General features: G+C 29.3%; 6 protein-coding genes and 4 long non-coding RNA genes across 12 annotated transcripts in view; 2 read left to right on the forward strand and 8 right to left on the reverse strand.

Moving 5' to 3' along the window:
* Nucleotides 1-15,613: 15,613 nt before the first annotated feature.
* Atg4a (Autophagy-related 4a) lies at nucleotides 15,614-20,252 on the reverse strand. 2 transcript variants are annotated; one of them, XM_075297401.1, is made up of 5 exons: nucleotides 19,459-20,252; nucleotides 19,313-19,392; nucleotides 18,899-19,248; nucleotides 16,244-16,655; nucleotides 15,614-16,028 (listed from the first exon to the last, which is right to left on the reverse strand). In XM_075297401.1, the coding sequence occupies exons 1-5, from the start codon at nucleotides 19,953-19,955 to the stop codon at nucleotides 15,928-15,930; spliced, it is 1,440 nt and encodes a 479-aa protein (XP_075153516.1). In that variant the 5' UTR covers nucleotides 19,956-20,252; the 3' UTR covers nucleotides 15,614-15,927. The 2 variants fall into 2 exon arrangements, with proteins under 2 accessions (XP_075153516.1, XP_075153515.1); XM_075297400.1 differs by having other exon boundaries at nucleotides 16,523-16,655; nucleotides 19,459-20,099.
* A 1,638-nt stretch (nucleotides 20,253-21,890) lies between these two features.
* On the reverse strand, nucleotides 21,891-22,374 carry LOC142225198 (uncharacterized). The gene is made up of 2 exons (XR_012719213.1): nucleotides 22,142-22,374; nucleotides 21,891-22,084 (listed from the first exon to the last, which is right to left on the reverse strand). It is a non-coding gene; the product is annotated as an uncharacterized LOC142225198 (long non-coding RNA).
* A 5,672-nt stretch (nucleotides 22,375-28,046) lies between these two features.
* Nucleotides 28,047-28,713, reverse strand: LOC142225199 (uncharacterized). The gene is made up of 2 exons (XR_012719214.1): nucleotides 28,313-28,713; nucleotides 28,047-28,256 (listed from the first exon to the last, which is right to left on the reverse strand). It is a non-coding gene; the product is annotated as an uncharacterized LOC142225199 (long non-coding RNA).
* Nucleotides 28,714-33,192: 4,479 nt separating this feature from the next.
* Nucleotides 33,193-35,498, reverse strand: LOC142227075 (protein asteroid-like). Its single transcript, XM_075297402.1, has 3 exons — nucleotides 35,398-35,498; nucleotides 34,996-35,340; nucleotides 33,193-34,934 (listed from the first exon to the last, which is right to left on the reverse strand). Exons 2-3 carry the CDS (start codon nucleotides 35,251-35,253, stop codon nucleotides 33,297-33,299), a joined length of 1,896 nt encoding a protein of 631 aa, XP_075153517.1. The 5' UTR covers nucleotides 35,254-35,340; nucleotides 35,398-35,498; the 3' UTR covers nucleotides 33,193-33,296.
* A 5,799-nt stretch (nucleotides 35,499-41,297) lies between these two features.
* Nucleotides 41,298-41,944, reverse strand: LOC142225200 (uncharacterized). Its single transcript, XR_012719215.1, has 2 exons — nucleotides 41,564-41,944; nucleotides 41,298-41,507 (listed from the first exon to the last, which is right to left on the reverse strand). It is a non-coding gene; the product is annotated as an uncharacterized LOC142225200 (long non-coding RNA).
* Nucleotides 41,945-46,445: 4,501 nt separating this feature from the next.
* Nucleotides 46,446-49,509, reverse strand: LOC142227076 (protein asteroid-like). Its single transcript, XM_075297404.1, has 3 exons — nucleotides 49,313-49,509; nucleotides 48,249-49,248; nucleotides 46,446-48,187 (listed from the first exon to the last, which is right to left on the reverse strand). Exons 2-3 carry the CDS (start codon nucleotides 49,224-49,226, stop codon nucleotides 46,550-46,552), a joined length of 2,616 nt encoding a protein of 871 aa, XP_075153519.1. The 5' UTR covers nucleotides 49,227-49,248; nucleotides 49,313-49,509; the 3' UTR covers nucleotides 46,446-46,549.
* A 2,653-nt stretch (nucleotides 49,510-52,162) lies between these two features.
* On the forward strand, nucleotides 52,163-189,881 carry S (EGF receptor activation regulator Star). Its single transcript, XM_075297406.1, has 6 exons — nucleotides 52,163-53,256; nucleotides 88,627-88,675; nucleotides 129,201-130,571; nucleotides 174,500-175,098; nucleotides 175,188-175,361; nucleotides 180,069-189,881. Exons 3-6 carry the CDS (start codon nucleotides 129,341-129,343, stop codon nucleotides 180,327-180,329), a joined length of 2,265 nt encoding a protein of 754 aa, XP_075153521.1. The 5' UTR covers nucleotides 52,163-53,256; nucleotides 88,627-88,675; nucleotides 129,201-129,340; the 3' UTR covers nucleotides 180,330-189,881.
* A 28,456-nt stretch (nucleotides 189,882-218,337) lies between these two features.
* LOC142225208 (uncharacterized) lies at nucleotides 218,338-218,679 on the reverse strand. Its single transcript, XR_012719216.1, has 3 exons — nucleotides 218,637-218,679; nucleotides 218,454-218,577; nucleotides 218,338-218,390 (listed from the first exon to the last, which is right to left on the reverse strand). It is a non-coding gene; the product is annotated as an uncharacterized LOC142225208 (long non-coding RNA).
* Nucleotides 218,680-224,961: 6,282 nt separating this feature from the next.
* The window catches only part of IA-2 (tyrosine phosphatase IA-2), a 317,964-nt gene continuing 254,567 nt past the window's right edge, over nucleotides 224,962-288,358 (forward strand). The window contains exons 1-2 of one of the 2 annotated variants that reach the window (XM_075297408.1): nucleotides 224,962-225,040; nucleotides 247,071-247,327. The gene's annotated coding sequence lies outside the window, so the exon portion shown is untranslated. Of the gene's footprint in view, nucleotides 225,041-247,070; nucleotides 247,328-281,205; nucleotides 281,343-288,358 lie in introns of those variants that run through there. The other variant, XM_075297407.1, reaches the window with a different exon arrangement.
* LOC142225275 (uncharacterized) lies at nucleotides 261,668-274,377 on the reverse strand. The gene is made up of 5 exons (XM_075295049.1): nucleotides 274,362-274,377; nucleotides 269,051-269,259; nucleotides 268,392-268,521; nucleotides 264,943-267,051; nucleotides 261,668-264,801 (listed from the first exon to the last, which is right to left on the reverse strand). The coding sequence occupies exons 1-5, from the start codon at nucleotides 274,375-274,377 to the stop codon at nucleotides 261,668-261,670; spliced, it is 5,598 nt and encodes a 1,865-aa protein (XP_075151164.1).

Here is a 288,358-nt window from a genome sequence, read left to right on the forward strand (position 1 = left end):
AGCTCGAGTTATTTCATACGTTTAAAGGCGGTTACACATTTTTATACCCTCCACCATAGGATGGGGGGTATATTAACTTTGTCATTCCGTTTGTAACACATCGAAATATTGCTCTAAGACCCCACAAAGTATATATATTCTGGGTCGTGGTGAAATTCTGAGTCGATCTGAGCATGTCCGTCCGTCCGTCTGTTGAAATCACGCTAACTTACGAAAGAAACAAGCTATCGACTTGAAACTTGGCACAAGTAGTTGTTATTGATGTAGGTCGGATGGTATTGCAAATGGGCCATATCGGTCCACTTTTACGTATAGCCCCCATATAAGCCGACCCCCAAATTTGGCTTGCGAGGCCTCTAAGAGAAGCAAATTTCATCCGATCCGGCTGAAATTTGGTACATGGTGTTAGTATATGGTCTCTAACAACCACGCAAAAATTGATCCACATCGGCCCATAATTATATATAGCCCCCATATAAACCGATCCCCCGATTTGGCTTGCGAGGCCTATAAGAGAAGCAAATTTCATCCGATCCGGCTGAAATTTGGTACATGGTGTTAGTATATGGTCTATAACAACCATGGAAAAATTGGTCCACATCGGTTCATAATTATATATAGCCCCCATATAAACCGATCCCCCGATTTGGCTTGCGAGGCCGCTAAGAGAACCAAATTTCATCCGATCCGGCTGAAATTTTGTACATGGTGTTAGTATATGGTCTCTAACAACCATGCAGGAATTTGTCCACATCGGTCCATAATTATATATAGCCCCCATATAAACCGATCACCAGATTTGACCTACGGAGCCTCTTGGAAGACCAAAATTCATTTGATTCAGTTAAAATTTGGTACGTGGTGTTAATATATGGCCTCAAACTCACATGTAAAAATTGGTCGATATCGGCCCATAATTATATATAGGCCCCGTATAAACCGATCCCAGATTTGACCTCCAGAGCCCCTTGGAAGAGCAAAATTCTTCCCATTTGGTTGAAATTTGGTACGTGATGTTAGTATATGGTATCCAACAACCATGCAGGAATTGGTTCAGTCCATAATTATATATAGCTCCCATAGACCTCCGGTGCCTTTTGGAGAAGCAAAATTCATCCGATCTGCTTGAAATTTGGTACGTGGTGGTAGTATATGATATTTAACAACCATGCCAAAAGTGGTCCATATCAGTCCATAATCATACATAGCCCCATATAAACCGATCCCGAGATTTGGTTTTGGAGCCTCTTGGAGGAGCAAATTTCATCCGAGTGAGTTGAAATTTGGTACATTGTGCTAGTATATGGTCGTTAACAACCATGCCTAACTAGGTCCATATCGGTCTACAGCTATATATGGCCCTCAGATAAATTGATCCCCAATCACACAAAAATTGGTCCATATCAAGTTCATAATTGTATATAGCCCCCATTTAAGCGACCCCCATATTTCAATTCTGGCTCTCTACGTACCGTGCAAAAAGTACATATCGATTCGTAATTATTTGTAGACAACTATACATAACTTTTTTGTCTAATATATACCACGTATGGACTAACTCACAATTTAGAAAACTATGTTAAGAAGTTTTAAGATACCACAACCCAAGTAATTCGATTGGGGATGACATTCTTTCGTAGAAGTTTCTACGCAATCCATGGTGGAGGGTACATAAGATTCGGCCTGGCCGAACTTACAGCCTTATATACTTGTCCTTTTTGATTTTTGCTTAGCATAGGAGACCATTTCTCTGATATAAAGTGTTTACTTCACAGAAAAAAAATTCACGAAATTGTTTCCAATTAAAGTCTTAATTGAGTTTTAAAAACTATTCAATTAAAAATTTAACTGATTCAACAAATTGTTAATTGAAACAAAAATCAAACACAAAAAATAATAATATCAATTAATTTTTTAGTTGGATCAATAAATTTTGTAATTGGCTTTCAATCAATTTTTTAATTGATACTATCATTTCTGTGGTTGAATACATTTGAATTAAAAACTTAATTGGATCAATTAATTTCGTGATTGAATCAGAAAAACAACTGTTGTGTGTATTTGTCCAAAAGTCGATAAACTTTTTACTAAAGTAGTTTTATCATTATATTTAAATATTTCGCCTTCAAAATGGATATCTTTGCATGAAAGAAAATTTTGTTGGTCAACTAAGGTCAACCTGCATTTGGAAATTGATGTTGTCGTAAAAACTTTTCTTAATCAGAGTAAACGAGAAAAAAACGAATAGTTATAAAATTTACCCTTAGTATCAAGTATGTATTCAAAACCCAAATTTAAAGAAGATTTGTGTCCTAAATGTATCTTTACTGAAATTCTTGGCTTCTTCGAATCAATAATAAAATCATCATTAGTGTAAAAACAGAATCCCTGAGACTAGGACCCCGTTATAGGCGTGGACATAGATTTTTAGCCCTTCTAATATTCATAGAAATATTTTCATGTAGATTTACAACTAGCGCCTTTCACATTCCCAGCAAAAAAATTTGGAAGTTCTTCCAAAGGCACAACTTTAAAAGCACTTCCAGAAGATGTACTCCAAATGATATGTTTTATTTTAACTACACAAGAAGTTCTTTTAATTCAATTTTTTATAACTTGTTTTTTTTTCATATTTTTTAAGGGTAATGTTAACTTTTTTGTTTCAAATAGGTTAAAAACAGAGTAAGAATTCATAAAATGGTACAAATTATTTAAATTTTCTCGAAAAAAATACTAAATCCAATCTGAAAAAATTGTGCATTTTTGAAAATATTTGAAGTCAAACGTTTCAGACAGGCGTTAGATTACATTAAAAAAAATTATAAAAATTATTTATTTGACAAAATATCATAGAATTTTTTAATTTACATCCAAAACATTGAATTCGGATCACACCTAAAAAAGTGATGCAACTTCAGTGCAACGGCTGTTGAAATGGAGGACTTCCGTCCTATGACAAGCCCCTGTTAAATTCGCTTCTGCGTCAATTTTGCACCACTCTAGGATCCAAAAAGAATATTTTCATTACTTTTTTGGCGACGCTTTTTTTGCTAGGTTTTTATTATTTCAATTCAATGTAATCTATACCATCCAAACCTTAAATGAAGATCAAAATCTTTGAACCCAAATAAGATTTTTTTTCATGTGTACCACGTGAAAAACAATTATCAATAAATTTTAATTAATTTCCATCTAAAACCAACATTTTTCAATTCAATGGATTAATATTTAACACCAATTGTTAATCATATTCTTGTTGTTGTTATCTTAACTCTGGTATCTCCACACACAATCATTACAAACTAATTAATTAGCCTTATTAATAATATTCAACACATACTTAATCGATTTAATAGAATCGAATGATTACATATCTCTTAACATGAGGTTACCATGGGGCATTAGTGCTTGTTCAAACACTCCTTAAATGGAAAATATCACACCTCCCCCATTCACAAAGTTAGAGATAGAGACATGGGCATAATAATAATTAAACTTCATTTTTTTCTCCGTTTTCAATATCATTAATGGCTAAAAGTTAAATCGAACCAAATCTTTGGTAAAAGCCATGCCATTCTATTAAATAAAACGACCACGCCATGTGAATCTAATACTCTTGATCTTGAACTTAGGCGACCACAAACGGCGCCTTCATACAATACATATTTGTAACAGTCAACTCCTATGTAAATTTTAAATTAAAATCTAATCAGCCCAATTGGTTTTACGGAGAATGGTTAATAGATTTTCTTAGAATAATTTATGGTTTATATTCAATGTGAATTTAGCATTATCGTTTCTTTGGGGGTGGTTGTTGCTTTTGTTGTCCTGTTATAAATTCGATTGTGTTTAAAGTAATATACAATCACTTTGAGTTATGCAATATGCAATTGAATTTTTATAATATCATAAATTTCGATTTCTAATGCAAGACATTTTCTATATTGTTCTAAATAAATATGAAAAATTACTCTAGAATTATGAAAGATTACATGGGTATTAGAGTGATCGTACAGGTAATCGATTTACTGCTAAGTTCGGCCGGGACGAATCATAAAAACCCACCACCATGAACCAAATATTAGGGTTTCCTTTGAAATTTCAGGAGGGCTTGAGGACACTTTCCGAAGATAAATTTAAAGATTTCACCTATGAGGACTATATCAGATTCTGGATTTATAAGAACCACTTTTGTTTGAGTTTTAGAGGAATCATTAACATCTCTTGTAAGTGTGCAAGAAAATTATAAAATAACGTCTTGATTTGAAATCTTAAATCTGTAGAAGTAAAATCTGGAAATTTTACATTGAGTTTCAAACAATTTTCATGATTAGTGCGCCTTCTACACCCTCAAGAAGTGAAGTCGGTCTATATGGAGGCATTACCAAATGGACCGATAAAAACTTAATCCGATACACGTTTTTGTGAGCCTAAAATACCAGAATATTTACAATTTCAGGCAAATCAGATAAAAACTACGGTTTCTAGAAACCCAAGGAGTTAAATCGGGAGATTGTTCTCATGGGGGCTATACTAAAATATGGACCGATACTCACCGTTTTCGGCACACCTCTTTATGACCCGAAAATACCTCTAGATTTCCAATTTCAGACAAATTGGATAAAAACTACGGTTTCTATAAGCCCAAGACCCCAAATCGGGAGGTCGTTTTATATGGGGACCATACCAAAACATAGACCCATACTCACAATTTTTGGCACACGTATTTGTGGTCCTACAATACCTCTAGATTTCCCTTTACAGGTAAATTAAATAAAAACTGCGGTTTCTATAAGCCTAAGAAGTAAAATCGGGAGATCGGTCTATATGGGGACCATACCAAAACATGGACCGATACTCAAACTTTTTGGCACACGTATTTGTGGTCCTACAATACCTCTAGATTTCCAATTACAGGTAAATTAAATAAAAACTGCGGTTTCTATAAGCCCAAGAAGTAAAATCGGGAGATCGGTCTATATGGGGGCTATACCAAAATATGGACCGATACTCACAATTTTTGGCACACGTATTTGTGGTCCTACAATACCTCTAGATTTCCAATTTCAGATAAATTGAATAAAAACTGCGGTTTCTATAAGCCCAAGAAGTAAAATCGGGAGGTCGGTTTATATGGGGACTATATCAAAACCTGGACCGATATAGCCCATCTTCGAACCTGACCTGCCTGCAGACAAAAGACGAGTTTGTGCAAAATTTCAGCACGATAGCTTCATTATTGAAGACTGTAGCGTGATTACGACAGACAGACAGACAGACAGACGGACAGACGGACATCGTTATATCGTCTTAGAATTTCTCCCTGATCAAGAATATATATACTTTATATAGTCGGAAATCGATATTTCGATGTGTTACAAACGGAATAACAAACTTATTATACCCCCGTCACCATTTTATGGTGGTGGGTATAAAAAGGTGATTTGTTTATTTATTATTTTGGCAACACGGATTTAAACAGCACTGTTTTTCTATAGAAATACAATTTTGACAGAATTTTCTATATATATGAAATTTTCACAAAATTTTCTATAGGAATAAAATTTCACAAAATTTTCTAAAGAAATAAAATTTTCACAAATTTTCTTTAAAAATAAAATTTTGACAACATTTTCTATAGAAATAAAATGATGAGAAAATTTTCTATAGAAATAAAATTTTGACAAAATTTTCTATAGAAATAATATGTGAAAAAATTTTCTATATACCAAAAAAAATTGACAAAATTTTCTATAGAAATAAAATGTTGACAAAATTTTCTATAGAAATAAAATTTTGACAACAGTCTCTATAAAAATAAAATTTTGACAACATTCTCTACAGAAATGAAATTTTGACAAAGTTTTCTATAGAAATTAAATTTTGACAAAATTTTCTATAGAAATAAAATTTTGACAAAATTTTCTATGGAAATAAAATGTGGAAAAAATTTTCTATAGAAATAAAATGTGGACAAAATTTTCTATAGAAATAAAATGTAAATGATGACAAAATTTTCTATAGAATTAAAATTTTGACAAAATTTTCTATAGAAATAATATGTGAAAAAATTTTCTATATACAAAAAAAATTGACAAAATTTTCTATGGAAATAAAATGTTGACAAAATTTTCTATAGAAATAAAATGTTGACAAAATTTTCTATAAAAATAAAATGTTGACAAAATTTTCTATAGAAATAAAATTTTGACAAAATTTTATATAGAAATAAAATTTTGACAACATTCTCTATAGAAATAAAATTTTGACAACATTCTCTATAGAAATAAAATTTTGACAACATTCTCTACAGAAATAAAATTTTGACAAAGTTTTCTATAGAAATAAAATTTTGACAAAATTTTCTATAGAAATAAAATTTTGACAAAATTTTCTATAGAAATAAAATTTTGACAAAATTTTCTATAGAAATAAAATGTGGACAAAATTTTCTATAGAAATAAAATGTAAAACCTTTTTCGGAAGATTCAAGTGTGGTTCATTGTTGGGTTTAATTAACTGCCTGAATTTATTCTGATAATTGGTTGATAGTTTTGCTGCAAGTAGAGGATGCTGATGAGTAATGTGGTAATTCCGAAACGTGCGTCCATCCAACCATCTTGCAGTCTATAGGGCTTTGCCCAAATAAATTTGACAAACATTATTTTCCTCTGTTGGTTAAGCTACACTTGTAGTTTAGTCAATGCATGGTTTTAAGCTGAAATCAAAAAAACAACAACAATGATTAAAGAACAAAACCGAACGAATGAAATAAAGTTTTGACAAAATTTTCTATAGAAATAAAATTTTGACGAAATTTTCTATAGAAATAAAATTTTGACAAAATTTTGTATGGAAATAAAATTTTGACAAAATTTTCTATAGAAATAAAATTTTGACAAAATTTTCTATAGAAATAAAATTTTAACAAAATTCTCCCTAGAAATAAAATTTTGACAAAATTGTCTATAGAATTAAAATTTTGACAAAATTTTCTATAGAAATAAAATTTTAACAAAACTTTCTATAGAAATAAAATTTTGACAAAATTATCTATAGAAATAAAATTTTGACAAAATTTTAACAAAATTCTCTATATAAATAAAATTTTGACAAAATTTTCTATAGAAATAAAATTTTCTACATAAATAAAATTTTGACAAAGTTTCCTATAGAAAAAATTTTCGATAGAAATAAAATTTTGACACAATTTTCTATAGATATAAAATTTTGACAAAATTTTCTATAGAAATAAAATTTTGCCAGAATTCTCTATAAAAATAAAATTTTGACAAAATTTTCTATAGAAATAAAATATTGACAAAATTTTCTATAGAAATAAAATTTTGATAATAGTTTGCAATAGGCCAACCCTGGATACCGACAGTATTGCATCGCATCCTAAAAATGGACAAAAACAACACCAGAAACGATCCAATTATGATCAAAATCCAATCCACATATAAAACTTGCTCCTGAGATGAAAATATCGGGAGAATGGGTGCAATACGAGAGATGTACAAAAAAGTTGGTTGAAAAAGAGCGAAGTTGCTTCGCTTGCATGAAAGTGGTCAGTTACCGAATTCGCTTTTCTCCGATTAGAAACCATTCCAAATCGAGCAGTTTGTGAACAAAGAAAATGTTCGGGGTTACTTGCCAAAGAGGCCACCTGAAAATGTACACCTTCGATTGGCTAGCAGAGAATTCCAGCGCCGCCTATGGTAATGGTATGTGCTGCCTTAATGGCCAATGGCCGCTGGGGTCAAAATAAATGCCGAATAAGAAAATATCCTTAAGGCAGTATTGAAGCCCTGAGCAGACACATTTTTGGGCCGCAGACCCTGAACATTCCCACAGGACTCAGGACAATCGCACTCATTATGCGTCAATTAAGAATAGAGGTTCACTTCCATTCTTGGTCTATCGCACAATAGACATCTCAATCAATCAAAGTTTGGAGAAAAGTTTACCAAAAAAAAACTCCAAATAAAACAATCTTATTTTGCAAAATTTTATTTCTATAGAAAATTTTGTCAAAATTTTATTTCTATAGAAAATTTTGTCAAAATTTTATTTCTATAGAAAAGTTTGTCAAAATTTTGTTTCTATAGAAAATTTTATAAACATTTTATTTCTATAGGAAATTTTGTCAAAATTTTATTTCTATAGAAAAGTTTGTCAAAATTTTGTTTCTATAGAAAATTTTATCAAAATTTTATTTCTAGAAAAAATTTGGTCAAAATTTTATTTCTAGATTTTTTTTTTAATTTAATTTCTATAGAAAATTTTGTTAAAATTTTATTTCTATAGAAAATTTGGTCAAAATTTTATTTCTAGAAAATTTTTTTTTAAATTTAATTTCTAGAGAAAATTTGGTCAATATTTAATTTCTAGAGAAAATTTTGTTAAAATTTTATTTCTATAGAAACTTTTGTTAAAATTTTATTTCTAGAAAAAATTTTGTTAAAATTTTATTTCTATAGAAAAGTTTGTCAAAATTTTGTTTCTATAGAAAATTTTGTCCAAATTTTATTTCCATAGACAACATTGTCAAAAATTTATTTCTATAGAAAATGTTGTTAAAATTTTATTTCTATAGAAAATTTTGTTAAAATTTTATTTCTATAGAAAATGTTTGTCAAAACTTTATTTCTATACAAATTTTGGTAAAAATTTTATTTCTGTAGGAAATTTTGTCAAAATTTTATTTGCATTAAAATTTTTTGTCAAAACTTTTATTTCTATAAAAATTTCTGACAAAATTTTATTTCTATAGAAAATTTTGTTAAAATTTTATTTCCATAAAAATTTTATTTTAATAGAAAATTTTGTCAAAATTTTATTTTCGTAGAAAATTTTGTCAAGACTGTATTTTTATAGAAAATTTTGTTAAAATTTTATTTCTATAGAAAATGTTTGTCAAAACTTTATTTCTATACAAATTTTGGTAAAAATTTTATTTCTGTAGAAAATGTCAAAATTTTATTTCCATATAAAATGTTGTCAAAATTTTATTTCTATAGAATTTTTTTGTCAAAGCTTTATTTCTATACAGACTTTGGTAAAAAATTTATTTCTGTAGAAAATTTTGTCAAAATTTTATTTCTATAGAAAATTTTGTTTTTTTTTTTATTTCTATAGAAAATTTTGTCAAAATTCTATTTTTATAGGTAATTTTGTAAAATGGTAATGGTATGTGCTGCCTTAATGGCCAATGGCCGCTGGGGTCAAAATAAATGCCGAATAAGAAAATATCCTTAAGGCAGTATTGAAGCCCTGAGCAGACACATTTTTGGGCCGCAGATCCTGAACGTTCCCACAGGACTCAGGACAATCGCACTCATTATGCGTCAATTAAGAATAGAGGTTCACTTCCATTCTTGGTCTATCGCATAATAGCCATCTCAATCAATCAAAGTTTGGAGAAAAGTTTACCAAATAAAACAATCTTATTTTGCAAATTTTATTTCTATAGCAAATTTTGTCAAAATTTTATTTCTATAGAAAATTTTGTCAAATTTTTATTTCTATAGAAAATTTTGTCAAAATTTTATTTCTATAGAAACGTTGTCAAAATTTTATTTCTATAGAAAATTTTGTCAAAATTTTATTTCTATAGAAAAATTTGTAAAAATTTTATTTCTATAGAAAATTTTGTCACAATTTTATTTCTATAGCAAATTTTGTCAAAATTTTATTTCTATAGAAAATTTTGTCAACTTTTTATTTCTATAGAAAATTTTGTCAAAATTTTATTTCTATAGAAACGTTGTCAAAATTTTATTTCTATAGAAAATTTTGTCAAAATTTTATTTCTATAGAAAGTTTTGTCAAAATTTTATTTCTATAGAAAATTTTGTCAAAATATTATTTCTATAGAAAATTTTGTCAAAATTTTATTTCCATAGAAAATTTTGTCAGCAATTTATTCCTATAGACAATTTTGTACAAATTTTATTTCTTTTTTATTGTTGGTTTGTTCTTCAATCATATTTGTTGGTTTGATTTCAGCTTAAAACCATTGCGTTGACTAAACTACAAGAATAGCTTAACCAACAGAGGAAACGAACAGACTGCAAGATGGTTGGATGGACAGCCGTTTCGGAATTACCACATTCCTCATCAGCATCCTCTACTTGCAGCAAAACTATCAACCAATTATCAGAATAAATTCGGGTAGTTCACTAAACCCAATGTAAATTACATTCGAACCTCCCGAAAAACGGGAGGCTTTGTCTAAATAAATTTTGTACAAATATTTCACTTTTTCTTTGCCACTACTTTGTAGAACATACTTTCTTTGAGTGTATAATGCAAGCGATAACTTCCCTCAAATAGGATCTAAATTAAATCGATTTATTAACATATTAATAGGCAACTACCGTTTCAATGAATCAACATTGAAAGCTGAAAGCCAATAACAAAGAGGCTTAATTAGTACATTGAAATGTTGCAGAAAGCCATGAATTTGACCATAACTACTACCCAACCCCATTTGTGGCCATTAAAACCTTGGTGGTGGTGGGCCATATAAAATTTTGTTCTGTCTCAATTATTAATATTAAAAAATAAGCTGTTTCAATAGCAACATTCGGTGGCCAATGGCAAACACAACTGCCACTTGCCTGCATTGTTATTCAATCATAGGCGACAAAATGTAAAAGTATAGTCAGGGTGTCGATTATATTTTAGGTGTGGTCACTTATCAGCCACTAAGTCACTACCAGCCAATGATAGCCATATATAATACCGATAAATATATATATGCGCGCTTGCCAATATGAGGGAGGATGAGGGATATTTACAAAACTGTAATAATATTGAGGGTCACAACTATTACCATTAAAATCTTTGTAATTTAAAAATATGCAAATGAAAGCAAGTTGCCATGTGAAATCTATGACCAATTGTCGCCTTTAGCCATTTCGTAAAAGAAGTTTGAAAACCCGGCAAAATACCAAAGCATGCCACAACTGTTTTTTTTTTTATTATCATATTCAAATGTTCTTGTTTGATCAAACAAAAAAATTATGAACAAATTATAAGAAATTAATATTAATTAGTAGACAACAGGAACAACTCTAAGGTGATCTAAACCGAAGCTCATATACCCTCCAGCAGGGATGTGAAAACGGTTGCCACTCGTACCAAATCTACCAAATTTGAAGAAAATTTTACCAAATTAAAAAAAAAACTTATTTTGAAGAATTATATCAAACTTACAATGGGCTTTGACAAATGGAATGGATAATACGAAAATTTAAATGTTTAAAGATATTGAATATATAGACATTTTTGTAAAAATTTATTTTTATAGAAATCTTTGTAAAAATTTATTTTTATAGAAAATTTTGCCAAAATTTTATTTCTATAGAAAATTTTGACAAAATTTTATTTCTATAGAAGATTTTGTCAAACTTTTATTTCTATAGAAAATTTTGTCAAAATTTTATTTCCATAGAAAATTTTGTCAAAATTTTATTTTTATAGAAAATTTTGTCAAAATTTTATTTCTATAGAAAATTTTGTCAAAATTTTATTTCTATAGAAAATTTTGTCAAAATTTTATTTCTATAGAAAATGTTGACAAAATTTTATTTCTATAGAAAATTTTGCCAACATTTTATTTCTACAGAAAATTTTGCCAAAATTTTATTTCTACAGAAAATTTTGCCAAAATTTTGTTTCTACAGAAAATTTTGTCAAAATTTTATTTCTATAGAAAATGTTGACAAAATTTTATTTCTATAGAAAATTTTGCCAACATTTTATTTCTACAGAAAATTTTGCCAAAATTTTATTTCTACAGAAAATTTTGCCACAGTTTTTTTCTACAGAAAATTTTTCCCAAAATTTTATTTCTATACAAAATTTTGTCAAAATTTTTATTTCTATAAAAAATTTTGTCAAAATTGTATTTCTAAGAAAATTTTGCCAAAATTTTATTTCCATAGAAAATTTTGTGTATTTGTATAGACAATTTTGCCAAAAATTTTATTTCTATAGAAAACTTTGCCAAAAATTTTATTTCAATAAAGAACTTTGTCAAAATTTTACTTCTATAGAAAATTTTGTCAAAATTTTACTTCTATAGAAAAATTTGCCAACATTTTTAGTTTTTTAGAAAATTTTGTCAAAATTTTTCTATAGAAAATTTTGTCAAAAATTTATTTCTATTGAAAATTTTGCCAAAAATTTTATTTCCATAGAAAATTTTGACAAACATTTTTTTTTATAGAAAATTTTGTCAAAATTTTATTTCTATAGAAAATTTTGATCAAATTTTATTTCTATAGAAAATTTTGTCAAAATTTTATTTCTATAGAAAATCTTGTCAAATTTTATTTCTATAGATAATTTTGTCAAAATTTTATTTCTATAGATAATTTTGCCAAAAATTTTATTTCTATAGAAAACTTTGCCAAAAATTTTATTTCTATAGAAAATTTTGTCAAAATTTTATTTCTATAGGAAATGTTGCCAAACATTTTATTTCTATAGAAAATGTTGTCAACATTTTATTTCTATCGAAAATTTTGTCAAAATTTTATTTATATAGAAAATTTTGACAAAATTTTATTTCTATAGACAATTTTGTCAAAATTTTATTTCTATAGACAATTTTGTCAAAATTTTATTTCTATAGAAAACTTTGTCAACATTTTATTTCTTTAGAACATGTTGCCAAAAAATTTATTTCTATAGAAAATTTTGTCAAAATATTATTTCTATAGAAAATTTTGTCATACTTTTATTTCCATAGAAAATTTTGTCAAACTTTTATTTCTACAGAAAATTTTGCCAAAATTTTATTTCTATAGAAAATTTTGCAAAAATTTTATCTCTACAGAAAATTTTGCTAAAATTTTATTTCTATAGAAAACTTTGCCAAAAATTTTATTTCTATAGAAAATTTTGACAAAATTTTATTTCTATAGAAAATGTTGTCAAAATTTTATTTCTATAGGAAATGTTGCCAAACATTTTATTTCTGTAGAAAATGTTGTCAACATTTTATTTCTATGGAAAATTTTGTCAAAATTTTATTTATATAGAAAATTTTGACAAAATTTTATTTCTATAGACAATTTTGTCAAAATTTTATTTCTATAGACAATTTTGTAAAAATTTTATTTCTATAGAAAACTTTGTCAACATTTTATTTCTTTAGAATATGTTGCCAAAAAATTTATTTCTATAGAAAATTTTGCCAAAACAATTTATTTGTACAGAAAATTTTTTCAAAAATTTATTTCTATAGAAAATTTTCTCAAAATTTTATTTCTATAGAAAATTTTCTCAAAATTTTATTTCTATAGAAAGTTTTGTCAAAATTTAATTTCTATAGAAAATTTTGTCAAAATTTTATTTCTATAGAAAATTTTGTCATACTTTTATTTCCATAGAAAATTTTGTCAAACTTTTATTTCTATAGAAAATTTTGCCAAATTTTGTTTCTATAGAAAATTTTGCAAAAATTTTATTTCTACAGAAAATTTTGCCAAAAATTTTACTTCTGTACACAATTTTGTCAAAATTTTATTTCTATAGAAAATTGTTTCAACATTTTATTTCTTTAGAAAATTTTGCAAAAATTTTATTTCTATAGAAAATTTTGCCAAAAATTTTACTTCTATAGACAATTGTGTCAAAATTTTATTTCTTAGAAAATTTTGTCAACACTTTATTCCTTTAGAACATGTTGCCAAAAAATTTATTTCTATAGAAAATTTTGCCAAAACAATTTATTTCTATAGAAAATTTTGCCAAACATTTCATTTCTATAGACAATTTTGCCAAAAATTTTATTTCCATAGAAAACATTGCCAAAAACTTTATTTCTATAGAAAACTTTGTCAAAATTTTATTTCTATAGAAAATTTTGTCAAAATTTTACTTCTATAGAAAATTTTGCCAAAATTTTTATTTTTTTTAGAAAATTTTGTCAAAATTTTATTTCTTTAGAAAATTTTTCAAAATTTTATTTCTATAGAAAATTTTGTCAAAAATTTTTTTCTATAGAAAATTTTGTCAAAGTTTTACTTCTATAGAAAATTTTGCCAAAATTTTATTTCTATAGAAAATTTTGTCAAAGTTTTACTTCTATAGAAAATTTTGCCAAAATTTTTAGTTTTTTAGAAAACTTTGACAAAATTTTTCTATAGAAAATTTTGTCCAAATTTTATTTCTATAGAAAATTTTGTCAAAATTTTATTTCTATAGACAATTTTGTCAAAATTTTATTTCTATAGAAAATTTTGTTAAAATTGTATTTCTATAGAAAATTTTGCCAAAATTTTATTTTTATAGAAAATTTTGTTATTGCTATAGAAAATTTTGTCAAAATTTTAGTTCTATAGGAAATTTTGCCAAACATGTTATTGTTATAGAAAATTTTGTTAAAAATTTATTTCTATAGAAAATTTTGTCAAAATTGTATTTCTATAGAAAATTTTGTCAAAATTGTATTTCTATAGAAAATTTTGTCAAAATCTTATTTATTTATATTTTCCATGTTTTACAAACATTATACCGAACCTAAAATACTTCCCCAATCCTATAATGGATCAAAAGCAATTGAAACCCAGTCCGAGATTTTTTTTCGTTAAGCAAGAAGTGATTGGTGGTTCCATTCATTTCCAGTTTTTGTTTTCCTATCGTGTTGTAATAAAGCAATTTGTATCATAAATAAACGAGTATTTATTGAAAGGTACCGAGAGGGTGTGTTTGCTTGACGATTTAGTGATAATACCCCATAGATGCCTATCGTGTGGCAATGTGGAGCCCATAATTTATATCCATTTAAGGTGAGAAATTCAATAAAAATATTGCACCATTTAAAGATTAGTATCAATTGTAATCTTACTAGATTTGAATACACTCAGAGAGAATTTGTTATTTTTAATATGAAAATAATAATATGTTGGCGCAAAAGTTTTGTTTTGTTGAAATAGTGAGAACGGACTTAATTGCACCCAAAAGAAAAAGTATCGAATAACTGCTAAAAAGTTATTTATTTTAATCATTATGAAACTCCGTTGGTGCAATATTAGCTAACCAAATTTTAAACTGACTAACCCCCATTTTCATGAAGCTCCGTTAGTGCTACGTTAGCTAACGAACTTTTAAACCGTGATATCTACATATCTGTCATCTCGCGTATATATTCCATATGCCAGTTGGAAACTTAACTGCTGAAAATTTTTCAGTTAAAGTTAACCGAAGAAAAGATATTTCCATTTTTCTTTCTGTTAACTGGCAGTTAAAGCCTAACTGAGCTACATGAAAATGGCCGTAACAGTGATTGCTTTCCATTTTGAGAAGTTTTGTTTTATGATTTTTATGTGTCTACTAACAAATTTCATTGACAATTAAGTTTCTTTAAATTGACTAACATTGGAATCAGTTATATTTACATAAATAAATAAAAAAATAAATTCAAAAACCAGATAAAAATACCAAAATGTGTACCAATGGAATCCCTCACTATAAATTAGTAGTATTAGATATAATCGAGTCAACAAAATTCGATTTTAACGACCTTCTTGCAGACCAAGATTTTAAAAACGGTTTTCTCAAATGATACGGGCCCACTTAGTTTGTAGACTAAGCATTAAGTAATAAATTTATTATTTTATTTTATTTTTTTATACAAAAAGAAACGGGAATTGAGACTAAATATACATACATGTAATTTCTTTTCCTTAATCACTCTAGAATTAAAAGCTAAATTTCTAATTAATATACGAAAAAATCAGTTGAGGACATAAATGATGTTAAAAAAAAAATTCAAAGGTCAACCCTGGGAAAGCTCCAGCACTCAATTATTCAATTCAAATCGTTATAAGAAAAATAAAATAAATATACATATTGTGATTGGAGCAATTAAAACTCAATATAAAAGGATAGTGGAGCATGGCTTATGAACTATGTAATAATTTCGAAATCATCATCAGAGCCCCCATCTTCATCACAACAATTACGACGTCTCAAGGGATCCAAAGAAGACTGACTTAGTTTTTCGAAATCTATAAAGAGAAAATGAAATAGAAAAAAGTTTAATATTGTCTTTTCAGATATAATATATGAATTAAATTCTGGTATATCATAAAAAATCTGTTTTGTGTCTACTGTACTCATTTTATGGTTTACCAAAATAAAAAAAACAACCGTCGAGATTTAAAGCCAAATCTTTTCTAAAAGCAAGCAAACAAAAAACAGAAATAATATATGCAACAAAAACCTTCAGTATCGCCACAACTTATAGCACGTTGACGAGAACTAAAACTAGCCAAATCATCTGAGTTGATACCAATTGTTTGAAACGAGGAGGATGTACTCAATTCACTGGAGCCAAGAAATTCTTCAAATGAATTATAACAACTATTGTTGTTGTTATTATTATTTGTATTATTACAATTATTGCTAGTTCTCCCTTGTTGTTGTTCCTCCCAGTTGTTTGTTGTATTTACAGAAGGATAAAAATGATATGTAGTAGTATTGAGAATTGAAGGCATAATACCTGGCATGCTGGGTACCCATTCGGGAGATCTCGTTTTCGTAATTTCAAATATGGGGGTACTAGCTGTGAGAACTTTTGTTTTCAGATCTTCCATCAGAATGTCAAAGGAAATACGAGTTTTACACAGGAAGCACTGAAATGAGAATAAAATTAAAGAAGGCATAGTCAGAAAAAAAAAAATAATTTAAATTATATATTTTTTATTATGGTTAGGTTAGGTTATGTGGCAGCCCGATGTATCAGGCTCACTTAGACTATTCATTCCATTGTGATACCACAGTGGTGAACTTCTCTCTTATGACTGAGTGCTGCCCGATTCCATGTTAAGCTCAATGACAAGGGACCTCCTTTTTATAGCCCAGTCCGAACGGCGTTCCACATTGCAGTGAAACCACTTAGAGAAGCTTTGAAATCCTCAGAAATGTCACCAGCATTACTGAGGTGGGATAATCCACCGCTGAAAAACTTTTTGGTGTTCGGTCGTAGCAGGAATCGAACCCACGACCTTGTGTATGATTTGTAATTATTACATATTAAGTAATTGTAATTATTTGTAATTATTACATATTAAGTAATAAATAAAAGAACATAGTTAATAGGGAGACAAAAGTGAAAAATATGCAAATATTTCTTTAATATAATTTTTTATATATTTATATAGAAAATTTTGTCAACATTTTATTTCTATAGAAAATTTAGTCAACATCTTATTTTAATAGAAAATTTTGTAAAATTTTTATTTCTATAGAAAATTTTGTTAAAATATTGATTTCTACAGAAAATTTTGTCAAATTTTTATTTCTACAGAAAATTTTGTAGAAATTTTATTTCTGTAGAAAATTTTGTCAAAATTTTATTTCTATAGAAAATGTTGTCAAAATTTTATTTCTATAGAAAATTTTGTCAACATTTTATTTCTCTAGAAAATATTGTCAACAATTTATTTCTATAGAAAATTTTGTCAACATTTTATTTTTATAGAAAATTTAGACAAAATTTTATTTCTATAGAAAATGTTGTCAAAATTTTATTTTTATAGAAAATTTTGACAAAATTTTATTTCTATAGAAAATTTTGACAAAATTTTATTTCTATAGAAAATTTTGTCAAAATTTTATTTCTATAGAAAATGTTGTCAAATTTTGTTCTATAGAAAATTTTGACAAAATTTTATTTCTATAGAAAATTTTGTCAAAATTTTATTTCTATAGATAAGTTTGTCAAAATTTTCTTTCTATAGAAAATTTTGTCAAAATTTCATTTCTATAGAAAATTTTGTCGAAATTTTATTTATCTTGAAAATTTTGTCAAAATTTTATTTCTATAGAAAATTTTGTCAAAATTTTATTTGTATAGAAAACTTTTATTTCTATAGAAAATTTTGTCAAAATTTCATTTCTATAGAAAATTTTGTCAAAATTTCATTTCTATAGAAAATGTTGTCAAAATTTTATTTCTCTTGAAAATTTTGTCAAAATTTTATTTCCATAGAAAGTTTTGTCAAAATTTTATTTCTATAGTAAATTATATCAAAATTTTATTTCTCTTGAAAATTTTGTCAAAATTTTATTTCCATAGAAAGTTTTGCCAAAAATTTTATTTCTATAGAAAATTTTGTCAAAATTTCATTTCTATAGGAAATTTTGTCAAAATTTTATTTCTCTTGAAAATTTTGTCAAAATTTTATTTCCATAGAAAGATTTGTCAAAATTTTATTTCTTAAATTATGTCAACATTTTATTTCTCTTGAAAACTTTGTCAAAATTTTATTTCCATAGAAAGTTTTGTCAAAATTTTATTTCTATAGTAAATTATGTCAAATTTTTATTTCTATATAAAATTTTGTAAAATTTTTATTTCTATAGAAAATTTTGTCAAATTTTTATTTCTATAGAAAATTTTGCCAAAAAATTTATTTATATAGAAAATTTTGCCAAAATATTTATTTATATAGAAAATTTTGCCAAAATTTTATTCTATAGATAATTTTGTCAAAATTTTATTTCTGTAGATAATTTTGTCAAAATTTTATTTCTATAGATAATTTTGTCAAAATTTTATTTCTATAGAAAATTTTGTCAACATTTTATTTCTATAGAAAATTCTGTCAAAATTTTATTTCTATAGAAAATTTTGTCAAATTCTTACTTCTACAGAAAATTTTGCCAAAAATTGTATTTCTATAGAAAATTTTGCCAAAAATTTTATTTCTTTAGAAAATTTTGCCAAAATTTTATTTCTATAGACAATTTTGTCAAAATTTTATTTCTATAAAAAGTTTTCGAAATACCTCGTAGTTCGAGAGGAATATTTTGCAAATCGGAACTATTACGTTTAGTGCTGCTAAAAAATAAGAACACTTTTTTTCCAACTTACCACTGCCAATGATGGATCCATCTGTGTAAATTGTATTCGGCCTGCATATCTCTGATGAAATGTTGCATCAAAATCAATTTCATCTTGTGATGTTTTCTGGCCCACTGAACCAGATCGTTGGGTCGTATGGGGATCCAAGAATAAGACATCATCATCCACATAACCCATGAAATATAATGCTTGATTGGGTCGACCACCGATCATGCCACAAAATCCCACCAATTCAAAGCAACTTTTTAAAGCTCCTATATAAATTGGATTAATATCACTTAAACCCAAACGTAAAGGGACAATGAGTAGTAAAGGCTTCCAAGTTTCATCGTTTTGGGGATTTTCAAGGCAAAGATTTACTAGAAGGAAAAAAATTGTATAGAAATTGAAAAATAAAAAATAATAGAAATCGTAATTTCTTACAAATATCATCAGTAACAATAGTACTGTCCATGGCCACATGAATCATTAAACTACACCAGTCATCATAGCGCACCAGTTTCCTGCAAAGAGGATATGTAATTATAGCTTATGATTATGAAGATTCTTAGTATATATTTTAATCTCACTTCAGAACCTGAGCCACTGTATTTGGACCAAACCATTCGCCCACTTTTTTGTCTTCCGAATCTCCCATTAAGGCAATTTGATGTATAGAAAAATAACTTTTCCTTGAGTCTTCAAATCGATTCACTATCTTCAAATAGGTTTGATCTCTTGTCTCTGGTGTCCAGAACCAATCACGTCCTAAATGCAAATCAATCAAAGCCTGAGCCAAGACCATTTGACCGCAACGCAACATACAACCCCATCCCTTATCAGTGGTCAATTGAGGCTCTCCCAATGGAACAAATCCTCGACGATATGTACACCACAGACGACTTTGTACATCGCGACGTATCAATTCCAATTCTTGGATTGCATTGTATCGTTTCCCCAATATCCACACTGTTGTATTTATCTGTGGTATATCATCTGGTTCTCCTGTTGCTCCTGCTACTGCCCCAACCACCGCCCCCGCCAATACTCCATCAGGGCCTAAGTATGATTCAAATACACTATCCATGGCTCGTGACACATTGGTGTACAAGTCAATGAAACGGTCGATTTTTTCGATACACTGTAAACGTAGATAATAAAGTTTAGGACTTTTCCTGTATAATTCGACAGGATGTTCAGCAATCCAAGGTAAGTTAGCCAGAATAAAAAATGACGCAAAGACAGCTAACACCAAATAAATACTCCAGTCCCAGACAGCTGTTAGCCAGCCGTAGCAATAATCAATATTCCCGAGTTGTGCAATTTCGAAAAAGATTCGTTTAGCTATAGCAGATGAAAGGATTTTTACCAAACAGCTGCTATTTCTGTTTAGAAAGTAAACAAAAAAAAATAATTAGTCTTCAATCAACGAAGTACAAATATGTAGGGCAGAATTTGTTTACCACCCATCATTGCATACTAGAGATGTAAAAGTGACCCGAAGTAGATGTTGATGGCAACAAAATTGACATGAATGACTTTTTTACTTTATGTCGGTCGGGCATGTAGGAACTTTCCTAGATGTGTGAGGGCCAAACAAACAATACTTTTAAAAGACAAAACTACACATACATATTCTTTGTTTTGATGTAGGTGTATTAATTTTCAATCACATTCACATCTCTATTTTGGTACTTGATTTAATGCATTCACCTGTTCTCTTTCAAAACAAATAAATGCTTCTGCACTCTCTTACAAATTTCCTTACTCTCTTAAATCGTATTTGACAATGTCATCATCGACGACAAATCAAATCCCCACATAGAAAATATTAAGTTTTCAAGGATAAACTCCCAGATATTCCAAATATTTTTTGATGTTATATGCAGCTAGTTACGTTGGCAGTGTTTTAGCACTTGATTTTTATAGGAATTGTAGCTAATTATTCAATGCGAACACCATAAAAACAAATTTCCGTCGCAGCAAAACAAAAGAACACAACACTTTGTTATTCTCAACCGGAAAACAAAGACGGATTAAAATTGCTGACGCCGTCCAGTTGGAAACAAATTAACGACGACAATTGTTATATTGCCATATCTCGTTAAAAACCCCAAATAAAAATGTGTATAACAAGATGTCGCACTTACATTGCAGGCAAAACGCAAGAGAGGTCGTCGTTGAATATTAGCCCAATTTTTCACTCATTGGAAAAGTTCATTTCTGAACTTGCTCTCAAAATAGAACAGACACATTTTTGGATGATTTTTACCTCACACCTATTTCAAAGGCAATTTTGGTACTCCCTATTACCGCATAATAATAATAAAGTTAAACTATGTCATAGACGCTTTGAGACCACACAAAACCACATTATCGAAAACCATAGACCAAGGAAGGTATAGACAACGAAAGTTAATTCACAGCGCTGTAGTTTGTCTGCACACTGTAGATGGCTCGTTTTCGTCTGCAATTGAGTGATTTTTAAATTTGGCTTTAATTTGGTTTCTTTGTTCTTTTGATGAAACACCAAATATTGGAAAAACATGTAAAATTCTATACATCCACATCTTTTTTGTAATGCAAATTGACTGATTTGTACGGTAATTCTCGTTTTCCAAAAAGAAATTGAGTCACTTGACTGCGCAATTGAGTGGAATGACTGCGCACTGCAAATAAACAACACCATGGTGAATTATCAAGGTATGTCTCTATTTTAATTGGTCTATGCGAAAACAATCAAACATCCCTGCCAACATTTTTTGAATTTGGGGACTCTTTTGAGAATCCCCACTACGTCGAAAACAATCATATACGACATCAAAAACTCGTCGGAAAAGCGCCGTCACTATTGAGAAGTTGTACCACGCCAAGTTACTACAAAAATGTTTCGCATGAGTGCAATTATTAGGTGCCTTTATAGATCAATTTAGAACGACGCCAATAAGGGACCCTCCAAACAATCAGAAAAAGTGCATTTTAAGATAGTTGTAAAAGAATCATTGTGGTCGAGTAAAACACGTTTGTTTAGATATTTATTAATTTGATTAAACATTTACACATTCTTAAAAATATAACATTTATACCACTATCACATTACATTTAACATAATTTTTGGCATTAATGATGATGTTGAGTTACAAGTAGCGAGTTACATGTTGCTGCGTCTATCAACCAGTGTTTTTATTCCATAGAGGCAGCGTGTCTGTAAAATATCTGAAAAACAATCACTTTATTCCATTTGGAAAATCACCAAATTGTTCACCAATATACCTTTCATAATTTTAAGCGTATAATCTATGTTTTCAGAACTTTATTTTCGTTTTTATTTAATTAAAATATAACAAGCTGGTTGCGCTTGGCGTTTCACAAAAAAATGGCTTTTTTAACAGTAGGGATGGCAAATTACTTGCATGTACTTTTTGATGTACCTTTTCATGATGGTTGAAGTGACATTTACGAGTCTGTGGTAACGATGAGGTTGAAATGGAACTTTGAAATGCTGGCAGGGATATTATCAAATTGGTTTCACCGTGCTTCCTGAGCCTTAATAAATAATCTGGTTTAAGTGTACAGCCTGAAAGTAAACTGGAATACTTAATGAAACTATAATTGGATGATCCCACGGCTTAATAATAAACGGAGGATGGGACACCGGTCATTAGTGTGTGAATTTTTACTGAGAAACGGGTCATTAGTGTGTGAATTGTTACAGAGAAATACAATCACTATGCAACTTTAAGATTTTGTAGCATGGGTTCTGGCGCTTATTTTAACTCAATTTGTAATGGAGTGTATCTTCGATATGTGTATTTCTTAAGTGTTGTGTTTGGTTGTGATATTCGATTCAAATGGTCATTTGAAATTTCCTAAAAAGCCATAACTAAGGAATTTTATATTTTTTTTTTAAATTATTTGTCACGTAAGAAGACACCACCAAAATTTAGGCGGCTATGACTGTTCATTTTTAACATATTTGGCGCACAAATTAATTACGGTTTAAAAAATGTGTCTTTCATATTTTGTGCAACATTTCTTCGACTATAGCTTAGAATGCAACTCTAAAACTTCGTTTCACTCAACCATCTCTTCTGGAATAAAATGAACTTCGCATTACAACAAAAAGTGACACGTTCATGGCCAAAATTATCCATACTGGAAAAATGAATTTGAATTCCAATACCCCCTAAGAAAATGGGGCTACCCGTGGGAGTTTTGCGATCTATGCAGTACATGACTAGTTCTAGAAGGACATAACCCAAGACTATTATCTTTCGTATAATATCTCTGATTGTGGGGGGAATTTTCTCCTGACTGCTAGCGCCACATCATCTGCGTATGCCACCACTTTTATCCTTTCTTTTTCTAGGGAAACCAGAAGGTTGTTTATAATAACATTCCAAAGAAGAGGTGATAGAACTCCTCCTTGGGGAGCGCCTCTGTTCACATACCTTTGTATGTTTACTTGTCCTAGTGTGGCTGATATACGTCTCTTTGTTAGAAGTTCGTCTAACAGCCTAAGTATACCTGGATCAACATTCAGAGTTGTCAGTCTATTTAATATCGAGCTCGGATGGATGTTATGGAATGCCCCTTCGATTACTAGAAACGCCACGATTGTGTATTCGTTGACAGATAGTGAGTTTTCAATAAAGCTGACTAGTTCATGTAATGCATGCTGCCGTTTCGAGAGCAAATTTGAATCGACGTCAGTTCTAGAATAAATATCTATCATCCTCTCCAGAGTCTTAAGTAGGAATGAGGATAAGCTGATTGGCCAGAAATCCTTCGCACTCGAGTGAGATGCTTTTCCACTTTAAGGTGAGTATTAAGTTCGAGTTTAGCCGCTAAAATCGCTAAAGTGAAAACTAAATCAGTAAGAAAAAGGCATAAAGTTATACATATTTGTTGCAAATTTTATTATATCTAGATGGGGAATCGCCTAAAGCAAATTTTCACAAAGTTTGTATTTCTTAAAATGGATTATTAAAGAAAAGTAATCGTGAAAAATGACGATTTTAGCGGCTAAAGCTGAGTACTATGTTCAGTTTTCAAGCTGAAAACCAGCTTATTTTCACGGTTATTTTTTTAATCAATTAATTTTGAAATATTAAATGTTTCGCAATCAATACATTGGATCTTTTCCATCCATAATTTGAAGAGACTTGATAAAAATGTTATCGTCTTCATATATATTTTTGCACTTTTAATTTAGTGTTTTGGTGAAAAACACGAACATAGTACTCACCTTAAACTCGAACTTAATACCCACCTTTAGTTGATACATCCTACATATCGCCGACAACCAGGGGATGATTCTGTTAGTCACTACTTGTAACTCCGCCGGAGTAATTCCATTAGGTCCGGGGGATTTGAATGCTATTTAACGCCCATTTTATTCTAGTTTCCGATACAATTTCCTCGACGGGAAACGACCGCTGAGCAACTGTGGCACCGCCAGAACATGGGTAAACCGTATGATTTCCAGGAAAATGTGTGTCCAATAGAACCTCCAGCGTCTCCTCACTGGATGTTGTCCAATTGCCCTCCGATGTTTTAATGAAACCTGGAGCGGAGTTCGTGGATGCTAGTACCTTCCGTAGTCTGGAAGCCTAAGACGTATTCTCAATACTGCTGCAGTAATCATTCCAAGAGTTATGCTGAAACTTTCTCAGTTCTCGCTTGTATCCTCTCAGATTCTTCCTGTAAGCGTCCCAATCTTCAGGAGCTCTGGTGGACTTTGCTTTGTTAAAGAGCTTCCTGCAGGATTTCCTCATATTACTTAACTCCGTAGACCACCATGGTGGTCGATTTTCCCCCTTGGCTTCCCTCTAGGGCATGTAGCTTTCAGTGATATTGAAGGCCTTAGTAATACTCTCCACTGCGTGTTCGATATCTTGCACAGTGCTCATATTTGTCTCTGGTATTTCCGGTATCATCATATTGAAAGATTCCCTATACCTATTCCAATCAGATTTCTAACATTTGGCAGAAATATGGTCTTGGTGGTATGAACATCAAATTTGAAACTGATCTGAGAAGCTATATTCACTTAAACCTGTCAATCAGTCAATCAGATTTCAGATTTCATTCAATTCTTGCGAGGCCAAGGAGACGTCCAAAACCTCTTGCCTGTTGTTAGTTACAAAGGTTGGGGCATCTTCCCTATTGCAAACTACTCAAAATAAACTCTAGGAGTGACTCTCCTCTCGTATTAATGTCACCACTTTCCCATATACTATGATGCGCATTTGCATCACATCCCATAATGAGTTTTGTCTTTGTTTTCAATGACTCCTCAACTAAGGTGTTAACGGCACATGGAGGCATCTCCCTATCATGTCCCATAAGGTGTTAATGGCACATGGAGGCATCTCCCAATCATGTCCCATGTAGACCAAAGATACCCAATATTTGAATTTGGCTATTTCTAAACCTCGTTTCGCATACGGTGTCTATCCATATCTGCATCTTTGGTATCTCCTCGACAAGAGGATCCACTTTTTTCTGGATTCAGACAGAGGATTGTCAATTTCCGAATCGTTTAGCTGGTCGTTTTTATATACCTTCATTTGGATATAATGAAAGCCATAACATACACGGTCCTGGGACTTTGCTAGATGTGGCAAAGACTGAGTGTTCAATATAAACACTGCATGCCGTCTTGGTCCATCACTTCATCCAAACGGCCAACCTTCCAATCAGCTGTTGGGAAGATCTGGATTGCATTGTTTCAGTTAAACAGATTCAGGGCCAGGAGGGTTTGCAGGTATTCACGCATGTGCTCTTGGTCTAGCCGATATGTCTTTCTTCTCGACTAACTCTAGAGCAGCTCCTTCCCAAACTTCACCAATTAGTATCAAAAGCAGCTTTAAAATATTCTATAGACCTATGGTCCTCAAATCGACTAGCTTAAATCGTCCTTGATACCAACCAGCCTCTTGGTGTCGAGGATCTGGACCGGGAAACTTTTCCAGCACCTGTGAGTAAACAGACGCCAGACAAAGCATTCTCAATTTCCCCCAATTTTGCTTTGGAACCATACCGTCCAATGCTCCTTTGTTAATGATAGCCATCACAAGGCTCTCTTTAGCAACTGAGGCAAACGATCTTTGATCCCTTTTGGAGGATTGCAGCTCATCCGGTGATCGTTCCCTTTTTCCAGCTTCAAGAATTCCTTGAGCCCATTTTATGGAATCGCTTTGTTTAGCCGACAACGTGCATGGGTCGACTGATCCTAATTTCTTTAGCATTTCTTCGTTCCTCGTGAGGGATTACCTTCTCTTGATGTCGTTACCGTAGAAAAGGTTCGACCTGTCAAAGTGTCGCCACATGTCGGACAGTCTACAGGTCGACTAATTGGGCCTAACTCTTGGTCATTGCCCAAATTTATAACTCCAGTCGATACCCGTCCACTGGGCCCTGAAGTTAGCAACCCAGTGGATGACTTTGAATTTCGCTGCATGGTGGCTTAATATCCCACCACACTTGAAATTCGTAGTAGGTACTTATTACGACGAGTTAATCCGCTTTAAAAAAAGCACGTCCGTTCCGTTCGACGGTTGATGATGACAAGTAACAGCAAGCACAACGAGGGTCTGGTGAAGAGTTTTCAAATTGCACCCTACATACATAAAACACAATGAAAATCCACGATTCAAGAAGCAACACACAAATACAACAACCACAAATTCCACATACAGGTTTAAGAAAGCATCGTTGTCATCGTATGTGGTGTGAGTTAAAATTTTCATTTTATTTATTTTTCTTTATTAGTATATAATTCTATTTAACACATAAAGCATATTACCTAATTCTAATGTAGACATTGACCCCGGTCTAAGCTTTCTTTTCAAGAAGCAGTCCACCTCGAAATGCCGACTGCAAATTTTGGAGTAGGAGTTGAAGCTTTTAACGTCCAACCTTGCGTTCCAGCACCATTTCTCCAAGCTGCTTTCTGGGATGGAGAACAACCGTATAGCCAAAGAATAACGGCCTGGGCAGTTGCTTATTATACAATCCGTGTTCACTTTTTCACTTCGAACTTTAAACTAAAAATTTGAAAACTTTCGCGCCAAACTTTTTATCTTGCGCCGCAAGTCAAGATTAACGCCTTGACACCTGTGACTTAGATTTTAGAAAAAACTGCACTTTTGTTAAAATGACCTGCGAACATCTATTTAACGCGGAATTTTTCAAGGCATAGGTGAGTATTAAGTTCGAGATTAGCCGCTAAAATCGCTAAAGTGAAAACTAAATCAGTAAGAAAAATGCATGAAATTATACGTATTTGGTGCAAATTTTATTATAACTTGATGGGGAAAAGCCCAAAGCAAATTTTCACAAAGTTTGGATTATTAAAGAAAAGTAGTCGTGAAAAAATGACGTTTTTAGCGGCTAAACTCGAACTTAATACCATCCTTATATCGCGATTTTTAGTACGTTTTGTACCAAATAGGAAAATTTTAATCGGTCATGACAGACCTACTTTTTCCTTGCTTAAGGCTTGAATTTACATCTCATTATCGTGCTATAGTAGTAATTTTTTCACGGCTACTTGTCTTTTTAAAAGCTCATTTTAAAGAAAATAAATAAAATAAAAAAATATTTATAATAAAATACAAAAATTTTATTTTCAATAATTTATTTGCAAAGTTTATTATAGAATATTATGTTTGGTTTCCGAAAACCAATTCATTCTTCATATTACAAGCCAAATATTTTCCCAGTGTGACCATACCTTCATATCTTTCATCTTCCTCAGCATTCACCTGTAAATATAAATAAATACAATGAAATCAAATATTATTAAAAATTATTACAAGTGCTTATATTAAGACTTCAACAAAATAAAGGTTGTTTTTCATTTCGTTTGATTTTTTCGCTCTTTCTTTACTTTATTGTGATTGATTTTTCTTGAAAAATACAAAAGCACTCTCTTCCCTGCCAACATTTGTTGAGAATCCCCACCACATCGAAAACAATCGTATACGACATCAAAAACTCGTCGAAAAAGCGCCGTCGCTATTGAGAAGTTGTACCACGCCAAGTTACTACAAAAAAGTTTCTCACCAGTGCAATTATTAGGTGCCTTTTTAGATCAATTTAGAACGACGCCAATAAGAGCTCCTTCAAACTATTAGAAAAAGTGAACTTTAAGGTAATTGTAAAAGAATCATTATGGTCAAGTAAAACACGATTGTGTAGATGTTTATTAATTTGATTAAACATTTATAGATTCTTATAAATATAACATTTTTCCGTTTATCTCATCACATTAAACATAACTTTTTTCATTAATAAAAGAACGATGTTGATTTACACGAAGGAAATTACATGTTGCCGCGTCTATCAGCAAGTGTGTTAATTCTCTATGGAGGCAGTATGTCTGGAAAAATATCACTTTATTCCATTTGGAAATTCGAAAATTGTTCACCAATATACCTTTCACAATTTTAAGCGTAATAACCATGTTTTCAGCACTTAATTTTCGCTGCATGGTGGCTTAATATCCCACCACACTTGAAATTTGTAGTAGGTACTTATTACGATGAGTTAATCCGCTATTAAAAACACGTCCGTTCCGTTCGACGGTTGATGTTACTCTCGTTGTAGTTGTGTATTGCTACTGGGAGATTTCTGGCAAGGATTTTTAGTCCTTTGATTCGTGCAGGATAATCGAAATTATGACAAGATTCATTAGCGATATGTCTGGTTAAAACTATATGTATGTATATATGGATGGTACTAAATAATTTGTTTAAATAATAAATTTAAATCATGCCTACTGCTGACAGCAAAAAGTTAGCAAACAAAGAACAATGAAAGGTAAACGAAGCCCAACAAAAAAAAAAACAAACCACTACAAGTAACAGCAAGCACAATGACGGTCTGGTGGAGAGTTTTCAAATTGCACCCTACATACATAAAACACAATGAAAGTCCATGATTCAAGAAGCAACACACAAATACAACAACCACAAATTCCACATACAGATTTAAGAAAGCACAACGATAGTGTGAGTTAAAACTTTCATTTTATTTATTTTTCTTTATTAGTATATAATACTATTTAACACATAAAACATATTACTTACCTAATTCTAATGTCGGCATTGACCCCGCTCTAAGCTTTCTTTTCAAGAGGCAGTCCACCTCGAAATGCCGACTGCAACTTTTGGAGAAGGAGTTGACGCTATTAACGTGCAACCTTGCGTTCCAGCACCATTTCTCCAAGCTGCTTTCAGGGATGGAGAACAATCGTATAGCCAAAGAATTACGGCATGGGCAGTTGTTTATTATACAATCCATGTTCACTTTGAACTTTAGACTAAAAATTGGAAAACTTTCGCGCCAAACTTTTTATCTTGCGCCGTAAGTCAAGATTAACGCCTTGACACCTGTGACTTAGATTTCGAAAAGTTCGCGCTTTTTTTAAAAGATCTGCGCACATCTATTTAACGCGGAATTTTCCAACGTATATCGCGCTTTTTAGTACTTTTGTACCAAATTGGAAAATTTTAGTCGCTCATGACAGACATACTTTTTCCTTGCTTAAGGCTTGAATTTACTTCTCATTATCGTGCTATAGTAGTCATTTTTTCACGGCTACTTGTCTTTTTATAGCTCGTTTTAAAGAAAATAATTTTGGATATATAAATATATTACCTTTTTAAAAAATTTTTTCCTTTTTTAAATAAAATAAAAAAAAATATATATATAATAAAATACAAACATTTTATTTTCAACAATTTATTTACAAAGTTTATTATAGAATATTATGTTTGGTTTCCGAAAACCAACTCATTCTTCATGTCACAAGCCAAATATTTTTCCAGTGTGACCATACCTTCACATCTATCGTTTTCCTCAGCATTCACCTGTAATAATGTATAAATAAAAACAATGAAATCAATTACCACTTCAACAAAAATAAGGGTTGTTTTTCATTTTGTTTGTTTTTTTCGCTCTTTCTTTACGTTATTGTGATTGATTTTTTTTTTTTTTTTGAAAAATACAAAAGCACTCTCTTCCCTGCCAACATTTTTTGAGAATCCCCACCACATCGAAAACAATCGTATATCACTATTGAGAAGTTGTACCACGCCAAGTTACTACAAAAAAGTTTATCGTCAGTGCAATTATTAGGTGCCTTTTTAGATCAATTTAGAACGACGCCAATAAGAGCCCCTTCAAACTATCAGAAAAAGTGCACTTTAAGGTAATTGTAAAAGAATCATTATGGTCAAGTAAAACACGATTGTGTAGATGTTTATTAATTTGATTAAAAAATTATAAATTCTTACAATATTTTGTTCTACAAGTTAAAAATACATCACTACCACACAACATCCCTGTCAACACTTTTTTAATTTGACGGCGCATCTGAGAATCCCAACCACTTCGAAAACAATCGTATACGACATCAAAAACTCCTCGCAAAAGCGCCGTCACTATTGAGAAGTTTTACCACGCCAAGTTACTACAAAAAAGTATCGCATGAGTGCAATTATTAGGTGCCTTTTTAGATAAATATAGAACAACGCTAACAAGAGCCCCTTCAAATCATTAGTAAAGTGAATTTTAAGATAGTTGTAAAAGAATCATAGTGGTGAAGTAAAACATGATTGTTTAGATGTTTATTGTTTTGATTAAAAATTTATAAATTCTTATAAATATAACATTTACACGAATATCACTTCATATTTAGCATAATTTTTTGTGTTAATAAAAGAATTATGTTGAGTTACAAGTAGCAAGTTACATGTTGCAGCGTCTATAAGCCAGTTTGGTTATTCTCGACAGAGGCAGCGTGTCTGAAAAAATATCTGAAAAACTATCACTTTATTCCATTTGGAAATTCGAAAATTGTTCACCAATATACGTTTCACAATTTTAAGCGTAATAACTATGTTTTAAGCACTTTATTTTCATTTTTATTTAAATAAATTATAATAAGCTAGTTGCGCTTGGCGTTTCACAAAATATAAAATGGCTTTTGTAACAATAATGAAGACAAAATACTTTAATGTACATTTGGTACATTCTGATACGCTTCCCCCATCACAGTTGGCGATTGTTGTAGTGTCACTTACGAGTCTGTGATAGCGATGAGGATGAAATGGAACTTTTAAATGCTGGCAGGGATGTTGCGGCGACAAATCGGCTAGTATAATGCGGACGACAGTGCTCGTGTCGAACATATCCCATATATCGTGCACATTATAAGTTAAGTCCGAAGGCATAATCGATACTGCTACATGTTTATGGGATCGATAACACATTTACCGATTATTTAGTCATCGCCGACAAGTCGTATCGATCCGACACACTGTAAGATTCTTTACAAACACCGAAATTCCAGGAATAACTGATAGTCTCTAAAGTGCATAAGCATGTTGCACGGACGCGTTGACATAATATCAAACGAACTTTGATTTTTCCATGTGGGACACCCAAATCTGGAGGTATAAGGGGATGTTCGTCCAACATTATCTACATCAATGTAATTTTCAATATAAAAACATACATTTCTGCAAAGGAACTTTTAGAAATACATATATACATCTAAACCAGAATTGTGAAAAAAATTGAGAACTATTTCTTCCACTCGATCGAAATCTAGGCGAGAAGTAATGTATAACTTTGGAAAAAGGTGCTCCAATGAGTATGTTGATCTATCCAGGAACCATTGCTTTGACCATACACGCGGTCATTTCTTTCTTTCTTTTTTTATTAAACAAACAGCTCCAGCAGTACGCTTTTCGCCCGTCTTGTTTGTTTCTTCTTGTTATTATCTATCATGTTATATTTTTGTGTGCAGTGAGGACAAAACTTGAGCCAACACACAACAAACTCGCGAGCATGTCGTAGGTTATCCGATCGTGTAAGGTCCGCTTTATAGAAAACCAAGAATACGACTCTACAATCATCTTTCATTCAAATGTATATATTGGAACGAAATGAACCTAGTTCATCCAATTATGAGCGACATCTATGTGGCCAAAAATATCCCCACTGGAAAAATTAATTTGCCTCATCTTTAAAATGAACATCTTTGACCAACTGCAACTCTAAATTCGGAAAATCGGTTCTCACACACTTAATTTAAAGTTTTGATGGAAAAAACAAACAAACATAAAGTATTGAGTTCAAGTTTAGCTTTTAAAATCGATAATACAATATTTATCGGAAAAGCCTTGTTTTCGAGATATCGACATCTTACAATCGGTATTTAATTTAATTATTTTTTTATTTTATTTTGAAATTTGAAGCCTCAGGTGGCCAATTTAATGTAAATCACAGTAAAACTACAAAAATATTTTATAATATAGATAAAAAGAAAAACTTAGTAACTAGTTATAATATTAATCCGAAAACTGGGCGGTTGAAAACCGTAAGTGTTAATCTAAGGGCGTTTTCGTTTCGCAAAAAATATGTTGCCCTGGTGTTACACTACTTTTTCCCTCATTGTATTTTCGACACTATCAATCCAAAGTTATTGTTAATTCATAATATTATAAATGATACAGGATCCAAAAGCTATGACAGTGTCCTTCACATTTTGCAATCAATTTGGAGAATGTTGCACCTTTTTCCCCAATCGAAATCGCCATAAGAGTTTAATATGTTACACTTTTTAATATATAATTAGTTTTTGTTTTCTTTTTTTTTTTTTGGGTTTTGTTTTACAAATTTTCCTTTATATTTTTGTTAACTATGCGAAAATAAATTACAATTTCTCATAAAATTTCACAAAATTTTGGGTAATTGGTAAAAATAGTATATTTCAAAGAAAAAATATTAAGTAAAAATTTTGTCCTCTTTTGAAAAAATTAGTTAGTTTTCGAGATGTTTTTTTTTTTTTGACTGGCTTTTTTTTACTAAATAAAAAATGGGTATTTTGTATAAATTTTTTAGCAACTATGGCTGCATTTTTATATAAATATAAGAAAATTTTGATGTTGGTGTATAATCGAAAATATCATGAAAATGGGTTAGTTTTGCGAGATAAAATTTAATTATCAATTTTTTTTATGGCGTAATTGCCTATAAGTATGGTATCCAAATAATAGAAAAAGTGTATACTTAGAATTCACATGACATTTTCGTAACCATACACCCGGAGAGGTGACGGATTCTTCAAAATTTTAACCCTTTCAATATGGTACTCATATTAAAGCTAATTTCGACTACATTGCGAATTTGATGAAGAGAGTTTTATATAGAAAGTCATTAAAGAGAAAACACAACTAAGTTATTTTTTTTTTTTTCAAATCATATACCGAATTTCAGCTGCTATTTAAAGCAGATATTATAAAATCTTTTTAGTAAAGTTTATATTATACAAAAACTTTCTCTTTATTTTCCAAACTTTCAACATACAATTATGTTACAACACTGCTTAAAAAAGAGAAATAAATTGTCACTAGCTAACTTTTAAAACTGTACAAAATCTATTGTTTAAATCAATAAAATCATCTTCATCACCATTACTACTACTCAACATATCGGCATATGGATCTTGAACATCACCAGCAGTGGTATCCTTTCCTTGGTTTGCTTTCTTCTCCAACTGTCGTTTCTTTTTTTGAATTTTCTTATTAATTTGATTGGTTTCACATTGACCCTGTTTATGTTTCCATGAAGGTATAAATGGTTCACACCAATGCCACAGATAGGAATAAAAATCTAACATCATTGTAGAGTCTTTGAAGATGAAGTGCTTTATATAATATTCCACATCCAAACGATTGCGCAACAAATCGTACAAATTATATAGAAAGACACCACAATATAGTTGTCCCATTTGTGGAGCTTTATGGGGAAAATCCAATAGGGCATTTAGTGAATGTAACTGGAAGACAACAGATTGAAATTCGGCAAATGCATGGAGAACAGTACTGGAAAATAGATCATATTTCTTTTTGAAAATTTCTTGCATGTGGAAATGTTTCAAGAGTTCATTTTGCACCAGATAGCAATCGGATTTCTGTATAAAATCTATACGTTTGCTAATGGGCAAAGCCCTAAGGTCATCTCTAATAGAACGTTTCACACCTTCAGCTACTTCTTTATCCCTTACTTGTCTCTCTCTCTTAATGATTTTACCAAATCTCTTGGTAAACGCTTTAATATCTCTTTCGGGAGGGATTTTCGAATCAATAGTCCTCATGACCACAAGACATACAATCAGAGCATGTAAATGGATAAGGTCACAATGTTGTGATTTTTGTAACCAATAGACAATGGCCAAAAAATATAGACTCAAATCTTCTGGTATATTTCGGATTTCATTAAACAGTTGGCACACATTCAATTCTGGCATTTTGTTTTCGAATACACAGTGCAAAAGCATAGGATTTGGATTTGAAGGCTCGAATGGATACTTTGGCTTTTCTTTAATTTCAACTGAGATGTATTGGACATTCGTTACACGGGTGGCCCTAGTGAGATATGTGAAAAATAGATGTCTCACACTACCATCATCGTTGATCTTTTCCACAAATTCTTCCCCTTGGACATTGTTCAGTAGAGCGTATGTAAAACTCAATATGGGCAATGCAATTTCATTGCAATCTGGATAGGGAAAATGTTCAATTTGAGGATTATTGATATATTTGCGTAAATGCATAAGATCCACACAAAATCTGGGTAAATTGGCCGGATAGAGTTTCTCCAAAAACCATTGCGGAAATTTAGATATTACATCATTTGTACTGTCTTCGGTATTCTCATTGTTCTCGGAATCACTTTCCGATGTGGCAGATTCTTCCAATTTATTGTTCAATTCCTCTTTATCACTTTGTGAAACCTCCTGCTCTTCGAGAACCTCTAAGTCTTCTTCATCTTCTTCGCATAATTCTTCATATTCTTCTTCATCCGATTCAGTGTTTTCTTCACTACATTCGGAATCATTTTCTTCTTCTGTATCTTCATTATTATGCTCCGAAAAATCTTGAATATCTTTATAGTTACTTTTAAAAAATTCATATGATCTACAAAGTTCATTCGAATAGCCACATGTTGCTGCCTCCACTTGGGCCACTAAGGAATCTCTTTGATTCTGTTGAAAAGAAAATATAATTACTTTTAATGAAAACATATTAATTAACTAAAAATCTTACCTTTTGTAATCTGGATACAATTTTCATCATGGCCGATTCTGCAGTTTCAGTTCTCAGCCATTGTATTACTCCCTTAATTCGGCGTTGTTGAGCATTTGACTTTTTGCTACGACTACGGCCTCCTTTAACCATACCCGAAAGGAAGAAATTGTGAAATGCCGAACGCGATATATAATCATTGCCCAATAGTGCAGCAAACAGAGGTAGTTTTTCCTTACTCAACGACCCACGTGATATCAAATTCTCAATTCTATACATGCAACAATCCAAATACTTGTAGGTACATGTTGCTGCGTCTATCAACCAGTGTTTTTATTCCATAGAGGCAGCGTGTCTGTAAAATATCTGAAAAACAATCACTTTATTCCATTTGGAAAATCACCAAATTGTTCACCAATATACCTTTCATAATTTTAAGCGTATAATCTATGTTTTCAGAACTTTATTTTCGTTTTTATTTAATTAAAATATAACAAGCTGGTTGCGCTTGGCGTTTCACAAAAAAATGGCTTTTTTAACAGTAGGGATGGCAAATTACTTGCATGTACTTTTTGATGTACCTTTTCATGATGGTTGAAGTGACATTTACGAGTCTGTGGTAACGATGAGGTTGAAATGGAACTTTGAAATGCTGGCAGGGATATTATCAAATTGGTTTCACCGTGCTTCCTGAGCCTTAATAAATAATCTGGTTTAAGTGTACAGCCTGAAAGTAAACTGGAATACTTAATGAAACTATAATTGGATGATCCCACGGCTTAATAATAAACGGAGGATGGGACACCGGTCATTAGTGTGTGAATTTTTACTGAGAAACGGGTCATTAGTGTGTGAATTGTTACAGAGAAATACAATCACTATGCAACTTTAAGATTTTGTAGCATGGGTTCTGGCGCTTATTTTAACTCAATTTGTAATGGAGTGTATCTTCGATATGTGTATTTCTTAAGTGTTGTGTTTGGTTGTGATATTCGATTCAAATGGTCATTTGAAATTTCCTAAAAAGCCATAACTAAGGAATTTTATATTTTTTTTTTAAATTATTTGTCACGTAAGAAGACACCACCAAAATTTAGGCGGCTATGACTGTTCATTTTTAACATATTTGGCGCACAAATTAATTACGGTTTAAAAAATGTGTCTTTCATATTTTGTGCAACATTTCTTCGACTATAGCTTAGAATGCAACTCTAAAACTTCGTTTCACTCAACCATCTCTTCTGGAATAAAATGAACTTCGCATTACAACAAAAAGTGACACGTTCATGGCCAAAATTATCCATACTGGAAAAATGAATTTGAATTCCAATACCCCCTAAGAAAATGGGGCTACCCGTGGGAGTTTTGCGATCTATGCAGTACATGACTAGTTCTAGAAGGACATAACCCAAGACTATTATCTTTCGTATAATATCTCTGATTGTGGGGGGAATTTTCTCCTGACTGCTAGCGCCACATCATCTGCGTATGCCACCACTTTTATCCTTTCTTTTTCTAGGGAAACCAGAAGGTTGTTTATAATAACATTCCAAAGAAGAGGTGATAGAACTCCTCCTTGGGGAGCGCCTCTGTTCACATACCTTTGTATGTTTACTTGTCCTAGTGTGGCTGATATACGTCTCTTTGTTAGAAGTTCGTCTAACAGCCTAAGTATACCTGGATCAACATTCAGAGTTGTCAGTCTATTTAATATCGAGCTCGGATGGATGTTATGGAATGCCCCTTCGATTACTAGAAACGCCACGATTGTGTATTCGTTGACAGATAGTGAGTTTTCAATAAAGCTGACTAGTTCATGTAATGCATGCTGCCGTTTCGAGAGCAAATTTGAATCGACGTCAGTTCTAGAATAAATATCTATCATCCTCTCCAGAGTCTTAAGTAGGAATGAGGATAAGCTGATTGGCCAGAAATCCTTCGCACTCGAGTGAGATGCTTTTCCACTTTAAGGTGAGTATTAAGTTCGAGTTTAGCCGCTAAAATCGCTAAAGTGAAAACTAAATCAGTAAGAAAAAGGCATAAAGTTATACATATTTGTTGCAAATTTTATTATATCTAGATGGGGAATCGCCTAAAGCAAATTTTCACAAAGTTTGTATTTCTTAAAATGGATTATTAAAGAAAAGTAATCGTGAAAAATGACGATTTTAGCGGCTAAAGCTGAGTACTATGTTCAGTTTTCAAGCTGAAAACCAGCTTATTTTCACGGTTATTTTTTTAATCAATTAATTTTGAAATATTAAATGTTTCGCAATCAATACATTGGATCTTTTCCATCCATAATTTGAAGAGACTTGATAAAAATGTTATCGTCTTCATATATATTTTTGCACTTTTAATTTAGTGTTTTGGTGAAAAACACGAACATAGTACTCACCTTAAACTCGAACTTAATACCCACCTTTAGTTGATACATCCTACATATCGCCGACAACCAGGGGATGATTCTGTTAGTCACTACTTGTAACTCCGCCGGAGTAATTCCATTAGGTCCGGGGGATTTGAATGCTATTTAACGCCCATTTTATTCTAGTTTCCGATACAATTTCCTCGACGGGAAACGACCGCTGAGCAACTGTGGCACCGCCAGAACATGGGTAAACCGTATGATTTCCAGGAAAATGTGTGTCCAATAGAACCTCCAGCGTCTCCTCACTGGATGTTGTCCAATTGCCCTCCGATGTTTTAATGAAACCTGGAGCGGAGTTCGTGGATGCTAGTACCTTCCGTAGTCTGGAAGCCTAAGACGTATTCTCAATACTGCTGCAGTAATCATTCCAAGAGTTATGCTGAAACTTTCTCAGTTCTCGCTTGTATCCTCTCAGATTCTTCCTGTAAGCGTCCCAATCTTCAGGAGCTCTGGTGGACTTTGCTTTGTTAAAGAGCTTCCTGCAGGATTTCCTCATATTACTTAACTCCGTAGACCACCATGGTGGTCGATTTTCCCCCTTGGCTTCCCTCTAGGGCATGTAGCTTTCAGTGATATTGAAGGCCTTAGTAATACTCTCCACTGCGTGTTCGATATCTTGCACAGTGCTCATATTTGTCTCTGGTATTTCCGGTATCATCATATTGAAAGATTCCCTATACCTATTCCAATCAGATTTCTAACATTTGGCAGAAATATGGTCTTGGTGGTATGAACATCAAATTTGAAACTGATCTGAGAAGCTATATTCACTTAAACCCTGTCAATCAGATTTCAGATTTCATTCAATTCTTGCGAGGCCAAGGAGACGTCCAAAACCTCTTGCCTGTTGTTAGTTACAAAGGTTGGGGCATCTTCCCTATTGCAAACTACTCAAAATAAACTCTAGGAGTGACTCTCCTCTCGTATTAATGTCACCACTTTCCCATATACTATGATGCGCATTTGCATCACATCCCATAATGAGTTTTGTCTTTGTTTTCAATGACTCCTCAACTAAGGTGTTAACGGCACATGGAGGCATCTCCCTATCATGTCCCATAAGGTGTTAATGGCACATGGAGGCATCTCCCAATCATGTCCCATGTAGACCAAAGATACCCAATATTTGAATTTGGCTATTTCTAAACCTCGTTTCGCATACGGTGTCTATCCATATCTGCATCTTTGGTATCTCCCTCGACAAGAGGATCCACTTTTTTCTGATTCAGACAGAGGATTGTCAATTTCCGAATCGTTTAGCTGGTCGTTTTTATATACCTTCATTTGGATATAATGAAAGCCATAACATACACGGTCCTGGGACTTTGCTAGATGTGGCAAAGACTGAGTGTTCAATATAAACACTGCATGCCGTCTTGGTCCATCCACTTCATCCAAACGGCCAACCTTCCAATCAGCTGTTGGAAGATCTGGATTGCATTGTTTCAGTTTAAAACAGATTCAGGGCCAGGAGGGTTTGCAGGTATTCACGCATGTGCTCTTGGTCTAGCCGATATGTCTTTCTTCTCGACTAACTCTAGAGCAGCTCCTTCCCAAACTTCACCAATTAGTATCAAAGCAGCTTTAAAATATTCTATAGACCTATGGTCCTCAAATGCGACTAGCTTAAATCGTCCTTGATACCAACCAGCCTCTTGGTGTCGAGGATCTGGACCGGGAAACTTTTCCAGCACCTGTGAGTAAACAGACGCCAGACAAAGCATTCTCAATTTCCCCCAATTTTGCTTTGGAACCATACCGTCCAATGCTCCTTTGTTAATGATAGCCATCACAAGGCTCTCTTTAGCAACTGAGGCAAACGATCTTTGATCCCTTTTGGAGGATTGCAGCTCATCCGGTGATCGTTCCCTTTTTCCAGCTTCAAGAATTCCTTGAGCCCATTTTATGGAATCGCTTTGTTTAGCCGACAACGTGCATGGGTCGACTGATCCTAATTTCTTTAGCATTTCTTCGTTCCTCGTGAGGGATTACCTTCTCTTGATGTCGTTACCGTAGAAAAGGTTCGACCTGTCAAAGTGTCGCCACATGTCGGACAGTCTACAGGTCGACTAATTGGGCCTAACTCTTGGTCATTGCCCAAATTTATAACTCCAGTCGATACCCGTCCACTGGGCCCTGAAGTTAGCAACCCAGTGGATGACTTTGAATTTCGCTGCATGGTGGCTTAATATCCCACCACACTTGAAATTCGTAGTAGGTACTTATTACGACGAGTTAATCCGCTTTAAAAAAAGCACGTCCGTTCCGTTCGACGGTTGATGATGACAAGTAACAGCAAGCACAACGAGGGTCTGGTGAAGAGTTTTCAAATTGCACCCTACATACATAAAACACAATGAAAATCCACGATTCAAGAAGCAACACACAAATACAACAACCACAAATTCCACATACAGGTTTAAGAAAGCATCGTTGTCATCGTATGTGGTGTGAGTTAAAATTTTCATTTTATTTATTTTTCTTTATTAGTATATAATTCTATTTAACACATAAAGCATATTACCTAATTCTAATGTAGACATTGACCCCGGTCTAAGCTTTCTTTTCAAGAAGCAGTCCACCTCGAAATGCCGACTGCAAATTTTGGAGTAGGAGTTGAAGCTTTTAACGTCCAACCTTGCGTTCCAGCACCATTTCTCCAAGCTGCTTTCTGGGATGGAGAACAACCGTATAGCCAAAGAATAACGGCCTGGGCAGTTGCTTATTATACAATCCGTGTTCACTTTTTCACTTCGAACTTTAAACTAAAAATTTGAAAACTTTCGCGCCAAACTTTTTATCTTGCGCCGCAAGTCAAGATTAACGCCTTGACACCTGTGACTTAGATTTTAGAAAAAACTGCACTTTTGTTAAAATGACCTGCGAACATCTATTTAACGCGGAATTTTTCAAGGCATAGGTGAGTATTAAGTTCGAGATTAGCCGCTAAAATCGCTAAAGTGAAAACTAAATCAGTAAGAAAAATGCATGAAATTATACGTATTTGGTGCAAATTTTATTATAACTTGATGGGGAAAAGCCCAAAGCAAATTTTCACAAAGTTTGGATTATTAAAGAAAAGTAGTCGTGAAAAAATGACGTTTTTAGCGGCTAAACTCGAACTTAATACCATCCTTATATCGCGATTTTTAGTACGTTTTGTACCAAATAGGAAAATTTTAATCGGTCATGACAGACCTACTTTTTCCTTGCTTAAGGCTTGAATTTACATCTCATTATCGTGCTATAGTAGTAATTTTTTCACGGCTACTTGTCTTTTTAAAAGCTCATTTTAAAGAAAATAAATAAAATAAAAAAATATTTATAATAAAATACAAAAATTTTATTTTCAATAATTTATTTGCAAAGTTTATTATAGAATATTATGTTTGGTTTCCGAAAACCAATTCATTCTTCATATTACAAGCCAAATATTTTCCCAGTGTGACCATACCTTCATATCTTTCATCTTCCTCAGCATTCACCTGTAAATATAAATAAATACAATGAAATCAAATATTATTAAAAATTATTACAAGTGCTTATATTAAGACTTCAACAAAATAAAGGTTGTTTTTCATTTCGTTTGATTTTTTCGCTCTTTCTTTACTTTATTGTGATTGATTTTTCTTGAAAAATACAAAAGCACTCTCTTCCCTGCCAACATTTGTTGAGAATCCCCACCACATCGAAAACAATCGTATACGACATCAAAAACTCGTCGAAAAAGCGCCGTCGCTATTGAGAAGTTGTACCACGCCAAGTTACTACAAAAAAGTTTCTCACCAGTGCAATTATTAGGTGCCTTTTTAGATCAATTTAGAACGACGCCAATAAGAGCTCCTTCAAACTATTAGAAAAAGTGAACTTTAAGGTAATTGTAAAAGAATCATTATGGTCAAGTAAAACACGATTGTGTAGATGTTTATTAATTTGATTAAACATTTATAGATTCTTATAAATATAACATTTTTCCGTTTATCTCATCACATTAAACATAACTTTTTTCATTAATAAAAGAACGATGTTGATTTACACGAAGGAAATTACATGTTGCCGCGTCTATCAGCAAGTGTGTTAATTCTCTATGGAGGCAGTATGTCTGGAAAAATATCACTTTATTCCATTTGGAAATTCGAAAATTGTTCACCAATATACCTTTCACAATTTTAAGCGTAATAACCATGTTTTCAGCACTTAATTTTCGCTGCATGGTGGCTTAATATCCCACCACACTTGAAATTTGTAGTAGGTACTTATTACGATGAGTTAATCCGCTATTAAAAACACGTCCGTTCCGTTCGACGGTTGATGTTACTCTCGTTGTAGTTGTGTATTGCTACTGGGAGATTTCTGGCAAGGATTTTTAGTCCTTTGATTCGTGCAGGATAATCGAAATTATGACAAGATTCATTAGCGATATGTCTGGTTAAAACTATATGTATGTATATATGGATGGTACTAAATAATTTGTTTAAATAATAAATTTAAATCATGCCTACTGCTGACAGCAAAAAGTTAGCAAACAAAGAACAATGAAAGGTAAACGAAGCCCAACAAAAAAAAAAAACAAACCACTACAAGTAACAGCAAGCACAATGACGGTCTGGTGGAGAGTTTTCAAATTGCACCCTACATACATAAAACACAATGAAAGTCCATGATTCAAGAAGCAACACACAAATACAACAACCACAAATTCCACATACAGATTTAAGAAAGCACAACGATAGTGTGAGTTAAAACTTTCATTTTATTTATTTTTCTTTATTAGTATATAATACTATTTAACACATAAAACATATTACTTACCTAATTCTAATGTCGGCATTGACCCCGCTCTAAGCTTTCTTTTCAAGAGGCAGTCCACCTCGAAATGCCGACTGCAACTTTTGGAGAAGGAGTTGACGCTATTAACGTGCAACCTTGCGTTCCAGCACCATTTCTCCAAGCTGCTTTCAGGGATGGAGAACAATCGTATAGCCAAAGAATTACGGCATGGGCAGTTGTTTATTATACAATCCATGTTCACTTTGAACTTTAGACTAAAAATTGGAAAACTTTCGCGCCAAACTTTTTATCTTGCGCCGTAAGTCAAGATTAACGCCTTGACACCTGTGACTTAGATTTCGAAAAGTTCGCGCTTTTTTTTAAAGATCTGCGCACATCTATTTAACGCGGAATTTTCCAACGTATATCGCGCTTTTTAGTACTTTTGTACCAAATAGGAAAATTTTAGTCGCTCATGACAGACATACTTTTTCCTTGCTTAAGGCTTGAATTTACTTCTCATTATCGTGCTATAGTAGTCATTTTTTCACGGCTACTTGTCTTTTTATAGCTCGTTTTAAAGAAAATAATTTTGGATATATAAATATATTACCTTTTTAAAAAATTTTTTCCTTTTTTAAATAAAATAAAAAAAAATATATATATATAATAAAATACAAACATTTTATTTTCAACAATTTATTTACAAAGTTTATTATAGAATATTATGTTTGGTTTCCGAAAACCAACTCATTCTTCATGTCACAAGCCAAATATTTTTCCAGTGTGACCATACCTTCACATCTATCGTTTTCCTCAGCATTCACCTGTAATAATGTATAAATAAAAACAATGAAATCAATTACCACTTCAACAAAAATAAGGGTTGTTTTTCATTTTGTTTGTTTTTTTCGCTCTTTCTTTACGTTATTGTGATTGATTTTTTTTTTTTTTTTGAAAAATACAAAAGCACTCTCTTCCCTGCCAACATTTTTTGAGAATCCCCACCACATCGAAAACAATCGTATATCACTATTGAGAAGTTGTACCACGCCAAGTTACTACAAAAAAGTTTATCGTCAGTGCAATTATTATGTGCCTTTTTAGATCAATTTAGAACGACGCCAATAAGAGCCCCTTCAAACTATCAGAAAAAGTGCACTTTAAGGTAATTGTAAAAGAATCATTATGGTCAAGTAAAACACGATTGTGTAGATGTTTATTAATTTGATTAAAAAATTATAAATTCTTACAATATTTTGTTCTACAAGTTAAAAATACATCACTACCACACAACATCCCTGTCAACACTTTTTTAATTTGACGGCGCATCTGAGAATCCCAACCACTTCGAAAACAATCGTATACGACATCAAAAACTCCTCGCAAAAGCGCCGTCACTATTGAGAAGTTTTACCACGCCAAGTTACTACAAAAAAGTATCGCATGAGTGCAATTATTAGGTGCCTTTTTAGATAAATATAGAACAACGCTAACAAGAGCCCCTTCAAATCATTAGTAAAGTGAATTTTAAGATAGTTGTAAAAGAATCATAGTGGTGAAGTAAAACATGATTGTTTAGATGTTTATTGTTTTGATTAAAAATTTATAAATTCTTATAAATATAACATTTACACGAATATCACTTCATATTTAGCATAATTTTTTGTGTTAATAAAAGAATTATGTTGAGTTACAAGTAGCAAGTTACATGTTGCAGCGTCTATAAGCCAGTTTGGTTATTCTCGACAGAGGCAGCGTGTCTGAAAAAATATCTGAAAAACTATCACTTTATTCCATTTGGAAATTCGAAAATTGTTCACCAATATACGTTTCACAATTTTAAGCGTAATAACTATGTTTTAAGCACTTTATTTTCATTTTTATTTAAATAAATTATAATAAGCTAGTTGCGCTTGGCGTTTCACAAAATATAAAATGGCTTTTGTAACAATAATGAAGACAAAATACTTTAATGTACATTTGGTACATTCTGATACGCTTCCCCCATCACAGTTGGCGATTGTTGTAGTGTCACTTACGAGTCTGTGATAGCGATGAGGATGAAATGGAACTTTTAAATGCTGGCAGGGATGTTGCGGCGACAAATCGGCTAGTATAATGCGGACGACAGTGCTCGTGTCGAACATATCCCATATATCGTGCACATTATAAGTTAAGTCCGAAGGCATAATCGATACTGCTACATGTTTATGGGATCGATAACACATTTACCGATTATTTAGTCATCGCCGACAAGTCGTATCGATCCGACACACTGTAAGATTCTTTACAAACACCGAAATTCCAGGAATAACTGATAGTCTCTAAAGTGCATAAGCATGTTGCACGGACGCGTTGACATAATATCAAACGAACTTTGATTTTTCCATGTGGGACACCCAAATCTGGAGGTATAAGGGGATGTTCGTCCAACATTATCTACATCAATGTAATTTTCAATATAAAAACATACATTTCTGCAAAGGAACTTTTAGAAATACATATATACATCTAAACCAGAATTGTGAAAAAAATTGAGAACTATTTCTTCCACTCGATCGAAATCTAGGCGAGAAGTAATGTATAACTTTGGAAAAAGGTGCTCCAATGAGTATGTTGATCTATCCAGGAACCATTGCTTTGACCATACACGCGGTCATTTCTTTCTTTCTTTTTTTATTAAACAAACAGCTCCAGCAGTACGCTTTTCGCCCGTCTTGTTTGTTTCTTCTTGTTATTATCTATCATGTTATATTTTTGTGTGCAGTGAGGACAAAACTTGAGCCAACACACAACAAACTCGCGAGCATGTCGTAGGTTATCCGATCGTGTAAGGTCCGCTTTATAGAAAACCAAGAATACGACTCTACAATCATCTTTCATTCAAATGTATATATTGGAACGAAATGAACCTAGTTCATCCAATTATGAGCGACATCTATGTGGCCAAAAATATCCCCACTGGAAAAATTAATTTGCCTCATCTTTAAAATGAACATCTTTGACCAACTGCAACTCTAAATTCGGAAAATCGGTTCTCACACACTTAATTTAAAGTTTTGATGGAAAAAACAAACAAACATAAAGTATTGAGTTCAAGTTTAGCTTTTAAAATCGATAATACAATATTTATCGGAAAAGCCTTGTTTTCGAGATATCGACATCTTACAATCGGTATTTAATTTAATTATTTTTTTATTTTATTTTGAAATTTGAAGCCTCAGGTGGCCAATTTAATGTAAATCACAGTAAAACTACAAAAATATTTTATAATATAGATAAAAAGAAAAACTTAGTAACTAGTTATAATATTAATCCGAAAACTGGGCGGTTGAAAACCGTAAGTGTTAATCTAAGGGCGTTTTCGTTTCGCAAAAAATATGTTGCCCTGGTGTTACACTACTTTTTCCCTCATTGTATTTTCGACACTATCAATCCAAAGTTATTGTTAATTCATAATATTATAAATGATACAGGATCCAAAAGCTATGACAGTGTCCTTCACATTTTGCAATCAATTTGGAGAATGTTGCACCTTTTTCCCCAATCGAAATCGCCATAAGAGTTTAATATGTTACACTTTTTAATATATAATTAGTTTTTGTTTTCTTTTTTTTTTTTGGGTTTTGTTTTACAAATTTTCCTTTATATTTTTGTTAACTATGCGAAAATAAATTACAATTTCTCATAAAATTTCACAAAATTTTGGGTAATTGGTAAAAATAGTATATTTCAAAGAAAAAATATTAAGTAAAAATTTTGTCCTCTTTTGAAAAAATTAGTTAGTTTTCGAGATGTTTTTTTTTTTTTGACTGGCTTTTTTTTACTAAATAAAAAATGGGTATTTTGTATAAATTTTTTAGCAACTATGGCTGCATTTTTATATAAATATAAGAAAATTTTGATGTTGGTGTATAATCGAAAATATCATGAAAATGGGTTAGTTTTGCGAGATAAAATTTAATTATCAATTTTTTTTATGGCGTAATTGCCTATAAGTATGGTATCCAAATAATAGAAAAAGTGTATACTTAGAATTCACATGACATTTTCGTAACCATACACCCGGAGAGGTGACGGATTCTTCAAAATTTTAACCCTTTCAATATGGTACTCATATTAAAGCTAATTTCGACTACATTGCGAATTTGATGAAGAGAGTTTTATATAGAAAGTCATTAAAGAGAAAACACAACTAAGTTATTTTTTTTTTTTTCAAATCATATACCGAATTTCAGCTGCTATTTAAAGCAGATATTATAAAATCTTTTTAGTAAAGTTTATATTATACAAAAACTTTCTCTTTATTTTCCAAACTTTCAACATACAATTATGTTACAACACTGCTTAAAAAAGAGAAATAAATTGTCACTAGCTAACTTTTAAAACTGTACAAAATCTATTGTTTAAATCAATAAAATCATCTTCATCACCATTACTACTACTCAACATATCGGCATATGGATCTTGAACATCACCAGCAGTGGTATCCTTTCCTTGGTTTGCTTTCTTCTCCAACTGTCGTTTCTTTTTTTGAATTTTCTTATTAATTTGATTGGTTTCACATTGACCCTGTTTATGTTTCCATGAAGGTATAAATGGTTCACACCAATGCCACAGATAGGAATAAAAATCTAACATCATTGTAGAGTCTTTGAAGATGAAGTGCTTTATATAATATTCCACATCCAAACGATTGCGCAACAAATCGTACAAATTATATAGAAAGACACCACAATATAGTTGTCCCATTTGTGGAGCTTTATGGGGAAAATCCAATAGGGCATTTAGTGAATGTAACTGGAAGACAACAGATTGAAATTCGGCAAATGCATGGAGAACAGTACTGGAAAATAGATCATATTTCTTTTTGAAAATTTCTTGCATGTGGAAATGTTTCAAGAGTTCATTTTGCACCAGATAGCAATCGGATTTCTGTATAAAATCTATACGTTTGCTAATGGGCAAAGCCCTAAGGTCATCTCTAATAGAACGTTTCACACCTTCAGCTACTTCTTTATCCCTTACTTGTCTCTCTCTCTTAATGATTTTACCAAATCTCTTGGTAAACGCTTTAATATCTCTTTCGGGAGGGATTTTCGAATCAATAGTCCTCATGACCACAAGACATACAATCAGAGCATGTAAATGGATAAGGTCACAATGTTGTGATTTTTGTAACCAATAGACAATGGCCAAAAAATATAGACTCAAATCTTCTGGTATATTTCGGATTTCATTAAACAGTTGGCACACATTCAATTCTGGCATTTTGTTTTCGAATACACAGTGCAAAAGCATAGGATTTGGATTTGAAGGCTCGAATGGATACTTTGGCTTTTCTTTAATTTCAACTGAGATGTATTGGACATTCGTTACACGGGTGGCCCTAGTGAGATATGTGAAAAATAGATGTCTCACACTACCATCATCGTTGATCTTTTCCACAAATTCTTCCCCTTGGACATTGTTCAGTAGAGCGTATGTAAAACTCAATATGGGCAATGCAATTTCATTGCAATCTGGATAGGGAAAATGTTCAATTTGAGGATTATTGATATATTTGCGTAAATGCATAAGATCCACACAAAATCTGGGTAAATTGGCCGGATAGAGTTTCTCCAAAAACCATTGCGGAAATTTAGATATTACATAATTTGTACTGTCTTCGGTATTCTCATTGTTCTCGGAATCACTTTCCGATGTGGCAGATTCTTCCAATTTATTGTTCAATTCCTCTTTATCACTTTGTGAAACCTCCTGCTCTTCGAGAACCTCTAAGTCTTCTTCATCTTCTTCGCATAATTCTTCATATTCTTCTTCATCCGATTCAGTGTTTTCTTCACTACATTCGGAATCATTTTCTTCTTCTGTATCTTCATTATTATGCTCCGAAAAATCTTGAATATCTTTATAGTTACTTTTAAAAAATTCATATGATCTACAAAGTTCATTCGAATAGCCACATGTTGCTGCCTCCACTTGGGCCACTAAGGAATCTCTTTGATTCTGTTGAAAAGAAAATATAATTACTTTTAATGAAAACATATTAATTAACTAAAAATCTTACCTTTTGTAATCTGGATACAATTTTCATCATGGCCGATTCTGCAGTTTCAGTTCTCAGCCATTGTATTACTCCCTTAATTCGGCGTTGTTGAGCATTTGACTTTTTGCTACGACTACGGCCTCCTTTAACCATACCCGAAAGGAAGAAATTGTGAAATGCCGAACGCGATATATAATCATTGCCCAATAGTGCAGCAAACAGAGGTAGTTTTTCCTTACTCAACGACCCACGTGATATCAAATTCTCAATTCTATACATGCAACAATCCAAATACTTGTAGGTACTTTTTCCTTTATGACTTGACTTCTCCTTATTATCCACCACTATTGATTCCATTATTCGATTTCCACGGGTGCGTTTGTTCACCTTTTTTGCTTCTGCTTTTCGAAGTTTCCTATCGGAATCATCAGCATTACTTTTGCCTTTACAAACCTTTGTATGGGCCTTGACAGTCAGGGTAATCAAGGGAATATAGCGTACGTTGTGTATATAAAAATCGGAATCATAACTCAATACGGGACAATTTAATTTTCGACCCAAACTGGCCAACTCATCGTCAGCTTCGAAAACACAACGCATTATTGGCACCCCACAATCCCTAACAGCATCGACAAATACCTCTTTCATCATCAAAGGGAATACAGTTATGGATGCACAAGGATTGATACGTTTGATCACACATATCTTTCCTCTCATTCGTTTGGCCACTGTACGCAATTTACGTTGTTCATAGCCACCATCCATTAAAACATAAGCTTTAATATTGCACTCTGCAAGAACCACAAAGAAATTGACTACAGCACGATAGAAGTCATCATAGTCACCACCAAATGCTGAATAAGTACCGGTAACATCTTTGTATAGGTTGCACGCCAAATTGTCTCCATCTATTACGAGATTACAATCGTGTAACTCATAAGGCTCAAGATATTGTTCTGCATGCCGTGCAATAAAACCAGTTAGACCACGAACACCCATTGTAATGCCTCTGTTTCAAAACCTGCATAGAAGAAAAAATTTTCTAAAAAAATGGGCCATAAACAATACAAACACGTGCGGCTTACCAATAAAATTACTGCACTCATAGAAATTGCCTTTCATAAAACAATCTCTGCAGAATATAATACCGCGTAATCACCAGTTCTACTTTAAACTATTTGAAAATATCCTTGTATTCATTTATAGTTTAATATTGAATTTAGAAATAATTTTGCTATATGTTTATTTTGTTCAATGTGGGGTTTTATTTGTCAAAACAAATCACCTGTTATATACAGTGCTGCCAGAACGAAAAAAATTTACAACATATGGGCCGTTTAGATAAACAAACATAAAAAATATTGAGCGAATTCTTGGCTCTTATTGGCGTCCTTCTAAATGTATCCAGAAAGGCACCTAATAATTGCACTCATGCAATACTTTTTTGTAGTAACTTGGCGTGGTACAACTTCTCAATAGTGACGACGCTTTTCCGAGAAGTTTTGGATATCGTGTACGACTGTTTTCGACGTAGTGTGGATTCTCAGAAGCGCCCTCAAATTCAAAAAATGTTGGCAGGGATAATGCGCTTTACAGACTATCAGTTATTCTGGACGGAATGTCGGTGTTTGTAAAGAATCTTACAGTGTGTCGGATCGATACGACATGTCGGCGATGACTAAATAGTCGGTAAATGTGTTATCGATCCCATAAACATGCAGCAGTATCGATTATGCCGTCGGACTTAACTTATAATGTGTACAATATATGGGATATGTTCGACAAGAGCACTGTCGTCCGGAATAACTGATAATCTGTAATGCGCTTTACAGATTATCAGTTATTCCGGACGGTATGTCGGTGTTTGTAACGAATCTTACAGTGTGTCGGATCGATACGACGTGTCGGCGATGACTAAATAATCGGCAAATGTGTTATCGATCCCATAAACATGCAGCAGTATCGATTATGCCTTCGGACTTAACTTATAATGTGCAAAATATATGGGATATGTTCGAGACGAGCACTGTCGTCCGGAATAACTGATAGTCTGTAAAGCGCATAACAATGTGGTCAAACGCTAACAATTGAAAAATTTAATTTTCTTTAAAATGAATTATTACAAAAAGTAACCGGAAAATATGGCTGTTTTAGCGCGATAATGCCAATTTAATACCGGCCTTTAAATCGAACTTAAGGGCACCTTGTACGGTCGGATAAATCCTACGACACAACACGTTGCGGCGACAAATCCGCTAGTATAAGACCATGTTTGCGTGTTGCGGGGACGTGTTGGCATAAAGGTAAGTACTATGTTCGCTTTTCGCGTTGAAATTTTCGTGGTTACTTTATTAAAACAGTTCAATATAAAGCAGACAAATCAACACAATTGATGCGTGGTTTCTTGTTCCTCTAGATTTCGGCAAGACTTTACAGGAATAAGTTTGTTTTCATTTATAATTTTGATTATTTAAGGAAAAGTAATCGCGAAAATAAAGTGGTTTTCAACTCGAAAACCGAACATAGTACCTACCTTAAAATCAAAACAACTTTGATTTTTTCCGGTTGGAAGGCACAAATCTTCACGTGTAAGGGGATGTTCGCAAAACATTAGCAAAAACAAATTTATTTTCATAATTAAAACAAGCATTTCTGCAATGAAATTAATGAGGGATCGCTAATTCAGCTTGGATTTTTATTGGTTCTTCCATTTTTCCTCAAGGCATATTAATTAAAGGTAAAGTCACGAGCAAACGTGTGTACACCCCATGATATTTAGAAAGTCAAACTGAAATGACAGGTCACTTAAGTTGACATTTTGTGTATGTGTAGTATTGTTGTATTGTTGAACGTTTGGACTTTGTTGTAAATTTAGATAATTATATTTAACAGTTTTTCAAGAAAGCCCTTTTATTTTTCTCCCCAGTTTCTAACACGTAGGCGAAAAGTTTCATAAAACTAAACCCATACATACACATGTATGGGTTTAGTTTTATGAAACAATGTAAATAAAAGCAATATTTATGTACACAAGGAATGTAAACAAACCTACTAAACGTAAACAAAGACTTTGACAAGATGAATGTCGATATTAGTCACCTGATTGCATGACTTTACCTTTAATTAATATGCCTTGATTTTTCCTAAAAGAATGGCTTTACACCTAATTTTTCCTCCATCTTCATTAGGGCTGTTTTCTTTTTGCACTGGATGCAACATTTGTATGGGCTATCCAGAACATCGTTGCACTGGTGTTCTATCCAGAACATCTCATCAGTGCAAGTCGCGGCGATGTTGCCAGATTGTATTTGGATAAAGTGACGCTTCTTCGATTCACAATAGAAATTTATTGTGACTATTTTATCGAAAAACATGAAATTCAAAGTGATACAGTGTCATAAATAATCGCAGCAGTAAATATTTATTACTAATTGAAGCATTTCATACATTAAAAATGCAAGATTTCACTTCTTTTCTGTGATTGTTTTTAAACAGCTGATGACAGTGTTGCATATTTTTGGAGATGTCCTGGATAAACGAGTACTCTGTTTTATTTTAGTCCTTAACGGCTTAGCATATCCAGTGCTAAAAGAAAACAGCCCTATTGTTTGTGTTTATGATTCTTCTTATTTCTTCATGTTGTTATCATAATTGTTCGTGCAGTGTGAGGGTAAAACTTGAACGAACACACAACAAATAGGCGAACCGTAGTGTCGTAGTGTTTATCCGACCGTCTAAGGTCCGCTTTAGTACCAGCCTTTTATTACAGCACGCAGTGAATTCACCTAATAACTGCATTGAATTCATTTATCGATAACTGGTTGTTGTGAGAGCAATATGGCAATTGTCTATAAAAAATATGGCAACACTAATGTCAAATTTTATTTTTTTTTCTTTGGATTTTAATACATTGGGCATTATTATAGCTGGTCATTTGTCATAGTGAGGTCGGTTCGTTCGCTCGCACGCGAAAATTTGTGAAAGACAGAAAATAACAATACGATTATAAAAGATAATAACTGGATATTATTATTTAAGAAATAATTAGCTGCTATAAACTATTACAATGTGGTAAAAATATAAACAATCTATATTTTTATGAATCAAGTGCCTGTCTGAAAAGAAACGGTAGAAAGAAGATATATAGAAATAAGAATGTGTAGAAATCTACCATAAACGACAAAAAAGAAAAATTACGAAAGAAGAAGAAAAAAATATTGAAAATTAACTATAAGTGCGAACAAAAACAAGTGTTAGTGCGAATATAGAGAATTATAAAAAAGGAGACCATTACCAGATAATCTTCGAAAGTAAAATATGTGTGTTTAATTAAATAGAATGAAAAAAAAATATATAAAAATTGTAAGTTGTTTCTTCTTCGTCGTCTTTATATTTTCCCCTACTCACACACTGAAGTGATTGTTAAATTGTTTTGTTGTATTTGCACACATACTCTTAAATGAAATATTCATGCTCTCGCTTAGCCTATATATATGTGTGTGTGTTTGATATGAGAACAAGTACAACATAAATTTTATGTTTGCTGTATGTATGGTTATTCGTGCTATCAAGTGGTTATCCGGGTACTCTCATTAATAGAATAGAAACATAGAGTAAGAGAGTGGTATGTGAGTGTGTAAACATTTTTACCTGGATATTTAATGTTTTTTTCCAAAAGAATATAATAATAAAATATTGTAAATGGGCAAAAAAATCGAGATTTTATGATCTACAAAATATCTTTGGCCAACTAACAAAGTGAAAACATTAAAACATCACACAAATCTTTTCGAAACAAGTGAAAATTCAACAAAATCAAAAGCCGGTCACATTGTGTTATTGCTGTGGCAGCAGGTGTTCGTTCCAGGGTCCCAGTAACAGAACAATTAAAGAAAAACTTTTTTTGGATTACCACGTCATTTAGTTGCCTGGGCACAACTCAGTATCTTCTTCAATTGGATTAAATTTTTAGGCTGAGTGGGATTACCCAGCAATATACATTGTTGTAGAAAAAAAGACACGCAAAAAGGTAAGTGGTGAATGAACGACGATGATTTAACTTCAAATGCTATTGCACTCGCTTGGACGATTATTCAGTTCAACAAAAATGCAATTGTATATATTTTCCTTCTAAAGAGTTTCGACAATTATATAGATGTTCAGAGTGTAGATTGCTTCGGATGGAACCTTAGAATTTGAGGATATTATGAGGTTATAAAATGACAGTTTATAAACTCTAAAACTATCATGTATTTCGGATGCAGGTCTAATAAGATGCCCATTCCTATAAGTCAAAATATCTAAACAACTGCTAGTGATTAAAACGGATGACCCGATGATCCTATAATATTGGAATCTCTGAGAGTTTGTTTGCAAAATTCTTAAAATGTGGGACCTTTTCAGATGTTAATTATGTGCAAAGAAAACTGTAAGGCAATGAGGGAAAGAAAATGGAGAGCACAGTTGGGTGAATAACATAAAACCTGCCACAAACATCAAAATCTGAAATCTAACGTGTTCCGATTACTATTGCAATAAATAATTTTAGCTAAAGGTGGGTATTAAGTTCGAGTTTAGCCGCTAAAATCGTCATTTTTTCACAATTACATTTCTTTAATAGTCTATTTTAAGGAATACAAACTTTGTGAAAATTTGCTTTGGGTCATTCCCCATCAAGTTATAATAAAATTTGCAACAAATATGTATAATTTTATGCCTTTTTTACTGATTAGTTTTCACTTTAGCGGATAAACTCGAACTTAGTACTCACCTTAATTTGAAGTTAGCCACACTTCTGTTTTTGAAAAATCCGGTTCAACATTTCTGAAAACGGATGCCACAGACGAAAGTCGTATATCAATGGACAGCCAATGGCAGGATAAAGGCTGTGACAGTATGCATTTTAAAATATCTTGTGGGTCAAATCTAGTACCAAATTTTGGGGATGAGAAAACTGTAGTCGCGATTGATGTCGCCTATGTTCACTGAGCAAATGCACCGGCAAACGTGCCCTAAAATGGGGAATACTATGGTGATTAATGGACGCGCGTTCACCTTGATAACACAGCAGCGAATATCGTCCGCTTCGTCAAGTCCAAATTTGGTGAATTGGGCTGGGAACAACAGCTCCATTGAAACAGTAGACTACAACCAGTAAACATGCTCTAAAGAAAGTCAATAATGTCTTGTTGGCTGGTCAGCGTTTTTTGGGCTTTTCAATCTTGTGGGTATATCTAGTATAAAATTTGGCGATCGATGTCGCAAATGCTCTAAAGTAAGTCAAGACTGCCTTATCGGCTGGCCAGCGTCTTCTGGAGTTTCCATGATGTTGCTATTAATGGAGCCGTGATAACACACCGGCAAACACCTTCCGCTTTCCCACGACGAAATACTATTCAATAAGGCTAGAAATTACTTATTTAACTAGTACAACATCGTTGTCAACAAATGTGAAGACTGTCGTATCGACCTGTCAGTAGCTCCTGGGGTTTCCAAGGTGTCACAAAATCGATCACTTGCATCACCATCAAATTCGTCGAATTGGTCTAGGAACTACTATATCAACTAGTAGATAATCGTCGTCACAGAAATGCTCTAAAGAAAATCGAGACAGTCTTATCGGCCAGTCAGCGACTTCTGGGGGTTCTAAGATATGACCATTAATTGAATCGTTCACTGTGATAAGATAACGGCAAACACCAAAGTTGTTGCCATGGATTACATGGATTATTGGACTATTGCTCCATCAACTAATAGATAATCGTCGTCACTGAAAGTCTAGAAACGTATCGACCAGTCAGCGATTTCTGAGGTTTCCTAGGTATCATCAAATCGATCGAGCTATAATTAGGCGATTAATGGACTGGATTTCACCTTGATATTACACCGGCCAATACCTTCCGATTCACCCAATTCCAAGTTGGTGTAATGGGACGGGAACTATTGCTTCATCAAAATAAATAAATAAAATAGTTCATCGTTGTCACGAGGGCCTATTGTACAGGCCCCGAAAAAATATGGATTTCAGACTACCTGGTGTGTGATAAAACTATCGCAGGACATTAGAATTATTGCTTCGTTTCCACGCGGAAATGGGCAAACTGTTCTCTGAGCACACCTCCCGCCTCCACAGATTTTCGTTTCCCCATGCATTGTTTTCGTCATAAATAGTCCCGCATAACGTTGCTTCTAGACGGATTCGATCCTATTTGTATGGATGGTATACTATGAACCCAACTTATGGATCCATATTCAAAATTGTACCATACCAAAGAAGTGTATAGAGTTTTGGTAATTGAATCTTTAATTTTTTTAAACCAATGTTTCGGAACTCCATATTCCAATTCCTTCTTCTCCCTATTATACACAACTTTCATCAAGATGAGACAAAAATTGCGACTAATATTCTATGAGAAATAGGCGTAAAAATAGATTTTGCAAAAAAACTCCATAAAATGTTTTTGTCAAAACTCTATTTTCTAAGAATAAGGTCATGCGAAATGCCCATATTCTAACAAAAGTCTCCTATTACAATTATGGGAAATTTTTGTTGCAAATATCCTATGAGATTTTAAATAATTGGCCTTTTTGTCTAACACCAAAAAAGGAAATCATTGACAACGTAAAAATTCTATGAACTAAGAAATCCTTGGTATCGCCTCACAATTCAAAACAGAGCTCAGTTGAAAAGAATTTTCCAATTTTTCCTCAACTTCCTGTTTCCCACACACTTACAAATTGTAAAATATTTATTCGCAAGCACATCCACCCACACACACACAAAGATATGAACACTATGAGCCAAGAAAAGCCGAAATGTATTTTAAAATGGAAATTTTGGCGCATTTTCCGGTGTTTAGCAAACACTAGCCAAAAATATCCAACGACATCAGCTACACTCTATAAAGGAAAAACAAATTCACACACTTGATGGAAATGACAATAAACAATAACAACAACAACAAAAGTGTAATATTAAGAAACAGGTAAACAGGTAAATTATGGTTGGTTGGGTCTAACACCGTATTTATTTAAAAACAAAACCTGGACTTGACAGGCGGGAGAGATCACTAGACCACCACCACTAGCACCACAGTACAGACAACCATAAAAGGTAACCAAGAAGAACCACTGCTAAGATTTTGCCATATAGATAAACAAGAAAGTGCATTTGGCATTGTACTTCTTTTTTTTTTTCAAAAAAAAAAAAAAAAAAAACAACCAAAATGAGTAGAAACAAAACAACCTGGGCATGTAACGAAAAGAACATTCATTTCAACAACATTTTGTTGTTGTAACCAGGAAAACAGAAATTTTGGTATATAAACAACAAATATTTATGGAACCCTGAAGGAAAACAACAAATGTATAATGTGAACTATAACGAAAAGTTATGAAACTCATGGTCTTGTTTATGGGTGAGGTTGACTGACTGTGTGTATGCCTTTTTGGTTGTTGCTGTTGTTATTGTTATCCAGGGCTTCCTTAATGGGTCGCACGGTAACCATGTGAACTGTCAAACTGTCGAATACACTTATTCGCTCTTTGGCTATCAACGAATGGAAGAACCGAATTTCAACTGAATTTTGGGATTATATAGACCTGTGGTTTTCACAGAACGATTTTTGAAAATTTTAGGAAAATACACTTGATTTTTATTTTATTAAATAAAATAAAATAGTGAAAAAATTACACTTGAGGACAACTTTAGATCCAATGATAAGCTCCCGGTTCTTTAAATATATAAAAAATGGAAACCTTAATGATCCTCTGCTGGATATTGTAAAATGTGAATTCTATGATCTTCTGACAAATTAAACTTGACGACAATTTTCGACTCCATTTGGAGGAAAAAATTCTCTCTAGAATATGCCATGGATGATGGGAATAAATATCTGCAATTTAGCAATTAAGGTTTTCCCCATTGGTATCAATTTTTTCCTCTTAGTTTTCCTGTCTTTCGTTTGAGAAAATTCCTTCATTTTCATGGTGTTTCAAGCCATATTTCAAAAAGGCGACAACCTCTATATAGGCAAAAGAAGCAGGAAACATGAACAACAACAAAAGGAAACCAAAGCTTTGCCAAATTTGCAAACATTTTGGAGCAGTCGTTGTATGCTGGAAGATGAAAATGGTGGTGATGATTGCCATTGTGGAGCCACGAAATTGAGGTTAAAAGTTCAATTTTCCTAGGAAATAGAGTAGTAGCAATACAAGTTGACAATAAAAACCATTGGTGGCCCTATTGGGTGCTATAACACACTTATACACACACAGGTTGTGAGCACTTCAAGGATTTAGATATTTATCATGTTTGAAGTTACCCCAACTTCCAAGTTAATGGCATTGTCATGTAATTACATTTGGTTTTTACTCCATGTTTGTCACCAACTCCGAGTTTTGCTGTGGCTATATCTGCAAATAATTCATAAACCAATGACAAGTTGTGAAGTGACCCTCATAGAATTTCTATTTCCAAATGATTTAGCTTACAACTGGTCGGTTCGTTGGCTATGGCTATGATAATGTATTTAGACCATTGGTCTCCAGCTCTCTTTCGTTTATCCATCCATCCCCTATGGGTTTGTGACGTTTTTATTTTTTTCCAATGTTTTCCTTTCCTCATTTTTTTTTTTTTTTTGATTGGTCACGTAACTTCCCAACTTCATTTGTTTTGTTTTTAGAAGTGTCTACTCCCACAAAAATTGCTGGGGGTGACGCTGCGTGTGATTTTTCCTTTTAACAATTTCCGAATCTCGAAATCTTTGTTTCTCAACATGATTGAGCTGTTTTGTTTTAATGCGGCTCAAACGGTCGTTTTTGCAAGTCATAGTTCAGGGGAGATTTCAAGACAAAACCCCGAAAAACAAAACTAATATATCAAAAAAATTCTAATCATTCTATTGAAATGTTTTCTAGGGATTTACATTATGCCATGACAAGTAGCCCTGTTGACTGACCACCACGGTTTCCTAGGATAATCCACCTTTTGCTTCTGTATTTGTTTTCGTTTCTTTGTTCGATAATATTTTAATTTTAGCTTGAGTTTAGGGTTAGAAATTATAATGATGATGGGTCCCTGGTATTGATTATTTTCTCATAGAGAAGTTTATGGTGAGCAGTTTTTGTACTATACCAAACTAGATCGTATTTGACCCGATATAAGAAAGTCGGTTAGACAAATTTAAAGATTGTCAAAAGTCGATTCCGACATTTTGATTTTTTGATCAAAATTCGAAGAGTCCGTTTTGAGAACTGCACTAGGCTCTCTCTCTATTCGCAATATATCCTAGACTATTTTTTTTTTTGCAAAATTCCATTTCTATAGGAAAGTTTGTAAAAAAGGTCTTTGCTATATAAAATTTTGCCAAAAATTTCTTTGCTATATGAATATTTGTAAAAATTTCTTTGCTATATGAAATTTTGTTAAAATTTCATTTCTATAGGAAATTTTCACAAAATTAAATTTTTATAGAAAATTTTTGCAACATTTCATTTCTATAGGAAATTTTTGTCAAAATTTCATTTCTATAGGAATTTTTTGAAAATTTCATTTGTGTGGATTTTTTTTATAGAAAATTTTGTTAAAATTTCATTTCTAAAAGAATTTTTTTATGTTTATAGGAAATTTTGACAAAATTTCATGACTAGGAAATTATTGAAAAATTTCATGTCTATACTAAATTATTGAAAAATTTAATTTATATAGGAATTTTTCATTTCTATAGAAACATTTTGGCAAAATTCATTTTTACAAGAAAATTTTCCAAAATTTCATTTCTATAGAAAATTTTGAAAAATTTCATTTCTATAAAATATTTTGTCAAAATTTCATTTCTATAAGAAATTTTTGAAAATGTTCATTTGCATAGGAAATTTTTGCAAAATTTCATATCTACAGGAAATTTTTCCAAAATTTCATATCTACAGGAAATTTTTCCAAAATTTCATTTCTATAGGCAACATCTGCAAAATTTCATTTCCATATTTTTGCAAAATTTCTTTTGTTTTGGAAATTTGACAAAATATAATTTTTATAGGAAATTTTGTGAAAATTTTATTTCTCTAGGAAATTTTTGTCAAAATGTCATTTCTATAGAAAATTTTGGCAAAATTTCATTTCTGTAGGAAATTTTGTCAAAATTTCATTTCTATAGAAAATTTTGGCAAAATTTCATTTCTGTAGGAAATTTTGTCTATAATTTCATGCCTATAGGAAATTATTGCAAAATTTCATTTCTATGGGAAATTTTTACAAAATTTATCTGATATACGAAATTTTGTCAAAATTTCATTTCTATAGAAAATTTATATTTTTTTTTTCAAAATTTTATGTTTATAGGAAATTTTATCAAAATTTCATTTCCATAAAAAATTTTTGTCAGAATTTAATTTTTATAGGAAATTTTGTCAGAATTTTATTTCTATAGGAAATTTTTGCAAAATTTAATTTTTACAGGAAATTTTTGCAAAATTTAATTTTTACAGGAAATTTTTCCAAAATTTAATTTTTACAGGAAATTTTTCCAAAATCTAATTTCTATAGGAAATTTTTGCAAAATTTCGTTTCGATAAGAAGTTTAACAAAATCTAATTTCTATAGAAAATTTTTGTCAAAATTTTGTTCTATAGAAAATGTCAAAATTTTATTTCTATAGGAAATTTTTGCAAACCTTCATTTTGATAGGAATTTTTTGCAAAATTTCATGTCTATAGGAAATTTTTGCAAAATTTAATTTCGATAGGAAATTTTGTGCAAAATTCCATTTTATAAGAAATTTTTGCAAAATTTCATTTTATAGGAAATTTTAGCAAAATTTCATTTGTAGAGGAATTTTTTTGCAAAATATTTCATTTCTATAGGAAATTTTGGAAAAAATTCATTTCTATAGGAAGTTTTGGACAAATTTCCTTTCTATAGGAAATCTTGTCAAAATTTCATTCCTATAGGATTTGTTTTTTAAAAATTTTATGTTTATAGGAAATTATTTCAAAATTTAATTTCCATAAAAAGTTTTTGCAAAATTTCATTTCTATAGGAAATTTTGTCAAAATTGCATTTCTAAAGGAAATTTTGTCAAAATTGCATTTCTATAAAAAATTTTGTCAACATTTTCGTTTCTATAGGACATTTTTGTCAAAATTGCATTTCTATAGGAAATTATTGCAAAATTCATTTTTATATAAAATTTTTGTAAAAGTTCTTTGCTATTGGAAATTTTGTCATAATTTCTTTACTATATGAAATTTTTGCAAAATTTTATTTCTATAGGAAATTTTTGTCAAAATTTTATTTCTCTAGGAAATTTTTGTCAAAATGTCATTTTTATAGAAAATTTTTGCAAAATTTCATTTCCATAGGAAATTTTGTAAAAATTTTCTATCTATTGGAAATTTTTGCAAAATTTCTTTTCTATATTGGCATTTTTACAAAATGCCAATATAGTTGTTACTTATTTTATTTATGTTTTTTCCAAAACCAATAGACATTTTGTAAGTGGGTTGTATTGTTGTCTGGGAAATTAGTCATTACTGGTCAATACAAATTTTTATTGCGCCATAGTAATGAAAAATCACTACCGTAATCAGTTTAGCACTTGGTGTGTGTCTTATGTTTTTTTTTTGAAATTTATTAACATATTCGAAATATATTTACCTTCTTAGCCAAAACTGGAATCTGGGCTGTAGTAAGACTGTCGGCGGTAGTTTATTTTTTTGTTGTTTGTTGCTGATACTCATGTCTTTTTCACCGGTATAAATATGACACATTCGAAATTCATAACCGTCGAACACCCTCAATATAATATGACGTCAGTTTCTTTTTAACTTTTTTTTCTTCTTGGTTTTACTTCTCTTGTGGTTTTCTTACTCACATTGCTTTTGTTACAGATGGTGAGGGATGTATGTTGAAAACCGGGAACATTGTTGTGGTTTTGAGAGAAAAAAATGCAAGATTATGAATGACTATATTTTATGGATTTGTAATTTAAACTTGAAATACATTTTGCAAGAGAAAAACAAAACATGCCGACAAACAAAGATGACCAATGCTAATTTTTTGCATTTCTGTGTTCAAGTAATCAAAAAAGACCTCAAAAGGTAATATTGAGTACTTGTAGTAGCTATGTAATGGGGGTACCCATCAAGTTTAGCCAATGTTGGTGTCAAGATCAATTCCAATTCAATTCATTCATAAAAAAATGATTGACTCTATATTGCTTGGTTTTGTGTTATACCTACCTACCCCACCACAAAACTATCAACTATGGTGGCGTATACCCAGTTTCCCGCCTTTTGGTTACGATAACCCAAAGATTTGATTCGCGCTGGCGGCATGTGCTCAATGTGTTTGGGGGTTCCGGTTTCCTCTCGATTTACCATTTTTTTCTTGGTAAGAAAAAAAGTTCGGTTTTGTTTTTTGAATTGTCTCATATGGCTGCTATTTTGCATTCGATGATCTTGGTTGGCTTTATCAATGTGTCAGCGCCAAGCAGAAAAGTGATGAAGGGAAATTTGTTTCCAAATCACTTTATTGTTAATATTTTTTTTTTTTTTTGGTTGCCTCCAAGATTTATTGTTGGTTTTATTTTATTTTTATGATAACATTAAAAAGAAATTCAGTATTAGCACCTATACACCTCATCTCCCTCTCCCTATACTATACCCTTTACCACTTTCTTTCTAGACACCCCAGAATATAAAATAAGAAAAAAGCCATGAACAAAAATCTAATAATTTTCTTAAATAGCTCGACTGTCTGCTCCTCATATACAATGTGTGGCTGTCGGCAAAGACAAAATAGCCCAATGACTAATTATAGCTAACTTGATGGGTGATGGCGGGGGCGGGGATCACAGTGGTCTATCAACCGGTAGAGAGACAAATTGAAACCACCTTCGGGCATAATTTTATGTCAATGTTAAATTGATGGAAATTTGAATGATAGTTCTACTACAGAGGGACATGATTGTGGATGGAACCCAACGAAATAAAAAAAATCAGAAAGGCCGGTATATAACCTGAGGGACGGAATTTTTTTTTTTTTCAAAAGAAAATCTTCAACCATATGCTTTTTTTCCGCTTTTACATTTTCTTTGATTCTTCTATTTAATTTCCAATTTGTTGGCTATATACGTAGCTCGTAGTAGCGTCGTCGTTGTCATGATCATGTTGTATTCCCTCACCACACGAAAATGTATGAATTGTTGTGTTTGGGCTTGTTTTTGTTTATTAATTTACGTGTTGCCGTGGGTAATTTGGGCAAGACGCCTTTTGCATTTTTAAAACAAACGTGATGTTTTAGTTCTTCTCTATTAATGATCAGATAAAATAAAAAAACAAGAAAACAACGACCACCATCGTCCATATGAAAGTCTATTTGAGGAAAAAATTTGCATATATTTTTATTTTACTTTTTTTTGGGAATACCAAAGATAAATTTGAACTTGTAAACAAAACTCAAATATCAGCATATTGAATGGGTATCAATGTTTGTTGCAATTTTCAAATGCACAAATCTAGATCGACATTTCTGGTTATAATGCACTGGGCAGGGATAAGTTTTTTTGTAAAATTAAATTTTATTGGTAAATGAACATAGTGGAACACGAATAATAATGAGGGTCAAAAAGTCAACTATTTTAAAATATGGAAAAAATCGCACTTTGACTTAAGCAAGGAGGCGCTATGAATATGGACCTCATGAACCCCAAATGAATTAGGGCCCCAACAAATTATATAAAAAACAACAACACCATATTTTTATGTTTTTTTTGGGGGGAGTAACTTCATTTTATTTTTGAGACCCTTATGAATTATGAAAATAAACGCCAATATATCAAATGAAAATGGACCCCAATTTCCTTTTTGGGATTGTATTTTGTTTTCCAGTGGGGTCTATTTTCGCTTCCTGGATTTTGGGATTTTCATTTTATTTCCATCAGTTATGGTTCATTTACATATTGTGTTTTTAATCAGTTGTGAAATTGAGCCCTAATTTTATTTTAGCATCGATTTTTATGAATCATTTATATTTCTTTGAGTTTTGGGTCTCATTTTCCCGGAGCCCATTTTCGTACCGCCAATACAGGAGCTTTGATTATGCCCCTTGAAAATAAGGCCCAAAACCTAAATAAAGTAGGATCCTAAAAAATAAAACTGGAATATAACAAACAACCAAATTTTATACGTTTTGGGTAGTAACTTCATTTTACTTTTGGAACGCGTTTTTTTAAATTTTGCCAAAATTTTCTATAGAAATTAAATTTTGACAAAATTTTGACCAAATTTGCGATAGAAAAAAAATGTTGACCAAATTTTCTATAGAAGTAAAATGTTGACAAATTTTTCTATAGAAATAAAATGTTGACGAAATGACGAAACAAACTGACCAAATTTTCTATAGAAATAAAATTTTGATAAAATTTTCTATAGAAATAAAATTTTGATAAAATTTTCTCTAGAAACAAAACTTTGACCAAATTTGCGATAGAAAAAAATTTTTACAAAATTTTCTATAGAAATAAAATTTTGACAAAAATTTCCATAGAAATAAAAAGTTTACAAAATTTTCTATAGAAATTAAATTTTGAAAAAAACTTTTTATAGAAACAAAAATTTTACAAAATTTGCGACAGAAAAAAAAATTTACCAAATTTTCTATAGAAGTAAAATGTTGACAAAATGTTCTATAGAAATAAAATGTTGACCAAATTTTCTATAGAAACAAAACCTTGACCAACTTTGCGATAGAACAATTTTTTTTACAAAATTTTCTATAGAAATAAAATTTTGACAAAATTTTCTATAGAAATAAAATTTTAACAAAATTTTTTATACAAATAAAATTTTAACAAAATTTTTTTGGAAATAGAATTTTGACAAAATTTTCTATAGAAATAAAATTTGGACAAAATTTTCTACAAAAATAAAATCTTGACAAAATTTTCAATAGAAATAAAATGTTGATAAAATATTCTCTAGAAATAAAATTTTTTACAAAATTTTCTATAAAAATAAAATTTTGACAAAATTTTGTATAGAAACACAACTTTGACCAAATTTGCGATAGAAAAAAATTTTTACGAAATTTTCTATAGAAATAAAATTTTAACAAAATTTTCTCTAGAAATAGAATTTTGTCTAAATTTTCTATAGAAATAAAATTTTGACTAAATTTTCTATAGAAATAAAATTTTGACCAAACTTTCTCTAGAAATAAAATTTTGACTAAATTTTCTATAGAAATAAAATTTTAACAAAATTTTCTATAGAAATTAAATTTTAAAAATTTTTTCTAGAAATAAAATTTTGACCAAATTTTCTCTAGAAATAAAGTTTTGACTAAATTTTCTATGGAAATAAAATTTTAACAAAATTTTCTATAGAAATTAAATTAAAAAAAAATTCTCTAGAAATAAAATTTTGACCAAGTTTTCTCTAAAAATAAAATTTTGACTAATTTTTCTATAGGAATAAAATTTTAACAAAATTTTTTCTAGAAATAGAATTTTGTCTAAATTTTCTATAGAAATAAAATTTTGACTAAATTTTCTATAGAACTAAAATTTTGACTAAATTTTCTATAGAAATAAAATTTTGACCAAATTTTCTCTAAAAATAAAATTTTAACAAAATTTTCTATAGAAATACAATTTTGGCAAAATTTTCTAAAGAAAAAAATTTTAACAATATTTTCTTTCTATAAAAATAAGATTTTGGCAAGAAGTCAACAAAATTTAAAATTCGACCTATTGATAATTAGCTAGCTAACATGTTTTGGACCTTAACATAAGTATTTTCTTTTTCAGTGCCCCTCTTTGTGGTGTAATATATATTTATCCTATAATTATTGTTTCATTATAGTTTGTTATTCTTTTATGCTATTTAGTAGTGTATGGTTTGTTGTAGATAATTTGAATAAATAATTAAGTGCATAAATTTTCCATATGGCATAGCACATGTGTGTGCACGGCATTATGCGGCCCAATGGCACAAAACTGTGAATATATGTAGAAATAAATGCGCGAATACAATAACCAAGGAATGACGATGGCCGACAGACATGTGCACACGGACATATAACATTGTGTAAATCGTTTATAAATTGCAATTTCCGTTTTAACCAAACACTAATACAACACACAGCAGAGACATGCCCACATATTTACATGGCCTGAATGCTGCCGCCATCAACCCAAACTTAACTAATACCAAAGTGACCAGAGGCTGGCTACTTAGGACTATAGATGATGATTATTATGATTATAATAATATAGGCGATGACTGTGACATCGCTACTAAGTAGAATTTTTTGCTTTTCCTTTGCTGATTATGGTGATTAGATGGCAAATTATTAAAAAAATCTAAGCTCGCAATAGGAACATTTGCACATTTAATCAAAGACAATTGAATAATTACACCAACCAATTGTCTTCGTTTTTTATGTGGCACGTTATTTTTCATCGTTGGTTCTCTATGGCTTCTATAGAAGTGCTGTAGTAGTAGTATTGCCAATGGAGTGTTTTTTTTAATACGGAAAAAGGATTATTTTTTCCATTCTTGGAAATAAAATTTTTAATAGCCAACTTTATAACTTAGCCGACCCTAATTTAGATTTTTTCCAGTTTGGTAGATTGGTAGAATTCTTGATATATTGGTAGATGTCCTTTCCACCTAAGAGGTACATCATAAATTTTCTGTAGGAATAAAATTTTGACAAAATTTTTCATAAGATAACATTTCGACAACATTTTCTCTAAGAATAAATGTTGATAAAATTTTCTATAGAAATAAAATTTTGGCAAAATTTTCTATAGAAACAAATGTTGACCAAATTTTCTATAGAAATAAAATTGGGACAAAACTTTCTATAGAAATAAAATTTTGACAAAATTGTCTATAGGAATAAAAATTTTGGCAAAATTTTCTATAAGAATAAAAATTTTGGCAAAATTTTCTTTAGAAATAAAATTTTAGCAAAATTTTCTATAGAAATAAAATTTTGACAAAATTTTCTATAGAAATACAATTTTGACAAAATTTTGTATAGAAATAAAATTTTGACAATAACATTTTGTGAAAATTTTCTATAGTAATAATAGTTTGACAAAATTTTCTACAAAAAAATTAAATTTTGACAAAATTTTCTATAGAAATAAAATTTTGATAAAATTTTCTTTAGAAATAACATTTTGACAAAATTTTTTATAGAAATAAAATTTTGAGAAAATTGTCTATATAAATAAAATGTTGAGAAAATTTTCTATATAAATAAAATTTTGAGAAAATTTTCTATAGAAATAATAGTTTGACAAAATTGTCTATAGAAATAAAATTTTGAGAAAATTTTTCTATAGAAATAATAGTTTGACAAAATTTTCTACAAAAAATAAAATTTTCTATAGAAATAAAATTTTGACAAAATTTTCTATAGAAATAAAATTTTGACAAAATTTTCTATAGAAATATTGGGACAACATTTTCTATAGAAATATTTGGACAACATTTTCTATAGAAATAAAATTTATCCGTGAAACGCCGTTAGGACTTGGATATAAAAAATAGTTCCCTTGTTATTTTGACCTAAACATAGAATCAAACAACATTCACCATTAAGAGAGGACTTCACCTAAAATATTGGGCTGCAAGTATTTCTATAGAAGTTCACCACTATATTTGGTATCACCATGGGGTGCTCAGCCTATGGGAGCCAAAGTCAACCTAAATTTTTACTTTTACCTGATCATAGTCTAAAGTCGATTTCCAATATTAAAATAAGATAATATTTGTTGAAAGAACTGCTTCGAAATACGATCGCGGTGCTTCGGTACACGTCTATGACATCGTGACTAGTAATGAGTGTTGGATTTGCGCATATGAGGGGGAAAGTAAACAGCAGTGTTTCAAGATAAACCAAATCCAACAAAAGTTACTCGCGTACGAAGCACTTTCCAGCAAATGATCCCCTGTTTTATGGGAAAAACTGGACATGTCGCAACCGTATTACTAGAACAACGCAGAACAATCTATTGAGCCGGAAAGTAAATAGCGGTCGACTGTATGGGTGTTTCCAGATGAGACATCCATCAAAATTAACTACACTCAGGGAAAATCAGGGAAACCAACGACCACGACTATGTGAGCTCCCCACATAGGCTCAAACAACTGCATTTTGAGCTCTTAAAATATCGACTTGATGGGTCATACGCCGTATAGTCCTAGGTTAGGTTAGGTGGCAGCCCAATGTATTAGGCTCACTTAGACTATTCAGTCCATTGTGATATATAGTCCTAACTTGGAAACGAATGACTTCTTTTTATTCCCGCACGTCAAAAATAAAAGGAGAGAAGAACGTTTTTCAACACCTAAAGAGATAGCTCTACCAGAGTGGCAAAAGTGCTTCGACAATTTGTTCACACGCATTTAAAAGTGTAGAGATCTTAATGAGGAATATATGTATAAAAAAAGAACAATAAAGCTATTTTCGATAATTAATATTTTTATTGTTATTTAATTCCAAAATATAAAAGGCAACCGTCTTTTAGAACCCCATAATTTTGTATTGCATTTATATTGCCTTTACTTTTCCTTAGAGAGTCTAAACTCAAAATTCTCTTTTTATCTCTCTAGGTTTATAGATAATTGGCCTTTTCCAGTAAAAACAAAAAAAAAAATGACAAAGCTGGCAAATTCCACTTTGATTTAAATTGGCATCATTTCTTTTTAATTGTAAATGATGGCATCTCTGGATAAAGTGTATAACTGATTTGAATGTAATTTTCACAGCATCTTTAGATCTAAAGAAAATTTCTATTTGTCTTCGTTACGACTATACAGTAATTGATGTCTAATCACCGCTCCATGAGCAACAATCACATCACATTACTCATGTGCAGATTTGCCATTAGCAAATTTGCCATTGGAATGGCGTCAGACGGCTAAATTTATTATGAATGAAAACCAACTAGAACTTGAATAATCCACTATTTAATTTCCTCTTGGTTGACAATTTCCTTTTTAATCAAACAACTTAGAACAGCAGCAGTAATCATTTAAAATATAATCAAATCGGCATGTTTCTCTCGTTCTCGTCCACACAGCAATATGTTGTGAATTGGTTAGTGTGCGTAATAAGCGAATGGCTACTTAATTGAGACATATGCTAACATAGCTCTGTTGTTGACTCTTCAATGGTCAGGTTTATAAAATACATAAGGAAATGAGGAATATTATTTTTCTCAATGAAAACAAAAAAAAACTCCTTAAGAAAAAGGAAATACGCATTGGTTGATAGGTCACAAAAATAACGCGTGTCCTTTATTTCTGTTTTTTTTTTTGTCAGACTATCAAATAACAAGTGCTGTTCTTCTCTACTACTACTTGCTGTATATCAAGTAGTGTATGCTAGAGGAGAACAAGAAGAATAAGAGAGTCTTTAGCTTGCCATTAAACGAGGCTGACATCTGTCAGCCTCTTCAACCAAAAAACAAAAAAGGCTCATTGAAGTATATCCATATGGCTTGGGAGCAAAAAGGGAGACATGCTATTAGTGGGGTTTTCCGGTTTTCAAAAAATAAAAATTTACGGATCTTGGGTTTTTTATGGCCATACTCATGCATTCACCAATACACTCTCATATATAGGAGACCTCATAACATTACTCGTTGGTATTGTTATATTCTTTCTTCTACTTGAAATCATGTTGTTTTTGTTGTTATTGTTTTTCTTATTTCTTTTCTCAGCAAACTCTTAAGTCTAGCTCACGTTTAATTATTGTTGTTTTGTTGTTGTTGTGTGGCTGTGACTCTATTCACAGATCCCCTCGAAATCAAATTCAGTTGTAATTCTGTTTTTTGTTTTTGTTGGTTTGGTGTTTCACAAAATCTCACAGTATGATGAGAAGTAGGAGGAGAAGGAGTAAGGCGGGTAGTATTTGTTTTTGTTGTTGTTGGTTTCTTTGCTTTTGTTTTGTTTCTAACATTCCTCTATTTTAAAGTAGTTCTTCTTTTATGGAGTTTATTTTTTTTTTTATTTGTTTCCGAATTTCTGAAGAAATTACTTACATACAACACTCTCTTTTGTGTGTTCCAAAGGCATTTCCATTGATGTTTGGAATGGGAATATATGGCCGTTGCAGCAGCTGTCGCTTTTTGTGAGTTTTTAAGGGAACCGCCTTAGAAATTCATAGTTTTGTGTTTGGTTTTGTTCTCTTTTTTGTGTTTTGTTTGTGAAAATCCAATCAGTATAGATTATCAAATTAGTTCCGCATACATAAACTTTATGTTCATCCATACATTCAATCTTCTAATATTTTGAAAAATAAAAGAAACGTTTTTTTTTTGTTTTGATTTTTTAAGAATACCACCATTGACAATCCAATTCCCAAAGAAAAATTTGTTGGGAAAAAACTATTGTGATTACACTTTGTGTGAACTAGAAATTATAAGAGATCGAATCATAGATTCATAAGTTTGTGAACGAGAAAAAAATCCCAAGAAAATTAATATGAAATCAAAATTAGATTTTTATAAAATTTAGATTTTTTATAAAATGTAGATTTTTTATTATACAATTTAGATTTTTTAATACAATTTTAAGTGGCTTTTATTTGAAAGAAATTAAAAAGATCTATAGGTGTAGGCGACAATAGAGATACCGTAGTGAATTACAATCATCTAATATTTAAAAAAATAAACGTTTTTGTTTTGATTTTTACGAATACCACTATTTACAATACAATTCCCAAAAAAAGACTATTGAGATCATACTTTGTGCGAACTAGAAATTATAAGTGATCGAATCATAGATTCATGAGTTTGTGAATGAGAAGAAAACCCAAGGTAAATTAATATGAAATCAAAATTAGATTTTTATAAAATTTTGATTTTTTATAAAATTTAGATTTTTTAATAAAATTTACAATGGATTTTTTTAGAAAACAATTTATTCGAATGAAATTAAAAAGATCCAAAGGTGTAGGCGACGAAAGAGATATTCTAGTGAATTACAATCTTCTAAAATTTTAAAAAATAGAAGAAACGTTTTTTTTTTGTTCTAATTTTTTTAAGAATACCATTATTTGAGTTTAATATATATGAAGTTGACTAAACGCTTTGGACTTTATGACTCATTTTTTTCTAAATCTAAAGCGAATGGTCGAAAAAGTCAATTTTTGTATACGGAAATTAGTGATATTTAATGACTAATATTGAACCACATTGTCAGTTATTATAATTTTGATCAATCTAAAAACAAAAATAATATGTATGAAATAAGAAATCATAAAAAATGAAAGCTAAAACATAAAATACCAAAAAAATTACCACAAATTATAAAGGGCACATCTCGTGCACTCTTTTACACACACACACACACACACATTGAAGAAAAATTCTGCTCCACAATTCACAAAAATTACTGAACCACAAAAAATGTGCCCTCTGAAAAGGCGAAAACAAAAAAAAAAAAAATAACACGAATCTCTGGTTAAACATTTCTTGGTATTAATACACTTGTGTAATCAACAGCAGCAGCAGATGGGGTAATGTTGTTGTTATTTTAATATTATCACCGATGTTGTTGTTGTTTGTTGCAACAAATTATACACACAGGCGGCGGCACACATACTCAGTTAAATTGATGCAACACGGCAACATGCTATATGATGGCTTAATGCCGCCTGGTTAATACGCTGGTTGGCCTAGCAACAATCTTACTTCAATATAGAAAAACCAAATCCATGGACATGAAATTAAGCGGCGAAAGGCCCTTGTCTGTGTTGTGTTTTCTCGTTTTGATAATAAACCAATTTCATTTGTTATTGTTTTTTTTTTGTAGGCTATGTCATTAAAAAATGTGTTGGAATTTATGTGAGTACCAACCATACCTCCGCCACACGTGTATTAATCATCATAATCAAAAAAACCTAAGTTACGTACAATTAAACGGCCCTCTAAACAAAGCATTCTCAATTCATATTCATTGTTGCTCAATGTGTACTCTCCACTCTTTTTTTTACTTCATTCATAATGTACTTCATTCAATATGCGTTTTTCTATGGGCTCTTGAATGAAACGACAAATTACTCTGTTAGTGTATGTGAGTGTGTATGTGTAAATAGACAAGTTTTGTTGATATTTAATGTGAGAAACCAAAGACAATTAAAGAAGAAGACATGAATTGGGCATGCTGTTATTCTTTTTTCTCAAGAACCAGAGATTAGCCCCATACATGTTCGATGAGAAGTTGCAACTTTTTTTCGGTTTCTCTTTTCATTTTGCATTCGTAACAAAACCTAATTCTCTTATTTTAGCAATTTTTTTAACTTTTAAAAGAACGAAAACACTTCATGAAACATTTAATTAATAATTTAGTGCAAACGACACAGAAATTGGCAGGAACTTTTGAGAAAATAGCAAAATAAAAATTGTCTGTATCAAACCAGTAAGTTCGAAGCGCTTTTCCTACAAGTATGGGGCTAATCTCTGGTTCTTAGCACTAACACTATCAAAGCCCAATTCATGTCTTCTTTTTTTCTATGGTCTTTGTGAGAAACACATTACATTGAAGTTGACATATTTAACTCTTCTTTTTTCTCTCGGGGGCTACAATGTTCTCCATACTGTAATGCATTTTGTTTGCGTATATAAGCATTTGTTTGTTTTTTGTTCCATATAAAAATTAAATAAAAAAAAAAAAGTTTACCATTAAAATGAATTTTTTGTTTTTGGCTTTTTACCAAGCTCATCAAATTTTGTATAAGGTGTTCATAATGAGAATACCTTTAATAATTCAAGCAAATACTTTCAAAGCAATGTTGTTGTTATGAGATATGTTGTTAGTTTTTAGGTCTGTGCATACAACAACACCAACAACAGCAATTTTACATCGGCTGAAAGAGGAAAATGTTAACCATTGAGCAAAACATAATACCAACAACAACAATCATGTTTTGTTGTTGGAATACAAGTACACTTTACATCGCCATCATGTTTTAGGGGGCAAATGTTTGTATGTAGGTACCTTTATGTGGTATAAGAAAAAAATGAAAACATAAATAGCAACGAAAAGAAAAAAACAAACGCACAGCTAATATTAATGCCCAAAGAGAATGTATAAACTAACTACTTGCCTGGTATGTAATATGCAACTTTCCACAAAATTAGCACTAACACATGTACATTGTTTCCAGTAGAATCAAAAGACAATCATGGTATTATCAGGTGGCTTTTTATAGAATTTACTCAACTCAAGGTTTTCTACTTACTGATTTTATGATAAAGCCCTATTTGACTCTCTCGAAATGTATGCTAATCTCGATATGCATCACTACAAAGATTTTGTGATATACCGTTATCGACTGTTTACATGTTTATATAGTGTATTAACGGCCGGTATGTTCTTTTACCGCAAATTTCCTTTGTATAACGCTAATACCAATTTGACATGAATTCCTTATTGGAGAAATATTCTCAAGGGCTATATAGAGCTTATCACCAGCACGGTAAGCCTGTATTACCGACATAAAATAATTGCGTACTCTTCCAGTAAAAAATATGTAGTAAAAACTAGCAAGAGAGTAAGAATGTATTTTATTCTCTTTGCTTAAAATTGTTACGGCATTCAGTAACTATTTGCATATTCAAAATTTCAAAAACAAAAAAAGAATCCTGATTTTTTAACTTCCAATTGTAGTTGCGGAACATGTACATGGTACTGGCTCTTTGTTTGTTATCAACAACCAGCTGGCAACATATGCTATGGTTTGCAAGATTTTACTGGGGAAAAAATCTGTAGCAAAAACTTCTCTATCTGATAACTCAAATATGTATAGTCTCTCTCCGCCTCTCTATTGCTGGCTTTTTGGTGTGAACGAACGACTTCCAGTAAAAATTTGTGATAATTATCAAAAATTATCGGATTCTCGAACGCAGCTATTCCCAGAGCGGCCGGTATTCTTCTCCAGCCGAAATTTCCGCTACCCATAAGAAATGCAGTATATATTTGCTAACGATATAATCCGTGAGACCTTATTATCGATTATTTTCATTTTGCTCCATGCACATGCAATGCAAACGAAATTCCGCTAGAGGTGGATACCGGGCTTTAATAGTCTATCTATAGCAATGCACGTGAACACAATTTTTTTTTTTGAGTTTTTATAGATTGTTTACGCAATGCTTGAAATATATAACAAAACTGACTTACCGACATATTTGTAGAAGGGATTTAGCGACAGTTCGGTCAGGACTAGGGTTCATTTACTTTTCAGCAAACATTCAATTTTTTTTCTAGAAGTGCATAGGATTATCTTCCAAACCCCAAGTTACAACTGTCTTATCGGCATGTAAATGCATTATGTAAGGCTTAGAAATTTAAATATTTTCCTCGAAATATGAACATTGTGTGTAGGGGTTTTTGTTACCCTTGTTCTGTTTTTATTTTCATCATCACAAGATTAAACATTTTTATTATCGAAATATATATTCATTCGCGTTATGTTTGCTTGTTATGCCATTAAATTACACGCACAAACTTGTCCCATGTCAGTCAATCACTAGAATTCAAGATAAGATATCTTTCGAGGGATTTTTTTCTGGTTCACTTGTTGGCAGATTTTTATTAATATTGATAGCGAAAAGAAAGCTTAGAAAAAATTATGAATTTATGATGAAATTCGAGAATCATATAATTTTTTGTGTTACCATATTTGACATTTCTGGCAATGGGTTTGATTAGTTGATTAGTCACATAATGTAATGGCAACGTTAGACGACATTATGTGGAAAACACAATCACATCGACTAACAATAGACGAAAGATTTTTTCTGTGGCTACCGATTTCAATAATTTTGTCGATATTCAAAATAGAGCAAAAATTAAAATTTTTTGTATGCTTCCAAGATTTTACCTTAAGGAGTGCAGCATAATGAGTGAGCCGATAAATTTTTTTCTAATCACCCATTTGAATACAATGATTATCAAAACTGTTACATCGGCAACAATTTTAGATTTTATTGGAAAAACTCAATAAATTCTTCTAATGTGAATACAATGTGATATCTCTTTTGGTTAAATGTGTTCCAGCTTCCGTTTCCGTCTTTATGCAACAGAAAAAAATTTGAAAAAAAATAATTTATCATGAATTTCATGATATATCTATTTATATACTCATCACCCCATATTATGCCCATTTCATTTTCACACTGTACGTAGGTACTTTGTTTTATTCATTGGCTGGCCATTCAACTGAATCATTCATCTTGACCATTGTTGGTTAGATGATTGGATAATGAATAAACGTGCTTGGCAAGAAATTGACAAACGATCTGTTTAAATAACAAAAGAGTTTCAATAAATTATAACAAATTATTTGTATATTCTCTTCATTGGTTTAATGTTATCAAGATATTTGAAATCTTCAACGATTGAAAAATTGATGAAAAAACAGTGAAACTGACGTCAATACTTAAAAACTTCTCATAAATTTGTTATTATATTATTTTCCTATTATGAATAATTCTTTTTATTATCAAGATGTGAAAGAAATAGACTTTTACAATAAAAAAAAATATGATTGTAGAAATCGACCTAGAAATATTCAAGAAATCAATTAAGAGTACAATTATTAATCAATCTTAAGAGAAGTAATAAATGCGAGGGTGGAAATTTGACTTAACTTTTTTTTTGTTAGTAATAGTATGATTGCTTTGGTTGTTGTCTTATGAAGAAATAGAAAGAGATACAGTTTACTTTAATACATTTTACTAATAAGTTTAATAAATATAGGTCGGTTTTAGAATTTTGTTCATGGATTTTATATCACAATGATTACTCAGAGATTTTATGTTTTTTTCACAAATGTTATTAGCCGCACTTCTATGGAAATTTCGTGTAATGGTGAATAATTTCTAAAAATCTTGGGACCGGTCTCATGGCAGTCTTCATTTCTAATAATTTCTCCGAAATTTAATGAATTTGTTGACAATTTCAGAAAAATAGTTGAGAACTGCAATAAATCTCATAATGATCAGCTTTCTGATACAGGCTCCCAAAATTTGTAACCCGCTTGGTACGCTCCACCGTTTGACAAGTTTAGACTTAAGCATAAATTGCACCATAATGGATGGGGGTAAAAACAACATGCTACCAACTGATTGTATATGTTACAAGATTGATTTCAGGATTTTTTAAAATTACATTGAAATTAACTTTTCATTATTTAGACTACTCGGCTTGCATGATCTAATACTAAACTAATCGACATGTCGATCAATCGACTTTTAACTTCAGTGCTTCGTTTTTCAAATTATTTTTTTTAAACTAAAACACCATGTACAATAAACTGTATTAGTTTTTCTTAAATTTCACTTTTGTATGGAAAAGTGATTTAAAAACTCGAAACGGCTAGATTTTGAGCATAATTTAAACGTAGTAGTAGGAAAAGTAGACCAAAGCGTTTTCGCTGTGCGATAACTACCGAAATATTCGCGTTTATTAATTCTTTTAGAGCGCCCTCATTTAGGTGAGTCTTTGTACAATATCGTAACCGATTTTGCTTTTGTAATTGGCAACACTGTAATGATTGAAGGAGAATCAACGGTTGTTATTGAACATAAATCACAATCGTTTACTCCATAGACCTTATAATACATAGATGAGCCATGGGTGTCAAACTATGTTTGACAGTTCCGAAGATTAAGAATAAACGAGAAAAATAAGAGCACGCTCACAATCTCTTTCGTTTTCCTTTTTGTAGTTTGCCAATTTTACACAAAATTAGACCGTTTATGATGCACCAGAGGATTTATAAATAAATTAATATATTAAAAGTTCATATTTGAACAAAAAATTGTGACCAAAACCGCGAAAATACGAATTTTAATTTTGAGCAGCATTGCTCTTTACGAACAACACAAAAGCAAATGCACGAAAATTAATGTTTGGGACTGACTCTTTACGAAAAAATCAAAACGAAATGTCAGAAAATTAATTTTTGGAACTGACACATTTTTTTTAAAGAGAATAGTGGATCATCTATGTATTATAAGGTCTTTGGTTTACTCCAAAAACCAGCAAGAGAGAGAGAGACCAAATTTGGTATGTTGAGAAATAGAAAACTTGCAACGGGTGTTAATGAACAGAAATGTTAACTGTAACCGTTATCACAATCGTTTACTCCAAAAACAAGCAAGAGAGACAGAGAGAGACCAAATTTGGCATGTTGAGAAATAGAAAACGTGCTAGCTAAACACTGTAATGATTGAAGGAGAATCAACGGGTGTTATTGAACAGTAATTTTAACTGTAACCGTAACCAAAAACCAGCAAGAGAGACAGAGAGAGAGAGACCAAATTGGGCAAGTGAGAAATTGAAGCTAGCTTTTGCTAGAGTTTTTGTTCTTCCAGTAAACACTGTAACGATTGAAGGAGAATCGACGGGTGTTATTGAACAGAAATGTTAACTGTAACCGTTATCACAATCGTTTACTCCAAAAACCAGCAAGAGAGCCAGATAGAGAGAGATCAAATTTGGCATGTTGAGAAATAGAAAACTTGGTAGCTTTTGCTATAGATTTTGTTCTTGTAAAAAGATGTAAGATATATCACTTAAATACCTGATGTTTTTTAGTCATACGCAAATCATATCTGCAATATATTTCACAATGTCAATTAAATATTTAGTAAAATATATAAATATGTTTATTATTTTAATTAGTTCATGGTACATTTGAACTGGAGGGCGTTCGAGTACATTTCTTCTAGCAAAGAGAGTAAAATCCATTCTTACTCTCTTACGAGTTTTTACTGTTAAAGTACGCAAAGAGGACTACTGCAAGCTAGTGGTACATGCCAAAATAATTGTTTTTGCAAAATCGATTTCACCATACGAGATAAAAGAAGGTCACTAACTTATTTTTTTAAACTTATTAAATAAATTAATATTGTTTTTCGCTCTATCACACAAAAATGTTGTATGCATCGATCTGCTAAAAGATGGAAAATTCATTACAAAAATACCACCATTGAAAAGTTTTCAAAATTAAATAAATATAAAAATTTCGAAGTTGACATAACGTTTACAATTGTTACAAATTTAAATTTTTACATTTTTTTATATAGAAAATGTCGATTTTAAGATGTAACATGTATGAGACAAAAGTTGAGATTTTTTTAAAATAATAAATAAAATTACAAAAAAACGTAGTAAAAAAAAGCTATTCACAGGATAATAAATAAAGAATATTACAAAAAAAAAAAACGATACTTTATTTAATATTAAACAAAAGATTTCATACATACATATTTAGTATTTTCCAAACCCAAAAATTTGTTGCAAGTTTTGTTTTTCTCAACCAATAAAATTTTTCCTAATGTTTACATAATTATTCATTTACATAAAACGATGGAAACGAAGTAGAAAAAAATGGGAACAAGAAGAATTTCTAATTCCAAAAGTTTTTACTCTCCTCTCTGCCAACTCCTCCTTTGGTTTTTGGCTAGCCCAGAATATCAGCCCTATGTTAACATTGGAAATATATATCTAATCCAAATATTATTATTTCCCTTGGCCTCATCTCGTTGCCCGCCTTCCTAATCTATGGTCTTTAATAGAATTCTATGCAAACATATATGAGTTATTTGAACTGGAAATATTTGTAGGTGGTATTCTATTTGTTCGAGGGGGGGAGGGGAGGCTCTATATTCACACACAGCATAAAATGTTCATAGGTTGGTTATGTATGAACTCTTTTTTTTTACTGGTATACAAGTCAATGTGGGTTCTGTCTGTTAGTTCTGATATTTAACCTATAATAACTACCAACTCGTACAAAGAAAATACTTTAACATGTTGCAAATTAACACCTCTTTTTTTTCAAAGGCGTCTCATCATGCTCTACTCCACCGTTGGGATATCTTTCGAGAAAACGTAAAAATCGATGACTTGCTTCTAGTTTCAAAGGAGGGAGTATGAATCGACACGCATATAAGGCGTGAGTATTACATGTGTATCAACATCAGCAAGGCTCTTAAAAGTACTAGTAAGACAGGCAGACGGACGGACTGATATTTAGAGTGACATAGAGTAAGGTAGTCAGTCAGTTACTCAGTCATGTCATATTCAATAGTCATTCGTCAATGGAATGTGGATATTGTCTTTATGACTTGTACAAGGTGGAGCCATCAGTCCGGACATGGGTTTGTTTGGCTATGTGTGTGTTTGTGTGAATCGAGTGCAATCCACATGATAAGATAATGAACGATTTTTTCTCAAGGTACAATTTATTTACAATCGAATACAAAACGCAAGCCCCCACCACCTACTACTCATCGCTATGAGTTATTCAAGTTTCTTGTTAAACCCAATGAAACGGAACATCTATGAAACTTTTTGCTGTACGAGTATATATGGTGAATAAGAAATGAGGAGAAAATTATATTTAAAAGAAATCTTTAGCCACTATATATAATTAAAATATTTATTTTGCAATTATTTTTGTTTTTGAAATTGGTTCAGTGATGCTTTGAAAGAAATTTCTATTCCATGCGGAATTTACGTCCGTCAGGCTTTTCGTTCGTTAAGCATTCATCTTTTAGACTTCCGTTCGTTCCGTCTTTTCTGTCTCCCGTCTGCTCAGGCTTTCCTATGTTCAACCATCCGTCGTCCGTCTTTCCGTCCATCCTGGTGTCTATCGGTCCGCACTTCCGTCTGTTCGTTCTTCCATTTGTCCTTCTGTGCACTTTAAAAGAAGTCCTTATATCCATATATCTTAAACAAAAAAGCTATTAAATTTTGTTTGAGTGTGGTCTATCGATGCTTTGAAAAACGCAAGTAAATGTCCGTGCGGCGATTCCGTCCGTTCAGCATTACATCCCTCCCTGTCAGCATTTCAAAGTTCCATGTCACCACAACCATCGCGAACTGTGATGGGGGAAGCATATCAAAAAGTACAAAATGTACATGAAAGTATTTTGCCATCACTACTGTTAGAAGAGCCATTTTATTTTTTGTGAAACGCCAAGCGCAACCAGCTTGTTATATTTTATTTCAATAAAACGAAATTAAAGTTCTGAAAACATAGATATTACGCTTAAAATTGTGAAAGGTATATGGTGAACAATTTTCGACTTTCCAAATGGAATAAAGTGATCGTTTTTCAAATATTTTTCCAGGCACGCTGCCTCCATCGAAAATAAACAAACTGGCTGATAGACGCTGCAATATGTAACTTGCTACTTGTAACTCAACATTATTCTTTTATTAATGCAAAAAATTATGAGATAACCCGAAAATGTTAATATTTAATAGAAATTATAAATGTTTAATCGAACCAATAAACATCTACACAATCGTGTTTCACTTGACCATAATGATTCTTCTACAATTACCTTAAAATGCACTTTTTCACTCAAAAAAAAGTGAACTCTCTATTTCACTAAAGCCAATTTAACTTTATTTTAGTTCATGGAATTATTATGTTTGGAGAAAGTTTCCTTTATTCTAATACATTTTTGTGTACGTTAGTTAAATTAACTAAAACCGAGGAAAAAAATTTTCTCAAATGAAGCATAAAGATTAACTAAATTCGTGTCTTCCACAAAATAGTTCAGAATTTCTTTAAATTTGTAAATTTTACCAAAAATGCGTCCATCATGAACTTCGTATGTCACTAAAGACATTCTTGCAATTTTTAACTCCAAGTTTTTCCTTCCAACTACAAAATTTTCTTTAACAAGTGAAAAAACTTAGTTATGGCTAATAAATTTTCTTGAATTTGTCGAAAAATATTTACTTATTTTTATGACATCGGCGTGATGCCAACGTTTGTAATACTGTTTAGTTAAAATTTTCTACAAATATTCAAAATTTTCTAAAATTAACCGAAAGTTTTCTTCCTGGTGGGTTCACTGTTTTTTCAGTGTTCTGATAGTTTGCAGGGGCTCTTATTGGCGTCCTTTTAAATTGATCTAAATAGGTACCTAATAATTGCACTCATGAGAAACTTTTTTGTAGTAACTTGGCGTGGTACAACTTCTCAATAGTGACGGCGCTTTTCCGACGAGTTTTTGATGTCGTATATGATTGTTTTCGACGTAGTGGTGATTCTCAGAAGCGCCCCCAAATTCAAATAATTTTGGCAGGGCTTTAGCCTCCCGTCCGTCCGGCCTTCCGTCCGCTCAGGCTTCCCTATGTTCGGCCTCCCGTCCGTCCGTCTTTCCGCCCATCCTTCCGTCTATCGATCCTGTTCGTCCGTTCTCCCTACCGCGCGTCCTCCCATTCGTCCTTCTGTGTACTTTAGCCCATATATATATAAGAAAAAAATAAATTAATTTAAATTTTGTTTTGTTTTAATTTAGTTTATTGATGCTTTGAAAAACGATAGTAAATGTCCGTGCGGCACTTCCGTCCGTCAAGCATTGCATCCCCTTTAGCATGGCGTCCGTTCGGTCTCCCGTCCTCTCAGGCCAAGTCCTTAGCCCATATATATGTAAAAGAAAATTAAATTTTCTTTTAATTTGGATCATTGATGCTTTGTAAAACACTAGCAATTTTCTGTGCGGCATTTCCGTCCGTTCAGCATTCCATCCCTTTAGCCGTCCGTTCGGTCTCCCAACCGCTCAGGCTTCCCTATGTTTGGCCTTCGGTCCGTCCATCTTTTCGTACATCCTTCCGTCTATCGGTCCGCCCTTCCATCTGTTCGTCCGTTAAGCCTTCCGTCCATCCTTACATTAGGTATTTAGCCCGTATATTAATTTTTTTATATTTTGTTTGAATTTGGTTCATTCAAAGACGCTAGCAATTTTCCGTGCAGCACCTTCGTCCGCCCATCTGGATAAATTTTACTTGCCGTCCCTTCGGTCTCCCGTCCGCTCCATCGGTTTATTTTGCCTATCGCTAATCTCACGTTTGTCCATCCATGAGTACGTCCTTCCGTTTTTCTGTTAATTCTTCCATTCGTTTGGTCACTTACTTTTTGATATGATTGTGTGGCGACAAACAATTTAAATGTACAATTCAAAATTAAAATTCATCAAGAATATTTGCTATAAAAATTATGATTTTTTCCAGTCAAATTTTTGTATAGCACTTTCGTCCGTCCATTCGTCCGTCTGTACGTCCATCTTTCCGTTCATCCGTCCTTTCCGTTCATCCTACCATCTTTTCGCTCATCATACCGTCTGTCTGTCCGTCCATCCGTCCGTCTTCCCATCCATCCTACCGTCTGTCTGTCCGTCCATCCTGCCGTCAGTCTGTCCGTTCATCCTATCGTCCGTCCGACCATGCTTCCGTCTATCCGTCCATGCTTCCGTTCGTCTGTTTGTCCTGTACGTCATTCCAATGAAGTGAAATATTTCAAAGTAAAGTAAAATAAAATAAATGCAACAAAAAATGAGATTTCACTAAATTCTACTCTATTTTTACCAAAATCGTTTGTTTTTTTTTTTCAAAACTCTATTTGTGCCAATATTTTTCTTTAAGTGCACTCGATTCTAATATATGATCAATTGAATGGCCTGCAAGGGGCATTGAGCGTAACGTCTAACAATGCATATTTACCTAATAGATAGTATATTGTTTAAGTGTTAAATATTTCCAATTCATTACAATTTTTAAGTGCATTTAACACATATTTCACAAATGTTCTTAATCACCAATGAAATGGTAATGGTGCTTAACAAATTCACCAAAAAAAAAATAAATAAATAAATAACGGTTCCAAAGCAATAGACAATCGCGGCAACAATTCATTCTCCTCCCACATTATAGAATAAAATCGATCGGTTTTGTTGGCAAAGTTTTTGAAAAAATAAAAATAAAATATTTGTTTCGTTTTTGATTTTTTTTTGCTACATGTTTATTAACTTGGCCAAAAAAGCAGTCTATTTGAAAGTAGCCTCTTTATCCAAACAAATACAAATCGACACTCTATTGAAAATGAAAACAAATGTTTAGGCCATTGTTTAGCGATGGGAAAAATTAAGTATATATGTTTATATTGAATATTCTCCATTAACAATAACCATAAATATTGATGGTTTGGAATATGTGACGCATACAAAGAAGGCACCCCATCTACTATCTACTGCAACAAATATAGAAAACCATGGTATTCTGTTGGGGGGGACGGATGATGTGATGGGAAATTGTATTATTTGTTTTTAATGATTGTTCTCATTTTTGTGTTGCAAAGCAAACAATAAATTGATTTCCAAGAAATTCACTAATATTTTTCAAATTAGATCTATATATAGTTCTTCGAATATAGTTACATTAATTGCAATAAACATTATATATATTTTTAAATATATTTAAAATAAAAATTTGCAAGTTCGCTCTAAGCCAAAATTAATAAAAATAAATTTTTCTTCATGAACCCTATTCAAACAAATTAAATTTTGTTTGAATAGGGTTCATTGATGTTGTGGAAGAACGCTGGTAATTTTCCGTACAGCACTTCCGTTCGCTAGGATTTTCGTCCGCTCAGAATTCCATCCGTTTAGCTTGCCGTCTGTTTGGTCTCCCTTCCGTTCAAGCTTCCTTCTGTTCGGCCTAACGTCTGTCCGTCTTTCCGTTCATACTTCCGCATGTCAGTCTTTCCGTTCGTTCGTACATCCGTCCGCCTTTCCATCTATCCTTCCATCCGTCTTTCTGTTTACTTTAAAAAAGTCCTTAGGCCATATATATAAAAAAAGAAAAATTCGCAATTAAATTTTGTTTTAATTTGTTTCATTGATGCTTTGAAAAACACTAGTAATTTTCCGTGCAGCACTTCCGTTCATCCAGCAATTCATGCGAGCTTGCCGTTTGGTCTTCTGTCCATCCGTCCGCTTTTTCTTAGCACGAAAGTCCGCCAGGATTTTCGTCCGTTGAGAATTCCATCCGTTTAGCTTGCCGTCCGATTGGTCTTGAGTCTGTTTGGTCTCCTATCCGTTCAAGCTTTTTCTGTTCGCCCTTCCGTCCGTCCGCTTTTCCATCTATCTTTCCATTCGTCCTTCTGGTTACTTTAAAGAAGTCCTTAGCCCATATATTTTAAAACAAAAAAAATAATCGCAATTAAATTTTGTTTGAATTTGATTCATTGATGCTTTGAGCAACACTTGTAATTTTCCGTGCAACACTTCCGTTCGTCCAGCAATTCATGCGATTAGCCTGCCGTCAGGTCTGCCGTTTGGTCTTTTGTCCATCCGTCCGCTTTTTCGTACAGAAATGACGAGGCTTTAATTCGAAACATCGGCCTTCTTACCACGAAAGTCCGCCAGGATTTTTGTCCGTTCAGCATTCCACCCGTTTGGTCTTGCCGTCCATTTGGACTTGCGTTTGTTTGGTCTCCCTTCCGTTCAAGCTTCTTTTTGTTCGCCCTTCCGTCCGTCTTTCCGGTCATCTTTCCGTTCGTCCTATTTATCCATCCGTCCTTCTGTTTACTTTCAAGAAGCCCCTAGACCATATATATTATAATAGAAAAATTTGTAATAAAATTTTGTTTGAATTTGATTCATTGTTGCTTTGAAAAACGCGAGTAATTTCCCGTGCAGCACTTCCGTTAGTCCAGCAATTCATGCGATAAACCTGCAGTCAGTTTGGCCTTCTGTCCATCTGTTCGACTTTTCATACAGAAATGACGAGGCTTTTATTCAAAACATCGGCCTTAGCATGAAAGTCCGCTAGGATTTAGAGTTGTGTACGTGACACGAAATTGTCGTGACTCACGAAAATTTTCGTGACTCACGCGTGAGTCGTCAACGGCGTGAGTGTACGTGAGCGTGATTAACCAACCAAATGTCGTGCGTGAGTCACGAAAATAATATCTTTGTGAGTGTGCGTGAGTAACGAAATTCGGAAAAACACACTCACGAAATTAATTCCGCGTACGAACATAAAATGCTTACGAGTTGAATTCATTTATAATTTTAGTGACAACCTAGGTGTAAAGAGTTTTATAACGCCCTCGATTTTAATCATACTCATGTTTTCAATCAGGTTCTATAGGTAAATTACTCATAAAATTATTCGTGAGTCACGACATTTTTCGTGAGTCACGACATTTAAAAGATGTTCGTGCGTGAGTACAAATTTTCTTTTCGTGAGCGTGCGTGAGCGTGAGTCCTACCCAAAAATATCGTGCGTGAGTGTGCGTGAATAAGATTTCTCTGTCGTGAGTGTGTGTGAGCGTGAGCAAAATATTACTCACGTGCACACCTCTACTAGGATTGTCATCCGTTCAGCATTCCACCCGTTTGGGCTTGCGTTTGATTGGTCTCCCTTCCATTCAAGCATCTTTCTGTTCGCCCTTCCGTCTGTCCGCTTTTCCATCTATCTTTCCATTCGTCTTTCTGTTTATTTTAAAGAAGTCCAGCATTCCACCCGTTTGGATTTGAGTTTGTTTGGTCTCCCATCCATTCAAGCTTCTTTCTGTTCGCCCTTCCGTCCGTCTTTCCGGGCATCCTTCCGTCCGTCCGCTTTTCCATCAATCTTTCCATTCGTCCTTCTGTTTACTTTAAAGATGTCCTTAGCATATATATATATATATATATATATATATATATATATATATATATATATATATATATATATATATATATATATATATATATATATATATATATATATATATATATATATATATATATATATATATATATATATATATATATATATATATATATATATATATATATATATATATATTGAAAAAAATATTGGCAATTAAATTTTGTTTGGTTAAATTTGATTCATTGATGTTTTGAAAAAACGCGAGTAATTTTCCGTGCAGCACTTCCGTTCGCTAGTTCCGTTCGTCCAGCAATTAATGCGGTTAGCCTACCATCCGTTTGGTCTTCTGGGCTTTTCGTACAGAAATGACTTTTGGTATTCTCCGCCTTTTCGTACAGAAATGACTGAGATTTTGCTGAAAGCGATTTCGATTCTTCCCTAATTATTCTTACTCGCAAATTAAAGTGTTATCCTAGTTCACAATTCTGTCAAGGATCCCAAACTCAAAAGCTACAGCGTAGTTGTTTCTATTTCGAAAAAAATATCGTAAATGTTGCCCATTTCATTACAATCGAAATCGCCATTAGATCAAAATGAAAATATTCACCACTTTTTGGCTTTAACATTTTTTGCAGGGCATTTAAATTATTTTTATTTTATAATTATTGCATTAATTTTGTTTTTCTTTTTAATTTCTCTTCCTAATTTCAGTTACATAAATAAAGTTGTTATGGTAGCTATGTGTTTTCATTTCGAAATAAGTTGGGGGGAAATTCAAAACGAATCCCATCCTAATAGATTTTCCCTTGACTCATTTTGCACCTTTGCAGATTTCATAACTGTCTTATTAACAAATACTAATGGCCATTTGCAAATTTCTGTTTTATTCCATTTGGCCAAGCCGAAAAGACATTTTGCAATTAAAAACTTGTTAGTAGTTATAATGGATATAAATTTGTTTATATTTAGTAAATAAGTAATTAACTTGAGTTTTTATGGAATGGAACATAAACAAAAAAATGTATCACAACATTTCTTTCATTTTGTCGTTGGTTATAGCAATTTGACAGAAAAGTTATGAAACCAATTTTCATTAAGTTTCACATTAGCCCTTCTCTACACTAGCTTCTGTAGTATAATATTGGCGAAAATAAAACAGGCTTTATGCGAAAAGGAAATGATATAAAATAATAGGCATGTTTTATTTTGCCATTTTCTTCCGATGACTAGACATGAAAAAATATTCAGAAATTCGAATTTTTAATGAAAAATTGTATTGTCATTGTAAATGGAGAATTTTTAATTACACTATTGAAAATTAAAATATTAAATAATGAATAGTAATGAAATTAAAATATTAAATATTGAAAATAATTATTGCATAGTTCTAGGCGATATTTAGTAACCTATTTAGAAGCGTTATTACATTAGAAAATATGTCTAGGTAAAAATTTCATTTTCACGATTTTTTTTTAATTTAATTTTTTATTGGAAATTGCTTCAATCACCAAAATGATGGTATCATTACCAGAATTAATTAAAAATAAAAATATACTTGAAAATGAATTGAATTCTACAATCAGCATAAATTAAATATTTTAATTGAATCAATCAAAAAGTTAATTGAAATTTGCTAATGAAATTAATTAATTTTTTAAACAAGTATTTTTTTATATCCAATTAAAATGTTTGATTGATACTATCATTTTCGTGATTGAAGGAAATTTTTTTTTTGTGTACTTGTTTAAAACTAAAGTAAAAATTTAAATGGAAAATTGTTCGTAATATTTTTTCTGTGTACTTTTCCTTTGATTTTCGTCGACCTTTTTTGTTACGATAATAAATTTATTTTTTTTTTTTATTTTTTTATATTTTATATACTTTTCCCAATATTTCGCAATTACCAAATTTAATCGCCGCTTCTTCATAATCAATTTCTATGGCAATATTTAATGAGCTTTTAAAATAAGTTATTACCATAGGTTTTTGGAATCCCCTAAAAGTATGCCTCACTTTTGCACTACATGTTAACCCCTAAAAGTATACCCTTAATTTATTCCAAAACTTTGTGTTTATAGATTCTTGAGAAAACACTCCCAATATATCTTTACAAGCATATGAGAATATATGCAAAAAAGTGTGAGAGCCATAAAGGGGGCAGCTTTTTTAATTAGCTTATGCAAAAAGCAATAAAACATTTCTTTTTTTGTTGCCAAATTTGGCAAAATGTTACGAGTATTCTGGGGATTAGCTGCCAGACGAAAGAATGGATGATCGAATGGGCCAATGGATGGAGACACACGTGGCCATTTGTCTTTGTCCATAAATTGTGGCACTTTGCAATTTTGTTTTAACAATAGTTTTGATGAAAATTAAAGTATATGGGAGGATAATTGTATGACTTCGCTTAGTTTGGAACACACCTTATTTGCAAAAGAAAATAATTATGGGTTATGGTAGTTATTATTAAGGAGCTTAAAGGGGTTAAGTTGACTAAATTTTTCTACATTTAATTACACAAAAAAAAATGATGACAGGTGATAGAGGTGTGTTGTTGAAGATATACAACGATTGTCTGATTGTGGACATAAATATTTATATAAAATAGAAATATTTTTGTACTTTTTGAATTGTTTGAATTTTTTGAAGCTAGGTTTTGAGGCATACACACAAACCATATTTTTTATTTTTAATCAAGAAATTAATTTTTAATTGAATATTAATTTTTAATTGAAATATCTTCAATCACAGAAATGATGAAATCAATCAATTAAAAAATAAAAAAAAAAATAATTAATTCAACAAATTTTTGTGATTGATTTTTGTTTCAATTAAAAAATTTGTTCAATCAATTAAATATTTAATTGAATATTTTTTTCCAACTCAATTAAAATTTTAAGTGGAAACGTTTTCCTGATATTTATATCAGTATATGTCTATTGTCGATGTGAATTTTTTATAATGTATTTACCGATTTTTTTACTTTATTTATTTACATAATATGAATTTTATTTAATTGTCACAAAAGTTCCATTAAAAAAAAAGAGAACTTCACCTTATCGTAAAGTTCTTTATGACTCCATGCAAGAAGAGATTGCTTTTTAGTTTTTTTGTCCGGCTTCTGTACAAACGATTTATAGTGGTTTTTAAAATTTAGTGTCAATTTTATCGTGTGTCACGTACATTTTCATTTACTACATATCAACCCACAATCCTTTTGTATCGTGTGAAACATGAACACGTAACACAGTAACAATATTCCTTTCTTCCCCTCCAAAAAATATGTAATAAAACAGAACTTACTATAAAAATATAAGCAAGTAGCAAAGTTTATCAAAAAAAAAAAAATCCCTTTTTAATCGATTCGTGTTTAAGGACACAAAAACTAGTGACGAATTCTACTAAAACAAAAAAGGTTTAATTTTTTCTTAGCTTTTTCATTGTTTCGGTCCAAGTAAAAAGTGTTTAAATCCTTACAGCTACAAAACACGCTTTCGCAAAATTTATGTGGCTGCAACATTGTGAGGTTGTGCAAAAAAAAAAAAAAATTATAAAACGGATAAAACGGAATTAACTGCTTCGTTTTGTTTGTGGTTCTTTTAGTTTAGCATGATGTCTGTTGAAGATAGAGGTACAAAAAATCCCAGAAAAAAAATTAATGAATGCAATAACATGAAAATATTCTGACAAAAAAAATGTTGGTTATAATTTCTTCCAACCCTCTTAACCCTTGAGACACTGTGGGGCTGGGTCATATAGTTTTTACGCAAAGAAACAATTTTTTTAAAGATGTTATTTATCTTTAATATTTTTAAATAAAATACCAACTAGTTTTATTTATTTTTAAATTCAAGTAAAATTATTATTTCATTATTATAATAAATTGTTTTATTTTTTCACATTTCAGTGCTGTTTGTCATCTGGGCTTTAACACCCATTATTGGTTAAAGTACATGGTAAGTCCATTTTAATCAATATATAGTTATAAAGTTTCGGCCTAAAATTTCGTTTCCCGGAAAAAATACATATACTCACTTCGCAGACTTCTCAAATTTAAACTCAATCAGGGTATTTATGTAGACAAAAAAAAAAGACAAACATTTTCTATAGACATAAAATGCGTGCAAAATTTTCTATAGAAATAAAATTTTTCCAAAATTTTCTATAGAAATAAAATTTTGACACAATTTTCTACAAAAATAAAATTTTGAGAAATTTTTCTATAGAAATTTTGACAAATTTTACAAAATTTTCTATAGAAATAAAATTTTGACAAAATTTTCGATAGAAATAAAATTTTGACACAATTTTCTATAGAAATAATATTTTGACAAAATTTTCTATAGAAATAAAATTTTGACACAATTTTCTACAAAAATAAAATTTGTAGAAAATTTTCTATAAAAATAAAATTTTGACAAAATTTTCTATAAAAATAAAATTTTGAAAAAATTTTCTATAGAAATAAAATTTTGACAAAATTTCCTATAGAAATAACATTTTGAGAAAATTTTCTATAAAAATAAATTTTTTTTTTAGAAAATTTCTATAGAAATAAAATTTTGACTAAATTTTCTATAGAAATAAAATTTTGAGAAAATTTTCTATAAAAATAAAATTTTGAGAAAATTTCTATAGAAATAAAATTTTTATTGTTGTTTTTGATCTCAGCTTAAAGCCATGCATTGACTAAACTACAAGTGTAGCTTAACCAATAGAGGAAATTTTGACAAAATTTTCTATAGAAATAAAATTTTGACAAAATTTTCTATAGAAATAAAATTTTGAGAAAATTCTCTGTAGAAATAAAATTTTGAAAATATTTCCAATAGAAATAAAATTTTGCAAAAATTTTCTATAGAAATAAAATTTTGCAAAAATTTTCTATAGAAATAAAATTTTGACAAAATTTTCTATAGAAATAAAATTTTGACAAAGTTTACAAAATTTTCTATAGAAATAAAATTTTGACAAAATTTTCTATAGAAATAAACTTTTACCAAAATTTTCTATAGAAATAAAATTTTGACACAATTTTCTACAAAAATAAAATTTTGAGAAAATGTTCTATAGAAATAAAATTTTGACAAAATTTTCTATAGAAATAAAATTTTGACAAAATTTTCTATAGAAATAAAATTTTGACAAAATTTTCTATAGAAATAAAATTTTCTATAGAAATAAAATTTTGAGAACATTTTCTACAAAAATAAAATTTTGAGAAAATTTTCTATAGAAATAAAATATTGACAAAAATTTCTATAGAAATAAAATATTGACAAAAATTTCTATAGAACTAAAATTTTGAGAAAATTTTCTATAGAAATAAAATTTTTCCAAACTTTTCTTTAGAAATAAAATTTTGAGAAAATTTTCTATAGAAATAAAATTGACAAAATTTTCTATAGAAATAAAATTTTGACAAAATTTTCTATAGAAATAAAATTTTGAGAAAATTTTCTATAGAAATAACATTTTGAGAAAATTTTCTGTAGAAATAAAATTTTGAAAATATTTCCAATAGAAATAAAATTTTGCAAAAATTTTCTATAGAAATAAAATTTTGACAAAATTTTCCATAGAAATAAACTTTTACCAAAATTTTCTATAGAAATAAAATTTTCTATAGAAATAAAATTTTGAAAATATTTCCAATAGAAATAAAATTTTGCAAAAATTTTCTATAGAAATAAAATTTTGACAAAATTTTCTATAGAAATAAAATTTTGACAAAGTTTACAAAATTTTCTATAGAAATAAAATTTTGACAAAATTTTCTATAGAAATAAACTTTTACCAAAATTTTCTATAGAAATAAAATTTTGACACAATTTTCTACAAAAATAAAATTTTGAGAAAATGTTCTATAGAAATAAAATTTTGACAAAATTTTCTATAGAAATAAAATTTTCTATAGAAATAAAATTTTGAGAACATTTTCTACAGAAATAAAATTTTGAGAAAATTTTCTATAGAAATAAAATATTGACAAAAATTTCTATAGAAATAAAATATTGACAAAAATTTCTATAGAACTAAAATTTTGAGAAAATTTTCTATAGAAATAAAATTTTTCCAAACTTTTCTTTAGAAATAAAATTTTGAGAAAATTTTCTATAGAAATAAAATTGACAAAATTTTCTATAGAAATAAAATTTTGACAAAATTTTCTATAGAAATAAAATTTTGAGAAAATTTTCTATAGAAATAACCTTTTGAGAAAATTTTCTGTAGAAATAAAATTTTGAAAATATTTCCAATAGAAATAAAATTTTGCAAAAATTTTCTATAGAAATAAAATTTTGACAAAATTTTCCAAAATTTTACCAAAATTTTCTATAGAAATAAAATTTTGAAAATATTTCCAATAGAAATAAAACTTTGCAAAAATTTTCTATAGAAAAAAACTTTGACATAATTTTCCATAAATATAAAATGTTGACAAAATTTTCTATAGAAATAAAATTTTGAAAAAATTTTCTTTAGAAACAAAATTTTGAGAAAATTTTCTACAAAAATAAAATTTTGAGAAAATTTTCTATAGAAATAAAATATTGGAAAAAATTCTATAGAATAACAACAATTTTATATAGAAATAAAATGTTGACAAAATTTTTTTATAGAAAATCTTGAGAAAATTTTCTATAGAAATAAAATTTTGAAAATATTTCCAATAGAAATAAAATTTTGCAAAAATTTTCTTTAGAAAAAAAAACTTTGACATAATTTTCCATAAATATAAAATGTTGAAAAAATTTTCTATAGAAATAAAATGTTGACAAAATTTTCTTTAGAAATAAAATTTTGAGAACATTTTCTACAAAAATAAAATTTTGAGAAAATTTTCTATAGAAATAAAATATTGACAAAAATTTCTATAGAAATAAAATTTTGACAAATTTTCTATAGAAATAAAATTTTGACAAAATTCTCTATAGAAAAAAATTTTGACAAAATTTTCCATAGAAATAAAATTTTGAGAAAATTTTCTATAGAAATAAAAGTTTGAGAAAGTTTTCTATACGAATAAAATTTTGAAATAAAAATTTTTCAACTTAAAAAAATATCGGCAAAGTGAAACCCATCTCCTCGTTCAAATACAAAAAAGTACGTTCCTTTTAAGTTTTACAAGAAGTCAGGGAAATTGGTTGTTTCAAATATTCTGAATATTTTTAGCAAATAATCTCCCTCTCTACGTTACCTGTTAATATCAAGTGAATCATTTAATTATAAAATTTGGCAAACTGAGTGAGGACACCGACATTTCCAGTATAAATATAAAAAAAATACTTGTTTCTGATCTTAGGGCCACTGTAAACATCCTTGGAAAATCAAACCATTCGATGGTCTATGTATTTGATTACTGTCTGATTTTTCTTACAATTCATTGCTTTTTACAGGCCCACTGTATCTTATAAATTCATCGAATATGATAAGATTTTTTACTTCCACTGTAGTATAGTGGTGTTTCTTCGATTCGTCGTAAAAACCACCACTTTTGATTGACCCTTTGTAGCTGGAAGGCAGTAATGTCGCTTAAACTTTGGTTTTAATCGTAATTTCTCATATGAACCGAAATGACATTAAGTGACAGCAACTACATTGGGTAGTGTAGTAGCTGACTGAGTTTATCGTGTTCTTCTTCTCCTTTTTGTCCCCATACTGACTCAGGAACTTTTCGATTCTCTATGCAGTATATTAAAGAGCCAAAGGCCAGGGCCAGGGCAGGTGTTGTTTCGTATTCATTTATTTTTTTGGGTTTTAAGTTGTTTGTAATTCCCTTGGGTTTTCGGTATTTTGCGATTTAATTCTTCCCCAAAAAAATACACTCACACACACAGACAGACCACTTCTTTTTTGGTGGGGGGACAACAAGATTTTGTGATTTCATATCCACTTAACCTTTAGCAGCTTTAATTTTAATAAATTTTCTTGTATTTTTGTTGTTGTTTCATAGCAAATATGATATTGAGCGAATGAGAAGGGGTCGTTTTGAATATCTCCCTTGCTATTGTTTGTGTCGGTGCTTACCTTTGCTTTATACAAGTTCTCTAGATTCCCTTTCTCGCGCGCTCTCTCTCTCTCTTGTTTTCACTTGTTTGTGTGTTTCTCACAACGATAGCTCCCCATTTTACACAATTTATGGTGTGCTTTAATATCATTTGACATTTATTGACATCTTGGGTTTTTATTGTTATTTTGGGCCATAAAGTAGTGTAACTAAGCGGCTGTGAAGATTTTGTGTCTCTTTGCCGACGCCATCACATCACATCTCAATTTCAATCGCCATTTTCCCTCCATGTCTGGCCGTGTGGTACATGATGTTTTCATCAGAAAAATCAAACAAAAAAGGTATCTTTGACCTAAAATTGACTTCTGGACTAAATTAAGATGTTTTAAATTTTGTGAGAAATTGTTGAATATTGTATCTCTTCCAAGTAGATGAGAGAGAAGTAGAAAGATTTAAGATTTGATGGAAATTAATTTAAAAGTTAAGAAAAAAACTTAATTAATTGACATTATACTAATAATAAAATAATACCGTTTAATTCAAACAGACAGAAAATTTAAAATATTTTTTTAAAAATTTCGATTGCAAAAAGCCTTAAGATTTTAGATATGATTAGATCCTTAACAAATAATCGAGTTCACGAGTCGAATTGGAGCACTCCATATATTCAACTGTTCCTTGGTCTTCGGAGTTAAATCCTTTACTCCAAAGAGTTCGTCACGAATCGACACCCTCTATTTGTACTTAAATAGTGGCAAAACGGCGCTGGGAGAGTCTCATAGTTGCGCTTCGTGTTTTGAGCGCGGTTGCCGCAGTTGGTAGAATTCTACCAAAAATGGTATATTTTTTACTGTTTGGTAGATTTCTTGATGTTTTGGTAAAATTTTCTATAAAAATAAAATTTTGACAAAATATTCTATAGAAATAAAATTTTGACAAAATTTTCTATAGAAATTTAATTTCCACAAAATTTTCAAAAGAAAAAAATATTGACAAAATTTTCTATAGAAAAAAAAATTTTGACAAAATTTTCTATAGAAATAAAATTTTTCTATAGAAATAAAATTTTGACAAAATTTTCTATAGAAATTAAAAATTTGACAAAATTTTCTATAGAAATAAAATTTTGACAAAATTTTCTATACAAATAAAATTTTGACAAAATTTTCTATAGAAATAAAATGTTGACAACATTTTCTATAGAAATAAAATGTTGACAAAATTTTCTATAAAAATAAAATGTTGACAAAATTTTCTATATAAATTTAATTTTGACAAAATTTTCTATAGAAAAAAATCATTGACAAAATTTTCTATAGAAAAAAATTGTTTGCAGAAATAAAATTTTGAAAAAAATTTTAGAGGATTTAAATGTTAACAATGTTTTTTTTATATTGAGAACATTTTTTATAGAAATAAAATTTTGAGAAAAAAAATTCTATAAAAATACGAGTTTGACAAAATTTTCTATAGAAATAAAATTTTGACAAAATTTTCTATAGAAATAAAATTTTGACAAAATTTTCTATAGAAATAAAATTTAGCAAAATTTTCTATAAAATGTTAACAAAGTTTTCTATAGAAATAAAATTTTGACAAAATTTTCTATAGAAATAAAATATTGATAAAATTTTCTATAGAAATAATTTTTTTCTGCAGAAATAAAATTTTGAAAAAAAAAATTAGAGAAATTAAATGTTAACAATGGTTTTTTTTTATAGAAATTGAGAAAATTTTCTATAGAAATAAAATTTAAAAAAAATCGATAGAAATAAAATTAAAAAAAAAATCTATAGAAATAAAATTTTTGCAAAATTTTCTATAGAAATTTAAATTTTGACAAAATTTTCGTAATTTTTGGATTTTCTATCATTTCTGGAGGGATGGCGGCATTTCTGCACTCTCTTACGATAAAAAAAGACGCATCGAATCGGGCTGAATTTTAGGTAGGTATTAGACAGTAGTTTTATCACAATGGACTGATCCTGAATTTTAATCGGGCTGTCACTTTAACCTAAACTAGACAGTAGAAAATATTGGTCTTTGCAAAAGTCTTGCACCAGATGCTGAGGCTAAATTAACTAAAATAACTCTCTAAAAGATTCCAAAGATGAAAAATCATGAGTTGGTAACACTGTTTCAAACCGAAACAATGCTGACAACTGTTCCGTTAAAATAATGTTGCCTATCTATAGAGGTCAGTGTTGCCAGTATTTTTCGTGCTCTTGTCCCCAAAATAAGACGCTTTTATCCCCAAAAATCCCCAATTTAGTTCAAAATTCCCCCTAAAATTCCCCAATAGAATTTTTGGCAAGTTTTTTGAAAAAAAAGGAAAAGGCTCTGCTGTAAAAAAATCTGTCATAATCTAAAAGTTGTAAAAATATGCAATTTTTGTTACACCAGTTTGCGAGTTACAATAAGATTAAGATTTCAAAATCCCAAAAATGAGACGGGTGCTCAAAATAGTATCTGATACAAACCCTCATCAGAATTATTTATTGGTATAAAGAATCATCGAATTTGTGTCTTATGCAAATTATCTTCTAAATACTCGAGAAATAAAAATAGGAGTTGGGTCAACATGTGTAGTTATGAATCAAAACTTAGTTCTGAATAGCTAAGAAATAAAATTGGGTGATCGATCAAAAGGCGTTGTTGCCCCGATATGAACTCTATTATATATGTTTTATATATATTTTCCAAATCAGTGATGTATGCAGATGAGGGGCCAATACTTCGATCCAAGTCCTTACGAAATAATTTCACAATAGTAAACAATTTCTTAGAAACAAAGCAAATTGTAAAGTAACTCTTGGAATAGATTTTTTTTCATATTTTGAAGATTTTCTGTACTTCTTTAAGCCCTTTTTAAGCATGTAGAAGTAAAGAATTTTATATAAACCATAACTCAAAACCTAATTTGCTATACTGACCAGAGTTCCCATAAAAATCCCCAAATTTGTGGAAATTCCCCACCAAATCCCCAAGTCCCCAACTCAAAAATTTTGTCCCCATCCACGAAAAAATATCCCCGATTTGGGGAAAAATACCCAATACTGACAACACTGACAGAGGTATACAATTTTATGATCATTGATTACATGATAGCGAATTACTCTTGCGGCTAGCAGATAAATACGTATCGAACCACATTCACGTATAGGTGATTTTAATTTTAATAGGAAAAGATAAAAAAATTACCAAAAAATTAAAAAAACATAAGTTGTCAAAACTATTTTATACATAAGCAGTATTGCCAACTATTCAGAAACTATAATCGTAATAGAGACATTGCCATTACAACATTATGGATCATGTCCCGACCTTAAAAAAGGAAAAAATCGCCCAAAAATGTCTCAAAAAAGTTAAAATCCGTCCAAAGCTTGTAACAATGTCTTCAACTGATAAGCCCAGATGATACTACTACTTTTTTAAAATTCAATGATCATTTCATATATTTTTCTTTAATCACCATATGATGAAATTCTTTAGATTTACATTGAATTGCGAAATTGAAATTTATTATCAGAAATTGCTGGATTTTTATATATTTTTCATCGGAAAAGAACTTTAATATCGATGGCCTCATTCCACAGGACGCTAAGTCGACTTAGCATGTTTTGATGGAGTTCGCCGTTTTTTATTCGGATCAATGTGAATTGCATCCTGTCAAAATTTGGAATTTATTGGACCCTTCTATCAAGAGTTATGTTTAATATTGTACTTAGCCTGTGATTAAAGTTTTAAAAAATGTCCAATCCAAAAAGGGCAAAAAGCTTTGTTCGGTCTAAAGTGGTCTAAGTCATTTTTAGCCATGTTCTATTATCACTATTTTAAGTTCATACATGCTAAAAAAAATTATACAAAAATATGATCTTAAGACCGAAAATAAGGGAATTTCTATCTTAAATGGGTTTTGAGAAATTTCAAAAAAAAAAACTTTGAACTTGTTTCCTGTAAAATTCACTTTTTAGACTTAGCGCACTTTGGAATGAAGTCATCGAAATAATAGTTGTTTGCAAAAAAAAAAAAAAAAAATATGGTGGATTACAATTTGACAACTTTTGATTTAGTTTCTAGTCCAAGACAATTCCATATGGCCAATTCGATCATTTCTATTTGTATTGAAATTATAACAGAATGGAATGTGACTTTGTTGTCTTTTGTTTCAAGACACAATATAGAAGAACAATAGCCAGAAACAAGTAATCTGGAGATTAAATAAATATTAATAAAAAATTGATATTAGAATCAACAAAACATACAAAACAGGTATAGAAAGAAGCTGCTGTTACTGATGAAAGTAGCTGAAATTCCAGACACAATAAAACGAGAACAAAAACCAAAAAACAAAAACCTTCGACAATCCATATGGCATTGAATAAGAAGCTTCCACCATATAGTGGTGGTGATGATGAAAATGATGGCCATATTATGCCTTCTATGGTATCTTAAGCATCTTTGTACCAAAAAAAACGAACAGAATGAAAAAAATTCCCATCAGAAATGAAACAAACTCTTGAGAGTGACCATCGGGTAGATAATCACAACCATATAAGTTACCAGTCTCCTCTTCGTAGCCTTCTTTAAAAGATTTTTTTTCTTTTTTGGTTTTCTTTTCGATCGTCTAGAGTTGGAATATTTTCTCTTGTTACAAAAGCCAAGTTTTTTGTGCTTTTGTTATTGTTGTTTTATTGTCTTCTACATCTTCTTTGGAATTGTGGTCAGAATGATGATGAAGAAAATAAGAAAATAAAATCTTAAAGTAGAAGGTAGAAAAACAAAACCATCCACCTAACATTTTATTTCTGAACTTTTTTTTCACTCCTCTGTCTCCTACTTGTTCTTTTATTGTGGTGGTCTAAAGCGTATTGGACTTTGTATGCCTTTTAGGATTTTAAAGCTTGAAAACATGCAACAAATCTACCTCGAGCATAAACCCAACCAATGATTACTGAAAACTCATAGTACTCTACTCTATTGGCCAGATAGCCAGCCCGCCTGCCAGCCAGCCAAGAACTGATGAACTCGCTCTTCTCTAAGACAGCTAGACAACAGTCATCAGTCGGTTTTAAACCATCTTAATAAACAATAATAACTGAAGCGTTTAAATTATAACTATAACAAATACATATTACTTACTGCTTTTGTTTTTTTTTTTGTTGTTGCTGTTGTTTTTAGGAAGATGTAGCTGTAGAAGAATATGTAAAAAATACCCTCCTCCATTGGCTAGGAAGATGGGAAAAAAATTGAAATAAAATTTAAATGATACACTCAAGAAAAAGTTTACTCGATCACAAAAAAAGATTTATTGTCAAAGAGTCATTCGTAATTAAAGGTGGCACATTTGGTATAAAGAGTCGCACATTTGTTATAAAAAGTGGCACATATTTGTGAATTTTGGAGAAAATTGAAATAAAATGAAATGACTCTCTCAGAAAAAAATTTAGAATACCAACATAGTTATATCGGAAAATTATAATTATATTATAAAATATGTTATTTGCCATTAAATGGTGAATAAAAAGTGGCAGATTTTATTGAAGTTTTGTTTATAAGGAAAATGAAATAAAATTCTTGAAAGTTGACACATTTATGCTAACAAAATTGGCATGACACACAGCTACACTCCCGCAGATCGGACACTGCAAAAAGAGGAGTCCGGTATCTTGTTCATTCTAAAGAATAATGCTGGACAATGACACAAGAAGTGATGTGAGTCCTCGTTAACTTTCGGGTTCTGACCACAGTTACCACTCGCGCCATAAACAATCTATCAAAATTTTGAATAAAATTTTATCACAAATCTACCAAATTTTTAAATGTGAAAAACATATATTTTCTCTATTGGTTAAGCTAAGAGTCAACGCATGATTTTCTGATGAAATCGAAAAAGCAATAACAATTTTATTTCTATAGAACATTTTGTCAAAATTTTATTTCTATAGAAAATTTTGTTAATTTTTTTTTTTCTATAGAAAATTTTGTCAAAATTTTATTTCTATTGAAAATTTTGTCAAAATTTTATTTCTATAAAAATTTTGTAAAAATTTTATTTCTATAGAAAATGTTGTCAAAATTTTATTTCTATAGAAATTTTTGTCAAAATTTAATTTCTATAGAAAATTTTGTGAAAAATTTAATTTCTATAGAAAATTTTGTCCAAATTTTATTTCTTTAGAAAATGATGTCAAAATTGTAATTTGAAATTTTGTCAAAATTTTATTTGCATGGAAAATTTTTCCAAAATTTTATTAAAAAAAAATCCAAAATTTTATTTCTATAGAACCCTTTTTCTAAAATTTTATTTCTATAGAAACCTTTTTCTAACATTTTATTTCTCTATAATATTTTATTTCTAAATAAATTTTTTCCAAAAATTTATTTCTATAGAATTTTTTTCCAAAATATTATTTCTATAGAACATTTTTCCAAAATTTTAATTCTATAGAAAATTTTGTCAAAATTTTATTTCTATAGAAAAATGTGTTATTTTTTTTTTCTATAGAAAATTTCATCAACATTTTATTTCTATGGAAAATTTTTTCAAAATTTTATTTCTATACAAATTTTGTAAAAATTTTAGTTCTATAGAAAATTTTGTCAAAATTTTATTTATATAGAAATTTTTGTCAAAATTTTATTTCTATTGAAAATTTTGTCCAAATTTTATTTCTATGGCAAATGATGTCAAAATTGTATTTCTATAGAAAACTTTGTAAAAATTTTATTTTGACTTTATTTCTAAAGTAATTTTGTCAAAATTTTATTTGTATGGAAAAATTTTCCAAAATTTTATTTAAAAAAAATCAAAAATTTTATTTCTATAGAACCCTTTTTCTAAAATTTTATTTCTATAGAATATTTTATTTCTAAAGAAATTTTTTCCAAAATTTTATTTCTATAGAATATTTTATTTCTAAAGAAATTTTTTCCAAAATTTTATTTCTATAAATTTTTTTTCCAGAATTTTATTTCTATAGAACATTTTTCCAAAATTTTAATTCTATAGAAAATTTTGTCAAAATTTTATTTCTATAGACAATGTGGTCAAAATTTTATTTTTATAAAAAATTTTGTAAAAATTTTATTTCTATAGAAAATTTTGTCAAAATTTTATTTTTATAGACAATTTTGTCAAAATTTTATTTCTACAGAACATTTTGTTAAAATTTTATTTCTAAAGAAATTTTGTCAAAACTTTATTTCTAAAGAAATTTTGTCAAAACTTTATTTCTAAAGAAATTTTATCAAAATTTTATTATTATAGGAACATTTTCTAACTTTTATTTTTATAGAAAATATTTCCAAAATTTTATTTCTATAGAAAATATTTCCAAAATTTTATTTCTATAGAGAATTGAAGTAATGTGAAGTAAAATCTACCAAAACATCAATAATTATTGCAGTCTACCAAACAGTAAAAAAATCTACAATTCTACCATTTTATTTCGTTACATTTTATTTCTATTCTGTCAAAAATTTATTTCTATAGACAATTTTGTCAAAATTTTATTTCTAAAGAAAAAAAGTTTTGACAAAATTTTCTTTATATAAAATTTTGTCCAAAATGTTATTTCTGTAGAAAATTTTGTCAAAATTTTATATCTATAGCAAATTTTGTCAAAATTTTATTTCTATAGAAATTTTTGTCCAAAATTTTCTTTCTATAAAAAATTTTGTCCAAAATTTTATTTCTGTAGAACATTTTGTAAAAATTTTATTTCTATAGAAAATTTTGTCAAAATTTAATTTCTATAGAAAATTTTGTCAAAATTTTATTTTTATAGAAATTTTTGTCAAAATTTTATTTCTATAGAAAATGATGTCAAAATTGTGTTTCTATAGAAAATTTTGTCTAAATTTTATTTGTATGGAAAATTTTTCCAAAATTTTATTTAAAAAAAAAAAAAATCCAAAAGTTTATTTCTATAGAACCCTTTTTCTAAAATTTTATTTCTAAAATTGTACTTCTATAGAATATTTTATTTCTAAAGAAATTATTTTCCAAAATTTTATTTCTATAGATTTTTTTTCCAAAATTTTATTTCTATAGAACATTTTTCCAAAATTTTAATTCTATAAAAAATTTTGTAAAAATTTGATTTCTATAGACAATTTTGTCAAAATTTTATTTCTACAGAACATTTTGTTAAAATTTTATTTCTATAGAAAATTTTGTCAAAATTTTATTTCTAAAGAAATTTTGTCAGAACTTTATTTCTAAAGAAGTTTTGTCAAAATTTTATTATTATAGGAAAATTTTCTGAAATTTTATTTTTCTAGAAAATATTTCCAAAATTTTCTTTCTATAGAAACCTTTTTCTATAATTTTATTTCTATAGAATTTTTTCAAAAATTTTATTTCTATAGAACATTTTTCCAAAATTTTAATTCTATAGAAAATTGTGTCAAAATTTTATTTCTATAGGAAATTTTGTCGAAATTTTATTTCTATCGAATATTTTGTCAATATTTTATTTTGTTTCTATAGAAAAGTTTGTCAAAATTTTCTTTCTATAAAAATTTTTTTCCAAAATTTTATTTCGGTAGAAAATTTTGTCAAAATATTATTTCTGTAGAAAATTTTGTCAAAATTTTATTTCTGTAGAAAATTTTGTCAAAATTTTATTTCTATAGAAAATTTTGTCAAAAATTTATTTCTATAGAAAATTTTGTCAAAATTTTATTTCTGTAGAAAATTTTGTCCAAAATTTTATTTCTATAGAAAATTTTGTCAAAATGTAATTTCTATAGAAAAGTTTGTCAACATTTAATTTCTATAGAAAATTTTGTCAAAATTATATTTCTTTAGAAAATTTTGTAAAAAGATTTTTTTCTATAGAAAATTTTGTAAAAATTTTATTTCTGTAGATACCATTTCTTTCCTTTAAAGCATTCTTGATATAGTTTCATTGGCACGTTAGTGGTAAAGTAAAACTGTTTTCTTGCTTTTAAAAGTGTCCATAAAAATATTTGCATACTTTCAGACGGTCTCCGATTGGTCGATATGATAACTATTAAAGACTTTTACAATATTTATATTGGAAAAATTAGATTTTAAGGGATTTAAAAGAAGGTGACATAAATTGGCAAAAAGGTGTCACAAAACAGGAAAATAAAATAAAAATCGAATAATAAATTAATTTTTATTATTCGTAAGTATCGTAAGATACTGTTAGAAGTTCACCAATTTGGTATCACAATGGACTGAATAGTCTAAGTGAGCCAGATACATCGGGCTGCCACCTAACCTAACCTAACCTAAGATACTGTTATCACACAGTACAAATTTTTGTCTTCAATCACGAAATTAATTGATTCAATTAATTTTTAATTGAAATGTCTTCAATAACGAAAATGATAGTATCAATAGCCAAAGCCAATTAAAAATTTAATGGTTCTAATTAAAAAATTAATTGATACAATTAAATATTGATTTCTGTTTTAATTATAAAATTTCTTGAACCGATTAAATTTTTAATTGAATATTTTTTTGAAATCAAATTAAAATTTTAATTGGAAAACTTTTGGTAATACATATTATTTTCTGTGCACAAAGTGGCAAATTTTGTACTACTATGGCCCAAATGTTTTGACCTTCGATTAAAGATTTTGAAGATTGATTTCATGATTTTTAAAATTATTTTATTATGATTTTAAAATTAAAATATCGACTTTGAACTACTACAAAAGCAAAATTTTGGACGTTTTTTAAATTATTTGAAAAATATAATTTTTAAGTTTACTAGAAAATTCGAATTTTTCAATTTACCATAAAAATTTTTATTGAACTTCAACATTTCTTATATTTTCAATTTTTTCCCCCTATCCCTTTCACAAAATTGTTTCACAATGTACATTTATCCGAAACAATCACAACTAAGTACTGCCAAAAAAAATATCTATGGAAATTTTCAAGGTCTAAACATGGCTCATTAAGCTAAGATTAGGCAAAACAGTAACCCCGTTTTTTCTTTTTTTCTTTGTTTTTGATGGTCAAACAAAGACCAAATTTCAAAACAATCCATATTTACAACAATAACACCAGATGTTTTTCTCTATATTTCGATTCAAAATTTATTCCCAACAGAGGATTTTTCAAAACTGATTTATTGACAGGGCTAACAAGTTGGTAATAAAAATATTTTCCAGGTACTAAACTCGTTAGGGAATGAACATTAGTATGGAGTGTACATGGAAATGGAAAATTATACGGGATCAGTTGAAAGTCCTATAACGGCATAGATTGCAACAGCAGACGAGTATGGAGAATAGGAAAGATATATAGGTAGGGAAACAATAACCACCATTAAGGCAAGAAATCAATTTTCACTAAAGATCGACCGACCGACCGATCGCTTCCAATGCAACAGAGAGACGGATGACCATCACAAGGGATCAAATCATTCACTCACTACTATGCGTAAACCCCCATGGAATATAATCGCCGTCTTGTTAAAACCACTAGCAAGAAGTTTCAAAGAAAATGCATTGGAAAAACTAAGAAAACTGAAAGAAGAAAAAATCAAACGATACGAAACAAGTCAAGCGTACTTTTGGATGGATGGAAATACCATGGTGGCGGCGTCGGCGCTGGTGGTGGCCGAGGGTAAAACATCCATTCGCTGTGGCGTGTCAAATGTACAGTGGATTATAAGAAATTCACTTCAATATCAAGACAGATGTTTGAAAAATGTTTTGTGCCACAACAAGTAGTTGCCAGTAAGGAAGTTATAGACTCACTCATGGTGATGGGTGTTAGTGTGTGCGTGGTTTTAGGAAGGAAGAGATCTACCATTAACAGAATGAAAGGCCTACAAATAAAATCGCAGGGGAGGGAAATTGGAGAATGGTTGAATAATTTAAAAGAGAGGCTACGATTTAGCTACCATTTTTTCGAGGAATATTTAATTAAATTTTCTTAAAATTTTATTTCCATACGAAATATTGTCAAAATTTAATTTCTATTGGAAATTTTCTGAAAATTTCATTTTTATAGGAAATTTTGTGAAAATTTCATTTTTATAGGAAATTTTGTGAAAATTTCATTTTTATATCAAATTTTCTGTAAATTTCGTTTCTATAGGTAATTTTCTGAAATTTCATTTCTATAGGAAATTTTCTGAAAATCTAATTTCTATAGGAAGTTTTCTAAAAACTTCACTTCTCGAGGAAATTTTGTCAAAATTTCACTTCTATAGGAAATTTTGTCAAAATTTCACTTCTATAGGAAATTTTGTCAAAATTTCACTTCTATAGGAAATTTTGATAAAATTTCATTTCTATAGGAAATTTTCTGAAAATGTCACTTCTATTGGAAATTTTGCAAAATTTTCACTTCTATAGGAAATTTTGCTAAATTTTCACTTCTATAGGAAATTTTGCCAAAATTTCACTTCTATAGGAAATTTTGATAAAATTTCATTTCTATAGGAAATTTTCTGAAAATTTCATTTCTATAGGAAATTTTCCGAAAATCTAATTTCTATAGGAAATTTTCTAAAAACTTCACTTCTAGAGGAAATTTTGCCAAAATTTCCTATATATAGGAATAGGAATTTTGCCAAAATTTCCTATATATAGGAAATTTTGCCAAAATATCACATCTATAGGAAATTTTGTCAAAATTTCATTTCTATAGGACAATTTCACTTATAGGAAATTTCGACAAAAGTGCATTTCTATAGGAAATTTCAACAAGATTTCATTTCTATAGGAAATTTCGACAAAATGTCACTTCGATAGAGAATTTTGACAAAATTTCATTTCTATAAGAAATTTTGTCAAAATTTCACTTTTATAGGAAATTTGTTGAAAATCTAATTTCTATAGGAAATTTTCTTAAAATCTAAATTCTATAGGGAATTTTCTAAAAACTTCACTTCTATAGGAAATTTTGCAAAAATTTCACTTCTATAGGAAATTTTGTCAAAATTTCACTTCTATAGGAAATTTTGATAAAATTTTATTTATATAGGAAATTTTCTGAAAATTTCATTTCTATAGGAAATTTTCTGAAAATTTAATTTCTATAGGAAATTTTCTGAAAATCTAATTTCTATAGGAAATTTTCTAAAAACTTCACTTTTAGAGGAAATTTTGCCAAAATTTCACTTCTATAGGAAATTTTGCCAAAATTTCACTTCTATAGGAAATTTTGACAAAATTTCACTTCTATAGGAAATTTTGATAAAATTTCATTTCTATAGGAAATTTTCTGAAAATTTCATTTCTATAGGAAATTTTCTGAAAATTTCATTTCTATAGGAAATTTTCTGAAAATCTAATTTCTATAGGAAATTTTCTAAAAACTTCACTTCTAGAGGAAATTTTGCCAAAATTTCACTTCTATAGGAAATTTTGATAAAATTTTATTTATATAGGAAATTTTCTGAAAATTTCATTTCTATAGGAAATTTTCTGAAAATTTCATTTCTATAGGAAATTTTCTGAAAATTTCATTTCTATAGGAAATTTTCTGAAAATTTCATTTCTATAGGAAATTTCAACAAAATTTCATTTCTATAGGAAATTTCGACAAAATGCCACTTCCATAGAGAATTTTGACAAAATTTCATTTCTATAAGAAATTTTATAGCATATATTCTGTAAATTTCTTTTCTAAAGGTAATTTTCTGAAAATTTAATTTCTATAGGAAATTTTCTGAAAATCTAATTTCTATAGGAAATTTTCTAAAAACTTCACTTTTAGAGGAAATTTTGCCAAAATTTCACTTCTATAGGAAATTTTGCCAAAATTTCACTTCTATAGGAAATTTTGACAAAATTTCACTTCTATAGGAAATTTTGATAAAATTTCATTTCTATAGGAAATTTTCTGAAAATTTCATTTCTATAGGAAATTTTCTGAAAATTTCATTTCTATAGGAAATTTTCTGAAAATCTAATTTCTATAGGAAATTTTCTAAAAACTTCACTTCTAGAGGAAATTTTGCCAAAATTTCACTTCTATAGGAAATTTTGATAAAATTTTATTTATATAGGAAATTTTCTGAAAATTTCATTTCTATAGGAAATTTTCTGAAAATTTCATTTCTATAGGAAATTTTCTGAAAATTTCATTTCTATAGGAAATTTTCTGAAAATTTCATTTCTATAGGAAATTTTCTGAAAATTTCATTTCTATAGGAAATTTTCTGAAAATTTCATTTCTATAGGAAATTTTCTAAAAACTTCACAAAATTTCACTTCTATAGGAAATTTTGACAAAATTTCACTTCTATAGGAAATTTTGATAAAATTTCATTTCTATAGGAAATTTTTCTGAAAATTTCATTTCTATAGGAAATTTTCTGAAAATTTCATTTCTATAGGAAATTTCAACAAAATTTCATTTCTATAGGAAATTTCAACAAAATTTCATTTCTATAGGAAATTTCGACAAAATGCCACTTCCATAGAGAATTTTGACAAAATTTCATTTCTATAAGAAATTTTTTGCTATTATATTCTGTAAATTTCTTTTCTAAAGGTAATTTTCTGAAAATTTAATTTCTATAGGAAATTTTCTGAAAATCTAATTTCTATAGGAAATTTTCTAAAAACTTCACTTTTAGAGGAAATTTTGACAAAATTTCACTTCTATAGGAAATTTTGATAAAATTTCATTTCTATAGGAAATTTTCTGAAAATTTCATTTCTATAGGAAGTTTTCTGAAAATTTCATTTCTATAGGCAATTTTCTGAAAATCTAATTTCTATAGGAAATTTTCTTAAAATCTAATTTCTATAGGGAATTTTCTAAAAACTTCACTTCTATAGGAAATTTTGCCAAAATTTCATTTCTATAGGAAATTTTCTGAAAATTTCATTTCTATAGGAAAATTTCTGAACATTTTATTTTTATAGGAAAATTTCTGAAAATTTCACTTATAGGAAATTTCGACAAAATTGCATTTCTATAGGAAATTTCAACAAAATTTCATTTTTATAGGAAATTTCGAAACAATGTCACTTCCATAGGAAATTTTGCCAAAATTTCTCTTCTATAGGAAATTTTGTCAAAATTTCACTTCTATAGGAAATTTTGACAAAATTTCATTTCTATAGGAAATTTTCTGAAAATTTGCCAAAATTTCTCTTCTATAGGAAATTTTGTCAAAATTTCACTTCTACAGGAAATTTTGACAAAATTTCATTTCTATAGGAAATTTTCTGAAAATTTCATTTCTATAAGAAAATTTCTGAAAATTTCATTTTTATAGGAAAATTTCTGAAAATTTCGACAAAATTGCATTTCTATAAGAAATTTCAAAAAAAATTTCATTTTTAAAGGAAATTTCGACAAAATGTCACTTCCATAGAGAATTTTGACAAAATTTCATTTCTATAAGAAATTTTGTCAAAATTTCATTATCATAGGAAATTTAGTTGAAATTCCATTTCTATAGGAAATTTTGTCAAGATTTCAATTTTATAGGAAATTTAGAAAAAATTTTACCTCTACAGGAAATTTCGACAAAATGTCACTTGCATAGAGAATTTTGACAAAATTTCATTTCTATAAGAAATTTTGTCAAAATTTCCTATAAAAGTGAAAAATTTGACTTCTATAAAAAATTTTGTCAAAATTTCATTATTATAGGAAATTTAGTTAAAATTTCATTTCTATAGGAAATTTTGTCAAAATTTAATTTCTATAGGAAACTTTCTGAAAATTTTATTTCTATAGAAATTTTTTTGAAATTCAATTTCTATACGAAATTTTCTGAAAATTTCATTTCTATAGGAAATTTTCTTAACTTTTCATTTCTTTAAGAAATTTTCTTAAATTTTCATTTCTATAGAAAATTTTGTATAAATTTCGTTCCTTTATGAAATATTTACAAAATTTCATTTCTATAGGATATTTTCTCAAAATTTCGTTCCTATATGGAATTTTCTCAAAATTTCATTCCTATATGGAATTTTCTCAAAATTTCATTTCTATTTTATATGAAATTTTCTGAACATTTGATTTCTGTAGGAAATTTTTTCAAAATTTCAATTTTATAGGAAATTTTCCAAAATTTATTTTCTGTAGGAAATTTTGTCAAAATTTTATTTCAAAAGAAATTTTATCAAAATTTCATTTCATTGGAAATTTTGTCAAAATTTCATTTCTCTATGAAATTTTCTGAAAATTTAATTTCTATAGAAAATTTTCTAAAAGTTTTATTTCTATAGCAAATTTTCTCAAAATTTCATTTCTATAGAAAATTTTCTTAAAATTTAATTTCTATAGGAAATTTTCTTAAAATATATGCAATTTTCTGAAAATTTAATTTCTGTAGGAAATTTTGTCAAAATTTCTCAAATTTCATTTCTAAGGGTAATTTTCTGAAAATTTCATTTCTATAGGAAATAATTTCAAAATTTTATTTTTATAGAAATTTTTCTCAAAATGTTACTTCTTTATAAAAATTTTTGCAACATTTCATTTCTATAGGAAATTTTCTAAAAATTTCATTTTTTAGGAACTTTCTATTTTCTGAAAATTTAATTTCTGTGGGAAATTTTCTAAAAATTTCATTTCTATATGAAATTTTCTCAATATTTTATTTTTATATGAAAATTCGATTTCTGTAGGAAGTTTTCTCAAAATTTTACTTCTATAGGTAATTTACTGAAATGTCATTTCTAAGGGAAATTTTCTAAAAATTTCATTTCTAAGAAAATTTTCTCAAAATTTAATTTCTAAGAAATTTTTCTCAAAATTTCATATCTGCAGTAAATTTTCTTTAAATATAATTTCTATAGGCAATTTTCTCAAATTTCATTTCAAAGGGAAATTTTCTGAAAATTTGATTTCTATGGGAAATTTCGTCAAGATTTTATTTCCATCGTTTTTGTCTACTCTCCAATATTTCTCTGGCACCAATGTCTGGCATTATAATTCACTTAATCAGCATTGTCATAAGATAATACGATCCTGCCCATGACATTGCTCTAGGCCAAAACTATAAATCCATAAAATCCCATAGCCAGGGAATTAGTGGCAAATAAGACATAGTCGTCATAGTTGTAGTAGGAGTGGCACTTACACTGTTGATATGATGAAGATTCGTTTGTAAGGGATTACCAAAAAAACAAAACAACAACAAAACGAGTTTGCTTTTGGGCTATTTTTCATTTTTTTCCATTTCATTGGGCTACATTACTTTAAGTTTTCTTACATTTTTGTTTTTGGTGTTTTTGGAGGAGTAGGTACGGTATTTACGGAAATGTTAATTTATTTTCCTACTTCCAAAGCGGAGATAAGTAGCTAAGGTTTGTCGTGTCTATTCATCACCATTATACTCAACACGCAGCCACAATGTTGATGATGATGATGATGTTGGCCTGTTCTTCTATATGTCTCTGTCTAGCCATGGTTCTTTTGTTGACAAACGATCATCATTTATTTTATTTTGAGAAGGAAACAACAAACAAGTTTCTTCTCAGGTGTCATTTGTTAGATGAAGGTGAAAAATAGTAAATTGAGATTAAGTAGACATGGACGGACGGATAGAAAAATCCATAATATGTGGAGGAGGAGGAACTAGAAGAAGATGTTATTGTAATGTAATTTTGTTTTATTTTTAGGGTAGAGGTAATTTTGAAAACTTTTCTATAGAAATTAAATTTTGGTAAAATATTCATATAGAAATAAAATTTTCGGAATATTTCATTGAAATTAAATTTTCACAAAATTTCCTATAGAAATGAAATTTTCAGAAATTTTCCTATAGCAATGAAATTTTGAGAAAATTTTCTATAGACATAAAATTGTCAGAAAATTTCCTATAGAAATAAAACGTTCAGAAAATTTCTTATAGAAATGAAAATTTGAGAACATTTTCTATAGACGTAAAATTTTCAGAAAATTTCCTATAGAAATGAAATTTTCAGAAAATTTTTTTATAGAAATGAACATTTGAGAAAAATTTCTATAGACATAATAAATTTCCTATAGAAACGAAATTTTCAGAAAATTTCCTATAGAAATGAAATTTTGAGAAAACTTTCTATAAAAATTAAATTTTTTAGAAAATTTTTGTACAAAAATGAATTTTTGAGAAAATTTGTTAAAAACATAAAATGTTCCTCTACAAAAGTAATGGTCAGTATCCATGGAGCGAAACACATTCATTAGTCGTGTGTACATCATGATTGAATGACTTACACTTGTGGTTCAGTGAAATTATGAAATATGCTAGCTAGTTGTTAGTAGTTATGGAACAACTTGTTCCATAGAGCACTTGTCCCAAAATAAAAAAAGAGGCCACTCAAAAACAAGTAGTTACAAATTTTTAATACTTCACGCCCCGTTGAATACAAGTAGAAGTAGTAGTAGAAGTAAGAGTAGTGATGATGGCCGCATCCTAAAAAAGGGACTTAAAAAGACACCCCCATTTGACACAACAACCCTGAAAATGCTATTTACATTTGTGTGAGAGCAGTTGTATTTCCAAAAATGCATTGAAATAACTTCAAAATGCAATGGCAAGTGTAAGAGTGAGTAAATTTGTGTATGTTGAAAAGAGAGGGCAAATCAGCAACATCTGTCGTCGTTTTCCAAAATATAACGATTTATTTCCAAAATAATTGTTTTTCTCGAGAAAAATATTTGTAGGAAAATTTCGTTAACTAGATTTATTAGAACAACAGGGGAGAAATGTACACAACTTGTTGTTGGGAGAATGTAAGTGGGTTTTGCATGTATTGGTATGTCCATTAACATCTCCCATGACCTTAAAGGATTTTCAAACAAGTGATCTCTGCATCTCGCTCTCTCTCTCTGTTATTCATTTAGATATCTATGTGAGTAGAGAAATGATATTTACATTGCTCTCTTGATTTCTTTCATTACAGTCTATTGGTTTGTTGTTTATGAATAGTAGTGCCGCAGGTCTTTTGAGTCTGACATGTGTCGGAATTAATTTATCGGATTAGTTTCGATCACGTGTTAATAATTTACAAAAGAAAAATCTCATCTTATTGACAATGTTCAAATGTAATTCGAATATTCGGGAATATTCTGAGAAATTCTTAAGGCAAGAAAAGTAACAAAATCGAAATGGTATGCTAGAGAGGAAATTTTTAAAGAATTCTACTCAAATATTTAAATCGTAACGATAAACTGGTGGATGGAAATATTCAAGATAATACGCGATAAGTGGAAATTCGAATTTTGTATTAGTCTACAATGTGAATTAAAAAATTAAAAATATCTTAAATGTCAAATGATATTTAATTTAAGTGAGAAAAGTGTGAGAGAGAGAGCGAGAATTGAATTTGGCTAATGTTGGGTGTATAATCATCAATAAAATTCCACTAAAAACAAATCTTAACAATAAATTAAAATGGCTTTGAAATTTCGATTTGTGAAAATATTTTGTTTGTGTGCGAATTAAGTTTGAATTAATCTAATTACAACTTTCTCTCCCATTCGTTGAAATGTTACTTCTTGTGAATGATTTAACCCTAGACGAAGGATGACTTCGTCAAAATGACGACCCATAATTTAATTTTCGATATTAAATGCATTTTTAGTAGATTGGGAAATGAATAATTTAAGTTATACCGATTCAACCATTTTATGAATTTTTGTTTTATATTAATTAAAAACAAATTGAATAAGAAAATAAACTCAATTTTAGTTCTCATTTTTGCGCACGATGCAAATTATATCGTCTTCAAAAAAGCCATAGTCAAAATGACGAAGGATGACGTTAGTGTACGAAAAATAAGTATGACTTTCCAGGGTTAAAATTACTTACTTAAAATTACAAATTTCCTTCGCAATTTATGCTGCATACCTTCAGGCGCCGACATTAAAGTATGAAATTTTACAGTGTTCATAATTCTGTTAGTGCAAATAAAAAAATCCATAATCTTAATTGGTGCCGATATAAATGGATTATTAAAAAAATAATCACATGAAAAAAGGAATAATTTAAAAATTGCGCAAACTTAAAAAAACATCACACAACAATATAAAAAGTAAGCCGTAAAAAAATTACAAAAATAAGCGAAAAATGTGAAAAATGGGTCTTTTCCTCCCATAAAGTGAAAATTAGTATATTTTTTTGTATAAAAATATTGTGAAATCAGTTTTTCCAATTAGATCTGAATTTAAATTAGCAAACACACAATATATTAATAAAATAAAATAAAATTAAAATTATATTGTCATTCCTCAACCCCCCATATTGTGCAACATTTTCTGGCATTTCATTTATCACCAACATAAAAAAAAAATTACCAGACCAATTTGCTGCTTTTGGATTGGAGGCAATAAAATTGCTGTGACTTAAACAAACAGACTAAATTCCTAGGGACAATGGAAAAGTGGTTGCACACTGTGTATAAATTACAATTTACAGACAATTTAATAGTTAAGAGGAGACGACAATATAATGGAACAAAAATCACTTGGAGTCCTTATTTGCTAAGGAGACGCAAAAGCACAACAAAAATTTTCCACAATCATAGAAACATTATCAACATGGGAGTGGTTAGTGGTTAGGGGTCCATAGAAAAATTTTCACAAATGTCCTGGAGAGTGTATTTATTTATTTTGTTTGTTGTTGTTATAAGGGACAATATATAGCTGATTACAAAAACAAAAACCTTTAAGATGATGGGGAGAAAAGTGAAAGAGTGAAAGGATGAAGAACAGGATCTCTTGCCATAACTTTGAACATTAAACCCAAACAAATTACCACACAAAACAATGCTCAGAATAAAGAAAATGAGAAAAGTCATGATTTTAATAGCCAACAATATTATTATTTTCCTTTAGTAATAAATCACAGTGGCATTGTAGGGAAACACTTCCACTTCCACTCTACTCTGTGTGTGATTTTACGGATCACAAGTTCGGAAAAAAAAATGTTTTGTAGAGTGGCGGCATATTGTAAGGAATTTTCGTTTTATGGACTAAACCTTCCATTGCCCTTCCATTTTAATGCATTTTCCCCAAAAGGAGAAACTATGGGAGCACGTGTTGATGGTATCCCGTTATGAACTCCAGTCATGCTAATGAATTTTTTTTGGTTTTGTTCTGTGTCACAATCCAAGCGAAAAAGAATTCTAAACGCAATTTCCATATTATGCCAATGAATGAATGGGAAAATTTGCATAACCCAGAGATAAGAAGCTAAAAGTTTCATTTGTTGTGAAAGTAAAAGGGGTGGAGAAACTACTGGTGATTAGCCGATCAGCCGAATATACCAATGAAAGACAATTGAAAAAAACCGAATATTAAAATAGAGCCAACGAAAAAATTTCAAAAATACAAAGAAGTTTTTAAATTACAAAACAAAAAACATATGAGGTTTAGTTTATTTTTATTTTTAATTTAAATGGAAATATATAAGTTTAGTTTTAAATAATTATTTTCTAAGTTTATATAAAAAATTAAATACATATGTTTCAAATAATATAATCAAATTTAAAATTAAAGTAAAATTAATAATAAAATTAAATTTAAATTTATTTGTTTTTTAAATTAAAACTTAAATTTTAAATTTAATTTTAATATTAATTTTACTTTAATTTTAAAATTGAATTTTTTATTTTAAAAAATTCAAATTTAAAGTAAAATTAATATTAATGTTAAATTTCAATTTTTTTTAAATTAAAATTTTAAATTTAATTTTTTTTTAATTAAAATTTCAAATTTAAATTTTTTTAATTAAAATTTTAAATTTAAATTTAATTTTGAATTTAATTTTAATATTAATTTTATTTTAATTTTTATTTTTACTTTTACATTTATTTTAAATTTGATTTTTTATTTTAAATATATTTAATTTTTTATATAAATGTAGAAAATATTTATTTATAAATGAATTTGTATATTTAAGAAGATATGTTTTTCAATTACAAAACAAAAGTAAGAAATAAGTAAATAAATAAAAAGACAAATATTATAATTTAAGGTTAAATTGTAAAAAAAATATTTTAATTTTAATTTTGTTTAGTTTATAAATATTTTATACCTTGTATGAAATGAACTATACTAACTAAAATAAAATATATATTAATTAATAATTTATTTTAATTTTAATTTTGATTTTAATTTTTTTTTAATATTTTATTTTTATATGAAATTAACTAAATATGCAAATATATTTAAAAGATAAAAAAATAGATTAATTTATTTTTTGTTTTAGTATTTTTTTATGTTAAAAATATTTTATATTTTAGTTTATAAATATTTTATACCTTGTATGAAATGAACTATACTAATTAAAATAAAATATATATTAATTAATAATTTATTTTGATTTTAATGTTTGTATTTTAAAAATATTTTATTTTTATATGAAATTAACTAAATATACAAATATATTTAAAATATAAAAAAATAAAAAAACAAAAGTAGATGTTAAATTCGTTTGTCGTAGATTAATTTATTATTTTTTTTTTTTAGTTTTTTTATGTTAAAAATATTTTATATGAAATTTTATTACCAAATAAATAATAAAAAAATTAAAATAAAATAAATAAAATTAAAATAAAAAATAATAAAATTAAAATATTAAAATATTTTTGGTATGTAATTTAATGGAGTGTATTTTTTTAGTGTTGTATGTAATGAAGGAAATTTATTTCTTTTATAAAAAAAATAATCAACTTTAAAATATATACTAATATATTGAAGTTAATCTTTTATATATATTTTTTTATTTTAAAAATCTTTTATAATTACATTTTTTTTATTTTTAAAATTTAATTTTTAATTTGCTTTAATTTATTTCAACAAAAACCGAATACGAATCCCCTCATTATTGTAACCCTAAGTTAAGTAATCTTTGGACCTTTACTACTCCAATAAACCTTTTTCATATGTTTTGCAAAGCTTTCGCAAGGGATGACTTGGCTGTAGTAATTCATTAACTACAATAAAAGTTACGAGCCACACAAATTCCAGGGAAATAAACTGCAATCGTGTTAATTTTCTCAAAAATTAGTTTCTTTGAGTCTTTCTTAATGACATCAGACGTAGTATGGAGTTGGTGATTATGTGAGTTAGTTTGGTTATCTTGTAGCACATGTCTGCCTTAAGGTGCCGCATTTTTTTTTTTTTGTTTTTAGGAAGAAATAATAAATTCATTCCATAGGGAAAAAAATTAAAACGATAAAATTTGGCCACACAGGTGGGAGTTTTGTTGTTCTTACTTTTATTTCTTTTTTTCCCATTCCAAAGGCCATGGGCCATGGCTATATAACATAAAAAAATGCCTTACAGTGTTAAGATCTTCAATGGCCCAGCAGTGTTAAGATCTCACTCACACGGTGCCGTTGTGTTTTCTTTTTTTCGAAGTTCCTTTAGTATGCCGTTGATTGGTTCTACCGGCCAACATATGGATGGTAACAGCCGTCATCACTTTAGGTTTATAACCAGTTTATATCATTAACAAGGACACCACAATATTCCAAATGGACATTTGGAAAGATGAGAGAAAAAAATAAGGCCAAAACACCATCACCTTGTTGTTATTGAATTTTGCGCTCGCCATCTCTCTTAATAAAAATTTGTTTCTTTAAATAAGTGACTAGGGCATAGCATAGCTTAGAAAAAAATATTCAAAATATTTTATGACCATAAGTTGTGGAAATAGTTTATACAACATATCAGCTAAGAAACAATGAACTGTTATTGTTTTTTAACATATAATTCATTTAACATATGGGCACGAGGATATGAAAGGACTTGTTTTGGTATACATTTAAATTGATCCCTATTTTTACTTCCCCATGTTCATAAGTCCATCCTTACGATTAAGGTTATTTTACAGTCTTCCTTCTTCTGTAAAGAAAGAATACCATATTGAGAATTGTATCTTAATTTCTTGCCAGAATGTAATGCTTCAGCATAAAAATTGTGTTCGTTATTTTTTTTTTCAAAGAATAAAAACTAAAAAGTTTTGTTGCCCGTTTTACGAAAACAAAAAAGAAATACTTATAAATATAATGTAATAGGTCAATATAACTTATCATCTTAATTAACTCACTTCTTATTTCAGGTAGACATATATTTTGCACTTGTACATTTATGTTAACAAATTTCTAATGTTAAATTGCATTTACCAGAGATTATTTATGTTAAATATTCCTTAGAATGTTAAATTGTCATTGTGATGCTAGCAAACATTTACAAGAGCAAAAGCATTAACTCTCTTGCTCTTATTAGCATTATGTTGAATCACTTCGCTCGTAAATTGAATTGACTTTGAATTGTATATGATACAAATGATAACTGTTCGTTTCTTGCTCTCAATTTTATTTCTAATATATCTCTCTCAAATACTCATCCTCTCAAAATGTTTAACCAATGACTATGCAAGATGAATTAAATATTCTGGATTCAATTTGAAGGCATTAGAAAGAGATTCCCAAGATGAACGCTAATAATATATAAAATTGAATAAGTATAAATTAAAAACAAAACTTCTAAGGTGAAACCCTCTAACTGGAGGGACATAACAGATATCAGAAATGACAACTGTCATATTTTCCCTATAAAAGCTTCTTTCTTCACCTTTCAATATTGAGTACATCATTCAGTTTATAAGTTTAATTAGATATGAGCAAGTTTTATTTTTTTTTTAGTATACGCTTAAGTCTTTAACTAAGTTATCTTTCTTCATGTTTTTGTTTCTGGGTTTCATTGGCCCTGACTTTGTTTAGTATTCCTATATTGTGTTATATTTAACGCATTCGATCATTAACCGCAAAACATTGCCTAGGAATGTTTTTGGTTTAACATTTTTTATCTCTCCGCGCTCTACGCCCTCCTGCCTAACCGATCTCTGTTACGTTTTGTTTTTCTTCTATATTTCATTCATGGAATTTAGCTCCAGAACTCTTGCTGCATGCGTTTGGATCTTAATGTATTGGAATTGCATTGTAGATTTACAATTCTTTAGCTAGCGGTGTGGCACATTGGGTTAGTGGGGAGTATATTAAAATAATTTTTATTTTATATTATTTATAAATCTACATTTTGTAGAATAGATTTACTTAAGTTTTAAAAATTTTAGGAATATTTTCTATATAATTTCTGATTACAGGTAGATATTTTTGGCGATTTTATTTTTGATCAAATCTTGTCAAAACTTACAGCCTGTTTCTGTACGAGCTCTATCGATCGACTGAAATGCATAGAAACAACTGATTTTTGGTTATAAAGTCAGCTGTTTGTTTCCATTTTAGTCGATCGACAGAACCAGGCTGTTAGATAGAAACATTTTCAGCATTGATTTGATACAATTCCATATTTAAAAGTAATTGATTCAAAAAAAGTAACGTGGGAAAAGTCTGATTTTTAGCTTGAAAACGGAGCTAAGTACTAAGTTCTTAAGACAGAATATCAGCAAACGTCTTCAAAATATAGACCACAATAGCCACCACATCTTCTTATGGCTTTATATTATATTTTTCTTTTCAAGTTTGCCTTCTGAGTTTTTTGTTTTTATTATCATTTATTTGGAAGTAAAGTTATAGGAAAAGTTTACATTGACTTCTAAATGCTAATCTCTGATTTCTTAACATTTATGTAAATGAAATTGCATCAGAAGAGATGCATATGTTACTAAAAATATCAATATCCAAATGCAAACAGTGCTATAATGAGCATAATTGTCATGTTAACCAATAAAATTTCAAAACCACAACGCAATGTTATTCTGGGAGAACATATCATGCACATAAAATAAGATATCTCTCAATGAGACAGGAATAAGAGTGAGATGCATAAAGCTATTAATGTGTTAGGGAGATAACTAATTGAATAACGAGAACAACATTTACTATACTGCATAAACTAACATAAATACATTATAACAGTTAATAGAAGCTTAACATGAATTATAATGCAAATAAATATATAATGTCAATAAAATGAGATATATGTACATTCAATGGGAGAGTAAGAATGAGTTAATAGAAAGCTTAACATGAATTATAATGCAAATAAATATATAATGCCAATAAAATGAGATATATGTACATTCAATGGGAGAGTAAGAATGAGATGCATAAAGCTATCAATGTCTTACGGCCATTTTCATGTAGCTCCGTTAGGCTTTAACTCCCAGTTAACAGGAAGTAAATTGCAAATATATTCTCTCCGGTTAACTTTTACTGAAAATAATTTCAGCGGTTAATGTCCTAACTGTCATATGAAATATATAGGCAAGATGACAGATATGTCGATAGTACGGTTTAAAATTAAACTAACGGAGCTTCATGAAAATGGGGGTTAGAGTGATAACTAATTGAGTATCGAGAACAATGATAGTAACATTTACTATGCTGCTAAAACTAGCATAAATACATTATTTTAAAAAATTAAAAATGTAGCATTAAAACGATTTTAATTTTTAATTTTATTTTAATTGAAAATAATTTTGCTTCAATGCTCAATGCACTGTATTTTACTCGAATCTAGGCTTGTAAAAAGCTTACAAAACCATCATCTCTTCACCACTTCATTTCTTCCCCAGTCGAAGGTAACTAAAAAGTAAAGTCCTATTAAGAATTGGTACTGTTGATGGTGGTTATATACCATGGAATAACAATTGTTGTCGCCGTTGTTAATCGTCATCATTTCATTTTATATCATTGGATTGTTGCACATATTTTTGTTTTGTAATTCTTGGAAAATTTTTCTTGAAAGCAAAAAAACTTGGTTAACTTGGTAAACTTAAAGAATGTGCCATGTGTCTGTGGATGGAAAGAGGTAGGAAAACTAGCGTTGTAAAGCCACTGGTGATGCTACCTATCTTACATTGCTTATTATCCATTCATTCATGCCACAAAGAACTTAGCCAGCCAAGATGTGTGTGGCAGACAAAAATCTCACTAGGAAAAACATCAACTAAACAGCTGTACACAAAAAAATTCTTTACATTACAATTCCATAAAACTTGTCTTTGTTGAACTTTTTTGTTTTGCTACTCGTGCTGCAGAGGTAACTTATTCTAAAAGAGGAATGCTGAACAGTTGCTACATTGGTTAGTTACGTTTGTTTAACCCAATAAACCTATTTGGGAATTGTTTTTCTTTCTGTAGGAAATTTTGTCAAAATTTTCTTCCTATAGGAAATTTTGTCAAAATATTCATTCTATAGGAAATTTTGTCAAAATTTTCATTCTATAGGAAATTTTGTCAAAATTTTCTTTTTATAGGAAATTTTGTCTAAATTTTCTTTCTATAGGAAATTTTGTCCAAATTTTCTTTTTATAGGAAATTTTGTGAAAAATTTCATTCTATAGGAAATTTTGTGAAAAATTTCTTTCTATAGAAAATATTGCAAAAAATTTCTTCCTATAGAAAATTTTGTCAAAATTTTCCTCGTATAGAATATTTTGCAAAAAATTTCTTTCTATAGAAAATTTTACAAAAATTTTCATTCTATAGAAAATTTTACAAAAATTTTCTTTTTATTTAAAATGATTTTCTTTAACGTGTTTTGTTCGCTGGGTTACACATTGAATATAGTTTGAAGCATCTCCATTCCATCATAGCCAGTACCTTACAGCAATAAGAGCATCTACGCTGTTAACAATCACCTTTAGACAAACAATGACGAAAATAAAGTGGGTGCAAATAATCCATCCATTTATAATAGGTATTTTGCCAGTCAGCGTCATTGTTGATTTTTTGGGGCAGCGTGTTAAGACCTCAATAAATTCATTATTAATAGCAAATAATTAACACTTTAAGCAGAGCATAGGCAAATTAGATGCAATGATTATATAAGAACTGTTATGGACAACCTTTGCGCTCAGCAATAATACCCCGTAATCATCTGAATTAACTCTAATGATTGTTATAGGCCTTTATTGGAATGACACTCTGATATCCACTTGAAATACTTATCGCTCATGCTGAGCTGTAACAATAGGAGTTTTGGAATTTGAATACAACAAAATGTGTACGTAATATAAAAATGTGTGCTTCTAAAATATTCTATAGAAATAAAATTTTGATAAACATTTCTATAGAAATAAAATTTTGATAAACTTTTCTATAGAAATAAAATTTTGAAAAAAATTTCTATAGAAATAAAATTTTGAAAAAATTTGGGGAATTTTTTTATAGAAATAAAATTTTGGGAAATTTTTTATAGAAATAAAATATTCACAATATTTTCTATAGAAATAAAATTTAGACAAAATTTTCTATAGAAATAAAATGTTGATAAAATTTTCTATAAAATTAAAATTTTATAAATTTTAAAAAATGTTCACAACATTTTCTATAGAAATAAAATTTTGACAAAATTTTCCATAGAAATAAAATGTTGACAAAATTTTCTATAGAAATAAAATGTTGACAAAATTTTTTATAGAAATAAAATGTTCACAACATTTTCTATAGAAATAAAATTTTGACAAAATTTTCTATAGAAATAAAATTTTAACAAAATTTTCTACAGAAATAAAATTTTGACAACATTTTCTATAGTAATAAATTTTTAATAAAATTTTCTATAGAAATAAAATTTTGACAAATATTTCTATGGAACTAAAATTTGGAAAAAAATTTCTATGGAATTAAATTTTTGATAAAATTTTCTGTAGAAATAAAATTTTTACAAAAATTTTCTTTGGAAATAAAATGTTGACAAAATTTTCTATAGAACTGCCTGAATTTATTCTGATAATTAGTTCATAGCTTTGCTGCAAGTAGAGGATGCTGATGAGGAATGTGGTAATTCCGGAACGTGTGTCCATCCAACCATCTGGCTTTGCCCAAATAAATTTGACAAACATTCTTTTCCTCTGTTGGTTAAGCTACACTTGTAGTTTTGTCAATGCATGGTTTTAAGCTGAAATAAAAAAAAAAAAAAAAAAACAACAACAACAATGATTAAAGAAAAAAACTAACAATAACAAAACAAAACGAAAGAAATAAAATTTTCTATAGAAATAAAATTTCGACAACATTTTCTATAGTAATACCATTTTCACAAAATGTCCTATAGAAATAAAATGTTTAATAAAATTTTCTATAGAAATAAAATGTTGACAAAATTTGCTGTAGAAATAATAATTATACAAAATTTTCAATAGAAATAAAATTTTGACAAAATTATATATTAATTATATAGAAATAAAATTTTGACAACATTTTCTATAGTAATACAATTTTCACAGAATTTTCTATAGAAATAAAATTTTTAATAAAATTTTCTATGGAAATAAAATTTTGACAAAATTTTTATAGAAATAATTTTTTACAAAAATTTTCTTTAGAAATAAAATGTTGACAAAATTTTCTATAGAAATAAAATGTTTAATAAAATTTTCTATAGAAATAAAATGTTGACAAAATTTGCTGTAGAAATAATAATTATCCAAAATTTTCTATAGAAATAAAATTTTTACAAAATTTTCTATAGAAATAATTTTTTTTTTACAAAATTGTCTATAGAAGTAAAATTTTTACAAAATTTTCTATAGAAATATAATTATGACAAAACTATTGAAATAAAATTTGGACAAAATTTTCTATAGAAATAAAATTTTGACAAAATTTGCTGTAGAAATAATTATTATAAAATTTTTCTATAGAAATAAATTTTTTAAAAAATTTTCTATAGAAATATAATTTCGACAAAACTATTGAAATAAAATTTGTACAAAATTTTCTATAGAAATAAAATTTTGACAAAATTTGCTGTAGAAATAATTATTATAAAAATTTTCTATAGAAATAAAATTGTTACAAAATTTTCTATAGAAATATAATTTCGACAAAACTATTGAAATAAAATTTGGACAAAATTTTCTATAGAAATAAAATTTTGACAAAATTTGCTATAGAAATAATAATTATAAAAATTTTCTATAGAAATAAAATTTTTACAAAAATTGTCTTTAGAAATAAAATGTTGAATGTTCTATAGAAATAAAATTTTTACAAAAATTTTCTTTAGAAATAAAATGTTGACAAAATTTACTGTAAAAATAATAATTATACAAAATTTTCTTTAGAAATAAAATTTTTATAAAATTTTCTATAGAAATAAAATGTTGACAAAATTTTCTATGAAAATAAAATTTTTAATAAAATTATAGAATTATAGAAATAAAATGTTTACTAAAATTTTCTTTAGAAATAAAATGTTGACAAAATTTTCTATACAAATAAAATTTGAAAAAATTGTCTGAAGAAATAAATTGTTAAGATTTTTTTTTTATAAAAACAACATTTGGATTTTCATTTTTCCCCTATAAACATCTCACAGGAAATCAGTAAATTATTTTTTCTTATAGTATCTTCGATAATGATAATTTTGCACTCTCTTATAAGTTTTTTCTTTAAAGCTTTTACTATAAATTTCAATAAATGATATGAAATGATTCTCATACCATTTATTAGGCTTAAAAATAATGGCGGCAGTGATTCGTCTTTTTGCCTTCTTTACCATTATCATCATTGGTACCAGCACCTTTTTTCGTTTTTCTGAATTGCTGGTTGCAAGTAAATAATCATGGAAAATCATTACCACCACATACTAGACGGCACAGTCAGCAAAGTAGCAGCACTCTATTTAAGAGTTTCACAATTGACTGTGGGAATATTATTACCCATCAGGGCAATCACGGCATCAGCTAGAGCTTGATGGCGGTGTTGTTCATTCATCCAAAAATAATCAAAAGCATAAAGAATGGAACCGAATCTCATGATCGCATAAAATGCGTAAAACCAAGGTGGAAGTGAAAGAAAAAGTGATGGCACATAAGAAAAACTCTTAAATACAATTCATTGTGAATAAGTTTTATTTAACAAAAGCGTTAATTGCAATTCGAAAGTGTTGAAAATTTTAATATGGTTCCTCTATTCACCTTGTGGCTATTTTGTTTTTGAGATTTGTTTCATTGCAAGTTGTTTTTTTGGGGGGAATTTAATTTTCAGTTACCAAAATATTTAGATCATGAAATTTGTGCTAAATAATATTGAATGAAAAATTATTGCTTTAAATATTATTATTGTGAAAATGCTTTAATTTTATGAAATAAACGTAAATTAAAGATATTATTTCTTCATATTAAATGCATTTAGTATAATTTTTCCAAAAATATCAGAAATTTATATAGAAAAAATCAAATCATAAATCAAACAAAGGTCCTTCGAGCTCATAAACCCTTGGCCACGAAAATTTGTCGATGTTTGTAAATTTGAATTTAAGTTCTGTTGGCATGCTCTTTATAATATCTAATGAAAATATGTAGATTATGTATATTGTGCTTAATAATGTTTTATATGTATATAGAATATCGTACAATAAAGAAAATGGTCCTTCGAGCTCGTTTGCTTGTCAACTCACAGTCATCCCAACTGTCTACATTTAAATTAAATTTTGGTATGCCTTTTATAAAATCTTAATAAATCTGAATATCATGAATATTGTGCTAAAAAAATGTTCTACAGAGAAAAACAGAAAATCGAAAAATGGTCCTTCGAGCTGTTCTTGCTTTTCCTTAACCCATTACCAACCAAAATTTCAAGTATTCAAATGTCAATTAAAGTTAGTTTAAAATGCCCTTTATAACTAATGATGATAAAAATAGATCCTGAAGATTGTGGCTTAATAATCTTATATATAGAAAAATATACAAAAAAAAAAAATTATAAAAAAATTGGTCCTTCGACCTCTCCTTGTTTCTCCTCAAACCATAGTCATTCCAAATTTCCTATGTGTGTAAATTTAAATTAACGATCTCTTGGCAAGTTCTTTATAATCTTCGTTGGGAATTTCAGCAATTATAAGTGAATCTCACAACGTCAACATGCCATAAGAAATAATTGGAATTCTTTGGAAAGGAATGTTCCAACACAAACCATTTCTTGTTTTAGCCATTTAAGGTATTAATTAACAATTCATAAATTGCCAAAACAACAAAATGTAATGAATATCCTTTGCAAAACTATACATTTATGCCTTAGGGCCAAGGGCAATAGGTTTTGGCCAGAAGATAAATATTGGGTATATGCAGAGCTTGCTTTAAACTCCATGCCGCCTTTTTGAAGTTTTGTTGGTCAATCTGGTCGTTCTCTGTGCTATAGAAAAATGCCTTAACTCCTTCAGCTTTGTTTGGCATCGAACAAAACAATTCTCCATAATTCACTAAGCGCATTTCAAAATCATCATTGGAACAAACCCATTTATATGCAGAAAAAGATTTATAAAAATCACATTTGTTTTTTTTTCTGTGTTATGCCGATTATTTTGTCCACACAAAAGTACCTTAGTTTTGAGATATTCGAAATCTTAAAAAAAAAAACAGATATGAAGAAGTAAAATTAAGAACGAAACATCTGCTGCTATTCTTTAAGAAATGTTTTTCGTCTGGATGTGTTACCACTTGCTGCATACAACATTGCCACCAACAACTCCAAACAAAAACTACAGCACAGTGTTTCCATTTCATTACATTTCGATTTTTTTAATACAATTTTATTTTGAAAATGAATTAAATAAAAATTAATTTTTTAAAAATATAAAAAAAAGAAATCAAAAAACTATTTTGGTCCATAATTTCTGTCTATGGGCAAAAAATTTCATTCAAATTAAATAGAAAATTTCGACCAATTTTCTTTCTGCAGAAAATTTTGTCCGAATTTTCTTTATATAGAAAATTTCTTTCGAATTTTCTTCAACTAGCAAATGTAGTCCAAATTTTCTTTATATACAAAAATTAATCAAAATTTTCTTTTTATAGAAAATTTAGTTAAAATTTTCTTTATATAGAAAATTTTAATCCAAATTTTCTTTCTATAGAAAATTTTGTCCAAATTTTTTCTATAGAAAATTTTGTCCAAATTTTCTTTTTATAGATGATTTCGTCCAATTTTACTTTCTATAGAAAATTTCGTGCAAATTTTCTTTCTATAGAAAATTTCGTAAAATTTTTCTTTATATGGAACATTAGTTTTTCATTTTTTTCTTATATAGAAAAATTAGTTCCAATTTTCTTTTTATAGAAAATTTAAACCAAATTTTCTTTATATAGAAAATTTAGACCAAATTTTCTTTATATAGAAAATTTAGTCCAAATTTTCTTTATATAGAAAATTTATTCCAAATTGTCTTTCTATAGAAAATTTCGCCAAATTTTCTTTTATATAGAAAGTTTCTTTGAAAATTTCTTTATATAGAAAATTTAGTCCAAATTTTCTTTATATAGAAAATTGAGTTAAAATTTTCTTTATATAGAAAATTTTAATCCAAATTTTATTTCTATACAAAATTTTCCCCAAATTTTTTTTCTATAGAAAATTTCGTCCAAATTTTCTTTTTATAGATTATTTCGTCCAATTTTACTTTCTATAGAAAATTTCGTGCAAATTTTCTTTCTATAGAAAATTTCGTAAAATTTTTCTTTATATGGAAAATTTCAAATTTTCTTTTTATAGAAAATTTAGTTAAAATTTTCTTTATATAGAGAATTTTAATCCAAATTTTCTTTCTATACAAAATTTTGCCCAAATTTTCTTTTTATAAATTATTTCGTCCAATTTTACTTTCTATAGAAAATTTAGTCCAAATTTTCTTTATATGGAAAATTTCATTCAATTTTTCTTATATAGAAAATTTAGTTCCAATTTTCTTTATAGAGAAAATTTAGACCAAATTTTCTTTATATAGAAAATTTAGTCCAAATTTTCTTTATATAGAAAATGTTGTCCAAATTTTCTTTATATAGAAAATTTAGTCCAAATAGTCTTTCTATAGAAAATTTCGTTCAAATTTTCTTTATATTGAAAATTTCGTCCCAATTTTCTTTATATGGAAAATTTTGCCCAAATTTTCGTCAGGAGAAAATTTCTTTCTATAGAAAATTTCGACCAATTTATTCCAAATAGTCTTTCTGTAGAAAATTTTGTCCGAATTTTCTTTATATAGAAAATTTCTTTCGAATTTTCATCAACTAGAAAATTTAGTCCAAATTTTCTTTATATACAAAATTTAGTCCAAATTTTCTTTTTATAGAAAATTTAGTTCAAATTTTCTTTTTATAGAAAATTTAGTTCAAATTTTCTTTATATAGAAAATTTTATTCCAAATTTTGTTTTTATAGAAAATTTTGTCCAAATTCTTTTTCTATAGAAAATTTAGCTAAATTTTTTTCTAAAGAAAATGTCGTCCAAATTTTCTTTATATAGAAAATCGAGTCCAAATTTTCTTTATATAGAAAGTCGAGTCAAAACTTTCTTTATATAGACAATTTAGTCCAAATTTTCTTTCTATAGAAAATTTCGTCAAAATGTTCTTTTATATAGAAAGTTTCTTTGAAATTAATTTATTTTCTATCTATAGAAAATTTCGAGTCCAAATTTTCTTTATATAGAAAATTTTGTCCAAATTTTTTTTTTATAGAAAATTACGTGCAATTTTTCGTCAGTAGAAAATTTCTTTCTATAGAAAATTTCGACCATTTTTCTTTCTGTAGAAAAATTCTTTCAAATTTTCATCAACTAGAAAATTTAGTCCAAATTTTCTTTATATTCAAAATTTAGTCCAAATTTTCTTTATATAGTCAGTCAATTTAGTCCAAATTTTCTTTGTATAAAAAAATTTCGTCCAAATTTTCTTTTATATAGAAAGTTTATTTGAAATTATTTTATTTTATATCTATAGGAAATTTCGAGTCTAAATTTTCTTTATATAGAAAATTACGTGCAATTTTTCGTCAGTAGAAAATTTCTTTCTATAGAAAATTTTGACCAATTTTCTTTCTGTAGAAAATTTCTTTCGATTTTGCATCAACTAGACAATTTAGTTCAAATTTTCTTTATATACAAAATTTAGTCCAAATTTTCTTTATATAGAAAAACGAGTCCAAAATTTATTTATATAGTCAATTTAGTCCAAATTTTCTTTTATATAGGAAGTTTCTTTGAAGTTATTTTATTTTCTATCTATAGAAAATTTCGAGTCCAAATTTTCTTTATAAAATTACGTGCAATTTTTCATCAGCTCGTCCAATTTTCCATCTATTGGAAAGTTAGTCGAAAATTTCTTTCTATAGAAAATTTAGCCCACTTTTCCTCATATAAAAAATGTCGTCAATTTTTTTCATTCAAATGTTCTCCAAATTTTTTACCTATACAAAGTTTGCTCCAAATTTATTGCCTATAGAAAATTTGCTCCAAATCTTCTGTCTATAGAACATCCATTTCAAAATTTAGTTCAAATTATTTTTATATATATATATATAAAAATCGCCCAATTTTTCTTCTATAGAAAATTTTCTTCAAAATAAAGAAATTTGCTTCAAATTTTCTGTCCATAGAAATTTGTTCCAAATTTTCCGTCTATAGAAAATTTGGTCCAAAGTTTCAGCTTATAAAAAACCTTTGGTTCAAAATTTCTGTTTATAGAAAATTTTGACCAAATTTTGGTCCAATTTTTTCGTCTATAGAAAATTTCGTCCAAATTTTCTTCCTATAGAAAATTTGTTCCAAATTTCTCTTTTGCTCCAAATTTCTCTCTATAAGAAATTTGCTTCAAATTGTCCGTTTATAGAAAATTTGGCTCAAATTTTCCGTTATAAAAAATTTTGCTCAAATTTTCCGCCTATAGAATAAATATTTTGCCAAGAAAGAAAATTTGGATGAAATTTTCCATAGATTTTGAATGAATGAAAATGTTGAAGGTAATGTCTATAGCTTGCAAATTTGGACAAAATTTTCCATTGGACGAAAATTTGGACGAAATTTTCAATAGGAAGAAAATTTGGACCAAATTTTCTATAGACGACAAATTTGGACCAACATTTCTATAGAAAGAAAGTGTAGACCAAATTTTCTATAAGCTGAAAATTTGGTCCAAATTTTCTATAAGCAGAAATTTTTGAACCAACATTTCTATAGGAGAAAATTTGGTCCCTAATTTTCAGCTTATACAAAACTTGGTCTACACTTTCTTCTATAGAAATTTTGATCCAAATTTGGTCCAAATTTTCTTCCTATTGAAAATTTCGTCCAAATTTTCTTCCAATAGAAAATGTTGTCCAAATTTTCAATCTATAGACATTACCTTCAACATTTTCATTCATTCAAAATCTATGGAAATTTTCATCCTAATTTTCTTTCTTGGCAAAATTTTTATTTTTAGACAGTACCTTCAATATTTGAATTCTTTCTAAATCTATACAACGGTTTGTTCATTTTTTTTTTTTTATAGAAAAAGTCCGTACATTTTTTTTCTGTATAAATTCTTAAAAATTTTTCATTCAATCATTTTGTTCAATTTTTTCTATAGAAATTTTCGTAATTTTTGTTATAGAAAATTTCTTAAAAAATTTTTATAGAAAATTTCTGTCTATAGAAAGTTAGGTTCAAATTTTCTGTCTATGGAAATTTTGTCCAATATTCCTCTCTAGACTTTTTTTAATTTACAACATTTTATTAAAATTTTCTGTCTATAGGACATTTTATTAAATAATTTTTCTATTGATTTGTTTATTTCAAAAAAAATTTCATTTTATTCACACTGTGCCGCCCTCCTGCATCCTTGTTGTTTGTGTTTACCATCTATCATATCGTCATTGAAGTTATTTCAATACGTTTCGTATTGAAACTCTGATCTCTGAAATTAGAGTGTGGAGGTTTTTGTGTTATTCATTTGTTTTGAAGCCGTTGAACATAACAAACGTACCTTTTTTTTGTGTGTTGCTGGATGGAGTTTTTGTGTTCATTGTTGTCGAGAGAGCCCATCAACAATTTTATGAGATCAGTATTTTTGTGTTTGTTTTCGGGTTGGCGGCGATGGTGGTGGTATTGCAGTTTAATTTAAAGAAAAACCCAAGTTGTTTTGGTATATGGAGTGTCTACATAGGTCTGTATGTCTGTCCGTCATAGGTATGTCCATTTGTATTTTGTTTTGTTGTTCGTACTTGCCGCATAGTGTTCTTTACATATTCTCTCTCTCCCACTCACTCAGTCGCCTGTGCCTCTTTACTGTTAACCCTCTGTTGATATGCTCTCTTTGCATTGTGATCTCACTCTTCTTGGAGAATTGCCTCTTCTTGTATAGATTTTTGACAGGTGGTGCTTATTCCACACAAGATATGCAGCCAGCCATTCAGACATCCATCTAAGCCTCATCATTATCTTCATGATGGGTTTTTTTTCAAGTGGTTGCATTTCGTTATATCTTTGTCTGGGCATTGTACTTTAGATGAATGATTTTCTGTTTTTTTTTTTTCGGAGATTGTCGTTCCGTTTTAAATGACGGGAGATTTGTTTTCTAACGAATCAAAAAAATAAAACATTTTTTTTTTGGAAGCCAGATGACGTTAAGAGAAATCAAGCAGCAGCATCCTGCATACAAAGTTAATGAACTCTTGGGCCAACATATTGTAAGAAGGGATTTTGGAATATTTCAAAAAATATTTAAATTATTTTATTTAAAAATAAATTAATAAAAAATGTATTTTTTCTTTTATTTTTAGCTTGGCAGAAGACGGTTCCATAATAAACCCCCAGCCATCACAATGTTAATACAACAACGAATTTGTGCAACGACTTGATTAGAACTCCTAACGTGTAGGCGTTTACAAAAACCATAGAGATTGAAGTCAGCAAACGAATTATGTCTAAACTCCATGGATCCTCTGCAATATCGGCAGCGACAAAAGCTTTGGCGCCCGAGCAGCACCATCAACAGTCACAGCATAATTGCCAGCATTTGCAACGTTCCGATAGGGCAGCCAGTGAGAGCCCAAATAGTTCATCCCACACCACCACCACCACCACCCACCCACACAGACGGCATAGCTCTCTTAGTGGGAGAGTTTGTAACAGTAAATCCTTAGCAAAATCTGCTTCCATAACCGATTTAGCAAATAAATTAGAAAAATATGATACAATTACACTGCCCGATAGAGTTACCATGGTTACGACGGAGACGACGGCGGCGGCGACGACGACACCAACCACAACAACAAGAACCTCAACGAATAGTCCATCGACAACGAGTTGTAATCGAGCTGCTGCCTTAACTAGAGATTGTCCCATAGGGGATGAGGTGGATGGTGATGAGACGAGAAGGCGAAGATTACCTGCCACTTTGCGTAATTGCGAATTGAAGGCTGCTACCAAAGATTGTTTAGAATCAGCGCATAATGCTTCAAACGGCCGGCCCTCATTATCATACGATGAGTCCTCCGATCATTTACAGCATCGATTTAGTCGAACATCGGCTGCATTACCAACGAATGGTAATTCCTCATTTCCTCCAACATCACCATCATCATTATTATCAACATCAGCGGTATTAAGTGCGGTGCGGCAAGCGCAAACGCACAATCACAACGTTTCGTCCAGTCTGGATAATGGCTTTAGCGATTTGGGTTGTACAAGTGGGATGAGTAGTGTATTCAGTTCTCCATCTGCCAGTACAGTATCATCACCATTGTCAACGCCAACAAGACTTTCGCCCCAACTTCAGCATAAGCATCAGCAACAGCAATCAGCGTCGTCATGTTGCCAAAAGTCAATAGCATCCAATAAGAATTCCTGCTCCTTCGCCTCTTCCATAAATAATCACCCTTATCTACATGATCATGATCATTACCACCACCAGCATCATCATCAGCACCATCCAACACAGTCTAAGCTACAACAGCAACAGCAGCACAATAAACATCTTCATCATCATATAGCCGCATTATCTTCTAGTTCAGCGAACGGAAATAAAAACCTAAAGAAATTTGATCCGCGTCTGGGACCATCACCTTATCGTCAACTATTGCCAATAGCTTTATGTATTCTATCATTTGCGACAGTCTTCAGCATTTTAATTGTTTACATGGATACGACAGGTGAGTGTTAGATATGGATATTCTTTTTTGTTTTTAATGGAAATTAGATAGGATTTGTTTCAAAAATCCTTATATCCTTTTTTTATATCCTGGTATTGCATCATTTGGTTTTCTATGGTGCTAAAAACATTTGGAGATATTTTCGCCATTTGTTGAATTTTATGGATGCGGAAGTTTGTATAGGATCATTATATTATAGATCAATAGCGAAATTTAAATAAAGCCATAAGGACGATTTTGATATAGGATATAGATCACTCCAAGGATGGTCATGTGTTCTTCCTTATGACCAGGTGCTTTATACTTCTACATTTTATGTTTTAGAGGGAGGGCCAAATTTCAATCAATTTAAATAAAATTATTATAAATTTAAATTAAATTAAATTAGAAATGAAAAATTAATCGTTAAAAATTGAAAATTAAAAAATACAAATTAAAAATTAAAAAATTAAAAGTAACAATTAAAAAATAAAAATTAAAAAATAAAATTTAAAAATTAAAAACATTCAAATTAAAAAGTTTTGGAAAACAAAATTTTGACAACATTTTGTATAGAAATAAAATTTTCAGAAAATTTTCTATAGAAATAAAATTTTCAGATAAATTTCTATAGAAATAAAATTTTCATACAATTTTCTATAGAAATAAAATTTTCAGAAAATTTTCTACAGATATAAAATTTTCAGAAAATTTTCAGAAAAATTTTTATAGAAATAAAATTTTCAGAAAATTTTCTATAAAAACAAAATTTTCAGAAAATTTTCTATAGAAATAAAATTTTCAGAAAATTTTCTATAGAAACAAAATTTTCAGAAAATTTTCTATAGAAATAAAATTTTCACAAAATTTTTTATAGAAATAAAATTTTCAGAAAAATTTCTATAGAAATAAAAATTTCAGAAAAATGTCTATTGAAATAAAATTTTCATACAATTTTCTATAAAAATAAAGTTTTCAGAAAAATTTCTATAGAAATAAAATTTTCAGAAAAATTCTATAGAAATAAAATTTTCAGAAAATTTTCTAAAGAAATAAAATTGTCAGAAAATTTTCTATAGAAATAAAATTTTCAGAAAATTTTCTATAGAAATAAAATTTTCAGAAAATATTCTATAGAAAAAAAATTTTCAGAAAATTTCTATAGAAATAAAATTTTTAGAAAAATTTCTATAGAAATAAAATTATCAGAAAATATTCTATAGAAATAAAATTTTCTATAGAAATAACATTTGCAGAAAATTTTCTAAAAAAAAATAAAATTAAGAATTAAACATTAGAAATTAAAAAGTAAAATTAAATTAAATTAAATTACAATATGCTAACCATTGCATTACGGTGGCTAGGACAATCCTTAGCAAAGGGCCAAATTTCAATCAATTTAAATAAAATTATTATACATTTAAATTAAATTAAATTAGAAATGAAAAATTAATCGTTAAAAATTGAAAATTAAAAAATAGAAATTAAAAATTAAAAAATTAAAAGTAACAAGTAAAAAAATAAAATTTAAAAATTAAAAATTACAATTAAAAATTTTTAGAAAACAAAATTTTGACAACATTTTGTATAGAAATAAAATTTTCTATAGAAATAACATTTTCAGAAAATTTTCTATAGAAATAAAATTTTCAGAAAATTTTCTATAGAAATAAAATTTTCAGAAAATTTTCTACAGAAATAAAATTTTCAGAAAATTTTCTATAGAAATAACATTTTCATAAAATTTTCTATAGAAATAAACGTTTCAGAAAATTTTCTATAGAAACAACATTTTCAGAAAATTTTCTATAGAAATAAAATTTTCGGAAAATTTTCTATAGAAATACAATTTTCAGAAAATTTTCTATAGAAATACAATTTTTAGAAAATTTTCTATAGAAACAAAATTTTCAGAAAATTTTCTATAGAAATAAAATTTTCACAAAATTTTTTATAGAAATAAAATTTTCAGAAAATTTTCTATAGAAATTACATTTTTAGAAAATTTTCTATAGAAATTAAATTTTCAGAAAATTTTCTATACAAATAAAATTTTTTAGAAAATTTTCTATAGAAATAAAATTTTCAGAAAAATGTCTATAGAAATAAAATTTTCAGAAAAATTTCTATAGAATTAAAATTTTCAGAAAATTTTCTATAGAAATAAAATTTTCACAAAATTTTCTATAGAAATAAAATTTTCAGAAAATTGTCTATAGAAATAAAATTTTCAGAAAATTTCCTATAGAAATACAATTTTCAGAAAATTTTCTTTAGAAATACAATTTTCAAAAATTTTCTATAGAAATACAATTTTCAGAAAATTTTCTATAGAAATAAAATTTTCACAAAATTTTCTATAGAAATAAAATTTTCAGAAAATTTTCTATAGAAATAAAATTTTCACAAAATTTTCAGAAAATTTTCTATAGAAATAAAATTTTCAGAAAATTTTCTATAGAAATAAAATTTTCAGAAAATTTTCTATAGAAATAAAATTTTCATACAATTTTCTATAGAAATAAAATTTTCAGAAAATTTTCTATAGAAATAAAATTTTCAGAAAATTTTCTATAGAAATAAAATTTTCAGAAAATTTTCTATAGAAATAAAATTTTTAGAAAATTTTCTATAGAAATAAAATTTTCAGAAAATTTTCTATAGAAATAACATTTGCATGTTTTCTTTAGAAATAAAATGTTCAGAAAATTTTCTATAGAAATAAAATTTTCAGAAAATTTCTATAGAAATAAAATTTTCTATAGAAATAAAATTTTCACACAATTATCTATAGAAACAAAATTTTCTATAGAAATAAAATTTTCAGAAAATTTTCTATAGAAATAAAATTTTCAGAAAAATTTCTATAGAAATAAAATTTTCACAAAATTTTCTATAGAAATAAAATTTTCAGAAAATTTTCTATAGAAATAAAATTTTCAGAAAATTTTCTAGAGAAATAAAATTTTCAGAAAATTTTCTATGGAAATAAAATTTTCACAAAATTTTCTATAAGGATGAAATGAATTCGGCCAAAAATCGGATTTGACCCCCTGCATGCAAGGCGGATATGCTAACCATTGCATTACGGTGGCTAGGAAAAGGAATGAAATGAACCATAACTTACTTTTGCTAAATTAAATTAAAGTGACAGACATTCGTTTTCCTGACCTGCCTTTAAAGTTTCCACTATGTCTTTCAAGATTCGTGGCGTCTGGTTTTTCCATGTAATTCCACTTTTGCTGTTGTCGCCCAGGCCAGAAAGTTTTTAATGTCTGAAAGAATTTAACAATTTTCTTTACTTCGAATGACATTTTCTGTAGATTGTTTTTTTGTTGTTCCAAAAATGTATTGAAACTAAAAGTAAAAATACGTTTCCCTTTAGCTTCTTCCGGCCCCCCTTTGGAAGAGATAGAAAACAGATTTCCGTTGTTGGCAGCAAATGCAGACACAGGCTGCTATTACCAGCAGGCAATGCAATATAAAAAACGCCATAAAACCAGAAAACCACTGCATTGACTAAAGCAAGAGCCAAATCAATGAATGATGGCGCTGGTGAGTCACAACTAAAAACTTGGCTAAATCCAAAAGAACTTTGGAACTTTACCAGAAGCAATTCAAAAGGGCTTCGAGGGAACACCAAAGTAGATTTTTTTTGCCTTTTTTTTGCCTAAAAGCCAATAATGGAAGAAAACCTCAGATTTTGATAAACAAACTTCGGCGACATCAGCAAATCCAAAAGTAGGGAGTGTTTCTGCCCAAGTAATCCTTTTTCGTAGGAAAAAAAACACCAAAAAACTTGAATAATTTTAACCATGCAGCTATAGTGGAGCCCCGATGCACAAGAGTTATTTTGAGAAAATAAAAATGAAACTTCAACAACACCCCCACGAAATTGTTAAATTAACTGTGTCTGTGTTTCAATGATGCATTTCCAAACCCCCTTACTACTATCGTCTTTTCCTTCCGCTTCAGTCTTTTGAAGTTGCCATTTAGTTGTAATATAGTACCACGTGCGGGTGTATTCCTCTATGTTGCCTGTCACTCACTTTTGCGGTTAGTTGGGGCTTAAATGCGGTTGCGGTGACTGTGGCGACGGCGGTGATGTCTTTTTAGCGCCTCTAAGTCGTTAGAAAAAAAAAAATGAAAATCGAACCCCAAGAAACCCCTCCAGAACCTCCAGTGTGACATATTGCCGGTTACATTTGGAAAACAGAGGCAAACTGGGATATACATGACAACAACGCGACAAAAACTCGGATATATTCCAATGACAGCTGTTGAAGTCAGTCAATGTGCAGTTGTGTCCTATGGAATCAATTCACAATTTTGTCATATCTACCAAGTCTAAAATAGAAGCACCATAGATCGCTAGGAACTGGTTTTAAAGGGAAATCCATAAAATTCATTGACTCCTACACGAAAGTAATTTCAAGGTTCCTTCTATTCCGGTGCGAAGTGTAATGTGGATGGCCATTCTTGATGAATGTAATGGCAGAGAATTAAACCATTTGCAATTCAATGAGTTTGTGAATGATATAAATGGTAATCGGACTGATCGGAAGTTTTAATTGATTTTTAGAATTATCAGCTAATCAGGGAAGTCAATTTCGATTTTGGTAAAAACAAAAAATCCAAAAAAAAAAAAGAAATTTTTGGGAAAATTTTTTTTAGAAACGAAATTTTGGGAAAAATCGTTAGAAATAAAATTTTGGGGAGATTTCCTTTAGAAATCAAAAATAAAAAAATAGAAATAAAATTTTCTATAGAAAATTAAATTTAGACAAAATTTTCTATAACAAAAAGACATTGAAAATTTTTTTCTATAAAAAAAATTAGTCAAAATTTTCTATAGAAACAACAAAATGACAAATTTTCTATAGAAAATAAAATTTTGTTACTATTTTCTACACACAAAAAAATTTCACGAAAATTTTTCCAATAAAAATTTTAATTGAGTTTTAAAAAATATTCGATTAAAAATGCAATTGATTCAACAAATTTTTTAATTGAAACAAAAATCAATCACAAAAATAATAGTATCAATTAATTTCTTAATTGGATCAATTAACTTTTTAATTAACCTTCAATTAATTTCGTGATTGAATCAGAAAAAAAAATTTTTGTGCGTATAGAAAAAAAATTTTTTTGACTATATTTTCTATAGGAAAAATAATTTTGACATTTTCTATAGAAAATAAAATTTTGACAAAATTTTCTATTGAAAATAAAATTTTGATAACATTTTCTATAGAAAATAAAATTTTGACAAAATTTTCTTTAGAAAATAAATAAAATTTTCAGAAAATTTTTTATAGAAAATAAATAAATTTATCAGAAAATTTTCTATAGAAATTAAAATTTCAGCAAATTTTTTATAGAAAATAAAATGTTCAGAAAGCTTTTTATAGCAAATAAAATTCTCATACAAATAATATTTTGACAAAATTTTCTATAGAAAATAAAATTTTGACAAAATTTTTTATAGAAAATAAAAATAATATTTTGATAAAATTGCTTATATAGAAAATATTTTGAGAAAAATAAAGTTGACAACATTTCCTAAAATTTTGACAAAAAATCTATAGGATAAAAATGCTTGACAAATTGTCTATAGAAAATAAAATGTTAGTAATGTTTTCTATAGAAAATAAAATTTTAACAAATTTTCTACAGTAGAGTAGATACATTTTTGCCAACATTTTCTATAGAAGATAATATTTTGACAAAATTTGATGTAAAGCAAAATTTTATATATTTTCTTAAGAAATTACATTTTCAAAAATTTTTCTTTAGAATTAAAAAAAAAATCTATAAAAAACTAAAATTTTGACAAAATTTTCTGGTGAAAAAAAAAAATGACGCAATTGTGAAAATTTTCTATAGAAAATAAAATTTTGATAAAATTTTATATAGCAATAAGATTTCCAGGAAATTTCCTGTAGAAACTACATTTTCAGAATATTTTCTATAGATAATACAATTTTCAGAATATTTTCTATATCAAATAACATATTCAGAAAATTTTCCTAGCAAGAAAATTTTCAAAAACAATTTCTATAAAAATACAATTTTGAGAAGCAGTCTTCTATAAAAAAAAGATATTTTGAGAAAATTTTCTTCAAAAACAAAATTTTGGGAAATTTTTGAAATTTTGGAAAATCGTTAGAAATAAACTTTTCACAAAATTTTCTATAAAAAATAAAATTTTGACAAAATTTTCCATAGAAAATAAAAATAATATTTTGATAAAATTACTTCTAGAAAAAAAAGATGTTGATAAAATTTTCTATATAATAAAAATGTTGATGTTTTCTATAGAAAATAAAATTTTGATAAAATTTTCTATATACAATAAAATTTTGATAAAATTTACTATATACAATAAAATTTTGATAAAATTTTCTATAGAAAATAAAATTTTGATAAAACTTTCTATAGAAAATAAAATTTTGATAATTTTTTTTTTGAAAAAATTTTTTATAAAAAAATTGACAAATTTTCTATAGAAAATAAAATATTGACAAAATTTTCTATAAAAAAATTTACAAATATTCTATAGAAAATAAAATTTTGATATAGTTTTCTATAGAAAATAAAATTTCTACAAAATTTTCTACAGAAGATAAAATTTTGACAACATTTGCTTTAGAACACAATTTTGTATATTTTCTTAAGAAATAAAATTTTCACACAATTTTCTTTAGAATTAAACACAAATATCTATAAAATCTAAAATTTTTACCAAGTTTTCTAGGAAAAATAAAAAACTTGACAAAAATAGAAAATAAAATTTTGTGAAAATTTTCTGCAGAAAATAAAATTTTGAAAAAATTTTATATAGAAATAACATTTTCAGAAAGTTTACTATAGAAACTACATTTTCAGAATATTTTCTATAGAAAATAAAATTTTCCAACAAATTTCTATGCAAATAAGTATAACATTTTCAGAAAATTTTCCATAGCAATGAAAGTTTCAGAAACATTTTCTATAGAAATAAAATTTTGAGAAGAAGAAAGAAAGAAATTTTGAGAAATTTTTCCTTAAAACAAAAATTTTGGCAAAATCTTTAGAAATAAAATTTTGGGAAAAATTTCTATAGAATATAAAATTTTGATAAAATATTCTATAGAAAATAAAATTTAGAAAAATAATTTCTATAGATAATAAAATTTAGAAAAATAATTTCTATAGAAAATAAAAATAATACTTTGACAAATTTTCGATAACAAAATTTTGCGGCAATTTTCTTAGAAAAAGAAATCATATAAAATTCTATAAAAAAAAATAAATTTTAAGAAAATTTTCTTTATAAAAGGAATTTTGGAAAATTCGTTAGAAATAAAATTTTGGAAAAAATTCTTATGAAATTAAATTTTGGGTAATGTTCTATAGAAATAAAATTTTTAGAAAATTTTCTATAGCAAATAAAAATTTTAGAAAAATCTTATAGCATATAAACTTTTCAGAAATTTTTCTATAGAAAATACAATTTTCAGAAAATTTTCTATAGAAGAAAAAAATTTCAGAAAATTTTCTATAGAAATACAGTTTTCAGAAAAGTATCCATAGAAAGACAATTTTCTATAGAAATAACATTTTCAGAAAATTGTTTATAGCAAATAAAATTTTCAAAACATTTTCTGTAAATTCTGTAATTTATATTTCGAAAATAAAATTTGTAAAAAATAAAAGTAACAAGATTTTTTGTTTCGGTGTATTTCCTTTATGGATCCATAATGAAATAACTTTCTGCTGTCAATTTTAATATGCATAACAAGTTGTGAAATTTGCTGTTTCTTTTTCGCCGGTTTCCTTATTTCTTCAAAATCATATTTTATTTCTTGGTTGCTGTTGTTGTGGGTATTGTGAGATTTGAGTTTTACTACGATTGTAAGATTGTCGTCATTATTCAGCTAGTTTTCATTCATAAAAATGAGCATTGATGTTTGTGTGGTTAACATTTGATGATGGGTGATGATGATATCCTATTCTTGCTTGACGCCTTCTGCCTGCCTACATTTGCTTCCTTCTCTTCCGGCCCAGAAATTTGTTTCCTTTTTTATGTCAATTGCCGTTTTGTGTTGTGATAGGAATATTGAGGTTGGGTTTTGCTTGCTAGCTTGTCCCATCTTAACATTGACAGTTCATAGAGAATGAACATGCAAATTTCATTCCTTACATTTGCTACGTGACTGATGTATCGGAAGTGTCTGTGTTTTTTGTTGTTTTTTGAACACAATTTCAGCAGAAGTCGTAGTATAAGCAGCTATGGCAGAAGAGTAGCAAATAAAGTTAGTGGTATTCTGGCGGACATTGCAATTATATGGACGCCACCCAGACTAGACGCAAACAAAATGCCGGTTGCTGAGACTCTAAGGAATTTTCTTTGGTTGTTTTTTTTTTGTACTCCCTCCTACTTCTTTAATTTTCGGTGTTGTTGTTTCAACACCTTTCAAGCATTTATTGCTAATGAAATTACTTGACTTGGGCTATATATGTACACAGTCTTACACAAGTTTACATACGGTTTAAGAAATTGTATTTTCTTTAATTATTAAAATATAATAAAATATGCATATATATGCTTTAGATTTTGTAAATTAATTTGAAAAACAAAGTATTTGTCCATTTTCAAGAAGATGTTTTTAGTCTGGATTATAAACAACAACAAGAAACATGTTTAGTTATAAGGTAAAAACCTCAAGGGTATGTAAACTTATGTGAGACTGTGTATGTGGTGGTATTCCTTTGTTAAATGATTATGGCCAGAAAAGTTTTCCATGTTCAAAAGGGTGGTCCAGACATAGTGAAACATGGCAAATAGTCATAGAAAAAATTTAATTGTAATAGAGGGAGACACAGTGGGATTTAATAGGCGAAAATCTTTGATATTTCTCAAACCAAAAAGTTGACTTGTTTAAACTGTTAGGACGGAGCTATATGAAAAATAGTCCTTATCTGTGAACTTATATAGAATTGAGAACACAAAAGAAAAATTTCTATAGAAATAAAACTTTCAATAATAATTTTCTGTTGACGTAAAAGTTTCAGAAAATTTTCTAAAGAAATAAAATTAAAAAAAAAAATCTATAGAAATAAAATTTTGAATAGAAACAAAATCTTCAGAAAACTTTCTATAGAAATATAATTTTCAGAAAATTTTCTTGCAAATAAAATTTCTAGAAAATTTTCTATTGCAAATAAAATTTTCAGAAAATTTTCTATAGAAATAAAATTTTCGGAAAATTTTCTATAGAAATAAAATTTTCGGAAAATTTTCTATAGAAATAAAATTTTCGGAAATTTTTCTATAGAAATAAAATTTCCTAAAGAAATACAATTTTCAGAAAACTTTCTATAGAAACAAAAGTTTCAGAAAATTTTCTATTGCAATAAAGTTTTCAGAAAATTTTCTATAGAAATAAAATTTTCAGAAAATTTTCTATTGAAATAAAATTTTCGGAAGATTTCCTAACGAAATACAATTTTCAGAAAACTTTCTATAGAAATACAATTTTCAGAAAATTTTCTATAGAAATATAATTTTCAGAAAATTTGTCTATAGAAATCAAATTGTGAGAAAACAAAATCTTCAGAAAACTTTCTATAGAAATATAATTTTCAGAAAATTTTCTTGCAAATAAAATTTCTAGAAAATTTTCTATTGCAAATAAAATTTTCAGAAAATTTTCTATAGAAATAAAATTTTCAGAAAATTTTCTATAGAAATAAAAATTTCAGAAAATTTTGTTAGAAATAAAATTTTCAGAAAATTTTCTATAGAAATAAAAGTTTCAGAAAATTTTCTATTGCAAATAAAATTTTCAGAAAAATTTTGTTAGAAATAAAATTTTCGGACAATTTTCTATAGAAATAAAATCTTTCGAAAATTTTCTATAAAAGTAAAATTTTCAGAAAATTTTCTATAGAAATAAAATTTTCAGAAAATTTGCTATAGAAATAAAATTTTCGGAAAATTTTCTATAGAAATAAAATTTCCTAAAGTAATACAATTTTCAGAAAACTTTCTATAGAAATAGAATTTTCTATAGAAATAATATATTCAGAAAATTTTTCTATAGAAATAAAATTTTGAGAAAATTTTTCTATAGAAATAAAATTTTCAGAAAATTTTCTATTGAAATAAAATTTTCAGAAAATTTTCTATAGAAATAAAAATTTCAGAAAATTTTCTATAGAAATAAAATTTTCAGAAAATTTTCTATAGAAATAAAATTTTGAAAAAATTTTCTATAGAAATAAAATTTTCAGAAAACTTTCTATAGAAATAAAATTTTCAGAAAATGTTCTACAGAAATAAAGTTTTCAGAAAATTTTTCTATACAAATAACATTTTGAAAAAATTTTCTATAGAAATAACATTTTCAGAAAATTTTCTATAGAAATAAAATTTTCAAAAAAATTTCTATAGAAATAAAATTTTCTATAGAAACAAAATCTTCAGAAAATTTTTTATAGAAATAAAATTTTCAATAGAAATAAAATTTTCGGAAAATTTTCTATTGCAACTAAAATTTTCAGAAAATTTCTATTGCAAATAAAATTTTCAGAAAATTTTCTATTGAAATAAAATTTTCGAAAATTTTCTGTAGAAATAAAATTTTCAAAAAATTTTCTATTGCAAATAAAATTTTTAAAAAAACTTTCTATTGATATAAAATTTTCGGAAAATTTTCTATAGAAATAAAATTGTCTGAAAATTTTCTATAGAAATTAAATTTTCTAAAGAAATAAAAGTTTCAGAAAATTTTCTATAGAAATAAAATTTTCAATAGAAAAACAAATTTCAGAAAATTTTCTACTGCAAATAAAATTTTTAGAAAATTTTCTATAGAAATAAAAGTTTCAGAAAATTTTCTATTGAAATAAAATTTTCAGAAAATTTTCTATTGAAATAAAATTTTCAGAAAATTTTCTATTGAAATAAAATTTTCAGAAAATTTTCTATAGAAATAAAAATTTCGGAAAATTTTCAATAGAAATAAAAATTTCGGAAAATTTTCTATTGCAAATAAAATTTTCAGAAAATTTTCTATTGAAATAATATTTTCGGAAAATTTTCTATAGAAATAAATTTTTTGGAAAATTTTCTATAGAAATAAAATTTTCTGAAAACTTTCTATAGAAATAAAATTTTCTATAGAAATTACATTTTTAGAAAATTTTCTGTAGAAATTAAATTTTCAGAAAATTTTCTATAGAAATAAAATTTTTTAGAAAATTTTCTATAAAAGAAAAATTTTCAGAAAATTTTCTATAGAAATTAAATTTTTAGAAAATTTTCTATAGAAATAAAATTTTTTAGAAAATTTTCTATAGAAATAAAATTTTCAAAAAAAGTGTTCTATAGAACTAATGTTTTGCGAAAATTGTACATTTAACATTTTCATTGTATTAATGAAAATTTTTTCGTTATATCAATAAATGTTACTGCACATTAGGGTTGGACCACCCTTTTTCCATTTCCCAAACTACATTATAATAGAGTAGAGTAGTTGTTGGTGTTATTTATGATGTTTGAGATGTTGATGATGATTATTACATGGGAAAGCTAAAAAATATTCTCATAACTTTTGAAAAAATGTTTTTAATATTTTTTGAAATGTCACGTCAAGTTAGTTATTTTCTTTTTGTTGTTTTTTGTTTTTGTTGTCACTTATTTGAAATGACAATATTATCATTATTATTTCTTTTTTTGGTGACCATCAAATGAAAGACATCTATCATCCAACTGGTCCCTCACTCTCCCATTCCCTTATTCATGATTCATCATCTTTACCTTCTCCATTGGTTTTCATTTACTCTGCTTGCTATGATGTTATCTTACTTTATTACCATAAACGTTCTATTAATTTTTCTTTGGCTTATTTTCGGCTTTTCAAATAGATTAATTGTTTTCTCTTTTTATTTCCTAAAGCTTATCTTAATACTGCAATCCAACGTTTATACCATGCAGTCACGTTCTAATTCAGTTTCTTTTATTTTTTTTTTTTGTGGGAATAATGTCGTGTCTAAATTGAATCAGAATTAATTTGTCTTCTATTGTGTTCTTGCATTTGATTTTTTCCTTTCTTCAACATTTAAGATGAATTGTCATTGCATGGTCAAGTGATATGAGATGCATTTCAGTGGTACACGTTGGGGAAAACTCAATTAAGGAGATTATTTTAAAATGCTATTTTTCCACAACGGTCCTCAAAGTTTAACAAAGACTACTAGACAGGAAAAAAGCAAATTGGAGAAGACATCTTTATATTTATTGGACAACAATATATTGTAAAATTTTTAATTAAACATTTTTGCAATTTAGTTAATATTTAGAGATGTGAGTTTTTATTTTTTTAGAATATGGCAACCCTGTGCATAGGTTTAACCCATCCCCGCTCACAAAGAAAAAAATCCAAAACTTCATTGACGAGACATCATCATCTTCTAATCTTATTGTTTATAGCTTAGTTTTTTTACAATAGGGCAACCCTGGGTGTAGGTTTAATTCATCCCCATTTCATAAAGAAAAAAAAATAAAGCTTCATTGAATAGGCATCATTATCTTATCATAGTTTTTTTTTCCTTATTGATGTTATCGTGAAGAATAGCCTAGTTTTTTTGCAATATGGCAACCCCGGCTGTGGGTTTAACCCATCCCCTCTCACAAAGAAAAAAACATAAAACTTCATTGACATCATCTCCCCATGGTAATTTCCTTATTTATGTTAACTTAAAGAATAACATAGTTTTTTTACAATATGGCAACCCTAGGTGTAGGTTCAACCCATCTCATCTCAAAAAAAAAAAAAAACAAAACTTCACTGACTAGACATCATCACATTCACATAGTAATTTCCTTATTGATGCTAATTTGAAGAATAGCCTAGTTATTTTACAATATGGCAACCCTGGGTGTAGGCTCAACCCAACTCATCTAAAAAAAAAACTTGACTGAATAGACATCATCATATTCTCATGGTAATTTCCTTGTTGATGTTAATTTGAAGAATAGCCTAGTTTTTTACAATATGGCAACCCTGGCCGTAGTTTAACCCATCCCCTCTCAAAGCGAAAACAACGAAACAAAATTGGCTAGACATCATCATCTCCCCATGGTAATTTCCTTATTAATGTTAACTTGAGGGCCAGCATAGTTTTTTTTACAATATGGCAACCCTGGATAGGACCCCATTCCCTCTCAAAATGAAAACAACATCATTGACTAGACATCATCATCTGCCCGTAGTTATTTCCTTATTGATGTTAACTTGAAGTCATACTCGTATTTAGCTTCATGCCACCACGACCAGCCTAAGGCATAGCTTTGGCGGTAGCTATGATTAAAATTTCAGTTTTAGCTCATTAACATTGGGGTCTAATGCTTTTTGCATCCTCTTTCACCTTGCCCATCACCTTTGTTTACACCACATTTGACTCACATTTTTCAAAAGACGTATGAAAGACTTTGAACGCCACCACTTATTTTTGTTTTAAACCAGATGAATGTCTATGACACACATCACCTTTAGACATTTAGTGCATATGCTTTTGTTGTTGTTGTTGTTGTTTCATACACATAAAACGCGGCCTCTAGTAGGTGCTATTACGGCTACTGGCCTCTTATTATCCACCATAATAGACCAACTATATTGGATGTCGTGTAAATATAGACAATTCACCAAACAACAACCTTCAATTGCATGAGAGTTGTTTGAGTATGAGTGTGTGTGTATTAGTGATTTACTTTACTGCAATTTCTTTTAACAAACAATGTTGCCAACCATCGCCATCACCACCAACTCCTTCTCTTCGTTTATGTTATTGTAGTTGCTAAATAGTGATGGTACAACATATTGGTATTGTTGTTGTTGATGTTGTTTTTGAGCCGATATAGTTTATTACCAAATGCTTTTATATGCCGACTCATATACAATGTCATTAGCCTTAACAAATCGCATTAGCCCAAATCATCATCATGTTACGGGCTGGTGAAATGAGTTACTTTGTATTGTTTTTTTTTCGCATAGTCGTTGTTGTAGCTGTTCCTTCATATTAACTCCATCCTCATTTAAAGCTTAGTTTCGTGCATTTATGTATAGATTTAGTTAATAACGTTTTTTCAGTCCTTGGTACTGGTGGTGATGATTCGCCATTTATTTTTTTTATCATATTTTGGAATTTGTTAATAATTATTTAAAGTTGTTGTTTTATTGCGGATTTGTTAAATTGATTTTCTTCTTGTCATTATGGAATTTTCTCAGACAAGACATCTATTATAGACGCACTTGAAGAATTAATGGTAATTATTTTGTTTATGTCACCCTGTGACAAAAAGTGAAAGAGAGGATATTTTAAGTAAAGAAAAAGAGTAAACATGAGGTCAAGCACAGTTGCCAATTTATATTTATTAGATTCATTCCATATTGTTAATACTGAAATTTAGCTAAATCTGCGTAAAAAAGGTAAAATATTCGTGAAGCACATTCTTTGTAATTGTCATATGTTTATGTTACCCTGCGGAAAGACTAAACTTTAGGGCAAGCAGAGTTGCCAACTTATATTTTGTTGTTGGTAAAGGTGAGTATTAAGTTCGAGTTTAGCCGCTAATTTTCAATAAAGAGAAAACTAAATCAGTAAAAAAACGTCATAAAATTATACATATTTGTTGCAGATTAATTTATAACTTGATGGGGAATAGCCCAGAGCAAATTTTCACAAAGTTTATATTCCTTAAAATGGATTATTAAAGAAAAGTAATCGTGAAAAAAACGACGTTTTTAGCGGCTAAACTCGAACTTAATACCCACCTTAGTACAGAAATTTTCCAAAAATAAGCCTGAAGCTGATTCTTTAAAATTGATAATTTTTAACCCATTTAAAAAAAATTAAAATCCGAAATTTAATGTGACAACGTATATTTCCCACATCAAGAAATAATATCACAGAATAAATTTGCTATTAAAATCTTAATTGACTTTAATAACTTTAACTGGATACTGAAAACTGATTGATTTTATTAATATGTATTTTTAATTAAAATAAAATTTGTTCAGAAAATTTGAAACAATCAATTAAATTTGAAATTGGAATACTTAATTTTTCAATTAGCGTTGGTGATTGACTATAGCTTGTACCCTATATTTTTTATATTTATCATTTATAAAATTTGACATTTGAGAAAGAGAGAAGTTGCAAGTTTTGTTGCTAGAGATTCTATTCGCAGTAAAAATTTGTAAGAATTAGCACAAATCATATGTGCAATATGAATATATTTATTTTTGTATTTGGTTTAAAAAGCTAAGAGAATATAATCCATTTTTATTTTCTCTGGAAAAGTACGCATTTCCGTAACTGAAATAAACCACAATGTCGAAAAATGCCACAATTCCAGTTTGTTTTACCGTTAGAAATTTAGCTTTCCTATCTTTGCTACATATGAAGAAGAGAAAGAGGGAGAGAGAGAGTTTGTTGTTAACAAATTATTGTTTCTTTCATTCAAATTGCTACGGCCAGGGCTGCCAATTTTGCCGATTTATCGGCATTTTGACGATTTTTTACTCACAAAATGGACAATTCCGATTTTTTTTCCGATTTTAACTCCGTTCATTAGACACATAGTTTAGGGAGTTAAAGTTTTTACATTTTGAAGAAATTTTTGAAAATATTAAAATAAATTTGAAAAATTTTGAGAACAATTCCGAAAAAAAACATGGAGCATGGCTTTTCGAGATTTGTCAAAATTCGTACAAATAATCATGATCAACACTCCACAGCAAACGTAGAAATTTTTTATTAATTATGATAAAATTCTAGTACAGTATAAACAAATAACCACATATAGACATATCTATCGGAAACACCAAAAAAATCACCTGTTTTTGAAAACACGGGACTTTTTTTTGAGTTTCAAAATATTTAATTTTTAAATAAAAATGTTACTCAATTAATAACAATATTTTAGAAAAATAGATTTTTTATACAAAAATTACGAAATATTTTTGTTTAACTAGAAAATTATTTTTATGTTAATGTTATTTACACGCTCACAAAAAATCGCTTCTGTAACATATACTCCCAAACATATTTTGCTTCAAGCATATACATTTTTGGGTATTGCCAAACATTTATATGTTTGATCTCTTCCATTATATAATATGTTTGAAAGCATATTGGTCTAAACAATATATGTTTGGGTAGTCTAAGTTCCAAACATTTTGTATTTTTGCATCCAAATTCAATAATGTTGTCTTCCAAAAAAACAATATGTTATTATGTGAACATATAATATGTTTGAAAGCATTTTGCACCCAAAAATATTATATGCTTAAAAAATTCTCCCAAACAATATTGTGCTCAAAATTTTATTTATTTATTTATATATTTACAATCATAATGAATTATGAAAATAAACAGGTAATATAGGTGCTAACAACAGGTTTTCGACCTGAATGCTCAAAATTTTGTTCCTGCCCAATTGTATATTCCCCCACATCTTTCTCACTTCCACGAGATTTTTTAGTTCTTAGCACCTTTTTCTGTAATACAAACATTGTAGAAGAAATTATTCAATTGTATGATTTTTTTATTTTAATTTTACCTTTTGCCGGACGGGGATTCGAACAGCGGACCACACAGTTTGTAAGGATCAAAGAAGTAGCTGATCAATTGCCCAAGGAAAAATAAAATGTTAATTTTGTAATAACAAGCAACAACCACCAACTTAATTCAATATCGCTCCCTGTTAAATAGCGCTCCAGGCTACTAAACACATATATGTTTACAGGCTATTTCTAAATTAATATATGTTTGCATCCAAGCATATTATATTTACAAACATTTTATGTCCCAAACATAATATGTTCTAACATATTAACATATATGTCCCAAACATGTTATGCTAGTTTATGAACATTATATGCTTGCACTCAAAAATATTGTGTTTAAAAATTTGTGTTCCAAACATATAATGTTTATAGCCAAACATATGAAAAACAGTCTTTTTCATCCGTGTACATACAAACCTGATTTCTTTGCATTTTATTTTATTGAAATGCATAGTTGTGTACATTAATTTTGTGTTTTCTATGTCAAATAAATACTTCTGTTTTGTGTTTACCCAAAATATATGTTTAATTTTAATATTATTTATATTGCCGATTTTTTGACGATTTTTAAAATGTAAGTGCCGATTATGACGATTTTTATCGAAAAAGTGACGATTTTTCTTGAAATTTTATTGGCAGCCCTGGATACGGCGTTAAAATCAGTGCTGCCGCTACTACTTCAATCGAAGTATTTTGCTTCATTTTCACAAAATTTACTTCGTCACTCCTTCTTCCAAAAATCTGCTTCATTTTTCGTTCTGTTTCAAATTTTAAAAATTTTCCCCACATTACCTAATTGTTTGTCCTATTCCTTTAATTACGATGAACATAGCGGTTTTAATCATTGAATTATTAACCAATGTGGACCAATTTTTGCATAGTTGTTAGAGACCATATACTTACACCATGTACCGAATTTCAGCCGGATCGGATGAAATTTGGTTCTCTTAGAGGCTCCGCAAGCCAAATCGGGGGATCAGTTTATATGGGGGCTATATATAATTATGGACCGATGTGGACCAATTTTTGCATGGTTTTTAGAAATCATATGCTGAAACCATGTACCAAATTTCAGCTGGATCGGATGAAATTTGCTTCTCTTAGAGTCCTCGCAAGCCAAATTTGGGGGTCCGTTTATATGGGGGCTATACGTAAAAGTGGACCGATATGGCCCATTTGCAATACCATCCGACCTACATCAATAACAAATACTTGTGCCAAGTTTCAAGTCGATAGCTTGTTTCGTTCGGAAGTTAGCGTGATTTCAACAGGCGGACGGACGTGCTCAGATCGACTCAGAATTTCACCACGACCCAGAATATATATACTTTATGGGGTCTTAGAGCAATATTTCGATGTGTTGCAAACGGAATGACAAAGTTAATATACCCCCATCCTATGGTGGAGGGTTTAATAAAATGAATTCTATTGTTTTGTTTTCAAAAATGTATGCTACTTCAATTTTATTCAATCTACTCCACTTTTTTCCAAAATCTACTTCACTCAATTTTTCACTTGCGGCAGCACTGGTTAAAATATGTAGCAAAGAGAAACCGGATTATTCGATAAGAGTTGTAGAGAGAGGAATGTTAACATATTATTTTATGCGCCTCCTTTCATTCAAATTGTTATGTCTGCTAAATATTTTAACAGCATTAAAATATGTAGCAAAGAGAACCCGGATTACTTGATAAGAGTGGGAGAGAGAGAGGATTGCCAACACAATGTTTTGTGAGCATTCTTTCATTCAAATTGCTGTGTCTAATGATCATTACCAGGATTATGTTTCTCACCATCATATTGGTTCTATTTCCATGTATTCACAATAGTAGAAAGTGACCCTTTTCACTTTCCATTCATTCACTATAGTAGAAACATACAGAACATTAGATGATAGTTGTGATCAAGTCCTAAAATAGGACTTGAAAAACTTTTATTGTATATTAAATTATTTTGTAAGACCTTATTTTAGGGAATATTTTTTTTCTTTTCTCTCTGTGTATATTTGATTGACAAATTAATATTCATAAAATATTTGTTTTCCTGCTAGTTTCCTCCTCATGTTCTCTGTCACTCCTCTAACCAATATCTAGGCATGAAGCAAACAAATCTAAAGAAGATTAAAACTAATATTGACAAAACGAATTAAATCTAGACCATAGCTAGCTAACACTCACACATTGGGATTTTGTAGAACTTTTAGCACAATAATATGCTGACTAATGATTTGTGGGAATTAGTAAGCCCTTAATGGTGTAGTGTGGAGTCGGTCGGCCTAACGCCCTCTATTCTATTGAATGAGATTGGTCTCTCTGAGTATTTACGTGTTTTTTTTTTTGCTTGTGTTCTTAATTCTGACCATTTGGCTGGTGATATTTATTTATCCTCCCCCCACCCCCATCTCTTGCTGGCTATGTGACATTAAATAGAATAGCGCCATTAGATGGTGTTTTTCATTTTGTTCTCTGGTTCTTCTTCTACTGTTGTTGTTGCCTGTCATCCATACTAATCACTATAGTGCTTCCTAAGACCGGATGTGATTCATAATTCGGTCTTTATATGAATTTCTTCCTTACGTTTTTTTTGTGATGAAGCAATTTTGCATTTGTCGCAGTGCTTTATGTTTATGATGATGATGATGATGATGATGACTCGGGCTTGACATGCCCTGCCCTACTCCACACGCAGAAATGATTGTTATAAATAATACTTCCAAGATTGGATTGATATACAGGAGGTTAATGTAGAGGCCTTGGTGTGAAACAATGTAAATGTTTCGGAAATTTCGGATAGTGGGGTTTCTGGTTAGAAAGGAAAACATGGGGAAATGAATTCAAAATTTTAAATGATTATGCCAAAATGGTTATGGTTTTTGTGACCATGTAATAATCAATAGTGATCAAGTGTACATGATCATGTAATTGAAACTTTTTTCACACAGTTTGTGGACCTTTTAAAATTTTTATTACATTTATATGTTCGTTTCCCTTAAATTTATTGTGCTAAAATAAAATCTCTGTGATCATGTAATGCTCTTAATAAAAATAAAATTATTGTCGTGAGAATTTTAATAATAGCGAGCTTCCGAATAACTTTTAATATAAGCCACAAGTTTTTCTAAGGCCTTAATTAACTATATCCATAATGGGATATTAGAATCTATTCCCACCACTGGTTGACTTGATTCATTTTGCCATAAAATGTCATTGAGGTTGAGTGCAGCAGTTAGTTACTCAAATCATTATCATCAACCATAGTTGAACTTTTCCGCATGCTGTTTCATCTATCGTTCTCATTGGAGCACAACTGTGGCAATGGCGCTAATAATAATGGGTTAATTTACTTACTTTCATTCCAGTGGTTATAATATGATTTTTGCTTGTTCCTGACTATAGTGGAGAACACTAGATCGTAATCTTCTGCTTGGAATTTCAAGAAAATCTAAAACAAACCTAGTGAACTTTAGCTTCAGAACTAAGCCACACAAATAAAATTGACTCTGGTCAGATAGATATATTGGATGAGTTTATTCCACAAGCTAACTGACTAACTAACTATCACCCCCTAAGTTAATATGGAACTTGTTGGGTCACAAGTATTTGCTTTTATGAGGGCGGTTGGCTTGTGCTTCACAGACGACAATAGTGATTAAAATCTATACCTATTGTGTTGCTTACTTTACTGCTTATTCTCTTTATGTCATTTTATTTATTGAGAATTGAACACAGTGGGGTAGTTGGGAATCTGTGGGGGGATTAATGGAGATGTTCGCTATCCTTTCTTAATAATTTTTTATATGACAATAAAATTTTAATTTTTTTTTTTAATCGTTATTGTTGTTTTTGATCTCAGCTTAAAGCCATGCATTGACTAAACTACAAGTGTAGCTTAACCAACAGAGGAAAAGTATGCTTGTCAAATTTATTTGGGCAAGGCCCTATAGACTGCAAGATGGTTGGATGTACAGCTGTTTCGGAATTACCACATTCCTTATCAGCATCCTCTACTTGCAGCAAAACTATCAACCAATTATCAGAATAAATTCGGGTAATTCACTCAACCCAAAGTGAACTACACTTGAACCTCCCGAAAAAGGGTTTGATAGTCGGCTACTGCCTAAACAAATTTGCCAGCATATCTCTTTTCCTTTGCCAAACTCAAATCATCGATTTGAATGTATTTGGCTGGGTTTGTTTTTGAGCGTGCTTCCTCTATCTTCATTCGTTTTGTTTGTTATTGTTATTTTTTTTTTTAATTTGAATAATTCAAGTACCTACACGAACGAAAAATATTGTTTTCCATATGTTTGGATGTAAAAATTATATGTTTGGAACTCAGAAATATTGGAGCGTAGAACAAAAACGATGGAAATAAAATCTTGACGTAATTTCCCATAGAAATCAAAATTTCAGAAAATTTCCCTTAGAAATGAAATTTGAGAAAATTGACTATAGAAATTATATTTAAAGAAAATTTACTACAGAAATGAAATTTTGATAAAATTTCTTTGGAAATTAAATTTTGAGAAAATTTTCTTAGAAATGAAATTGTTAGAAAATTTCCTTTAGAAATGAAATTTGAGTAAATTACCAATAGAAGTAAAATTTTGAGAAAACTTCCTAGAAAAAAATTAGAAAATTTTCCACAGAAATGAAATTTTCAGAAAATTTCTAATAGAAATTTCCTAAAAAATTAAATTTTTAGAAATTTTCCTATAGAAATGAAATGTTGCAGATGTTTCTAAATGAAATGTTGCAGAAGTTTCTATATAGAAATAAAATTTTGAGAATATTTCCTATAGAATGACATTTTAAGAAAATTTCCCTTACACGGATGACAAAGACTGTTTTTCATATGTTTGGATGTAAAATTTATATGTTTGGAACTCAAATTTTTTAATACAATATTTTTAAGTGCAAGCATACAATGTTCATAAACTAGCATAACATGTTTGGGCCATATTTGTTAATATGTTAGAACATATTATTTTTGGGTCATAAAATTTTTGTAAATATAATATGCTTGGATGCAAACATATACCAATTTAGAAACAGGCTATAGACATATACGTGTTTAGAAAGAGCGACCTAAAAAGTAAGCTGCAAGTAAAATAATGGAAGTAACCAATTGGCGCCTTAAAAATATATCCACACATAGAAAATTTCATTAAAATTTTTTACTACCAGTGTATGCCCTAAGGTGAAACATAATATGTTTGAACAATACAAACAATATTTTGTTTGCACCAATCCTGAAAATATGTATACGTGAAGCAAAATGTGTTTGGGGTATATGTTACAGAAGTGATTTTTTTTTGAGAGTGTATAATATTTTAGATAGACTAAAGTCATCCTTCGTCATTTTGACTACGGCTTATTTCAAGACACTATAATTTGCATCGTGAGCAAAAATGAGAACCAAAAATGAGTTTATTTCCTTATTTCTTTTTAAATAAATTGTATAAGACCAAAAATTCATAAAAATTGGTATAACTTAAATTTATTATATCCCAATCCACCAAAATGGATTTTAAATAGGAAATTAAATTAAGCGTCGTCATTTTGACGAAGGATGACTGTCCAGGGTTAAGTACACGTAACAGTTTACGTAAGACCAATTTTTGTGTATTCATAAGATTTTAAATAAACATAATATTTTACTTAAAAAAATATTTTTGAACATACAGAGGGTTTTTCTTCCAAATCGGAGTTAGCTGAGGCAACGATATCGAGCACAGGCATCGAGACTGTATGACAAGTTCTTTCTACTCATTAATCCTCTCAGCAATCAGTAATAATAAGTTGAAATACTTCAGAGAGTAGCTCTAAGAGAAGAATACAAATAAAGGCTGTAAAACATATATCAGTGTGGGAAATTATGCTCCCCAATACGGTGAGTAGCAATGAGTAATAATAAGATGAATTATTTCAGAGAGTAACCCAAAGAGAAAAATACAAATAAAGATTGTAAAATAGATATCAATGTAGGGAGCTATGCTCTCCATTACGATAAGTAAAGAAAGAGTGAAAGAGTTCTAGTAAAGTGTCATCCAATAAACCCAGTGTTGCCAACTCCCCAAGGCCAAAAAGCACCAAAAATATATTATAAATTCTAACATACCACCTTCCACCACAAAATCGAAAATTAAATGCTCTACTTAAAAAAAAAAAACCTTCCGAAGATGTATTATAGAACTTTTGTGAATTGACTGTTAAAAAGTTAAGGTGGGTATTAAGATCGAGTTTAGCTGCTAAAATATTCATTTTTTCACAATTACGTTTCTTTAATAATTAATTTTAAGGAATACAAACTTTGTGAAAATTTGCTTTTGGTTATAATAAAATTTGCAGCAAGTTATAATAAAATTTGCAGCAAATATGCATAATTTTATGCCTTTTTACTGATATAGTTTTCACCATTATGAACCGCTATTCAAGTATACACTTTGATCAGTTTTAATGCTTTCGTCCAATTCATTTTGATCAGTGATGTTTTTGAACTTTCAAAATATTAATATATGGAAGGTGTCTATTGCTTATTTTAGTTGTGCGTGCTTTTGTGAATTTTATACGAACGTTTTTTAAAAAATTCGACACTCACCGCTCGACTTTCCTACATATATAACAATATTAATTAAAAAATAATCAATACCATCTTCATAACAATCAAATTCTATATTTGGCAATAAATTTGAGTTTCTTCGGCTCTTGAAAGTCTAATCAACATTTTTGTATCAATTAAACTTAATACTGTTCAAAATAAAAAAATCACCAAAAGCACTAAATGAAAATGCCAGAAAGCACCAAGTTGGTGCTTTTTTTGAAAAGGCACCAAAAAGGCAATTTGGTGCTTTTTAGAAATCAAAAAGCACTAAATTTGGTGCTAAAAGCACCAAATTGGCAACACTGAAAAACCTACATTGCTATGTTTGATTTTATGGACAATTCACAATAAGTTTAATTCGATAACTATTCAGCAACGTTACACAATTCACAATGAGGAAAACTTATCAAAATCGAAATACAAAATAAGCAATTTTATATTCAATTCATAAATACGAAGAATGTGGAAATAAATTTAATAAATTAGAAAACAAAAACAAATTAAAACAATTATAAAAATTAAGGACAAATTAAAATATATCCAATATACGTTATATTATTATTTCCAGAAACAAAAAATTGTGAAAACGTAATAAATTTACTGATACAATTAAACATTTAATCAAAGGTGCTTAAAACAATTATTGGTAATTTCATTTTTTTTAAATATTAGGTTAGGTTAGGTTAGGTGGCAGCCCGATGTATCAGGTTCATTTGGACTATTCAGTCCATTGTGATACCACATTGGTGAACTTCTCTCTTTTAAATATTAATTATCCCATTAAATAAACATATTTCCAATATAAATATAATTGAAATTTTGGTTCAGAAAAAATCAGTTTATATACACAAAAAAAATCTTTATCGGAAAATTCATAGGAAAGTATAAACTTTTAAAAAAATAAAAAAAAACACGAAAATTAAAAATAAATAAATATTAATAAAATAAAAATTTGATTGTCTAAATTACAAAAAAAAATATATTGGAACGTAATAAATATTGAAACGTAAAAAATTTACTGATACAATTAAACATTTAATCAATGTTACTTAAGAAATTATTGATTTTTTTAATATTAATTCTCCCATTTACATTTCAATTAAATAAGCATATTTTCAATACAAATATAATTGAAATGTTGGTTCAGAAAAAAATAGTTTATATACAAAAAAATCTTTATCGGGAAATTCATAGGAAAGTATAAAGTTTTAAAAATAAAAAAAAAAACACGAAAATTAAAAATAAATAAATATTAATAAAATAAAAATTTGATTTCTAAATTAAAAAAAAAATATTGAGTTTTTTTTTATCAATTATCAATTTTAATTAATGCTGTGATTGATACTATTATTTTCAATTTAAAAAAAAAATACCACTGTTCCTAGCACAATCAATCAGTAATATTCGCTCCACAAAATAACGTAAATGAAAAACAAAGTGGAGTACATTATACGTAACAAGATATTGGGTTTCATAAGTTCTGGATGATGACGACGACGAAGTATTGGTATATTTCCATTTTCTTACTTTTCAACCCAAAAGGGCTATATTGAAGTATGGCATTGAGCAAACAAACTTTTTCTCCAAACGCCGAACCGGGTGGGCAACGATTTTGTGATTTTTCACTCTAAGACTCAAGTAGGAAATTACAACGTAACCACATTTCTAAGCAGAAGACTGTAGAGCAACCACAACTAACCACCAAGTTTACCACCATTGGATTTGATGAAAGCGAAAAAGGTGGAAGTAAGGAAAATATATGGAATATTGGTTTAGCAAAACAAAACAAAAAAACGAAACTCTATGGAAGAGTTCTATGCACTGAAAAATATGTTCTTAAAAACAAAATCTATGTAATCAAGATTTTATTACAAAAAAATCATTTTTGGAATTTGAAGTTTATATCTCAGTCAATCGTTTTTTTTTAATAAATTCGGTAAATGTGATCTGCATTCAAGTATTGAGTACATAAATCCTAGATTTAAAAACGAATTAAAAAAGATCGAATATATAAAAAGATCTATGGATTTTATCCTATATTCCCAGAAAAACAATTTGTCTGATTAAATAATGAAATTAATTGATTCAATTAAGGTTTGTTATTGAAATGTCTTCAATCATAGGGATGATAGTGTGAATTTAAAAATTGATACAATTAATTTATGTTTTCGATTAAAGTTTTTTTTTTACTTTTTTAAAATCTATTAAAATTTTAATTGGAAAAATATATACACAGAAAAAACCTTTCAATTTCAATCACGAAAGTAATTAATCCAATTAATTTTTAATTAAAATTTTTTCAATCATAGATATGGGTATAAAACCCTAACGACAATTAGACAATTCATTTAAGTGCGGATACACACAAAAAAAAAATATTTTTAGTCTTCAATCACGAAATTAATTGATCCAATTAATTTTTAATTGAAATGTCTTCAATCACAAAAATGATATCAATTAAAAAAATAATTGAAAGTCAATAAAAAAAACTAATTGATATTATTAACTTTTGTGATTGAGATTTGTTGCAATTAAAAAAATTTGTTGAATCAATTAAATTTTTAATTGAACATTTTTTAAAACTCAAGACTTTAATTGGAAAAATTTTCGTGAAATTTTTTTCTGTGTACAGATATCTCGGGACATTTCACTTCATGAATATTTGTTGCTTGAAATTAAAGACAGCTTACCATACTTCCAGGACGCAAGTCCTAAGTTTAATGAAAAATTCTTTTTTTCAAAGAAAAGAAAAAAATAATTATTTTACAGAATTTTCTTTAAAGTTTAGGACACCCGTAAGATAAATTGTCCTTCAAAAAAACCAAATTTAAAGGACTTATACTAAATGTAATGAAAAATTTAATATGAACAAGTAAGGAAAGTCTAAAGTCGGGCGGGGCCGACTATATTATACCCTGCACCACTTTGTAGATCTAAATTTTCGATACCATATCACATCCGTCAAAAGTGTTCGGAGCTATATATAAACGTTTGTCCCAAATACATACATTTAAATATCACTCGATCGGGACAGAATTTGATAGATTTCTACAAAATCTATAGACTCAAAATTTAAGTTGGCTAATGCACTGGGGTGGAACACAATTTTAGTAAAAAATAAAAATATGGGAAACATTTAAATCTGAAGCATTTTAAGGAAACTTCGCAAACGTTTATTTATGATTTATCGCTCGATATATATGTATTAGAAGTTTAGGAAAATTAAAGTCATTTTTACAACTTTTCGACTAAGCAGTGGCGATTTTACATGGAAAATGTCGGTATTTTGACTATTTTTGTCGAAATCAGAAAAACATATATATAGGAGCTATATCTAAATCTGAACCGATTTCAACCAAATTTGGCACGTATAGCTACAATGCTAATTCTACTCCCTGTGCAAAATTTCAACTAAATCGGAGTTAAAAATTGGCCTCTGTGGTCATATGAGTGTAAATCGGGCGAAAGCTATATATGGGAGATATATCTAAATCTGAACCGATTTCAACCAAATTTGGCACGCATAGCTACAATGGTAATTCTACTCCCTGTGCAAAATTTCAACTAAATCGGAGTTAAAAATTGGCCTCTGTGGTCATATGAGTGTAAATCGGGCGAAATCTATATATGGGAGCTATATCTAAATCTGAACCGATTTCAACCAAATTTGGCACGCATAGCTACAATGCTAATTCTACTCCCTGTGCAAAATTTCAACTAAATCGGAGCAAAAAATTGGCCTCTGTGGTCATTTGAGTGTAAATCGGGCGAAAGCTATATATGGGAGCTATATCTAAATCTGAACCGATTTCAACCAAATTTGACACGCATAGCTATAATGCTAATTCTACTCCCTGTGCAAAATTTCAACTAAATCGGAGCAAACAATTGGCCTCTGCGGGAAAATGAGTGTAAATCGGGCGAAAGCTATATATGGGAGCTATATCTAAATCTGAACCGATTTGGCTGATATTGTGCAAGTTTTTTGAGACTCATAAAATATTCGGATGTACGGAATTTGAGGAAGATCGGTTGATATACACGCCAATTATGACCAGATCGGTGAAAAATATATATGGCAGCTATATCTAAATCTGAACCGATTTTTTCCAAAATCAATAGGGATCGTCTTTGAGCCGAAACAGGACCCTATGCCAAATTTTAGGACAATCGGACTAAAACTGCGAGCTGTACTTTGCACACAAAAATACACCAACAGACAGACAGACAGACGGACAGACGGACGGACGGACAGACAGACAGACAGGCAGACAGACAGACGGACATCGCTAAATCGACTCAGAATTTAATTCTAAGACGATCGGTATACTAAACGATGGATCTCAGACTTTTCCTTCTTGGCGTTACATACAAATGCACAAACTTATTATACCCTGTACCACAGTAGTGGTGAGGGGTATAAAAATTATGATAACCGAATTGTTAGAAGATATTTTTTTTTTGATCCAAAAATCTTGACCTTTATTTAAGGATATTCGTAATAATACTGAGCCGAAGAAGAAACTTCATTAAAATGTACATATTCTAAAAAAGCAATCTGACCTTAAATTAAGGTTGAATATATTTAGAAATAGGCTATAGATTTAGGGATATTGACATTAATACCTGGCCCAAAAGCAGAGGCTTCATTGAAATCAAAATCATTGAAATCAAAATTAAGAAAACAACTGACTTTAAATTAATATTGAATATACTTAAAAATAAGATACCACTTTCTTTGTTTATTTAAAGATTATTACTTTAAATCGCGAATATTTTTCTTTACATTAAGGATAATTGGTCTTAGATCGAAGACAAAAGGGCGCAAATTTCTCAGACGTGTATCCTCAATGTAATGAAAAATTTCCTTAAAATAAAGATTATAATTTTTATTTTAATTAAAATATACTCATATCAAAGAATTTCGTTCTTAATATTAATAATATTAAAATCAATTAAAATTTTTTTTATTAAGCCTCTAGTTTTTTTGTCGGTGTCTTTCGGCCTTCCACAAGTAGGTAGATCATTTTAGTTTTTTTTTTTTTTATAGAAACCCAATGTGGTATTGTTCTAGCTTGGATTTTGTTTTCAAGATTTTCATTGCTACGATTCCCTTATCCACTGGGATGTGCGTGTGATGGTTATTGTATTGCATAGAATTTTGTTGCCATTTACTACCTCCACATGGTTGTTTTGTGTTTTCTCTATGGAACCCGCATAAGAGTCTTATCTTTCCGCTATGCAAGGTTTTTCACTCCTTTAGAGGAGTTGCATTGTGTCAGCAAGAAGGGTATGAGCTGGTTCAAAACGGCCACACAGGTATAGATTGGACTTTTCAACAAATGTGTGGCAATGTTTCTTACGGCGGAGTACATTGCATGAGAAACATACTAAATGGCGGCCAAGAACACTGAAATGTACTGAGCTTCTTCACAAGACTGATGAAGATAAATTGCAACCCTTGCTAAAGAAAAATTGAACAATTTTTTTTTACATTTTGAAGGACATTTGTGTATTGTGGTTGTTATCTGCTTCTCTTACCAAGCAAAAGAAAAAGGGTAGAATTGTAGTTTTTTTTTTTTATTTCTTCCAAGGGAAGGTCCTCATTCTCTCACTCCTTGTCACTTGTCTTCTTCATTTTTATTATTTTTTTTTTAGATTTCCATCGTACTATAAAAGAGATTAAGATCTAAAGAATTTTTATTGTTTTGTAACTTGTAAAAATTCCTCAGGCGTAACACGTGACAAAATGAATGAAAAAGGTCTTGATGCGCATGGGCAACCCCTGAGATCTTGGCTCTTAAGAAGTCTGGCCTATGTCTAAGGGGAGATTTCGAAGTTTGATTGGGAATTGGCTCTGACGATATAAAGTAACCGTTCCACATAACCGTTTTTCGTTTTTGGGTCAATTATTACGCGGTGATGCGGTGGTGGACGGACACATATATAACTAAAATTTATGTTTTATGAAGAAGAAGGTATAAAATTTGTAGCCTCCAGGTATTTAAGGTAATTTGTAATTTTTGGTTTTGTTTTCTTCTGTAGTTTTTGTTTGAATGTATATACAAGTGGTTACTATATGTTGCTAGGCCAATTCTTCTTAGAGATGAATGTTTGTCCATATTGTGTTGTAAACATTTTCGAGGACATCATTTATGGTGACTTTTTAATCGTAAGAACCATATGGTCATGGAATTGGAACAAATGGCATCAGATAAAATCATAGACGTTATATTTTATGGAGGTATTTCAGGAGTTTAGTTACTAAAAAAAATGGGAAAAACAATTTTTAGCAATTTTTTTTTTAAATTTTGAGAAAATTTCCTATAGAAAAAAATTTTGAGAAAATTTTCTATAGAAACAAATTTTGCAAAAATTTCCTATAAAAAATAAATTTTTAGAAAATTTCCTATAGAAAAATATTTTGCAAAAATTTCCTATAGAAATGAAATTTGGAGAAAATTTCCTATAGACACAAAATATTGAGAAAATTTCCTATAGAAACAAAATTTTGAGAAAATTTCCTATAGAAATGAAATTAAAAAAAAAAATTCTATAGAAATGAAATTTTCGGAAAAAATCACACAGAAATGAAATTTTCAGAAAAATTCATATAGAAATGAAAATTTGCAGCAAATTTCTATAGAAATGAAATTTTGAGAAAATATCCTATAGAAATAAAATTTTGAGAACATTTCCTATAGAAAAGAAATTAAAAAAAATCCTATAGAAATGAAATTTTGAAAAAAAAAAAAATCCTATAGAAATGAAATTTTGAAAAAAAAAAATCCTATAGAAATGAAATTTAAAAAAAAAATCCTATAGAAATGAACTTTTTAGAAAATTTCCTATAGAAATGGAAAAAAAAATCCGAAGTTAAACTAACGTTAAATTAAATTTATTTTTATTGCAAACACATTATTGGTTTGTAGTTACATTTTATTATTTTTTTGCGAAATTTTCCACAGCCCAATGAAAATTTTTAGAAAATTTCCTATAGAAATGGAAAAAAAAATCCGAAGTTAAACTAACGTTAAATTAAATTTATTTTTATTGCAAACAAATTATTGGTTTGTAGTTACATTTTATTATTTTTTTGCGAAATTTTCCACAGCCCAATGAAAATTTTTAGAAAATTTCCTATAGAAATGAAAAAAAAATCCGAAGTTAAACTAACGTTAAATTAAATTTATTTTTATTGCAAACAAATTATTGGTTTGTAGTTACATTTTATTATTTTTTTTTGCGAAATTTTCCACAGCCCAATGAAAATTTCGTTTTCTTTTAAATATGTCTCAAACCTTTTATGAACTAAACGCGAGTATAAAGTTCAATGACCGTACACATAAGTTCATTTTTAACTAAAACAAATGAAAATTTTCGTACGATTCCCAAAAATAGTAAGAATGAACTACTGTATGGTTAAAATTGTCATGATTTGGCGCCAATGATTTTCTTCTTTACTTTTAGTTAATTTTTTCTTCTATGAGATGATGTAATTTCGTGAACTGCAGTTAAAAAGTTCAACAGGGCATTAAATTTTCCTGGTTTTAACAACGTTTTGTGGAAATCTCAAAATGTGGATTAAAATTTAGTACAATTTTCGTACGAGTTAGTTTATTCTTCCTATCAAATGTTTACTTTTTTTTGGTGTAGAAAAGAAATTTTCAGAAAAATTTCTATAGAAATGGAATTTTCAGAAAATTTCCTATAAAAATGAAATTTTCAGAAAATTTCCTATAGAAATGAAATTTTGCAGAATTTTTTTTTTCTAGAAATGTCATTTTCAGAAAATTTCTTATAGAAATTACATTTTGAGAAAATTTCCTATAAAAATGAAATTTTGACAAAATTTCTTAAGAAACTAAATTTTCAGAAAATTTCCAATACAAATTAAATTTTCACAAAATTTCCTATAGAAATGAAATTTTTAGAAAATTTCCTAAAAAATTGAAATTTTGTCAAAATTCCTAATAGAAGTGCAATTTTGACAAAATTTCCTATAAAATTGAAATTTTCAGAAAATTTCCTATAAAAATGAAATTTTCAGAAAATTTCCTATAGAAATGAAATTTTGAGAAAATTTTCTATAGAAATGTAATTTGGAGAAAATTTTCTATAGAAATGTAATTTGGAGAAAAATTTCCTATACAAATGAAATTTGGCAAAAAATTTCCTATACAAATGAAATTTGGCAAAAAATTTCTGTCAAAATGGAATTTTGACAATGTTTCCTAAAGAAATGAAATTTTGACAATATTTTCCATAGAAATAAAGTTTTGAAATTTTGAGAAAATTTCCTATAGTAATGAAATTTTCATAAAATTTCCTATAGAAATGAAATTTTCAGAAAATTTCCTATAGAAATGAAATTTTCAGAAATTTTCCTATAGAAATGAAATTTTCAGAAAATTTCCTATAGAAATAAAATTTTCAGAAATTTTCGTATAGAAATGAAATTTTGAGAAAATTTCCTTAAAAATGAAATTTTGACAAACTTTCCTAAGAAATTAAATTTTCAGAAAATTTCCAATAAAAAGTAAATTTTCAGAAAATTTCCTATAGAAATGAAAATTTTAGAAAATGTCCTAAAAAGTTTAAATTTTGTCAAAATTCCCTATGGAAGTGCAATTTTGACAAAATTTATAAAAATGAAATATTCAGAAAATTTCCTATAGAAATGAATTTTGAGAAAATTTCCTATAGAAATGAAATTTTCAGAAAATTTCCTATAGAAATTAAATTTTCAGAAAATTTCCTATAGAAATGAAGTTTTCAGAAACTTTCCTATAGAAATGAAATTTACAGAAAATTTCCTATAGAAATGAAATTTTAAGAAAATTTCATTTAGAAATAAAATTTTCAGAAAATTGCCTATACAAATGAAATTTTCAGAAAATTTCCTATAGAGATGAAATTTTGCAGAATTTTTTTTATAGAAATGAAATTTTCAGAAAATTTCTTATAGAAATTACATTTTGAGAAAATTTCCTATAAAAATGAAATTTTGACAAAATTTATTAAGAAAATTAATTTTCAGAAAATTTCCAATAAAAATTAAATTTTCACAAAATTTCCTATAGAAATGTAATTTTTAGAATATTTCCTAGAAAATTGAAATTTTCTCAAAATTCCTTATAGAAGTGCAATTTTGACAAAATTTCCTTTAAAATTGAAATTATCAGAAAATTTCCTATATAAATGAAATTTTCAGAAAATTTCCTATTGAAATGAAATTTTGAGAAAATTTTCTATAAAAATGTAATTTGGAGAAAAATTTCCTATACAAATGAAATTTGGCAAAAAATTTCTATCAAAATGAAATTTTGACAATGTTTCCTAAAGAAATGAAATTTTGACAATATTTTCCATAGAAATAAAATTTTGAAATTTTGAGAAAATTTCCTATAGAAATGAAATTTTGAGGAAATTTCCTATAGAAATGAAATTTTCAGAAATTTTTTGTATAGAAATTAAATTTTGAGAAAATTTCCTTAAAAATGAAATTTTGACAAACAAACTAAGAAATTAAATTTTCAGAAAATTTCCAATAAAAATTAAATTTAAATTTCCTAAAAAGTTTAAATTTTGTCAAAATTCCCTATGGAAGTGCAATTTTGACAAAATTTATAAAAATGAAATTTTCAGAAAATTTCCTATAGAAATTAAATTTTCAGAAAATTTCCTATAGAAATTAAATTTTCAGAAAATTTCCTATAGAAATGAAATTTTCAGAAAATTTCCTATAGAAATGAAATTTTCAGAAAATTTCCTATAGAAATGAAATTTTGAGAAAATTTTCTATAGAAATGAAATTTTGAGATAATTTTCTATAGAAATGTAATTTGGAAAAAAATTTTCAATACAAATGAAATTTTGACAAAAATTTCCTATCAAAATTAAATTTTGACAAGATTTCCTAGAGAAATTAAATTTTGAGAAAATTTCGTATAGAAATAAAATTTTGAAATTTTGAGAAAATTTCCTATAGAAATGAAAATTTGAGAAAATTTCCTATAGAAATGAAATTTTGAGAAAATTTCCTATAGAAATGAAATTTTGAGAAAATTTCGTATAAAAATTAAATTTTGGGAAAATTTCTGAAAATTAAATATCTATAGGAAAATTTTCTGAAAATTTGCAAATTGTAAAAAAAACTATTTTGTTTATAGCAAATTTTGGCTATAAAAATTGAGTTCCTTAAGGACAGAAAAATTTTCAGAAAATTTCCTAAAGAAATGGAATTTTCAGAAAATTTCCTAAAGAAATGAAATTTTCAGAAAATTTCCTATAGAAATAAAATTTTCAGAAAATATCCTATACAAATGAAATTTTCAGAAAATTTGCTATAGAAATGAAATTTTCAATTTTTTTATAGAACTGAAATTTTCTGAAAATTTCCTATGGAAATGATTTTTTTTTAGAAAATTTCGTATAAAATAAAATTTTGAGAAAATGTTCTATAAAAATTAAAATTTGAGAAAATTTCTAAAAGTTAAATATCTATAGGAACATTTTCTGAAAATTTGAAAATTGTTAAAAAAAAAATATTTTGTTTATAGCAAATTTTGGCTATAAAAATTGAGTTCCTTAAGGACCATGTCAATCATTTATACAACCACCACCCGACTACCACACGCTTATGCTTATAATTCCTATGAATTATGTTTGAGAGCAAATTGTAAATAATAAAACATTTAATTGCGGTTAAATGTTTGCCCGCTGGCGGTCGTACACCACTTAAAGACATTTCTATAAAAAGAGGGTTGAGTTGTTGCCAAGCACCACAAATGTCAAAAACGACGACCTAAAGAGGACTCTGAGGGTAATATGCCAAAAAGACCATAGAAATTTATATATGCAAAGAAAAACACCCCTTGATTGACTGGTGGCCCATCATAAATGAATAAGGACTTCTTTTCAAATTTAAATTTTTTTCCTAAATCTAAAGGGAATATTTTGTGCACCCCAAATGTTGAAAAAAATATTTGAACTGAAATTTGAAATGTAAAATACCATAAATAATCAAGAAGGACAGAAGACCAGTCATGAATAAGAAAAATAACTGGTGTAATAATACATGCATTCGCCCGATGTTCTGCCCTCTGAATATTGTCTTTATTTTCAATTAACACTGTTCAATTTATAGCCAACGATTTGACAATGGATATTTAGTATATTTATTCCTGCACATACACAACCCATATTTAGTGACGGGGTTTGCTTCTATGAAGCACAAAAACAAAATTAAAACAAAATTAAAAATTTGCTTTTGTACAAAAAAATTGCGAATTTAAAAACAGGGAACAATGTTAAAATTACAAAAAAAATTGACAAAAATTTTCTATAGAAATAAAATTTGAGAAAATTTTCATTAGAAATAACATTTTGATAAAAATTTTTATAGAACTAAAATTTTGAGAAAATTTTCTTTAGAAATCAAATTTTGACAAAAATTTTCTATAGAAATAAAATTTTGACAAAAAGCTTCCAAAGAACTAACATTTTCACAAATTTTTCTATAGAAATAAAATTTTTACAAAATGTTCTATAGAAATAAAATTTTGAGAAAATTTTCTATAAAAATAAAGTTTTAACAAAATTTTCTATAGAAGTAAAATTTTGACAAATTTTTCTATAGAAATAAAATTTTAATAAAATTTTCTATAGAAATAAAATTTTAATAAAATTTTCTATAGAAATAAAATTTTGAGAAAATCTTCTATAGAAATAAAATTTTTGAGAAAATTTTTTATTTATTAATTTAATAAAATTTATATATTTTTAATTTTTTGTGTCTATTATAAATCCCCGGTATATAAATACTCTATGAACGTGATATTTATTTATTAGAGTTCTTATTTTATTTATTTTCAATAGTCCCCTGATTGTTGTTTACCATTTCACAACTATTGATTTAAATATTCAGGACAATATACACAAAGCAATATAAAGTTTGCATGATATTTTCCCTTTAATGAACCACCTCTTTCCCTCTCAGTGCTTGCCTCTCTGTGAATAGTGGTTGTAGTACCCATTAAATCTAATGACCTACCAAATCAATAGGAAAGAACAACAACAATAAATTAAAATAGGAAACCCTAATGGGTAAAATACCATATAGACCATTATTATCCTTGCAGGAAGTTTTCAAATCGTATTACGGTCTACTAGAATGGTATTAAAGTACGATTGCAACGATTCGAACAAAGCCATCATTGGCAATGTTGATTTGATAAATGCTCTTTCATTGCTATCATAGCTACGACCATTTGTTGTAGATTTTCAAACGAAAAAAAAAAAAAATGGAGGAAAAAAACACAATCATTGAAAGTGATTTATATTATGTCTATAAACTGGGTCAGCTATGAAAGGATAATTCTTCGTTCTTTACAGGGAAAGTATTAAATAACGTTGAACAAAAGATCTAAGATAATAGAAATAGAGAAATTTAAAAGACTAGGGAAGGCAATGGTTCTCTTTTTTGTGTGATAAATAATAGATTATTTTCTTGCAAAATCAAATATCAAATATTTAACAAAATTATAAAACTGAAAAGTTAAATTTAGTCAAAATTTTATTTCTATAGGAAATTTTGTCAAAATTTATTTTATATAGAAAATTCTGTCAAAATTTATTTTATATGGAAAATGTTATCAAAATTTCACTTCTACAGGAAATTTTGTCAAAATTTCATTTCTATAGAAAATTCTGTCAAAATTTATTTTATATCGAAAATTTTGTCAAAATTTCATTTCTATAGGAATTTTTGTCAAAATTTCATTTCAATAGGAATTTTTGTCAAAAATTAATTTCTATAGGAATTTTTGGCAAAATTTCATTTCTATAGGAAATTTGGTCAAAATTTCATTTCTATATGAAATTTTGCCAAAATTTCATTTCTATAGGAAATTTTGTCAAAATTTCATTTCTATAGGAAATTTTGTTAAAATTTATAGGAAATTTTATCAAAATTTCATAGGAAATTTTATCAGAATTTCATTCCTATAGGAAATTTTGTCAAAATTTCATTTCTATAGAAAATTTTGTCAAAATTTCATTTCTATAGAAAATTTTGTCAAAATTTCATTTCTATAGAAAATTTTGTCAAAATTTCATTTCTATAGGAAATGTTGTCAAAATTTCATTTCTATAAGAAATTTTGTCAAAAATTTAATTTCTATAGGAAATTTTGTCAAAATTTCATTTCTATAGAAAATTTTGTCAAAATTTCATTTCTATAGAAAATGTTGTCACCATTTTATTTCTATAGAAAATTTTGTCAAAATTTTATTTCTATAGGAAATTTTGTTAAAATTTCATTTCTATAGGAAATTTTGTCAAAATTTCATTTGTATAGAAAATTTTGTCAAAATTTCATTTGTATAGAAAATTTTGTCAAAATTTCATTTCTATAAAAAATTTTGTCAAAATTTCATTTCTATAGGAAATTTTGTCAAAATTTCATTTCTACAGGAAATTTTGTAAAAATTTCATTTCTATAGGAAATTTTGTCAAAATTTCATTTCTACAGGAAATTTTGTAAAAATTTCATTTCTATAGAAAATTTTGTCAAAATTCCATTTCTATAGAAAATTTTGTCAAAGTTTCATTTCTATAGGAAATTTTGTCAAAATTTCATTTCTATAGGAAATTTTGTCAAAATTTAATTTATATAGGAAATTTTGTCAAAATTTCAATTCTATAGGAAATTTTGCCAAAATTTCATTTCTATAGGAAATTTTGCCAAAATTTCATTTCTATAGGAAATTTTGTCAAAATTTCATTTCTATAGGAAATTTTTGTCAAAATTTCATTTCTATAAGAAATTTTGTCAAAATTTCATTTCTATAGGAAATTTTGTCAAAATTTAATTTCTATAGAAAATTTTGTCAAAATTTCATATCTATAGGAAATTTTGTCAAAATTTAATTTCTATTGAAATTTTCTAAAAATTTTATTTCTACAGAAAATTTTCTGAAAATTTTATTTCTATAGAATATTTTCTGAAAATTTTATTTCTATAGAAAATTTTCACAAAATTTTATTTCTATAGAATATTTTCTGAAAATTGTATTTCTATAAAAATTTTTTTGTGAAAATTTTATTTCTATAGAAAATTTTCTCAAAATGTTCTTAAAATTATATTATGGTAGTGTTTACTATATTCTACCTGTATTTAGACTTTACCAATTGATAATAGCTCGAGACCTTGATACTATATTCTACCTGCATTTAGACTTTACCAATTGATAATAGCTCGAGACCTTGAGCTCGTTTTTATCAACAATTATCAATTGGAAATGAATTTTCTAAAAATTTTATTTCTAAATTTTCTGAAAATTTTATTTCTATAGAAAATTTACTGAAAATTTTATTTCTATAGAAAATTTTCTGAAAAATTTATTTCTATAGAAAATTTTCTGAAAATTTTATTTCTATAGAAAATTTTCTAAAAATTTTATTTCTATAGAAAATTTTCTGAAAATTTTATTTCTATAGAAAATTTTCTAAAAATTGTATTTCTATAGAAAATTTTCTGAAAATTTTATTCCTATAGAAAATTTTATTTCTATAGAAAATTTTCTGAAAATTTTATTTCTACAGAAAATTTTATTTCTATAGAAAATTTTCTGAAAATTTTATTTCTATAGAAAATTTTCTGAAAATTTTATTTCTATAGAAAATTTTCTGAAAATTTTATTTCTTAAAAAATTTTCTGAAAATTTTTTTCTATAGAAAATTTTATTTCTTAGAAAATTTTCTGAAAATTTTTTGCTATAGAAAATTTACTGAAAATTTTATTTCTTAGAAAATTTTCTGAATTTTTTTTTCTATAGAAAATTTGCTGAAAATGTTATTTCTATAAAAAAATTTGCTGAAAATTTTATTTCTATAGAAAATCTGCTGAAAATTTTATTTCTATAGAGAATTGTCTGCAAATTTTCTGAAAATTTTATTTCTATAGAAAATTTTCTGAAAATTGTATTTCTATAGAAAATTTTCTGAAAATTTTATTTCTATAGAAATTTTCTGAAAAGTTTATTTCTATAGAAAATTTTGTGAAAATTTTATTTCTATAGAAAATTGTATTTCTATAGAAAATTTTCTGAAAATTTTATTTCTATAGTAAATCGCTTAATATTTTTTTAGAATTACAATTTTGTATATTTTGCTTTCTGTTTAATAGTTATCTAGTTATTTATCAATCAATCATTGGGTTATTTGAAACCCCGCGGCAATAACCACCAATAATCACAATAAAAAAAATTAAATTTGATATTTCATCCAGCAGGTATGGTCGGATAAACAGACAGACCCTCAGTTATTTAATACAACATTTGGTTTCCATTGAGTCATTAAAAATATTTTGAGAAATATGAACCAAACGTAGTTAAACGTTTGCCTCACACATTTTCAAAATATGAATGGAAAATAATTTATGAATGAATAACATGGGATTGGATCATTTAATCGAGTAATTCTCTTCAACAACAAACAATGCCCCAAGTGATAATCTGGCCAATATTTAGTATAGTGAATTCTCAATTTCCTAATTTAATTGGAATCTCCGCCTGTTGTGTGTCTTTTGAATGTTATCTAAAGATCATACAAAATGGTCATAAGGTGTTTTAATGGTTGGATTAACGCATAACAATTAAAAGTTTTTCCAGATTTATTTGGTGGTTGAGATTTGAATGGTCATCATTTTACTTTAGGAGAAAGGTTTTAGTTTTGGGTTTTGTGATTTATTTAAATTTCTTTTGGCGTTCATTTTGTTTTTTCATACTAACCATTCAAATTTAGAAATTTAATTTTTTAATTTAATATTTCTTTTGGATGAATTTTTCTTCCAAGACAGTTTTTTGTTTGTTCCACTTTTATGTGGACCCATGATAAATTTTCGCATTGTTGCAGCTTTTGTGTTTTTTTTAATGATAATATTTGTGTGTGAATTATTTTTGTGAGTCTTTTAAGTGTAGAAATTACAAGGTTGTTAACTTTTTTTTTAAATATCTAAAGTTATAACAATAATACTAGAAAATAAACAGAAAATCTACAACTTTTGTATGTGTAAATTTTCAGTTAGTTTTCACCTCTTTTTTTTAGTTTCACACTTTTGATGTGATGACCCAAAAAACCAGTAGAATAACCGTAACAAAGAAAACTATCAAGGTTTTTGGTTTAGTGTTTAGGTCTCCTCCCATGGTTTACAAATCATTATGAAGAAGGTTTTATCATGTGGCCAATTAAAAGTAAACCATCTTTTATAAGGAAGAAAGACTAGGGTTTTTTCTATGATTTTGTCAATGTATTATTATTTTTAATTTTAAATCTACAAATTATTAATAAAAATATAAATATACAATAACTATAACATGGACCAAATATCATTTCTAATTTTGTCAATAAATTTTCTCTCTATAGAAAATTTTGTCAAAATTTTATCTCTAAGAAAATTTTCTGAAATGTTATTTCTATAGAAAATTTTGTCAAAATTTTATCTCCATAGAAAATTTTGTCAAAATTTTATCTCCATAGAAAATTTTGTCAAAATTTTATCTCCATAGAAAATTTTGTCAAAATTTTATCTCTATAGAAAATTTTGTCAAAATTTTATCTCTATAGAAAATTTTGTCAAAATTTTATCTCTATAGACAATTTTGTCAAAATTTTATCTCTATAGACAATTTTGTCAAAATTTTATCTCTATAGAAAATTTTGTCAAAATTTTATCTCTATAGAAAATTTTGTCAAAATTTTATCTCTATAGAAAATTTTGTCAAAATTTTATCACTATAGAAAATTTTGTCAAAATTTTATCTCTATAGAAAATTTTGTCAAAATTTTATCTCTATAGAAAATTTTCTGGAAATGTTATTTCTATAGAAAATTTTCTGAAAAATGTATTTCTATAGAAAATTTTCTGAAAATTTTATTTCTATAGAAAATTTTCTAAAAATTTTATTTCTGTAGAAAATGTTCTGAAAATTTTATTTCTATAGAAAATTTTCTGAAAATTTTATTTCTATAGAAAATTTTGTCAAAATTTTATCTCTAATAAAATTTTCTGAAAATTTTATCTCTATAGAAAATTTTCTGAAAATTTTATCTCTATAGAAAATTTTCTGAAAATTTTATCTCTATAGAAAATTTTCTGAAAATTTTATCTCTATATAGAAAATTTTCTGAAAATTTTATCTCTGTAGAAAATTTTCTGAAAATTTTATCTCTATAGAAAATTTTATCTCTATAGAAAATTTTCTGAAAATTTTATCTCTATAGAAAATTTTCTGAAAATTTTATCTCTATAGAAAATTTTCTGAAAATTTTATCTATAGAAAATTTACTGAAAATTTTATCTCTATAGAAAATTTTATCTCTATAGAAAATTTTCTGAAAATTTTATCTCTATAGAAAATTTTCTGAAAATTTTATCTCTAGAAAATTTTCTGAAAATTTTATCTCTATAGAAAATTTTCTGAAAATTTTATCTCTATAGAACATTTTCTGAAAATTTTATCTCTATAGAAAATTTTTGTCAAAATTTTATCTCTATAGAAAATTTTGTCAAAATTTTATCTCTATAGAAAATTTTCTGAAAATTGTATCTCTATAGAAAATGTTGACAAAATTTTATCACTATAGAAAATTGTATCTCTATTATAACATTAAATGAATATGGAGAAAACGAAATAGAGACACATATCAACGAGTAAGGTCCTATTACAAATTGGCGCCCAACATGGGGCACTCAACATAGATATTTGATTAATGGGATTTATAGAAATTTTCCATAATAACATAAAAATTAATTGAATATGAAAGAACCGAAATAAAAATATAAAATTAATTTAATTTAAATTTTCTTTACATTAATTTTCGGTATATGTTTTACTTTGTAAAGGCTAAAAGTTATTTCCATGCAATGGCTAATACAAAAAAACTTCTTTATCTACCTTGCACTATGGTAGAAATACAAAGAGATTTATATCATCTCCTATAGTTTTGATTACCCTGGTTACATGTAATTAAAAATGCTTCTGCTGTCTCTAGCAAAAGCAAAAACCACAACTTCATTTGAATAAGAAGAAAATCATGTAAAAGCCTAGTGCTCTTTTTATTGGGCGTTTAAAGCATTACCCTCGCAGGTATTTTCATTTTGCGATTTGTTTCAAGAAAATATTGTAAATTTTCTAGGAAAACCAATGGTCATTAGTAATGAAATGCAAAACAAGCAACCACATGAAAAAAGTGGAGAATATAACAATCATTCCATCTCTAGAGAGTTTACAATTTACAATTATTACCGAAGCATAACCAGAACAAAACGAACCCTCGTTGAGCAAGAAGTTGCCATGAGTTTCTCAATCAAAAACAGAGATCAAATTAATCATGCTAGGAAATTTATGTATTTATAGTATTTCGCTACACACCAAGAAAAACTACTTTCCTTCGGAATGAAATTTTATAACAAAATATTTAAGAGTAAATAAATCTAAATGTTGGTCCCTCAGAAAAGAGAAGTATTCTTTCAGTGTATCTGCGTAATAGTTTGCATACCCGAGGATTATAGCTACATTTTTGGAATCGGAAAAAACACAAAACTATATTTTAATGTTGGTCATATTCCTTAAACTCATTAGACCCAATGTGGCGCCCAACGTGGAGCACTTATTTTTGATATTAATAAAAAAATTAAATGAATATGAAAGAATCGAAATATAACCGTCACCGCAGCTGCTCATATTAATGAGCTTGACTAGATCAACTCATGGCACCCAAAGTGGGATATTAATATCTAAGCGCACAAAAAAAAAATATTTTTAGTCTTCAATCATGAAATTTATTGATCCAATTATTTTTTAAATGAAATTTCTTCAATCACAGAAATGATAGTATAAATCACCAATTCAAAAATAATTGATCCAATTAAAAATCTAATTGATATTATTAATTTCTGTGATTGATTTTTGTTTCAATTAAAAAAAATGTTGAACCAATTAAATTCTTAATTGAATTTTTCTTGAATTCAATTAAAATTTGTATTGGAAAAATGTTGGTGATATTTTTTTTGCTTGAAAAGATGTTTAACACTAGAGACTAATATTAATGAGTTAAGTCCGATTACTTCATGGCGCCCAACGTGGGCCACTTAGCGTAGATATTTGGTCCATTATTTGTCTTAGAATTTGTTAACATAATATAAAAATTAAATGACCCGAAACAGAACTGTCACCCTAGAGATTAAGGTCGTGGGTTCGATTCCTACTTCGACCGAACACCAAAAAGTTTTCTGCGGTGTATTATCCGACCTCAGTAATGTTGGTGATATTTCTGAGGCTTTCAAAACTTCTCTAAGTGGTTTCACTGCAATGTGGAACGCCGTTCGGACTCGCCTATAAAAAGGAGGTCCCTTGTCATTGAGCTTAACATGGAATCGGGCAGCACTCAGTGATAAGAGGGAAGTTCACCAATGTGGTATCACAATGGACTGAATAGTCTAAGTGAGCCTGATACATCGGGCTGCCACCTAATCGAACCTAATCTAGAGATTAATATCAATGTGTTAGGTGTGATTACCTTATGGCGCCCAACGAGAGCCATTCAGCCTTGTAATTAGATTAGAAATTCAGTAATTAGATTAGAAATTTTCGAAAGTAACATAAAATTATGTGAAAATGGGAGAATCGAAACTTATATCTATGAGTTGGGCCCGATTACCTCTTGGCGTCCAACGTGGGGCATTCAGTGTAGATATTTTTCTCCGTAATTGGATGAAAAATTCTGTAAAATAATGTAAACAATGAGAGAATATCGAAGATTCGAAATAAAACTATCACCCTAGAGTCTCACATCAATGACTTAGGCCCGATTCTTTCATGGCGCCCAATGTGGGGCATTTAGCGTGGATATTTGGTTCATTAATTGAATCAGAAATTTTGGTAAAATAACACAAAAAGAAGCGAATGTGAAAGAATCGCCCTAGAGGCTCACAGCAATGAGTTAGGCCCGATTTCCTCATGGCGCCCAAAAATTTTTCAAAATAACACAAAAAGAAGTAAATGTAGAAGAATCGTCCTAGAGGCTCACATCAATGAGTTAGGACCGATTTCCTCATGGCGCCCAACGTGGAACACTCAGCGTAGATATTTGGTCCATTAAGTGGATCAAATTTTTTTATCATTAACATACAAATTAAATTAATATGAAACTGAAATAAAATTGTCATCATTGCACATTTGGCTTAAGTTTTTTTTATTTTTTTTTTTTAGGGGAAAAATCATTTTATGGCTTTTTTGCGGTTTTTTATCCCTTTTTATATTTGTTTGAGTTTTTTTTTTTACTTTATGGGGGAAAATCTAGCCGATTTTAGAGAAACAATTCCGGCAACGCTGATAGAGATTCAAACGAGTTAGTCAATGAATTAGGCTCGATTAACTCATGGCGCCCAACGTGGGTCACTAGATATTTGGGGTTCAATTATTAGTTTAGAAATTTTAAAACTTAACGCAAAAACTAAAATAAACAAATTCAAAAGTTTGTTAGACAAAATTGAAGACTATAAAAAGTCGAATATGACTTTTCGTCTTTTTTTGACAAAAAGTCGACTATGACTTTTGGTCTTTTTTTTACCAAAAAGTCGATTAGTCGTGAAATCAATTTTAGACTACCAATCTATAATTGTTGTTCTAATATTTTTTATTGTTTTCTTTTATTTTATAGAAATTCGCCATCAACAATTTCGCCTGAATATGTCGCGTGATTACGATTTCTTTGATGTGGCCCAAGATGATCCTATACTTATAGCATTCCTGCGTGAAATCCATATGCGCAAATATTCAAAACATTGTTTTAAATCTATGATGGACGATAGGAGTCGTCGTGATAGTGGCGGCGGTGGTGGTGGAAGTGGTGAGACCACAGCGTCAACAGCGGCAGCATTATCATTATCGTCATCATCATCAACAACACTCGGCCCCGGTGGCGGAGGTACAAAAGGATCTGTTGTTGGTGCTGATGATTTATTAGGAATAAATCAGCATTTTAACTTTAGTGCCCATCCCAATGAATTAACACCAAAAATGGCCTATTATGTGGCCAATCAACTGCAGGGTAAAACCAATGGTGCCGTTATACAATCCTTGACTGGCTCTTTGGGTCAATTTATGACAGCACCATGGTTATCGGAGACATTAAATTGGGGCGGTATTATTGTGGAACCTGAACCAAGAAGGTTTTTCACCCTATGCAAACAGAATGGCCTAAGGCCACGCATGGAATTGGTGCAGGCCTGTGTATCACCAAAATCATATCCCAAAGAGGTATGTATGAAGTTTTCCCATTCAAATCGAAATTCTTCTTAGAGTTGCTAATTGCTAATGTCTTTCGTTTTTTTTTTTGTGATATTTAGGTGGTTACCGCTCACAATGAAGAGTCTGAAGTGCGAATTAACAGTCTGCTTGATGAGGAGACATCATGGTTCAATTCGCGTGTCAAATGTTTTCCGCTGTATACCATCATGCTAGCTACAAATCGTGTTGAATACGATCTTCTTAGTCTGGGTGTGCATGGTCATGAGTTGGATGTAAGTAATGATAGTAGTAATACTTGTTGTAGTACCCTCTCTGGTGATAATAGTGCAGATTGGTAGTGTGTCATGTCCAGAGTACATTAAGACAGACCGCAACGAATTTCCAATGCCCTTCATATTTTGAAGGGAATTTTAGGTTTTTTTTCATGAAATTTAGAATTTGAATGACATTATTACTATAGAAAATTTTGTCAAAATTTTATTTCTATAGAAAATTTTGTCAAAATTTTATTTCTATAGAAATTTTTGTCAAAATGTTATTTCTATAGAAAGTTTTGTAAAAATTTTATTTCTATAGAAAATTTTGTCAACATTTTATTTCTATAGAAAATTTTGTCAAAATTTTATTTTTATAGAAAAATTTGCCAAAATTTTATTTCTATAGAAAATTTTGTCAAAATTTTATTTCTATTGAAAATTTTGTCAAAATTTTATTTCTATTGAAAATTTTGTCAAAATTTTATTTCTTTAGAATTTTTTTTTTCAAAAATTTATTTCTATAGAAAATTTTGTCAAAAACTTTATTTCTATAGAAAATTTTGTCAAACTTTTATTTCTATAGAAAATTTTGTCAAAATTTTATTTTTATATAGAAAGTTTTGTCAACATTTTATTTCTATAGAAAATTTTGTCAAAATGTTACTTCTATAGAAAATTTTGTCAAAATTTTATTTCTATAGAAAATTTTGCCAAAATTTTATTTCTATAGAAAATTTTGCCAAAATTTTATTTCTTTAAATTTTTTTTTCAAAATTTTATTTCTATAGAATTTTTTTTTTCAAAATTTTATTTCTATAGAAAATTTTGTCAACATTTTATTTCTTTAGATTTTTTTTCAAAATTTTATTTCTACAGAAAATTTTGTCAAAATTTTATTTCTATAGAAAATTTTGTCAAAATTCTATTTCTATAACAAATTTTGTCAAAATTCTATTTCTATAGCAAATTTTGTCAAAATTCTATTTCTAGAGCAAATTTTGTCGAAATTTTATTTCTATAGAAAATTTTGTCAAACTTTTATTTCTATAGAAAATTTTGTCAAAATTTTATTTTTATATAGAAAGTTTTGTCAACATTTTATTTCTATAGAAAATTTTGTCAAAATGTTACTTCTATAGAAAATTTTGTCAAAATTTTATTTCTATAGAAAATTTTGCCAAAATTTTATTTCTATAGAAAATTTTGGCAAAATTTTATTTCTTTAGATTTTTTTTTCAAAATTTTATTTCTATAGAATTTTTTTTTTCAAAATTTTATTTCTATAGAAAATTTTGTCAACATTTTATTTCTTTAGATTTTTTTTCAAAATTTTATTTCTACAGAAAATTTTGTCAAAATTTTATTTCTATAGAAAATTTTGTCAAAATTCTATTTCTATAACAAATTTTGTCAAAATTCTATTTCTATAGCAAATTTTGTCAAAATTCTATTTCTAGAGCAAATTTTGTCGAAATTTTATTTCTATAGAAAATTTTGTCAATATTTTATTTCTATAGAATTTTTTTTCAAAATTTTATTTGTATAGAAAATTTAGTCAAAATTTTATTTCTTTAGAATTTTTTTCAAAATTTTATTTCTATAGAAAATTTTGTCAACGTTTTATTTCTATAGAATATTTTGTCAAAATTTTGTTTCTATAGATTTTTTTTTTCAAAATTTTATTTCCTTAGATTTTTTTTTTCAAATTTTTATTTCTATAATTTTTTTTTCAAAATTTTATTTCTATAGAAAATTTTGTCAAAATTTTATTTCTATAGAAAATTTAGTAAAAATTTTATTTCTATAGAAAATTTAGTCAAAATTTTATTTCTATAGAAAATTTTTTCAAAATTTTATTTCTATAGAATATTTAGTCAAAATTTTATTTCTATAGAATATTTAGTCAAAATTTTATTTCTATTGAAAATTTAGTCAAAATTTTATTTCTATAGAAATTTTGTAAAAAAAAATTATTTATATTCTTTTTGTTGTTAAAATTTTATTTCTATAGAAAATTATGTCAAAATTTTATTTCTATAGAAAATTGTGTAAAAATTTTATTTCTATAGAAAATTTTTTCAAAATTTTATTTCTATAGAAAATTTTGTCAGAATTTTATTTCTATAGAAAATGTCAAAATTGTATTTCTTTATAAAATTATGTCAAAATTTTGTTTCTATGGAAAATTTTATTTCTATAGAAAATTTTGTCAAAATTCTATTTCTATAGAAAATTTTGTCAAAGATTTTATTTCTATAGAAAATTTTGTCAAAATTTTATTTTTATAGAAAATTTGTCAAAATTTTATTACTATAGAAAATTTTGTCAAAATTTTATTACTATAGAAAATGTTGTCAACATTTTGAAAAAAAAATTCTATTTATGAATTATCTCTTAGTTGGAGAGGAATATTTTTCAAAATCTAACAAAACATTGCACCATGATGGCTTCAAAAAAATGTTAAACTGATCTTTCAGCATAATAACGTACCAGCAGGCTCCTTCGGCTTTACCACGGGCAATTTCGATAATCGGATAATCGATAGAAAAAAATCGATTTTCTCTCGGACTTCTATCCATTTTGAATTTGTATTTCTAATTGAAGTGAGTTAAGGTTAGGAAAGATAAAGTCGATTTTGATAAATAAAAGGTGTTTTAGAAAATTTCAATTTTTTTCTATGGTTCTATTCCAAAAGTTTCCAAAATTTGCTATAACCAACAAAAAATGTCTATATAACCTTACGTGATAAAAGAATATGTTTAACAAAAAAAAAACAAAAATTTAAAATTTGTTTTGTTTTGTTATTGTTGGTTTTGTTCTTTAAGCATTGTTGTTGTTTTTTTATTTCAGCTTAAAACCATACATTGACTAAACTACAAGAGTAGCTTAACCAACAGAGGAAAAGAATGTTTGTCAAATTTATTTGGGCAAAGCCCTATAGACTGCAAGATGGTTGGATGGACGCACGTTTCGGAATTACCACATTCCTCATCAGCATCCTCTACTTGCAGCAAAACTATCAACCAATTATCAGAATAAATTCAGGCAGTTTATTAAACCCAACAAAAACCACATTTGAACCCTCCGAAAAAAGGTTTTACATTGATAGCCGGCTTATGCCGAAATAAACTCGAAACAAACATATCTCTTTTCCTATGCCACTGTCAAATCATCGATTTGAATTCACATGGCTGGGTTTATTTTGAGCGTGCCTCCTCTTCTTTTTCCATTTGTTTTGTTTTGTTATTGTTGGTTTTGTTCTTTAAGCATTGTTGTTGTTTTTTTATTTCAGCTTAAAACCATACATTGACTAAACTACAAGAGTAGCTTAACCAACAGAGGAAAAGAATGTTTGTCAAATTTATTTGGGCAAAGCCCTATAGACTGCAAGATGGTTGGATGGACGCACGTTTCGGAATTACCACATTCCTCATCAGCATCCTCTACTTGCAGCAAAACTATCAACCAATTATCAGAATAAATTCAGGCAGTTTATTAAACCCAACAAAAACCACATTTGAACCCTCCGAAAAAAGGTTTTACATTGATAGCCGGCTTATGCCGAAATAAACTCGAAACAAACATATCTCTTTTCCTATGCCACTGTCAAATCATCGATTTGAATTCACAATCGATGATTTGACAGTGGCATAGGAAAAGAGATATGTTTGTTTCGAGTTTATTTCGGCATAAGCCGGCTATCAATGTAAAACCTTTTTTCGGAGGGTTCAAATGTGGTTTTTGTTGGGTTTAATAAACTGCCTGAATTTATTCTGATAATTGGTTGATAGTTTTGCTGCAAGTAGAGGATGCTGATGAGGAATGTGGTAATTCCGAAACGTGCGTCCATCCAACCATCTTGCAGTCTATAGGGCTTTGCCCAAATAAATTTGACAAACATTCTTTTCCTCTGTTGGTTAAGCTACTCTTGTAGTTTAGTCAATGTATGGTTTTAAGCTGAAATAAAAAAACAACAACAATGCTTAAAGAACAAAACCAACAATAACAAAACAAAACAAATGGAAAAAGAAGAGGAGGCACGCTCAAAATAAACCCAGCCATGTGAATTCAAATCGATGATTTGACAGTGGCATAGGAAAAGAGATATGTTTGTTTCGAGTTTATTTCGGCATAAGCCGGCTATCAATGTAAAACCTTTTTTCGGAGGGTTCAAATGTGGTTTTTGTTGGGTTTAATAAACTGCCTGAATTTATTCTGATAATTGGTTGATAGTTTTGCTGCAAGTAGAGGATGCTGATGAGGAATGTGGTAATTCCGAAACGTGCGTCCATCCAACCATCTTGCAGTCTATAGGGCTTTGCCCAAATAAATTTGACAAACATTCTTTTCCTCTGTTGGTTAAGCTACTCTTGTAGTTTAGTCAATGTATGGTTTTAAGCTGAAATAAAAAAACAACAACAAAAATTTAAAATATTTAGGTGGTTGGCCCTGGGTGGATAGATATATAGCTGTTGCATGCTATTGCTTCAGTTATTGCTAATGTACTTGGCATGAAACAATATTAAGTCTCTGCATCCCTCTCCATACCAATGGTGGGCAATAAAAAAAAATGAAAGTGTTTTTTTTAATTAGTTTTTTTTAGTTATATAGTGAGAGAGACTAATTTAAGAAATAAACATTTGAAATTATAATGAAATTGAAGTGTCATAATTTTAATTAACATTGTTGTTGTTATTTTTCTCTATTCCTTTTTTTTTATAGATTTTACAAACATTACCTTTTGACAAAATAAAAATTGAAATAATTTCAATACATTTATTGGAAAATCAAGAGGATGTTAGCAGTTATATACAAACAATAACCAAGTTCCTACAACGGAAAGGCTATAAATTGCAAAAGAAATTTGGACGCAATTATTTCTATAAACGCTTATCATCATCATCATCGACATCATCGTCAACATCACAAGTCACAACGCCAATACGAACACGAAATAAAGATATACTACTGAAGACGCCTTAAAAGCCTTTATATTATATTTGTTTTAAGAAATACAAAAAAACACACAAAATAATCCCAAATCCAAAAACACATAGATATAAAAAAAAACTAAACAAGAGAAAATTTAGTAATTGTGTGTTTATGATATATAATTGTTATATATCATGAAATTAAAAAGTATCTTTATTAATATTAATGTTACAAAACCAGAAAATATTTAAGTCACAAAATAAATATAACCAACACACAGTGAGAAATGGGAAATGAAATTTACAAAAAATTATTCAAAATATTATAGAAAAAGGAAATCAAACTATACAAGAAAAATTAAAAACTTTCCTTAGGCATTGGAAATAATGTTGAAATGTTAAACATAATCTGTTTTAAAAAAATCATCAGTCACAGGAAAGCTTAAATTGACAAAATTAAAAAATATATATATCCATTCACTACAATAACAAGAAAAAAAAAAACACAAAGAGCAGCTAAAAATGTATCATTTGGAATAGACAACAATGGAAATTATTGTTTACTAAAATGGTTTTATTTCATAAATTCTCTCCTTATTAAGTTTGGAATTCTTTTTTGGAATGAATGATTTCTTTATTAAAAAAAAAAACTATGCAACATTAAATATCACCCTGGTTATTCATATAATTTTTTTGAAATAAGTTTTATCTAATGGTTAGAAAAATTGCAACAATTTTTTTTAATTAAGTTTTTGTTTAAGCCAACAAATTTTAAAAGGATTTTAATGTAGAAATGATATTCCAGTTATTCAATTTAATATTCACAATTTTATAGGGTATTTGGTGTAAAATCATAAATTTTTGTATAAAAGATTTAAATATCTTCCATTACATCAGAAATGTTAAAAAAAAAACAAAAACTTGAGAAAATCTTTCAACATATTAAGGTAGGGACTGTACTAAAAAAAATCGATATTTTGAAAAAATCTATATTTCTTTCGCCTTTCTCAATCAATTTCGAAATTAGGAAAATAATACTTTCATAATTTTTTTTAAATAAAAGTTAAATATGAGATATGTTAAATATTTAAAAAAAATCCTTTGAAATATTAAAGTAGGTACTGTAATAAAAAATCGATATTTTGAGAAAATCGATGTTTTTTCGACTTTATGTTTTTTGCAAAATTTGGAAAAGTCTATGTGAAGTATTTTTTAATTAAAAATTTAAATATCACCCATAAAAATCGATATTTAAAAAAAATCAATTATACATAACCGATATATAAAACAATCGATATTTAAAAAAATCGTTAATTTAAAATAATTAATATTTTAAAAATTTCATGTTTATCTCCACTTTTTTTTGTCAAAATGTTAAGCTTTCGATTTTTGTATACTAGGAATAATGGATGAGTGTATCCCATAAAATGGGATATTTTAAATATCTTGAGAAAATATTTTAAGAATAAATTTAGGAATATCATCCATATTTTGAAAACGTCGATATTTTAAAAAGTAAATTTTTTTTCTTTCCAATTTGCTTTTTTGTTGTTTCAAAATTTGATAAAGCCTCCTTTCGACTTTTGTATACTAGGAATAATGAAGGATACCTCTAATAACATTGGAATAATCGATTATGGTTGAAATCCGAGGAATTTTAAGGGGTCATTGAAACTCGAATTATCGATATGAACCGGTTTTTAAATTTATGGAAAGTCGATTAATCATTCTCAGTCACTTTTGAATGGGATACAAAATTTGCATAGGGAAACAAAAAACGAATAATAGATTTTTTATCTAAATAAAATAAAAAAACAAAGCCCCAGTCTACTGTTTGTAATATTTAAAATCGATTTTTTAAATATAGAATAATCGACTTTTAATATTGGGATACAAAAGTCGATTAATCCATTTTTTTTCAATAAAAATGAATACATAAAATAAGCATAAAAATAAAAATAAAAAACTAAAGTCCAAAACTATTGTTTGTAATATTCAAAATCGATTTTTTTAACAAACCTTATAGACTTTGAGATCGGTCATTGAATTGAACTTGAACGAAAAAGCCGTAAAGTAGAATTTACAAGCAAAGAAAAATCACCAAAAAATCGAAAATTCCGATACCTAAATTTGTTTTTTTTTGTTTATTTTCATTTTAGCGAAATTTAAAAGAGATTTTCTCAATAACTAAAAAAAATGTCGACATTTCCAAATTTGAAAAAAAATCGGAAAGCTCAATTCTACAAATGTCGATTTTTCCAAATTAAATTTCGATTTTTATGTTAAGTCGAAAATCTATTTATTCCAAGGACCTTAATTAAACTCTTAGATTTGTAAATTTAAAAAAAGGCCGCATATTAAATTTTTTGTTTATTTTCATTTTAGCGAAATCTAAAAGCAATTTTCTCAATAACTGAAAAAAAAAATTATCGACACTTCCAAATTTGAAAAAAAAAAAATCGGAAAGCTCAATTCTACAAATGACGATTTTTCCAAATTAAATTTCGATTTTTTGATGTTAAGTCGAAAATCTATTTATTCCAAGGACCTTAATTAAACTCTTAGATTTGTAAATTGAAAAAAAAATTAAGGCCGCATATTAAAATTTTTGTTTATTTTCATTTTAGCGAAATCTAAAAGCAATTTTCTCAATAACTGAAAAAAATTGTCGACATTTCCAAATTTGAAAAAAAAATCGGAAAGCTCAATTCTACACATGTCGATTTTTCCAAATTAAATTTCGATTTTTTTGATGTTAAGTCGAAAGGACCTTAATTAAACTCTTAGATTTGTAAATTGAAAAAAAAAAAAATTAAGGCCGCATATTAAAATTTTTGTTTATTTTCATTTTAGCGAAATCTAAAAGCAATTTTCTCAATAACTGAAAAAAATTGTCGACATTTCCAAATTTGAAAAAAAAAAATCGGAAAGCTCAATTCTACAAATGTCGATTTTTCCAAATTAAATTTCAATTTTTTTGATGTTAAGTCGAAAATCTATTTATTCCAAGGACCTTAATTAAACTCTTAGATTTGTAAATTGAAAAAAAATTAAGGCCACATATTAAAATTTTTGCAAATTGCTTTTTTATGCTGAAAAAAATTCAAAAGTCTAGATACCTAAATTTGTTTGTTTTTTAACATTATGAAAAAATCTAAAAACTATTTTCTTAAAATTAAAACTCAAAAAATCGACTTTTCCCAAAAATTCGAAAATCAAGATACCTAAATTTGTTTGTTTTTTTTAACATTAGGAAAAAATCTAAAAACTATTTTCTTAAAATTAAAAAAAAAAAACTCAAAAAGTCAACTTTTCCCACAGGTCAGGTTTTAGAAAAAGTTGAATTTTTTGGCTCTAAGCCCTAAAATGTTTTATAAGGAAATGAAAATTTTCAGTCCATATCGAAAATCATGTTCAAGAAGTTCACCGAATGATTTGAAGGACCATGATCAAAATCTAAGATTTGTAAATTAAGAATAACAAAATCGCCGGATGCAAATTTCCTTTGAAAGATGAACCTTTTGTAGACTTTTTTATGCTGACAATTCATCAAAAAGTCGAAAGTCGCGATACCTATTTTTTATTATTCGCAAAATCTAAAAAGGATTTTCTTAAAATTAAAAAAAAAAATCAACTTTTCCAAATTTTGGAAAATGTCAGAATTTATTTTTTACAATTCAAATTGAGAAAAGTCGAAAAGTTGATTTTTTGGCGCCAAGCCCTTAAAATGTTGTAAAAGAAAATTGAAAATATTCAGTCCATATCGAAAATCATGGAAATCACCTTAATGAAAATCTTAGATTTGTATATTAAAAAAAGTCTAAAGCTTTTTTTATTGTTTTTTTTTTAGTCGTTCTTGGGTTTTGGGCTTGAAAAAGTCTAATTTGGGCTAATCACAATCGACTTTTCAATATTCCGTGATCTTTACAATACACCAATCGTGCTTTTAAAAAGGGTGTCAGTATTGATTACTATAACTTTTCAAAGCCCTGTAACAAAGACTAGATCGATTCGCGAGTATATCAAATCCCTAGTAAACCATGATAAACCCCACAATTTTTTTTTCCAATCCACTTCTCCACATTCAATAATTAAAAATCCTTGGTATTTGGCTAAGAGTTTATAGTATTTTTTTTTTTTCAATAAAAAAATAATTATTGTTTCCATTTTTCTAAACAATATATTGAATTTATTTCCAAAAAAATTTTGGTGACTTAGTATTTCCACTTTTTGTCATTTGTTGCATAGTATAATTTCTCATAGCCCCTCCCCCCAAACCACACACATATAAAAATATATATGTAAGTGAAAAACAACAACAGCCTTTATTGTATAAATTAATTGTAATATTTACTTTATTTCTAATTATTATCTATATATATTTAAAAGCTATTTTATTTTTTATAAATATAAAATAGTTTCGACTTTAGTTTAGCATATTTAATTGATTAAATTTATGAAACAAAATAAAAACATGAAACAACGATGCTTTATAGTAATATATATATATATACATAAAACGATTACTTTATATACGTATATATGAAAATTTTGTCTTTAGTTTATAAATACACACATACACATTAATATATATTTATTAATATATATAGATATGATATAAAATCATATATTTCATTTAAATTATTGATTTTTTTTTGTAAAACTCTACACAAACCCAAACCCAAACACACACACATATATATATAAAACAAAAACAATAAAAATTTACATATATCTGTAGGTTATTAGTTATATATTAAAATATTATAAACGACCTTCCTTCCTTCCTTCCTTCCTTCCTTTCCCATATTCTTGTAATTCATTTCGTTCTGTTTTGTTTTTTTTTTTTTCTTCTATGTATTTCCATGTCCCATGTGTCGTTTCTGTTACTTGTAGCCTGTATTAATGAGTAATAAAAATAAACTCCTTTCCTTTTGTATATCCTACACAAATACACCTATATACTTACATCTCTATTCATAAATGTTAAAAATGTTTGTAGCTATGATGGTATATAAAAATTATATTAACAAAATATACACTTTACTATTTAAAAAAAAAATCTAAATCAAAAAGGGAAACTATTTAAAGAAATTTAAATCAAACAATATAACAGCCCTCTAAGCACTGATATCTATAATTTTTAATAATATCTAAATACCAAAATCAAATGCCGTATCCTATCTATGTTCCAAAAAGAAAAATAAATTTTTAGATCAACCTCATAAAACTAAAAATTTATATAATATTAGAAATATATTTTATTTCTAATTTACCAAAAACGAAAGCAAAAAAACCGAAAATTTATATATTGTTATTAGATGTATGTACACTGTGGAGCTAATTATGTAGTTATAAATCGACATTTAATACTCTGCCAAATCAATAAGATCATACAAACAAATCGAACAATCGGTATTATTAATTCAATTAGAAAAATAAACAAAATTTATTTTCAATAATGACAAAAGTAAAAAAAAAAACATTCTAAATGTTTCTAAAAATTTCTCCTAAAACAAACTTCAAATTTTATCGGAATTGATTTTTTCTTCATTTATTAAAATTCCAAAAAAGCCATATTTTGTCTCTTTCGATAATTCAAAAGTCGTTTAAGTCATTTTGACTTCCTACAAAGTTATTCAATATTAGCAAAAAAATTGATAAATCTGTCTAAACTTAAAAAAATCATTGTCTTCTCATAGTAATCGGAATCGATTTTTTTACATTTATTAAAACTTTAAAAATCCCTATTTGGATTTTTTTCGAAAATTAAAAAAATCTTTTTTAAATTCTCCAAACATTTTTAGATTGATCGATTATTTTTTCTATCGAATATTGATATAAGCTGTTATTGATTATTTATTTTTTTAAATATTAAAAAAAAAACCAATGGCGACCTATGTTAATAATCGATAAGTCGATTTTGAATATTATATAAAGACGATTATGCTAATGTTGTTTATCAATCGATTTGAATTGTTCACTTTTTTCCTTTTAAACCAATTTGATATCATATAAATCGATTATTTCGATTAATTGGTTTTGGAGATTGTCATGAATATTAAAATCAGTCCTTTCAAAATTTTTCGACAAAAAAAAAATACAATGAAATTTATCGACTTCCCCTAAGGTGGTAATAGTATCGATTTTTTAACATTTATTAAATGTTTAGATCGATCGAATGATTTTTCTATCGAATATTGATTGTTTATTTTTGAAATATTAAAAAGGCGACCTATGTTAATAATCGATTTGTTGATTTTGAATATTATATTAAATCGATTATGCTAATTTTGTTAATCAATCGATTTCAATTTTTAAACATTTTCCTTTTAAACCAATTGGAGATCATATAAATCGATTATAATATTATTTCGATTAATTGGTTTTAGAGACTGTCATGAATATTAAAATTAGTCCTTTCAAAATGTTAAAAAAAAACAATGAAATTTATCGACTTGCCCTAAGTTTGTAATTAGTATCGATTTTTTAACATTTATTAAATTTTTAGATCGATCGATTAATTTTTCTATCGAATATTGATATAAACTGTTATTGATTATTTATTTTTTAAAATATTAAAAAATCGATTGCGGTCTGTGTTAATAATCGATAAGTGGATTTTGAATATTATATAAAGTCGATTATGCTAATTTTGTTAATCGATCGATTTGTATTCTTCATTTTTTTCCTTTTAAACCAATTGGAATTCATATAAATCGATTATAGATTATTTCGATTAATTGGTTTTGGAGATCGTCATGAATATTGAAATCAGTCCTTTCAAAATTTATCGAAAAAAAAAATTAAAAAAAAAAACAATGAAATTTATCGACTTCCCCTAAGTTGGTAATTAGTATCGATTTTTTAACATTTAGTAAATTTTTAGATCGATCGAATGATTTTTCTATCGAATATTGATTGTTTATTTTTGAAATATTAAAAAGGCGACCTATGTTAATAATCGATTAGTTGATTTTGAATATTATATTAAATCGATTATACTAATTTTGTTTATGAATCGATTTCAATTTTAAACTTTTTCCTTTTAAACGAATTGGAGATCATATAAATCGATTATAAGATTATTTCGATTAATTGGTTTTAGAGACTGTCATGAATATTAAAATTAGTCCTTTCAAAATATTTCAAACAAAAAAAAAAATACAATGAAATTTATCGACTTCCCCTAAGTTGGTAATTAGTATCGATTTATAAATTTTTTTCGATCGATTGATTTTTCTATCGAGCTGTTAACGATTATGTATTTTTTAAATATTAAAAAATCGATTTCGGCCTATGTTAATAATCGATAAGTCGATTTTGATTATTATATAAAGTCGATTATGCTAATTTTGTTAATCAATCGATTTCAATTTGTAAGTTTTTCCTTTTTAACCAATTAAAGATCGATTTTAGAGTCGATTATAGTAAGAAAAAATATTTTGAAAATCCATTGCGGCCTTTTTATAATCTTTCAAAAATTATAACAAAAAAAATGAAAACAAAATTTATTGACTTTCCATTTTTTGTTTTTTAACATTTATAAAATTTGTCAAAATTGACAGTGTCATATTTTTGTTAATTTCCATTTTTTGTTTTTTAACATTTATAAAATTTGTCAAAATTGACAGTGTCCTATTTTTGGATAATTTCTAGCGCAATTACAACGAGTTTTCCCACAATCAAAACTTTTAGATCGATCTTGATTTTTCGATAAAAACAAGCTGTTGTCGATGATTTTTTTTTTAATTCAAAATCGATTGTGGCTAACTTTCGGTCGATTAGTCGATTTTTATTATCATATAAAGTCGATTATGTTAATTTTGTTAATCATAAAAAGTCGATTTATTTTTTTTTTACTTTTTCCGATTGGAGATCATAAAAAAATCGATTACAGCTTATTTTGAATTAGTACTTTTCAAGTTTTTTTTTACTTTCCACTAAAAAAATAGTTTCATTTTCAAATTCAAGCTTCTATCTTTGTTGGCCATAATATTGATAAATCGAAAGTCTACATTTTCAGATCTCATATTCTATATATTTTTTTCCACAGTGTACGAGAATCTAAACATAAAATTACTGTCTGATATATACATCACAATAGGTCTTATTGTTTTTCTTGAAAAGATATTCTTTTTCCCCAATAAAAAAAAAAACAATTGTATGCCATCAATAGAAAATATATTTAGAATATATCCTAATTGATGGTTAGATTGTTTTCAAAATAAGGCCTATAAATACAAAAAAAAAAAAAAAAACACAACAGAAAACAATAACTAAAAGAAATTCTACTACAATAACATCACACATATAATTCATTGTCTTCATTTCGGAATATTTTGGAAATAAATGCAAATATGAAAAATATATTTAATACAAAAAAAAATCTATCAAAACTCTATACTACAAAGCTACAAATACACAAACACACACATACACATACATACCTATACACTTCAATATCCGCCATAGCAAAAGTCAATAAACTCTATACTATATACTAATCCTCGCTGCATAACTGCTTGCCTTAATAAACAATTAAAAACAAAGAATTATTAAAATAAATATAAAGAAAGAAAAATCAAAAAAAGTTTATTGTATATTTGTTTTAAGAATTACGTCCCCTCTCCTCTTTAGTCTATATTCTTTCCAGGCCTGTCCCTATTACTTCTAAAATATAATTATAGAATTGAATTAAATATCGTTTTTTTTTACTACAATTGCTAGTTTGTACAAAGTATTTTCGACTAAATTTGATTTAAATTAATTTTATTAATTTTTTCTTCAATTTTTTTTTTGTAATTGTAAAAATTTTCTTTTTGTTAGTAAATTTGAAATATGTCGCTTTGTCTTTTTTTGTATTTTTGTAAAAAAAAAACTTTTTTTGTTCGTCTTTATTGATGATAATTGTATTTTGTTTTAAAGAAATTTATTAAAAAAAAATAAAAGTGAAAAAAGAAAAAAATCGAAATTCGAGAAAACAAACAATTAATAATGATAAAGTCGAACTATTAAATGACTGTACTCTACCCATTAAGTTAAAAGGAAAGGAAAAAATTGTAATGAAAGTAAATGGAAATGATTAAAATGATTACACATTTTAAAAAAATTAAGCTATAAAATTAAGTTAAACTTTGTTTTTCGTAAGAAAAGAAGATGAAGAAGAATAAGATGGAAAAAACAATGTTTCTAAAAAATCTAAAAATTGTCTCTTTAATTTTTGTTCTTCCAAATTGTTTATATATACACATATTTTTTGTTTTTCAAAAATTTTATCTTTTGTTCTGTCCCCCACCCTGCCCTTAACTTTTTCATCTGTCTCCTCTCCTCCATATGTATTTGTATGCCTTTAAGTTTATAAAATTTTGTGTTAAATGTTAAAAAAAAATTCTTTAGTTTTGATTACTACTTTTTTGTTTTCTTAAAAACAAACACCCTTTTTTAGATTTAGTTTATTTTTTTTAATTATAAACAAAAATAGCCACTCTTACAAGATCAGCAACAACAAATGCAAGAACAAGAAATTAACTTAGAAAATAACCAGAGAAAAATTTATAATTCCAAAAAATACATTAAACAGAAAAAATTATTAAAAAAAAAACACATGTGTCTTTTATTGTGGGTTTTTTGTAAGGATATAGTAGGGCGGGATCATAAGAAAAGGTATATTAAAGCGGCATCCTTTGTTTTTTGTGAAGGTTGTCCAATTAAACACGAACTTAATGCCCTACCTTCGGAACGGGGAACTCTACAAGTATGTACCAATAAAGCCATCAATGTGAGTGACTACTAATTTTCTCAAAATTTTTCTTAAAATTTTATTTCCATAGAAAAATTTTTTCAAAATATTATTTCTATAGAAAATTTTGTCAGAACTTTATTTCTATAGAAAATTTTGTCAAAATTTTATTTTTATAGAAGATTTAATCAAATTTTTATTTTTCTAGAAAATTTTGCCTAAATTTAATTTCTGTAAAAATTTTTGTTAAAATTTTATTTTTATAGAAAATTTTGTCAAAATTTTATTTCTATAGAAAATTTTGTCAAAATTTTATTTCTATAGAAAATTTTGTAAAAATGTTATTTCTATAGAACATTTTGTCAAAATTTTATTTCTATAGAAAATTTGGTCAAAATTTTATTTCTATAGAAAATTTTGTCATTTTTTATAGAAAATTTTGCCAAAATTTTATTTCTATAGAAAATTTTGCCAAAATTTTATTTCTATAGAAAATTTTGCCAAAATTTTATTTCTATAGAAAATTTTGCCAAAATTTTAGTTCTATAGAAATTTTGTCAAAATTTTATTTTTATAGAAAATTTTATCAAAATTTTATTTCTATAGAAAATTTTGTCAAAATTTTATTTCTATAGAAAATTTAGTCAAAATTTTATTTCTATAGAAAATGTTGTCACCATTTTATTTCTATAGAAAATTTTGTCAAAATTTTATTTTTTTTGCGAAGAATGTCCAATTAAAAACGAACTTAATGCCCTACCTTGGAACGGGTACAACTAAAGCCATCAATGTGAGTGACTACTAATTTTCTCAAAAATTTTCTTAAAATTTTATTTCTATAGAAAATTTTGTCAAAATTTTATTTCTATGGAAAATTTTTTTTTTTATTTATTTATATTTATTGTGAAAATAACCAAGCCTTTAGGCCAATATAAAATGGTTATAAAAAAGACTACAAAAGTAACTTTAAATATCTAAAAATTTGACAAAAATAACAAAATAAAAATTGGAATAAAAACTAACAGTAATAAATTATAAAGGATAAGAATAAAGAATAACTAAATATACACTTTTTTATAAATTAGAAAAAAAAATGAGATAAAAAACTATTTTAGTGATTTAGAAAGCAAAGTGAGAAAAACTTCTAAACAATGGATAACAAAGAACTTATTACTACTAAAATATCATTACAACAAAATGTGATTTTTTTTTTTTGTTTTTTTTTTTGCAATTTACGTATTTAATTTGTATTATAAATATTTAGTTCTAATAATTAAGCTCTAATAAAACCTTACTTTATTTATATATTATTATTCTATTTTTATTTTAATTTTTATAATATATATATTTTTTTATTTTTTTTTATTTTTTTTTTTATTTTTATTTTTTTTTTTTTTTTTATTATTTATTTCTTTTATAATTTTTAATGTTTTCCAATCCATTTCTTAAGGCTGTTTAAAAACAAAAAGTGAGGGCATAGGAATAGAAAAAAAAGCACTAACTGTATTCGCATACACCATTTTTTTTTTAATAAAAAAAATGTGAGCGAATAGAGAAAAAAGTGAGAATTATTTTAAGTAATACTATAAGTTACTCAACTTCTATTGAGTAAAAATAGGCATAAATTAAGGTCATGTCTATGACTGAAAAAATTTCAAAAGTTTGCATCTAAAATTATTATATGACATTGAGAAATTCCTTAACGAAACAGGCAACGTGTTGTATATACGAGCAGTCCTCACCCCAAAAGATTGGCTCACAGTACCACACAATTTCGGATATAAGAGTTGTGGATTCCTCTTGGATTTGCTAAATTTAAATAAATTTACGAGGATTGAAGGTGTTTGCATTTTATAAGTCTTATAAAAGAAAATTACATTTCTAAAATTAACTAAATCTGAAAATTGACAGCCTAAGAATCTGTCTACATACGTAGATATATGGCTACGTACTCTCAACGAGTATATATACCGAATAACCCGGTTGAATGTAAGCCTTAGTGTCCTCATTAGCTTGCCAGTACAACCAGAGTACACCTCTAAACCGTAGAGTATAATTGGCATTATAATCGCATGCACCACCTTAATCTTCACATGCATCGGAAGCAGCAAATCGATATTATAAAGTTTGCGCAGAGCTATTCCTCTAGAAAATTTTATTCCTCTAGAAAATTTTGTCAAAATTTTATTTCTATAGAAAATTTTGCCAAAATGTATTTCTATAGAAAATTTTGTGAAAATTTTATTTCAATAGAAATTTTGTCAAAATTGTATTTCTATAGAAAATTTTGTCAAAATTTTATTTCTATAGAAAATTTTATCAATTTTTTTATAGAAAATTTTACCAAAATATAATTTCTATAGAAAATTTTTTCCAAATTTTATTTTTTTTTTTAAGAATGTCCAATTAAAAACGAACTTAAGCCCTACCTTGGAACGGGTACAACTAAAGACATCAATGTGAGTGACTCCTAATTTTCTCAAAAATTGTCTTAACATTTTATTTCTATAGAAAATTTTGTCAAAATTTTATTTCTATAGAAAATTTTGTCAAAATTTTATTTTTATAGAAAATTTTTTAAAAATTTTATTTTTATAGAAAATTTTGTCAAAATTTTATTTCTATAGGAAATTTTGTCAAAATTTTATTTCTATAGGAAATTTTGTCAAAATTTTATCAAATTTTTAGTTTTATAGAAAATTTTGCCAAAATTTTATTTCTATAGAAAATTTTGCCAAAATTTTATTTCTATAGAAAATTTTGCCAAAATTTTATTTCTATAGAAAATTTTGTCAACATTTTATTTCTATAGAAAATTTTATGAATTTTTTTATAGAAAATTTTGCCAAAATTTTATTTCTATAGAAAATTTTGTCAAAATTTTATTTTTTTTTTTGAAAAAAACGAACTTAAGCCCTACCTTGGAACGGGTACAACTAAAGACATCAATGTGAGTGACTCCTAATTTTCTCAAAAATTTTCTTAACATTTTATTTCTATAGAAATTTTTGTCAAAAGTTTATTTCTATAGAAAATTTTGTCAAAATTTTATTTCTATAGGAAATTTTGTCAAAATTTTATTTCTATAGGAAATTTTGTAAAAATTTTATTTCTATAGAAAATTTTATCAAAATATTATTTCTATAGAAAATTTTGTCAACATTTTATTTCTATAGAAAATTTTGTCAACATTTTATTTTTATAGGAAATTTTGTCAAAATTTTTTGTTTTTGTGAAGAATGTCCAATTAAAAACGAACTTAATGCCCTACCTTGGAACGGGAAACTCTACAAGTAGGTACAACTAAAGCTATCAATGTGGGTGACTCCTAATTTTCTCAAAAATTTTCTTAAAATTTTATTTCCATAGAAATTTTGTCAAAATTTTATTTCTATGGAAAATTTTATTCCTCTAGAAAATTTTGTTAAAATTTTATTTCTATAGAAAATGTTGTCAAAATTTTATTTCTATAGAAAATGTTGTCAAAATTTTATTTCTATAGAAAATTTTGTCAAAATTTTATTTCTATAGAAAATTTTGTCAAAATTTTATTTTTATAGAAAATTTTGTCAAAATTTTTGTTTTTTGTGAAGAATGTCCAATTAAAAACGAACTTAATGTCCTACCTTGGAACGGGAAACTCTACAAGTAGGTACAACTAAAGCCATCAATGTGAGTGACTCCTAATTTTCTCAAAAAATTTCTTAAAATTGTATTTCCATAGAAAATTTTGTCAAAATTTTATTTCTATAGAAAATTTTATTCTTCTAGAAAATTTTGTCAAAATTTTATTTCTATAGAAAATTTTGTCAAAATGTTATTTCTATAGAAAATTTTGCCAAAATTTTATTTCTATAGAAAATTTTGTCAAAATTTTATTTTAATAGAAATTTTGTCAAAATTGTATTTCTATAGAAAATTTTATTCCTCTAGAAAATTTTGTCAAAATTTTATTCCTCTAGAAAATATTGTCCAAATTTTATTTTGACAAAATTTTCTATGTACCACGGTGGCTCCTAAACTGCGTACCCAATCCCTTGTAATACCAAACCACATCTCTCACATACTGATGAGATTCCATGTTTAACATAGCTCTATGATGTGAAACCTCCCTAAGGCGTGTCAGCGGTCGAAATGCTTGTCTGTCCAGGGTTTCAATATTCTTTCAAGCATTTTTCCCGATAATATTCAGCATGTTTTTGACTCCATTCGCGGTCGATGAATACAAGCTGGGAGCGACCATCGGCAGTTACGGCGGACCACACCATTACCATTGGAGGAGCTTGGGTTCTGGTGGCCAAAGGTGTAAATATTCAGCTGACCTCTGTGGCAAGTAAACGTGAACATTTTTTTCTGCTTCACAAACTGCTTAATATGGAATGGCTTCTCATAGGAGAAACTCAAATTGTGTCGTTTCGCGGTATGTTCAGCCCAATAGTAAACGCAGGACAATGAAGCAATAGATGAATGTGGTCCAATCACTGTACTGGAATGAAAATATGTGTGATCAACGAAGGCAGAATCTGAATAACATGCGGGAATGAAGAGAAAGCAATGGAAAATGAACAGGTGTCAGAATCTACACTAATAGAAAAAAATGACGTTCCAAAAGTCTTGAACGGATGGTAACAAAATGAAACGGGAACATTCACGAAAAACTGAAAACGGATTGTCCACGGGCGTTCACGATTTCATAAACGGTTGTGGGTTTTTTTGGCGATGAAAAGTCTTAAAATTCGTTAGGCATTCTTATCGGAACACCATCGGTAGTGCACTGTGGTAAAAGAATACCTGACAAATAGGGGGAAAATGTATGCAACCGTGAGAGATTTAAAGGTATTCAAATAATTTGTTACTATTTCCCCGTTTAGATTACACCAAGTGTAATAATTAGGGCGACATCTGTATCATATAAAAGAATAATGCATAATTTGGTGTAATCACGGCCAACCGAGAACTACTAACAGTGAATATGTTCTCAAATTAATATAATGTAAACACGTAGCATCCGTTATTTAGCATATACAGGAACCGATTATTACTAATCGAACAACTACAGGGCGACATATCAATACACAAAATACTTGTTTTTATTAAACACTTAGCGAAGGCTATAACCTTATTAACATTTCAGGCATCAGAGAATAAAAAATCAAACGAACGAAACTGTGAAGTGAAACCGCATCAGTAGGTGGCAGTCATGAGGAAAGATTCATTATAGTCATGCAGTTTTGATCAAAGTTGCTCTCAAATGCAGAGCTTTGGAGTCGAGTCAATTTTGTTCGACTCCGACTCCGGAGTCGACTCCATGTGGTAGTGTTCCAAAAATAGACCGATATAAATATTCTATTTTGCCATATGTGTTTATATGTCCAACAGAAATTTAATTTTAATTTTTGATACGACTCGATAGCAAATCTCAGCATGTAAAGGGATGCATTTTAATTTCAGGTCAATAAATTAAATTATGACACAAGACTATATAGAGACCACATCAAAATATGGGTAGATAACAACAATCTCCAGAATACACATTTATAAAAACACAAAATTTCAAAAAATAATTAGTCTTCAAGAAATATGAGAAGTAAAATCCTGTAATTGGTCTATATAGGCCTTTAAAAAAAATCTCTATAAGAAAAGAAAAATACACAAAAATCAAAATGTCGGGCTAATCAGGTCGAAAGTTTAGATGTTAAAAAATGTAATGTGTCGGATATATAAAACAAACATAAACTGCCATAAATTATGACGAACGGAATTTTAAATGACCACTACCAGATGACAGGAATAGCTGGACAGTTACGAATATTGTTTCTAACATATAGAAGTAAAATGGTGAAACATCGATTTATTAATGTCTATCAGTTATGGACATTAGAGGCCATTAATTTAATGTAAAGAATTTAGAGTGGCTTTGATGAAACAAGCAAAACGGCCGGCTCAGATGGCACGTTGGCAGAGCTTTAGTTAAAAATTGCAGCTTCCAAGAACGTCAGGTGTATACGGAGATTTCTTAAGTAATTATCTCCATATACAAAATCTGGGCAGACGGGAAATTTCCGCATTTATTTATGGATCTGAAATAACTCAAAATTTCTGGCAAATCTTTTTTTTTTTTGACTGGGAAAAATGTCTTTAAAAAAAGATGGGAGATGGGTTTATTTGTTTCTTCGAACTCGACATGCCTGCCAAAAATTCAGAACGTTAGGTTCTACTGCCATATTGCCTTAAAATTGTACCTTTATCAAGAGTATATATAGGGTAAAAAATCGATATTTTAATATGTTAAAAATGGGCAATACAATTGATTAATTCAGCCCATATTCTAGTAAAACCTGCTTTTGATATCACCCTGCACGCAAAGAAAAAAAAAAACGTTTGGAAAACGTGTACCGAAAACGATTTTCTTTTGTTAGAGTTTTTTGAATTGCATTGAAAATTTTAAACTTTTATCACCAAAAAAATTCGTTTGTTACAAAATTTTTATTTTTTCAATAAAAAAATTGTATTTTTGAAACAACAACACAGTCCATTTCGTTTATATCAAACACTGTTCTTTTCTGACTTTAGGTCTTTAATAAGACACATTTTACAGTTCAAAATTTAATATAAAATGTTGAACATTTTTTCGGAATCTTCGGAACATATCTGGAATATATGTAAAAAAAAAACCAAAAAAAACTTTGGTCGAAGCAGGGATCGAACCCACGACCCTTGGCATGCAAGTCGGACGTAGCAACCACTGCTCCACAGTGCCAAACTAAATGTTTGTTTCTGTTAAATAAACTTTGTTTATTCCGTTCGTGGGCGCCGCAAGCTATGCTATATAAATATAACTTATATGGATATTTATCTATTGATGACCATAACAGGTACATAGCTCAGTGGTTAGTGTGTTGGCTTACAAAGTGCATGGTCCGCGGTTCGATTCTCCGTCCAGCCGAAAGGTAAAAAAAAAAATAAAAATTTATAAAATTGTATAATTTCTTCTACATTGTTGGTATTACAGGAAAAGGTGTTAAGAACTAAAAAATCTCGTGGATGTGAGGGAAAATGCAATTAGCAAGAAAACAATGTTTTTTTTTTGAGTTTGTCTTTATGAAATTGTTTTTACATCCTGGAAAAGAATAAACGTTTATCACAAAAAGTATATACTTTTCTTCCAAATACACTTCCTTACAGCGAAAAGCAAATGAGAAACGAACTTTGTTTGCCTAAAATTTCGTTTGGGAGGATAGAATAATTTTTTTGCGTGTGACATTTCACCCATATAAATACACTTTGAATGGCCTGAAATCCAGTAGTTCGTTTTTCGTTGTTCGATTAAAAACCCTAATGGAATCTAATTTGTCGAAATATTTCTTCAGCTACAATGATATTAAGTGTTTTTCAAAGTTTTGTTTGGCCGGAGTCGGAGTCGAGCAAATTTTCTACGACTCCGGCTCCGACTCCCAATGTCAATTGACAATTTGAATGGCGTCACCCAGTTCTGTTCTCTGCCGACTTTACGAAAATCCTATTCTATGGAGATATGATCACGGTTGCCACATTTTATACACTGAAAAAAAAAAGCATACTCGGTTCCAAAGATTTTGTCTTTACTTTAAAAAATTTGGTATTGATTCCGAGCCAAAGAAGCGGAGAATACAAGTAAGGATACTTTTAAGACACAATTCTCTTTTAAATTTAGGTTTTGTGTACTTGCTTCAAGGAAGCAAATTTTAATTTTTCGCTTTCTCAGTTTTTTTTTCATCATATGCTATCAAAGTCCTTTAAAAACGAGTTAACGGCAACTTTGTTTTCCAAATTAGGACTCGACTTCCAGTAGAAATTATGCTATGTTTGAAGTAAAAAACTTCTTTAAAATAAAGTTTTGAAAAACATGTCCTATATTTGAACGATTTTTTGATTTGTAGTCAAGATACAAAAAGACAATACATTTAAAGACAATTTCATTAAATTTAAAGAATTTTTCTGAATTATTAAAGTCAAGTTGACCTTAGCCTATACATTTTTTCTTTCATGTTAAGATACCCATTTTTAAGTCAAATCACTTAATTATAAGGACAATACGACTTCATTGAAAAGTTTATCGACTTTTGGACAAAGAAAAAAACTTTTTTTTAGAGAAATGCGTCTTCTATGCTAAGCAAAATTTGTATTCGTATTTTAAAGACACGAAATCTTTGACTTCACGACAATATTTTTTTCAGTGTAGAATTGGTACAATTATTGATGTAGATTTGGTAGATTTTTCAAAATACTCCTCGCCAACTGAGAGGTACTTCACAAAGTTTCTATAGAAATAAATTTTTAACAAAAATTTCTATAGAAATAAAATTTTGACAAAATCTTCTATTGAAATAAAATTTTGAGAAAATTTTCCTTAGAAATAAAATGTTGACAAAATTTGCTATAGAAAAAAAATTACAAAATTGTCTATTGAAATAATATTTTGACAACATTTTCTATAGAAATAAAATTTTGCCAAAATTTTCTATAGGTATAGAATTTTGACAAAAATTTCTATAAAAATAAAATTTCGACTAAATTTTAAACTTTTGACAAAATTTTTCTACAGAAATAAAATTTTGACAAAATTTTCTATAGCAATAAAATTTTGACAAAATTTTCTATAGACACAAAATTTCTCCAAAATTTTTTATAGGGATAGAATTTTGACAAAATTTTCTTTAAAAATAAAATTTCGACTAAATTTTAAATTTTTGACAAAATTTTTCTATAGAAATAAAATTTTGACAAAATTTTCTATAGCAATAAAATTTTGACCAAAATTTTCTATAGACATAAAATTTCTCCAAAATTTTCTATAAAAATAAAATTTCGACAAAATTTTAAATTTGTGACAAAATTTTTCTATAGAAATAAAAATTTGACAAAATTTTCTATAGCAATAAAATTTTGACAAAAATTTTTATAGAAATACAATTTTAACAAAATTTTCTAAAGGAATAAAATATTGGAAAAATTTACTACAGAAATAAAATTTTGACAAAATTTTCTATAGCTATAAAACTTTGCAAAAATATTCTATAGAAATAACATTTTGATAAAATTTTCTATAGAAGTAAAAGTTTGACAAAAATTTCTATAGAAATAAAATGTTGGCAAAGTTTTCTATAGAAGTAAAAGTTTGACAAAATTTTCTATAGAAATAAAATTTTGACAAAGTTTTCTCTAGAAATAAAATTTTGACAATTTTCTATAGAAATAAATTTTTTACAAAAATTTTCTATAGAAATAAAATGTGGACAAAATTTTCTATAGAAATAAAATGTTGAAAAAATTTTCTTTAGAAATAATGTTTTGATAAATTTTCTATAAAAATAAAATTTTCTGTTGTTGTTTTTGATTTCAGCTTAAAACCATACATTGACTAAACTACAATTGTAGCTTAACCAACAGAGGAAAAGAATGTTCGTCAAATTTATTTGGACAAAGCCCTATAGACCGCAAGATGGTTGGATGGACACACGTTTCGGAATTACCACATTCCTCATCAGCATCCTCTACTTGCAGCAAAACTATCAACCAATTATCAGAATAAATTCAGGCAGTTCCTTAAATCCAACAATAAACCACACTTGAACCCTCCGAAAAAAGGCTTTACATTGATAGCCGGCTTATGCCGAAATAAATTCGTACAAACATCTCTCTTTTCCTTTGCCACCATCAAATCATCGATTTGAATGAAGTTGACTGGGTTTTATTTTGAGCGTGCTTCCTCTTCTTTCTTTCATTCGTTTTGTTTTGTTATTGTTGTTTTTTGTTCTTTAATCATTGTTGTTGTTGTTTTTTATTTCAGCTTAAAATCATGCATTGACTAAACTACAAGTGTAGCTTAACCAACAGATGAAAATAATGTCAAATTTATTTGGGCAAAGCCCTATAGGCTGCAAAATGGTTGGATGGAGGCACGTTTCGAAATTACCACATTCCTCATCAGCATCCTCTACTTGCAGCAAAACTATCAACCAATTATCAGAATAAATAATTTCAGTTCACTAAACCCAAAAGTGAACCACACTTGAACCTTCCGAAAAAAGGTTTACACGATAGCCGGCTTATGCCGAAATAAATTCGAACAAACATATCTCTTTTTCCTTTGCCACAGTCAAATCATCGATTTGAGTGCAGTTGGCAGGGTTTATTTTGAGCGTGCTTCCTCTTTTTTCATTCGTTTTGTTTTGTTATTGTTGTTTTTTTTTTTTTCTTTAATCATAATAAAATAAAATTTTCTATAGAAATATTTTTTTTTGTTTGCTGATATGTAATTGGTTGTTCACTGTTATAACAAATTTTGACAAAAAAAATTTTCTAAAGAAATAAAATTGGGACAAAATTTTCTTTAGAAATAAAATTTTGACAACATACTCTATAGAAATAAAATTTCGCCAAAATTTTCTATAGAGATAGAATTTTGACAAAATTTTTATAGAAATAAAATTTAGAAAAAATTTTATACAGAAATAAAATGTTGACACAGTTTGTAGAATTGGTACAATTCTTGATGTAGATTTGGTAGATTTTGCAAAATACTCCTCTCCAACTGAGAGGTACTTAACAAAGTTTCTATAGAAATAAATTTTTAACAAAAATTTCTATAGAAATACAATTTTTAAAGACCTTCTATTGAAATAAAATTTTGACAAAATTTTCTATAGAAATACAATTTTGACAAAATCTTCTATTGAAATAAAATTTTGACAAAATTCTCCATAGAAATAAAATGTTGACAAAATTTGCTATAGAAAAAAAATTGACAAAATTATCTATAGAAATAAAATTTTGACAACATTTTCTATAGAAATAAAATTTCGCCAAAATTTTCTATAGAAATAAAATTTTGACAAATTTTCTATAGCAATAAAATGTCGACTAAATTTTAAATTTTTGACAAAATTTTCTATAGAAATAAAATTTTGACAAAATTTTCTATAGAAATAAAATTTCGCCAAAATTTTCTATCGATATAGAATTTTGACAAAATTTCCTATAGAAATAAAATTTTAACAATATTTTCTATAAAAATAAAATTTTGACTAAATTTTAAATTTTTGACAAAATTTTCTATAGAAATAAAATTTTGACAAAATTTTCTATAGAAATAAAATTTCGCCAAAATTTTCTATCGATATAGAATTTTGACAAAATTTTCTATAGAGATAGAATTTTGACAAAATTTCCTATAGCAATAAAATTTTGACAATATTTTCTATAAAAATAAAATTTCGGCTAAATTTTAAATTTTTGACAAAATTTTCTATAGAAATAAAATTTTGACAAAATGTTTCTATAGAAATAAAATGTTGAAAAACTTTTCTATAGCAATAAAATTTTGACAATATTTTCTATAAAAATAAAATTTCGGTTAAATTTTAAATTTTTGACAAAATTTTCTATAGAAATAAAATTTGGACAAAATTTTCTATAGAAATAGAATTTTTACAACATATTCTATAGAGATAGAATTTTGACAAAATTTCCTATAGAGATAGAATTTTGACAAAATTTCCTATAGAAATAAAATTTTAACAATATTTGCTATAAAAGAAAAAAAATTCGACTAAATTTTAAATTTTTGACTAAATTTTCTATAGAAATAAAATTTTGACAACATTTTTTATAGCAATAAAATTTTGACAAAATTTCCTATAGAGATAGAATTTTGACAAAATTTTCTATAGAAATAAAATTTTAACAATATTTGCTATAAAAGAAAAAAATTTCGACTAAATTTTAAATTTTTGACAAAATTTTCTATAGAAATAAAATTTGGACAAAATTTTCTATAAAAATAAAATTTTTACAACATAGAAATAAAATTTCGCCAAAATTTTCTATAGAGATAGATTTTTGACAAAATTTCCTATAGAAATAAAATTTTGACAATATTTTCTATAAAAATAAAATTTTGACTAAATTTTAAATTTTTGACAAATTTTTCTATAGAAATAAAATTTTCTATAGAAATAAAATTTTGACAACATTTTTTATAGCAATAAAATTTTGACAAAATTTTCTATAGAGATAGAATTTTGACAAAATTTCCTATAGAAATAAAATTTTGACAATATTTTCTATAAAAATAAAATTTCGGCTAAATTTTAAATTTTTGACAAAATTTTCTATAGAAATAAAATTTGGACAAAATTTTCTATAGAAATAAAATTTTGACAACATTTTTTATAGCAATAAAATTTTGACAAAATTTTCTATAGAGATAGAATTTTGACAAAATTTCCTATAGAAATAAAATTTTGACAATATTTTCTATAAAAATAAAATTTCAGGTAAATTTTAAATTTTTGACAAAATTTTCTATAGAAATAAAATTTTGACAAAATTTTTCTATAGAAATAAAATTTTGACAACATTTTTTATAGAAATAAAATTTTGACATAATTTTCTATAGAAATAAAATTTTGACAAAATTTTCTATAGAAATAAAATTTTGACACAATTTTCTATAGAAATAAAATTTTTAAAAAAATTTTCTATAGAAATAAAATTTTGGCAAAATTTTCCATTTAAAAAAAATGTTGAACAAAATTTTCTATAGAAATAAAATGTTGACAAAATTGTCTATAGAAATAAAGTTTTGACAAACTTTTCTATAAAAATAAAATTTTCTATAGAAACATTTTTTTGTTTGCTGATAATTGGTTGTCACTGTTATAAAAAATTTTGACAAAATTTTGTAGAAATAAAGTTTGGACAAAATTTTCTATAGAAATAAAATTTCGCCAAAATTTTCTATAGAGATTGAATTTTGACAAAATTTCCTATAGAAATAAAATTTTGACAAAATTTTTCTATAGAAATAAAATTTTGATAAATTTTCTTTAGAAATAAAATTTTGACAATTTTTTAGGGTATGTAATATCGCTTAATTGCCAATAATTAACACTGGACATTTAAAGCGAAAAGATGCCTTTTAATCGTTTAACTTTAATAATTGGGCCAATATTGCTTACCTCATGCTTTTTATTTCCGCAAAGGAACTCTAACCATTTCCGTTTCCTTTACAATGTCCATATCCTTCGTTGGCTCAATTGTAATGACATTACTCTGTAACATTCCATGTAAAATGCACCTGTTGTCTAATTACTTTACTTTTAACTATTCTCCGGGATCATAATAAAAATCCTGTGGTTTTGTAATAACCACACCCACACCTACATCTACACACACATGGACATAATCATTATTTACAGTCCTTGCCAGGTATTAAAGATTTAGTGTTAAGACTTAATTGTTATATATGTGTGAAAGACAACAAGTGAATTGTCCCAGAAAACAAAAGCCATGTTATGGGCTATTGTATGAGTGAAGGCCATTAAAAATGGCTTAGAGTTTAGAGTAAATCGAAGACTATAAGTCCGAGAGAAACAAAAGCCATAGACAATGGCATGATATTGTAAATGTTTCAAAGGACAATTCTGTTTGGCTACAGTCAAATGAATCGTGTAATCATGTCAAGAGGATACCAGAGCATCATTCGTATGTAAACCATCCAAGTGAATGAGTTAATTGTATTCTTTTCCATGAATAGTTTAGCAATAAAAGCTCAGTGCTAATGAACCTCAAATGTGTTATTTCGGATTGACTTCGATGATAAAATCACATTGATATTTATCCTTGTGTTTGTTGTTTTTTTGTTTTTTGATCTCAGCTTAAAGCCATGCATTGACTAAACTACAAGAGTAGCTTAACCAACAGAGGAAAAGTATGCTTGTCAAATTTATTTGGGCAAAGCCCTATAGACTGCAAGATGGTTGGATGTACAGCTGTTTCGGAATTACCACATTCCTCATCAGCATCCTCTACTTGCAGCAAAACTATCAACCAATTATCAGAATAAATTCGGGTAATTCACTCAACCCAACGTGAACTACACTTGAACCTCCCGAAAAAGGGTTTGATAGTCGGCTACTGCCTAAACAAATTTGCCAGCATATCTCTTTTCCTTTGCCAAACTCAAATCATCGATTTGTATGTATTTGGCTGGGTTTGTTTTTGAGCGTGCTTCCTCTATCTTCATTCGTTTTGTTTGTTATTGTTGGCTTCACTTCAATCGTTATTGTTGTTTTTTTGTTTTTTGATCTCAGCTTAAAGCCATGCATTGACTAAACTACAAGAGTAGCTTAACCAACAGAGGAAAAGTATGCTTGTCAAATTTATTTGGGCAAAGCCCTATAGACTGCAAGATGGTTGGATGTACAGCTGTTTCGGAATTACCACATTCCTCATCAGCATCCTCTACTTGTGTCTTATATGGTGGTGGTTCCTCTCGAGAATGCGCAACAATGTAACGAATTTAATGTGAACAATAACGAAATAATTGTATTTATTCTATTGACAACAAACAGCAAAAAAAAAAAATGGAGGAAACACCAAAAAGGACGAAAATTTCATCAGTATAAAGGACAGTGGAGCGGAATGTGATAAGAAAGTGCAAATAAAGTGAATTTCTTATAGGAAAAAAGGACAAAACTAGATCAAAGCAATAAATGGGAATGACACAATTTTCTGCGGGTAAGGGTAGGAAACTGCTTTATGCACCTCACATTGTGTCCACTCGTGTGTCGAACTCCATCACTATCGACGATACCGAGTAGAAAACCATTCCTCTTCCCTGGGGTTATGATTCACCTTGGAAACGCTTCCGCATTACTTTCAGGTTCGTCTCTTTTTAGCCCGTGTCCAGACTAAAGCTTATAATTCTCATGTCAACCTTTTTCTTGTGGAGAATGTGTCCTACAAAACAGCTTGTAGCATCCCTGTTCCTCTCATTTTGTACTATCTTGTAGATTATTTTTTTCGGAGAGACATGCTCAATTTCATCTTCAAGGTAAGGTATAGTGGCAGCCCGATATTTTAGGCTCACTTAGACTATTCAGTCCATTGTGATACAACAGTAGTGAAATTCTTTCTTTTATAACTGAGTGCTTTCCGTTTCTATGTAAAGCTCAACGACAGGGGATTTCCTTTTTATAGCCGAGAAGGTTAGGTTAGGTTAGGTGGCAGCCCGATATATCAGGCTCACTTAGACTATTCAGTCCATTGTGATACCACATTGGTGAACTTCTCTCTTATCACTGAGTGCTGCACGATTCCATGTTAAGATCAATGACAAGGGACCTCCTTTTTATAGCCGAGTCCGAACGGCGTTCCACATTGCAGTGAAACCACTTAGAGAAGCTTTGAAACCCTCAGAAATGTCACCAGCATTACCGAGGTGGGATAATCCACCGCTGAAAAACTTTTTGGTGTTCGGTCGAAGCAGGAATCGAAACCACGACCCTGTGTATGCAAGGCGGACATGCTAACCATTGCACCACGGTGGCTCCCTTTCAAGCGTTGTCCGCTGTTCTGCCAACCAGCTACATCTAAAGAATTAATACTCGACATTATTCGTGATCTCTTCTTCTTCGTAAATATCGCCTGGATATCTATTCTATCGCCTGGAGATCTATTGGAATCGTATTACTAAAGCGACTTCCCCTAATATTTTGCGGTATGGTGAAGTGATTCTCCGAGCTGCCGTTTTCGGTACTGAAACTAGCGTTTTCGCTCTAGTCCATCTTGGCTACATCTAAAGAATGTATATTATGCTCGGCATTATCCTTGATGTCTTCTTCGCAAATACACTTTTCAAAGCTGCATTTCCCCATACAATGCAGATAGTTTCGAAAGTAGCCGTGACCAAAGAGCATCTGCTTGTAGTACGTCACTTCCCCTTATCTTCTCTCTCGTCGTAGGCCTTTTTATCGTATCTCCATCGTTCCTTCCATTTGTCTGTGGTCTTTCTCTGGTTCCTCCATCGTCTCTGCCATTTGTCTCAGGTCTCTTGTTGGATGTTCGGTATCAAGTTTGTCGCTCCTTGTTGTTTGGCCTTGAAAACCTTTTGCCGTTCAATCGCCTGGAGGTATATTTACATCGTCCTGCTATTACTAAAACGGCTTCACCTGATTCTGTGCGGTATGCTGAAGTGATACTCAGAGCTGTCATTCCCTGCTCGGTATTATCCATGACATCTTCTTCTTCTTCGTAAATACACTTTTCTGAGCTGCATTTACCCATACGGACACTCTCGAAAGTAGCCGTGACCAAAGAGCATCTGAGTCATGTAGTACGTCACTTCCCCATATCTTCTCTCTCGCCATATTTTTATGTCAGTTATAAGTTGGTCATTTGCCTCTTTCCTCCATTGTTCCCACAATTTGTGTCTGGTCTCTTATTGGATGTTCGGTATCAAGTTTGTCGCTCCTTGTTTTTTGGCCTCGAAAACTTTTTGCCGTTCAAGCGTCTGGAGGTCCTTGGAATCGTCCTGCTATTACTAAAGCGACTTCCCCTGATAATCGGCGGTATGCTGAAGTGATACTCATGTCCTGTATTGAAAGCAGCTTTTTCGCTCTAGTTCATCTGGGCTACAACTAAAGAATGTATGCTCGACATTATCCATGAGATCTTCTTCTTCGTAAATACACTTTTCTAAGCTGCATTTCCCCATAGGGATACTTGCGAAGGTAACCGTGACCAGAGAGCGTCTGATTCATGCTGTGCGTCACTTCCATATATCTTCTCTCGCCATAAATGTGTGTCGCTTATAAGTCGGTGTGTCCCTCTGCCCTTTGTCTCATTCTCCATCGATCCTTCTATCAATCTCTGGCTACTTATTGGAAGTTTGGTATCAAGCTTGTCGCTCCTTGTTTTTTGGCCTCAAAAGCTTTTTGCCGTTCAAGCGCCTGGAGGTCTATTGGGATGGTTCCTAATATTATTAAAGCGTCGTTCTTTGATAATGTGTCGTATGTTGAAGTGATTCACAGAGCTGCAGTTTTCTGTACTGAAAGCAGCTTTTTCGGTCTAATTCGTCTTGGTTGCATCTAAAGAATTTATGCTCAAATCAAACGTGACTTCTTCATACGATGCAGATAATTGCGAATACGCGACCAGAGAGCGCCTGAGCCATGTAGTGCATAATTTCCCCATATTTTGTCTCTCTCGCCGTAATTGTATATTGGTTGGTCTGTCTGTCTATTTGCCCTTTGCCTCTTTCCTCTAGGGTTCCTGCCATTTATCACTGGTCTCTTATTGGATGTTCGCTACCAAGTTTATTACGCCTTGTTTTTTAGTCTCGAATATCTTTTGCCGTTCAATCGGCTGGAAACCTATTGGGATCATTCCTGCTATTACTAATGCACCTTCCCCTGATACTGTCCGGTATGCTGAAGTATTTCTTAGAGCTGCCGTTCTCGGTGCTGAAAGCAACATTTTCGCTTCAGGCCTCACATCCATAGAAGAGGCATCTCCATGAGTATCTCCATGAGTATAGAGTCATCTCCATGAGTATCCTTCCTCGGCTAAGAATAAGTACTCCAATCCTGCTCATCGTAATGAGAGTAGTACGATTGCCATAATAACAAGAATAATTGGCAACATTTTGGACATGTCAACAGGTGCTGAGTAAATTAATCACTAATATTAGTTTGTTTTTACTGGAAGCCTCAAAAAGGTGCACCTGCTAAAAGAGCCAAGGTTAGGTTATGGTTAGGTTATGTGGCAGTCCGATGTATCAGGCTCACTTAGACTATTCAGTCAATTGTGATACCACAGTGGTGAACTTCTCTCTTATCACTGAGTGCTGCCCGATTCCATGTTAATCTCAATGACAAGGGACCTCCTTTTTATAGCCGAGTCCGAATGGCGTTCCACATTCCAGTGAAACCACTTAGAGAAACTTTGAAAGAAATGTCACGAGCATTACTGAGGTGGGATAATCCACCGCTGATAAACTTTTTGGTGTTCCGTCGTAGCAGGAATCGAACCCACGACCTTGTGTATGCAAGGCGGGCATGCTAACCATTGCACCACGGTGGCTCCCAAGAGCCAATGAAAAAGTTACATTTGACATGTGACAAACAGGGATTTTGGCGTTTGTTTGCTTGAGATTTTTCCCAATAAAAGTTGGAAGAGGTATTTTCTGACCATTAAAAAACCATATAGGAAACCTATTTCGCAATGGTAGTTAGAAACCTAACCTAAGGTCAAACTCAGATTTCTTTCCCTCGGTACTCTTGATTCCTTCCTTATTCGATATGGGATCCGGTCGAACTGTGGCCATGTACGCGATTTCCAAAGATTTTTCCCGCACATGCCATAAAAGACAGATGAACTTAATAGGCTTGCTCACCGACCAAGGTCTCAGTCAGGTCTGTCTAGCCCAATACATACCAATCTTGTGTACCGATAATGTTATAATAATATATTCATTGCTACGGTAACTCCGATTCATGAAGATCAAATTCACAATTTACCTCGACGTACAATTTGAATTGAGCTCCGATCCAGATCGCAGTGATCCTTTCTTCGATCTCGCTCTGACGCCTGAAATGTATTCGAATGGTCGTACTCTCATTCTGGTCTTCATAGGCTCCTAGTAGGTAAAACACCGATATACCATGATATCGATTGCTCACAGTCCCAATTAAAAATGGGTTTCCCACGTTGCCATATTCCTAGATTTCCTTGAAATATAGCTAGATACTACGACTCCGAACACATAACGTCCACAGAGTAATTGGAGTCTGCTGGTATGTGTTATCCAAAGCCCCAAAACTCCTCGTGGATCGTTATCCCCGATAAAATACAGTGACCCCTGTACCTATGTCCTTTAACATCCGGTCAAATTGTGACCATCAAGGTACTGGTATCATCAGGTATCGATCAAACTCAGAGCCTCGCAAGCGTCTCCCGAAGTTCATCATCGTTTTCTACATCTCTTGCCGTCAAAGTAGCGGGTTACCCCGAAGTCAGACAAATTTAATTAGCTTGTATATCGACCAAGGTCCCCGTGAGGTCTTCGTGACCCATTATATGCTTAACTTGCATTCGTATAAATTTACAGTAACAAATCTATTGCCAAAGTAAATCCGCTTCTTCGATCAAGGTCACTGTCTAAATATGCCCCAAAAATACTATCTTTAACGGGTTGTGCTCCAATCAAGATCAAAGTAACTCATACTTATCAAAGCTCGCCCTGACCCATGATATCCATAGGAATGGTCACTATCTTATTCTCACGGTCCGAGTCTCACATAGGTTTCTCATGATGGCATTAGAGTCAGCTGACATTCGAAACCCCAGGATTCCTCTTGGATCGTTCGATTGGATAAAATGCAGACCGGGGAATATGATCAACTAACTGCAATAGTCTTGTCTTCCATATTCCAGTCTTCAGGCAGGGCTTTCTTTGTCGAATTTAGGTCACCAATCACCAACCTCCACCTTGCTTCCTATAAATCCTCCACCATTCCCTCATTTATAGATGCAACTAATGAAGCCGAAACAAAAATTTAAACCATGCATTTTCCTTCCTATGGCTTTCTATAGGATATCCAATCGAGCCTCCAATGTAGAGCGGCCAAAGGTGAGCGTCTGAGTTTTGTTTCTGATACCAACTCCGTGTTAGACCCATTATTTGCAGCTTTGGCTCGTCTCCACTATGGAAATTCTTCCTGAAATGTCTTCTTCACCGAGAAGGCTGATTTTCTATTCGAACTAAATGGTTTCACGAAATCAGCTCGCTACATTCCCTTACTTTTTAATCCCACTGTCAACAACATATGGACATGTCCATTAACGTCTGAACGGTATTAAGAAATGCCATGGTAAGGAAGACGAAAAAATAACATCCACCCTCTGATTTTTTCATAGAATTCGATTATGTGTTAATATTTGTGGTACATAGTGGATAACCACTGAAGAAGGATATGTCTGCTGGGGCGTTGGTGTAGTATACATCTATATTCCGGAGGGTAAGATGGAGATAAAATTAGATTTAGATGTGTTTCGTTTAGGGTGTGGTGACATGTTTTGCGGCAACCTCTTGCGGCACCCCTTGCTTAAGACAAATGAACCCATGAAGCCATTATCGAGATGGATTATGGATGGATCGATGATGAAACCATCAGCAAACTAAAATGCAAGCAACAAGGAATATGAATACTTATCTCTGGTATGTAATTTTTTTGTTTTGTTGTCGAAGAGAAAGTTGACAGAATGAAGCCCTCTCGACTTCAGTAGTCACGTCAACAAGTCGTCCGGAAACAAGTAAGAGAAGTCATTCGAATTGTATTTAACTCGTTCATAGTCGCAGGCGACAGGGGGTTGGTATATAGGGAGGCTATCTATGGCATTGAATATATAATAAATGCCGAAGGATTTAACCACAAAGTTTAGCATGACTTAGGAAGGAAGTATGATTATTATTCATCCTGGACACTAGGAAAAATTAAGCATGAACTATAGAATACCTAGGATAGGTTATGTAAGGTTGAGACGAGGATCTAGGGATCCTTGTCTGGTGTCCGACATACACAGTCTCACATAAGTTTACATACCCTTGAGGTTTTTACCTTATAACTAAACAAGTTTCTTGTTTTTGTTTATAATCCAGACTAAAAAAATCTTCTTGAAAATTGACAAATAGTTTGTTTTTCAAATTAATTTACAAAATCTATAGCATATATATGCATATTTTATTATATTTTATTAATTAAAGAAAATACTATTTCTTAAACTGTATGTAAACTTGTGTAAGACTGTGTATACCTGTACCAGTATACGGATTATTTGGCCATTACGTACTATTTACATCGTACACTTATATTCTTCTAGGGACATCATTATAAATGCGCCCTTCTCTATAGGTACTCCCAGCGCCCTTCTGAATGTCGTTGTACTCACTTTCTCTAGTCTTTTTATCTTTGGTTAGGAATCCATATGTCCTGCTACCCTCCCATGCCATAAAGAGAATTTCTGCTAGGCTAAGGAAAAATTTGCTTATAAGATATTCTGATTGGCAGATTCTAATTTTTGATATGAAGAGCTTTGGACAAATGTTTCTAAAATAGGACAGGTTTCAGTGGAATACTCTTTGAATTTTAATTGCATAGTTTAATAGAGCAGCTTCGAAAAGTTATAACTTCCCTTAGGGATTCATTTAATCCCTGTCCATCTACAAAACACAAGTGCTAAGCAGGGGAGCCACCGTGGTGCAATGGTTAGCATGCCCGCTACAAAACACAAGTGCTAAGCAGGGGAGCCACCGTGGTGCAATGGTTAGCATGCCCGCCTTGCATACACAAGGTCATGGGTTCGATTCCTGCTTCGACCGAACACCAAAAATTTTTCCAGCGGTGGATTATCCCACCTCAGTAATGCTGGTGACATTTCTGAGGGTTTCAAAGCTTCTCTAAGTGGTTTCACTGCAAGGTGGAACGCCGTTCGGACTCGGCTATAAAAAGAAGGTCCCTTTTCATTGAGCTTAACATGGAATCGGGCAGCACTCAGTGATAAGAGAGAAGTTCACCAATGTGGTATCACAATGGACTGAATAGTCTAAGTGAGCCTGATACATCGGGCTGCCACCTATCCTATCCTAACCTGAGCACTGGGCCTACAGTTCCCCCACTGTGTTCATCGGATCTAAAGTTATTCGTTGGTACAGCTCCCATGGAGTTCCCTCGCCGAAATCTCGGGATCAACATCTTTGGTTTGGAGTTCTTCGGATTTTGGTTTCCCCAATGAGTTCTTAAGATTCACAATTTCTCTATTGAATTCATAGAATATACAGTTCCCCCATTGAGCTACGAACTACAGTTCTCACTCTGAGTTTTTCAGAACCACAGTTCTCCACATCGCACACAGCATTGTATGCGGTTTTACCGGTACCCCACTGAATTTACCGGGTCTATAGTTCTTCCACTATATTCTTCGGATCTCAAGTTCTCTCACTGAGCACTTTGAATATGCAGTTACTACTGACCTAATGTTCCTTCATAGAGTTATTTGTACTCCCCTACAGAGTTCGCTTACTGTATTCTTCAGATCTATAGTTCCTTCATTTACTTCTGGGGATTTACAATGACTCCACAGTTCTAACTGAGTTTTTCGGACTCCCCTACGGAGTTCGCTCATTGAAATCTTAGGCCCTCATCAAAATCTTTGGTTTGTAGTTCTTTGGAGTTTAGCTTCCTCATTGAGTTCTTCAGATCTCCAGTTCTCTCACTAAATTCTTAGGATAGGCAATCCAAAGTTCATTGGATCGAGATTTTTTATTCAGATCCAGCATAGAGTTCTCCGGATTTTAGACCCTCTACAAAGTTCATGGGATCTGCAATTTACCGTTACCCCACTTTGTTCATCGGATCTACAGTCCCCCATTAAGTTCTTATGATCTTCAGTTTTCTTACTGAGTTCATGGGATATGCAATTGCTATTGAGTTTATCGGATATAAAGTTCCGATCGATCTTCGGATCTACCATTCTCACCGACTACCACGCGGAATTCCCTCACTGCAATCTTTGGATCAACTTTTCCTCTCAGTGTTGTTTAGATCTACAATCCCCCATCAAGATCTTTGATTATGAGTACCTTGGAGTTTAGCTTCCAAACTAAGTTCTTTGGATCTCCAGATATTTTCCTAAGTTGCAATTGGTACTGTGGATCTAAATTTGTCCCATCAAGATCTTTAGATCAGATCTCCAAGGTATTCGTCGCATTTTAGTTTCCTTATTAAATTCATTGGATCTATAGTTTATAAACTGAGGTATTCGGATCTATAGTTTCGCCACTTAGTTCTACGGATAAACAGTTCCCTCACTGATTTCTTCGGACCTGCAGTTCGTTAGACCTCACTGACTGCGATTTTCGGATCTTTAGTTCATTCACTGAATTCTTCACACTCCGCTAAGTTCTTCGGATCATCAGTTCGTCCACTGAATTCTTCGCAGTTCTTCATGGAGTTCATCAGATCGACAGATCTCTCTCTGAGCTTTTCGGATCATCAGTTCTCTTACTGCAGTTCACTCATAGAGTTCTTCGGATCTACAGTTCTCCTACTGAATTTTTCGAATCTTTAGTTCTCTTACTGAGTTCTTCGGACTCCCTCAGCGAGTTCCCCCACTGAAATCTTTGGATCTTCAGCACCCTTTATTAACGTCTTTGATTCAGATGCACAACGGAGTTCTTCGGATTTTCATTTCCCCATTGAATTCTTAGGATTTACAGTTCCCCTACCAAATTTCGGATCTGTAGTTCCCTCGCTTATTTTTCCGGATTTACAGTTCCTATGTAGACAAACTGAGTCCTCAGGACTCCCATACGGAGTTCCCACACTTAAATCTTTGGAACTACATCTCCTTTTTTGACTTGTTCAGATACAGTTCCACCACTGAGTTCTTGGGATATACAGTTCCACTACTCAGTTCTTCAGCTCTTTATTTATCCCAATTAGGTCTTGTGACTCTTCCAAGGAGTTCCCTCGCTGAAATTTTTGTATATACATTTCACTCACAGGGTTCGTTCCTATGTAGATAAGTTGGCAAATCACTTAGTTCTTAGAACTATCCCACGGAGTTTCCTCACTTAAATATTTCGATCTACAAATTCTTATTTGAATTCTTCGGATACAGTTCCGTCACCGAGTTCTTTGGATCTACAGTTTCCCCACTGAGTTCTTCAGCTCTCTATTTTTCCCAATCAGTTCTTGGGACTCTCCCAAGGTGTTCCCTCGCTGAAATCTTTGGATCTACATTTCACTCACAGGGTTCTACGGATCTACCAATGCGAATCCAATCAATACTTCGGAATTACTGTTACCTCACTGAATACTTCATATCAGTTCCTGAGTTCTGAGTTCTTCTCGTTTCTTTATAGATATGCTGACAATGAAGTCCATCCACAGCTTCTAGCGAACACAAGAAAACAACCATACTGCTACCGATACCGAAGCTATCTTCACTTTTATGAGCCATTTTCCAAGTTAATAAGAAACAAATGTAGCCAAACGCAGCGGATTATCCTCTGCTCAGTGAACCCAATGAACTACAATACGACGAAGTCAACAATTTCCAGCCTTTAAGTTTTAGAATATTAAGTAAAGAGTTAGGGAAATTTAACAGGTTTCGTGTGGAAATAGTTATATGTTATAGATAACTTAAGTTCCCATGGGAATTTGCCCGACCGATGAGGTTCCTATTATAATCACTATTAACCTAAGCTCCCACAAATATTCAATTCCTTGTGGTTATTGTTTGTACAATGGGTGTTGTCAATGTTTGCATTGTTTGTTGCAGAATCCCCAGGACGTCTTTTTTGTTTTCAATTAAACAGCTGCTCCCTTAGGGACTATAAGTAAAAATAAATAAAATGATGGCTCCTTCCGCATTTCTCAGAAATATTCATACTTTTGTTGGACAATAGTTCGATACCAACAAGTGGTAGTCAGATGAATACTCATAAATAGGTGCCCTTCGTGCTCTCGACTCCTATCTTTGAAAATATTTACACAGTCCTATCTATATACAGTGTGTGTATGTGTGTGTGCGTATGTAAATATTTATGTTGTATATACCGCAATATCCTTAAACGTTCACTTATGGAATATCTATGGCTTGTGACTTCATAGATTGTAAATATATGCGTGGGTGCTGGGAGGGGGTTATTGATGGCTATGTATGTGTTGTGCAGGCCAGAATTTTTATAAATATTCCGCTCAATATTAAAGCAAAACATCCATACAAATAACAATAACAACATTTACATAAATGCCCGCACTTATCAACATTCGCCATAGAATGAAGAATGATTAGCGCTTTCGACAATGGCACCACCCCAACCCCCTTCCACAATTCTCCTAGGCTATTTCTCCGGTTTCTATCTAAGCAAACATTTTTTTGTTGAAGTGACTATGACTTTTGTTTTTGTTCCACTCATTTTATAGCAAACCATCCTTCCATACTACCTCGCTTTGTTAATACAGACATTCATGTACACACATTACATATACATATTTATCAGACTATGGCAACAGGCGGTTTCAGTATGTCACAGTCACAGCCACCAAGCTATCAGGCAAATTAATTCTAAACGCAAACTCACCACTCATCAGAGTATGGATATACAGAGAGAGAGAGAACGTGTTAGCAATTCCACTGATGGAGCAATGAGCACCAACCACTACATATGTGGAGCTTTATTTACGGATTTCTCTTGAACTTGACGTGGGAGCCATGGAGAGTATTTTCTGAGCGACAGTCGGTTATTAAAGCACATCGGTTTGTATGGGTGTTCGTGAAGCCATCACTAACTGTTGCGTAAAAAGTTTGTTTTCATTTTATTTATGCGTCCACTAGGGTTGCCATATAAGATTACTTTTAAGGGCGGACATAACTTAAGAATAACCACAAATTAGTAATCTAATACATAGTATATAGTAATTAGTAGCTAAGAACATTAGGAATCTAGTATATAGTAGATGGGAACAGTCGGAATCTAGTAAATAGTTCATATGAAATAAAATTTGGACAAAATTTTCTATAGAAATAAAATTTGACAAAATTTTCTATAAAAATAAAATTTTCTTTGGAAATAAAATTTTGACAAAATTATCTATAGAAATAAAATTTAGCCAAAATGTTCAATAGAAATAAAAGTTTGCCAAAATTTTCAATAGAAATAAAGTTTTGACAAAAACTTCTATAGAAATAAGATTTCAACTAAATTTTCTATAGAAATAAAATTTTGACAAAATTTTCTCTAGAAATAAAATGTTGACAAACTTTTCTATAAAAATAAAATTTTGACAAACTTTTCTATAAAAATAAAATTTTGACAAAATTTTCTATAGAAATAAAATTTCGACAAAATTTTCTGTAGTAATAAAATTTCGACAAAATTTTCTATAGAAGTAAAATTTTGACAAAATTTTTTATAGAAATAAAATTTTGACAAAATTTTTTATAGAAGTAAAATTTTGACAAAATTTTTTACAGAAATAAAATTTTGCCAAATTTTCTATAGAAATAAAATTTTAACAATATTTTCTATAGAAATAAAATTTTGAAAAAGTTTTCAATAGAAATAAAATTTTGACAAAATTGTCTATAAAAATAAAATTTTGACAAAATTTTCTATAGAAATAAAATTTTGACAAAATTTTCCATAGAAATAGAATTTTGAAAAATTTTCTATACACCCAGAAAAAAGTGACCCCTTCTTTAAGTTAAAATGAACTTACTGTGAAGAACGATGTGATTTTCGTGGAAATTAGGTATAATGCATTCCATATATTAGTTAACATTTTCCTATATTTATTTACCACTATGCTACAGAATGAAAAAATTTAACTGATTTGAATTCATATATGGAATGAGTTTATTGAAATTTTTTCATTCATTTGGACAAATCTTACATATTTGTGGTAAAACTTTTACTTCATAATTAGAACTGCTTACCTTCGTTTTTAAATACAATTTTATTTATTTATATAAGCAATTTTAACTTCAATAAAAGACATGTTTTATTAATATATTGAATATATTTATTAAGAATCAACAGCATCGACTGGCCTTGAAATATTAGTTTATTATTCTACTATTTCCAATTTCCATGTAATGTCATCAACTGCAAAACGCTTTTTTTTATACCCTCCACCATAGGATGGGGGTATATTAACTTTGTCATTCCGTTTGTAACACATCGAAATATTGCTCTAAGACCCCATAAAGTATATATATTCTGGGTCGTGGTGAAATTCTGAGTCGATCTAAGCATGTCCGTCCGTCCGTCCGTCTGTCCGTCTGTCCGGCTGTCCGTCCGTCTGTGGAAATCACGCTAACTTCCGAACGAAACTAGCTATCGACTTGAAACTTGGCACAAATAGTTGTTATTGATGTAGGTCGGATGGTATTGAAAATGGGCCATATCGGCCCACGTTTACGTATAGCCCCCATATAAACCGATCCCCAAATTTGGCTTGCGGAGCCTTCCGGAGCAGAAAAATTCATCCGATCCGGTTGAAATTTGGTACGTGGTCTAAGTATACGGTCTCTAACAACTATGCCAAAATTGGTTCATATCGGTCCATAATTATATATAGCCCCCATATAAACCGATCCCCAGATTTGACCTCCGGAGCCTCTTGGAGGGGCAAAATTCATCCGATCCGGTTGAAATTTGGTACCTGATGTTAGTATACGGTCTCTAACAACCATGCAAAAATTGGTCCATATCGGTCCATAAGTATATATAGCTCCCATATAAACCGATCCCCAGATTTGACCTCCGGAGCCTCTTGGAGGAGCAAACTTCATCCTACCCGATTGAAATTTGGTACGTGGTGTTAGTATATGGTCTCTAACAACCATGCAAAAACTGGTCCATATCGGTCCATAATTATATATAGCTCCCATATAAACCGATCCCCAGATTTGACCTCCGGAGCCTCTTGGAGGGGTAAAATTCATCCGATCCGTTTGAAATTGTTTGCCTGATGTTAATATATGGTATCTAACAAGCCTGCAAAAATTGGTCCAAATCGGTCCATAATTATATAAAGCTCCCATATAAACCGATCCCCAGATTTGAACTCTGGAGCCTCTTGGATGAGCAAAATTCATCCGATCCAATTGAAATTTAGTACGTGGTGTTAGTATATGGTCTCTAACAACCATGCAAAAATTGGTCCATATCGGTCCATAATTATATATAGCTCCCATATAAACCGATCCCCAGATTTGACCTCCGGAGCCTCTTGGAGGAGCAAAAGTCATCCGATGCGGTTGAAATTTGGTACATTTCGTTAGTATATAGCCTCTAACAGCCACGTAAAAATTGTCAAATTTTATTACTATAGAAAGTTTTGTCAAAATTTCTATAGAAAGTTTTGTAAAAAGTTTATTTCTATAGAAATGTTTGTCAACATTTTATTTCCATAGAAAATTTTGTCAAAATTTTATTTCTATAGAAAATTTTGTAAAAAAATTATTTCTGTAGAAAATTTTGTCAACATTTTATTTCTATAGAAAATTTTGTCAACATTTTATTTTTATAGAAAATTTTGTCAAAATTTTATTGCTATAGAAAATTTTGTCAACATTTTACTTCCATAGAAAATTTTGTCAACATTTTATTTCTATAGAAAATTTTGTCAAGTTTTTATTTCTATAGAAAATTTTGTCAAACTGAATTATATACGTATATAATCGGCCTTTTTTTTTGTTTAATATATACCCCTTATGGACTAACTTACAATTTAGAAGACAGTGTTAAAAAGTTTTACGATACCTTGCCATCGGCAAGTGTTATCGCAACCCAAGTAATTCGATTGTAGATGACAGCCTTTAGTAGAAGTTCCTACGCAATCCATGGTGGAGGGTACATAAGATTCGGCCTGGCCGAACTTACGGCCGTATATACTTGTTTTTCTTCTTCTTGTACCCTTCACTTTTAATAAGTTGCTGCGTAACGATTTTGTCCTCCTTTTACAATTTCAATACCTACAAATTTAAAAAAATCATAAACCATTTTTGTTACAAAAGGTTAGCGTCACTGAATATTACCTGATAATTGAAGATTCCAAAATGAAGACAAATGAAAGGGTTGTTATTCTGCTGGTGTTTTCTTTCTTTATACACCATCACGAACATTGATAGATTTATTTTCAAAAAACGAACATTTTTCTCACTAATTTAAAATAATAATTATTTTATATATTTTATTTGTTACTTATTATATTATTTTACCATATTATTTTTTAACAATCTCTCCGTATACCACAACAACGCGATTCCAACTAAAAAAACAACCCACGCGCAAACATATCGATTACACCCACGCGCAAACACATCGATTACGATGACAGGTATCGATTACAGGTAGACAATAGAAATATAGGAAAATTTCCTATATTCTAACAAGTGTGTTTCCTTAAGTTTTGAAAGGATTGCATACTTCTTAGTACGAATGAACTAAAATATTTTTCTATGCCAAGTGTTGTTCGTATGTATGAAAAACTTTCTATTATAAAGGAAGTCGCAATTATCATTTTATAAGAAATTTTACTAATTTTGAGGAAACTTGGTTTTAGTTCGGATTTTGTTTATTTTTACGAATGCTTTGTTATCGGTGAATAAAATTTTCTTGTTCAGTAGTAAATTCTTATACCCAGCGAAGAAAACAGTATTAGTAAAATTCCATGCCTTATTCTAGTTAATGAACTATTCCTAACTGCTTACAGTTTAGGATTTTTTTACTGAAACGAGTAAATTTTATTATTTCTCACAAAAATTTACCTTAATGGAAATAAAATGGATAAACTATATTGATGAAGAATTTTTCCTTTAGTTTCGAAGGCACTTTTTTCTGGGTGTAGAAATAAAATTTTGAATAAAAATTTCTACCGAAAAATTTTCTATAAAATAAATTTTTGACAAAATTTTATTTCTATAGAAAATTTTGTCAAATAATTTGTTATAGAATAGATAATAGAAATTTGACAAAATTTCTATAGAAATAAAATTTTGACAAAATTTTTTATAGAAATAAAATTTTGACAAAATTTTTTATTGAAATAAAATTTTGACAAAATTTTCTATAGAAATAAAATTTTAACAATATTTTCTTTACAAATAAAATTTTAACAATATTTTCTAAAAAAAAATTTTTTGAAAAAGTTTTCTATAGAAATAAAATTTTGACAAAATTGTCTATAGGAATACAATTTTAACAAAATTTTCTATAGAAATAAAATTTTGATAAAATTTTCTATACAAATAGAATTTTGAAAAAATTTTCTATAGAAATATGGAGTTTCGCTTGATGAACTAATGTCAATTAGGGGCCTTTTATTTCTACACAAGATAATACACTCGGAAGTTCCGGCATACCTATTCGATAGACTTAGATTTGCTCGTTCTAACAGGGGAAGAACACTTATACCACTGGTGCATCGTACATTGGTCTCTGATTGGCAATTTTTCATATCATCCATACGTCTCTGGAATACACTTCCACATAATATTCAAACAACAAGTGACATTTTGCAATTTAAAAAGATATTATTTGATAATTTTCGCTTACAGCAGAGGATAAATTTCTATTGAGTGCTACATTTATTTACTTTTTTATTTCATGTTTGATTAATAATTTCTCGTTTTTTCATATTTGTTCATTTTTTATTGGTTTATTTTTTTTCTATTTATGGTTATTTTTTTGTTTTACCCTATTTCTTACACCTTTCAATTTTTATTTACAATAGTGTAATTTTTATATCAATTCAATTTGAATCGTATATATATTTTTTTTGTTTTAATTTAATTTTTTTTTGTTTTAATATAATTTCTTTCAATTTTTTGTCTTTTTCATTTTTATATACATATGTTAATTTTTTTTTCTTCATGGATTCACAATATCAAATGTAAATTTACCAAAACTTTTATTCTTAGGTATAATAATGTTATTATTTTATATTAAATGGATAAATTTCTATTGAATGCTACATTTATTTACTTTTTATTTCATTTTTGATTAATTTCTCGTTTTTTCATATTTGTTAATTTTTTATTGGTTTATTTTTTTCTATTTATGGTTATTTTTTTGTTTTACCCTATTTCTTACACCTTTCAATTTTTATTTACAATAGTGTAATTTTTATATCAATTCAATTTGAATCGTATATATATTTTTTTTGTTTTAATTTAATTTTTTTTTTTGTTTTAATATAATTTCTTTCAATTTTTTGTCTTTTCCATTTTTATATACATATGTTAAATTTTTTTTTTCTTCATGGATTCACAATATCAAATGTAAATTTACCAAAACTTTTATTCTTAGGTATTATAATGTTATTATTTTATATTAAATGGATAATTGTAACATGTAACTGTAATTATAAGAATCTAATATTCTTGTTGTACATGTCATAAATAAAACAATCAATCTAGCAAAAAAAAAAAAAAAAACAAAAAAATAGAATTTTGAAAAAATTTTCTATAGAAATAAAATTTTGAATAAAATTTTCTACAGAAATGAAACTATGAGAAAAATTTCTATAGAAATAGGATTTTGATAACATTTTCTACAGAAATGAAATTTTAACCAAAGTTTCTATAGGATAAATTTTTGGAAAAATTTTCTATAAAATAAATTTTTGACAAAATTTTTTATAGAAATAAAATTTCGACAAAATTTTCTGTAGAAATAAAATTTCTTTAAAAATTTAATTATTTTTGATATAGTTGGCCATACTACTAAAGTCTCAATTTTGCAGAAGTAGTATCTTTATCTTGTTGGTGCAAAGTGTAAATATTTGAAACTTTGACACATTTGCAATTCCAGGGATATTTATACACTCAAATAAATTGTAGAAATTTTGAACGATAAAAAAGTAATCAGTAAACTTCTAAAATAAAATAAGAAAACAGTGAAGTAGTAATCTAGAATGTAGTAAATAGGCGAAGCATCTAATAAACAGTAGTAGGTTGGAACAGTAGGAATCTAGTATATATTTTTTTTTGGGAGCCGCCGTGTTGCAATGGTTAACATGCCCGCCTTGCATACACAAAGTCGTGGGTTCGATTCCTGCTTCGACCGAACACCAAAAAGTTTTTCAGCGGTGGATTATCCCGCCTCAGTAATGCTGGTGACATTTCTGAGGGTTTCAAAGCTTCTCTAAGTGGTTTCACTGCAATGTGAAACGCCGTTCGGACTCGGCTATAAAAAGGAGGTCCCTTGTCATTGAGCTTAACATGGAATCGGACAGCACTCAGTGATAAGAGAGAAGTTCACCAATGTGGTATCACAATGGACTGAATAGTCTACGTGATCCTGATACATCGGGCTGCCACCTAACCTAACCTAACCTAGTATATTTTTAGTAGGTAAGAACAGTTGAAATCGAGTAGTTCATTCTTACTATTTCTGGGAATCATACGAAAATTTGTCGTCTTGACACAAAATCTGGAGTAAAATTTAGTTAATGGCAAATAATTCCTTTTGTTTGCCAAAAAAAAAAATAAATTGTTGGCAACTCTAAACATCATAATCAACAACACCGCCTGTCACAGCAAACAAACAAAACAATAGCAACAATTTTCATTGCCATCATCCAATAACGGCAATTATACTCAGTGACTTCAAGTGGTAAAAATCAATAATCGGCTCTAAAGCTTTTGGGAAAATATTCGCCATAATAAACATTTGTTGTTTGTCCACATGAGCATTTATGTTCTCGTGAGCGTAATCTTAGCACTGAATAGATGTTTATCGCCATCGTTGTTGTGCCACTCACCGTTAAGACTCACTTTGTCCTCTTGGTGTACTTGAAAAGCTACAATGTGGAAAACAGCTGTCAACTTGCGTCAAAAGCAAGCACTTTAAAAGCTTTACTTCTGGGGGCCGGTGGTGAAGGGGATATGGAACAACTGTAACTGAGAAATATTCACACAGGACTCTCAACGTGACATTTAAAGTGGTGGGCGATAGTGAGAGAAAAAAAAACAAAGCATATAATTGAGTTATAATCTTAGAAATATCAATGATATATTTATCCATAGAAGAGGAAATAGAAAAAATTTCGCTAAGAGCTGCTTGCAACGAGAGTAAAGGCAACTAAAAATATTTTAATATAATTTATAATTTTTAGAAAAATAATATTTTGACAAAATTTCCTACAGAAATAAAATTTTGATAAAATTTTCGAAAGAAATAAAATTTTAACAAAATTTTCTATGGAAATAAAATTTTGACAAAATAAAATTTTGACAAAATTTTTATGGAAATAAAATTTCGACAAAATTTGTTATAGAAATAAAAATTTTGACAAAATTGTTCTATAGAAATAAAATTTTGAAAAAATTTTCTATAGAAATAAAATTTGACATCCGGCCAAAGATAAACCATACACTGGAATCCAAACTGTCGATAAAATCTTAGTCTTTGTTGAGTTTGAGCACTACGAATACGACTGGCACTCAAATTGACACATTTCTGAAACGATTCGTGCTGGGCGATGATAAGTGAATTTAGCGAAAACGGTTACACACCTGTAGTCACATGCCAGAAGCTACGGCATATATTAGATTCCTACTGTTCCTACCTACTACTACTACTGTATACTAGATTCCTACAGTACTGTACTACGTACTTGATTCCTACTGATCCTATGGGTTTTGGTGAAGAGTAGCCCAAGGAGCTTAGTTGGAAGGTTCTAATGCATTCACGTTACCACGGTACCAAGTTATTACCATCAGTTACTATTCATGGCAAACAATTTTGCTGGTGCAAATTTCGCTTCAAGGGAGGCTTGTGAAAATCAACGGTCTTTATTTTTTGGGCAATAGAAAAGACAGAGATATAATGAAATTACCTTTAAATTGGCAATAAGTTATCAAATACAACTGAGCATAAATCTGATCTATCTAACTATCTAATGCAATATGAATGGCGTTTTTTTCTTACTACACTTCATATATGGTAGAAAGGAACAGTAGGAATCTGGAAAAAGAAAGTGGGAGATAATGAAGATTTTAGAAAATACTCTATAGGATTTGCTTATGTATCACCTGTTAAGGACGAAACAATATTGGAACAATATTCGATTTGTTCGAATTGGCTATCTTGGCCACAAATTAGGCCTTAGGCTTGGCTTTGCGTTTTTTTTGCCCAATCCCGTTGAAGCCCCATTTTTGAGATGATCGACACTTTGGTATTTTTTAGTGTCAAACTTACTCTCCAAATTTCCCCACGCCGAATGAGATCTTTGGATTTTGGTTGCTATTGCGGGTTTGAAATGAAGCGAGCAACTTGCTTTTAAGTCATTCTTTACTGATGCGTTTTGAGTCCAATAGTGCTGATTTCTATCGGAATGTCACTGGTTTGATTCAATTCAAAGACCGACTGTTAAAATATAATTGAAATTTTGTAATAAAAAATTTAATTAAAATAAGCAATTTTTCAATCAAAAAAAGGTGATTGACAAATTATTAAGTTTTTATTCACACAGAAAAAATATCACCAAAATATTACCAATTAAAAAGTTGATTAAAGCTGCATATTGGTTCAATTTCATTTCAAAAACCGACTGTTAAAAAAGGATTGAAATTTTTTTAATTAAAAATGTAATTGGAACAATTAAAATTTTTACGTTTTTATTCACATAGAAAAAATTCCACCAAAATATTACCTATGAAAAAGTTGATTGAGGCTGACATTTTTTCACTTTAATTTCAATTCAAGGACCGGCTGTTAAAAAATCATTGACATTTATTAATTAAAAATTTAATTGAAACAATCTAGTTTTCAATCAAACACTAAGCGCCAGTTAAAAAAGTGATTGAAGCTAGCTACGTTTTTAATTTAAAAAAAATTAAACTGTTAAAAATCATTAATTTTTTAATTGAATCAATTAAAAATTTAATTGAAAAATTTAATTTGCTCATGAAATTAATTTAATTGAAAAATTTAATTTGCTCATGCAATTAATTTAATTGAAACATTTAATTTGCTCATAAAATTAATTAATTTTTTAATCAAGTATTTTTTCGTGATTGAAAATATATCAATTAAAACATTAATTGGATCAATTAATTTAGTTATTGAGTCTGTAAAATTTTTTCTGTGATTCCAGTCAATTTTGTCTCCTTGTGTAAATGGTAACTAAGGTGTGCGTGCAAAGTGACATTTGTATCCACCATGAAGAAGAAAAAGAAGTAGAAAAGCTTTTTCATACTTTCCATTTTTGTTAGTTGAAATTTTCGACTGTTGTGTGTTAGTGTGTGCGTGTGTGTATGGTATACACACCAACACTTTGTTGAGTATACAAAAACGAACCTACACCACCTCTCATTACATTGTTGGCTTTTGCCTGTTTTCTATCTCTTTGCACCCCCAACAGTTCTCGTACATCTTCCAACAACCCACAAGATAACAAACATACTCACTCGCACTCACACAAATACAAGCGAAGACGCTCATACATCGGGGCAAAGCAATGAATGCGTGAGCGTAGTATACCACCATCAGGTTGAGCTTGAATTTTTGCCACGACATAGAAAACCGTTCAGTAGGACAGAAGTCCTTCGTCAGATGCCATCATCGTGTGAACACAAAAAACAAGGAAAAAGTCTTTGAAAATAACAACAACAACAACGTAAATTACCTATTAAAATAAAATTTATTTATAATTAACAACAGCAGTAATTACAGCAATACTATAAAGCAAAAAAATATCAATAAAAATTAACTTCAATGAGAGAGAGAGATTTAATTTGAGTGACCTAAAGAGTGTGCAAAATCAAGCAATCAAACAGAAAACTGCCATTTGTATTAGCTTACAAAGTATACGACGGGTGAATATATGACAGAATTCTGGTGTATGGTGTTTTCAAAAAAAGATTCCAAGGATTCCAAGGAAGAAAAAAAGTGAAAGTGAAATATATAAAGAGCCAAAAAAAAAAACGAAAAATAAAACCAAGAGAAAAATAAAGAAAAACAGAAAACAAGTGCAAAATATTTTGGCAACGAAAAAAACAAAAAATAATCCAGACATTCCGAAAAGCTTTTTTTCGGGCTTATGTTGGCCAACAAAATGTGTGGAAATTTATAGCTCATCTCACAAACCGCAATTGAACTTAACTGAACTTCAACAATATGTTTCTTATATTTCGGGGGGTTTTTTGTCATAAAAAATGGTGTGAGAGAGGGGGTGGTGAGAGGGACAGGCTTTTACTCCATCCCAAAAATTCTCATTCGCGTCATAAAAAAAAATAATATCGCTGTCTGCCGCTAATAATAAACAATCCAATATAGTTTTATAAGATAATAATTTCGTTGTCCTTTCCTAATGTCTACATTGTATACCAATCGAGTTTCATTTGATTGATAGGACTTTTTCGTATTTTTGGGCCAATTCTATTTTTAGATTGCCGAAATTGTAGGTGTATAATTGTGAGTGTTAGTTTATGGGTGTGTGTGTAAGTGTGTATTTTGTATTCTTTCTCCTCCTCCGGTTTTATGTTAGGGGCGCAGTTGTAGATTCATTGTGACGTAGACAAAATATTTCCACCAATGTCCGTTTTTTTTTTTTTGTTTTTAGATTTTTATGTTCAAATTTGTTTCTTTTGTGTTTGTTGTCCATTTTCCCTTCTGTTTTTTAGATCTTTGCAAAAAGGAATTTTCTCTTCTAAGGATGTCTTGGGAAAATATGTTTTTATATCATATTGGTATGGTATGGTATGGTTAAATTTTGTGAGTATACAATTTTAGGATTTAGGCTTTAAAGATTAAAAATTAATAAATAATAATATAAATATATAAATAAATAATAATAAATAAATAATAAAATCGAGGAAAGACCTCGAGCTTGAAAAAACATTAATTTATTAAGATATTATAACAAAAAAAGTCGAAGAGTCTTATATACAAATATATAACAAAATATATAAATATAAATAATAACTTATTACACTGAAAAAACAGTTAACCCACTAGAAAATATTTTTTTTTAAATTTTATAAATAATAGATTAATTTTAGAAAATTTCAACTAAACTGTATTAGAAACGCAGATGTCATTTTATTAATTTTATTTTATTTAATTTTAGAAAAAAAAATTAGATTAATTTTAGAACATTTTAACTAAACTGTATTAGAAACGCAGATGTCACGCCGAAGCAATTTTCGGCAAGTTCAGGAAAATTTATTAAATAACCAGTAAGGAAAGTCTAAAGTCGGGCGGGGCCGACTATATTATACCCTGCACCACTTTGTAGATCTAAATTTTCGATACCATATCACATCCGTCAAATGTGTTGGGGGCTATATATAAAGGTTTGTCCCAAATACATAAATTCAAATATCACTCGATCTGGAAGAATTTGATAGACTTCTACAAAATCTATTGACTCAAAATTTAAGTCGGCTAATGCACTAGGGTGGAACATAATGTTAGTAAAAAATATGGGAAACATTTAAATCTGGAGCAGTTTTAAGAAAACTTCGCAAAAGTTTATTTATGATTTATCGCTCGATATATATGCATTAGAAGTTTAGGAAAATTAGAGTCATTTTTACAACTTTTCGACTAAGCAGTGGCGATTTTACAAGGAAAATGTTGTTATTTTGACCATTTTTGTCGAAATCAGAAAAATATATATATGGGAGCTATATCTAAATCTGAACCGATTTCAACCAAATTTGGCACGCATAGCTACAATGCTAATTCTACTCCCTGTGCAAAATTTCAACTAAATCGGAGCAAAAAATTGGCCTCTGTGGTCATATGAGTGTAAATCGGGCGAAAGCTATATATGGGAGCTATATCTAAATCTGAACCGATTTCAACCAAATTTAGCACGCATAGCTACAATGCTAATTCTACTCCCTGTGCAAAATTTCAACTAAATCGGAGTTAAAAATTGGCCTCTACGGTCATATGAGTGTAAATCGGGCGAAAGCTATATATGGGAGATATATTTAAATCTGAACCGATTTCAACCAAATTTGGCACGCATAGCTACAATGCTAATTCTACTCCCTGTGCAAAATTTCAACTAAATCGGAGCAAAAAATTGGCCTCTGTGGTCATATGAGTGTAAATCGGGCGAAAGCTATATATGGGAGCTATATCTAAATCTGAACCGATTTCAACCAAATTTGACACGCATAGCTATAATGCTAATTGTACTCCCTGTGCAAAATTTCAACTAAATCGGAGCAAAAAATTGGCCTCTGTGGTCATTTGAGTGTAAATCGGGCGAAAGCTATATATGGGAGCTATATCTAAATCTGAACCGATTCCAACCAAATTTGACACGCATAGCTACAATTCTAATTCTACTCCTTGTGCAAAATTTCAACTGAATCGGAGCAAAAAATTGGCCTCTGTGGGCAAATGAGTGTAAATCGGGCGAAAGCTATATATGGGAGCTATATCTAAATCTGAACCGATTTGGCTGATATTTTGCAAGTTTTTCGAGACTCATAAAATATTCGGATGTACGGAATTTGAAGAAGATCGGTTGATATACACGCCAATTATGACCAGATCGGTGAAAAATATATATGGCAGCTATATCTAAATCTGAACCGATTTTTTCCAAAATCAATAGGGATCGTCTTTGAGCCGAAACAGGACCCTATACCAAATTTTAGGAAAATCGGACTAAAACTGCGAGCTGTACTTTGCACACAAAAATACATCAACAGACAGACAGACGGACAGACAGACAGACAGACAGACAGACAGACGGACATCGCTAAATCGACTCAGAATTTAATTCAAAGACGATCGGTATACTAAACGATGGGTCTCAGACTTTTCCTTCTTGGCGTTACATACAAATGCACAAACTTATTATACCCTGTACCAGGGCTGTGGAGTCGAGCCAATTTTGCTCGACTCCGACTCCGACTCCGACTCCAGCATTTTTCATCAGCTCGACTCCGACTCCGACTCCGGAGTCGACTCCGGGTAATATAACTAAATCTCATTTTAGTACCACTAATTTGTAGTTCTATTGAGGGGATATATATGGGGTATATATATGGATCGATATAAAGTATCGTATTTATTTATGTGTGCAAGAAAGGTCTTAATTTCGCATTTATACCAATTAAACTCTTTATTTCAAATTTAGGGCAATGTTTAATAAATAAAATAATGATATAAATACCCATCATAATATGAGAAGATACCGACAGTATATGTATTTGTGGACGAAAATTATTATAAAGGGTGCATGATATGCATGAATTTGAATCTGAATCGATTTAGACAAAATTGTATATACTTCTAGAAAATCTCTGTATCTAAAATTTAAATCTAACGTTATGGGACGTAACACAATTATAGCAAACAATAAAAATGCAAAGAAAGTCTAAAGTCGGGCGGGCCGATTGTAACATACTCTGCACAACTTTGTGTTTAGATCAACATTTTGATAAAATCTGAAATCAGACTTCTACAAAATCTCGTGCAATATTTGGGAAACATTCATAATTTTTTATATAGCAAAATTTGAGTCACTTTTACCAGTTTTCGACTTAGCAGTGAGTATCAGTAAGAAAAAAATTTGAGAAAATTTGCTACATAAATAAAATTTTGACAAATTGTTTTATAGAAATAAAATTTTGAAAAAAAATATAAATAGTTATTTTGGAAAAATTTTTGTGTAGTAAATAAAAGTTTGCAAAATTTTCTATAGAAACAAAATTTGAACTAAATTCTCTATATAAATAAATGTTTGAGAAAATTTTCTATATAAATAAATTTTTACCAAATTTTCTATAAAAAAGACTATAGTAAACAAATTTTGACAAAATTTTCTATAGAAATAAAATTTTGAAAAAAATATCAATAGACATTTTTGGAAAATTTTTTGTGTAGTAAATAAAAGTTTGCAAAATTTTCTAAAGAAATAAAATGCTGCAAAATTTTCTATAGAAAGAAAATTTAGACTACATTTTCTATAAAAATAAAATGTTGACTAAATTTTCTATCGACATAAAATGTTGTATAAATTTTGTATAAAAAAAATCTATAGTAACAAAATTTTGGCACAATTTTCTATGGAAAAAAATTTGAAAAAATTATTAATAGAAATTTTGGAAAATTTTTTGTGTAAATAAAATTTTGCACAATTTTCTATAGAAGCAAAATTTTGGCTAAATTTTCTATAGAAACAAAAAATTTGACAAAATTTTCTACATAAAAATATTTTTATACCCACCACCATAGAATGGTGACAGGGGTATAATAAGTTTGTCATGTCGAAGATGAGCTAGATCGGTCCAGGTTTTGATATAGCTCCCATATCAACCGATCGCCCGATTTGGGGTCTTGGGCTTATAAAAACCGTAGTTTTTATCCAATTTGCCAGAAATTGGAAACCTAGAGGTATTCTAGGGCTATAAGGAGAAGTGCTGAAAATAGTGATTATCGGACCATGTTTTAATATAGCTCCCATATAGACAGAACTCCCGATTTTATTTCTTGAGCTTCTAGAATCCGTAGTTTTTATCCAATTTGTCTGAAGTTGGAAATCTAGAGGTATTATAGGACCATTACAAGGCGTGCCGAAGATGGTCACTATCGGACGAAGTTTTGATATAGCCCCCTTTTAGACCGATGTTACGAGTTTACTTCTTGGACTTCTACAATCCGTAGTTTTTATCCAATTTGCCTGAAATTTGAAATCTGGAGGTATTCTAGGACCATTAAGAGGTGTGCCGAATATATTGTGTATCGGTCCAGTTTTTGATATAGTCCCCTTATAAACCGGCCCTCCGTTTTGGGGTCTATATTCTAGAACTACAATAGATGTGCTGAATACTGTACGTATCCTTCCATGTTTTTGGCGTAGCCCCATTAGTCCGATTGACCAAAATAGACCCAAAAAATTATTGAAGTTGGTCCGATGGTCAGACCAAATGGAATTTTTCTGCAGAAATAACATTTGGACTAAAATTTCTATAGAAATAAAATTTTAACAAAATTTTCATAGAAATAAAATTTTAACAAATTTTTCATAGAAATAAAATTTTAACAAAATTTTGTATAGAAATAAGCTTCTTAAAAAATTTTGGGATACAATATTATGCAAAAATTTTGTACAAATTTCTGCTAAATATGTAATAGAAATAAAATTTTGGCTAAATTTTCAATAGAATTAAACTTTGGCTACATTTTCTATAGAAATTAAATTTTGGCTAAATTGAAATTTTGACTAAAATGAAATCTATTGAAATAAAATTTGGACCAAATTTTCTATAGAAATAAAACATGGACTAAATTTTCGATAGAAATAGAATGAGGTCAACATTTTATATAGAAATAAAATTTTGAAAAAATTTTATTCGAAGAAAAATTTTAGAAAAATTGTAACTTTTAAATTATTTTAATTTAAATTAGAAAACTGGTCCCCTGGTACGAATTTTGGAAAAATTTGGTCCAAAATAAAAATTCGTTGTTGCAACGCTGGTAAGGCCTCCATATAGACCGATTTCAGATATTGAGGGTACAGAAGGTGCATTTACCATAAATGTAAATTTGCCAGATATTACTTCTCGTAATCATAAAACAGTTGGTGTACTATAGATTTTAGATTTCAAATCAAGGTATTTTTTCTTAATTTTCTTGCACATTTACAGGATATGTTTATGATTCCTTTAAAACTCAAACAAAAATAGTTCTTATAAATCCGGAATCTGATAGGTAAAATCTTTGCATTTATTTTCGGGATGCGAACTGGTTAAACTGATCTGTCATCAAACCCCCATGAAATTTTCTAAGGAAATTAGTATATTTGATTCATGGTGGTGGGTATTTATGATTTGGCCCGGACGAACATACTGCTGTATATACTTGTTTTATTTTTTATTTTCTATAGAAATAAATGTTGACTTAATTTTCTATAGGAAAAAAATTTTCTATAGTAATAATATTTCGAATAATTTTTTTATAGAAATTAAATTTTGACAAAACATTCCATATAAATACAATAGAGACAAAATTTTCTATAAAAAACAGCTTTGACAATTTTTTCTGTCATATATGTGTTGGTATATAGCCTTAAAATAAAATTAAAAACAATAAATTCGAATTATTGTTCGAATTATTTCAAATAAATTGATATGGGGATTAAAATGGATCGATCCAGCCCATTTGCTAGTCTAACATTCTAGGAAACATAAAATGAAAGCCGTAATTGGAAGTTGATTTTTATTTCCAATCGTGGTGTACATTGATCGAATGCATAACGCATTGGAAACTAATTTGCGTAAAAACTTTTTTAGTTACAAAAATGTGAAGTGTTTTAAAAAATTTGGTTTAGCCGGAGTCGGAGTCGAGCAAAATTTTTACGACTCCGACTCCGACTCCGACTCCAGCCAAATCGTCAGACTCCGACTCCAAGACTCCGACTCCGACTCCACAGCCCTGCCCTGTACCACAGTAGTGGTGAAGGGTATAAAAATTCCTATTTGTCACTTATTAAAGAAAATTTCGTAGTTTGAAGAAAAAAATTAAAGTTCAAAATTGAAAAAATGTCTTTAGTACCATATGAAGTTCAAGATGGGCGCATTATTGGTAAAATTTACAAATTTTAAGAAATTCTGAAATATTTTGTGGCAGACACAAATTTAGTTAATCTTTATGATTCATTTTTGTATAATTTGTCCTTTGTTTTAATTAATTTAACTATCGTACGCAAAAAAAAAATTGTTAAAGTCATGGAAACTTTCTTAAAACGTAATAATTCCCAGAATTAAAATAGAATTAAATCGGCTTGAATAGGGTTAACTTTTTTTTGAGTGTAAACCCAGCCCATCTTAACTAGATGTTTCCCAGCGAAAAAATTTGGAAGTTCTTCTCAAGGCACAACTTTAAAAGAACTTCCAAAAAAGACCTCCCAAAGATGTTCTTTATTTTAACTGCACACGAAGTTCATTTGAGTCAATTTTTTTACAACTCGTTCTTCATATTATTAATGGGATTTTTTATACCTGCGCCACACTGTGGAACAGGGTATTATAAGTTAGTGCATATGTTTGGAACACCCAGAAGGAGACGAGATAGACACATGGTGCCTTTGGCAAAAATGCTCAGGGTGGGCTCTTGAGTCGATATAGCGATGTCCGTCTGTCCGTGAACACATTTTTGTAATCAAAGTCTAGGTCGCTGTTTTAGTCCAATCGACTTCAAATTTGGCAGAAGTATGTGTTTTGGCTCAGGATAGATCCCTATTGGTTTTGGAAGAAATCGGTTCAGATTTAGATATAGCTCCCATATATATATTTCCCCCGGACATGGACTTATATGGCCCCAGAAGCTACAGTTTTATCCTAATTTGCTTAAAATTTTGCACAAGAAGAACAATTAGTACTATAGTCAAGTGTGCCAAATTTTATTGAAATCGGTTCAGATTTAGATATAGCTCCCATATATATCTTTCGCCCGATTTGGACTAATACGGTCCCAGAAGCCAGAGTTTTACCACAATTTGGTTGAAATTTTGCACTAGAAGTACAATTAGTACTATAGTCAAGTGTGCCAAATTTTATTGAAATCGGTTCAGATTTAGATATAGCTCCCATATATATCTTTCGCCCGATTTGGACTAATACGGTCCCAGAAGCCAGAGTTTTACCCCAATTTGGTTGAAATTTTGCACTAGAAGTACAATTAGTAGTATAGTCAAGTGTGCCAAATTTGATTGAAATCGGTTCAGATTTAGATATAGCTTCCATATATATTTTTCGCCCGATATGGACTAATATGTTCCTAAAAGCCAGAATTTTTGCCCAATTTGGTTGAAATTTTGCACAGGGAGTAGATTTAGCATTGTAGCTATGCGTGCCAAATTTGGTTGAAATCGATTCAGATTTAGATATAGCTCCCATATATATCTTTCGCCCGATATGGACTAATATGGTTATAAAAGCCAGAGTTTTGGCCCAATTTGGTTGAAATTTTGCACAGGGAGTAGGTTTAGCATTGTAGCTATGCGTGCCATATGGTATCGAAAATTTAGATCTACAAAGTGGTGCAGGGTATAATATAGTCGGCCCCGCCCGACTTTAGACTTTCCTTACTTGTTTCCTCTGTTTTAATTAATTTAACTATCGTACGCAAAAAGAAATTGTTAAAGTCATGGAAACTTTCTTAAAACGTAATATTTCCATGAACTAAAATAAGATTAAATCGGCTTTAGTGAAATATAGGGTTCACTTGTTTTTTTTTGATTGTATAGGAATAGTATTTTATTTATTTATTTAATCAAACCCAGCCCATGTTAACTAGATTTTGCCAAGCAAAAAAATTTGGAAGTTTTTCTCAAGGCACAACTTTAAAAGAACTTCCAAAAATGACCTCCAAAAGATGTTCTTTATTTTAACTGCACAGGAAGTTCATTTGAGTCAATTTTTTTACAACTCGCTTTTTTCATATTTTTAATAGGATTTTTGTTTTGTTTTTGGGTTCAAGTATGTTAAAAACAGATGAAGAATTAATAAAATGGTACAAATTATTAAAATTTTGCCGAAAAAATGCTAAATCCATTCTAGAAAAATTGCGAATTTTTGAAAATATTTGATGAAGAACATTCCAGATAAGCGTGTTAATGCATTAAGAACCATAAAAAATTTAAAAATGATTTATTTGTCAAAATATTACGAAAATTCTTAATTCACATTCAAAACACTGAATTAGCCTCACACCTTACGTAGTGATGCAAATTCAGTGCGACGGCTGTTGAAATGGTGGAGATCCGTCCTGTGACAAGCCCATGTTAAATTCATCGCTTCTGCGTTAATTTGGTAACACTTCAGGATCCAAAAAGAACATTTTCTCTACTCTTTTGGCGATTCTTTTTTTTTGCTGCACCCTCACAAAAAATCGCTTCTGTAACATATACTCCCAAACATATTTTGCTTCAAGCATATACATTTTTGGGTATTGCCCAAACATTTATATCTTTGATCTCTACCAATATATAATATGTTTGAAAGCATATTGGTCTAAACAATATATGTTTGGGTAGTCTAAGTTCCAAACATTTTGTATTTTTGCATCCAAATTCAATAATGTTGTCTTCCAAAAAACAATATGTTATTATGTGACCATATAATATGTTTGGAAGCATTTTGCACCCAAAAATATTATATGCTTAAAAAAAAATTCTCCCAAACAATATTGTGCTCAAAATTTTATTTATTTATTTATATATTTACAATCATAATGAATTATGAAAATAAACAGGTAATATAGGTGCTAACAACATAGGTTTTCGACCTGAATGCTCAAAATTTTGTTTCTGCCCAATTGTATATTCCCCGACATCTTTCTCACTTCCACGAGATTTTTTAGTTCTTAGCACCTTTTTCTGTAATACAAACATTGTAGAAGAAATTATTCAATTTTATGATTTTTTTTATTTTAATTTTACCTTTTGCCGGACGGGGATTCGAACAGCGGACCACACAGTTTGTAAGGATCAAAGAAGTAGCTGATCAATTGCCCAAGGAAAAATAAAATGTTAATTGTGTAATATCAAGCAACAACCACCAACTTAATTCAATATCGCTCCCTGTTTAATAGCGCTCCAAGCTACTAAACACATATATGTTTATAGGCTATTTCTAAATTAATATATGTTTGCATCCAAGCATATTATATTTACAAACATTTTATGTCCCAAACATAATATGTTCTAACATATTAACATATATGTCCCAAACATGTTATGCTAGTTTATGAACATTATATGCTTGCACTCAAAAATATTGTGTTTAAAAATTTGTGTTCCAAACATATAATGTTTATAGCCAAACATATGAAAAACAGTATTTTTCATCCGTGTGGGTGGTAGATAAAAAAAAATTATTACAGATTTTTTTCTTGACAATCTATAGGTAGTTTGTCTTTTCTTCAGACATGGACATAATTAACGAACTATTCAATTTTAATTAATCTTTCGTATGAGCTCTCTTCAGTATGAATACCATCATTGATTTTTTTTCTTCTACTTAATTGTCCATATGTTTTCGCTTATATATTTCATCGATAAATATTATCTCTTGTATATTGCTTATATTTTATATGTATATGTGGTATCAACTCCAGGGATAGAAGTTATCTTAAAATAACAACAAACATACCTGGATGATAACATTGTTCTGTAAAAACGATGGCACACAGTGGTAGGAATATTTGATAGATAGTGCCTGGCATGGCTTTTCTCTTAATAATGTTAATAAAATACTTTTGGTTGCACACATCGATAAAATCGGTTTCTTTATATAGGAGGATAGATAGTGAATAAGTGTATATATAATTGATAAGCAGATCAGTTATATGCAGTTACATTTGGAAATAGTGTATCGAAATTAATGTTCTTTTGTTACAGTTTTTATTCCCTCCACCATAGGATGGGGGGTATATTAACTTTGTCATTCCGTTTGTAACACATCGAAATATTGCTCTAAGACCCCATAAAGTATATTTTTTATTTTTTCTTCTTTATAAATTCGTAAATTTTATGATTTCAGATCATGAACGCTGGTTGTTGTTCGGACAATACATGGTGTCATTTTATCGTTGTCAGATTGATGTTGTTTCACTTTCATGGACGGATCGTTTTGAAATGAGCATGTTGATATAACAGGTTGACTGATAAGTCCCCGGTCTAACAAAGAAAAACACATTTTTTGTTTGCCAAAATTCGTTTTTATTATTCAACATAGTTCCCTTCAAGAGCGATACAACGATTATAAAGACCTTCTAATTTTTTGATACCATTTTGGTAGTACTCCTTCGGTTTTGCCTCAAAATAGGCCTCAGTTTCAGCGATCACCTCTTCATTGCAGCCAAATTTTTTCCCTGCGAGCATCCTTTTGAAGTCTGAGAACAAGAAAAAGTTGCTGGGGGCCAGATCTGGAGAATACGGTGAGTGGGGAAGCAATTAGAAGCCTAATTCATGAATTTTTGCCATCGTTCTCAATGATTTGTGGCACTGTGCGTATTCTTGGTGGAACAACACTTTTTTCTCCTTCATATGGGGCCGTTTTGGCCGCGATTTCGTTGTTCAAACGCTCCAATAACGCCATATAATAGTCACTCTTGATGGTTTTTCCCTTCTCAAGATAATCGATAAAAATTATTCCATGCACATTCCAAAAAACAGAAGCCATTACTTTGCCAGCGGATTTTTGAGTCTTTCCACGTTTCGGAGACGGTTCACCGGTCGCTATCCACCCAGCCGACTGTCGATTGGACTCAGGAGTGTAGTGATGGAGCCATTTTTCATCCATTGTCACATATCGACGGAAAAACTCCGGTGTATTACGAGTTAACAGCTGCAAACACCGCTCAGAATCATCAACACGTTGTTGTTGTTTTTGGTCAAATATGAGCTCGCGCGGCACCCATTTTGCACAGAGCTTCTGCATATCGAAATATTGATGAATGATACAACACTTTCCTTTGATATCTTTAAGGCCTCTGCTATCTCGATCAACTTCATTTTACGGTCATTCAAAATCATTTTGTGGGTTTTTTTGATGTTTTCGTCGGTAACTACCTCTTTCGGGCGTCCACTGCGTTCACCGTCCTCCGTGCCCATTTCACCACGCTTGAATTTTGCATACCAATCAATTATTGTTGATTTCCCTGGGGCAGAGTCGGGAAACTCATTATCAAGCAAAGTTTTTGCTTCCACCGTATTTTTTTCCCTTCAGAAACCAGTATTTTATCAAAACACGAAATTCCTTTTCTTCCATTTTTTTCACAATAACTAAAGTTGCTTCACAAAAGACGCTCTATCTCACAAACTAATTGACTTACAGACGTCAAATTTTGACATTTTGAAGGTTGGTACTATATAAAAATAATATGCATTTAATACTAGCGACGCCATCTATGTGTCAGACCGGCGAGTTATCAGCCAACCTGTTATAGCCCCCATATAAACCGATCCCAAGATTTGATAATTATATATAGACTCCTCTATATAAGTCGACCAAGAACTAAAGATGCTTATTTAAGTATTTAATCTGCGTTTTTTTTTTATCTAACATAAATACCATATGGACGAACTTACAATGTTAAGAAGTCTCCAGATACCCCGTCATCGGCAGCTGTTTCCCCATACCACGTAACATAATTCGATTTCGATGGCAGTTTTTTAGTGTGTATGCAGTGTATGCAATCCATTAGATTCGGCCTGGGCGAACTTTCAGTCGTATATATTTGGTTTTGATAAGAATGTAAAACCAAGTTTATCACCCATGTTCCGATATCCACTTCAAATCCACTTCCACTATTCACGTCAAATCCACGAACGTGAAAATTTGATGTTCCTAATTCCACGTTCTTTTTTGAACTTTTCTGTAATCAACTGGGTTGCACAAATCACCCAAAAACGCACTAAGGCGGAAATCAAAATAAGTGGAATCAATAGACTTATTATAATTTATTATTTTTTTAATTAAAAATGACGCATTTTTAATATAACTTATGTATTAAATATAAAACATTTCAAATTTTTTACGCGAGTACTTTTTTAATCGGAAATACACCCATCTTGGACATAATTCAACTTTCACCAAGACTTTTGCAAGAGAATTGATTTCACGAAAATTCCGGTGAAAGTGGATTGTAGGACACGAAAATCGTGGAATTGATTCACATACACCTGGAAGTGGATTTGGGAACATGGGCATATATGAATTTTAGTAGAATCAAATTTACGCCTGATTGGTGAAAGGCAACTATGGGATCCGATGTAAGCAAGGTTGTCACTCATGCTAAAAATAGTCTACCAAAATTTTAAGAAAATGTTATCAAAAATGGAACATTAAATAAAAAACCATCGAAATTTTTGCCAATATTTTATTTCTGTAGAAAATTTTGTCAAAATTTTATTCCTATAGAATTTTTTTTTCAACATTTTATTTCTATAAAAAATTTTGTCAAAATTTTATTTCTAAAGAAAATTTTGTCAAAATTTTATTTCTATAGAAAATGTTGTCAACATTTTATTTGTATAGAAAATTTTGTCAAAATGTATTTTTATACCCACCACCATAGACGGGGGTATAATAAGTTTGTCATTCCGTTTGTAACACATCGAAATATCGATTTCCAACTATATAAAGTATATATATTCTTGATCAGGGAGAAATTCTAAGACGATATAACGATGTCCGTCTGTCTGTCGTAATCACGCTACAGTCTTCAATAATGAAGCAATCGTGCTGAAATTATGCATAAACTCGTCTTTTGTCTGCAGGCAGGTCAAGTTCGAAGATGCGCTATATCAGTCCAGGTTTTGAAATAGTCCCCATATAAACCGACCTCCCGATTTGGGGTCTTGGGCTTATAGAAATCGTAGTTTTTATCCAATTTGCCTGAAATTTGAAATCTAGAGGTATTTTATAACCATAAAGAGGTGTGCCAAAAATGGTGAGTATCCGCCATGTTTTGATATAGCCCCCATATAGACCGATCTCCCGATTTTACTTCTTGTGCTTATAGAAATCGAAGTTTTTATTCAATTTACCTGAAATTTAAAATCTAGAGGTTTTGTAGGATCACAAATACGTGTGCCAAAAATGGTGAGTATCCATATTTTGGACCGATTTTAATTCTTGGGCTTATAGAAACCGCAGTTTTTATCCAATTTACCTGAAATTGGAAATCGAGAGGTACTGTAGAACCATAAAGAGCTGTGCCAAAAATGGTGAGCATCGGTCTATGTTTTGGTATGGTCCCCATATAAACCGACCTCCCGATTTGGGGTCTTGGGCTTATATAAACCGTAGTTTTTGTCCAATTTGCCTGAAATTGGAAATCTAGAGGTATTTTTGGACCATAAAGAGGTGTGCCGAAAATGGTCGGTCCATATTTTGGTATAGCCACCATATAGACCGATCTCCCGATTTTACTTCTTGGGCTTATAGAAATCGAAGATTTTATTCAATTTACCTGAAATTAAAAATCTAGAGGTTTTGTAGGACAACAAATACGTGTGCCAAAAATTGTGAGTATCGGTCCATATTTTGGTATAGCCTCCATATAGACCGATCTCCCGATTTTAATACTTGGGCTTATAGAAACCGTAGTTTTTGTCCAATTTGCCTGAAATTGGAAATCTAGAGGTATTTTAGGACCATAAAGAGGTGTGCCGAAAATGGTGAGTATCGGTCCATATTTTGGTATAGCCCCCATATAGACCGATTTCCCGATTTTACTTCTTGGGCTTCTAGAATCCGAAGTTTTTATCCAATTTGCCTGAAATTGGAAATCTAGAGGTATTTTCGGGCCATAAAGAGGCGTGCTGAAAACGGTGAGTATCGGTCCATATTTTAGTATAGCCCCCATAAGAACGATCTCCCGATTTAACTTCTTGGGTTTCTAGAAACCGTAGTTTTTATCTGATTTGCCTGAAATTGTAAATATTCTGGTATTTTAGGCTCACAAAAACGTGTATCGGATTAAGTTTTTATCAGTCCATTTGGTAATGCCTCCATTTGGTATATAGACCAACTTCACTTCTTGAGGGTGTAGAAGGCGCACTGATCATGAAAATTGCTTGAAACTCAATGTAAAATTTCCAGATTTTACTTCTACAGATTTAAGATTTCAAATCAAGACGTTATTTTATAATTTTATTGCACACTTACAAGAGATGTTAATGATTCCTCTAAAACTTAAACAAAAGTGGTTCTTATAAATTCAGAATCTGATATAGTCCTCATAGGTGAAATCTTTAAATTTATCTTCGGGAAGTGTCCTGAAGTCCTCAAGCCCTCCTGAAATCTCAAAGGAAACCCTAACATTTGGTTCATGGTGGTGGGTATTTAAGATTCGGCCCGGCCGAACTTACTGCTGTATATACTTGTTATAGAAAATTTTGTCAAAATGTATTTTTATATATAACAAATTTGATGTGCCTCTTAGTTGGAGAGGAAGATTATGACAAATCTACGGAAACATCAAGAATTTTACTAATCTACCAATCAAATAGATTAATTTTAAGTAACTGTATTAGAAACACAGATGCCACGCCTATTTCACAAAAATAAGTAAATAATTTTCGGCCAATACAAGAAAAAAATTTAAATTTAGAAAATTTATTAGATAGAATTATTATTTTTCCCTTATTAAAGAAAATTTCGTACACGCAAGGAAAATTTCATTAAAATTCAGTCAACGTCATTAATATAACGAAACATTTGCATTAATACTATGAAAATATAAGTTAACAGTACGAAACGTTAAGTTAATTAACAGAAAATTTGTTATAATAACGAAAATTTTCGTTGTATTAAGGAATTTGTTTCATTGGCTCACTTTTAATGACATATTTCGTTAATATAACGAAACTTTTTCTACCAGTGTAGTTTGAAGGAAAAAATTAGAGTTCAAAATTGCAAAAATATCTTTAGTGCCATACGAAGTTCAAGATGGAAGTATTATTGGTAAAATTTACAACTTGAACTATTTTGTGAGAGACACGTATTTAGTTAATCTTTTTGCTTCATTTGTGTATAATTTTTTCTCTGTATTAGTTAATTTAATTAACGTACGCAAAAATTATTAAAGTCATGGAAACTTTCTTAAAAAGTAATAATTCCATGAAATATAGGGTTCACTTTTTTTAGTGTATGTCTTTTCTTCCACCATATTTATGAAGTTAAGTTTCAATACCAAAGGGACCGGTCGAACTTTTCGCCCTATGTGTATATTCCTCTCCTTTCGACTTTCGCTTCTAAAGGGTGATTCTTTTGAGGTTAGGATTTTCATGCATCAGTATTTGACAGATCACGTGGGATTTCAGACATGGTGTCAAAGAGAAAGATGCTCAGTATGCTTTGACATTTCATCATGAATAGACTTACTAACGAGCAACGCTTGCAAATCATTGAATTTTATTACCAAAATCAGTGGCAGAAAATCCGCTTTTTTATCGACAAATTTTGTTCAGCGATGAGGCTCATTTCTGGTTGAATGGCTACGTAAATAAGCAAAATTGCCGCATTTGGAGTGAAGAGCAACCAGAAGCCGTTCAAGAACTGCCCATGCATCCCGAAAAATGCACTGTTTGGTGTGGTTTGTACGCTGGTGGAATCATTGGACCGTATTTTTTCAAAGATGCTGTTGGACGCAACGTTACGGTGAATGGCGATCGCTATCGTTCGATGCTAACAAACTTTTTGTTGCCAAAAATGGAAGAACTGAACTTGGTTGACATGTGGTTTCAACAAGATGGCGCTACATGCCACACAGCTCGCGATTCTATGGCCATTTTGAGGGAAAACTTCGGAGAACAATTCATCTCAAGAAATGGACCGGTAAGTTGGCCACCAAGATCATGCGATTTGACGCCTTTAGACTATTTTTTGTGGGGCTACGTCAAGTCTAAAGTCTACAGAAATAAGCCAGCAACTATTCCAGCTTTGGAAGACAACATTTCCGAAGAAATTCGGGCTATTCCGGCCGAAATGCTCGAAAAAGTTGCCCAAAATTGGACTTTCCGAATGGACCACCTAAGACGCAGCCGCGGTCAACATTTAAATGAAATTATCTTCAAAAAGTAAATGTCATGGACCAATCTAACGTTTCAAATAAAGAACCGATGAGATTTTGCAAATTTTATGCGTTTTTTTTTTTTAAAAAAGTTATCAAGCTCTTAACAAATCACCCTTTACAAACAAAATCGCCCATTGTTCAAACAGCCTGTAGAGTGTAGAGAAGAGCCCAGACACATGTAGAGCAATTCATTGTATTGGTGTAGTGAACTGCAAAAGTATTAGGTGGTGCCTTAGTTTTTCAGATATTCCATGGGTGGTGGTCTTGTCGGGCAGGGAGCAAGAAGTCAACAAGAAAATACGACGTCATCACTGAGTATAGAGAGCACCAGGCATTCAACAACAAATGAATGAAAGAACTTTCGTTCAACCATTCGTCCGTCGCTAGGTCGGTCGGTTGGTCTCTCGTGTTTTTAGCCATACCATTGAACAAGTGAGAGACCAACCGACCTGTAAATGAACACCCACTCACAGTTGGGTACTCAACAATTACTTGTATACCTATTCACCACGCGCAAACACTCATACTTAACAAAGGCAAAAGGTTCGGTAAGAGGATTCAGGCAATATTCAGGATGATTATGAGATGATGAAAATAATGAAACCGGTGCAAAAATCATACAATGGACATTTTGTTAAACATTATCAAGAGTTTACAGTGAGTGGAAGAGAAGAGTGATGATATTTGCGTCAGAATATCTAAGAAGAGAGTTTCGTAGATACGATACTCCGATGGAAATTTGTGTATAGGTTCAAATTTGTTAATGGGGAAAAAGAGCAAATATATCGCCACCTCAAAAAGGACTAAAAACTGATTGTTAACTAGCAATAATATTTAAATGAACATTCAGTGTATTTCACTGTATTGAGGAATGTGTTCACTCATATGTGTTTATTTTTAATGATTTATGTGTGTCATGAGTGTGAAATTGGATTTATGGTGACTTGTTATGGTATTCAATGCCTATAGAGAGGTCTCTTAGGTGTTAACATTGTTGAATTACTGTGGATGAATGTGGCTATATGTGTGTGCGTTCCACAACCTTTATTACCTTTATAAATATATGTTATTTATGAAATATATATATTAAATAGTACTTGATAATTTATGTATTTCGCAAATAACACCTACCAAATAGTTGATGATAAAAAACGTTGAGTTATAAGGTGGTAGGAATTATCTCTCCTATTAGGTTTTGCTATTTATTTATATGTATGCCAACCAAATAGGGAATATAGCACAATAATATTAATAATATAATTTTATAATATAATTTATACATAGAATATTGAAAGAGTTTTTATGATTAGCTTAGCTTACCCGGTTGCAAAGATTTTGTATTTACGATAATGATATTGTTTCCGAGCCAAAGAAGCGGAGAATTGAAGTAAGGATACCTTAAGGACCCAATTTTTTATTTAAATTTGAATTTTGCTTACTTGATTAACAGATTGGCTGATAAGTCCCCGGTCTAACAAAGAAAAACACATTTTTTTGTCAAAATTCGTTTTTATTATTCAACATAGTTACCTTCAAGAGCGATACAACGATTATAACGACCTTCCAATTTTTTGATACCATTTTGGTAGTACTTCATCGGTTTTGCCTCAATATAGGCCTCAATTTCGGCGATCACCTCTTCATTGCAGTCAATTTTTTTCCCTGCGAGCATCCTTTTGAAGTCTGAGAACAAGAAAAAGTCGCTGGGGGGCAGATCTAGAGAATACGGTGGGTGGGGAAGCAACTCGAAGCCTAATTCATGAATTTTTGCCATCGTTCTCAATGACTTGTGGCACGGTGCGTTGTCTTGGTGGAATAACACCTTTTTCTTCTTCATATGGGGCCGTTTTGCCGCGTTTTAGGACTTCAAACGCTCCAATAACGCCATATAATAGTCACTGTTGATGGTTTTTCCCTTCTCAAGATAATCGATAAAAATTATTCCATGCGCATCCCAAGACGGTTCACCGGTCGCTGTCCACTCAGCCGACTGTCGATTGGACTCAGGAGTGTAGTGATGGAACCATGTTTCATCCATTGTCACATATCGACAGAAAAACTCGGATGTATTACGAGCTAACAGCTGCAAACACTGCTCAGAATCATCAACACGTTGTTGTTTTTGGTCAAATGTGAGCTCGCGCGGCACCCATTTTGCACAGAGCTTAGGTTAAAGTGGCAGCCCGATTAAGATTCAGGCTCACTTAGACTATTCAGTCCATTGTGCACAGAGCTTGAGAACGATGGCAAAAATTCATGAAGTGGGCTTCGAATTGCTTCCCCATCCACCGTATTCTCCAGATCTGGCCCCCAGCGACTTTTTCTTGTTCTCAGACCTCAAAAGGATGCTCGCAGGGAAAAAATTTGGCTGCAATGAAGAGGTGATCGCCGAAATTGAGGCCTATTTTGAAGCAAAACCGAAGGAGTACTACCAAAATGGTATCAAAAAATTGGAAGGTCGTTATAATCGTTGTATCGCACTTGAATGGGACTACGTTGAATAATAACAAGTATATACATCAGTAAGTTCGGCAGGACCGAATCTTAAATACCCACCACCATGAACCAAATATTAGGGTTTCCTTTAAAATTTCAGGAGGGCTTGAGGACTTGAGGACACTTCCCGAAGAAAATTTTAAAGATTTCACCTATGAGGACTATATCAGATTCTGAATTTATAAGAACCACTTTTGTTTGAGTTTTAGAGGAATCATTAACATCTCTTGTAAGTGTGCAAGGAAATTATAAAATAACGTCTTGATTTGAAATCTTAAATTTGTAGAAGTAAAATCTGGAAATTTTACATTGCGTTTCAAGCAATTTTCATGATCAGTGCGCCTTCTACACCCTCAAGAAGTGAAGTCGGTCTATATGGAGGCATTACCAAATGAACCGATAAAAACTTAATCCGATACACGTTTTTGTGAGCCCAAAATTCCAGAATATTTACAATTTCAGGCAAATCAGATAAAAACTACGGTTTCTAGAAACCCAAGGAGTTAAATCGGGAGATCGTTCTTATGGGGGCTATACTAAAATATGGACCGATACTCACCGTTTTCAGCCTGCCTCTTTATGGCCCGAAAATACCTCTAGATTTCCAATTTCAGGCAAATTGGATAAAAACTTCGGATTCTAGAAGGCCAAGAAGTAAAATCGGGAAATCGGTCTATATGGGGGCTATACCAAAATATGGACCGATACTCACCATTTTCAGCACACCTCTTTATGGTCCTAAAATACCTCTAGATTTCCAATTTCAGACAAATTGGATAAAAACTACGGTTTCTATAAGCCCAAGACCCCAAATCGGGAGGCTGTTTTATATGGGGACCATACCAAAACATGGACCGATACCCACAATTTTTGGCACACGTATTTGTGGTCATACAATACCTCTAGATTTCCAATTTCAGGTAAATTGAATAAAAACTGTGGTTTCTATAAGCGCAAGAAGTAAAATCGGGAGATCGGTCTATATGGGGGCTATACCTAAATATGGACCGATACTCACAATTTTTGGCATACGTATTTATGGTCCTACAATACCTCTGGATTTCCAATTTCATGTAAATTGAATAAAAACTGCGGTTTCTATAAGCCCAAGAAATAAAATCGGGAGATCGGTCTATATGGGGGCTATACCAAAACATGGACCGATACTCACCATTTTCGGCACACCTCTTTATGGTCATAAAATACCTCTAGATTTCAAATTTCAGGCAAATTGGATAAAAACTACGATTTCTATAAGCCCAAGACCCCAAATCGGGAGGTCGGTTTATATGGGGACTATATCAAAACCTGGACCGATATAGCCCATCCTCGAACTTGACCTGCCTGCAGACAAAAGACGAGTTTGTGCAAAATTTCAGCACGATTGCTTCATTATTGAAGACTGTAGCGTGATTACAACAGACAGACATACAGACAGACGGACATCGTTATATCGTCTTAGAATTTTTTCCTGATCAAGAATATATATACTTTATATAGTCGGAAATCGATATTTCGATGTGTTACAAACGGAATGACAAACTTATTATACCCCCGTCACCATTCTATGGTGGTGGGTATAAAAACGAATTTTGACAAAAAATGTGTTTTTCTTTGTTCGATTCCCACAATTTTGACAAAAAGTCGATATTCTACTTTTGTATCTCTAGCATATGGTCCCAAAAGTCCTGGTTTATTATTGTTGTTTTTGATTTCAGCCTAAAACCATGCTGAAATCAATGTCTTGACAGTGGCAAAAGAAAAGACAGATGTTTGTACAAAGATTTATTTCGGCAAAAGTCGACTATCACAAACTTTGCGGAAGGTTCAAGTGTGTTTTACTTTGGGTTTAGTGAAGTGACCGAATTTATTCTGATAATTGGTTGATAGTTTTGCTGCAAGTAGAGGATGCTGATGAGGAATGTGGTAATTCCGAAACGTGCGTCCATCCAACCATTTTGCAATCTATAGGGCTTTGCCCAAATAAATTTGACAAACATTATTTTCCTCTGTTGGGTAAGCTACACTTGTAGTTTTGTCAATGCATGGTTATTTGGTCAAAGCCCTTTAGACTGCAAGATGGTTGGATGGACAGACATTTCGATTACGATAACGATTAACTAGACATATACTTGAATCATTTCATTTTGTCCATTTCATAGGAAAATAGATTTAACACATACTCATTGACAATTCCATTCTCTCTATAGATTTTTATATTCAATTCACATAAAATGGATTTTCATCAATTTTTATGGATAAACCCACAGTGGATAATGTAATGTGCTCAGATCCTCAAAACTAAAACGTTTGTAATTTTGTTGAAGTTCAGTTTCTATCAAAAAAAAAGTAAAACCAAAACCAAAAGGACCAAAAATAAAACCAATTCTAAAAAAAATCAAAGATATGCATACAAACACATATCATCCAAACTCTATATGTGTGCCTATGCGTTTCAATGAATTGTGTGACATGAGATTGATATTGGTATTGTGGTTGACATATTGTGGCATTCTATCTCTGTGTATATTTTGTTTCTCCCAAAATTACAATACATTCATGTGTGTGTGCGCTCTTTCTCTTACTATCATTTACAGTTGGAATCAATCAAATAAAAGTATATTGGTGTTTTATCTAAAAACAACAAAAACAAAAACGAAATCAAATCAAAAAAGAGATTTATAGCAGGTATATGATTGCTATCATCGCCCATATGAACACAGAATAATCTCACAAGTGTATGAATATCAATTGAAATAATTGAGTATAAACGTTTTGTATGTCTTCATCATTGTGGTTTTACAAAAAATGGAATAGTTTAATGCATGAGAGACATTATTATAATATAAACGAGGTAAGTGAAAATTGAATAAATTTTAAATGTTTATTTAGTGAAATAAATAAATTAAATTAAATGATTTTTTTAATTTATATTACCATAAATTTATTCAATTATGTGTAAAATCTTGTGACAGATGTTACTTTATATTGACCTTTAATTGTAATTATCTACATATTGTGATTATAATTTGTTGTGAAATTCGTTATTAATTCAAGATCTTTCATTATATTGCAATAAACATTTCCACAGAAATGAAAGTCGTTGAGAAATTTTCATTATATTGAATTCAGTTCATGTATGCAAAAAATATCGTTAGGGCCTACAGATGTTATTGAAATTCTAGAAGGAAATTATAGTGTATATATACTTCCAGGAGTTATATGTAAAATAATTGTAGCAAATGCTCAAAATGTTATATAGAAAATTTGTTAAGAGGAGAATGTTTGAAAAAGTAACAAATAAAAATGAAAGGACAACACTCATACAGGGCGGTTGATATGTAATCAATCGAGCCAAAAATAATCTACCAAAATTTGAAGAACATTTTATCAAAAAAAAAAACTAAAAAATAAAAAATATTATTTTGCAGTTTTGATCAAATTTTGTGGTCTATATGAAAAAATGTACCTTGTAAATGTGTTGAAGTTTTTAATATTTGTAGTTTACATCAACAAACGAAAGTTAAGACTTCTACCCCACTGTGGTATCACAATGGACTGAATAGTCTAAGTGAGCCTGATACATTGGACTGCCACCTAATCTAACCTTCTACAAAAGACAAAAAATGGGAGACTTTGATATTATGAACTAAAATAAAAATTAAAATTTTTAAAAGTTTTAACTTCTACTAAAACAAAATTTAAAATTATTAAAAATTATTAAAGATGAATTTATAGAAAATTTAGTCAAAATTTTATTTCCATAGAAAAAAAAAAGATTTTATTTCTATAGAAGGTTTTGTGAAAATTTTATTTCTATAGAAAATTTTGTCACGATTCTATTTCTATTGACAATTTTGTCAAAAGTTTATTTTTATAGAAAATTTTGTCAACATTTTAGTTCTATAGAAAATTTTGTCAAAATTTTATCTCTATAGAAAATGTTGTCACAATTTTATTTCTATAGAGAATGTTCTCACGAATTTATTTCTATTGACAATTTTGTGAACAATTTATTTTTATAGAAAGTTTTGTCAAAATTTTATTTCTATTGACAATTTTGTCAAAAATTTATTTTTATAGAAAATTTTGTCAACATTTTATTTCTATAGAAAATTTTGTCAAAATTTTATTTCTATAGAAAATTCTGGCAACATTTTATTTCTATAGAAAATCTTGAAAAAAAAAAATTGTTTCTATAGAAAATTTTATTTCTATAGAAAATTTTGTCAAAATTTCATTTCTATCGAAACTTTTGTCAAAATTTTATTTCTTTAGAAAATTTTGGAAAAATTTTATTTCTATAGAAATTTTTTTTTTCCATAGAAATTTTTGTCAAAATTTTATTTTTATAGGAAATATTGACAAAATGTTATTTCTGTAAAAAATTTTGTAAAAATCTTATTATTGTAGATATTTTGTCCAAAATTTAATTTCTATAGAAAATTTTGTCAAAATTTAATTTCTATAGAAAATTTTGTCAATATTTAATTTCTATAGAAAATTTTGTAGAAATTTTACTTTTATAGAAAATTTCGTGAAATTTTCTATAGAAAATTTTGTCAAAATGTTAATTCTATAGAAAATTTTGTCAAAATTTTAATTCTATAGGAAATTTCACCAAATTTTTATTTCTATAAAACATTTTGTCAAAATATTATTTGTTTAAAAAAATTTGTTAACATTTTATTGCTACAGAACATTTTGTCAACATTTTATTGCTATCGAAAATTTTGTCAAAATTTTATTTCTATCGAAAATTTTGTCAAAATTGTATTTCTATAGAAAATTTTGTCAAAATTTTAATTCTATAGAAAATTTTGTTAAAATTTTAATTCTATATGAAAATTTCGCCAAAATTTTATTTCTATAAAACATTTTGTCAAAATTTTATTGGTTTAGAAAATTTTGTCAAAATTTTATTTGTTTAGAAAATTTTGTCAAAATTTCATTTCTATAGAAACATTTTTTTCCATAGAAATTTTTGTCAAAATTTTATTTTATAGGAAATCTTGACAAAATTTTATTTCTATAGAAAATCTTGACAAAATGTTATTTCTGTAAAAAAATTTGTCAAAATCTTATTATTGTAGACATATTGTCCAAAAATGTTATTTTTATAGAAAATTTTGTCAACATTTTATTTCTATAGAAAATTTTGTAGAAATTTTACTTTTATAGAAAATTTTGTTAAAATTTCTATAGAAAATTTTGTCAAAATTTTAATTCTATAGAAAATTTTGTCAAAATTTTAATTTTATAGAAAATTTCGCCAACATTTTATTTCTATAAAACAGTTTGTCAAAATTTTATTTGTTTAGAAAAGTTTGTCAAACACTTATTGCTACAGAACATTTTGTCAACATTTTATTGCTTTAGAAAATTTTTGTCAAAATTTTATTTCTATAGCAAATTTTGTCAAAATTTTAATTCTATAGAAAATTTCGTCAAAATTTTATTTCTTTAGAAAATTTTGTCAAAATTTTATTTCTATAGAAAATTTTGTCAAAATTTTATTTCTATAGAAAATTTTGTCAAAATTATATTTCTATAGAAAATTTTGTCAAAATTTTATTTCTATAGAAAATTTTGTCAAAATTTTATTTCTATAGAAAACGTTGTCAAAATTGTATTTCTATAGTAAATTTTGTCAAAATTTAATTCCTGTAAAAATTTTAGCAAAATTTTATTTCTATAGAAAATTTTGGCAAAATTGTATTTCTATACAAAATGTCATTTCTATATAAATTGTTGTAAAAGTTTTATCTCTATAGAAAATTTTGTAGAAATATTATTTTTATGGAAAAATTTTGAAAGATATTATTTTTATAGAAAATTTTTGAAAAAATTTATTTCTATAGAAAATTGTTGAAAAATTTTATTTCTATAGAAAATTTTGTCAAAATGTTATTTCTATAGAAATTTTTGTAAAAATTTTGTCAAAGGTTTATTTCTATAGAAAATCTTGTCAAAATTTTATTCCTATAGAAAATTTTTAAAAATTTTTTTCTATAGATTTTTTTTAATTTATTTCTATTTTGGTCAAATTTTGTCAAAATTTTATTTCTATAGAACATTTTGTCAAAATTATATTTCTATAGAAAATTTTGTCAATTTTTTTTCTAGAGGCAACTTGTGAAGTACTTCTTAGTTCGGAAGGACTTTCTGCATCTACCAACCCACCAAGAATGATATCAATCCGTATTGACATGGGAAGAAATCGGTTCACATTTAGATGTAGCTATCATAGCATTTGTTCGTTTAATAATTTCTGTTTTTACCTTAGTTAAATGATGAGCAAAAATAATTTTATATCTATAGAATATTTTATGAAAATTTTATTTCAATAGAAAATTTTGCCAAAATTTTCTTTCTATAGAAAATTTTGCCAAATTTTATTTATATAGAAAATTTTGTCAAAATTTTAATTTCTATAGAACATTTTGTCAAAGTTTTATTTATTTAGAAAATTTTATTTCTATAGAAAAATTTGTAATTTTTTTCCATAGAATTTTTTGGCCAAAATTTTATTTCTATAAAAAATTTGACAAAATTTTGTTTCTATAGCAAATCCTGACAAAATCTTATTTCTGTAGAAAATTTTGTCAAAATTTTATTTCTGTAGAAAATTTTGTTAAAATTTTATTTCTAGAAAAAATTTTGTCAACATTTTATTTCTATAAAAATTTTGTCAAAATTTTATTTCTTTAGAAAATTTGGTCAAATATTTAGTGGTATAGAAAATTTTTGTGAAAATTTTATTTCTATAGAAAGTTTTTGAAAAATTTTATTTCTATAGAAAATTTTTGAAAAATTTTATTTCTATAGAAAATTTTTGAAAAATTTATTTATTTATTAAATTTAACTTAGCTTATATAAATAAGCTAAGTTAAATTTAATAAATAAATAAAGCTTAGCTTATTTATATAAGCTAAGTTAAATTTAATAAATAAATATAAATAAAAATATAAATAAATATAATTTTTATTTTTATAGAAAATTTTATTTCTAAAGAAAATTTTTGAAAAATTTTATTTCTATAGAAAATTTTTGAAAAATGTTATTTCTATAGAAAATTTTTCAAAAATTTTATTTCTATAGAAAATTTTGTCAAAATTGTATTTCTCTCCGCATTCGCAATATAATTTAGTTGAAAATTTCTAAAACTAACCTACATTTTCTTTCGTTGTGGGTTCATTTTTTTGAGTGTATAACCGTGGCCAATATATGGAATTTTCTTTCATTTGTTGCACCATCAAATTTATTAGCCTTCACACAGCATGGGGGTTGATGCTATTTTTACAACTGACAATAAATTTAGAGCTGGGGCAATAGTGAAACTACAGCTCTTTGCCACCTCTATGGAACGACAATAGCAAAGATGTATGCTAGTTTAGATAACGCAACGTTCTCTACCTTTCGCCATTCCCATACTTTCCCCCGCTGCCCCTCATATATGACATCCTTTAGAGATAGTTGTTGATGACAAGAACCGGCACAGTTATGGACAGTACCATTGTCATTTTTATGAATGCCTGAACCTTGATATTTACACCTCAAAGTGGGTGCATTATAATGAAAGGATCTCAAGGATGAAGTAAAAAAGAAGGGAAGGTAGAAGGAGACAAACAATTTTCTAAAGATTCATATGCATGCCGACAACTTTGTCATTAAACTTGACAATTTTGTGTGGGTATAATTTCATGGCATAAATATCACACACTCTGGTCATTTCCTATTTAATGGAGATACACTATGATGATGACCAAGATCCTGGGGTTCACTAGGTTAGGACAGAGAAGATATATAAAGACCAAAAAGAGAGAGAGAGAAAGAATGAGGGATTATTTCCAAGGGAGTGTAAAGAAGATTTATGAATAGAAATTAATTTGAAAACCTTGCAATTTGTCCATGTCAGTGTATTTTTCATCTTGACGATGGCAAGGAAATAAATTTTGATTAAAATTCCTGTAATTCCTATGAATGATAATTATGACTTTAATGAAATTGAAGGTAATAGAGTCTTGAAATTATTATAAAGGTAGAATTTTAAATGAAATTAGGTTTTAGGTCTTAAGTTCTTCGATTTAATTGAAATGAAATTTAGATACATTTTAGAAATTTCCTACTAAACTGTATTACAAATGCTGATAAAGAAGTAAAGATTTGTCAACAAATTCAATAAAATTTCTATGAAATTTATCTGCTGACAAAATGTCAATCAAATTTTATCTGAAGACCAAATTCTTACGAAATTTAACTAAAGCAAAAATTGTCATGAAATTTTATCTAAAGACAAAATTTCCATGAAATTTTATTTAAAAACAAAATTTCCATGAACTTTTATCTAAAGACAAAATTTCTATGAAATTTTATCGATAGACAAAATTTCTATTAAATTTTATCTAAAGACAAAATTTCTATGATATTTTATCTAAAGACAAAATGTCTATAAACTTTTATATACAGACAAAATTTCCATTAAATTGTATATAATACCTCATTCACATTACACTTCCGAAATCCACTTTAACTAGATTTCAACTGTCATTTCCCTTATAAAAAAGGGATTTCAAATCCACTTTTAGAAGATTTCGAGCCTAATGTGAATGAGGTACAAAGACAAAATTTCTATGCAATTTTAGCTAAAAACAAAATTTCTATGAATTTTTATATAAAGATAATATTTCTATGAAATTTTAGTTAAAGACGAAATGTCTATGAAACAAAACAAAATTTCTGTGAAATTATATCCAAACACAAAAATTCTATGAAATTTTAGCTAAAGGCAAAATTTCTATGAACTATTATCTAAAGATAATATTTCTTTGAAATTTTATCTAGAGACAAAATCTCTATGACATTTTATCTAAAGACAAATTTCTCTGAAATTTTATCTTAAGACATAATTTTTATGTAATTTTATTTAAATACAAATTTTTTATGAAATTTTATTCAAATACAAAATTTCTATGAAATTTTATCCAGAGACAAAATATCAATGAAATTTTATATAAAGACAAATTTTTTATAATATATTATCTAAAGACACAATTTTTATGAAATTTTATCTAAATATCTATGAAATTTTATCTAAAGACAAATTTCTCTGAAATTTTATATTAAGACATAATTTTTATGAAATTTTATTTAAATACAAAATTTTTTATGAAATTTTATTCAAATACAAAATTTCTATGAAATTTTATCCAGAGACAAAATATCAATGAAATTTTATCCAGAGAAAAAATATCAATCAAATTTATCTAAAGACAAAATTTTTATGAAATTTCATTTAAAGACAAAATTTCTATAAAATTTTATCTAAAGAGGAAATTTCAATAACATTTTATCTAAAGACAAAATTCTATGAAATTTTATCTATAGACAATATTTCTTTGAAATTTTATCTAAAGACAAAATTTCTATGTAATTTTATCTAAAGTCGAATTTCTTTGAAATTTTTTTTAAAGACAAATTTCTCTAAAATTTTATTTAAAGACATAATTTCTATGAAATTTTATTTAAATACAAAATTTCTATCAAATTTTATCTAAAGACAACATTTCTATAAAATTTTATCTATAGACGAAATTTCTATATAATTTTATCTAAACACAAAATTTCCATAAAACTTCATCTAAAGACAAATTTTCTATAAAATTTTATCTAAACACAAAATTTTTATACAATTTTTTCTAAAGACAAATTTTTTATACAATTTTATCTAAAGACAAAATTTCTATGAAATTTTATCTAAAGAAATAATTTCTATGAAAGTTTATTTAAATACAAAATTTCTTAGAAATTTTATCTAAAGATAAAAGTTTTATGAAATTTTATCTAAAGACAAAATTTTTATGAAATTTTATCTATAGTTTGTCTATTTTTATGAAATTTCATCTAAAGATAAAATTTTTATTAAATTTTATATATACACAAAATTTCTATGAAATTTTATATAACAACAAAATGTTTATGAAATTTTATTTAAAGACAAAATATCTATAAAATTTTATCTAAAGAGGAAATTTCGATGAAATTGTATCTGAAAACAAAATTTCTAAGAAATTTTATTTAAATACAAAAAGTATGGTTTTAAGCTGAAATAAAAAAACAACAACAATAAATACAAAATGTCTAAGAAATTGTATGTACATACAACATTTTTAAGAATTTTATCAAAAAACAAAATTTCTAAGAATTTTATCTAAAGACACAATTTCTATGAAATTTTATCTAAAGCTGAAATTTGTATGAGGTTTTTTTTTATACAATTTTATCTAAAGACGAATTTTTTATACAATTTTATCTAAAGACAAAATTTCTATGAAATTTTATCTAAAGACAAAATTTCTATGAACTTTTATCTAAAGTCAAATTTATCTGAATTTTTTCTAAAGACAAATTTCTCTAAAATTTTATCTAAAGACATAATTTCTATGAAATTTTATTTGTATATAAAATTTCTATGAAATTTTATCTAAAGACAAAATTTCCATTAAAATTTATGTAAAGACAAAATTTCTATGAAATTTTATCTAAAGACAAAATTTCTATGAAATTTTATCTAAAGACAAAATTTCTATGAAATTTTATTTAAAGACAAAATTTCTATGAAATTTTATCTAAAGACAAAATTTCTATAAAATTTTATCTAAAGAGGAAATTTCAATGAAATTTTATCTAAAGACAAAATTTCTATGAAATTTCATCTTAAGACAAAATTTCTAAGAAATTTTATGTACATACTAAATTTTTAAGAATTTTATCTAAAAACAAAATTTGTAAGAATTTTATCTAAAGACAAAATTTCTATGAAATTTTATCTAAAGCTGAAATTTGTATGAAGTTTTACCTAAACAGAGACTCTCTTTTAAACTTTATTTAAACACAAAATTTCTATGAAATGTTATCTAACGATAAATTTTCTATACAATTTTATCTAAGGACAAAATTTCTATGAAATTTTATTTAAAGAAAAAATCTGAACGAATTTGTATCTAAAAACAAAATTTTTATGAAATTTTATAAAAAGAAAAAATTTTATATAAAGATAAAATTTTTATGAAATTGTATCTAACGATGTCTATACATGTTTACTAAAAACTAAATTCCTATACAATGTAACGTAAATTCAAAATCTCATACAATTTTATCGAAAAATAAAATGTTCACGAAAGTTTTCGTGAAATTTTACCTAAAGACAAAATTTCTGTAAAAAGTAAAAATTTCTATAAATATTGAAGAAGAATACAATAAAACAAAATATTTCTATAAAATTTAATCTAAAGATAAAATTTTACCTAACCACAAAATTTCTAACTTTTATCGAAAGACAACATTTGCATGAAATTTAAGTCAAAAACAAAATTTCCGTGAAATTCTATAATTCACAATAATATTCACAATTATTTGCTTATATTATATTTGGCACACAATTAAAGGATATTAAATCCATAGGAACAAAATCTCAATTCATTGGTTCTTTTTTGTTATTTTTCGTTGTGCAAAAATCCAGTGTCTTAATGAATTCACCATTCATACCTGAAGCTATAAAATAAAAATCCCAAATATGTCACGAAAATGCGAATATCCATGTCATTTCTTTTCAAAAGTATCTCCACCTGCAATTTTTCTCTAAGGCTTCGAGAAAACCCAAATTAATTAGTACACGAAAAAGTCTCATTATTTCTTTCACAAAATACAACTCAAAAATCAGTTGCCATAACCATTTATATGATTGTGGGCCTTTGAAAGATTCGCTATACGAGTACGAATTCGACATGCATGGCTGAATGAATATCTGGGAGTGTGTGTGCGTGGGTGTATGCGTGTATGACATTTAAGAATTAATAAAAATAATGTTAAGCCATAACAATAATCCCGAAGCAAAGACATCACATACATTTTATGCTCGATAACCATAAGAAAAACAAAAACACATACCCCGATTCACTCAGTGCCAGATGAAAGAAAAATCTTAAAAATTTAATAAGACCACAAGGAGTAAACAGAAGCAGGAATTAACTGCTGATGCTGACTGGGTGCCGAATGGCTGAATAGCCTGTTGCCTAGTCCCCGTTGGCTGTTGCTCCTTTGCCTGGCGATGTGATGTGGCTGCATTGTAGTCATAAAAATGATGTATGATGGCATTTTATTACATGAAAATGAGTACGCATTTGGATTATTATTCGCACTCCTACTTTACTTAGAATTACACACGCACACACACATACATGCATCTGCACAGATATAAATTTACACGCATATGAAATAGCCTCGGGCATATGCGTATTGCATTGCCTTCAGAAGGGCCTTGAAGTAGATGGAGATTTAAAAACAAAAATCCATAAAAAATATAAAGACAAATTTTTGAAGAAATTTTTTCATTAAAATCATTAAAGACAAAATTTTGAAGAAATTTTATCTTTAAAAAATTTTATGAAATATTATATTAATCAAAATTTTTACGAAACTTTATTTAAGGATAAAAATTCTAAGAAAATTTTTTTGAAGACAAAAATTCTATAGAAGAAATATCTAAAAACAACATTTCTATGAAATTTTATCTAAAGCCAAAAATTCTATAAAATTTTAGCTAAAGACAACATAAAGATAAAATGTCTATGAAATTTTACGTAAAGACAAAACTTCTAAGAAATTTTATCGATAGACTGAATTTCTATGAAATTTTATTGAAAGATAAAATTTCCAAGAAATTTTATATAGAGATAAAATTTTTATGATATTTATTTGAAAGTCAACATTTTTGCAAATTTTATGTATAGACAAAATTTCTATAAAACTTTATCTAAAGGTCAAAATTCTAAGAAATTTTATCTAAACTTTAAGAATTTAAGAAATTGTATTTTTACAAAAATTATTCATGAAATTTTATGAGAGGACAAAATAATAAATTTTATAAAATTTATGAAAGGAAAAAAATTGGAGATAAAAATTCTAAAAAACAATTATCGAAGACAACATTTCTAAGAAATTTTTTCTAGGACAAAAATTTTGTACAATTTTAATTAAATCGTAAATTTCTAAGAAATGTTTATAAGAAAAAATTTATATGGAATTTTATCTAAATACCAAATTTATATGAAATTTTATTGAAATACAAAATTTCGATATAATTTTATAAATTTTATTGACAATTTTATGAAATTTTATTGAAAGACAAAATTCCTATGAAATTTTATCCACTAAAAGTTTATCTTAGGACAAAATTTTTATGAAATTTTATCAAACAATAAAATTTCCATGAAATTGGTTTAAAGATAAAATTTTCAGGAAATTTTATATAAAGGCAAAATTTCTATGAAATGTTATCCAATAAAAAAATTTCTATGAATTTTTTTAAGATACAATTTCCAAGAAATTTTATATAAAGACAAAATTTCTATAAAATTTTATCCAATAACAAAATTTCTATGAAAATTTTTCAAAGATAAAATTGCAAAGAAATTTTGTATAAAGAAAAAATTTCTGTAATATTTTATTTATATTGTAAATTTCTAAGAAATTTTATCTAACGACAAAATTTCTATGAAATTTTATCCAACTACAAAATTTCTATGAAATTTTATCCAACTACAAAATTTCCAAGAAATTTTATATAAAGACAAAATTTATATGATTTTTTTTTAAGATAAAATATCAATGAAATTTTATTTAAACTCAAATTTTATATAAAATGTTATCTAAAGAAAAATTTGTATGACATTTTATCTAAGGACATAATTTCTATGAATTTTTTTTAAGATAAAATTTCCAAGAAATTTTATATAAAGCCAAAATTTCTAAGAAATTTTTTAAGGATAAAATTTCCAAGAAATTTTATATGAAAGCAAAATTTCTATCAAATTTTATCCAACAACAAAATTTCTATGAATTTGTTTAAAGATAAAATTTCTAAGAAATTTTATATAAAGATAAAATTTCTAAGAAATTTTATATAAAGACAAAATTTCTATGATATTTTATATAAAGACAACATTTCTAAGAAATTTTATATAAAGACAAAATTTCTATGACATTTTATCTAAGACAAAATTTCTGTAAAATTTTATTTAAATTGTAAATTTCTAAGAAATTTTATCAAAAGACAAAATTGCTAAGAAAAAAAAAATAGATTAAAAACCACAGACCTCGAGTTCGTTTCTATCAATAATTCATTAATTGGAAAAATCAAATACCGGTCGAATACAATAAAAACAAGTTTGTTACATAAAGATGACAAATTTAAGTAATTTTATTTTAACAAAAAATATTCATGAAATTTTATTTTATGATAATATTTCTATTAAATTTTATTATTTTTTGTTTTTTGAAAAATTATCTTGAATCAATTTTTTATGAAACTTTATTTAAGGACAAAAAGTCTAAGAACTTTTAAAGACAAAAAATCCTAAAAAAATATCTGAAGACTACATTTCTAAGAAATTTTATCTAAAGCCAGAAATTCAAAGAAATTTTATCTAAAGCCCCAAATTCTAAGAATTTTTATCTTAAGTCAAAGTTTCGATAAAATTTTATCAAAAGACCAAACTTATATGGAATTTTATCGAAAAACAAAATTTCTACGAAATTTTATGTAAAGACAAAATTTCTATGAAATTTTATCAAAGGACAAAATTTCTATGATTTTTTTTCTAAGATAAAACTTCCAAGAAATTTTATATAAAGACAAAATTTCTATGAATTTTTTTTAAGGATAAAATTTCCAAGAAATTTTATATGAAGGCAAAATTTCTATCAAATTTTATTGAACAACAAAATTGCTATGAATTTTTTTAAAGATAAAATTTCTAAGAAATTTTATATAAAGACAAAATTTCTAAGAAATTTTATGTAAAGACAATATTTCTATGACATTTTATCTAAGACAAAATTTCTGTAAAATTTTATTTAAATTGTAAATTTCTAAGAAATTTTATCTAAAGATGAGAAATTTAAGAAATTTTATTTTAACACAAAATATTCATGAAATTTTATCTTATGACAATATTTCTATTAAATTTTATTATAAATTTTGAAAAATTATCTTAAATAAATTTTTTATGAAACTTTATTTAAGGACAAAAATTCTAAGAACTTTTAAAGACAAAAAATATTAAAAAAATTATCTGTAGACAACATTTCTAAGAAATTTTATCTAAAGCCAGAAATTCTAAGAAATTTTATCTTAAGTCAAAGTTTCGATAAAATTTTATCTAAAGACCAAAATTATATGGAATTTTATCGAAAAACAAAATTTCTACGAAATTTTATGTAAGGACAAAATTTCTATGGAATTTTAGCTAAAGACAAAATTTCTATGCATTTTTATTTAAAGATAAATTTTCAAAAAAATTTATCTAGAGACATTGTTTGGGAATAAACTAATGAAAGCTGAAAAGGAAAATTTTGCCTTTCGAAATAATAACACTGGGAGAAATTAGGTTTTACATTCAGATTCAAACAAATTTATTTTCAATTATTTTAATTGTAACTTCAATTTTAATTTTAATTCATTATTTATGATTAGGTTTAAGTTTTAAATAGTAGTTAAGTTTTACAATTAGATTTAAGAATTATTTACAAAAGAAATTAGATTTTAATTCAATTGTGGGAAATGGTGTAAATAAGGGTGAGTTTTCAATTTCAAATGTAAAGTGCAATATGACTGTGCAATATAGATTTAAGTACGAAATTCAATTTACAATATATATTACTTTATGGTGCAATATAGATTTAAGGCAAAATATTTAAACATGTTATGTACAAGGTATGTTTGGTGTTGTGATTTTTTTTCTTTCTGATGCACTTTTATGTTGTATGTTTGGGTTTCGATGGGTTGAGGAGTCGATGGGTTTTTGTTTGTGTCACTTGTTCACTGTATGTTTACCTGTAAATAACTAAGCTTTTAATATGTTCACTTGTGTTTTCAATAGTAATGTTCAAATAATGTTCAACAACGAATTATCACTACACTTTTACTTTCGCGGGGGCAGACGAGTTCGCACTTGTTAATTTATTCACGGTCGGTTCAAGACTGGTTCGTTGCCCTTTTGAGTGATGCTTAGCAGCATAAACAAAGCTTAGCGACAAAGCTACAAGCATCGATCAAAGGTCAAACTTTCCAGGTAAACAAATAGAAAAGCAAAAGGATACAACGATTAAAAATTATTTGTGCCGCTACGCACAGTGTTTCAAAACGGGTTCAAAGAAACTTTGAACATTCTGCCCCCCGCGAAACAGTGTAGTTTACCTTACCTCCTCATCTCGTTTCCTGCGACGAGCTACTCACTGGTCCCACAAACACGTATCCCCAATCGGTCAGCTGAGCGAAGACACGTCCTAAGCCGGTTTCCACAACTCCGTCTCTCCTGAGGTAGGCATATGGACCAGCACCAATTTCCACGTCGATCGATTCATTGCCCCTTGGATCGACATCAGCAAGTGGTCGGGCTTCCATAGCGACGGTGGGATCCTCCATTATTGGATCTGAGTAGGGTCGTCTGGGCAGGTCACGGGTCACTAAGGCCTTTAACCGGTAAACGAGGCGACTACCATAAGTCCGGCACCGCAACCGAATACTTGCAAACCTGTGCCCATGTCTTTCAGTGGTTGGAATGCCAAGTCTTGTGATTGTGGAGGCTGCAACTCTTGTTGACGTAGCTGCCTGACACAGCAACACCCTGACACTGGCCCAGTCCTCGGAGTTTTCAGCTGCCATGTACACTTGCGCCGTTGGTATGAACACAGAGGATCGGTGATACGGCAATTCCACTGGAGGGGGCGTGTAGCGACCAAATGTTTCCCTCAGTTGAGGAGCCCCATGCAACATGGTATGGTGTCGCAAGTTACACTCCCTGCACGCCGTGAGGACTGGACAGTCTGGAGCTAGGTGGCTGCGTGCCAGGCAGTTGCGACAATAGCTACGTCGCTCTACAGTCTCGTACCGTTGGTATGGGGTCTGCTGGCGGAAACGATGACAATTTCTGAGTGGGTGGTCATCTTGACAAAGCCCACAAGCAAATTGCCAATGAGAAGGGCGATAGCGTGGGTCGTTGTTACGGCGGTTGTGACGGGCAGGTCTGCTGGGTCCAGGTGGGGATGGGTCTCTTTGTGGGAGTACTCCTGACATATCTGCAACGAAAGTTATGTGAGTACCGTGTTTTTTCATGAATTTACGATATGCTAGTCAGTCCGAAAATAACTTTACGATTTTCGTGATAGGTCGACTAATCACCCCAGTCGAAGTTCTAACATCTACCACCCGGACATTTTTATCAATCCCTTCATAAGTTTTATCAACTCTTCCAAGTCTCCACTCATTTGGAGCTAATCGATTGTCTTTTACAATCACCAAATCATTTACGACAATATTTTGTTGCGGGTATTTCCATTTGTATCTACGATGTAACTCATTCAAATATTCCGATTTCCATCTTTGACAAAAGATTTGTGAAATAATCTTTAATCGCTTCCACCTGTTCGATAATGTTATGTCATCCTCAGAAACATCGGGTTCTGCAGGGGCTAGTAATGGTGAACCCACTAGAAAATGGCCAGGGGTCAAGGGTTCTAAACTAGAAGGGTCATCGCTAACAGGATTAATGGGTCTTGAATTAAGACAAGCTTCTATACGAGCTAAAATAGTGGATAGTTCTTCAAAGGTGAAATTCATTTTTGGCATAGTTTTTCGAAGGTGAGTCTTGAATGATTTAACTCCAGCCTCCCACAAACCTCCCATGTGAGGAGCACCTGGCGGAATAAACTTCCATTCTAAGTTCTGATGTACATGTCGTTGTACTGTAGTGTCTTGTATTGATTTCATAAATGCGATCCTATCCTTTTTTATAAGTTCGGCGGCGCCTACAAAATTTTTACCGTTATCCGAGAATATTTTCTCCGGACACCCTCGTCTGCCTATAAAACGATCTAAAGCTGCTATGAAAGATTGGGTCGACAAATCACTAGTAGCTTCTAAGTGTATTGCTCGAGTTGCAAAACAAACAAATATGCAGACATATCCTTTGGTAATTAGACAGGCGCGAGCTGTAATACTTTTTATGCCAAAGGGTCCCGCAAAATCTACCCCTGTATTTCGAAAGGGTCTAGATAACATAGTGCGCTCTGGAGGAAGAGATGCCATAATTTGTGTCTGGGTCTTATACTGATGGAGAGCACAAGTTCGACAGTTATGGATAACTTTTTTAACTAATTGCTTTAAACGAAATATCCAAAATTCGGAACGAATTACGCGAATCATTAATTGATTTCCGCCGTGCATTGTTACTTTATGAACGAATTCGACAAATAAAAGTGCAAACCGAGAATCATATGGAATTAAAATTGGATGACGTTCATTATAGGTAAGAGCAGGTGATTGAACTAACCGACCGTTTGATCTAAGCAAACCTTTCCCGTCAATGAAAGGGTTAAAAGGTAAGAGTTGGCTACTAGGTGAGAGTCGTTTCTTTTGGGTCAACGCTGCATACTCTTCAGCAAAATAATGTTTTTGTGTAACGACTATAAGACGAGTTTTTATATCCAAAAGTTCTGAACCCGTAATTTCTTCAGACGAAATTCGAAATCGGTTTGTGCCCGTGTTACGCCAAAAACGCATGACATAAGATAAAACACGATATGCCCGTGGCAACCATGAAAAACGTGTCAATGGGTCCTCAAATGTGGATGTCGCAAAAACTTTCACTTGTTTAGCTTCAAGGTTTGTATCACAATTAAGTTGATGTTTAGGCCAATGATCTCTTGGCAATTTTAGCCACGATGGGCCAGTCCACCACAAATGATGTGTCTTCAATTCATCTGGAGAGCAGCCACGACTGGCTACATCTGCTGGATTAGATTCGGAGTCCACATGACTCCAATTTTCACTACCTACATTTTCTAAAATTTCGGAAACCCTGTTTCCTACAAACGCGCTCCAAGAACACGGCGGTTTTTGAAGCCAAGCCAAAACTATCATAGAGTCAGTCCAGAAATGGGTTAAAAATCCAGAAATTTGCAGATTTGGAATTATAGTGTTAGCTAATTTTGACAACATTACTGCCCCACATAACTCTAATCTAGGTAGAGAAATTTTCTTGATTGGGGCCACGCGGGTCTTGGCTGCTAACAGAAAAGTTTCTACACGGTCTCCATCTTCGACTCGAACGTAAAGTGTCGCAGCGTAAGCGCTCTCTGAAGCGTCACAAAAACCATGAATTTCAATGGTACTTGATGGCGAATAATGAATCCATCTTGGTACGGATATTGTGTCAATCACCGAATTATTTTTCGCAAAGTTTTTCCAATTCATATTGGTAACAGGTTTCAAAGTGTCGTCCCATCCAATTTTATTTAACCAAACTTGTTGCATTATCAGTTTTGCAACGACAATAATTGGGGCTAACCATCCACAAGGGTCAAAGAATTTTGCGATTGTCGACAAAACTTCACGCTTCGTACAAAGTTCTTTTTCTTCAACATTAGGCGCTTTAAAAGTGAAATTATCTGCTGCTACATTCCACCGAATGCCTAGGGTCTTCGTTGACGATCCTTCAGAAAGATCCAACCAATTGACAGGCAACAAAAAATCGGGATGTAGGCCATTTAAAAGACGAGGGTCATTAGAGGTCCATTTCCTCAACTCGAAACCAGCAGAATCTAAAGCGGATGCTAATTGTTTTCTAGCGGTGATAGCATCTTCAACAGTATGCCCACCCGCTAATACATCGTCGACATATAAATTTTCTCTAATTATTTTTGAACCCAAAGGGTGTGAATCTTGAACGTCTTCCGCTAATTGAAGCAGCGTTCTAATCGCTAAAAATGGGGCGCAATTTATGCCAAAGGTTACGGTTAACAATTCAAAATCCTCAACTGGGTCGTTTTCAGATGATCGAAAAAGTATTCTTTGAAATGAAGTTTGCTTTGGGTCTACCAGTATTTGACGATACATTTTCGTTACATCGGCGTTGAAAACATATTTGAAAAAACGCCATTTTAAAATTTGTAAAACTAAGTCCTGTTGTAAAATAGGACCGGTATGTAAAATATCGTTTAGGCTTTTCTTATTTGAAGTGGGACTCGAAGCATTAAATACCACCCTAAGTTTGGTGGTTACTCTATCTGGTTTAATGACTGCGTGGTGTGGTAAATAGTAATGAGGGGTCTTATGTATGTTTTGTGGATCAATTTTCCTCATTTGTCCTAATTCGAGATATTCCCTAATGGCAGCGTCGTATTGAGCCTTTACATCAGGGGTCTTAGAAAGTTTTTTCTCCATACGATAAAATTGTGCGAGAGCAATATTTCTCGATGCACCGATTTCTGAACAACTTTTAAATGGAAGGGTCACAATATATCTTCCAGTATCATTACGTTTTATCGTAGATTTGTAATTAGTTTCACAATATATATCTTCAGCTGACCTCAAAATTATTTTTGGGGTCTCTTCCACCTCCCAAAAACGTGTTATAATTTTCTCTAAAGAGGAGGCATTATAAAGAGTAATTTGTTTCGAAGTTTCTATATTTTGTTGAATGGGTCCACCAACGATCCATCCAAATACGGTATTTTGCGCTATAATTGATCCAAATGTTTTCATCGGAATATGAACGTTATAAATTAGCGGTCCTATATCTAAACCGATCAGCATATCAACGGGTCGACTTTCATAAAATCGAGGATCCGCCAAACTAAGATGCTTAAAATCTTCAAATTGAGAACGATTAAGGTTGTGGGTTGGTAAATTAGAAGGAAGGGTCTTCAACACGGGTGCCCAAACTTCTAACTCAAAACTAGGATCGATACGTGAACAAAGTTGAAAAACGCAAGCCTTTGTCGATGTTTCAGCTACGGTGTCACTCAAGCCTGTGACGTGAACTAAATTCCTCACTGTAGGAAGTTGCAACTTATTTTTCATTTTTTCCGAAATAAATGTTGACTGTGATCCAGGGTCAATTATTGCTCTGGCATCATATCTCTGTCCCTTTGATTTTATTTGTACAATGGCGGTAAACAACAGTGTTTCTCTAGGTTGTGGAGTGGGTCTGCCTTCTTGCAGCGTAAGAGTCGTTATACTAGGCGTTTCAATATTCGATGTGGACTGTATACAAGGTAAATTCGATGATTGTTGAACAAGGTTGGAACGAGCGGCAGCACTTGTACTAGGTTGTACTCCACCTCGATCCTGATTAACTAAGTTGAGAGCTCCAGTACTTGTACTAGGTTGTACTGTGTCTCGGTTATGATGAACAAGGGTGTTGAGAACGGCAGCACATGTACCGTCTCTTGTGTTTGTAGGGTCGCGGGCCTCATTACCCTTATGTAACAAGTTATGGTGTCTTTGATTACATTCCCTACAACTAAAACGACTTTTACATTCCCGTACTCCATGATTCTCAAATAAACAATTATAACAACGATTCGACTGTTTCACTATTTGAATTCTTTCATTAATAGATTTTTCCAAAAATTTGGGACAATTTCGCAGCATATGGTTTGTCCGACAAATTGGACAAACGCTCTCATTATGCCTGCGACTAGGATTACTATTTTTTGAATTATTATTTGCTTGTGAATTACTATTGAATCTTGAACCAGAATTATTTATTTTTTGATTTACATTGGTGTGAAAATTATTTACGCGACTCCCCCTTTTATCAAAATCAGATCTAGATTGATTGTATTTCGAGTTTTGAGTTTTAATATTTCCCACCGATTCCAAAGTTTTAAATTTATGTGATAAATATTCATCTAATACGTGCCAACTTGGTAGGGTCGAACAATCCTCTAAACTATTCTCAAATTCCTCCAAAAAAGTGCGAGGCAATTTCGTTGAAACAAGGTATACTAAAATTGGGTCCCATTCTCCCGTGTCTACTTGTAAAGTTTCCAAAGTTTGTGTACAAGTACTAATTGTGCGCTGTAATTTTTGTATAGTTGAAACATTTTCAATTGAAACAGTGGGCAAATTAAAAAGAATTCTAAGCTGTTCGTTAACTTGCATTCGTTTATTTTCGTACCTACTTTCTAAATTTCTCCAAGCTATATCGAAACCTTCATTAGTTAGGGGTACATTTGTAATAATTTCCCGCGCTTCTCCTGAAGTTTTTTGGGTCAAATGGAATAACTTTTCGACTTTACTCAATCGTGGGTTATTAATGTAGATTGCAGAGAATAAATCTCTGAATGTTGGCCATTCACTGTATCCGCCCTTAAAAATGTCTGTGTCACATGGTGGCAATCGCAAATTTGGGGTCGAATTTGGGTCTACTGCGATGGTTTGTGTCATTGATTCCCTAGCTAATTTTTCCTGACTTTCCCGTTCCTGACGCGCTAAGATTTGTGTGCTAATTATACTTAAACCCCGTTTATAGACGTCCATACCGTTTTTATAATGGCCGCGAAGCTTATCCTTATCCATCGGAGTCTCTCCCTCATCTGGAGTCCTATCCCGACAATTTATGTAAGCCCGCCTAACTTGATCCCATAACGTATTTAGCTCAACTCGAGCTGCCTCTAACGCATGGAGATCTTCGGTTGCCGCCTTAACAGAACAAATACTTTCAACGTCAACTAGGTCATTTAAACAATTAACAAATTTTTCTTTCAAAATTTTATCCATGATGTACTTTAAACTTTTTTGCACCAGTCAAAAAAAACTAAAATAAATCAAATTTCGCGAAAGAATAATTTAGTTTTACTCAAGAAAATTCGATTTTTCTAAGGGAAACTATATTAAATGTAAATATCTGCGCGAACGATAAAATTTGTGGGGTCAGAAATAAATTTGCGGGGTCAAAATTACGAAAAATTACAAAAATCAAATTTAACACAACCGAAATAGGGTCAGTAGACGAAATTGGGCCAAAGTTACGTAAAAAAATTTTTTAAAAATTCCCCAAGACTGGATATTCAAAAAACTTTTACAATAAATTTCCAAAAGGGCGAGGAATTAAACAAATTTAAAATTTCCCAAAACCACAAGGTCAAACAAATCAATTAAAATTTCCCAAAAAACAGGAAACCAAACAAACAATTTTTTTTTTAAAGCACGATGCTCAATTAAAATCAGCGATAAATCGCATAAATTAATAAATACAGATCAAGAGTAAAAAAAAAAAAAAAAAAAAAAAAATGTGTCAACAAATTCACTGAAAAAAAAATAAAATTATCTTGGTGCCCAAAAAATCAAATATATATATATATATTAAAAGAAATTTGTAATTTTCCTTACCTTTGTATGGGTCAGTGGGTCTTGAAAATTACAAAGATATAACCAAAGACTACAAATATGGGTCACCAAGATTTATAAATACAAAAATAAATTCAAGTTGAAAAAATCAAAAACTACAAATTTGGGTCGATTAACATTTGTTTCAGCTTTTTAAACTCCAAAGTAAAATGTTTCAATCAATCGATTTAAAAATTTTCCCAGCGCCAATTATTTTAATTTTCCAAAATGATCAAAAGTTTTTCTCGAAAAAATTTTCGTTAAATTTTTCACTCCAAAAAAAATAATTTTGCAAATTTTCACTTGTTTTTCCAAAAATAGTATTTAATTTCAAGCAAAAAAACGAATTTAAATTCAAAAAACATTTTTTTTTCAAAATCAATATTTTTACCAAAAAATTTCTCTCTGTGTAAATTTTTACCGGTCAAAACTTTATCCCCATTTAATTTAATTTAAACAAAATCGAATTTAAATTCCCGAAAATTCCTCCAAAAAATTTCGAAACAAAAATTTCTTTCCGTGTAAATTTTCGCCAATCCAATTTCTATACCGATTTTTCTTAAATTTTTTCAAGTGTGTCAAAGCAAATGGGTCATCCAGTTGTGTCTTTTAGCATATCGTAAATTCTTTTTTCCTTTTCGTGTTCCAAAAAATTCAAAAAACTTGAAAAAACTGTACTCACTTTGAAGATTATAGGTATGTGTGTGTCCAAAATGTTTGTGATCCGTTACCTTTGTGGCGTCGATTTTTGATGTTGAGTCGCTGTGGTGTCGTGTTTTGTTGTTTTTTGTCGCCTTCCACTGGAAACTGTTCTGTATTTTGTTATTGGACAATTTGTAGTTTATAAAAACCGTTGTTACGGTTTTGTCCAATTTTTTCCACAAATTTTTTAATTTTTAAAAAGTTTTTGTTTTTGTTTTTTTTTTTTTGCACGACCGAACCGATTGTTTTGTTGGATAAAATTTTAAACAAATGGGTTAATTTGGGTTTTGGGTCACTCACTGGCAATTTTTCAGTCAATTTTGCATCTTAAACAAGTTTTCAAAATTTTCACGAAAAGCGATTAATTTTTTAAATTTCCAAATTTTTCCGAATTTTTTGTACTTTTTACGTGAAAACAAGCCTTTTTACTGCCAAATTGATTGAAAAATTGCTAAAAAACACACACACAAAATGGGTCACAAAGATTCAATTTTTTCAAAAAAACACTAATTTTTTCCAAAATTTACTAATTTTTTTTCAAAAAATTTTCAAAAATTAATTGTCCAACGTTCACTTTTTATTTCTCACAATTTAAAGTTTTTCAATCATACCAATGCAGTAACCCTTTATTTTACTTACTGTAGTGCCACTTTGGTTACCCTTTTCTTGTATGTCCCATATATATGTATATACGCTTGTATATGCATATGGATATTTTTCGTTGTTTACTGCTTGTTGTTCGATCGATGGATCACTGGATGGTTGGCTGAGTAGTGTTGTTGTTGTTTTGATTTTTCTATTTCTTCTTTGGTTACTGTTGGTTTTCGTTTGTTGCAAGGGCACAGGCACTTTGAATGTTTTTCAATATTGTCTTTTGTAAAGGGTTTTTTTTTTTTTTGCATTGATATTACACTGGGTATATTTGACAATGATATTACACTGTGTAATTTGGAATATTTTATTTTTTTTAATGTAAATGAAAGTTTATTAAATTTTTTTCTTTTTTAAACAAAACTAATTATTGGGTCACTGGTTTTTTTTTTTTTTTTTTTACACTTGGAAAAAAATCACATTACACCGAGAAAAAAATTTTACACTTTCAAAAAAATTATGTTTTTAATTATTTAAAAAACACAAATCCGGTTCGCAATGGACCAAAATGTTTGGGAATAAACTAATGAAAGCTGAAAAGGAAAATTTTGCCTTTCGAAATAATAACACTGGGAGAAATTAGGTTTTACATTCAGATTCAAACAAATTTATTTTCAATTATTTTAATTGTAACTTCAATTTTAATTTTAATTCATTATTTATGATTAGGTTTAAGTTTTAAATAGTAGTTAAGTTTTACAATTAGATTTAAGAATTATTTACAAAAGAAATTAGATTTTAATTCAATTGTGGGAAATGGTGTAAATAAGGGTGAGTTTTCAATTTCAAATGTAAAGTGCAATATGACTGTGCAATATAGATTTAAGTACGAAATTCAATTTACAATATATATTACTTTATGGTGCAATATAGATTTAAGGCAAAATATTTAAACATGTTATGTACAAGGTATGTTTGGTGTTGTGATTTTTTTTCTTTCTGATGCACTTTTATGTTGTATGTTTGGGTTTCGATGGGTTGAGGAGTCGATGGGTTTTTGTTTGTGTCACTTGTTCACTGTATGTTTACCTGTAAATAACTAAGCTTTTAATATGTTCACTTGTGTTTTCAATAGTAATGTTCAAATAATGTTCAACAACGAATTATCACTACACTTTTACTTTCGCGGGGGCAGACGAGTTCGCACTTGTTAATTTATTCACGGTCGGTTCAAGACTGGTTCGTTGCCCTTTTGAGTGATGCTTAGCAGCATAAACAAAGCTTAGCGACAAAGCTACAAGCATCGATCAAAGGTCAAACTTTCCAGGTAAACAAATAGAAAAGCAAAAGGATACAACGATTAAAAATTATTTGTGCCGCTACGCACAGTGTTTCAAAACGGGTTCAAAGAAACTTTGAACAGACATAATATTTATGAAATCTTTATCTAAAGGCAAAATACCTATGTTGTTTTATTTAAAGATATAATTTACAAGAAATTTTATATAAAAACAAAATTTTTATGAAATTTTATATAAAGAAAAAAATTCTATAAATCTAAAATTGTCTATAAAATTTTATCTGAAAACCATATTTATATGAAATGTTATCTAAAGACAAAAATTTCTATCAAACTTTATATAAAGACAAATTTTTATTTTTAGATAAAAATTTTGATAAAATTCCTAAGACAAAAATTTTTATCAAACTTTATATAAAGCAAAATTTCTATGAAATTTTATTTAAAGACAAAATGTCAATGAATTTTTATTTTTAGGTAAAAATTTAGATAAAATTCCTAAGACAAAAATTTCTATTAAACTTTATATAAAGGCAAAATTTTTATGAAATTTTATTTAAAGACAAAATGTCAATGAATTTTAATTTTTAGGTAAAAATTTAGATAAAATTCCTAAGACAAAAATTTCTATTAAATTTTATATGAAATTTTATTTAAAGACAAAATTTCTATGAAATTTTATATGAAGAAAAAATTTCTATAAATCTAAAATTGTCTATAAAATTTTATCTGAAAACCATATTTATATGAAATGTTATCTAAAGACAAAAATTTCTATCAAACTTTATATAACGACAAAATTTCTATGAAATGTCTATGAATTTTTATTTTTAGATAAAAATTTTGATAAAATTCCTAAGACAAAAATTTTTATCAAACTTTATATAAAGCAAAATTTCTATGAAATTTTATTTAAAGACAAAATGTCAATGAATTTTTATTTTTAGGTAAAAATTTAGATAAAATTCCCTAAGAAAAAAATTACTATTAAACTTTATATAAAAGCAAAATTTCTATGAAATTTTCTTTAAAGACAAAATGTCAATGAAATTTTATATGAAGAAAAAATTTCTATAAATCTAAATTGTCTATAAAATTTTATCTGAAAACCATATTTATATGAAATGTTATCTAAAGACAAAAATTTCTATCAAACTTTATATAAAGACAAAATTTCTATGAAATGTCTATGAATTTTTATTTTTAGATAAAAATTTTGATAAAATTCCTACGACAAAAATTTTTATCAAACTTTATATAAAGCAAAATTTCTATGAAATTTTATTTAAAGACAAAATGTCAATGAATTTTTATTTTTAGGTAAAAATTTAGATAAAATTCCTAAGACAAAAATTTCTATTAAACTTTATATAAAGGCAAAATTTCTATGAAATTTTATTTAAAGACAAAATTTCTATGAAAGTTTATATGAAGAAAAAATTTCTATAAATCTAAAATTGTCTATAAAATTTTATCTGAAAACCATATTTATATGAAATGTTATCTAAAGACAAAAATTTCTATCAAACTTTATATAAAGACAAACTTTCTATGAAATGCGTATGAATTTTTATTTTTAGATACAAATTTTGATAAAATTCCTAAGCCAAAAATGTTTATCAAACTTTATATAAAGCAAAATTTCTATGAAATTTTATTTAAAGACAAAATGTCAATGAATTTTTATTTTTAGGTAAAAATTTAGATAAAATTCCTAAGACAAAAATTTCTATTAAACTTTATATAAAGGCAAAATTTCTATGAAATTTTATTTAAAGACAAAATTTCTATGAAATTTTATTTAAAGACAAAATTTCTATGAAATTTTATATGAAGAAAAAATTTCTATAAATCTAAAATTGTCTATAAAATTTTATCTGAAAACCATATTTATATGAAATGTTATCTAAAGACAAAAATTTCTATCAAACTTTATATAAAGACAAAATTTCTATGAAATGTCTATGAATTTTTATTTTTAGATAAAAATTTTGATAAAATTCCTAAGACAAAAATTTTTATCAAACTTTATATAAAGCAAAATTTCTATGAAATTTTATTTAAAGACAAAATGTCAATGAATTTTTATTTTTAATAAAAAATTAGATAAAATTCCTAAAATAACAATTTCTATCAAACTTTATATAAAGCAAAATTTCTATGAATTTTTATTTAAAAAGAAATTTATCAAGAAATTTTTTATAAATACAAAATTTCTATGAATTTTTATTTAAAGATAAAATTTACCAGAAATTTTATATAAAGAAAAAATTTCTATGATTTTTTATTTTTAGATAAAAATTTTGATAAAATTCCTAAAACAAAAATTTCTATCAAACTTTATATAAAGACAAAATGTCTATGAAATTTTATATAAAGACAAAATGTCTATGAATTGTTATTTTTAGATAAAAATATATATAAAATTCCTAAGACAAAAATTGCTATCAAACTTTATATAAAGACAAAATTTCTATGAAATTTTATTTAAAGACAAAATGTCTATGAATTGTTATTTTTAGATAAAAATTTAGATAAAATTCCTAAAACAACAATTTCTATCAAACTTTATATAAATACAAAATTTCTACGAAATTTTATTTAAAGACAAAATGTCTATGAATTTTTATTTTTAGAGAAAAATTTAGATAAAATTCCTAAAACAAAAATTTCTATCAAACTTTATATAAAGACAAAATTTCTATAAAATTTTATTTAAAGACAAAATGTCTATGAATTTTTATTTTTCAGTAAAAATTTAGATAAAATTCCTAAGACAAAAATTTCTATCAAACTTTATTTAAAGACAGAATTTCTATGAAATTTAATTTAAAGACAAAATGTTGCATGTATTTTTGTTTCTAATTTTCTATCAAACTTTATATAAAGATAAAATTTCTATGTAGTTTTATTTAAAGACAAAATGTCTATGAACTTTTATTTTTAGATAAAATTCCTATGAATTTTTAGTTAAAAAGAAATGTCGCAAGAAATTTTATATAAGGACAAAATGTCTATTAATTTTTATTTAAAGTTAAAATTTACAAGGAATTTAGTATAAAAGCAAATTGCTATGAAATTTTATTAAAGTCAAAATTTCTATAAAATTTTATGTAATGTGAAATGCATTTTTATGTAAAGACAAAATTTCTATGAAATATTATTTAAAGTTAAAATTTCAAAGAAATTTTATCCAAAGATAAAATTTCTATAAAATTTTATCTAAAGAAAAAAATTTCTATAAAATTTTATCTAAAGACAAAATTCATATGAAATTTTATCCAGGCCCAACATTTCTACGAAATTTTATCTTAAGCCAAAATTCTTATGAAGACCATTCAAGGCCTTCTTATATTTATTTAATTTAATTTTATCTTGAGGTGGCTTATGTGGGATGAAATACACATAAATGTATAATATGTATGTAAGTAGGATGCCTAACATAAATTAGTTGTCCTGTCAGTCACGTTTCGATGATGAGAACATGTCACTCTCGGAACGTACCATCAGTGGATACAAGATCGAAAAATCAACCAGAACATTTTCAAGAAGCCAAAATGCGTCGATGAAATATTCTTGTTCTTGTCATTAGATGAAAAAGTAGAATTGCGTGGAATTTATGATAGCATCAACGATGATGATGATATCCAATTGATTGACGTCAATTGAATGGGAATTTCATTCGGGGGAGTCAAATCAATGTTTGCTTTGGGCTGCAATACGCTGGAGAACATGCGAGTGAGTATTCATCCTTAATTGATTTAAAACTTTGATAAATCAAAGTGAAGCAATTTATGCGAAATCTTTGTATGGAAAAGAGATTTTAAATTGATAAGTAAATGGATTAGCAAGAGCTGACATTGAGAGTGAATGAACAACTGAATTTATTTATTAAGGCAGTGGTTGTGAACAATGAATATAATTTGTGTGAGTGAGAGTAAACCTTTTTGGATTGAAGCAGTCACGAACATATTCTCACTCACGAAAATATTCAAGCTCACGAAAGCACTCACGCTAATAAATAGCAATTGAAATGATCCTTATGGTATGCCCGCCTACCTAAAAATAATACCATAGTTCCATTATTTATTAACTAAATAATAATCCAATGCAACGACTGTCATCTTTGTGCTCATATTGCCACTAAGGTTAATATGACATTGTTGCTGGTAGCTATGATGAGTTTATTAATAGACATAACATACAATAGAATAAAAAAAGAAACGTCAAGACTGCGTAAAATGTTATTGCTCATAATCGGACAATTTACAAATGTAAATACCACAACCAAGTCAATAAACGTCAAGAATTGCCATTTAATTTATTGTATGGGCTATAGCCAAAGGCCAAAGACGAATGGGCTCCAAGTAATTACATTCTATGATGGATGAGTGGCATGGAGAGAGAGCAGAGAAATTAGAGTGGGCTAGAGTGAAAATCGTATTTAATTAGATTAAATTTACTTAAATGGATTTATAAATATAGCACGTGTAATGAAACTATCAACCATACACAATGGGAAGAAATAGGACTAATAAATAATTATATATAATTATAATTAAATTGAATTAATAATTATAATTAAATTCTTCGAGATTTATGTTATGGTGGTAAAATTTTCTAAAATTTTTATTTCTATAGAAAATTTTTTCAAAATTTTATTTCTATAGAATTTTTTTTCAAAATTTTATTTCTATAGCAAATGTTATGACATTTTTAGTGCTACAGAACATTTTGTGAAATTTTTTGTACAAAAAAAAAAATTCGTCAAATTTAATTCAGTATACAATTTTCTGAAAATTTTGTTTCTATAAGAAAATATATGACATTTTTTTAACGAAAATTTTCTAAAAATTTAATTTTGTACGGACAATTTTCTAAAAAAATAATATATTAAATTCTTTGAGATTTAAGCTAGGGTGGGATTTTCTGAAATTTTTATTTCTATAGAAAATATCTCAAAAATTTTGTTTCCATAGAAAATTTTTCAAAAATTTCATTTCTATAGATAATGTTATGAAATTTTTATTGCTATAGAACATTTTCTGAGTGTGAATTCAAACGTGGCGAGCAAGTCACAACAGGACCACCAGTTTCAAAATTGAATTTCCCTGAAGACGGACAACGATGGTGTTCGAAATATTGTAAAGAAAACAAAAATAAAACACTATAAAAAAACTAAGATTTTATTTTGTTTTATTAGTACAGGACCTCAAGCCTTAAAAACTCTACAAATAATTATACTAAAAGGTCAACTATACAACAACTACAAAAAAAATATATAAAAAAATGTTATCAAATTTTTATTGCTATAGAACATTTTGTGAAATTTTTTTATATAAAAAAAATTCGGCAAATTTTATTTCAGTAGACAATCTTCTGAAAATTTTGTTTCTATAAGAAAATATATGAAATTTTTTTCCTATAGAAAATTTTCTGACAATTTTATTTCTATAGAAAATTTTCTAAAAATTTTATTTTTCTGCAAATTTTTTTCTGTTGAATCTAGTTCAACAACTTTATTATCTTATGAAATATTTAAACTGAATATTGAATTAAATTATCTCGTATATAAATGAATTACTGAATTAGAATAAATTAACTTTAAATTCTGCTAAAACAAGGACCCTATTTTTATCCGTTCTACAAAACAAAACAAAAAAATTTGCTCATAAATAAATGTAAATTTCATAAGAAATTAACATAAAAGAACCAAATTGAATCATCTCACCCGGCCAGATCTCGCTGAAGACTATGGAAATGTGTAGTGGCCAATACTGAAACATATATGTATAGCCAAACTTGTCAATTCCCTTAATCTTCCGGTCCAATAAGCTCAAATAAATATTGTAATAATTTCTAGTTTAAATAATTTGGACATTGAACCAGCCTGCATTGATATCAGGCTAACATAAAAATATTCTTTTTTGTTTTTCGGCTTTTTATTTTCAAAATCCAGATTTTTATGGTTCCAATCACCATTGCTATAGAAAAATTTATCAAAACTGTATATCTATAGAACATTTCGTCAAAATTGTATTTCTATACAAAATTTTCTTAAAGTTGCATTTCTATAGGAAATTTTATTAACATTTTATTTCTATAGAAAATTTGATGAACACTTTATTTCTATAGAAAATTTGATGAACACTTTATTTCTATAGAAAATTGTGTAACAAGTTTATTTCTATAGAAAAATTTGTCAGAATTTTATTTCTATAGAAAATTTTCCATAATTTTATTTCTATAGAAAATTTTGTCAAAATTTTATTTCTATAGGAAAATTTGTCAATTTTTTTTATGAAAAATTTTGTAAACATTTTATGTCTACAAAAAATTTTGTCAAAAGTTTATTTCTATAGAAAATTTTGTCCGAATTTTATTTCTACAGAAAATTTTGTCAATCTTCTATTTGCATAGAAAATTTTGTCTAAATGTTATTTGCATAGAAAATTATGTCAAAATTTTATTTCTATAGAAAATTTGTCAGAATTTTATTTCTTTAGAAAATTTTGTCAACATTTTATTTCTACAGAATTTTTTTCAAAATGTTATTTTTGTAGAAAACGTTGTCAAAATTTTGTTTCTATAGAAAATTTTGTCAAGATGTTATTTCTCTAGAAATTTTGTCAAAATTTTATTTCTATGGAAAATTTGGCCATGTTGTTGTTTCTGTAGAAAATTGTCTGAACATTTATTTATATAGAAAATTATCTGAAAATTTTATTTATATAGAAAATTATTTGAAAATTTTATTTATAGAGAAAATTTTATTTCTATAGAAAATTTTCTAAAAATTTTATTTTATGGAGAATTTTAAAATTTATAAAAAAAAAATATTTTTATAGAAAATTTTGTCAAAATTTTATTTTTATAGTAGGACATGATTTTTAAACCCTCCAACCTAGGATGGGGGTATATTAACTTTGTCTTTCCGTTTGTAACACATCGAAATATTGCTCTAATGGGTTGTGGTGAAATTCTGAGACGATCTGAGCATGTCCGTCCGTCCGTCTGCTGAAATCACGCTAACTTCCGAACGAAACAAGCTATCGACTTGAAACTTGGCACAAGTAGTTCTTGATGTAGGATAGGTTAGGTTAGGTAAGGTTAGGTGGCAGCCCGATGTATCAGGTTCACTTAGACTATTCAGTTAATTGTGATACCACATTGGCGAACTTCTCTCTTATCACTGAGTGCTGCCCGACTCCATGTTAAGCTCAATGACATAAGACCTCCTTTTTATATCCGAGTCCGAACGGCGTTCCACATTGCAGTGAAATCACTTAGAGAAGCTTTGAAACCCTCAGAAATGTCACCAGCATTACTGAGGTGGTATAATCCACCGCTGAAAAACTTTTTGGTGTTTGGTCGAAGCAGGAATCGAACCCACGACCTTGTGTATGCAAGGCGGGTATGCTAACCATTGCACTACGGTGGCACAAGTAGTTGTTATTGATGTAGGTCGAATTGCATTGCAAATGGGCCACTTTTACGTATAGCCCCCATCTAAACGGAATCAAATTTGGCTTGCGGAGCCTCTAAGAGAAGCAAATTTCATTCGATCCGGCTGGAATGTGGTACATGGTGTTAGTATATGGTTTCTAACAACCATGCAAAAATTGGTCCACATCGGTCCATAATTATATATAGCCCCCATATAAACCGATCCCCCGATTTGGCTTGCGGAGCCTCTAAGAGAAGCAAATTTCATCCGATCCGGCTGATATTTGGTATATGGTGTTAGTATATGGTCTCTAATGACCATGCAAACATTGGTCCACATCGGTCCATAATTATATATAGCCCCCATATACACCGATCCCCCGATTTGGCTTGCGGAGCCTCTAAGAGAAGCAAATTTCATCCGATCCGGCTGATATTTGGTACAGTGTGTTAGTGTATGATCTCTAACAACCATGCAAAAATTGGTCCACATCGGTCCATAATTATATATAGCCCCCATATAAACCGATCCCCCGATTTGGCTTGCGGATCCTCTAAGGAAGCAAATTTCATCCGATCCGGCTGGAATTTAGTACATGGTGTTAGTATATGGTCTTTAACAACCATGCAAAAATTGGTCCACATCGGTCCATAATTACATATAGTCCCCATATAAACCAATCCCCCGATTTGGCTTGCGGAGCCTCTTGGAAGACCAAAATTCATCTGATTCAGTTGAAATTTGGTACGTGGTGGTAATATATGGCCTTAAACACCCATGCAAAAATTGGTCGAAATCGGTCCATAATTATATATAGCCCCCATATAAACCAATCCCCAGATTTGACCTACGGAGCCCCTTGGATGAGCAAAATTCATCCGATTCGGTTGAAATTTGGTACGTGATGTTAGTATATGGTATCCAACAACCATGCAGGAATTGGTTCATTCCAGTCCATAATTATATATAGCTCCTATATAAACCGATCCCGAGATTTGGTTTTGGAGCCTCTTGGAGGAGCAAATTTCATCCGAGTCAGTTGAAATTTGGTACATTGTACTAGTATATGGCCGTTAAAACCATGCCTAGGACCATATCGGGGTATATTTATAAATAGCCCTCAAATAAATCGATCCCCAATCACACAAAAATTGGTCCATATCAAGTTCATAATTGTATATAGCTCCCATATAAGCGATCCCCATATTTCAATTCTGGCTCTCTATAGACTTTTTGGCTCTCTATGGACTTTTTGCACGTACCGTGCAAAAAGTCCATATCATTTCGTAATTATTTTTAGACTTTTACCTGTACATAACTCTTTTGTCGTATATATACCACGTATGGACTAACTCACAATTTAGAAAACGATGTTAAGAAGTTTTAAAATACCACAACTCAAGTAATTCGATTGTGGGTGACAATCTTTCGTAGAAGTTTCTATGCAATCCATTGTGGAGGGTACATAAGATTTGGCCTGGCCGAACTTACGGCCGTATATACTTGTTTTTTTGTTAGTTTTCTTTTTAGTTTGTATCCCATTGTGCTACAATTATTGAACGGAAGTAGGCGAAGAGTACAGTGTGGGTGTAGAACTTTTATTTATGTTCGTTATTTTGTATTAGTATTTTATCACACTTTAAATCCGAGGGTTGGCATGAGAATTGCGTGAGATGACACAACAGAGATTTGAGTAGAGAGCAATATGAGTAACGAAATGGCTAAAACATGTTCCAGCAGGAAACTAAAGGGGACGTTTTTGTAGAAAAATAAAAATATTTATAAACCTAAAGTATCAATGAAAATATTCTATTTCTTCTGACTAATTCAGGAGAACATATTTGAAAGGCCTCTGGAAATAAAGAGAACGACTTTTATCACAAATGGCATCCGAATTAATTTTGAAAATGAGTTTGGATTTGTGTTTCATGAAAACAATTTGCATTATGAGAACTATCTGCCTACTTTTACTATCTCTTCTAGTGGATAATGCCTACATTTATTTTCTTTCTTTCTCTTTTTTCTAATGTGTAAGGTCTGTTATAATGTCTGCATAACTTTGTCTTTTCCTACAGTGTGATTAATGGCTACATTATATGGGAGAAAAATAATACACTTACAAAGTTGAATTATACTCCTACATATAGACAATATTCTCTCAATACACAATACTCTTATATAATCATATATCTCTTATAATAAGGCTTCAATGATTTCTCTTTGTTCTCTTTTTGGTGCTTTTAAATGTCATTACTTAACATTTTTGGTGAATGAAAGGAAACTTTAAGCTTCTTGGTGGTTGTGGTCTCCATTATGAAATGTTACAGTGCGTAGGTGTTTTGCCTTGTGACATATAGAACTGAGAGCTTTTGGTGGCCTGTTAACTTCGGAAAGCTCTCAATCGTTTTCCAGTTGTTTTGTTTTTTTTTTTAATGAAACCAACTTATGAATGAGATAGCTCATCAACGATGTTACCTCCTGTTGCTTCGTATTGTATAGCTCTTTGTGGTTGTGGGTGTTGTTGTTGTTATCTTCTGTTGCTGGTGGGAGTTTGTATGCGTATGCGCTTGGATTCTAGAGTAAGAGCTTTTGTAGAACTTCCAAATTTCCAGCCTGGAATGATTATCACAAGTGGATGGTAAATGTGTAAGAGGCTGTTGGTTGGCTATGAATTTTGGGGCTTCAAGACAGCCACTACCTGATGCTTGAAATCAGTTCAACCTGGTGAACACAGACTGCATGTAGTGTAGAGCGGTTAAATAAGAGTGTGGCCCTTACCATCCATCCATCCATCCGGCCACCAAAAGTATCCACTTTCTTCTTTCTTTGGTTTTTTGGGCGCTTATAATTTATGAATCCCTACGAACGAAAACAACATCATCACTTCTTTTACCATGGACGAAGGCAACGATGAAATAGCATCAGATATCAAACATCATCATCATCATCACCATCATCACAGTATCCATAGTCGGTGGCGATGGCCAGTAACCAATCAAGCATCTAAGCAAGCAACAACATCAGCGGCAATAGCAACAAAACAAAAAATCTCAAAGGATAACGAAGGCATTATCCTCATGAAAGCGACGGCATTCAACGAAGTCTAAGAAATTTCAGAATATGTCTCTGTGTGTGTTTGTGGTTGTATGGAAAGCTGTGATTCGTTGTCCTGTATGAGTGGTGTGGGTGTCGGTAAATTGATTTAGTGTTCGTCACTGTGTATGTGTGTGAGTGTGTGTGTGCGCGTGTGTTTAAAGGACTAGACATAGTGTCAATTGTTGTGTGGTGACCCAGTGAGAATTTTGTAAAGATTAGAAAGACCAAGACACATTGTCATTGGAGCCAGCCTAGTCAGCAGCAGCAGCAACCTTAACATCATCTATCCATCCATAGATTACTAATCGTCCATAGCCATCCATCCATTGAGCCACCAGTCATTTGAGTTTAGTCATCCTTGTGTCTTGTTGTCCATTAGCATATGGATGGCATCACCATTATTAGCAAGTGATGTCAATATGAGCACCATTTATCTGTGTGGCCCCAACAACAACAACCACGTCAAGCAACAACGACAACACAGTCATCATTACACGGTAAGTGGTTCAAATAATGGAATTGATGTGCAAATCCCTTCATTCCTCATGATTTGGCAAAAAAAAAAAAATGAAAATCCTAGCTATCATGATGATGATATACAACCAAGTAAACATTTTATCCCATATTGTCTATGGTTATGTGTCAATAATGTGTCTGTGTTTTGGTGTGTCTATGTCATTGTTGTGTTAACCCCCCTTCCCCCTCAAGCAGTGGGAACAGCTGCTACATTCATTTATCTGTAATTAATTTCTCTATCTATTGATAACCTGGAACCATATGGTTTTGGATATTGCCATGTAAATGTTTAAAGGAAATTTTTGGTATACTTGCCTTTATCTTGGGGTTCTGATTTTCCATATGCTTAAGAAACTACCATGGTAACAATGACCATATGGGATATAGAAGGTAGATTGATATTTTTTGTACACTGAAATATATGTTTATACCCTAAACCACATAGTGGTCAGGGTATAATAAGTTTGATCGGCCAAAAACTGTGCCTGCCAGAAATATTGATTTTAGACCCCATAAAATATATACCGTTCGACTCAGAATCACCTCCTGAGTCGATCTAGCGCTTGGTGTCCGTCCGTCCGTCCGTCTGTCCATGTATTTGTTGTTCACAGGATTCCGGTCGCAATTATTAACCGATTTTGATGAAATTTGGTACAGGGAGTTTTTTGGGCACAAGGACGAACGCTATTGAATTTGGAAGAAATCGGATTAAATTTAGATATAGCTCCCATATATATGTATCGCCCGATTTCGACAAATGGGGTCACGTTTCGCGTTTTTTCAAACGGATCGTCACCAAATTTGGCAAAAGGTAATCTTTTCCATCGCCCTTCAAGTCTGCAAAATTTCATCCAAATCTGTTCAGATTTAGATATAGCTCTCATATATATGTATCGCCCGATTTTCCCAAATTTGGCCACAAAACCTTTATTTATCAACCGATCTTACCCAAATTTGGCTAAATATAGTCTTCTATAGCACTAACTATATGTGCAAAAAGTCATTGAAATCGGTTCAGATTTAGATATAGCTCCCATATATATAGGTATAGCCCGATTTTCCCAAATTTGGCCATAGAACCCTTATTTATTAACCGATCTTACTAAAAGTTGGCTAGATCCAGTCCTCTATAGTACTAACTATATGTGCAAAATTTCATCGAAATCGGTTCAAATTTAGATATAGCTCCCATATATGTATCGCCTGATTTTGAAAAATTCGCCCTTATAACCTTATGTTTGACCATACAGGCCTCATTTCGTAACTGATCTTACTCAAATCTTGCACAAGGTAACCTTTTGTTGTATTAATCAAACCCGCAAAATATTATGCAAATTGGTTCAGATTTAGATATATATAGCTTCCATATATATGCATCGCTCGATTATCCCAAATTTGGCCATAGTACTCTTATTTATTAACCAATGTTACTCAAATTTCAAATTTTGATGTATTAGCCGATCGTACTTATACGTACTTGCAAGGCCGTATTCAGGGGGGGGATGAGGGGGATCAAACCCCCCCCCCCCCGAAATGAATGAATATTTTTATATAAATAAATATATATTTTTAGCTGCATAGAAAAATCTTATCGAAGATGTTGAAGGAAAGCTGAAGGTTTTATTTTGAAAACGCTTACCTATAAAACTTGCACAAATCCTAGAATACTAGTTGAAAAGCCCGTCAAACGACGGTCGAAAACACAAATTGTTTTTGTTCTCGCACCACAAATTTCATTTTTGGAAAATGTATTTCTGCTTTTTATGTGTGTTTGTTGTTCTTTTTGTGAACATGACTCGCTTTGTTTGGCCATAGCAACAACAACGAAAGAGCCAAACACACATGTGTAAATGAAATGGCGCAAAACCTGCGAAAAGAACCTGCCTAATTCAGCGATGGAAGCACTTGGAGAGTGCAATAAAGAGATATTTCCAAACGTGCATATTCTTTTAAAAATTTTGGTCACTTTGCCAGTAACTCAGGGATGGAAAATACAATTTTTAAGAAAGTACAAAAAAGGTATTTTTTGAGCGGAAAGGTACTTTTTACTAAATTTCAACAAAAATTTCACTGGAAGATTATTGTCAAGAGACTGAATTTTAAAGAAAATAAAATTTTGAAAAAATTTTCTATATAAATAAAATTTTCTATAGCCGGCTATCATACAAAAACCTTTTTTGGGCTTTGCCCAAATAAATTTGACAAACATTCTTTTCCTCTGTTGGTTAAGCTACACTTGTAGTTTAGTCAATGTAAGGTTTTAAGCTGCAATAAAAAAACAACAACAATGCTTTAAGAACAAAACCAACAATAACAAAATAAAACGAAGGGAAATAAAATTTTGCAAAAAAATTCTATAGAAAATAAATTTTGCAAAATTTTTTCTATAGAAATAAAGTTTTGCAAAAATTTCCTATAGAAATAACATTTTTACAAAACTTTCAATTGAAATAAAATTTTGACAAAATTATCTATAAAAATAAAATTTTGCAAAAATTCTATATAGAAATAAAATTTAGACAACATTTTTTACTGAAATAAAAAATTGAGAATATAGAATCGCATTCTTTTTTCGACTAAAACATTCTTGAAGTTCAATAAAATCCTGTTTTTGACTATATCTTTTACAAAATTGAGATTTTCTTCCCACATGAACATGTCTGTTTTGCAATATTTGTAAAAGACTATTAGCAAATAAGGTTGATAAAGACTTTCTCAAAATATTAAAATATTTTGTCAAAGCTATTGTACCATAAATCTGATATCGACTCAAATATGTCTACACAAAAGGTACTAAATCATTCGCGGGGGTACTACGGTACTGACCGGGGTGAAAAAGTATTGAAAAAAGTACTTTAGTACTGCATTTTCCATCCCTGCAGTTACTACGTGCTCCTCCGAACGTTCATTTTCAAAAATGAAGAGATTAAAGACGTATCTTAGAAATTCGACTGGTGAGAGTAGACTCAATGGATTGGCATTAATGTCGGTTCATCGCCGAATAAATGTGCCGACTGAAGAAGTCATTGATTTATTTGCTGCCCAAAAAGCCCGTCGGCTCAATTTAATATTATAAAAATATTGTATACATACCTTTGCATAAATAAAATTTTCTACACATGACACTATATGAATATTTTTTTTAAAGTTGAACCCCCCCCCCCCAAATTAAAATCCTGGCTACGGCCTTGCGTACTTGTAGCTCTTACATAAGAATATTGCTCGATTTTTACAAATTTGTATTTATTACCCACACTAATTTAGCGATTTTCTCTTTTTTAATAATGGGCTCAATATTAGTGGCATACTAACTCCGTAGGCGCAATATCAACACAGCCAGTGTTGCTAGAAGTAGGGGAAATTCCCTATATGTAGGGTTTTTCTAATATTTAGCGTCTTGTAGGGACGTAGGGCCACAATGCAGGACATTTTCACTCAACACAATTTGTAATAATTTTTACATTTTGGTGGCTCTAGAGGAGGAAAGTAGAAGCCGGCAAGGTTTGATCTTTAACAATGTGTGGTAAACTTTATTCCTGTAGAAAATTTTGTCAACATTTTTTTTCTCTAGAACATTTTGTCAAAATTGTATTTCTATAGAATTTTTTTTTTTGAAAATATCATTTCTATAAAAAATTTTCTCAACATTTTATTTCTGTGGAATTTTTTCTCAAAATTTTATTTCTATAGAATTTATTGTCAAACTTTTATTTCTATAGAAAAATTTCTCACAAAAATTTGTTTATAGAAACTTTTTCCAAAATTTTATTTTTATAGAGATTTAACAAAAAAGATTACTAATATGGGTAGAATTCTACCAACTGTGGCAACCGTGGTTGTAATACAAATTTATATTCTAAGTTATATACATTGCATATTCATGTTTTAAGATAATAAAGTACTTAGAACCATTTTTGTTTTGTAAAATTTTTTAAATTTAACGAAAAATATAGTAGGGAAAATTGCTTGGGAATGTATGGGAAAGTAGGGAACTTTTTTTTTGTCCTTGTAGGGTAAACCGAACATTTTCCCTGGCAACATTGACTATGAGCTATAGTCAGATTGACACAAAGCACCCATAGACATGTAACCCTTAATTTTCTTAAATATGCAACCGCGGTTTATCTCCCAGACCTATATGTTACCCCACAAATGCTTATGATTACTAATGCTGTAATGGTGGTTTAGGGTATGATATAGTCGGCCCCGCCCGACTTTCTACTTTACTTACTTGTTTTAATTTTAATTTAATTTGATTTTATTTATTACAGTACTAGCTGATATTTGGCAAAACAAAAGATTTGAAATTACTATTAGAATTATACTTAGTATTAATATAAATTTTAAACATTTTAAATAATCAAACATAACAATAAAAGGCGATGATCAATAGAACTAATGTAGGTGTTGGAATAGGTTATTTTTTTCGTGAAACCAAAGATTTCATGTCCTTAAAATATGCATATATTTTTTGCTTTTCTATAAAGCAGTTCTTATAATTATGTGATTCGATTTAAAAATGGGCATCTTAACATGAAAGAAAATTTTATTTGACTAAGATCAACTTGTCTTCAATAGGTGTGAAAAATTCCTTAAAATATATAAATTGTCTTTAAATTTGTTGTCTTGTTACATCTAGACAACAAAGCAAAAATGTATTTAAAAATAGGAGAGGGTTTTCAACAATTTATTGTAAAAAATAAAAATAATTTACCAAAATTTGAAGAAATTTTTACCATAAACCTACAAAACAATTAAAATTCCCTTTAGTGAGTGTGCAAAATACCTTGGCGTTATTTTGGACAGGAAGCTGAACTTTAAGCTTAATATTGAAGAAAGGGTGAGGAAAACAACGGTAGCTTTATACTCATGCAAAAAGGCAATAGGGAAAAAGTGGGGACTAAAACCAGAAATTGTGCATTGGCTATACACGGCAGTGGTTAGACCTATCATGCTATATGGTGTTGTAGTCTGGTGGCCGCCACTTCACCAGCCAACAAGTTTAGACAAAGTTCAGCGAATGGCGTGTTTGTGTATCTCAGGTGCATTCAGCAAGACAGGAACAAATTCCCTTAATGTCATGTTACATCTATTGCCTTTAGACATTTTGGCCAAACAGTCAGCTGCAACAACGGCTGTGCGGTTGCGCGAGCTATCGCTGTGGTCGGAAAAAATGTACGGTCATAGTTCGGTCCTCAAAGTAATGCCAGATGTGCTTAACGTAGTGGATTACACTTTGGCGAGACCACTTTTCGACAATAAGTATGAGACTCTAATTCCCAACAGTGAGGCGTAGTGTACACGGACCCCGGGGAATAAAAGATATATAGATTTCTACACTAATGGCTCCAAATTGGATGGCCAAATGGGTTTCGGAGTATATTCTAAAGATCTGGAACTTCGAATAGCGAAAAGATTACCTGATCACTGTGGTGTTTTTCAGGCTGAAATATTAGCAATAAGAGAAGTGGTGAATTGGCTGAGAAATAATGCTCCAAGCAATATTGGCATTAATATATACTCAGACAGTCAACCTGCAATAAAATCCTTGGACTCTGTGTTCCTCAACTCGAAAACGGCCATCGACTGCCGCAAATCTCTCAATGAGATGGCTGAGCAGCACAATATTCACCTAATATGGGTGCCTGGCCATAGGAACATACCGGGGAACATCGAAGCCGATGAGCTAGCAAGGCTAGGAACTACCTTACATATTCCAGGGAAACTAGAATCTGTTGGTATGCCTGTGGCTACCTGCAAGCTCTTACTGCGTGAGAAGGCTGTCATGATGGCAAATGTTCGATGGGAGAATTGCAAGGGTTGTAACGACACCAAGCAAATATGGCCCCATTTAATCTTAATCCGCACACTAGATATGCTAGTGTTCTCGAGACGCCAGATATCACTCCTGATATCTGCTATAACGGGTCGCTGCCTGATAGGCGATTTTGCAAAAACTATTGGTGCGAAGTATAATGAGCTGTCATGATGCGGAGGAAAAGGAATCAATAAAGCACCTCTTGTGTGAGTGTCCTGTATTTTGTGTAAGGCGTAAACAAATTTTAGGGGCATATAGATTCAGATTACTGGCGGACCTGGAAAACGTTAACTTAAGCAGTCTGCTAATGTTTTTGGAACAATATGGTTGGTTCAACAGAAGAAAATAATCGAGAAGGTACAGCGGTTAAAACTAGAAGTGCCCATATGTAATAGGTATTTTTAGTTAATGTGGTATCACAATGGACTGAATAGTCTAAGTGAGTCTGAATCTTAACAGGGCTGCCACTTTAACCTAACCTAACCTAACCTACCAAATAAACAATTTTACTTTGCAAAAATTTCATTTCTATAGAAAAAAACTTTATTTCTATTTCTGATTGATTATCGTTGACCATTTTATTTTATTTTTAAGCAATACTTATCATAGTTTCGGCTATAAGTCGATTAAAAAAATATAGGATTGATGTTTTTATTTCCAATATTACGGTTGACTTTGTCAAAACCAAGGCTGAAGTGAAACAAAAAAAAAATGTAAATAAAACTTAAATAAAAACATCAATCCTATAATTTTTTTTAATTGATCTATCGCCGAAACTATGATAAGTATTGCTTGAAACTTTATTGTCCAAATTTTATTTCTGTAGCAAATTTTCCCAAATTGTTATTTTTATAGAAAATTTTCTCACAACTTTATTTCTATATAAAAATTTGTCAAAATTTTATTCTTATAGAAAATTTTCTCAAAATTTTATTACTATAGAATTTTCTCAACATTTTATTTCTATAGAAAATTGTGTCAAAAAATGTATCTTCATAGAATTTTTTTTATAGTTTTATTTCTATAGAAAAGTTTGTCAAATTTTTATTTCTATAGAAAAGTTTGTCAAATTTTTATTTCTATTGCCTATTTTGTCCAAATTTTATTTCTATAGAACATTTTATCAAAATTTTATTTCTATAGAAAATTTTGTCAAAATTTTATTTCTATAGGAAATTT

The sequence above is a fragment of the Haematobia irritans genome, chromosome 2 (genome assembly GCF_050003625.1).
Source record: "Haematobia irritans isolate KBUSLIRL chromosome 2, ASM5000362v1, whole genome shotgun sequence".
Classification (NCBI taxonomy): Eukaryota; Metazoa; Arthropoda; class Insecta; order Diptera; family Muscidae; genus Haematobia; species Haematobia irritans.

What these genes read in the sequence shown, in the direction of transcription:
- Atg4a (XM_075297401.1), bottom strand. Translation starts at nt 19,955, where the DNA reads ATGGATAGTGTATTTGAATCATACTTAGGCCCTGATGGAGTATTGGCG. An exon ending in ACAGTGGCTCAGGTTCTGAA is followed by an intron (nt 19,393 to 19,458) that starts GTGAGATTAAAA and finishes TCCTCTTTGCAG; the next exon opens with GAAACTGGTGCGCTATGATG. An exon ending in AAGTTGTGGCGATACTGAAG is followed by an intron (nt 16,029 to 16,243) that starts GTTTTTGTTGCA and finishes TTCTCTTTATAG; the next exon opens with ATTTCGAAAAACTAAGTCAG.
- LOC142225275 (XM_075295049.1), bottom strand. An exon ending in ACATACCTATAATCTTCAAA is followed by an intron (nt 267,052 to 268,391) that starts GTGAGTACAGTT and finishes TAAATGACCTAG; the next exon opens with TTGACGTTGAAAGTATTTGT. An exon ending in TTTAGAGAAAATTATAACAC is followed by an intron (nt 264,802 to 264,942) that starts GTTTTTGGGAGG and finishes AAAGTTGTTCAG; the next exon opens with AAATCGGTGCATCGAGAAAT.
- LOC142227075 (XM_075297402.1), bottom strand. Translation starts at nt 35,253, where the DNA reads ATGTATAGAATTGAGAATTTGATATCACGTGGGTCGTTGAGTAAGGAA. An exon ending in TTGTATCCAGATTACAAAAG is followed by an intron (nt 34,935 to 34,995) that starts GTAAGATTTTTA and finishes TCTTTTCAACAG; the next exon opens with AATCAAAGAGATTCCTTAGT.
- S (XM_075297406.1), top strand. Translation starts at nt 129,341, where the DNA reads ATGTCTAAACTCCATGGATCCTCTGCAATATCGGCAGCGACAAAAGCT. An exon ending in TGTTTACATGGATACGACAG is followed by an intron (nt 130,572 to 174,499) that starts GTGAGTGTTAGA and finishes TTTATTTTATAG; the next exon opens with AAATTCGCCATCAACAATTT. An exon ending in TGCATGGTCATGAGTTGGAT is followed by an intron (nt 175,362 to 180,068) that starts GTAAGTAATGAT and finishes TTTTTTTTATAG; the next exon opens with ATTTTACAAACATTACCTTT.
- LOC142227076 (XM_075297404.1), bottom strand. Translation starts at nt 49,226, where the DNA reads ATGGGTGTTCGTGGTCTAACTGGTTTTATTGCACGGCATGCAGAACAA. An exon ending in TTGTATCCAGATTACAAAAG is followed by an intron (nt 48,188 to 48,248) that starts GTAAGATTTTTA and finishes TCTTTTCAACAG; the next exon opens with AATCAAAGAGATTCCTTAGT.